This window comes from Manis javanica, chromosome 1 (assembly GCF_040802235.1).
Source record: "Manis javanica isolate MJ-LG chromosome 1, MJ_LKY, whole genome shotgun sequence".
Taxonomy (NCBI): Eukaryota; Metazoa; Chordata; class Mammalia; order Pholidota; family Manidae; genus Manis; species Manis javanica.
Window position 1 is genome coordinate 222,723,310 of NC_133156.1, and position 286,540 is coordinate 223,009,849.

Sequence of the window (286,540 nt, forward strand, 5' to 3'; positions counted from 1 at the left end):
AGCTATCGCAGTGCCATTGACCGTGATCGTCCGTCCGGCAAGGCCCTGACGCTCGGGGATGAGGAGGGAACTCTCCCCGCCTCAGGCCTTCACGGCTGCGGCCGACTCTCAGGCACCCCCCTCCAACAGCCATAAACGAGGTGACTCCTTTGTGGATGAGAACGCTCCCTTTCCCCCCCTCCTCCTTCTGCTCCGTCCGCCGAAAACGCCTAGCGCTAGGTACCTCGTGACTCCGGCACTCTGCCTTCTTAGGGAAGTCTGGGTGACGACCCACACTTCCCAAGAAATTCCGACTCGTATACGAGTTTCCGCAGACCACCAAGGATCATCGGGGACGCCCTTTGTCTCCTTGTGGTCTGCTTCCAGTCCGAGGATCTCCGTTCGTCTTCCCCTGTTTGTCTCCTTCTCTGTCCTTTAGCCATGGGAGCCTCCTCATCCCTCCCTGAAAGTTCACCTCTTGAATGCCTGCTTAAGCATCTGGCTACCCTCTCCCTGACGCCTGATATAAAACCAAAACTTCTCCGTAAATATTGCTCCCAAGATTGGCCGACATACCCCCTAGACAATAAAAACCAATGGCCTGCAGGGGGAACTCTTGATCCTAACATCACTCGCGATCTTTTTAACTACTGCCAGCGCCTGAAAAAATGGAAGGAGATTCCCTATATGAAAGCTTTCCGCCTCCTCCTCTCCCCGCCCCCTTCCAAGTTCTCCTAGCCTGCAAGCCGCCGCCCCGCAGAAGCCTCCTGTTCACTCCCTTCCCCTTCTTCTCCTACAACAGCCCTTCTCCCTTCCTCCCCCACCATCTCCTCCCCCATCTCACCTCCTCCACCTTCATTCCCTGCAGATTAAGCCTGAGCCTTTCAGCCCCCCTTTAACTAGGTCCCAAGAGCCTCCTCCGTCTTTGCCCTCATCACCTGTTTCTCCCCTGTTAGGGACCGCCTTTGTCTTCTCACATGTTTGTAGGGAGAATGGGAAAGCACCTTCCCCCATGTCTGAACGCAGCATGGGAAGGCACAAGCTAGAGAACAACCGGTGCAGTCCTTAGAAGTTATCTGTCCACAAAAACATATCTTGCCAAGACTCCTCACTCTGAAAATAGGGAGACCTTGAAGATGTGTAGAAACACCGCCCCTGCTTCTAAATATGCCCTTCCCCCACTTGCAGATGTGGCAGGAATGGAGAACAAAGAACATTCTGTTTACGTATTCCATAAGCAATTAACTAGAGCCCTGCTGCAGCTCAGTTAGTAGAGCATGGGACTCTTAATTCAGAGTCATGAGTTCAAGCCCAACTAGAGCGGCAGAAGTAAGCAGCTGCGCTGCTAGCTGGCGACATGTGGGTCCGATTCTATCTTTCTTTATTTTCTTTGCCCCCCTTCTGCACTTCAGGACCTGCTCGACTAGGCACGGCTAGACCGCGTCACTCCCCCACAGACTGAGCCAGAACCCTTCAGTCCCCCTCAGACTCAGTCCCGAGAGCCTCCCAAAATTATCGCCCCCCTCCGGGAGGTAGCAGGATCCAAAGGCAGCGTGCGCGTTCACATCCCTTTCTCCTTAAGAGATTTAGCCCAACTAGAGAAACGCCTAAGTTCCTTTTCCACTGATCCCATGACATACATCAGGGAGTTTCAATAGACCCTCCAGTCTTACAGCCTCACACATCATGACATTTTCATGCTCCTGGCCAATACTCTCCTCCCTGAAGAGCGTAGACGAGTTTAGGACTTCGCCCAAATGCAGGCTACTGAAACCCACAGGACTGACCCCACTTATCCCCCTGGCCCCACTGCTGTCCCCGAACAAGACCCACACTGAAATTATAACACCGCCATGAGTCTCCGCTCTTGAGATATTTTTGCCTCCTGCTTAATAGCAGGTCTGAAAAAGGGCAGCTTGTAAAGTAGTCAATTTTCAAAAGCTCCAAGACATAATTCAAAAGAGAGATGAAATCCCCTCCGAGTTCTTAGACAGACTCACTCAAGCCCTATTACAGTATACCAGCCTGGACCCAGAAACACCTGAAGGAAGACATGTCCTTATGACATACTTCCTAGCTCAAGGCTACCCCGACATTAAAGCTAAACTCAAAAAGTTAGAACAGGGCCCCGCTACCCCACAGACTGAGATCCTAACAGTGGCCTTTAAAGTCTTCCATAAGCGGGAGGAGGAGAAAGAATGCCGTAAACAAAAGGCTGATCAGGCCAATTTCCAGATGTTGGCCCAGCTGATAAAACCACAACCTGGGCGCCCCTCTACAAACAAGCCCCCCCAAGAGCTTGTTTCAAGTGCAAAAAAGAGGGACATTGGTCAAGGGCGTGCCCCTCCCCCAGATCTCCTACCACCCCATGCCCCAGATGCCACAAAAAGGGCCACTGCGGGTCTGATTGCCCAACCACCCGAAGGGGAGGCTGGACGAACAACCCCCATCCTAAGCCCGCTGTAGTGGGGCTGGCAGAAGAAGATTGACGGGGCCCGGGGGCTTCTTGCCCGACCATTTCCATCACCAAACAGGAGCCCAGGGTTACTCTAACAGTAGACGGTCACCCCATCTCCTTCCTCCTAGATACAGGAGCCACCTTCTCAGTCTTGTGAGAATACCGGGGCCCTACCACGCCAGCCATTACTCCTATAGTCAGAGTAGGAGGTAAACAGATTTTCCCATTAAACCCCCCACCCACCCTTTTATGCACAATCCAAGACAATCCCATACCTTTCTCCCACTCCTTCCTGGTTATGCTCCAGTGTCCCATCCCTTTACTAGGACGAGACATCCTTTCCCTCCTCCACGTTTCCATAACTATATCCACTCCCACAGCCCCCAGTACTCCCTTTCTGATGGCCCTCATAGCCGACGACCCCCCTCTACCCAATGAAAACTCCGGTTCTGCCCTCATACACCCTGTAAATCCCAAAGTTTGGGACATTACAAGCCCCTCCGTGGCCCTATGTCCCCCTGCCTCTATCAAATTATGTGAACCCCTCTCAGTATATCTGTCAGGCCCAATACCCCCTAACCACTTCAGCCCTCATAGGCCTCCAACCCATCATTCAAGCAGACCCACTCACTCCCCATTTAATACCCCCATATTAGCTGTTAAAAAAACCAACGGATCTTTCCGCCTTGTCCAAGACCTTCGCCTCATCAACATAGCCATTGTCCCTATCCATCCCTTAGTTCCAAATCCATACAGCCTCAGCATCCCATTTCTCAGTCCTAGATCTCAAAGACATACCCCCATATTAGCTGTTAAAAAAACCAATGGATCTTGCCGCCTTGTCCAAGACCTTCGCCTCATCAACATAGCCATTGTCCCTATCCATCCCTTAGTTCCAAATCCATACAGCCTCAGCATCCCACTTCTCAGTCCTAGATCTCAAAGACCCATTTTTCTATCCCTCTAGACCCCTGCTCCCAAGATTTTTTCATCTTCACCTGGACGGACCCATACACAAGACATTCTAAACAACTCACTTGGTCAGTTTTGCCACAAAGCTTCCGAGATAGTCCCCATATTTTTAGACAGGTCCTAGCTCAGGACCTCAAACAGTTTCATCATGATCACTCCAAGTCCACCTTATAATACATAGACAATCTTCTACTCTGCAGTCTCTCGTGGGAACAGTCTCAACTTGACACTGCCTCCCTACTTAACTAACTAGCTTCCAGAAGTTACCGAGTATCCCCCGTCAAAGCTCAAATCTCTTCCCCTCCTTTCACTTACCTCAGATTCCTTCTATCTCAACAAAGAAAGTCCATTACCTTAGACAGAAAATGGCTCCTCTCTGACCTGCCCATTCCCAAAACCAAGACAAAAATCCTTTCCTTTCTAGGCCCTTTCTAAGCCTAGCTAGATATTTTAGAACGTAGATCCCTAACTTCTCCCTGCACCCTGTTGGCAAGACCCCTATATAACCTCAGCAAGAGCCCCCCTAAAAAACCATTATCCTCCTCACCCCGACAGTCCTTCATTAAGCTCTGTCAAGCCCTTGTGGAAGCCCCAGCTCTCCATCTTCCTGATTTGTCGAAGCCCTTCTCATTATACATTCATGAGAGGTCCAGTCAAGCTCTAGGAGTCCTAAGCCAATATTATGGCCCATCCTTTGCCCCCCAGTAGCTTATCTCTCCAAGCAATTAGACCCCACAGTTCGGGGATGGGCCCCCTGCCTACGAGCTTTAGCCGCTAGACAGCTCTTGCAGGAAGAAGCTCATAAACTGACATTCAGGGCGCCCCTTACCATTCTGTCCCCACATCACCTAAAAGATCTCTTAACTTACAAAAGTTTACAGACTCTCCCTCCCTCCAGACTCCTGACCTTACTGTCCTCTTTCCTCCAAAATCCCGTTCACCCCCTTTGCCATCCATACCCGAATCATGACTTTTTCCTCCTTTACTGCTCTCTCGCCTTTTTTTCCTCATTCCTATTGTCTTCCCCGCCACCCCAGCCTCCTTTGTATGGCGATTCAAAGTCAGAGAGACTTACACACAGCATCAAACAAAAGTTACTGCCCTCATTGCCACACCAGACTGCCCTCTGAAAAGCTGCTCTGAGCCTTTATACCTCCACTTTCCTCCCTCCACTGAAGTGTTCACTAGCAGCTACCCTTATTCTCCCTACCTCTGCTTCCTCTATGACCAAAGACAAGCCTATTGCAGGCGATGGCCAGACACCTACAGGAGATGTCCCTACTGGTCTTGCGCCATTCACTACATGAGTAACTCCCGGTACCCACAGTATTACTCCTCCAACCGTTTCATGAAATATCCCAACAGCTCATTCTCCTTATCAATCCCAGATCCCTGGGACTCTCGATGGGCTGCCAGAGTCACAGCCTCAGTTTACTACGGGGGGGTCCTCGACCCCCCACAGTACCCTTCATATCTCTCAAAAGAATGTTCCCTCTCATTCCCAGATCTCTCAAGTTGCATCAGATAGCAGACATTCCGAAAAAGTCATTATCCAAACTCTTGATAGCGCCTCTTCATCTTCTTATCCCCGCCCCTCTTCCCATTTCTCCTACTCTTCATTACAGCTCATTCAGGACACCACCATCTTTCTCAACCACACCCTTAACACAGCCAATTGTTTCTTGTGCGCATCACTACAGCGCCCACTGCTGGCCGCCGTGCCCCTTAATATTTCCAACTACTCCTTCCATGCAGAAAGACAACCCCTCTGCCCCCTGGCAGACATACCCCTATGGGAACCAGAATACGCAGATAATCTCACCATCCACCACTGTGTAGGCCCAACTCCACCCCCCTCCAGCGCACTTCACTGCCTCTCTATCTACACCCCTACCTCCGGCTCTAAGACTTTTACGCAACCGGGACACTTCTTTTAGTGTAATAGTCTTTTCAACTCACTGCCTCTCAACTCCGATACACCCTGCATTCTCGTCACCCTAATCCCACAGTTAACACTTTACAGCATGGCAGAATTTCTTGAGCTCCAACCTCCCTTGCCCTCGCGCACAAAAAGAGCTGCTTTCCTTCCCATCATGGTCAGTAGCTCTTTGATCACCTCAGCCATTGGGGCAGGGTTTTCGGGAGAAGCCTTGGGTCACTCTCTATAGGCAGTTAGAGATCTCAACGCCAAACTTGAGGGAGCCCTGACATCCACTGCCGATTCTCTAGCCTCTCTCCAAAGACAGGTCACTTCGCTAGCTAAAGTCACCCTTCAAAACCGGCGGGCCCTAGATCTGCTTACAGCCGAGAAGGGCGGTACCTGCGTCTTCCTCTGGGAAGAGTGCTGCTATTACATCAACGAATCTGGCATTGTAGAAACTGACATTACCAAACTCACCGACCTTGCCTCCAGTCTCCACTCTGCTTCCAATTCCAACCCATTCTCTTCAATACTAACAAACCCCCTCCTCACCTGGCTCTGGCCCATTGCAGGCCCCATAATAATCATTCTTCTCGCCTGTCTCTTCTTACCCTGTATAATAAAGTTCATCAAATCCCAAGTCGGAAAAATCTCTAATCAAGCTTTCAACCAGCTTTTACTCAGGAACTACCAGCTTCTGGCCACAGAAGATCCCTCACCCTCACGTGACCTCCACCACACGCTGAGATGGACCCATCTCTCCACTGGAAACTGTTCCTGGAAACAATAGCCGCAGACGCCTGGCTCCTGACACCCATATCCTCTTGGCCAACCTATGGTTACAGGGAACCTTCATTGATTTCCAAACCTGAAGAAGTCCACATCTACTCGTCCTTACTGCGGGGAGTCCTATCAACCCTTTCCTCCCAATCCTCAAGCCCTCACTCCCTTCTCCGCCCCTGTTCAGCAGGAAGCAGCCAGAGAGAAAGCAACGTCCACAAACCCATAGAGGAGAAAGGGGGGAATGAAGGGTCCCCACCAGTAAGATGGCAAACTTCCGGCTTCTCTTCGGGGTCCTCAGTTCCCGCCGGCGCCACCTGAAGCCCAATCACCTCTTGCCCCCTCCCAATCCCAGCACCTAGCCAACAGCCACCAGCCCCGTAGAAGTGACACCTCAATCAATCATGCCCCCTCCTATATAACCCAGCACCTTTCCCTAATAAAGCGGAACTCTCCGGTGAATTGCTGCTATGTGTCGCTCCTTTCCTTTCAAGTAGATTGGACATTATTCATTAAGCAAATGTTTCCTGGGGTTTATGATGACCCAGGCAGATCTCTAGGCATTGGGATACAGAATAAAATTCATGATGTCATGGTATTCTCATTCTAATGGAAAGATAATCCATAAACAGATATAGAATCATCCAGAATGTCCCACTGTCATAAGTGCTATGAAAATAAACAAAGGAGAGCCAGGATGATAAGCGTAAGAGAGTATGAAAAGGTTTTTAAGAAAGCGTGGTCAAAACGGCTTCTCTGAGGAGATGACATTTGAATGAAATCATTGCTGAATGAAGTGAGGGAGAGAAGTCATGTGCAGGGTGAGAGGAAAAGCTCACAGCAGAGGAAAGAGCCAGTGCACTGGCCCTACAACTGGAATGTGCTCTGCAGGACTAAAGAACAAAGAGGTCAGTGTTACTGGGTCAGAGTGAGGGAAGAGGAGAGAATGAAGACAGGAAACAGTAGAAGTAACCAGGAACCAGTCACAGAGCACCTGCACGCCTGGGCAAAGGGACTTGGGATTTCACTGAGTGAAGAGAGCCAGCCATTGGAAAGCTGAGAGCAGGAAGTGGTATGACTTGAAATTCTATGATTTATAGCATAGAATGAAGACCCTAGATACAGGGATTCCTGTTCAAATGCTACCACAGTGTCTGGACAAAAAATGAAGGTGGCATGGGCTGCGGAGGCAATGTGGTGGCGTGCAGTATTTTGGAGTTATGATGGACAGATTTTGTAGGTAAAACCCAGATAGGATTTGTTGATGGATTGCATGCAGAGGAAGATGAAGAGGAGTTGATAATGTGATAATATTTCTTAAAAATGAGGCCACACAATTCTATATATAGTATGGTCAAAACTCTTCAAAACATTTTCTTAAATTTTGTAAAGAGAAACTGAAGTATAGCAAAAAAGAAATCAGTTGGGAAGGCAGAATGTTTTCATAGATGTTTGGATAACACCATAAAAAAAAAAAGCAGTTGCTAATTGCACATAGTACAAATGACTGCTGGAGATGAGGAAGGGAAGAGACCCTCAAGGCCTGGAGAAGGCAGGAAAGTCTTTACTGAGGAGCTAGGAGTTGACATGGTGTGGCAAGAAGAAAGAGGAGTTAGTCCAGAAGGGGGTGGGTTGACAGCTGAGCCTTGCGGCCCAGCACAGAATGGTCGAGAAATTAGGCTCAAGTCCTAGCACTGCCACTGACCACCTGAGTTAATGTGAAGGTTAGATAAAATATCTGTAACCTACTTGTTAGGTGATCAATAAAGGACAGCTACTAAAGGGCAGTGCTTTTTTAATATTCTGATTTTTTTAATTTTGAGATTTTTGAAATTCTTTAGGGGGATGGAGTGGGGACTTGACTCAAATTCCATTCAACAGAAATTACAGCAAAGAAGGGAGAAAAGAAAACTGTTGAGAAAAGAGGAGCTACTAGTAATCTAGACTTCGGACACTTGAGTTCGACATTCTCAGTGTTTCATTGCCCAGAAACTCGAGCATCTCCGCTGATTCTGTCACATAGTCATGTCTCCCCCTGCTGGCAGAACTTGATTGGCAGGGTTAAACAAATCCTCAATTACTTGCAGCTGACAGTTTGTAGGCCTTGAGATTACTAGGAGCTGTTTTGGCAAAATCTCATCCTAACTGTTACTGGGACCATACTGGAATAGTATAGGAATCACATGGAAAAAAGAACTTTCATTGTCAAAGGAAACACAGTGAAGAAAGCTTTCTTCCTCCCGTTAAGCTAATAATGGGTCTGGACTCCGTAAGACTATTATCCAAACCAGGATTGAGAAACAACTGTTCTGCTATCTCCCTGTGGGGCTACAGGGTTGCAGGTTTAGAGTCCGAATACTGACTATGCCAGTTGGAGGCTGGGATCCTGCTCTTGTCATAATAGCCTGAAGCTTGCAGTTCTTCTAATAATATGGGGATATTACTATTTGCTCGTTTTGTGGGGTTGCTATGAGGATTAAGTTAGTAATACATATGAATTATTATTACTTTATAAACTAAAACCATTCTACATATACAGTGATTAATTACAGTCACTTCTTCATCTTGGCTCCCTATTTCCTTGCCCTGAACGTCTTGGAACATTCATTCATTTGCTTAACAACCAGATCTGGTTACACAAAATATATACAGTACTGTGCTAGGTATGGGGAAAGGAGACATAGAGACAAAAATCACAGCTCCTGTCTTGGGTCATGAGGGTCACACATGGTGAGGGAGACGGACTCAGTTAATCATAGTACAAGTCGGACTATGATGAGTGCAGTAGGACTAGTTAAACAGTGAGCTATAGAATCATGAAGAAAGGAAAGATTAATTAGAAGATAGAATCAGGAGAGTCAGAAAGAAAGAAATCTTCCCAGAAGAGGTGGTATTCATGTGATGCTTTCACTTTTCTTTATTTATAAAAAAAATATTTATTGAACACATACTATATGCCAGGAACTTGTCTGGTCATTGTGGATAGAAAAATGCTATGTTTGCACAGAACAATAGAGGATGTAGATGAATAATTATTTAATTACAATTATTCTAAGTTCTATGAAAGAAATACAGGGAAAAATGAGAACATATTACAAAGGGTCATAAGCTTGGTGAGGAAGTCAAGAAATGTACCCTCAGTAAGTGTCATTCAAGCTTAGAGATGAAGGATGAAGAGCAGGTATTTAGGCAAAGATGGTAAGAGTAAATGTTCTGCAATGCAGAAACAGATGTGTAAAGGCTCTGTGGTAGGAAGCTGGAAGTGAGCTGAAGAAGGCCTTTATAACTAGAGCCCAGGGAGCAAGGTGAAGAGTGGCATGACTTATGAAAGGAGATATGGGGAGGTACCAAATTCTGTAGGGCCTTGTGGGCTACATTAATGATTTAGACTTTATCTTCAGAGCAGTGAGAAGCACTGAAAGGTTTAAGCATGGGGTGACATGATCAGACATGTGTTTTTAAAAGATTACTTTGTAGAAAATGGATGGGTGGAGTTAAGAACAGACATAGGGAGACCAGATTGAAGATATTGTGGGAGGCCGGCCAGGGAAGGTGATGGCTTGGGCCATTACATTGTCCATGCAAGTTGGGAATTTCACAGATCTGAGAAATATTTAGGAAGTTGAGTTGATAGGATTTGGTGTTTGATGGATATATTGAGGTTTACAGAGCTAGGGACCATTCTTAGAGAACCAAGTTTGGAGGGGAAAATGGTGACTTCAGAGTGAACAAATAGAATTTCTGGGGCATGGGAGCTATCTAAGTGGCTATGTCCATTAGAGAATTGGATATAAAGATTTGGAGCTCAGAGAAGATTGTACTGGAGATACAAATTTAGGAATTATTAAGACAATCATTAGACATAAAGCCATAAACTATAGTGATCACCAGAGGGTGGCATTGGAAGAAAAAGAGGGCTTAGGACCAAGCCTTAGTGACTGAGTTGCAGAATGAATAGAAGGTGAGGGAACAAAGACAGGGCCAAAATTGGGAGGATATTTCAGGCAAAGAAGTATCATGAGCAAAGGCACGGAGACATGGAAAACTATGGTGTGTTTGGAAGAGCTTAAGCAAACCAGAGTGGCTGGAGATTTGAGTGTGTAACAGGGAGAGATGAGGAAGATTGATTGATGATGCTGAAGAGGGAAACATAGGATCTGAACAACCTTAAATGCAAAGTACAAAAGAAGGAAAACTATTTTTTGAATGGTTTCTATGTCCCGGGAATTTTCACATTATCTCACTTAATACTCACACAAACTCCATGAGTAAAGTAAACATTCTTATCTTCACTTTTCCCACTGAGAAAATAGCTATTCAGAGAAGATGAATAATTTACTCAGCGTCACGCATCTTGTAAGCAAAAGGATTCCAGTCTCATTCCCATACAGGAGCATCTGGATGAGTGCCCTGCCAAGTGATGACATCAAACGGGGAGGAGGGTTGGTATCCTTTTTATCCAGCACTGTAGTATTAGGCAGGTTAGCCAAAGCAGAATAAAGGTAGTACAAAAACCAAGGCCAACTGCCACGAGAAAATAGTTTAGGAGCCAAATGGTCCATCTAGAATTCAGGTTGGCAGAGCCAAGAGAGGTTAGTCTGCAAAGTCAAAACCCCACCCAGTAATTGATCCAAAAGCTAAGTTAATCATAAGCAGTAGAGCTTGATCAAAGAGAGGGCTGAGGAAGGCCAGGAAACTTCAAAAGTGGGTGAGTCACCAGCTAAGCCTCAAGCTTCCAGGTTAGATGGCATTCATGTCCTGAGAATTTGAAGATGGGGAGGAGGTGAGGAGATAGGTTTTATAGAGTTAAACAACTAAACAATTAGCCCTCTAGAGAAAAATGATTGGAAATATTTAGTGGAAACTTTCTTCTTGTGCCTCTGTAGAGGGGCCTCAAAGTTTCAAATAACACCTCCTTAATCTGGATTCTACATGGAGAGTATAAGGACAACTCAGGGCCAGTCCACAGATTCAACTCCTCTCTCCAGAGTAAAACACAGGTAGGATACTGGCTTGGTCTTTGGACTTGAAAATTTGCACTTTATTTATACTCCAAAGGAAAAAAATATGAAGACCCCAGAGAAAAACACCAAACACAGACCTGGTCTATCCAGGATACTCAAGGAAGCAGGAGCTGTCAGGCAAGCCAAGCCAGGCTATATGCATGTATTAAAGTCTTGCTTAAAAATAAGTTTTCCCATTGGTACATTACTTTATGATTCATTTTTCATTTGAGCCTCACAACTACTCCATGACATATTATTTCTATCTCCCTCTCCAATTGTTTTATTTTTTTCTTTTTAAGTTATCATTGATATACAATCTTATCAAGGTTTCACATGAGCAATATTGTGGTTGCTACATTACTCATATTATTGAGTCCCCCCCACATACTCCATTGCAGTCACTGTCCATTAGCACAGTAAGATGCTATAGAGCCACTACTTGTCTTGTTTGTGCTATACTGCCTTCCCTGTGCCCCCCATACATTATGTGTGCTAATCATAATACCCCTTAATCCCCTTCTCCCTCCCCACTTGCCCTCCCTACCCGCTCTCCCTCTGGTAACAACTAGTCCCTTCTTGGAGTCTGTGAGTTTGCTGCTGTTTTGTTCCTTCAGTTTTGCTTTGTTGTTATATTCCACAAACAAGGGAAGTCATTTGGTATTTGTCTTTCTCCGAACTTGGTCTTGGTACTTGTCTGGCTTATTTCACTGAGCATAATACCCTCTAGCTCCATCCATGTTGTTGTAAATGGTGGGATTTGTTTCTTTCTTATGGCTGAATAGTATTCCATTGTGTATATGTACCACATCATCTTTATCCATTCATCTACTGATGGACACTTAGGTTGCTTCCTCCAATTGTTTTAAACAGACAAGTAAGCTAAAACTAAGAAAGCTAAGTGGCTGCCCAGAGTCACACTTGGATGGAGACCACAACTGCAATTTGAACCCAAGTTTTGTTTTATGCAAATTCTGTGTCTCTTTCTGCTATGCAGAAGACATGGTTCAGGGGAGGCTTTCCAGAGGAGAAGGAGCTTGAACTGCCCAAGGGGCAGGGCACCAAGTACAAAAGGATGGCAAAGTCCCTTGGGGAAAGGCACAAAGTACAACACAAGACAGCCAGTTAAGTAAACAAAACATGGCTCCTAGATTGTGAGCTCCTTGAAGACAAGGTCCAGCTCTTAGAATGTGGTCTGGGGTTGAGCAGGCCCTGGCTAACTGAAGGAAAGAATATCTGAAGCTCAGATTCTCTATAGGAGAGTAGGTGGAGGTGAGGCTGGCAAATTAGGCAGGAGTCAGAAGATGGAGAGGCTTTTATACAATATGGAAGGCTAGTGGAGAAGGAGGGTAGGGGATCAGGATGTCTGTGCAGAGAAGAGGTGAGGAGGTAAATCAGCTAGGAGGACGTTCCAGGAGAGAAAAGAGGAAGGCCAGAAGTAAACCAGGGTAGGGAGAAGAAAGGACAGAGTCAAGAAACATTTTGGAGTTAAGGTGCCTGGTGACATCCTTGGGGATGGTGTGACGTACGTGTCTGCAGACAGAAACGCAGGAGCAATGGAGAGTAGGAGGATGGGGGCTGTGGAGGGAACAAGTGTGGGTGGTGGATACCCCTTTTCCCCCATGTGGGCGACAACCTCAGCAGTCACTCCTGAGGTTGCATGTGAGAGAAGAAGGTCCCCCCACCCCCAACTGGAGGCGCATCAGCAACCTGCCAGAACCCGGCTAACAAAGGCAGGACTACAACTCCCAGCATGCTCGGGCCCAGAGGGGTGACGCGAGCGGGGGGCTGTGCGGCACCCGCCCGGCGGGCGCGGAACCCGGGTCGGCTCCGGAGTCTGTCATTCCAGAGCGGTGTGCGGGGGTGCGCGCCAGCGATGCATCCCTGTCCCCAGCGCCCGGGCCTCGCGGGGCTGGTGTCTCCTGCCCCGGGGCCCCGCCCCCTGCCCCACCCGAGCCGGACGGCTTAGCTGGGGCCGCAGCGCGGCAGCATCGCTCTCCCCGCTGCTGCTCCGCCCCATCCCCTTCTGTTTTTCTCTCATTCTCCGGCGGCGGAGGCGGGGAAGGCGGAGGCAGAGGCGGCGGCAGCGGCGCTGGCTGCAATGAATGATCCCCCAGCTTGGGGGGAGGACTCCAGGTGAGCCTCTGCCCTTGGGAGGGCCGGGACCCCCGGCCGCCCAGCTCCAGCCCCCTCCCGCCATGGATCCCTAGAAGAGGAGGAGACCGCTCTGCCGTCCACCCCCATCCCGTTTTCCTCTTTCTTTATCTCATTGTTGCCATAGCTGTTTACGGCACCGCTCCCTGGGCCCCAGTATGGGGCGGGCTCCCCGCACTGCCGTTCGGCAGGCGCGGCTGCCGCGGCTGCCCGGGAATTCTGTCTAATTTCTCCCTTCCCAGCCTGTGCAGCGAGGACCCGAGAGCAGGGGAGGCCCGGACTGCAGCAGCGGCGGGACCACCTCCCAGCATCCCCACCTTAGGAGGCTACTTGCGGATTGAAGAGCGGCGCCTGGGGGCTGGGCTGGCCCCGCGGATCCGCACCTTGGGAGGACAGCAGGACCGCTCAGGCTGCGGAGGGGGTCCGGGCCGGGGGTGGGGCCGGAAGGACAGAGCTGCAAGATGGCCAGTAAAACCAAGGCCAGCGAGGCCCTCAAGGTGGTGGCCAGGTGCCGCCCCCTCAGCAGGAAGGAGGAAGCTGCAGGTCACGAGCAGATCCTGACCATGGACGTGAAACTGGGCCAGGTGACTCTGCGAAACCCCCGCGCTGCCCCTGGGGAGCTGCCCAAGACCTTCACCTTTGATGCCGTGTATGATGCCAGCTCCAAGCAGGCAGATGTGTATGATGAAACCGTGAGGCCTCTGGTAGACTCGGTGCTTCAGGGTTTCAATGGCACGGTGTTTGCCTATGGCCAGACAGGCACTGGCAAGACCTACACCATGCAGGGCACCTGGGTGGAGCCCGAGCTCCGTGGGGTCATCCCCAATACCTTTGAGCATATCTTCACTCACATCTCACGCTCCCAGAATCAGCAGTACCTGGTCCGGGCCTCCTACCTGGAGATCTACCAGGAGGAGATTCGAGACCTGCTCTCCAAGGAGCCTGGCAAGAGGCTAGAGTTGAAGGAGAACCCCGAGACAGGTGTCTACATCAAGGACCTCTCCTCCTTCGTCACCAAGAATGTCAAGGAGATTGAGCATGTCATGAATCTGGGGAACCAGACCCGGGCAGTGGGCAGCACACACATGAATGAGGTCAGCTCCCGCTCCCATGCCATCTTCGTCATCACGGTGGAGTGCAGTGAGCGTGGCTCGGACGGCCAGGACCACATCCGTGTGGGCAAGCTCAACCTGGTGGACCTGGCCGGGAGCGAGAGGCAAAACAAGTCAGGCCCCACCACTGCTGGGGGCACAGTTACACAGCCCACAGGCAGTGGAGGTGGCGGAGGTGGTGGAGAGAGGCCTAAGGAAGCCTCCAAAATTAACCTCTCGCTGTCTGCCCTGGGCAACGTGATAGCTGCTTTGGCGGGTAACAAGAGCACCCATATCCCCTACCGGGACTCCAAGCTGACTCGGCTGCTCCAGGACTCTCTGGGGGGGAACGCTAAGACCATCATGGTGGCCACCCTGGGGCCAGCTTCTCACAGCTACGATGAGAGCCTCTCTACCCTGCGCTTTGCCAACCGGGCCAAGAACATCAAGAACAAGCCCCGGGTGAATGAAGACCCTAAGGACACACTGCTGCGGGAATTCCAGGAGGAGATTGCCCGCCTGAAGGCCCAGCTGGAGAAGAAGGGGATGCTGGGCAAGCGGCTCCGCAGGAAGAGTAGCCGCAGGAAGAAGGCTGTGTCAGCTCCAGCCGGGTACCCAGAGGCGCCAGTGATGGAGGCCTGGGTGGCAGAAGAGGAGGATGATAATAACAATAACCTCCACCCACCCCCGCCCATCCTGGAGTCAGCCTTGGACAAGAACATGGAGAATTACCTGCAGGAGCAGAAGGAGCGGCTGGAGGAGGAGAAGGCAGCCATCCAGGATGACCGCAGCCTAGTGAGCGAGGAGAAGCAAAAGTTGCTGGAGGAGAAGGAGAAGATGCTGGAAGACCTGCAGCGGGAGCAGCAGGCCACGGAGCTGCTCGCAGCCAAGTACAAGGTAAGGGTCCCCGGCAGGAGCAGGAGCACGCCAGGGTTCCCAGAGGGGTCTGAGCTGGTAGGCTTTTCTTTGAAGGTCTCTGGCCTTCCCACAGTAGCACACACTGCTGTCCTGCTGAATGTTCCCCTGAAGCACCCTGGGAAGTCCTGTGATTCTGGGTTGCCAGGCAGAGTCTACTGGGAGTGCCCAGGAGGATACACATGCACGCATGCACACACACACACACGAAGCAAAACAGGCAGGTTGTCTCTCAAGCCAGTGAGTTTGGCCTGGTCTGACCAGCTGCTTGTCAGTCTTTGCCGGTGGCCCTAGTGTGGGGCAGGCTCATGGAGTGGCCAGGCAGGCCCCGAGCCTCCCGTGGGTGTAAGTTCTCACTCTTCACAGCCCCTTCCCCGTGACCTCCTCCTCCGCAGCACCAACAAATCTCACACCATTTGAATAGCACTTCGCAGTTTACATGATCTCATTTGATCCTTATAGTAGCCACCAGGGTACTGGTTCTCAAGTGCCCCCCCAACAGGGGAGGTATGAAGGCTCAGAGAAGTGATGTGACCAAGGCTCCAGCCTTCAGAATGGCAAAGCTGAGCTGAAACCTGCAGACCTCGTGCTTTTTCAGTTCTTGGATGACAAGGCAGGACCATAAGTGTATCTGCTCCCTGTGAAAGCCATTTGGTGCAGAGCAATTGCTTGGAAGAGACTTGGGGGATCAGGCAGAGGGTGGGAAAGAGACCAGGCTTGCACTGGAGACATGGAGTCTAGGCCAGGCTATTGTACAGCTCAGTGAGTGACCTTATATAAGTTACTTCCTCTTTCCCTCAAGCCTCAGTTTCCCTTTTTTGTAAAATAGAGTGTTGGCCCAGATGATCTCTGAAGGTTTTCCAGTCTGAGAAGCAAACCAGCTGGTCCCCTCACTTGGACCCCATCCCAGTAAGGTGTGATACCCTGTTGGCCTGGGAGCTCTCAGGGCCCTTCCCGAGCTGTTGTTCCCTTCCCCTCAGGAGTAAGCGGCCCTAGGTGGGGCTAAGCTACAGAGGCCCTCTCCTGGCCAGCCACAGACCTGTTCAATTTCAACGCTGCAGATGCCGCAACTCAATACTCCAGGCATTTCCAGGTCCCAGGAGCCCTCAACACTGGGAGTTGGAGGAAGGATGCAGGGAACCATGAGCTGATCACGTGCTGGGGAGAGCAAAGCATTCCATGTCTTATTCCCTCCCAGGAGTTTGGGATGGGAAGCAGGGAAGCCCAGCCTGAAGAGAGACAGTGGCAGTGGCTGGAAGAGGGACATATGACTGCCTGCCATTGTGTGTGTTATGGGAATGTGCCTCTGTACCAGGGGCTCTGGGCTTGCATATTTAATATGAACTCACCTTGAGCTCAGCAAGAGTTATGCTGAGCTGCTTTCTCAAAGAAAGAATCAGGGTCTTGGCACATTTTGGGCCATCCTGGAAGAAGCAGAATGTTAAACACAAGACAGTTAGACTCAGCTCTCCCTAGGAAGAAGGGAATCCAGGCAGTTTGGTGCTTTCTACTCAGAAATCTTACGTGGACAATCTGTCCTTAGTTTCATTACCAAGAGCCCCTCACATACCCGTGAGTCCCTTTCCCCACATCTCTTTAAATCTGGGAAGCAATGGAGACTAGGAGAGTGTAGAAGCCCACTTCAACCCTGAGGAAATGGGTTGAGGGGATGGAGCAAAGGATCCAATGGGATCCTTCCAACTGGGAACAATGGTATATCTCCCATCATTGGCAACTGACTGGTTCCCTCAGTAAGATTCTTGGATCTAAAGCAATGTGGGGCATAGATAATAGAACTGTCAAGAGATCAGGGCAGCCAGCTCCAGGATTTTTGTGCTGTAGGCATAGCCCACAGAACAACTCATCTTATAGCTGCCAGGGTCCTTGGAAAACTGAGGCCCAGACTTGCCCAGGGCCACACAGGTGAGTTCAGGAAAGCCTGGACACTATACTTGGTCCAGCCTCTTTCCATTAAGTCATGGTCCTGATATGTTACCTATGCTACTTGATAGAGTAATTTGCTTTTATATAACACTTGGGTATTTTAATTGCATGTAATCCTCCCAGCAACCCCAAGAGATGGGTATTACTATTTTCATTTGACAGTTATGAAAACCAAGGCGGGGGGAGGTTGAGTGGGAAGTTGAGCGAATGTCTCGTCCCCATCTGATAAGCTGTGGAGCCAGGACCGGAACCCAGGTCTTCTGATGCCTCCAGACCTGTGCACTTCCCAAGTCATCCTGCATCCCTCCACGTTCGCTCACGGTGTGACTCAGGGCAGAGGCCTTTGCCTCTTATTGGCCTCACTCAGGTTTCCATTTGCCTAATGAGGGGAAGTCTGACATAGCTCCCTGGGGCCTGACTGAAACGGTCATTCTGTGCCAGACTTCCCCATACAAGCCGGGGAGGGGGGGGGCTGGGAAGTTCCAGGAGGGGAATGAGTCCATATCCTGTGACTTCTTGTCACACCCAGCCCAGGACAGACAGCAGCACAGTGACCAAGCCCAGACTGGAGCCTCGATGGGGGACCCCAACCTCGCTAACCCCTAAGGCACTGCCATGATCAGTGTTGGATGTTTCCATGGAGGAAACAGTTGGAGAGCTCTTGAGGGATCCACAGGGAAAAGGAGGGGAGGAGCATGTTAGAGATAATCCCAGGCCTGCCTATTTCACAGGGTTGTGCTGAAGATTAAATGAGATCATTAGTGCGTGGGCATTTGGAATAGGTTGAAAGCACCAAATAAATGGAGGGCATTAGCAGCCACCAGGTGGCTTCTGTCTGCCCAGCGGGGGGTCCGGTGATAGCCAGTATTGACATCTTTATTGTTAGCTTAACTCCTCCCCCTGCTATCCCACTGCCTTGCCATAACCCTGCAGCCCTGGGAGCAGAGCCAGGCAAGAAACATCCAGGAGACCTCAGAAGGCAGGAGCTTGGATCCCTGCAGGAAATTCACTGAGCTTTTTCTCCCTTCTATAACACACTCCAGTTCCCACTTTCTCAGTTAAGGCATCAACTCCCCTTCTACCTCCCCCCATTGTCTTCTTCCAGTTCACACCCCCCTCTGGGGGCAGCTAAGTGGTAGCTGATGGGACCCACTGCCCTCATTCACTCTCTGACTCATCTTCCAGTCAATCTCCATCTTGCCTGCTTTCCCTGCCTGCCATCTCCAGGTTCCCCATTCCCTTTGTTCTCCCCTCACTGTGTAATAAACACCACGCCTGTCTCCTTGGAGTCTCCTTTCAGATTTACTGGGCCCCAGGGCATGTTAGGGTGTGCAAATGTGTGAGGGTTTGCCCTGTCCCTAATCAGTAGCGATTCATGCTTATGTAATATCTTAAGGGGATTGGATAGCATACTAGGCCTATGAGGTAGGGGAGCAGGTAAAGTCACAGACAGACCCACATCTGAGGTTATGACTCTGCACAGTGAAAATGCAAATGTTATGCAAAAGGCATATATGGCAATGAGGACTGGTGAATGCATGTAGGTGGGTTGGGAGAAGGCCTACTTTAATCAAGTTGAATTGTGCAAGAAATTTTTGTAGATGATTGCTTTAATTTTGAACTTAATGTTTTAAGGGATTAGACTAGATGATTCTAAAACTTTGATTCTAGATACTTAGATGGAAAGAGGAGAGTTTGGGGAAGTGGGGTCTGAAGACTCGAGTGAAAGAGAGAGTGGAAGAGGTAGAAACAATAGCACTGCTCCTTGATCCCTAAGTAAGTGGGTCTGGAGGGCAAAGGGCAGGGGTGGTCTAGGCTAGAGCCCAGTTCTGTCTTCAGTAGGTGTAGAAAAGAGACCCTGCAGAGCAGCCCCAAAACCAGAAGGATGAGGTCACTGCAGAGAGTACAAACGGCATTGAATTTTTACTGTCCACCTTGTGGGTGCCTCTTTTTCCCCCTGCTCTCAGCATTGTGATTAACCGTAAATGGGTATGCAAGAGGGAATTTCAAACCTCAGAAAAAACAGCAATAGCAATGAGAATAAATTAACACTTACTTTGTGCCAAGTGCTACACTATATATCATACAAAAATTATCTAATTTAATCCTCATGTACACCTTCCAAGAAAGGTGTTGTAACTATTCCCATTTTACAGACAAGAAAATTGAGGCCCATTGAGGTTAAATAACTTGCCCAAGGCCTCCTGGTTTGTATATGGAATATCTAATTGAGCCCAGTATGGTTTGACACACAACCTGATCCTCTCTTATGTTTAAAGAATTAGAAATACCAGGTCAGGATCTGCTTGCTAGGAAGGTGGTGAAAAATGACAGGAGCCGGTTGAAGATGTGGTGAATTTGAAGTGACAAAATCCAATGGGAAGCTAGAGATGGATTTTACAAGCAAGCACGAGACTGGAAAAGGAGACTGGGGGCCCATCTTTAGAACAGGGCTTATATAGGACTCATGGTCCTCTGTTCTGTGACCCCCAAATCTAGGTCATCTGTTCTAGTCTCTCTGCTGACCTTATTTTATAGAGGAATCAGAGTCAGGCAGGCCTGGGTGTAATGAGTTCCTAGGTCTGAGATCTCAGTTTCCTCATCTATAAAATAGAATGATAATATATCTACGTCATAGTGCTATTGAGAGGATTAAATGGGATAATTAATGCACTTTGCAGAGTTCCTGTTGTTAGGGTCCAGGCTTCCGAGGCTTCCCCAGAGAACAAACTACACAGGCATAGAGATGTAAATTCAAGCAAAGTCTTTATTCAGCCAGCTAGCTGAGGTCCAAGTCAGCCCGATGCAGCGGGTCTCAACAAGGACCCCGAGCACTCAGAGCCAAGGGTTTATATAGCATTTTCAAAGCACTTAACTCATAGTAATTTTCCACAACTATACATTATTCTAGCAAGACATACATCCTGGGGTTAAGCAAGGGCAGGATAAGACTACTCCTCAATGGTTAGGGAGGTTCTACACGATAAGCTTGGTATGTAAGATTAACTGAGCAAGGGTCACAGCTGCCCACCACCCGGTGCTCATGATTAACTTGTTTTTCAAGGCCTTACCCAGTTCTAGTTTTTCTTTCTAAGTCACATACTCAGAAAATGGCTTCTAGGCCTTTAAGATGGCTATGCTTATGCTAACTTATTTCTATTCTTACATTCCCCTCTTCTTCTTGTATCTATTTCAATCATGAAATTAGGGGTCATCTGTTTTGTTAACACTCTGATAGTTCTGTCTCAACACTATGATTTGCATGGTGCTAATGCGTTCTTTGATAAAGGTAACACATGGAGTGACTCCGGTTTGGCGGGCCTACTACTTGTTAGAATAAGCTGGGGTGGTGCTGATTACTTCTGTCCTGTTGCAGAGGGAGGTGTAAGTTTTAGGAACTCTCTCAATGCAGGTTCTTTGCCTACTTACAGAGGATAAAGTGAGTCTTGGTCTTTGTCTCATTCTCTCTTCTACAGATAGGGACTCTAGCTGCTGCTAGGGAAAAGGGGCGATGACCACTCTGGCTGCTTCGTGCTGAGAAGGGGGCGCAGTAAAGGGTGCAGCTAGGTCTCTATCACTGGTCAGTTGAGAGGGCCTCAGAAGGCTGGCGCTTCTATTCTGGGTTTCATTTCTATTACTATTTGCAGTTTTGTGGCTTCTAGGCAAGATAAAACAAATTGTGTTATTAGGTTATGTAGCAACATCTGGAGTTGGATTTTCTATTCTGGAAGGAGGCTGCCGTTATTGAAACAATACTTTTCTCTAAAATCACCCTCATTTTTATTAGAAGTAACCAGGTTAAGAAAATAATTAACAGCTGGCTTGATCATTTGCACAAGTGCAGCAAGAAGAGCAATTGATTACACAGGTTCTTTTAAATATGCTTTGCTGGAACTTTTTGTAAGGAATTTCAGATTGAACTTTTAAAGGCCTCTTGAGGCCAGACAGCCAAGCTAGACTTGCCATCAGGCTTTGCCTGCAGTACCTGTAGATTTGGATGAATTCTTCTCTTCTCGAGGTCTCTGCACCTGCCAGGAAGTGACCTTCTTTACTCACCTGGTAAGGCTGCTGGGAACTCTGTAAGCAAGGTACCAGGCCAGTTCTTCCAAGGGGCTTTGTTGGCTTTATAAAGTCAATCTTAGTTCCTTAAAGTTGTTTACATCTGAGTCCATGCACATGTCTCTCAGGTATGACATTCCAGTCAAAGCTCTGGCAGTATAACTAGTGTTCTTAAGTAGTCTTCTCACAAGGAAAGCAGATTCTTATTGAACTCGTGCAAATAAACATACTGCCATGGAATACAAAAACAGTCACTGAAAGTTTTTAAACTCTGGAGGGATTAGGTAGAGAGAAGGATGTTTCAATTCTGCTTATAAAGATAGTCATTTACTAAACTGTTGTCAGTTTAAGAGAACAAGGTTAAAACACTTTATCAGCAACATTTGAAACAAAAAGACACAAAATCATTTTCTTTAGTTTATGTAATCTTATGTAACTAATACTTGTTCTGCTGAAATCCAGTTCTTTACCAGTTTAGGGATAATACTATAAATGACAAAAGACTTAAAAATGACAATGGTTAAAGATCTGATGAGAGCTTACTGTAAGACAGTTGACATAAGGAAATTCTGATATTTCTGTAATACAAAACATTCAGTAACAAAGTTTAGCATTATTCTCTTTGACAGTGCTTTCCTGGTAAATATATATATATATATATATCAGATAAATAAGCCAAATTAGTCAAATACTTTCTCTAATGAGAAAAAATTCTTCTGACATGTTCCAGGGGCCCTCTGGAAAATATCAGAGTTAACTAGAGGTAAAAGCAATTTTTTTTGAACTTAGCATAAGTGTCCAAGACCAGATACAAAAAAACAGAGAAAGTGCTTAAGTCTACAGGTCTTCCCTGAAAGCTTCAAGAATGTTTTACTCTTTAATAGTAGATATAAGCTGCTATGCAAATTCTATTAAAAGCTCTAAGATCATTTGCATTAAAAAAATATGGAGAGTCTCCTGAAGGACCACCACCAGTAAGATGGCAAACTTACGGCTTCTCTTCGGGGTCCTTGGTTCCTGCCGGCGCCACTTGAAGCCCAATCACCTCTCGCTCCCCTCCCAATCCCAGCACTTAGCTAACAGCCACCAGCTCCGTAGAAGTGACACCTCAATCAATTCATGCCCCTTCCTATATAACCCAGCACCTTTCTCTAATAAAGCGGAACTCTCCGGTTAATTGCTGCTATGTGTCGCTCCTTTCCTTTCATCCCCCATGTTTTTTTTTTAAAACATACAGCATATAAATTAAACAAGAAGACCTGGTGGTTGTCAAAAAAATCTATTACAGCCTTTCTCAAAAGTGGTCACATGTTTGTCCATTTAAACTTTTACAGTGAAACTTGTTTTTCTGGGAGAAACATAATCTTGTCTAGATTCTAGTTTAATTTTTAAGAATAAATTTTGGTTTGTTAACTAAGTGCATTTAATCAGCTGAAAAAAGCTTTGTTACTATTCTGCTTAGGATAAATTAAAACAAATAATCAGTAACAACTTTAATCATTTGTTGGTTAGAGATTTTTCCACTTATAAAAATATATGGAATAAATAATTCAATTTCTCAGGCCATGCAATCGTTTTCAATAACAAAATATTTCAAAGGCAAATAAAGGTTATACAGTTGTTAACAAACTTTAGCTTTTAGTCTTTTTAATATTACGATTTCATTTTTTTTTTTTTTTTTAATATTCTGGCAACTCACTGAGACTTTAAGCATGAGAAACTGCTTTGATCTTTCAACATTAAGAGCAGACTAACAGTTAAAGAAAACTGTTTAACTAGAAACGAGATTCTAATTTTGCTGTGCACTTGATATCAAGACTCACTTGCTTTAATTTCACTAGGCACGACTATATCTGTAAGAATATAATAATTTATTCTTCATTTGCCTCATGGTCCCAAGCACATAAGCCGGTGAGAATTATGCCTGGGATTGCCTGCGGCTTGACTGGGTTTATCTCACCTTATCTCTAAACATCCTGACTCTCCCCCCAAAGCAACAGGCTGAGCGGGTCCTCCACAACAAAAGGCACCACGCTGTTTTCTCTCTTTAAATAAATAGCTGTACTTTAGAACAAAGTTACTTTCTTTTATCACAAAACACATTCTTTAGCATGCAGAAGACTTTTCATTCTTTATACTTTTTCTTATTAAAACATACATTTTTTTTTAGCATAGAGAAATGTTTTATTACTCTAAGTAGTTTTAATTAAAACTTAAAACCATTAGAAACTTTAATTTCTAGTGAACACCGAGAAGCAGGCCATTGTAAACTGTTAAACTAACATTCTTTAGATTGACAAATTTATGAACACATTTTATAATTTCTGCAACTATGAGCTTCACAGCACAATCTCCCAGCAAACACAGAGCACATCTTCTCAACTTAACAAAACTCTAAGGCTTTAAGTTACTACAAAGATTCTCAGGCTGCAGGTAGGCATACACACTGCAACACACAATTAAAAAGGTGTTCACTTGCCACACTTATCTAGCTCACCTACCTGCAACAACTACGCTAGCCTACTCACAAGACCCCCACTGAACACTAGACAAAGCCAAGCTTCTAAGCATTTTATTCTTAAAAGATTTAGCAGATAACATGACTTAAATGACCTCAGGTAAATTTAGGCAGCTGATAACCACAAGGACATGCCCGCCTCAGGCAAACTCAAATTAGCATTAATGCTTAACACCTTTTATCAGGTTTTCTGGAAGTTTTAGAATACTCAATTTTCACAAGCGCTTGTCTTTAAATCAATTTCATTAATACCATCCGGAGGTAGAAAGATATATTCATTTACACACTTAGGGGGTCGTCTGAGTCTGTCCCATGGTGAGAAAGAAGAAGGAAAAAGAATATGAGGGAGACAAAGGCGAAGGATGAAGATGCCACTTCAAACAAAATGACTGTTGTATGTGCTTGTGAACGAGTGCCTGTCGTTGCACAGTTTTCCTTCCACGGGGGACGTGAATTTATCTGGGATCCGCGGCTGTGACCCCCTTATCCTGTCACGGGAGTCTTCTGGCGGCGGGCGCCCTAATGGCTCTTAATTGCCTGACCCGTGCCCGCAGGGAATGATGTAGTGGCAGAAAGGAGGAACGGAGAGAGCAGGAGAACCTTAGAACAAGGAAACTTAAAATGAGAAGCGCAAAAAAATACAAACTGAAACCAAAACACAGTAAAACAGTCAATGATAACACCAAGCACACACACCACATCTGATCGCACTCATTCGGACCGGTCCTTCTCTCACTCTGGTGCGCACCACACTCACCACTTTCAGGGTCCTTAAAAACTCTCGTAATTCTCCTGAAGGGCGTCCACTCGGACTGCCGCAGGGTGACGAGCTCGATCTTTTCCTCCTCGGGCGCCAGTTTTCTGCCGATCGGATTTGCCTTCCTAAGGCCGAGTCACTCGGACCCTAGGGCCAGGATTGGTTACCTGGGCTTTTACCCAGGGTCGCTAACCTGGGGGCCGGGACTACTAGCCCGGACTTCCTCACTCGGGACCACTAACCCGAGACCATACACGGGATGGCGACTCCCGCTTTATAATGGATTTATGCAGACACGAAGGGGCGACCCTCGAATTACACTGCCCAGTCCGGACAATTAGACCTTGCCTCCAGCTGTCCTTTGTTCTCAGGGAAGCCGCTCGTATCCCGGACGAGCCCCCAAATGTTAGGGTCCAGGCTTCCGAGGCTTCCCCAGAGAACAAACTATACAGGCATAGAGATGTAAATTCAAGCAAAGTCTTTATTCAGCCAGCTAGCTGAGGTCCAAGTCAGCCCGATGCAGCGGGTCTCAACAAGGACCCCGAGCACTCAGAGCCAAGGGTTTATATAGCATTTTCAAAGCACTTAACTCATAGTAATTTTCCACAACTATACATTATTCTAGCAAGACATACATCCTGGGGTTAAGCAAGGGCAGGATAAGACTACTCCTCAATGGTTAGGGAGGTTCTACACGATAAGCTTGGTATGTAAGATTAACTGAGCAAGGGTCACAGCTGCCCACCACCCGGTGCTCATGATTAACTTGTTTTTCAAGGCCTTACCCAGTTCTAGTTTTTCTTTCTAAGTCACATACTCAGAAAATGGCTTCTAGGCCTTTAAGATGGCTATGCTTATGCTAACTTATTTCTATTCTTACACTGTCATATGTGTTCAGTGAATAACATCTGTTTATTGCTGTTATCTCCAACTGCCTAATAGATGTTTTCACATGGCTACCCTCCTGATATATCAAACACATCACTTTTTAGTCTGACTTTCAAGGCCTACCAGAGTCTGGCTGCAGTGTATCTCCTCAATCTTACCTGCCTAAAGAAGCTACTCGATAGGAAAACCTTACAGCCAGCTGGTTTACTCCTATCTTTTGAACCTAATAGGTACTCACTGCCCTTCTGCTGATTGCACTGCTTTTGTAATCTAGATTGTCCTGATAACCAGGAAGTGAAAATTATGGCAGCATGTTAAGCTCAAGAACTTCTTAACAGTTAGTGTTGGGCTGCTTCAAGACAGCGGCTCTGATCCCTGGAGGTGTTCAAGGAGGAACTGAGTGTAAGAGTTCTAAAGGAATTCATGTATCAGAAGAGCCATTGAACTAGATGATCTTTAAAGATCCCTTCTATTATAAGCCCTTAATTGTTAAAAACAGTTATTTTTTAGAGCAAAATAGAAAATGTTCATCTTTCCAAAATTAAGATCAGAGAGTTTAAATTTTAATGTATGAATTCAACCAATAATAGAAGATATTTTTCAGCTCTCTATCATGGTCAACTAGAGAAAGGCAAAGAGAAGAAAAGAGTGAAGAAAATGGGGAAAGATAGGAAATAAATGGAAGGGGACAGGAAGAGGGAAAGACAAGTGGAGTCAGAATGGCAGGGAGAGAGAAGAGAGAGTAGGTAAAGGGGGGAACAGCAGGATTTTTGGGACAAGAACCCCCGTTGGGAGAGAGAGTGCTATAGAGGAGGGAGTTAGTCTCCACTGTCAGTATCATTCCACTGTCTTGATCATGATGTTAGTCTCTGAATAGGGCTGCACCCAGTTTCCAGAGACTCTAATAATCTAGGGAGTACCTATTTTCCCAAAGCTGGTCTGGTTTCCTTCCTCATGTTTCCAAGGACACTAGCCCCATGCCAGACCCTCTGAGGTTTATAGGGGTAATCGGGACTGTATGCACCCCATCCCACCCCAAACTGGGTCTGACATCTAGGTCAGAGTCCATGACCTCTTGGCGTTGATGGGAGCAGTGACATACTCCTTCCCATCCCCGGGTGTGTCAGTTAACAGCATTGTCGTGAGCTGGGGGCATTTTGTAACATAAAGATCTGAGCAGCAGGAAGAATATAAGTATAATACCTTTCTGTCAGAGGTTCTAGGTGTAGAGTTCTGTTGAGACTCAGCAGGCCTTTTGGCACAGTGTGTATTGGCTGGAGGAGTATATTATCATATTGCCCTTAGTCATTTCCAGCCCCCAGACACCACAAGATTGGATGAAGTGGCTGTGATAATGTTCTATTGTGCTCTGAGGACTAGGAAGAAGGGCCTGGAATTCAGCTGGAGAAGGGCATCCTTCTGCCTGTGTCCTGCCAGCCTGCCAGCCTGGGGCACATCTAGAGCTATCTGGGCCTGAGAGCTGCTGATGCAGGCAGCCTGAGGAGATAAGAAAATGGCCCCTCATGCCACAAATCCAGCCCTTGCCTTAGGGGCCATGCCAGGCAGACCCTGTGCTCCAAGTTCACAGGATACCTGCATTTGTGGTTTGGTGTTATCTAGAATTTTTACTTTCCTTAGAAATTCCTGGGCATTAATTCCTGGTCAGACTAAAGAATACTAGAAAGTTCTGGTTGTCTGCCTTTCCTCCCAGATGTACTTAATAGATCAGTACTGGGCTCTGGGTTGAACTGTGTCTATAGCACTACGAAATGGACCTGCAGGCTTTCTCCTTTCTTGAGGTGAGCCAGCAGAATGATAACAGCAGTAATAATAATGGGAGCTACCATTTCTTTAGTGCATGGTTAACACTAAACACTGCTGTATTCTTTATGCACTTGTTTGATCCAGTCCTCGCAAGAGCACATGAAGTAGTACTACTTTAATCTCCATGTGACAAATGAGGATACTGAGGCATGTTAAGAAAGGAACAGCCCAAGGTCACACACCCAGAATACCTACCTATGTCTTGCTGTTTCCAGACCCCATGACCTTCACCTCCACACTGTAATACCAGTTCAGAGAGGAAGGATTCGTGCCAGACCACAGCTAATAGGCCCCAGTGGGAATTTTTGTCTGCTGAGATGCTTAATCACCTCTGTCCTTCCGTGTGATGCGAACCCCCAGACTCTGACCTCAGTCTAGCACCATTCATTCACACAGCCAGCAAATCTTCCTGAGTACCAAGGCTGAGAATATAAATCAGTAAATACAGTTAATTTAATACTTAAATTATTTGAATTTCTGGAAGGAATCACAAAGAACTATTAGTGGTTATCTTTAGGGATTCTAATGGGGAGGTTTTTTTTTTTAACTTTATACTTTTTCTTATAGAAAGCATATATTACTTTGTTAAGCTAAAACAAATCTAAAATTTTTAAGGGAGAAAAAATATAAAACAAATGTGTTAACATCTGGTTGGAAGATTGGCTTACAGGTAATGAATAGCTGGGGGAAATTTCCAGGGTTATGATCCAGCATATCAGTGATACCCAGTTATTGGTAATCCTGTGACCTTGACAAGTCACTTCTGCTCCCAGGACCATAAGAAATGATGAATAGATAATTCCTCACTTTCTGCACCATTTGCTGTTTCACCTTGAAAACAGTGGGCCAGGAGTCCAGAGTTAGAGGTCAACTTGAATGAGAAACAGTGGGGGCTGGAGAGAAGTGATGGAGCACTGCCTGAGAGCTGGGGGCTGTAGGACCACCCACCCAAGCCCTCTGGCCCTGTAGAATGCTGAGACTGCATCTTATGCATCCTTAGGTCTCATACAGTTCCGACACTGTAGCATTTTATTGCCTGGCTGAATTTGCATCCTGGTGCTGGAGAGAAAGGCTCAAAGCTGAGGTGCTCATGGTTTCCTCACTGAAGCAGATAGGCAGGTTTTTTTTTTTTTCCTTCCTGCTTGTCTTCAAGGTGGACAGAAGTACTTCTGGGCATCTATACCCTGTCAAGTACAAGGCTAGGAGTACAGTCCAGCTTACCTCACTCCCTAACCACTATGTTAGAATGTTTCCTGATCCCTAGTTGTTCTTTTTACTTATTGTTCAAACAACATTAAGGTCACTAAAGTCAATAACGAATAGGAGTAAAATCCCAGTATCATCATCTTTTTGCCATAAATGTTTTCAATTTGCTGTGTTCCTTTTTTTTAATTGAAGTATAGTTGACATACAATATGATATTAGTTTCAGGTGTACAACACAGTGATTCAACAGTTACATATATTACAAAATGCTCACCACCATAAGTGTAGTTACCATGTCATCATACGAAGTTATTACAATATTATCGACTACATTTCTTATGCTGTACTTTTCATGACTTATTTTATTTTATGTGATAATGACTTATTTATTTATTTTAAAACTGGCAGTTTGTTCCTCTTTTATGTTCTTTCTTCTTGATGAGACAAGTAATAGCATTTGAAAGACCAATTGTTTTGTTGTGTTTTGAGCCATCCAAGGAGACTCCAGGCAGGACACTCAGACTCAGTCTCCTGATTTATGTCCCCCAGGGCAGAGAACTACTGAAAATAGCACTGTTCATCCCTTTCTCATTGTCTCTCTCATTTCCTCTTCCCTCACTGTTGGCTTCTCCAGCTCTACAACCAGGGGACCACACAGGTAGAAATAGGTCTGTGATGCTGGGAGGGGGGCCATATTTCTTAAGAGGTAGAAGCAAGGACTATGACCCTAGTTGTTCATTTTACTCTTTATGATGAATGATGGGTAATGTTAATCAGGCACTGATTTGACTCTGCTTTATCTTTACTAAGTACTTTCACATTTATTATCCAACTCACCATTCCTACCCAAAGCCTGAAAGATTAGCGGGTACTCCACTTTACAGATAAGAAAACTGAAGTCCAGCGGCTGATACTGTAGATTTCGTAGCAAACAGGGTGACAGAACAGGTACTGTACCAGGATCCAGGCTCTCCAGCATGCCCGGCACTTCTTATATTATCCCACTGTGGAACTTGTGAGGTGGCCCTACCCGTGAGCATTCTGGGTTTCAGCCTGTCCTGGGGACTCTGGTGACACAGACCACCTGTTCCCATGCACACAGGAGGAGCTCTAGCCCCCTCACCTCAGAGACCAGTATAAGAGTCTCCTACTAGAAGAGAAAAAAATGTTGCCCTGAGCTTTCCTAATGGCTCCAGAGTTGGCAAAGAGGCAAATAGCCAACACTGCCTCTCTCCAAGGTGCCTTCCTGCCTGAGCCTGGGAGGAAGCTGTGGAACAGAGGAAAGGACACTGAACTTGGAATTGGTTGGCTGATATATCACTTCTACCACACATACTGCTCCACTTCCCCTGTCTAAGCTTTAGTTTTCTTTATGTCAAATGGGGATAATACTTATTATTTCAGGAGGTTCTCATGATGATTAAATGGGATGATTAATGTAAAAAAGACCCAGCCCAGTCTCAGGCACATGGCAGAATCCTGAGACTCCTGTCTCCTGCAGAATGTCATAGATTAGCTGCCAGTGGCAGGGCACAGCCCATTTGGCTTCTGTGTAAAATCATACTTGATGGTATCTTCTCAGACAAATGGCAGACTAGGCCTGGCTGTCTCCATTCTCGCTTTCCAGTGAATAGTGGAGCCTCCTTTCTCCTCTGGATTTGTACTCCACTTGCTCCTGGAATATGAAAAAATGAGCCTCTGAATATCCGAGGCTTGATTCCCATGGGGATGTCGGCTGTTACCTGGCACAGCAGCTGACCTGCCACTAATACCTGGAATCAAGATGCTAATCAAATTGGGAAAGTACATAGTCAATATAGGAGCAGATACGCATAAAGATTCCTTGGTTATGATACTCCAGGCTTAGAATATTCTATCTCTGGTTTCCTCACCTATAGTGTGAGTCCCTGAGGTCACCTTGGTTTTGGTTAACCTGTGATTTGTATCCCTCTCTTTAGAGTCAGACCATGGCCTTGGAGCTGCCAGCCCTGTCTCCTCTACCCCCACAGCCTCTGCTGGCCTTTTAGTTATACTGGACTTATTTAGAACTAGTGGGACCAAACCGAAGACCCCTCCCACCTGTACTCTTTTGCCCTGAGAGATCACAAATGCAGCATTAACTCAGGCAACTGATAGCTCTAGGGAACTTTTCCTGGGGACTAGGAACCTCACATTCCCAGCCCCTCTGCTTAATATACCCCAGCCTGAAATGGGCCTCCTTAAGGTATTCTTGTCCCTCCCTTCCCTCATAGGAGATATTTAAGGACAGAGATCTCTGAGGAAAAGGAGAAGATGGCCATTGGTATTCTCAGAGAAATAGGGAAGGTAAAAAGCAAAAGCAGGAAAAAAAACAAAACGGAACTGTTTCTAAGCAAAGAATTGAAGTTGTGCATGCCATACGTCAGAGCGTGGGGTGAAGCAGTGTGGGCTGGGACTGGAGAGATAAAAGGGGCTGAGACTTGGCACCTGGATTGAGGCCCACCCACAGACTTCGTGCCTAGGCCAGCCCCCTCTGCTAGCAGAAGGCTCTGTAGGCAGGCTTGGCTGATAGCATGGGTTGGCAAGTGGGCAAGACTTGGTGAGAAACTGGTAAGGCAACCTCAGTTGTCATTCAGACCGTAGTCCGGGCTGGGGCCTAGTGGGGCAGGCAGAGAAGCACAGGGCAGTGGATAAATGGGATGGGGGGATAATGGGCAGTCAGACACCATCCAGGAATTCCCTTCACTCCTGAATAGAATGCTCTGCCAGAAGGAGAGATCCTGAAGCAGAGCTCTAGGTCCAAGGAGGAGGTCTAACACAAAGGCAAATCAGCAAGAACCCGCACAGAAACCAGTCCTGGGGATCATTTTGTGGGAGTGCAGATGGGAGGAGGGTTGGGTCTTGGGGGACCTGGTAGTCTTTGCTGATGCATCAGATTCCAGGCCTGACCGGCAACTCAAATCCTCCCTGGCAATGCCCAAATGGGCTTCTTAAATAAGGAAAGCAAGGGACTAGGTGTGGGTTGCTAGGGAAGGTGGAGGCTGACTAAACAAAGAAACGAACATCTTGCTTAAAAATCACCAAAAAAAAATTTTTTTAAAGGATACTCTGTGAAAGGGGACCTCCACAAGACCACCTCAGAGACAGAGAGAATATAAAATAAATGGGAAGGTTCAATTTTATATGTATTATTATAGCAAAATTTTAGTACTATGATAACACTTGCTGCCTTTGACACTATAATAAAAGTGGCTCCATTATTTGTTGCTGGCAGTAGTTTAAGTAGTATAAATGCTTAGAAAAGTAACTTGCCATTTTGTTCTAAGATACATAAAATGTTTATAATCTTTTGTCTACTCCTGTAGTATCCTTCTAGGAAATTATATGCACAAGGGTGTTATTACAAACATGTAAACATCCAAAATACCTTATAATGGGGGCTAATTAAATATATTATCTTTTGTATATTATCCACTTTAAATATCATAGCATTCATTAAACTTATAAGCTTTATGGAAATAACAGGAAATTCTTGGGATATTTGATCAGATAGAATCAGTAGGACATAAGGTAATATTTGTACAATGTCTATAAATTTGTACAATATCTATAGGCATGCATATGTACGAATGGGAAGTTAGGTGAGGAATATGTGACTTTTTTCTCACTTTGTTTTACTTCTCTGGTTATTTTGATGCGAGTGCAACTTTTTTTCTGAAAGGAAAGACAGGAAAAGGTTAAAAGCCACAACCCTTTAATAAACTGTTAAGTATTTAACACAGTACTCCTAAGATAACAAATTCCATAAATGTATCACCTTCTATCAACAGTACAACTTCCCTTTATTTGTCCTAAATTCAAGGTATAAGCTCTTACCTGTGTACTGGGATTAATTGGAAAAGTCTGGATCTTTCCTCTTCTCACCTGTTTTGATTGTATAGTGATCAGGTCTGTCCTCTTAACCTTGCTTTGTCTTTGCAGACTAAGAAGTCCTGTTTTTTTTTAAGTCTCTTATAATCGCCCTTGGATGGTTTTAGCCTCCCTTCCCTGATCGTCTCTCTGCTTCATGTCCCTGGGGATGCAGTGAGGGAATGATACACAGTACTCCAGATTCAGCTGCATCACAGTTTTATATGAGGGTAAAATGATTTTTGTTTTGTCTCCAAAAAGCCTTCCTTCCTGATGGTGTCTGGCCAGATGCTATTGGCTTTTTTAGCTGTGGCAGTATATTAGGCCCCTGTCTTCTGGGAACAATAGAAAATTACACCCCTTCCCGCCTCCCCCCACCCTTTTTTTTTGCTTATAACTAACTGCTCACAGCTATCATTTAATGAGTAGAGCTAGAATTACTTTTCCCCAAAAGTGTAAAACTGTAACTGAAGCTTATCTGCCATTCTTTGTCAGCTCACATGGCCTAGAAATTCTCCTGTGCTTCACCACCTGAGAGGATCTGGGGGCATCTGGGAAGCTGGGTATCTCACTGGTGCACCCTTTCTTGCACAAGCTCTAAGGGAGATCTGTCCTATTGTTGAGCCCTGGAACATATTTCCATTTAGAAGATACCTGCTTATGTCTGTTTCCTTTCCCTAATTCACCTCTCTATTAGGAGAAAGTACTACTTTGACTAACCTCTGATGTTGAACCTCTATGGTTCTGGCCCCTGGCTTCTCCATGTACTGGAGTAACAACTCTGGAGGTCAGTCAGACATGATTTCCTCTTGCTGGAAACATGTTGCTTTTGCTTTAGCAGGTTCTGCTTCCCAAAACACTCAACTCGGTGTCTGCAGTAGAAAGAACTTGAGCTTTGAGCCAGGCTGGCCTGGGTCTGGATTCTCCATTTAAATGTAATGGCAATGATGTAACCTTAACCTCTTTGAGCTTTCTTGGGAAAAATGATGGTGCTAATAGTATGCCCCTTAAAGCATGTCACATAAGTCTCTGGGGAACTTGCTACAATGCAGATTTTGATCCCCTAGGTCTATGTAAGGCCTAAGATTCTGCATTTCTAACAAGTTCCCCAGTAATGCTGATGCTGGGGGCCTCAAAAAGCAGTGATTCTCCAATTTGATTGCACATTGATATTACCTGAGAACCTTTGAAAACCACAAGTGTCTGGACCTCAGCACCAGTTCCCCCATTCCAGTTTTACTGGAAGTGGGGTATAAACTGAACACCAGGCCTTTTAAAAGCTCTCCAGGTGATTCTACTACACATCAAAGTTTGAGACCCATTGCTTAAAGGGTTATTAGGAGGAGTAAATGTGAAATGCCTGGCACATAGCAAGTGCAAAGAAAATAGTGGTTTTCTTCTTCTTGGTTTCTTTCCCTATTATTCCCTCCACTCTAGTTCATCATTTGGGAAAAAGCCAGGGCATCAGCTATTGCCACATACTCTTCTCTAAGGCATCTGGCTTGGGGGTTCTCACACAGCCAGTCAGTCATGAGAGGAAGGGACAGAGAAAGTAATATGATGTGCCCTGGCATAGGGAGTTTTAAAAGGTCCCCAGTGATTCTAATATGCGACCAAGTTTGAGAGCTAGTGTCTTTTTGTGAGGTGACAAAGAGTGAAGGAGACTAGAATCACATAAAATGCTAAGGAATGTGCAAAGACACAGGGCTGGAGTGGACAAGTGTGTCTTAGAACGGGAGGCTAAGGCAGACACCAGGGACCCCAAGATTCCATTACCCAGAAGTCAGGGGTGTCGGAACCCACGGCCCACAGCAGAGGGGGCTTCCTCCATGTACAAGAGAGAGCTGCTGCCGTCTGTCCCTCCTCCCTCTTCACACCCATCCAGCCCTCCTGCCGAGTTTCCCAGATGCACAGCCCCTGTCTCTGCCCTATTGCCCTGCAGCAGTGGTATGGGGGTGCCAATTGAAGGAGAAGCTAGGATGAGTAGCTGGTTCTGTTCTGAATGAGGGACCCCAGGAAAAGGACCTGGAAATCCCCCTCTGAGACTACCTCCAAAATTCCTTCCAGTCATCAACATTTATTTGAGCACTTAACTATGTGCCAAGCACTGTGCTAAGCCCTAGGCCACTGAGACCTGAGTAAGACTTGATTCCTGCCCTGACTGAATTCACGGGATATAAGCAAATAGTGGTATGGCATGGGAAAAGGGCAGGAATGTGTCCTGGTTAATGGGGAGGCCCAGAAGTGGAATTGTGCAGATTTGAAGGAAGCAGAGAAAACATCCCAAGATGCTTAAGTTGTGTCTTGCAGGATAAGTAGCAGTGTTCCATTCCAGGTGGACATAGATGGGAAGAGAAGCCCAGTGTTGAGAAAAGGCCCAGTACATTCAGGGAGCCGAAATGCTTTCTGTGGAGAGGCCAGTCCATGGGGCCTGTCACTGCACCGGATTTTGGGTTTTATCCTGCAAGGCATGGAGGTCCACTAAGTAGTTTGGAGCAGAGGACAGCCACGCCCAAACTTGTATTTCTGGTGGATGCCCCTGGTGTCAGGTGGTGATGGATGGAGGGGGAAACTGAGGCAGTGGGGAACTCATGGTAGCGATCCAGGTGCGCTGTGGTGATCCCAATGAAGTCAGCAGGTGCCAGGAGGAGGAAAATGAGAGAATGATGTGAGCCATAACGAGAAGACAGACTTGAGGGGATTTAATGACTGGCCAGATGTAGGGGTGTGTGAGATGTAGGCAGGGCCTAGGGTGAGGCAGGTAAGGTGCCAGGGGCATAAAAGGTAAGGAGTGGCTCACTCCAAGGCAGTGCAAGTGCCGCCCTCGGGTGAGAAGGAAAAGTCTAGGATGAGTTGGGGTCTGATGTGGTGGGCTGGATGGGGAGACATTAACCTGGAGCAGGGCCTGGGGTGGGAATAAGCACAGCAGGCCGTGGTGGTGCGGCCGTGGGAACAGGCAGCTGCCTGGGGCCCCTTCTTCTGCAGCAGCTCTCTCCACGGCCTCCGAGGCCATGCGGGGCTGCTCTGCATGGCCCAGCTTTACACAGTGTCCAATGGCACCCTCACACAGCCCAGCCTCTGACCTGCCAAAAGCAGCCTTTAACCCCTGTCCTGCTCTGTCCCCAGTGATGAGACTGTCACAGAGCCCCCTGTTCCCCCATTCTGGTAGCACCCCCTGCTTCGAGAGCCCTCGGGAGGGTCAGCTGGCTCCACTGGGAAAAATTCCTGAGGCGAGACAGCTGATTTCTTCTGGTGGCTGAAGGTGATTTCAACCTTCCAGAGGCCTGGGATGAAATCAGAGGACAGCTGGGATGCCTGGGGGCAGCACCCTATGATAAGCAATAGTGAAAATGTGTTTTTTATAGTCACAATTTACATAGTTTACACAAATCCACTATCATTTAAGCTTCAGATTCAACAAGCCACTATGGAATGTGCCAAGCACCGGACCAGGGGCTTTTACACAGCACATGGCTCACTGGGGATGGTGGGCTAAAATCTCTCTTCTTTCTTAACTAGCTGCATGACCTTAGGCTAGCTACTCCAGATTTCTTCATTTGTTAGAAATGAACAAAGTACCTCTCTTTGGGGAGAGTACTTACTTAGAGAGTGTAATAGTACCTCTCTCTTAGGATGAGGATGGAGCTAATGTCTGTTAAGGGCTTAGTTCAGCCCTAGCAAACAGTGCTCAGCAAATGGTTGCTGGCCCTCCTGGAACAGAGGTGGTTCCAATGTCACAGATGTGAGAACTGAAGGGGGTACTTGGCCTAGGCCTTGCAGTTAGTGGTAGAATGTCTTTCTGGCTTTTCTCCAAAGCTCATGCTGCTTCTGGGCTGCCCCTCCATGCTCCAGAGGCTTCTTCCTTCTGCTTTTCTTCTGCTTTTCACATCGGCTGAAGTGTATACCCTTTTCTGCTGCCTCTGTTGAGAGCCCTCTTCTTGAGTCAGGGACCAGTTAGCCAAAGGGCTGGGATGCCCAGTGACTGTATCCTCTGTCCCCCTCCTCCACTTTTGAACACCAGCTGGGTGCTGATTGCCCGGATTAGATTGTCACCTATACCCACTTCACAGGTATGTTGAACCAACCTTCTGTCTGTATCCAAAACAGACCAATCAGGGATTCCTTGAGGGATCCCCTCTCTTTGCCTCATCTAATGGTCCTGCTGACTTTTGGGGCCCTGTTCTAGGCACAGGAGGCTGGAGGGGGGAACTTCACTGTTGATAAGAGCCACGAGGTTCCACCCAGAACATATCTTACATCCACTCACAAGAGCAGGAAAGCCAGGCCTCTCAATCTGGGAGTGCTATGGCCCTTTGAAGAGCCTGTCTCTTAATCTGTCTGTGTCCCTAGGCCATGGAGAGCAAGCTGCTCATTGGGGGCAGGAATATCATGGATCACACCAACGAGCAGCAGAAGATGCTGGAACTGAAGAGGCAGGAGATTGCAGAGCAGGTAGGGCTGGGGGTTTTGGAGGCTTCAGGTCCCCTGGGGGTTCCTGGTCTTGAGGTCATGTCTAGGAGTCATTGGGCAGTAAGCCATTCTGGACTCAGGATCCCTAGAATTACAGCTGGGAACCTAAGACATACCACCTGGATCCCATGCATCTACCAGCCTGCTGCCTCTGGCTGCTTCCGGCCAGCTGGTGGGTGAGAGGAAGTGGTGGCTCTCTGTGATGTCAGCCTCCACAGGGCACCTGGTACTAATTCTTGGACCTTCCACAGGGTGTGAATTCTTTGCCAACCCTATGACTATGTCCTAAATCATGAAGAACCACAATTTGTTGGTTGTCGGTCTTACCAGTCAACCCTGATAATACATGGGGAGAGGGTGAGGCAACTGGGAAGCCAGTTTTATGAACACCTGTATGTATGGTTGACACCCCTAGAATATGCCAGCCATTGGGGCTGAGGTCTCCATCCACATGGGGCAGTGCTTGGCAAAGGCATGTCCATGTGAATGGAGAAGAAGGTTCAGAGAGACTCCACTGAGGATGGGCTGAGAAAAATGGATGCAGGCCATGGGACACTCCCTTATCCCTCCTGGTACTTGTGGCCACAGTGAAGCCCAGTCCCATGAGAGGCAGAGTGGGATTGTTTCCCAGGCTCCCTTGGCCAGCACATACTGTTCCACTGAGAGTCCCTGTGCCCTGCCTTGGCCTAGAAACGCCGTGAGCGGGAAATGCAGCAGGAGATGATGCTCCGAGATGAGGAGACCATGGAGCTCCGGGGCACCTACACGTCCCTGCAGCAGGAGGTGGAGGTCAAAACCAAGAAACTCAAGAAGGTGAGATGCTATAGCAGGACAGGACGAAGGCGTGTGAGGCAGCCTCCGCCCAGGGGGTATGTGCCTTAGGGCCCCTTCCCCACTCTGCTTGAACTGCTGCACCCCTGAGTTACATTGCCTGGGCTGCTGGGGTGATCGTGGGGAGGGCAGAGGTTTGGTGTTTGGGTGAAATAGAGCCTTTTCACCCAGGCCAGACTGGGCCTGATCAGCTGGAAGGCTGTCTCTTCCACTCTCTAGTTGCCATGCTCATGTCCCTCTGTAAGGTGTCACTAGCGAGTCACAGTTTGGGGAGCCAGGCCTGGAGCAGGGCCAGGGGAGTTCTGAGGAGGCTCGAGCTGAGGGAGCCCAGGCAGGGATCACAAGGCCCTTGTGGACATGTGAAGGGGTAAGACTCTCTGCAAAGCCCATGGCCTGGACGAGGGGTATACATGCACTGAGGGTCTAGGGCAGGAAGCAGCAAATGCCAGCCTGGATTCTGGTGAGAATGTGGAAAGCCCTTAGGGTTGCTGATGGAGCTGCCCCAGAGTAGGCCAGGCAGATGCCCAGCCACAATGGCAGTTTCCAGGGACATCTCTCAGTGGGTGACAAATAGGACAGCAGGATCAGTGCTGCCCTCCACACCCCAGCTTCTGAGAGCCCCTGGAGAGCCAGGTGGGGAATGAGTCACTTTCCAAACTGGCTTAGGCCCCCTTCCCTCCTCCCTGACCCCTGGACCAGCAGTCCCGTACGTGGTCCTGATTCTTTAACTAGTTGTGTGACCTTGATTAAGTCTGTGCCTGCATTCCCTCATTTACAAAAGGAGAGTGTTGGACCAAAAGATCCCTCAGGTCCCTTTCAGCTGGAACATTCCACTATGCTGACAGTGGCTGAGAGAGGGCATGTAACAGGTCAGGGTGTCAGAGCAGCATAACTCATCCCGATTTGTGGTGGGCAGAAGGGAGAGTCAGACATTGACCCGGGTCTCATCCAGAACTGAGCTGGTGGACCCTGAGCCTGCGGCCTTCAGGGCCCAGGCTGGGTGACCAGGGCCTTGTGGCCACACTGTGCAGCCTCTCAGCTGTCCCCGTCCCCAACCAGCTCTATGCCAAGCTGCAGGCGGTGAAGGCGGAGATCCAGGACCAGCATGATGAGTACATCCGCGTGCGGCAGGACCTGGAAGAGGCGCAGAATGAGCAGACCCGGGAACTCAAGCTCAAGTAGGGCACCTCCTTTCACCATTCCTGGTCCTCACAGCCAACCCTTCCTCAGTCCCCGGGCCTCTCCCTGACAGGCTCCTCTCCTTCCTGGAGGCCTCCATCCAAATGTCTACCCACCCAGGAGCCCTTGTACCTTACGAACAGGGTTCTGAGGGATGAAGGAGAGAACCACATTCTGGAGTTTCTTCTGCCTCCTCTGTTCCCTTCTTCCCCTCCTCTACCTTTTATTTGGTGACTCTCCCACAGTGCATGCTGGGTACTGGCCAAAAGTAACCCTAAGACCCTGAGCCTTCAATCTTCACATTAGAAGCAACTCCAGTATTTCTATAGGGATCCCTTTCCCCAACTTTTTGGTGTTTCCACCTCTGCTATTCCTTCTGCAGCTCTGCTGCTTATTTCTAATTCTGCAAACTTCACATAACACCATGTTGATCTCTCACCCCCCAGTTCCCTATCTCTGCTTTATTCCTGCCCCAGGTACCTCATCATCGAGAACTTCATTCCCCCTGAGGAAAAGAACAAGATCATGAACCGGCTTTTCTTGGACTGTGAGGAGGAACAGTGGAAGTTTCAGCCACTCATGCCAGGCGGAGTGTGAGTCTCACCCACTGTCTGGGCCTAGGGACTTGCCAGCTATCCCAGGTTGGCGGTGGCCAGGGGCCTGAGGGGAAACAGAGGTTTTTGTGGATTGGGGCGGGGCGGGGAGGCTGTAGAGGGAGGATGGATTTCTCAGGACCCAATGTAGAGGTCTCCACGAAGGAAGAGCCTTCTGGCAAGAACAAAGGGTCTCATTGGTCCAGGACGCAGAAACTACCACAAGGGGTCTAAGGAAGGAAGGAGGGGCATCTCAGCCCCTTGGCAATCCCAGTGGATGCTGGCATCTCACCAGTCTGGTGAATATTTATTTGTTGGGTGCCAGAAACAGCAGGAATAGTGACTATTTGCCTTACAGTGTTGGGCACTATGCAAGACGGCAGGCAACAGGTCAATCAACATGGTCAGAGCTCACCTTCCTTTTGCAGCTCTGCTGCTTGTTTCTAATCCTGCAAACTTCACATACACCATGTGGTCTCTCACGCCCCAGTTCCCCACAATCCAGTGGGGAATACGGAGAAGTAATCAGATCAGGAAATGATAGGGGTGTGACCACCAATCTTTACAGCCTTCCCTCAGCTCAGTGATTCAGCACTTCCACCTATTTGCACATCCTAGTCCTTAGGGACAGTTTCTGTCCATTGGCTGGGTGTGCAGCTCCCTCTGCTGGTGGCCTACAAGAACAAGACTGAATGTTCAAACGCAACAAAAAAGTACTCAGGTGGACTGCTCTCCCTTAATTGAAAATTATACAGAGGTGTTTAGGAGTCCAGAATACCAATGCACTTTTCCGGAGATTTTTTTGTTCTTTATATCCTAGGAATATTAATGCCAAGATAGAGCAACGGTCTATGTAAAGCTAGAGCAGGCAGCTAGCAGTAGAGGTCCACAGCTTCTCACTTGGAGCATCAGATGCCTACTTAATCCGATCCTCCCCAAGATGACACTATGCAAATTTCCAAGTGGCAAGTTCATGAGTAGGACTTTTTAATGGTGTCACTTTGGACTTAAAATCCACCCTTCCAATCTAGGTAGAGACCCACATTAGTATATCATCTAATGCAGATGTTCTCTGCCCTGGTGGCCTCTAGAATCACCTGTGAGTTATGCCCCAGGGAGTCTGATTTAAAGGATCTTGGGTGGATCATGGGACTTAATTTTTTTTTGAAAGCTTGCCAGTGATTCTGCAAGGAGCCAGGCTCCAAAACCGCAACTCCAGTGCCCTCTGCTGGAAGGAGATGCTGGGTAGGCCTCTGCTCTGTAGGGGTATTTTGTGCTTAGAAAAGTTCTTGAGTTGAAAATTTGCAGGCGGAGGAATTTCTTTACTTTGGATAGAGATGAGATGAGAGGCTCTGAGAAGGCATGTGTTTTTTTAATCTTCAATTTTGAAAAAATAAAAGAATTGCAAGAATAGTACAAAGAATTCCCATATACCATCCGCCAAAATTCACTGTTGTTCATATTTTGCCACATCTTGCCTTTTTCATTCCCCATTATACAGGCTATATATATATATATATCCAAGTACAGCACTTATCCCACTACTGACCTTTATGGCAGTTCCTCCCCTGCCTATCTGAGATGCACTGCATTAAATTGTGATGTCTCTTTCATCTCCTTTAATCTGGAACTGAGAAGGGATCTTGATTTGAGTATTATAGGTTCATGTTTCAGAGGAGTTTATTCATTTCTCAAAACTGCCATTTTGACTTGGCTGCCACAAGCACATAATCCAGACTTGAAAGCATGGCGGGTGCTGTGCTTGAAGCTAAAATGAGCTTTCTGCTTAATGATTATCAATCTCCATTCTTTATTTCTGTTTTTTTCTTTCAATTGACTTCCTTTTATATAACTCAAGTAATTTTTAAGTTAAATAACCTTTTAAATAACTTCTCTCCTTTTTTGCAAAAACGGAGTGGTTTGCATACACTGAAAAACCATTCACAGATTTTAAAAATTTAAACAGCTCCTTTAAAATAGCACAACTTCGATAATTTGAATAGATACCAGTGATCACTTTTAAAAAGAAGTCCTTCACAGTATAGATACATATCTTTGCTTACTGTTCAACTGTTGCCTTTCCTACTCCATTGTCTCTTCTCTCTCTCTCCTGCTTGAAAGGAGAATCTGTGCTCTTTCCATGGTTTTTGTGGGTCTCAGAAAGCCCCTGGCAACAGTTCCAGGCTAGACACTGTGGAGCTTATTGCCTGTGATGCCTCTTTCCCACTTTTCCCTCTCTTCTGATTCCCCACCACTGTCCTTCTTGCTCAAGGAAAGTAATGCAAAGAGAGAAAGATCCAGTGTTTTCTTTGCCATTAGAAAGCCTGAAAACTGATCATTCCTCAAAAACTTCTTGCTTTAGCTTACTTCTCTAGGATGTGCCTTTCCATAATTCTTCGGGAAGAATCAGTCTAGACATATCCACCCCTTGACTTGCTCTCCAGCCCTTTCCTGCAGGGTTTTGTTGGCAGCGGTTCTAGCTGGATCCCAACTGGACTGCATTCCCTAAACTTTTTATGTTAAAAATGTAAAGATATAAATATATTCACAAGCTTTATGAGAATTATGGTTAAGTATAGTCACAACTTAACCATGCTATTTTATATAGACTATGTGTGTATCTGCTTGGCATACATACAAAGTACATATTTTACATAGAAAATACCAAAATTATCTGCAAAAGGGTAAAAGGTATTAAGGCAATTATGATATCGCAATGTTCTCTGCTATATTTAAATATAAATGATAGAGAGTTACAGATTTCTATAAGGAGTAAGTCCAATAAATAAATTACTTCTAAATGACTTATTATTCATAAATACCAGGTAACCAACTATATGTGATTCTAAATTACTACTCTAACTTTTTTCTAGTGTTATCCATTTCACTTTGATAACTGCAATAAAGCTTATCTCAGAACTTAAAAAAATCACAAAAATACAAAAGAAAAGTGAAAATAGATCTAGGAATTTATTATGTGAGACAAATGTTTTTAATTACTTTTATTTTAGCAGCAGTGGGTGGTTAAAATAAAGTGAAAACAATCTCCTCAGAGTTAGAATCCAGTTGTGATTCTGCCTCAGCACAGAGCCGCAGAGCAGCATCGTGGTGCCAGCATTCCTGGCCTGGACCTCCGAGGTCAGGCCCACGTCCCTCGGTTCACAGTGGAAGGCGGGGGTAGGGAGGTCCTTGAATGCAGCTTCTCACATTTCAGGGAGCTGTGGGGTCTGCAGCTGAGAAACAAACTGCCTCCTTAGGAGGAAAGGGAGCATTGGGTCGCCCTGTTTGCAACATAACTTAATCAGAAAACTCTTTCTTCCCAAAGCATATTCAATTAATCAGGGCATTTATTCCATTTGCTCAATTGAAATGTGGAAAATTTTGCTTTACTTTAGCCTGGTATTCAGAGGATGAGAACACTGAAGGCTGCTCTAAAGGGAAAGGAAAAAAATGCTTTGCTGGAAAGAGACTACCTGGAAAGGGTTAATGGGAAGAACACCTCCTGCTACCCCAGCTCTGAACACTTGCCCCACACACTCTTCCCCTTGCTTCTCTAAAATGAGTTACTGTTACTCGAAACACACCCATATCAACTTATGTGAGGAGTCTACCTCCCCCTTTTTCCTTTTTCTCCACTGTCTTTATGCCACTGCTGATTGATACACATGTGAGGTGCCTTCCACAATCACAAACAATTTTGTATCAAAGTTACTTTGAAAAAATGTATTTGCAACCAGCTCTGGCAATAATTATTTCTACAAGTATGACTTTTCACTTTTAGTTTCTCATAAAAGACTTTATTTTTAATTGTGTTTATATTGAAAACTGTCTTCTAAAGGTTGTGTATTTGGCAGTGTCAGTAGTCCAGGGTTCACAGTTCACACAACTCTATGTATAACTTTATTCGTTTGGCCTTTGCAAGCCAGCCATTCTAGGTTCTTCTCAAAGGCATTATGGTGCAGTAGAAAAAGCCTAGACTTTGGATTTAGAATGCTCTGAATTCTAGTCCCTGCTCTGCCACTCACTTGAGGTTTTTTAACCTCTCTGAACCCAAGTTTTTTCACCTGTAAAATCAGGATAATACATATACCCTGCAGCATTGTTGAGATTGAAATGAGATAATGTGTGGGAAGCTCCAGGCCCACACCTGGCATAGAGGAGACGATCAATAAATGGTTGCAATCATACCAGTAAGCCAGTATTATCCTTACGGGGACCTCAGAGAAACCAGTTTGCCTTCATCCTTTAGAAGTGCTGTAGAAGGGGCATTTGGTTTGTTGTTTTTGTTTTAGATTTTGAGTTTTTATTCAGGCTGCCCCCAAGTTTAGAGAAAGAGCATTCCTTGCTCTAAATAGAATCAGGATAAAAAGATAGACTGGTTCCATTACAGAGGCAAAGTTTACCTCAATAAGAACATTCTCAGCTCTGGGCTGAGTCCCTAGCTTTATTCACAGACCTGTGACAACTGAAGAGAATCTGAAACAGGAGAAGTTTCTGCCTCCCCTGGCAGGGTGCAAGGCAGCATGAAGGGGAAATGAGAGAGTGAGTTTAGACACACAGGAGTGCCTCAGGGTAGACAGTTGGCCTGCGGGAACAGAGGTACCAGATCACAGAGAAAAGTACTATATGCTGTAGAAGATACTGGGGAAAGATGTGGAAGAAAACACACCTTATGACGTTGGATGCCAGCTTTCAGAACAGGAACGGAAAGGGGGGATCAGACAGAGCTGGTGATGAGGTTGGGATCAGTTCCCGAGACAGAGCTGAGAGATGACTTTTTATTATCCAGACAAAAAATGTTGGGATGGCATATGGAGGGAGGGTCCTGAGAGAACTCTTAGGATCTGCTAAGCACGTAACTGCTTTGGGTCTCTGTTGGGAGGGGTGGGTACATACAGAGCCAGGCCTCTGCACTGGGCTGTTAGCCACAACCTACTTACTACAGAGGGATCAATCATGGAAAGTAGGCCTGGGGCAGAAGAGAGTAGATGGAAAGTTTGTTGTCCCAGTTACGGACTCCCCTCCCCCAGCCCCTTCTTCCCACATGCCACCCAGAATAGCCTTGGCAACTTTATTGGGTCAGGCTGCCAATTCACTGATCCACTGCTCTGCTCACCCAGCCCTGTCCCCCTGTACTGTTCCCAGACCCTGCAGCCTTCAAGGCACAGGGCCCCAGACTGTTGATGTAGTCCCCTGTGAGACAGTACAGCATCATAAAGACTGTTTAGGAAGGTTCAATTCTGAGTCGCTTCCTAATTATATGACCTTAGACACGAAAGACACTTCGCTTTGCTGAGCCTCAGTTTCCTTGTCTGCCCTATCTACACCTCAGGAGTTGTAAAGTTCAAACAGGATGCACTGACACATCTTATGAATGAAAAGTAGTTTTTTTACTAATTCCCACTCCCATCTTCCAGCAGTCACCCACCCTGCTGCTCTTTGCAGCCTCCCCACCTTCCAGAGGCTCCAGCTGTAGAGCCAGCTGGAGCTTTTACAGCTTCATCCTTCCTTGTTTTCATCTATAAATGGTTCAGCAGGGACCCCTCCATGGGGACCAGCACTCTTTTATAGGCTTGACAAAATGAAGCACAAGAATGTGATTTCTCATTACTCTCCGCTGCAGAAGGCAGGCATTGTTCTTTCGGCTCCTGCACGGCTCGTTCTGCTATCCAAGGACAGAGTGTCCTATCTATGAATTACTCGGCCTGTTTCTTCTCTTCTGTCTTCTGTCTGCCGTTTGACTTTTCTTTCATTGCTCATTTGTATCCCTGTTTGAAATTAGCAAGTGGAATTGAGAATAAGTAATCGTCACAGCTGCCGTGTGCTGAGCCCTTGCCGTGTGCTGTGCTGGGTGCTTAGCTCACTTAATCTCAGCAATTCCTTGTGATGGGGATGAGCAATCTGAGGCTCAAAGATATTTAGCCACTTCCCAAAGTAACAAAGCTTTAAGGAGCAGCAGAGCCAACATTCAGACTGAGGTCTGTCTTACTTCAAAACCTGTGTTGTTGTTGTTTTTAATGGAAATAACTTTCATGTTTTTTTTCCTATCTTTTTTTGTATGTTTGTTTTAAATAATAAAAGTAATACATCATACTCATCAAATTGCTGAAAGTAAAAACTCTTGACATACTACGAGTTGGCTAGGATATAGAGCAATGGAAACTTCTGTAGGTATAACCACTTTGAAGAGCGATTTAACGGTATCTAGTAAAGTTGAAAATGCACATACTCTACAATGGAACCATTTCATTCCTGGGTGTACACCCCAGGCCATATGTTGAATATGTGCTTGAAAATACCTGTAGAAAAATGTTCACAAGAGCAGTGTGTTTAATAGAAAGAAGAAAAAAAAGGATCAACTTAGATGTTAAAAAATGCTATATTGAAACCTTAAAACAGTCAATAAAAGCAAACTTCAATAATCTAATTTAGAGCTGCATGGATAAATCTAAAAAACATGTTTGTCTAACACCAAAACAAAAATGTCATATATACAGCATATAGTTCAAAATTTATAAATAGGTATACAAATGCCATATATGTGGTTTATGAATACCCACATATATACATAAGTATAAAAACATGCATGACATTGACAAGCCCCAAACTTAAGAGAGTCATTAACTCTGGGGAAGGAGAGAGATGGGAGTCTTAAAAATTATGTCTGTATTTTATTTCTTAAAAAAAAAGATTTGGTGCAAGTAAGTATAACAAAATGTTAAGATTTGACAAAGCTGAATGGTAGGTACAGAGTTATATTTTATTGTCTATACTTTTCTGAAAGATAAATCATTAAAGTTATACATACTCATTGTAAAAACATTCAGATGTTTTTCATATCAAAAACATTCAGATAATGCAGAAAGTCATAAAGAATAAAATCAACTATAATCACACCCTCCAGTGACAACTGATAATTTTTTGGTGACTATCCAGAATTTTTTCTAAGTATACACACACATTTCTTTAAAAACAAAACAAAAAACTTCATCTTTTCCTTTGCTTTCTTATTTAATATTGTGGAATCTTTTCATTTATACATAGAGGTATACAACAAATTTAATGACTACATAATATTCCTTCTCATGGTTGAATAATAATTTAACTGGTCCTTATTGATACACATTTGAGTTGTTTCTAATTTTTTGCAGCTCCAAATAATATTATAGCAAAAAAAAAAGTACATGTACATTTTTGTCCCCATCTCTGATTATTTCCTTAGGGAAATTCCTTAGGAGTAGGAATTTGTGTTAACGAACATGCACTTTTTAAAAAAGCCAAGCCTGAGTTTTGTTTTGTTTTATATATAACAGCCTTACTGAGATACAGTTCACATATCATAAAATTCAGCATTTTATTGAAGTATATAATACCATGGATTTTAATATATTCACAGTTGTATAACCATCACCATTATCTAATTATAAAACATTTTTATCACTCCAAAAAAGAAACCCCAAACCCATTAGTAGTCACTCCCCATTCTCCCCAATCCAGCCCTAGCCAACCACCAGTCTATTTCTGTCTCTATGGACTTATCTATTCCAGGTGAATGTATTTCATATAAATGGAATCATAACAATATGTGGTCTTTGTGTCTGCCTTCTTTCCCTTAGCAAAAATGTTTTCAAGGTTTATTCATACTGTAGCATATGTGATTACTTCATTCCTTTTTATTGCCAAGTAATATTCCCTTCTTTAGGTATACCACATTTTGTTCCTTTATTTATCAGTTGATGGACCTTTGAGTTATTTCTACATTTTGGCTATATGAATGCTGCTGTGAACATTCATGTACAAGTTTTTGTGTGTGCATATGATTTGATTCTCTTGACTCTATGTCTAGTCGTGAAAGTGCTGGTTTTTATGGTTCTATGTTTAATTTTTTGAAGAACTGCCAAACTGTTTCCAAAGTGGCTGTGCCATTTTACATTCCCACCAACAGTATATGAAGCTTCCAATTTCTCTGTATCCTCACTGACATGTGTTACTGTCTTTGAATATCATCATCCTAGCGAGTGTGTAATGGTAACTCACTGTGGTTTTGATTTGCAGTTCCATAATGACTAATAATGTTGAGCATCCTTTCATGTACTTATTGGCCATTTGTATATCTTTGGAGAAATAGTTATTCAGATCTTTCGTCCATTTTTAAATTGGGTTGTTTGCCTTTTTATTATTGATTTCTAAGTTATTTATATTCTTGATAAAAATCCCTTACCAGATATATGATTTGCAAATAGTTTTATCCATTTTGTAGATTGTCTTTTCACTTTCTTTATGATGTCCTTTGAAGCACAAAAGTTTTTAATTTCAATGAAGTCCTGTTTTATCTGTTTTTTTCCTTGGTTGCTTGAGCTTTCAATGTCTTATCTAAAAAGTCATTGCCTAATCTAAGGTCATGAAGATTTATTCCTATGTTTTATTCTAAGAGTTTTATAGTTTAGGTCTTAAGTATAAGTCTATGATTCATTTTGATTTAATTTTTATATGTGGTGAAGGTCCAGCTCCATTTTTTTGCCTGTGGATATCCAGTTGTCCAGGACCACTTCCTGAAGAGACTTCATTTCCCATTGAATGGTCTTGGTGCCCTTATAGAAAATCAATTAATTGTAAATATAAGGGTTTATTCTAGACTCTCAGCTCTAATCCATCGATCTACATGTCTGTCCTTATGCCAGTACCACACAGCCTTGATTCCTGTACCTTTGAGTAAGTTTTAGAACTGGGAAATGTGAGTCCTGCAACTTTGATTTTTTTCAAGATTGTTTTGGCTATTTTAGGGCCCTTGTATTTCAAGTCTGACTTTTTAAATCATTTTAAAATGCTAACTCCTATGAAGGAAAATGAAAAGCAGCACCACTAATCATCGATGGTTTTGTGTAGTGTGTAAAATCAGTATATGAATCTGAAAGCTAAATTAAGATTGGGTTTCCTTTCTTCATTCTAGCCCTCAGTCAGACCTTTTTACTGTGGAAAAAGTTGAAGCAACAGAAGTGAAGAAATATATGCCTCCTTGTGTTATAATTATAGTTTTAGTCATCAGGATATATTAGAGCAAAGGGAATAAAATTCCAGAACCTGCTGTCTGCAGGGCCTCCTGGCCACCTGAATGGCACTTAATTTCTCATGATATAATTTTTCCTATGTTTGAAGAAAATCCACTCTAATACAGTCTCTTTCCTACAGAAATAACAGCCAAATGAAGAAGCGGCCAACATCTGCAGTGGGCTACAAGAGGCCTATCAGCCAGTATGCACGAGTTGCCATGGCAATGGGGTCCCACCCCAGGTACAGGGTAAGAATCTGGGAAGTAGAAGTGGGGAGGGGAGAGAGAGTCCAAGGAGGTGATGCTCACAACCTCTGCTTCCTCTATCTACCTTATCACCCCTTGCTACACCCAGTATTTACTGAGTGCCTGTAAGATATAGCCATCAGGGCCACTGCTCATGTCTGACCTAATATTCCTACCACAGGCTGAAAACATAATGTTTCTGGAGTTGGATGTGTCCCCTCCAGCTGTCTTTGAAATGGAATTCTCTCATGACCAAGAACAAGACCCCCGTGCACTACACATGGAGAGGCTCATGCGGTTGGACAGCTTTCTGGAAAGACCTTCTACATCTAAAGTCCAAAAGTCCAGGTCCTGGTCAGTACCATCATGGTGAGAGTGGGCAGTGGACTTAGGAAGCACAGAAACCATGTGAGCTGGTTGAGGCTGAAGAGGGTTTTGGTGGTACCCAAAGGACATGAAGGGAAGGTGATAGCTGGGGCCTCTGGGGGAAGAGTTCCTGCAGCAACAGGATGAGGGACAAGAAAGTCCTGATTCTCTGTTTCCTACACTTCCTACATTCACCACCTCATCCCAACCCCCCGCAGGTGCCAGAGTCCTCAGCGGCCTCCACCCTCCACCTCACACGCCTCGCTGGCCTGTGCTGCTTTGCGTCCCACGACAGTGCTAGACCATGAGTGACCTTCAGCCAGGCCGCCCATCCAACAGCCTCCTAGGATGGGGCAGCCAACCCTGGATCATCTCACCTGCCGCTTGGTGTGCGTGCATGTGTGTGCATGTGTGTGTGCGTATGTGTGAGGGCTGAGAATCTGGCAGACCATGCCTCTGCCTGCCCTTCTTAGCCTCCTTTATTTAATTAATGTTATTTATTCGTGGAGCTCAGTTAGTGTGGGAGAGGTGCCCTCGCCTGGGCCTGTGGTGGTCCCTGCACAGCCTCCTTGTCTTCGGACTTTAGACTCCCCCAAGTCAGACCTCAAGCTCTTCCCTGTCAGCTGCCCCCAGAAAGGAAGTTGGCTGGTGCCTGAGAAGAGAGTTCTTTTTCTACCTGTCTCACTCTGTAATCTCCATCTCCTGTGCTGACGGTGAGCAGCTTCTAAGCACTTTCTGGGACAAGAAAAATGTTCAGTGTCCACAGAGAACAAGAGTCGTCCTGACAGTGTTAAGCCTGTGCTTCCAGCAGAGAGAGCCTGCTCTCTGCTCTCTGGGCCTCAGACAACCTCTTTTGGCCTCTTGGGCTCCACAAGGACTTAAACAACCTCACAGACCCAGCCTGTGCTCTTCAGCTTTGGCAAGAACTCATGTTTTCCCAAACTCTGCTTCCTGCCCTCTTCCCAGCCATTGGGTGGGAATTATGAACCGCCAGTTGCTGCCTCCTCAGGACCTTCAGGAAGTGGAACAGTAATGGAGACAGCGTGGACAGTCATCAAGGGAAGCCCCTCCTCCCACTCCCTTTGTTTCTCTCCCCTCTGAGAAGTACCTTTGGTCAATAAGCAGCCAAGCCAACTCCCCATTTTTGAGATGCTCCTTCTCCCAACTTTGTTTTTCCCTGCAGCTGCTTGGATCCCATTCCATTGAGCAAGGAATCCATGTCACTCTGCCCCTAGCTAAACAAAGGCATCAGGATCCATTCTTGCCCCTTCATTTAGCACAGGAGACAGAGACCTAGCCATAATCTGCCAGCTTTGCCTATTACCCCTGTTTCTGAATCACATTTGTTAGGCACTATTTTGTTGAAAACCGACCATTTCTTCAGCATTGTGCAAATTGGTCTTTAGGGAAGTACAGCTACCTCCCTTTGTGATATCCTAAGATGTCTCTAAGTATCTCAAGTGATAAGTAAATTTATTTAAAAAAAAGAGAGATTAATTTTCTTTGACTTACCTTTTAAGAGTGTATTGTGGTGGAGGGGTGAGGAGGTGATCATGAAAGACATCAAGTGGTTTAAGATTTCAAAATGTCCTTAGTGGGAGTCTCCTGTTCCTAAAATATGAGTTTAGTCATCAAGATAAAGGCAAGAAACTGATCTACCTGAAATTTGGTGTGTGGGAGAGGGTGATGGGGGCTGATGACCTGCTTATTCTCTATCAGGAAATGAACTCTTCTTTTACAGTTCAAGTTCCTCTCTAAGAACCAAGCTATGGTTTGGTTTAACTCAATGATGCTGTCATTTCTGCTATCATTACTGGACTAGATGGTTGGGTAACTCAATTGCCATTTGCTCCTGTCCTTCAAGGAAATACATTTTCCGACAGAGCCCAGGAGATTATTTAAGACTCGGGATTCAAATCAGAGGTTCAGCTATGGCTGGGACAGGAGCTGTGCGTGGAAATCTCCCAGGTGGCCTGGGCACAGGGGTCCTCTGGGCCTGCATTGAACAGCCTCTCCCACTGACCTCTTCCTTGTTTGTGGAGGAAGCAGCATGTGTCACCGCCCTCTGTCTCTCCCCAGATTGCCTGGACACATCGACTCTGATTGTCGGTCTCCAACCCTCACAGTCTTAGAGCACAACATACCCAACTTCACCACCCCAGTCTGAGGACTGGGCCCAAGGTGTGGGGGGCTGAAGAGTTCCTGCCTCGAGTTTTGTGTACGTGTGGATGTGTGTGCGTGTCTGTGTGCGTGTTTACCTCCACAGGGAACACTCTACCCTCAGCATAAGATATGCTGGGAACAGGGCCACCGGGGTGGTTGGATCTGTTTCTGTCTCTCTCTTTTCTTCTTGATAATCAAACATTTGATTGATGAAATAAGGGCCTTGATCAGGACCAAATTTCTACATCTGTTGCTGTGGCCTTTATTTAGGACAACAGTTAACAATGCAGTGGCCCATTCTTGTCACTCTACACATATGACTATACAAGACATATGTAATATATAAATATATAAATAAAACATTACCCTGTGTCTCCTTGGCTTAGGATGAGACCTCCGTTGAGCTGAAATGGACCTGCAGCTCAGTGTTGCCAGCCGCCGGCAGGCCCCAGCCCTGTTCAAATTAACACAGCCCATAATAAAGGAATGAGTATCGTCACAGAGTTGGTTGCCTGCCTTCTCTTCCCTTTATTTCTTCCTACTTTAATTTCCTTTTTCATTCTCTCCCTTCTCTTGCTTCCTTGCTTTTCCTAATAGGGTTCAAGAGTATTTGGAGCCCAGCTGCAGTTATCAGAACCTTGGAAAAGAACTGGCTGCTTAGTAAAGGGGATCTGTCTGGCCAGTCAGGCTGAGGGGCAGCTCCCAGGCTCTCGTCTGAAGTCTGTGCCAGAGCTATGGCAGCCGCTGTTTGTGTTTGAGGCTAGTGGTCCCTGCCCAGTTAATTCTGACCTACTAGCAGATTTCAGAACCGCCTAGATGTCAATATCATGTGACAGCTCTGCCCCATCTGCTCCTCCATTTATCAGCTAAGAAAGATTCGAGCAGGCAGCAATGTGTGTAAAGCACATAGATGTGCCTGGCACATAATGGGTGCTGAATTAAAATAATTTAAAAGACTAGCTAGCATCCCCTTATCCTCTCTTCCCAAGGCCTCTTTCCCTCTCTCTGGGTTCTAACTATTGGCTGCTTCTAGTATGGTGGTCTTCTAAGAAATGAAAAGTAGTTGCTGCTAACAAACACAAAGCCCCTGACTCCCTGGGGAGCCCTGTGGTTGGCCAAGTGCACAAAATAGCAGGGGGCCTGTTGTTTTTGCACTGATGGTCACCACCTGGACAGGCTTGCTGGCTCTATGCGGCCTTTAGTGCTGAGTTCTAACAGGGTTTCAGGGCTGGTGTGGTTCTGTTGTTGAACAGGGATTTGCCAGGTGTTCTGTTAGGTACTTTACATGAGCGAGCTTATTACATTTTCCTGAGTGGGAATTGTCACTGAATTACAGATGAAATTTAGGGAAATTAACTAACTTGGCCAAATATATGTGGTTAGTGATGAAGCTGGACCTCCAGATCTAAAGCCCATATTTTTTTCTTCGGTGCCACATCTCTCTAGCCCATTTGCACCTCAGGAAAACTGATAGGCACTCTACATATTTTATTGAGTCATGGAAACCAGGGACATAAGAGCAGAGTGCTGGGAAATCAAACCAAATCTTCAGACTGTTAACCTAGAGGTCATGGATTCCTGTTTCATGCAATGGGCTATAATCCAGTATTATAATTATTAGTTTTGATGCTCAAATTATGCCAGATTTGGTCAGTGGCAGTGCCTCCAAGCTGGTTTCTTCATCCTTTTGAAATGTTTCCATTATTCTTTGAGCACTTTTCTATTTTATGGGCACAAAAAGATGTTCCAGACTCACCCAAGGAGTCCCCATTCCTTGTAGTGGAGAGCAGCGCCTCACTGCTAAAGGCTGTCTCTACTCCCAGGCTCTCTGGGGACAGCTTGGAAACATGTACTCATTGTATATGTGTGCTTGCTCATTCACACACACCTTACAGTTGTATTTACTTTACATATGCCTATCTAGCCATGATTTCCCACCAATTCATCCAATTTCCAACCCAACATCTCAGGATTCATTCCAGTGTTCCAGATTTTCATATTTATATCTCCTTTCTCTGACAGTTGAGAAATCTGGCTCCCAGTCCCTCAATATATTTACTCATTTGCCTAATTCCCTCGTACGTGGCCAATTTCTTGACCATCTGCCCTCCTCCAGGGCTGCCGCCCTGCTCAGTTGTTTTCATTTGGGCATCAGCCTCTGCCAGGCCCCTGCTCTGTGCAGCCATGTCTAATGGCTTTTTGACTGAATTCCTAAGGCAGGGAGAAGAAAAGGAGGGGCAGGGAAGAGACACAATATGTTTGAAGCAGGAGCCCGCCCCTACTTTATATTCCTCTCTGTGCTGCAGCAAATTTAGAAAAGCGCAGGAGGATGAGAAAAGAAAGGATGTGAATTCTCCCCCTCTAGGAGCTTACAAATAGAAGAGGCGGGGCGTAACCCTTCCTGAATGCTGAGAGCCAAAAGGCCGGTGAACTCACCCGTGCGGCCGTGCGCTGTGAACACATCTCTCTGCCTTTCACCGGCACTTGTCCTCACCGGCGAGTTGTGAGTCGGCTGCCTCAGGGACGTTCTGGCACATGCCCCTAAGCAAGTCAATCCACTCCTTGGATCTCAGGTTTCTCACAGAAAAGTCAATGTATGGACCTCTCTCCTCCCTACCCTCTCATGGCAGGTACGCGTAAGAGACACTAGTGAATTTCATGAAGAATAAAGAACCCTGTACATGTAAAGGGCTATTATTAAGGTTGTATCAGTTAGGATGTAAGTTCAGCTGCCTAATCAAGATCCAAAATAATTGGGGCTGAAACAAAATAGACGTTTTATTGTTCTTCCACATACTAATACGGGTCTAGGTGGGCCAGGCTGGCACTGCTAGGACTGCCCCATGGAATTGGAGACATGAAGCCTCCCTACTTGCTGATGCAACATCTTTGGAGTGTTGTCCTTGTCCACACTGCAAGATGCTCATCACCGCATCTGCTTTCCGCCAGTGGAAAGGGAGAGAAGGAGAGGTAGAGGGCATGCCATGGTCATTTATGGGCACCTGGAAGCTGCATAATCCCATTGGCCAGAACTTTGTCATACCTAGCTTCACGGTGAAAATCTGTGTCTTTATTCTGGGTGACTACAAAGCAGGGGTTTAATTACGGTACCACTGTGTGTATTGCCCCTGTTCTGCTCTCAAGGCACGCCCTGTAACATTTGGACTTTTCATAATGACCTCTGCAAAGCCTAGATGTGTTGCTGCCAGGAACAGCAGAGCCACAGTTTGCAGGACTTGGACCTTATTCAGTTTTGGGGAGAGGGAGGAGAGCTGTTATTAAGAAAAAGAATGAAAATTTTGAAACAAAGTTAAGTATAAAAGTGAATATTTGTTTAGAATGAGAAAATAAATCAACACATTGCACACTTTAAAAGCTGACAAATTATTACACCACCACAAAACTCAGATAAATAGTATATGTAATTATTTAAATACAGTTAAATACCGACAGACCTCTTTAAAGCTTTTTGCCCTTCATTTCCCAACTCTGTACTTTCTGGATGCCTCTGCATATGACAACAATTTTGTAATATTTTCTGGCCAAGAAGTAGAAAAATAATCCAGTCTTTCTTTTAACATTGTTGGCTGAACAATTTTAATTATTGAGAGTAGAATGTTTTCTTCCAGCTTTAACTCATTATGGGTAATGTCATGTAAATTTTTGAACTATGGTTAAATTTGGTAAAACCTCTATCAGATTTCTTTCATATATGAGCTTTCAGATTTCAGGGCATTTCAAGTAGTTTGTGTGTGTTTGTGTGGTAACTAATCTCAAATACTGTTTGAAATAGTAATGCTTATTAACCAGTTAGATGGCAATGTTCTCTACCTGTAATAACTCACGAATTTTTTATATTGCATCACATGTCAGTATTTGTGGAGACGCAGAAACCATACAACAAGCACACAGAGGTACTAGATCTTTTGGTACTGCTACGAGGTTGTGCCTATGAACACAAGAATTCTGATAAATTCTCTTTCACACAATTTCCATCAAAAAGAAGAAATAGAATGAATTGTGTGTTTAAGATTGCATGCACTGTCTTCTTCATTCCATTTTGACCAGGCATCGATGAGAACCAAAAACTCCACATCTACTATTTAACATGTCTGATAATAGGAAGAATTTTCCTCAGACTAGGTTTTGGCTCTGTAAATTTCAGACCTTGTCTCTCCCTCACTACCCACCCATGTCTGGTGCCAGGCACTGTGACTCTTTACTATAAATTTATAATCTCTGGCCCTGCACTTTCATGTTTTGCCACCAGGTTGAGTTGGCAAAGGGGCTGATAAGAGGTATTCCTGGCAGCCATCCCTTCACTAGGTCAGCTAACAATAATTTATCTATATATGCAGGTAACTATGAATCACACAAAGTATAGCCAAACCGAAATATAAACCAAACTAAATATTCCCCAATTCACCTTCCCTTTTAGTTAGATCTCAAAAATGCCTGCAGCCCTGCCATGAGGGTGTGAGGGAAGTAGGAATGGCAAGAGATAATGGTCTTAAGTGACTGCAGTTGAAATATCTTACTTTTAGAATTTTCTAAGAAGCATATGACCATATGAGTACGTGGAGAGGGCCCATTACTGGGTGTTGCAGTGTGGAGTCCTGGGGCTTAAGCTTCAGTAGCTTCACAGAAAATCTACCTCAGTCCGTACAGGTGTAGGGCAGAATCTTATAGCAAAGTCACTCAAGGTAGAAAGCAGCCTTGCATTCCCATCTGATACCCTAGTCCTGGTTTTTCTGCCCTCCCCTCTGTACCACTTCCTCCCCAACCCCCCATCCCAAAGGTCTCTTTATATTTTCTCCCGATAAAGAGAACATAAGTAGGCAAGTATCACCATGGAAACATTTCTTAAGGTAAAACCACTTTTTAAAGTATAAGATTAATACATGCTGAGCTGGAAAATTTGAAATAATAAACATATACAAACATAGGCACACATAAACACACACAGGGAACTAAACAATAGCTAGATAAACAATTTTAATATTTTGATCTCTGTATTTGAGGACTGTTAAGACTGGGTAGCTAAGAACTGCCCAGCCTACCTCAAGACTGCCCTCTGTTCACAGGTGGCACTCACTGAAGGCCAAGCTTTCTCCAGAGTGTTGCTGCTTAGCATGTGATGCGTTGTGCAATGTGTGCATATGTGTGTATGTGCGTGTGGGTGTATGCACATACACTCCTGTGTGCACACATTCGGGTAGACACACCCATAAGACAACTCAGGTACTGTGTAGAGGGTGTGTTCTGTTTGGTGGCTGGTGCTCTCTTTTCTCTTTCAAAGATGCCTTTTTTTTTTTGAAGTGTATTTGGTATACAATCTTATATTTGTTTCAAGTATACAACACAGTGGTTCACCAGTTACCCATATTATTAAATCCTCATCCCAACTAGTGCAGTTACTATCTGTCAACACAGAAAGATGTTACAGAATCATTGTCTATATTCTCCGTGCTGTACTACTATTCCTGTGACTAACTTCTAACTGAGATTTTTGTGCCCCTTATCCCCCTCACCCTCTCCCCTATCCCCAATCCCTCCCCCACTGTAACCACCAGTCACTTCTCAGTGTCTATTTGTTTACTGCTGTTTTGTTCATTTTGTTTTGTTTGATTTTGTTTTTACATTCTAGATATAAGTGAAATCATATGATATTTGACTTTCTCTGGCTGGCTTATTTTTTTTTTTTTTTTTTTTTTTAGATAAGTATTTTTTATTGAAGGGTGGTTGACACACAGTATTACATTAGTTTCAGGTGTACAACACAGTGATTCAACATTTATATACATGACAATTCTAGGTACCAGCTATCACCATACCAAATTGTTACAATATTTTGACTATATTCCTTATCCTATACATTACATCCAGTTACTTATTTATTTTACAATTGGAAGTGTGTACTTTTTTTTTTTTTTGTGAGGGCATCTCTCATATTTATTGATCAAATGGTTGTTAACCACAATAAAGTTCTGTATAGGGGGGTCAATGCTCAATGCACAATCATTAATCCACCCCAAGCCTAATTGTCATCAGTCTCCAATCTTCTGAAGCATAACGAGCAAGTTCTTACATGGAGAACAAATTCTTACATAGTGAATAAGTTCTTACATGGTGAACAGTGCAAAGGCAGTCATCACAGAAGCTTTTGGTTTTGATCATGCATTATGAACTATAAACAGTCAGTTCAAATTCTGGCTGGCTTATTTCACTGAGCATAATACCCACTATATCCCTCCATGTTGTTGCAAATGGCAGGATTTCTTTATTTTTTATGACTGAATAATATTCCATTGTGGATATGTACCACATCTTCTTTATCCATTCATCTATTGGTGGACACTTTGGTTGCTTCCATATCTTGGCTATTGTAAATAGTGTGGCAATAAACATAGGGCAAAGATGCCTTTTGAACATGTACTTAAGAAAGCCATGCATGTGGTCTCTCTCCAGAAGAGAAATGAACAGGTTTTAGAGTCCCATATATTTACACATTCATTTTTGAAGCCTAATCTTGGGGACAACCCTTTCCCAAGTTATTGCCAACCCTGATGTAGCTGATGAAAGAATGTCTTTATTTAAAAAGAGCCATAAAGTCTGATGACACAATTAGGCTGCTCCCACAGGAAGGAATTTAAATGCATGGACCCTTCCTTCCTTCTCACTTTTTTTTTGAGTCATTGACCCACAGGGGCGGGGAACATAATTTAAAAAGAAAATGGAATTTCTTTATTTTCAAAAAGAATGATAATCCATTTTACTTACCTACATTTTTATTGAAGAACAAAGACATAAAATGAGTAGTTAAACACATAAAAAGAACTGACTTCATTCTGTAAGCAGGCTGGCTTTGTGTTTGGCTGGCTAAGATACTTATCAGAGAGAGAGGAAAGGGATAAAGAAAGATGAGAGAAATTTATCCAGAGATATCATCTAGAAAACACAGTATGTAATATTCCACAGGACAACGTGCAAAGGGCAGTGAAGCGTTGGGAGATGAACTAGTTGCTCAACGGGAAAGGCTTTGTGCTCAAGCCCCACACTCTGACCCTCCAGGGTCCTGGGAGCTTATGAATATTAAAACTGACCTTTGAGCCCTTTTGACTGGTGCAAGAATTTCTATGTCATCTTTGCAATGAAAAACAGGTTTTCTATTTTTATTATTATTTAACTTTTGAAACTTACTGCTAAAACAATGGGGAGCAGAGCATTCTAAAAGTTGTGTTAGCATTTGAAGGAGCAACTTGTGTTTCAGATATTTTCTTCCATACCCAGCAAGCATCTTCAGTGGAGCAGTCTGACAGCTCCTTTTGATCTGCAAAAGCTGCTTGACTCATCTTTGTTCTTGCAGAGACCAGGGCTGTCATATGGCACAGTACTGACACTTTACAGATATTTATGGCCCTTTCCCCTTGTCAAATTAAATCCATATTTTGATTGCATTTTGTTCTAGCAGGATGTGATGCAGTAGAAATGATATTAACAACAGTTCGGTTTAAACGACTTAAAGGAATACATTGTTTTTTGCCTTCAGTGCAGCTGGGGAGAGTCGCTAGTCACTCTCAGCCTCTCCCAGCAACGGGAGTCCCTAGAGACCAACCAACTTCTTCCACCTCCCAGGGGAACTGCAGAGCTCCCAGGCCACCCCCACTCAATTTGCTTTACAAAGGGAAAATAATTCATAGCGAGCTGTTGGAAACCTGCATTCTAGCTGGAAAGGAAAGTGGGGAGGGTAGCAGGGAAATATTTAAAAAGAGAACTAGAGAGTAGAGGGGGATATGATATCCGAAAAAAATTCAACTAACACGTGCACACACACCCACACACACCTATGCAAAACCCTGTTACCAAGTAGAAAATGGAATCTGGTTTGGAGAATGGTCATCTACAGTTTTCTTCATTTCACCAGTGAAGGAAAGGATTATAATTGTGGCATTTCAAAGAGGAAGGACACTTCATTCATTCACTCATTCATTCAATGACGATTTGCTGGATGCCTACAAGGAGCCAGGCATGGTGAGGGGTCGCTCTCAGCAAGTCCTCCCCACTGCATGGCTGAACATTTCTCCCCATTTCCACTCCTGTTTCTCCCCCATCCAGCATGCCTGTGATACTGCGAGAACCTTTGCCTTCACTTTCCCTCCTGCCCCTCATGGTACATTCTTCGCACAACAGCCAAAGAGAGATTTCACAGCAAAGAATTTATATTTAAAATGTAAAATAAAGTCCTATGAATCCTCTGCTTAGAACTCCAATGGCATTATGTTGCACTTTAAAAAATGGACTTTTTTCAATGGCCTGCAAGGTCCTACACAATCTGATTCCTGTCTACTTCCATAACAATCTTCTACCTCTTCAAAATACTCTACAGCCACACTGGCACTTTTAAGGTCTCATTTTGTTCCTTTCTTATATGCCATTCTTAGTCCCTGGGCCTTTGTGCTTGCTAAGTCCTTCTCTTGGAATGCTCTTACCCAGATTTTGAGATGGTTGGCTTCTTTTCACTGTTCAGGTCTCAAATCAAATGTCACCTTTTGGGAGAGGCTTTCCCTGGTCACCCAGTCTAGAGTGGCTACCCATCCAGGTAACTCCATTCCCTTTTTCTACATAGTACTTACTGTTGTCTCAAGGTATTTTACTATTTGATTATTGACATTAGCAGTCCTCACAGTGTGGTCCCAGGAACAGCAGTTTTAGCATCAACCTGAGAACTTATTAGAACTGCATATTCTTGGATCTACTCTGTACCTGCTGGGAACCACTGGACATTCTGGGAGTGGGACCCAGAGGTGTGCAGTTTAACAAAACTTCCAGGTGATTCTGATAAAAGTTAAAGTTGGAGAACCACTGGCATACAATGATTATTGCTTCTCTCCCTCATCCTCCACTGGAATGTAAACTCCAAGAAATGCAAGTCCGTCTGTCATGTTCAGCACAGTGCTACCAACACCAAACACATACCAGGCACCCACTAATAGTTGCTGAATGGTGACCGATCCAAGGAATGATTGGTCTGGTGCCCTGAGTTCTGTGTCTCAGGGACCATGTGGGAGAGACTTAGCAGATGGCTCAATAGAATTGGGCCCCAGGGATCTGCTTGCCACCTTTCCGTGAGGACTTTTATCTGTGCAACGTATTGATTTTGCAGGCTAAATAAACCTGAAGTAGGGGTTCTGAGGGTAAAGAAACACTTGAAAACTATGACTCAAACTGTTATTAATTACAGTATGGAACCTGCAAGCATGTTCCAAGGTCCTTCTCAAAGAAGCAGGAGGTTTATAGATTGCGTCCAATTAGAAGGCAAGGATAATATCCTTTTCTTTTTAATTCTGCACAGCTCTTGCTACATTAATCCCAGAGCAAGCTGCTGATTGACAAAATGGCTTTTCTCTTTCTTCAGTCTTATCCTAGAATCTTAAAAAAAGTAGAAAAAAAAAAGGTTCTAAACCTATTAATCCTGCCCCCAGTGATTTCTAAAAGCTTGCAGATTGAAAACACCAGGTCAATCCCCCAGCCCAGATCTGGGAGGAAAAACACTATCTTTGCAAAAGACATTGAACTTTAGAGAAGGTTAGATCAACACTGAGAACAATGGAAAGACCTTGGGAACCCCTCCTTAGAAATAACATGCTGGCTTGAAGCAAATACGGAGCCAGGCACCATGCTAGGTACTGGGTTACAAGACCAGGAGAATAAAGTTCACAGTAAAGTTCTTCAAGGAGCTCACAGTCTGGAAGAGCGTCAAGCATGTGCACAAACAGAGCAGACTGTTAGTGTTGAAGGAATGACTAACTGCTTAGTTTTGCAAGGGTAAGATTCCTGGAGGAGGTGATATTTGAACAGATTGGGAAGGCACAGTCTTGCTCTGTAGGCAAGCGAGGAAGGGCAATCTTGGCAGAGGAGACAGCAAATATGAAAGCTCAGAGACGAAAAAAGGCAATGAAGGGGTAAAAAATGGTCAAGAGAAATTACTGAATTGGTTAAAATATGTATACATACTCAGGGAAATAGGAATCCTGACTGTATCCTATTTGATGATACAAGGAATTATTAAGGTTAATTTTTTAAGGTATGTTAATGAATTGTGGTTAGGCTATAAAAGAGATATCCTTTGGAGATACATAATGAGATATAATTTCTGGATGAAATGGTATATCTGGAATTTGTTTCAAAACAATGTGGGGAAGGGCCAGAGAGGGTAGGGATAAAGCTGAAACAAGATGAAACAAGATAACCAGATAAAGACTGAACACATGTTGCAACGGGGTGATGGATACATGGGAAGTAATTATGATGTCGGGGTTCTTGTTTGCAGAGTTGAAGAATGAACTTAGCAAACACCCAAGTAGTAGGAGAGCCAGGGAGAGGCTTTTATTTAGAAATAAAGTGAGAGGAAAGAGCTCCTGGCTCATGCCAGGAGGGGACAAGAGAGTCTGGGGTGGTGCGTTGTCTAGGGGGGATTTATTGGCAGTTGAGGATTTTGGGGAACTGAGGGCTTAGGGTGTGGACTTGTAGCACCTGCCCTGCCCTCAAGGTGGGCTGGGTTGTTGTTTGTTTGCTAGGGCTATTTACACTGAAGTCATGGTTTATGCTGAGATACCCTTCTTTACTTGTGGAACACTCAAACATTCTAGGCCAAGTTGCTCCTGGCCTTTTGACCTGTAACTGATTTCACTGAAGATGTCTATATTCCTAGTCTAGTATCTTTACCCTAGAGAATTAGTGTGACCTTGACTTTGCATAATGCTGAACACAGAGTTTTGATAGGGACTTTACATTGTTACATTGCTTTGACTGTAAATATCTTGCCTTGCTTTTTCTGGAGGCCCTCACCCTATTCTGTCTAAGCCCACGGTCCCTGTCTCAATTATACTATTTTTTACACTTCTGTATATGTTTGGAATTCTTTACAATGAAAAAGTTTAGAGAAAAAGAGAAAAACACTGCCTAGCAGAGTAGCTACTATTATAATAAGCATTCAACAAACATTTCTTTCTGTTTTAGCTTTCTTTAATGTGTCATTAGGTGGGATCACTACCTCTCATAGGCACAAGCTAAGGGAGTCACTGCTGCTTTCCCTGACCCCAGTCCTGCTTCCCCAAGGTACTGGGTTACCCACTGCTTGAAGCAAGGACTACAAGGGTTGTCCTTGGTTATGGTTATGCACTTGAGGTCCTGTGGTCTCCAAAGTGTATGCAGATTTATTTCCAGGGAATCCAGGGAAGGCCAGCCTGAGAGATGAGACAGACTTCATAAGGGCTCTTCTGGAGCTCCAACTCCTGGACTTGCTGAGGGGCAGAGAAGTCAGCCTCCTCAGGGTCTGCTTTTCTCTCTTACAAGCACTCAGGCAAGCATCATCCCAAGGGGATCATCCGCATGTAAGTGTTTGCTTCCCTAAGTGAGAAAAAGCTCCTCAGGGAACTTGAGCAGAACACAGTGGGAAGGGAAGCTCCTAACCAATGACTCCTGGCCTGGGATGAACCATTTAGGGAGGAGGTTGATTTAGAATTAACCACTGCTTACTTCCAAAAGAGGTCTCACTAAAAAATTGGAATACCCAAACAGGGTTGAACTACTTTATAGGTAGAACAGATGACCCTCTTTGGGCTACTTTGCGGGGTCTAAGAATAGACTCTCTCTGAAAACAGTTTCCTTAAATACCACGAGATGAGAAATATCACCATTAGACAGAATTTAAAATTTGCAGAAGAGATACACATGTGCACTTACCAATTACTATTAGTAATAATTTTTGCTAATAATTTCTTAAATTCATGTGGCATTTTGAAGTTTACAAACATTTTTATTTGTCTCATCTCATCCAGTCTTCATGAAGGCCCTCCATATTAGCAGGTAATATTCTTTTCATTTTCCTCCAGATGTTATTTATAACTACTGGGGCTTGAAATAAAATTTTTCAACTCCCAGAATAAAACTCATCCCTAAATGCTTCAGTTAACTACAGCTGTGTAACAAACTACCCCAAAATGTTACTAATTTTCATACTTCAGAGAGTTGCCTGGGAAGTTCTTCTAGTACTGCTTGGAGTCTTTCAGACAATTGCATCTAGCTTGTGGCTGGGCTCAGGCTGCCCACTTGGGTCCCTTGCTTCCCCCCGGCCTCTCACTGTGGCTGGCTTGGACTTCCTCACAGTATTGTCACCATACGGGTAGTTGGACTTTTTACATAGTAGCAAGGATCCAAGAATGAAAATACAAAAGCTATAAGGCCTCTTACCATCTAGGCTCAGGAGTCTCAGAACGTCACTTCCATCGATTTCTATTGGTTGAACCAAAACACTAAGTCAACCCAGACTCAAAGAGAGAGGAAACAAACAAATGGGAAGAGTGCATGACATATTATAAATATGGTCACACAGGTTGGTGTATGGACCCAGGAGGCATGACCCACTAGGAACCATTTTTCTTTCATTTTAAAATAGACTTTATTTTTTAGAGCAGTTTTATATTTACAAAACAATTGTGAAGATAGTTCAGAGGGCCCCAAAAAACTCTATACTCAGTTTTCTCTTCTGTTAACATCTTATATTAGTTGATACATTTGTTATAATTAGTGAATCCATATTGATACATAATTACTAGCTGAAGTCCATACCTTATTCAAATTTCCTTAGTTTCATATGTTCCAGGATCCCATCCAGAAAAACACATCACATTTAGTTGGCTTGTCTCCTTAGGCTTCTTTTGGCTGTGACTGTTTCTCAGACTTTCCTTGTCTTTGATGAACTTGACAGTTTTAAGGAATACTGCTCAGGTATTTTGTAGAATGTCCCCTCTAATGGGCTTTGTCTGATGTTTTCCTCCTGATTAGATGATGGATTTTAGGGAGGCTGGGGTGAGCTTTTTTGGAAAGAAGAGCACAGAGGTAAAATATCATTTTCATCATACATATCAGGGGTGCCTACTTTTAACATGACTAATAACTGTTAATTTGACCTTGATCACTTAGCTGAGGTAGTGTTTGTCAGGTTTCCCCACTGTAAAGTTATTCTTTTTAACCCTCTTCCATACTACGTTCTTTGGAAAGAAGTCACCATAAGCATCCCACACTTACATGATGGAAAGTTATGCTCCATCTCCCTGAGGATGGAGTAACATCTACACAGTTTATTTGGAATTTTTTTTTGGCAGGGGATATTTATCTCTTCTCCCCCATTTATTTATTTTTCAATCATTTATTTATATTTATATGGACTCATGGCATTTGTTTTATACTTCGGATATTCATTTTGTGGCTCAAATCACCAGGAACCATTTTTAATTATCTGTCACTACACTAAAGAAATATAACAGGATGTTTAAAAACTCAACAAAATACATACCATACAAATAGAAAATTGTACAAACCTCAAGCATACTGCTTGGTGAATTTTCACAAAGACACCCACACAATCAGCATCTACATAAAGAAACACATGATTCTAACTGTCCAGAAACTGCCCTCAACCTGCCAGTCATTTACTCAGCAAGAGTAACCACTAGTCTGGCCTCTGAGAGCATACAGTCATTTTGCTTGGTGTTGCATTTTATGTAAATGGAATTATACAATATGTATTGTTCTGTATCTGGCTTCTTCCCCACAACGTTATGTCTGTTGTTTTGCTTTGCTGTAGACCAGGCATTCTTACTATGTAGATTTTTCAGTCTCAGACCTTCCCACCCCAAGATTCTGAAATGTGCCATGTTTCCCAAACTTAACTGATTGCTGTCTTAGTCTGGGATTCTCAAACACAGACTCTGAGACAAGAACATAGACACAGTAATCTACTGGGAGTTGATCTCAGGAAGTGCTGGTCAGGGAGTGAGGAAGGAAACAGGAGAGAGGAAGCCAGGCAAAGAAACTAAGGAGCAAATGGAGCTCAGTCCTACAGGGGACATCCAGGCAACGGTGCAGAACGTGTTTCAGAGCTGTCTGCCAGAGAGGCAAAGAAGTTGAGGTATTTATATACCAACTCCTTTCAATGAGTGGTTGAGAGCCACTTCTGAGTACATTAACACCAGTCTGCTCTAAGTGTGAGCTAAATATGTGCCTAAGACAAGAGAGAGTGGGCAGGCAGAGGATTGCAGGTGCTGGCAGGAAAGAACTATCAGAGCGAGGAGAGTTCTATGCTTAGGGAATATGTGCAAGGGACATGGTCAATTACACCACATTAAGTGCATTCTGTCACTGACTCTTCAAGGTGGTAGCTAATGACAGTATCTAAAATAAAAATTCATTGAGCTGATTTAATAGAACCAGACTCAGTCCATGTTATTGCACTGATCCTGCGGCTGTCCTGATATGTATCATCTCCCTCATCTACCACTCATTCTGGATCCCCCTCACCCTCAGCCGGAATTTTTGCTGGGCACGGCTGTCTACCTCCATCCCCGAGGAGTCTGTCTGGGTCTTTGCTTATGGAGCTTTTGCTTGAGAACCAAGTGCTTCAGTCCAGTAGATCCTCCAACAGGGAGCCAGGCTGCAGTTTTGAGTCGCCTGGTGTCTATGTCAATTCAGAGCTCTCTAAAGATCTGGATAGTCCTTTTTCCCCACTGTTCAGTTATTCTAGTAAATGGCCAGAAGTCCCCTGGTGGAAAGACGAAGAGCATCGCTACTGTATATACTCGTTGCAGCATTTTACGGTTCTTCCTCAAGAGGACTCAGCATGCCCTTCACCTGATGGGCTGTAGGTGTGAGAACTGGCTCAGGTCTCAAAACCAGCTGAGGGAGTGTGATTTTCCATCATAGCGGATGACCTCAGGTTTCTACTCACTCATTGTATTAGTTTTATATTGCTACGTAACAAATTACCACACTTAGCAACTTAAAACACACCGTATTTGATTATCTCCCAGTTTATGTGGCTCAAAAGTCTAGGCATGGCTTAGCTGTGCCCTCCAGTTGAGGGGTCACAGGCCCTAATCAAGATGTCAGATGGGCTATGTTCCTTCTTTTTGGATGGAGCTTCTTTTTGGAGTTTGGAATACTCTTCCAAGTTGACATGGTTGTTGGTAGAATTCAGTTCCTTGCAGTTGTAGGACAAAGGGGACTGCTCTCGACACACAGCCTTCTTTTACAGGCAGTTCACCTTTTAGCAGTTTGCTTCTTCAAGGACAGCATCTCAGTCCAGTTGGCTAAGATGGAGTCTTTTATAATGTAACCTAATTAAGGAAGTGACTATCCCATCTCCTTTGCCATACTCCGTTGGCTAGAAGCAGGGCATAGGTTCTCAGGGAGAGAGGATTATACAAGAGTGTAATCATGTCTTGCCAATTGCAAGATATATAGGTGACACCATTTGGATCTTCAGCCCAGCTGACTCTGAAGTTGAATGCAGCTATGTGAATGAGCCCGGGCAGAACCAGAAGAGGAACCACACGGCTCACCCATAGATTCATGAGAAATAACTAATTATTATCATCTTAAGCCACTGTTTTTGGGATGGCTTATTTCACAGCAATAGTGACTGAAATACATATTTCTGTACCAACTCCAGTCAGTCATTGTTTGATGGTTGCTCTGGGGCATTAAGACCCTGGCTTTTCTGGTCTGAGCTGCTCATGGGTGAAGCATGCTCCAGGGATCGGGGAAAACTCACAGGCAGAGTCCCAAATGCTTGCAGGAAGGAGCTGTTGGCATATACAGGGACACTGGGTGTTGGGCAGATATGACAGAGCCCAGCTGCATTTGTTACAACCTGAGAACCTTTTTTTTCTCCAACTTGTAAACATGTGGAGTCAGGGTAGAGGTGGAGAGTAGGAGGTTTCTTTAAGGAATCAAGAACATTGGAGTGGATGGTGCCTCTGGGAGACACCACTACCTCAGGGAAGAATTTGCAGAGTATAGAGGTGCAGCTATCAAAGAAATTGGGGCAGATCTTGTTCTTTTCAACTTCTCTGACCTGTATAAGAGCCGGAGTTCTCACAGGTTGCTCTCAGATTCCTCTCCTTTGCTCTCTGCCTGCTAGTGAGCAAGCTCACTCACTTTTCATTGCTGGACTCCTTGCTCACTAGCTCCCACCAACCAGTTGTCATTCTCACCTCTCAGCACCCACTTGTCTTCTAGCCTCTGTTCTTGTGCTCCACACCTCACCAGCTCTGGGTCTGGTCTTGTTCACATCTAGTTATAGTCACTGTCTCTACTATAGCCCATATCAGTGGTTGTCCTGTATCAGTGCTTCTAAACCTTAAGGAGTTTTAAAAAGGGATTTGTCAAAAAGATCACATCAGTGAGATGAAATTACAGGAAATCTCAGGTGTGATTTTCTCCATTTCTATGTTGCAAGAGAGATTTTATTTAAAGTTGCAAAAGATGTGATATCCTAGGCTGCAGAATTGGTCCTGGGTATCAAATGTGAGCTAACATTTCAAGACGTCTTGGAAGGTTACCAAAAGAAATCTTTCTTTTGTCTGAACAGTCAAAAAGATAAAGAGAAGCAAATTTTGTGTATGTACTAAGATGAGCTGTGTTACTGTATCTGGAATATAAGGAAGTTGTTCTATGAGGGACTGACCAAAGACATTTACTTCTGGTTTAGTAAGAGCACAAGAGCAAAAATCACAGCATTTTGTAGTAAGTATGCAAAAACACTCATTTAAAATATCCAGATGCAAAAAACCATGTTAGATGAAAATCTTAGTCTTAATCTGTGAGATTGTAATGAACATAACCTAAGATGGCCGCCCGAGAGATTAGAAGAAAGATAAATAAGAACAAGATATGAAGTCTGTTCTCGGAAAAACTTAAAAAAATCCCTGAGTAGGCAGCTGGGCAAAATCAGAAATGGTCACCTTCCCACATGGGTGCCAAGTTCCCCCTATGCATGCCAGATTAAATTGACCAATCAGCTTGTGACAAATCGTACCTCCCTGCGAGGAGGAAATAAAAGTGTGTGTGACTGTAAGCTCGGGTCGCCTTCTCCAGAGGAGGATGAACCCAATGCGTTGGCCCTGAATAAACCTCTTGCTTTTGCATCGAATTGCGACTGTGAGTGTCATTGGGAAAGCGCGCCTTCTGGGAAGGGATAATTAAGTCCCAACAAATTCAGAGACTGAAATACATAGTGAATTATTTACCTCTCCTATGAATTGCAAATGGAAAAAATAAGCGAGTTGGGTTAGTTTTCCTCATCTAAGTATTTCCCCCCTTTTGAGAGCTAGTTAACATTTTTGTGCATTGACCATGTATTAAAAACTTCCATTCATTTTATCTAATCCTCAGAGCAACATCCGTTATGCCAACTAGTTCTAGTTTAAATTCATGACCATACATCTCAAGAGAAGTCTCAGAGCTGCCGAACAGCCCCTACATTTCCCCAGTGTGTTCTACCCCCATTCTCCAGACCAGCTGTTTCACACATTCTCTACTCCTCAAATCTTCCACTTCCTCAATCCTGCTCACCTCTCCCACCCCTTCCCAGATGCCTTTCTGCCCCACTCCATTCTAGATATTCTTTGTATTCCACTGACACACCAAATTCTTTCTGCTGCCTTAGGGCCTTTGATTGGAATGCTCCACACCCTAATCTTCACAGGGCTAGTTCCTTCTTGTCTTTCTTGCCTTCTGTCTCAGCTCAGAAGAGAACATCTCAGAGAGGCTTTCCTTGTAATATAAAGATGCTCCCATTCAGTCACTCTTGCACATCACCTTGTTTGACTGACTTTCAAGCATTTATGCTTATAAATATATTTATAATTATATCTATATTATGCATTTCTATGTATATCTAATATATTTATTTCTCCCTCCTCTCCACTTGAATAAAGCCCCATGAGAGAAGGGCCTTCCCTATCTGGTTTTCTTCTGTATTCTCAACATTCAATTCTGATCCTCTTCCATAACAGGTACTCAAAAATGAATATTTATTGAGTAAATTATCAGTTTTTGGCAGATGAGAAAATGTAAGGTTAGAGAATCTAAATAAATTGCTTAAGTTCACTTAGGCAAAAGCTGGGACTTGAATCTACTTAGGTCCATGCTGTATCCCCATCTCTTGGTAGGATGAGCATATAACAATGTGTTTAGCCTCTGAGGAGTATTTGTGAATGTGGACCGCATGTAAGACAACTTCAGAATGAATAGTCAGATTCCTCAGGCAGAAAACCAAGGAGAAGCTGAGGACATTTGGCTGCACAAAGCCCATGGTAACTAAGGAGCAGCACAGCCTGGTTATTCCCAGTTTGCGCCTGGCTGGCCTCCAATTCCTCCGTCTTCCTTCCTGCTTCCTGCATCTCTGTGCCTTTGACCACCTGCAGCACAGGATACTGTAAGTAAAGCTCTGGTTTTCTCTTCACCCCCATGAAGTGAGCTGGTTCATGCCTGTCAATAGCATCCAGATTCGCGCTTTCAAGAACTTGGCATAGGACATTTTCCATGTGGGCCTATCAACTCTAAGTCTGTGTTTATATATCCGCCTTAATTCTCAGGAACTTGCCATTTTACTTCTTTGCAGAAAATGGGGACCTTGTGTTGACACTTCATTGATCCTCAATTGACTAATAAAGCAAAAGAGGAAGGAGAGAAAGTGAAGGCTCTTTTGGCTGTAACCTTAGTTAACATTCAGGGACATCTTCACAAATAGGTTATAGTTTTAAGGTTTCATTTGTTGGATTTCTTCAAACAAAGAGATCTAGGCAAGCTATGATATTATTTATTAAATGTTTGTTATATACCTGGCATTATTCTAAGCTCTTTATGTGTATTTATTTTATCTTTACAATACCTTGTGAAATAGATACTATCAATATTACACCCATTTTCCACATAAGAAAACTGAGGCCTAGAAAGATTTTAAAAATTTGCCTGAAGTCACAGACTATTATGTGGGAGAACCAGAATTTCATCCATTTAATCTGACTCCAGAGTAGGGGTTCTTAACCACACTACCCCGTATTGTTGTGTTGGTTGGTTGGTTTTCACCATGGATTCCTTTGGCAATTTGTTGAAACCTATGAACTCGCTCTGAGACACATTTTTAAATGTGTAAATAAAATACATGGGGTCACACAAATTTATGTTGAAATACAGTGATCAGCTTATTAGAAAAACAATTTTGTGATATAGTGATTATATGTTCATTAATAATGCATCAAATAACATGATCTAGTTTCAGGTCTAATAATACCAAAATTGTAAAGTTGTGATACATTTTAAGATATTTCTAGATATGTCAACTGTAACATAACATGAAAATATCTGTGATTTCTATTGATAACAAAGTCATAAGTGACAAATCAGTTTAAGCTTAGTGAAAAGAAAGAAGTACTTTTGTTTAAGCTAAGGGAGCCCTGCCCTGAACCCCAGGTTAGGAACCGTGAACTAGAACCTGAGGCCATAATGCCACCTGAAGTACCACAAAGCCCTCCTAACTGGTCTCCTTGCTTTATAATCTCATTTACTCTCCCTGCCCAGTCCTTTCCCTTCACTGGCTTTCATTCTAAATCACAATATAAAGGCTCCTCCTTGGAATCTTGCTGGACACCCTTCCCAACCCTAAATCCCCATACAGTTCATCACCTTTTCCTCTGTCATTTTAGGATCTTGTACATATTTTTATGAATAAATATACCAATCTATGGTATTTAATTTATAGCAATAAACTCCTACATTAAGAATAAAGAAAGCTTTCAAATAGACAACCTAATACCTCAAGGAACTAGGAAAGGAAGAATAAAAGAAGCTCAGTTAGTAGAAGGAAGAAAATAAAAAGAGCAGAGCAGAAAGAAGTGAAATAGAGACTAAAAACACAATAAAAGAGATCAGTGAAACTAAGAGTTGGTTTTTAAAAAGATAAGCAAAATAGACAAACTTTTAGTCAGACTAGCCAAGAAAGAAGAGAAAGGGCTCAAATAAATAAAACTTTAAATGAAAGAGAAGACTACAACTTCAGGATACCACAGGAATGCAAAGGATCATAAGAGACTACTATGAACAATATTCACCAATAAATTGGACAACCTGGAAGAAATGTATAAATTCTTAGAAACATACAACCTACCAAGACTGAATCATTAAGAAATAGAAATCTGAACAGACTGACTGCAGACATAGCTTAGATATATCATGGGTTTGGTTCCAGACCACTGCAATTGAGCAAATATCACTAAAGCAAGCCAAATAATATTTTGGTTTCCTAATGTACATAAAGGTTGTGCTTATATTATATTGTAGTGTATTCAGTGTGCAATAGCATTTTGATCAATGATTATTGACCACAGATCATCATAACAAATGTAATGATAATGAAAATGTTTGAAATATTACAAGAATTACCAAAATAATGTGACACGGAGATAAAAGTGAGCAAATGCTGTTGAAAACTGGCACCTATAGCATTGCTCTAAACAAGGTTGTCACAAACCTTCAATTTGTAAAAAACACAATATTGTGAAGCACAATAAAACAATACCCTCTTGCTGCTTTGCTGAAACCCCCTTCCAGTGCACGTATCTTCCAGCCACATGAGTATGGACAGCTGAGGGCTCATAACAGCATTCTTGTCTAGAGAATTGCCCTTGGTTGGCAAGTTCCATCTTCCCTGCGGATGCCTGGAAGGTTACAACTGACCCCTCTCCTCACCAGGGAAGGCCTGAGTATAAAAGACTGATAAGGAGACGCAGAAGCCTAGTCTCAAGCCTCAGTGTGGGATAATTCTGTGGGATCATTCATGCTCAGCTGAGGTATCAGGCTGAGGCTAAACTTGAGCAGAAATCTCATCTTTCCTTAGCTTTTTCATATCATGCTTCCTTCATATCCTTACAGGTTTTGCCTGAGAACACTCCAATAAATTACTTAAATAAAGAGTCAAGTCTCAGTCTCTGCTTCTACAGACGTAATGAATATCTATGGAATTTTTATGAGGAATTTTGTAAATGTGAAAAATAGTTATTTTTATTTTGAAAATTAAAGTCTCAAGTGGGTTCCAAGAAAAAACATGGTTAGGGTTTGGGGCTGGATATTTGTATCCTCAGAATTCTTGAAATCATTTTCTATAGTATGTTAAGCTAAAGTTTGTGAAAGCAGGTCCTTCATTTTACCACACACAGGCTTCTATTTCTTATTGTAGAGGAAAGTATTGTTACATTTAGAAGGGCAGAAAGTTGGGGAAATTGTGGAAGTGGAGATAGTGAGTGTAGGCCACAATTTCCAAATATTTATGGGCAAAGAAGAGAGAGAAAAATAATTTGGTAGGGTAGGGTGGTAGAGTAAAGAGACTTCTTTAAGCTGAAAGGGTCTTCAGTATGCTTGCAGAAGCGGGTGGTGGGGAGGCAGAGACAGAAAACGGCAAAAAAGGAATAATTTATGGAGCAACATTCCAAAGAATGTGAGAAGTGATGGGGTCCTATATACAGTACCCTTCACAGTGTACTGAAGGAGGGATTAGCCTTTGTAAAGAGAAGGAAGTTAACATTAGCAAGTTTATAGGCAAATCTAGGGGCTGAAAGAAGGCGAGGTGAGACCGCACCTGGTGGCCACTAATTGTTAAATGATGCATGAATAATGTTAATAGCCAAATGAGGAGGCAAAAGTAGAAGTAGGGCTAATAAATTTTGACTTAATTAGGAACTGTGGAGGGTGTCATAGTAGCAGGGTGGGTGGGTTTTAAGAAGAAAGATCAGCAATCCTTTGAAGGTGTTAACCCAAAAATGTATCCATCGGTTATTTTTCCAGCAAAAATGGGTTTATTCAGAAACAGCAGGGGATTGCAATTTAGGACAAACCAGCTATGGCAAAACCACAGGCAAGTCCGGAGGACAAAGGAATGCTCTTTTATAAAATAAAAGGGGAGAGTTGGGAGAATTGTTGTAAGCAAAAAGTCCCTTGAAGGAAACTGGGAGTCCCAACTGCTCATGGCTGAGTTGTAACAGTCTTTCACTGGCTGGGCTGTTGCTGTGGGGAGGCAAAAACTCTTCCCTCCTCCTACTTGGTAGTAAAGTAGCCTAAATAGTATGAGTTGCAAGGCGACTGTTCTTTTCCTCCCAGTGGGGTCTGCAATTGATCATGAGTGGTGGGTGGAAAAGCTCCCACTGCAAGACTCCCAATACCACGTCAGTCAGGTTTCCCTTTCTTAATTTTCACAAAGGATGGGCTTGAGCAGGATAGTAGTAGAGACAGAGTATTTAGGGAAATACAGAACTAGTGTGGAAATGATATAAGAGATGTGAATAGGCATAACAATGAACTAGTAGATACCGGGATAAAAATTCTCTCTGGGGAGTTATAATTTAATAATAATAAGCTAACCAGGCTTATGGAAGACTTCAAGATAGGAACTGCAATACCACAGTCCTGACCTTTTAAATTAAAATTGGGGATGAAGCTTCTGAAATGCAAAGTAAGGGCAGTAGGATTATCTGGCCAAGTAGGATCTGAAAGCAATTGAATTGGAGGGCCCAGGTCTACACAACAGGGCTGGATGGCAAGCACTGGTCAATAGCTGGGGATGGAGAGGGTCATCTTGAACTGACTGTAGTCCTAGGCTTTAGAGGGAGATGGTACATACCTTTTGTGTTATGGACAATACTATGAGTTACTAGAGGAATTTATGAAAATATATCCGTAACAATTGCTGATATGGGGCTGCATGATCAATGAGTGGAGAAATACAGGGAAGTATCTAGATGGCCTCTCAAACTCCCTATTAAGACCTTTTTTCTTTTGGTATAACAGACTCCTTTTGAAAAAATGAGGAAGTTATGAATCCTTTTCTCAAAAGATGCACAAGTAATGCACACAAAATATTGTCCAAAATTTTAGGGGTCTATGAACTTCTGAGACCCATCCAGGGACTCCAAGTTAAGTATTGCTCTCACGTCTTCCCTGCCAAGAAGCAGCCCAACTAACTCTCTGTCCTATTTTAGAATTTAGTATGGTTAGTAGCGTGGAAGCAGTTCCTGTGGAAGCAGATGGATTTTGGAGATCAGTAGGCATTATTACACATTCATTCACTTTGCAAAGTATAAAGATATGGATATTGACATGGAAGATGCCACATTTTGGATCTTTCAGGAGTCTGTTAGGAGCACTACAAATAATGGTTTCTGACCACACATCGCTGAATCATTCAGCAAATATTTACTGGGCGCTTGATTTGTACAGGCACTGTGCCAGGGACTGAGCTCACCAAGATAAAAGAAGACCACTTGTGTCCTTGATGAGACGTTTTACACATTAAAAACATGAGTGTAGTTATTGGTGGCCTTAAAAAAAGGTCACTGAAGTTTGAGAGGCATTCTGGGGAGGTGGAAGGGCCTCTGAGCAGGCATTTTTATTTTTGGTTTCTCCACATCTTAGACTGAAAAGCTAGTCACTTAATCTCAGGTTCCCTCATCTGTCCAATGTGGTTAACAAATAGACCAGAATTGTTGCATATCTTCAAAAAGATAACCTTTGTAAAAATAAACATGGACACAAAAGATTGCATAAGTGCAAGATTTACTGAAAGTGACAGTTTGGAGGGTCGCCTCTCTGGAAAGAGCTCTTCCTAGCCTCTCCTGGCACCCGGGGCCTCGCACGCGGTCATAATATGCTCCATAAACCTTCCCGGATGGATCAAGTTCCGCTTCCGCAGGCAGATTTTCACTGTAGGTTTGTTTGAGCGCTCGGCGCCCGACGCAGGCTGGAGTCGGACCTCCCACACGCGCATGCTCCCGAAGAGAGGTGGCGAGCGGAAGGGCAGGGGAGTGGCGCGGTGCCCCGGAGCGCGGCTCGCTCTTCCTGCAGCCCCGCGCGGGAGGCGGGGGCGCGCGCGCGCCCGCTCCCGCGGCCGGCTGCGTACAGTAGTGACGGCCGCGCGGGAGCGGTCACATGACTGTAGCGGCTGCCTGTACAGTAAGGACCCAATATGGCAGCGGCGGTAGCAGTGGCAACGGCAGCTGGAGGACCGGCCGCCCCATAGACCCACCCCGCCTCGCGCACCACCCTTGCCGCTTCCTCTGCTTGGGTGCTTCTCGGGCCTGACTTCCCCTTTCTCCCACCTTCCCGGCACCGCGGGAAAAGCAGCGCAGGGCAGAGCAGGCAGGGAGCGCGGCCGGAGCCCGGACACGGGAGCCTCCCAGTCAGTTCAAGACCCGACATGAGGGAAAAGGGCCGTAGGAAGAAGGGCAGGACCTGGGCGGAGGCCGCCAAGACGGTAAGCGGGAGGGAGCGAAGGGGAAGGCCGAGAGGATTCTGTCCCCTCGCCGCCCGCCGGTCTCAGAGGAAGGGAGGTCATTGGCCCAGCGACCCGGCTGAGGGGGCACAAAACCGCGCGGAGAGAGCGGCGTCTAGTGTCGGGGGCCGTGACCCGGGGTCGGGAATGGAGGCGCCAGCGGAAGGGGGTCGCCGCGGGCTGTGGCTTCCCCCTGCGTCAGCGATGAGCTCTCTCGGTGTTTCCAGGCTGCCCCTCGGGTCACGTCGTTCTCACCCCCTCTGGGGTCGCCCTCGCCCGGCAAGGGGAAGTCTGTTGTGCTTGCACAGTAACCGGTTCCTCTCCCTTGTGCGGCCGAAGAGCCCCCACTGGATGCAGATAGGGGAGGCTTGTGCGTACGCCTGGCCCCGGAAAGAAGAGGGGAGCGCTGGAGCTTGGCAGAATTTACTTGCTATAGCAGACATGCCATCTGGCCCCGGGCCCCTGCTGGTCTGGGCTTCCAGATTTGACGTGAGCTCACGAGGCTCTTGTTTTTGTTTGCTGTTAGAGCTGAAAGTGCAGGAGGTGTTTAGAAACGAAGTAACAGGTGGGACTTGTAGAATTTTTTTTTTTCTGTTTCCGTAGAGACCTAGTCTGAACACGGCAGCAATGCATGGTGGGACGTGTAGTTTACACGGCCTTGACTTTTCCGTAGCCAAAGTGATAGTGGCCTCACAAAGTTGTAATTACTGGGTAAAATAATCTTTTTCCCCTCATTTCTTAATAACGAAATCTAGAGGTAGGTTTTAAAAAATGCATTATTTAGGATTAGTGAGAACTTTACTGTTTTATGAAAAACCTGATTCGTGTATGTATGTAGAAATGAAACATTAGGAGAAAGTGAAATTAATCGTTCAGGGTGCAGCAGAAAAGTAACAGGACATAAAACAGCAGCGCTGTAGTGTTGTGAGGGAGGTGTGGAGGCATTATCTTTAATGGTGAATCATGTTGATAGTACTTGTCAGACACGGGGAGCCTTTATAAATGAACCTTTATTACGTGTTGTATGGTTTATTTTTACTGAGATTTTTCTGAGCGTAAAAGTAATGTTCACTGTGGGAAAATTTAGAAAACTACAGAAAAGTATAAAGAAGAAAAAAAATAGCGCGTTTCACTCCCCAGAGCTTTATCTGTTAACATTTTGGTATATTACTATCCAGTCCTTTTATTTATTTCCCCAAATCTGGGTCCTCCTGTTTATTCAGTCTTGTGCAATTTTGTAAGCCTTGTGCATTTGTTTTGTAAACTTTACACATTAGGGGGTTGATGACTCAAACTTACATTTCTGTTGGAAATGTGAAAAAGTGAACAAGTAAAAGGGCATTTTATTGTTTTCACTTACAGTTTACCTTCATAACTGAGACTGTGCTGTTAGTTTCCCCTAGATAAAAGTCTAGAAATAATTTTTTAGTCTTGGGGAAACTGCTCCCTCACAGAAGACTGTTTTACTTCCTTATCCTTGACTACTTTAAGATTTCTTCCTTTTATTAAAAGAAAAATGGTAAATTTAAATGATAAGTAACCAGACCCCAACTCTAATTATACTAATTAATTTTAAGTTTCTTGAAACTTCAGTGTACTTTTTAAATTAAATCTCTTTGAATAAGATAGTCTAATCACTGGGAAATTATGGTAAATAGGAAAAATTGCCTACATCTACTGTTTAGATTTTTCCTGTAAGTAGTATATTTGCTCATTTATAATAAACATTTCATGTTCAAGCTAGCCTGTGTGAAAAATTGTATTTAAAAGATGGAAAGGCTAAGAATGCAGCAGCCCAGTTTGAAAAAGACATATGCACCTCTATGTTTATCACAGCACTATTTACAATAGCCAAGAAATGGAAGCAACCTACGTGTCCCTCAGTAGATCAATGGATAAAGAAGGTGTGGTACATATACACAATAGAATATTATTCAGCCATAAGAAGAAAACAAATCCTACCATTTGCAACAACATGGATGGAGCTAGAGGGTATTACGCTCAGTGAAATAAGCCAGGTGGAGAAAGACAAGTAACAAATTATTTCACTCATCTGTGGAGTATAAGAACAAAGAAGAAAACTGACGGAACAAAATGCAGCAGACTCACAGAACCTAAGAATGGACTAACAGTTACCAAAGGGAAAGGGACCGGGGAGGATGGGTGGGAAGGGAGGGATAAGGGGAAAAAAAGGGGGGCGGGCATTACTATTAGCAGACATAATGTAGGGGGGGTCACGGGGAGGGCTATACAACACAGAGAAGGCAAGTAGTGATTCTATAGCATCTTACTACGCTGATGGACAGTGACTGTAATGGGGTATGTGGGGGGGACTTGGTGATGGGGGGAGTCTAGTAAACATTAAGTTCCTCATGTAATTGTAGATTAATGATACCAAAAAAAGATGGAAAGGCTAGTTTAATTAAAAGAATTCTGAGCAAGTTCTGGAAGTGATCAGTATATTAATGGCTTGGCATTTTAATTTGATTTCTTGCAAACATATAAGGTCTCAGTCTAAGTAAAAATGAATTTCAGAGTGGTGATACTAGAACCTTTTTTCTTTTTTCTAGTAGCCCAAATCTAGAAAACACCCTACTCTTCCTTTATCATCTATAAAGTAAGGAATTAAACTAAACCTCAGTGTTCAAAAGGTTTCTGTTTGTAGGAGGAATGGATAGAAGTAAATGTGGGAGGACTAGACAGAAGTAAATGTTTAATACTTCAGACTGCAGAATGATGAGATTAGAAAAATAGTGACTTGAAAAATGAAAGTAACTTAACCTAAGTTAAGAAATGGTACATATATTTATAAGTCAAGAGTAGTAGGAAGAGCAAGTTTTAAGCATATTTCATAGGCATAAGATCAAATGTTTTAGGAGTAGAGTTTCAGCAAGGAGGTAATAAAGTTTACAAATGCAGGCATTATTTACTTGCTTCATTTTGTTCCTGGTACCTGCATTGTAAAGTTATCCTTTTTTAGGAAGCACAATTAAAATGGGGTTGTATTGCACAAAAGTTCTCAATCATTATATAAGTTGGTCACAGGGATGGTAGTACAGCATGGAGAGTATAGCCAATGATTCTGTAACATCTTCCTATGTTGACAGATAGTAATGCACTAGTGAGTGTGGGGATTTAATAACATGGGTAACTGTTGAGCCGTGTGTTGTATACTTGAAACCAGTATCAGATTGTTTATGAGCTGTACACCAATAAAAGAGTTTTTTTAACTCTAAAAAAAAATGGGGTTGCATTCCTGACTAATAATACAACAGATGAAATTAATTAATTTTAGGTGTGTAGATATACATATTGATATGGTGTGTGTGTGGGTATGTGCAAGAGCCACATAGATTGATACATTGCTGCTATAAACAGTTTGAAAAAGCAAAATAGTAAATTTCATAATTACTGTATAATCGTCAAATCATGCCAAAAGGCTGATTAAATGTGAGAGTATAGTCTGGTTCCAATAACTTAGGATACCAGAGAGGGACTGTAGAGTTGAGATTCAGCTGAACTTGAATTCTTATTTGCTACACTGGACTGTCTCCCTCCTAATCTTATATTTGTGCTTTATAGATACACTAGGTATAAAAAACATTCAATTATATAGTTAACAATCTCACATGTTTTACATATTAAGGGTGATGAAATGATTTGGTTGAGAGATCTGTAGTACAGTATTTGGTGCAGTTTAAATAGAAAAATTTGTAGTAAGCCAGAGATATTGAACCATTACCTATACTGTTCAAAGTTATGCTCATTCTTCAAAAAAAGGAACACCTTATCATCTAAATATTTGATGACATCCCTGAGAAATTAAGCCAGTTTTGCAAAGCGAAGCTTTCCAAATAGTATAATCTTTGTTGACCCTGTTTTTTTATTTTTTTGACTTTTCCCTCCTCACCCACCAAACTAGGGAAACATTAAAAGTGAAGAAAGGTCCTAAAAGGATAGGTTTGTTATGATTGTAGGTGGAGGGGACAGAGAGACAAACCTTAGACCCTGTACACTAGAGGTGCCTTTGGGTAGGAAAGTGGTGAGAGTATGAGAAGTGAGATTTGGGTGTTAGAAGTGAGGACCACAACGGTGTGGGTAGAGCCTTAGTGTATGATTTGTGAACCGAAGAAAAAAATGTTACGGTGTTTTATTTTTGGATGCTGTCTTTATAGACTTAATTTAGTGGTTAGTAGTATTCTGAATGGACATGGATTTAAATTTTGTCATTTACCTAAAGTGGGGGAATAAAGTGGAAGATAGAAAATTTCTATTAAAATAGTAGCACTCATAGCTGATTAATATAAGAAGTATAGGAAATGGAAAATACTTTTAAAAGTGTGATAAAAATATATAATGAGTTGAAAGATATTTAGGAAAACATCTTAACAATATACTTTGGAAAAAATAGGTGTATTAACTTAGAAATTTTCAATACTCTTAATATTATGAATAATTTTTTTTCTTAAAAAAATAAGGCTAGGAGTGTTGATCAGGCTAGAGTCCTTTTAAGTCTGTATTTGTGTGTTTTTAGTCATATTAGACTCTCCAAGAGAGAGTGTGCATCTTGGAAAGACATACTAAACAACTTGCTGTTTTTATGATGTAGATTATAGAAAGTAAACCTAGACAAAATCTTCTTGGTTTGTGGAATACATTAAAAATAGAGTGAGAACAAATTATGTAAGGGGTATGGGTTAAAAATTGAGAAGCTGCTCTGGTCCATAATTGTCAAAACAGTAACTGCATGTTTACATTTAAAAATTTTAGCTTTATTGTGGTTTAATTGACAAAATTTTAAGATATTTGATACATTTATGAAATTGCTTTCTGCAAGTCTGTGCTAGGTGATATGATGTAACATTCTGGTTGAGTGATCCTCCTTTCTTGTCATAATATTGAAGTAAAGTTCCCCTGTGTTTTGCTTCTTGAATTTGTGTTATTTTCAGTTCATCCTTCCTTCTGTCCTGTGTTACTGTTTTGAAAGCCCACAAACCTAATTCAATGAAGGGAAAATATCAAAATCTTTTTTGAGTACATCAGTAGAAGTTTTCTATGAAAGATGCTGCTATATCTGCTATAATTCTGGCAGGAGCTGAGAAAATCATGTCATATTTGCAGAAATTCTTGCTGTTCCTCATCCACAGGATCTATCTGCTCTTAAAATCTGTGCAATTTTGCTGTGGTGAAAGGGCACTGTTTTCACTAAAAAAAAGCTGTCTGGGAGGAGGCCAGTGTGTGGAAGATATAACTACAGGGGACTGATGAGTGAGGCTTGTTAAAACCTGCTATCTTTGTCATTTTTATAAAAGACCTGTGAATTCCCCTCTTGTTTTATATTCTTTCTTACCATATCTCATTGAGGTCATCCTTCCAGTTTATAGTGTTGTGCAGTTTAGTATTTTTAGTACAGTTTGCTTTGTCATGTTTTGAATGTTTTAAGAAGTTATTGAATGTACTAAATTTTGGAATACTTTAAATATGGGTTTAAAACAATAATATTACTTGCTTTAAATTGAGTTTCAATTAAAGTTATATAGGCTCTTGGTTTTTAAAAAAAGTCTGTAAAGAGCTAATCTTGGATAAGAATTATACTGAAAACAGAGATTAAATGAAAGATCATGTACTGAAATACTGAAAATGTTTAGAGTTATCAAACTGAAATTAACTATAGTTGAGATAGTTTGATATAGCTTTTGGACTTTTAAACCCTATATATGGAACTATGCATAAACATAAATAGTTACATATTTTTATGTATAGTTCTGCAACTTGCTTTTTTTGTGAATGTCATGGATGCCTTTTAATGCCATTACTTAATGTATCTGCCTCATCCTTTTTAATGGGTTCTTAATATTCCATTGTTATTAGATGTATCATCATTTAAAAAAATTAGTCTTTGGTTATTTGACATACAGTTTGTACTCTTTTTCCTTTTTAACAGATGCTTAAATATATACATCTGGGTCTATATGTATGTGTGCACATGCATCATGTGTGCATGCGTGTACTATGATATGAATAGAGTAATTAAGATAAAGAGTTTGTGAACTTGAGTTTGTGCCCATTTATATTTCCCTTCAAAGTTTTGAAGGTTCCTGTTTTTTCCCCTCCCACCTTTTTCTTTAATCCAAAGAGCATATCAATCTTTACTCTTTGCCATTTTGATAATTAACAAAGCATGTCTTTTGTTTTATTCAGTAGAACTTGATGGAACATTTTCTCTATCTGTGCTGTCCAGTAGAGTAGCCATGACTTACATGTGGCCATTGAGTGCTTCAAATGTAGCAAGGGTGACTAAGGGACTGAATTTCGAGTTTTGTTTAATTTTAATTAAGCTTAAATAGCTACATTTGTCTAATGACTACCATTATTGGATAGTGCAGGTGTAAGGTAACTTCCTATGTATTATTGACTCGGTATATTTTTCAGTAAACTTGTCTGTTTAGATCTTTTGCTCCCCACCCCTGTTTTTTTCTTAAAGCTTGCTGTTCTTTTTCATACTGATTTCTAACAGTGCTTTATGGATTATGGGAGCTCGCCCTTTGTCATGTGTTGCAGGTCTGTTTCCCATTTTTGTCTTTTGACTTTATGTATGCAGTTATTTTTTCTGCCCAGATATTTTTAACATTTGTGTAGACAAATTTATCAGTCTTTTACCTTTTCTAAGTTTTGAGTCTTAAATAGGAAAAGCTTTTCACATGCAAATATTATAAATTGAGTGCTTTTAAAATGCTTGGCCATGTTCCTAAGTAAAATATTTTTATTTTGTGGACAGGTATTTTATTGTGGACAAATAAATTCATTGAATCTGTGCTCCTTGAAGGCAGAGACTCTACTTTTTTTTTTGTTATCAATTAATCTACAATTACATGAAGAACATTATGTTTACTAGGCTGCCCCCTTCACCAAGTCCCCCCCACAAACCCCATTACAGTCAATGTCCATCAGCTAGTAAGATGTTATAGAATCACTACTTGTCTTTGTGTTGCACAGCCCTCCCCATGACCTACCCCATATTATGCATGCTAATCGTAATACCCTCTTTCTTCTTCCCTGCCCTTTTCCCTCCCTTCCCTCCCATTCTCCCCAGTCCCTTTCCCTTTGGTAACTTTTAGTCCATTCTTGGGTTCTGTGATTCTGCTGCTGTTTTGTTCCTTCAGTTTTTCTTTGCTCTTATATTCCACAGATGAGTGAAATCATTTGGTATTTGTCTTTCTCCACCTGGGTTATTTCACTGAGCATAATACCCTCTAGCTCCACCGATGTTGTTGCAAATGGCAGGATTTGTTTTTTTCTTATGGCTGAATAATATTCCATTGTGTATATGTACGACATCTTCTTTATCCATTCATCTACTGATGGACACTTAGGTTGCTTCCATTTCTTGGCTGTTGTAAATAGTGCTGCGATAAACATAGGGGTGCATCTGTCTTTTTCAAACTGGAGTGCTGCATTCTTAGGTAAATTCCTAGAAGTGGAATTCCTGGGTCAAATGGTATTTCTATTTTGAGCTTTTTGAGGAACCTTCATACTACTTTCCGCAGTGGTTGAACTACTTTACATTCCCACTAGCAGCGTAGGAGGGTTCCCCTTTCTCTGCAACCTCGCTAACATTTGTTGTTGTTTGTCTTTTGGATGTTGGTGATCCTTACTGGTGTGAGGTGATAATCTCATTGTGGTTTTAATTTGCATTTCTCTGATGACTAGCGATGTGTAGCATCTTTTCATGTGTCTGTTGGCCATCTGAATTTCTTTGGAGAACTGTTCAGCTCCTCTGCCCATTTTTTAATTGGATTATTTGCTTTTTGTTTGTTGAAGTGTGTGAGCTCTTTATATATTTTGGATATCATTTATGAATATATTCTCCCATACTGTAGGGTACCTTTTTGTTCTATTGATGGTGTCCTTAGCTGTATAGAAGCTTTTCAGCTCGATGAAGTCCCACTTGTTCATTTTTGCCTTTGTTTCCCTTGCCCGGGGAAATATGTTCATGAGGAAGTCGCTCATGTTTATGTCCATGAGATTTTTGTCTATGTTTTTTTCTAAGAGTTTTATGGTTTCATGTCTTACATTCAGGTCTTTGATCTATTTTGAATTTACTTTTCTGTATGGGGTTAGACAGTGATCCAGTTTCATTCTCTTACATGTAGCTGTCCAGTTTTGCCAGCACCATCTATTGCAGAGACTGTCATTTCCCCATTGTATGTCCATGGCTCCTTTATCGTATATTAATTGACCATATATGTTTGAGTTAATGTCTGGAGTCTCTATTCTGTTCCACTGGTCTGTGGTTCTGTACTTGTGCCTGTACCGAATTGTCCTGATTACTGTTGCTTTGTAGTAGTAGAGCTTGAAGTTGGGGAGCAAGATTCCCCCCACTTTATTTTTCCTTCTCAGGATTGCTTTGGCTATTCGGGGTCTTTGGTGTTTCCATATGAATTTTTGAACTATTTGTTCCAGTTCATTGAAGAATGCTGTTGGTAATTTGACAGGGATTGCATCAAATCTGTATATTGCTTTGGGCAGGATGACCATTTTGACTATATTAATTCTTCCTAGCCACGAGCATGGGATGAGTTTCCATTTGTTAGTGTCCTCTTTAATTTCTCTTAAGAGTGTCTTATAGTTTTCAGGGTATAGGTCTTTCACTTCCTTAGTTAGGTTTATTCCTAAGTATTTTATTCTTTTTGATGCAATTGTGAATGGAATTGTTTTCCTGATTTCTCTTTCTATTGGTTCATTGTTAGTGTATAGGAAAGCCACAGATTTCTGTGTGTTAATTTTATATTCTGCAAATTTGCTGTATTCCGATATCAGTTCTAGTAGGTTTGGAATGGAGTCTTTAGGGTTTTCTACGTACAATATCATGTCATCTGCAAATAGTGAGAGTTTAACTTCTTCTTTACCAATCTGGATTCCTTGTATTTCTTTGTTTTGTCTAATTGCCATGGCTAGGACCTCCAGCACTATGTTAAATAACAGTGGAGAGAGTGGGCATCCCTGTCTTTTTCCTGATTTCAGAGGAAAAGCTTTCAGCCTCTCGCTGTTCAGTATGATGTTAGCTGTGGGTTTATCATATATGGCCTTTATTATGTTGAGGTACTTGCCCTCTATACCCATTTTGCTGAGAGTTTTTATCATGAATGGATGTTGAATTTTGTTGAATGCTTTTTCAGCATCTATGGAAATGATCCTGTGATTTTTGTCCTTCTTTTTGTTGATGTGGTGGATGATGTTGATGGATTTTCGAATGTTGTACCATCCTTGCATCCCTGGGATGAATCCCACTTGGTCATGGTGTATGATCCTCTTGATGTATTTTTGAATTCGGTTTGCTAATATTTTGTTGAGTATTTTTGCATCTACGTTCATCAGGGATATTGGTCTGTAATTTTCTTTTTTGGTGGGGTCTTTGCCTGGTTTTGGTATTAGGGTGATGTTGGTTTCATAGAATGAGTTTGGGAGTATTCCCTCTTCTTCTATTTTTTTGGAAAACTTTAAGGAGAATGGGTATTATGTCTTCTCTGTACGTCTGATAAAATTCCGAGGTAAATCCATCTGGCCCGGGAGTTTTGTTCTTGGGTGGTTTTTTGATTACCGCTTCAATTTCTTTGCTCGTAATTGGTTTGTTTAATTTTTGTGTTTCTTCCGTGGTCAGTCTTGGAAGGTTGTATTTTTCTAGGAAGTTTTCCATTTCTTCTACGTTTTCCAGCTTGTTAGCATATAGATTTTCATAGTATTCTCTAATAATACTTTGTATTTCTGTGGGGCCCATCGTGATTTTTCCTTTCTCGTTTCTGATTCTGTTGATGTGTGCTGATTCTCTTTTTCTCTTAATAAGTCTGGCTAGACGCTTATCTATTTTGTTTCTTTTCTCAAAGAACCAGCTCTTAGTTTCATTGATTTTTTTTCTATTGTTTTATTCTTCTCAATTTTATTTATTTCTTCTCTGATCTTTATTATGTCCCTCCTTCTGCTGACTTTAGGCCTCATTTGTTCTTCTTTTTCCAGTTTCAATAATTGTGACGTTAGACTATTCATTTGGGATTGTTCTTCCTTCTTTAATTAGGCCTGGATTGCTATATACTTTCCTCTTAAGACTGCTTTTGCTGTGTCCCCCAGAATTTGGGGCTTTGTGTTGTTGTCATTTGTTTCCATATATTGCTTGATCTCTATTTTAATTTGTTCTTTGATCAATTTATTATTTAGGAGCATGTTGTTAAGCCTCCATGTGTTTGTGAGCCTTTTTGCTTTCTTGGTACAGTTTATTTCTAGTTTTATACCTTTGTGGTCTGAGAAGTTGGTTGGTAGGATTTCAATCTTTTGAATTTACTGAGGCTCTTTTTGTGCCCTAGTATGTGGTTTATTCTGGAGAATGTTTCATGTGCACTTGAGAGGAATGTGTATCCTGTTGCTTTTGGATTTAGAGTTCTATAGATGTCTGTTAGGTCCATCTGTTCTAGTGTGTTTTACCTCTGTTTCCTTACTTACTTTCTGTCTGGTGGATCTGTCCTTTGGAGTGAGTGGCGTGTTGAAGTCTCCTAAAATGAATGCACTGCATTCTATTTCCTCCTTTAGTTCTGTTAGTATTTGTTTCACATATGCTGGTGCTCCTGTGTTTGGTGCATATATATTTATAATGGTTATATCCTCTTGTTGGACTGAGCCCTTTATCATTATGTAATGTCCTTCTTTATCTCTTGTGACTTTCTTTGTTTTGAAGTCTATTTTGTCTGATACTAGTACTGCAACACCTGTTTTTTTTCTCCCTATTGTTTACATGAAATATCTTATTCCATCCCTTGACTTTTAGTCTGTGCATGTCTTTGGGTTTGAGGTCTCTTGTAAGCAGCATATAGATGGGTCTTGTTTTTTTATCCATTCTATTACTCTGTGTCCTTTGATTGGTGCATTCAGTCCATTTACATTTAGGGTGATTATTGAAAGATATGTACTCATTGCCATTGCAGGCTTTAGGTTCCTGGTTACCAAAGGTTCAAGGTTAGCTTCTTTAGTATCTTACTGTCTAACTTAACTTGCTTATTGAGCTATTATAAACACTGTCTGATGATTATTTCTCTCCCATCTTATTCCTCCTCCTCCATTCTTTATATGTTGGTTATTTTATTCTATGCTCTTTTGTGTTTCCTTTAACTGCTTTTGTGGATAGTTGATTGTATTTTTTTACTTTGGTTAGTATTTGATTGGTCTGCTTTCTTTGCTGTATTTTTATTTTCTCTGGTGACATCTATTTAGTCTTAGGAGTGCTCCCATCTAGAGCAGTCCCTTTAAAATACCCTCTAGAGGTGGTTTGTGCGAGGCAAATTCCCTCAACTTTTGCTTTTCTGGGAATTGTTTAATCCCTCCTTCATTTTTAAATGATAATCGTGCTGGATACAGTATTCTTGGTTAAAGGCCCTTCTGTTTCATTGCATTAAATATATCATGCCATTCTCTTCTGTCCTGTAAGGTTTCTGTTGAGAAGTCTGAAGATAGCCTGATGGGTTTTCCTTTGTAGGTGACCTTTTTCCTCTCTCTAGCTGCCTTTAAAACACTGTCCTTGTCCTTGATCTTTGACATTTTAATTATTATGTGTCTTGGTATTGTCCTCCTAGGGTCCCTTATGTTGGGAGTTCTGTGTACTTTCATGGTCTGATTGCTTATTTCCTCCCCCAGTTTGTGGACGTGTTCAGCAATCCACCCTTCCTTCCTTCCTTCCTTCCTTCCTTCCTTCCTTCCTTCCTTCCTTCCTTCCTTCCTTCCTTCCTTCCTTCCTTCCTCCCTCCCTCCCTCCCTCCCTCCCTCCCTCCCTCCCTCCCTCCCTCCCTCCCTCCCTCCCTTCCTTCCTTCCTTCCTTCCTCCCTCCCTCCCTCCCTCTTCCCTCCTTCCCTTCCCCTCCCCTCCCCTTCCTTCTCTTTCCTTCCTTCCCCTCCCTTTCCTTCCTTCCTTCCTCCCTCCCTCCCTTCCTCCCTTCCTTCCCCTCCCTTCTCTACAATTACATGAAGAACATTATGTTTACTAGGCTCTCCCTACCCCAAGTCCACCCCCCCCACCCCATTACAGTCACTGTCCATCAGCATAGTAAGATGTTGTAGAATCACTACTTGTCTTCTCTGTGTCAGCAGTTATTTCTTTGAGGACACTTTCTATCCTGTTTTCTCTCTCTTCTTCTTCTGGGATTCCCATAGTGCAAATATTGTTGCGTTTGGATTGGTCACACAGTTCTCTTAATATTGTTTCATTCCTGGAGATCCTTTTATCTCTCTCTGTGTCAGCTTCTCTGTGTTCCTGTTCTCTGATTTCTATTCCATAACGGCCTTTTGCACTTCATCCAGTCTGGCCTTAAGGCCTTCCAGAGATTATTTCATTTCTGTAATCTCCTTCCGGACTTCTTCCCTTAGGTTTTGCATATTTCTCTGAAGATACATCAGCATGCTAATGACCTTTATTTTGAATTGTTTTTCAGGAAGATTGGTTAGGTCTATCTCCTTCTCAGGGGTTGTCTCTGTTATTTTGGTCTGTATCCAATTCTTCTGCCTTTCATTGGCGATAGAGGTAGTTGTGGGGAGCTGGCGCGTGCGTCAGCTGGGAGAACATCCCTTCTTGCTAGTTGTGGCCTTCCTCTCCTGGGAGTTCAACAACCCCTAGCAGCTTGTGCTGGGCAACTGCACGCAGGCTGGGTGTCTGGTTTTTGCCCGGTTGCTGTGGGCGTGGCCTCTGCCACTGTGGCAGAGTCGTGCTGGAGGGGGAACGGGTGGAAGCCTGTTTATCCCTGTGAGGGGCCTCCGAACTGCACTGTTGCCCAGGGGGTTGGGGTGCCCAGAATTCCCTGTGATTCCTATTTACTGGGCTGATTGCGCTGGGATGCCTCTGTCCAGCTGTGGGGTTCCTGTCCCTTTAAGATTTTCAAAGGGCACTCGCTTTTCTTTTGTCCCAGGGGCGCTGACTGCAGGGACCCGCTTGCAGGTTTTACTGTGTCGTTTCCCTAGTACCCAGCACCCCATGCACTGTGTGTCTGCGCTCTGGTGCGGATGGCTAGGGCTAGGTATTTAGCAGTCCTGGGCACCCTCTCCCTCCCTGCTCCGACTCCTCTCCTCCCACCGGGGAGCTGGGGTGAGAGGGTCGCTCGGGTCCCACCTGGCTGCAGCTTGTATCTTACCCCCTTCACGAGGCACTGGGTTCTCGCAGTGTAGATGTAGTCTGGCTGTTGTCCTGTCTTCTGGTCTCTCTTTTGGAAATAGTTGTATTTGTTGTATTTTCAAAAATATATATAGTTTTGGGAGGAGATTTCCGCTGCTCTACTCATGCCGCCATCTTGGCTCCGCCCCTCAGAGACTTTACTTTTTTTTTTTTTTTTTTTTTTGAGAGGGCATCTCTCATATTTATTGATCAAATGGTTGTTAACAACAATAAAATTCAGTATAGGGGGGTCAACGCTCAATGTACAATCATTAATCCATCTCAAGCCTAATTCTCGTCAGTCTCCAATCTTCTGAAGCATAACGAACAAGTTCTTACATGGTGAACGAATTCTTACATAGTGAATAAATTCTTACATGGTGAACAGTACAAGGGCAGTCATCACAGAAACTTTCGGTTTTGATCATGCAATATGACCTATAAACCATCAGGTCAAATATGAATATTCGTTTGATTTTTGTACTTGATTTATATGTTGCTCCCACATTTCTCCTATTATTATTATTATTTTTATTTTTAATAAAATGCTGAAGTGGTAGGTAGATGCAAGATAAAGGTAGAAAACATAGTTTAGTGCTGTAAGAAGACAAATGTAGATGATCAGATGATCAGGTGTGTGCCTATGGACTAAGTATTAATCCAGGCTAGACGAGGGCAGCAAGACATCCACGGATGCAGAAGATTTCTCTCAAAGCAGGGGCGATGAGGTTCTGAGCCTCACCTCTGTTGATCCCCAAATTCTCACCTGATGGCCCCCCTGCGACTGTGCCTGTCTTAGGTTGTTCCTCCCTTGAGGAATCTTACCCGCAGAGACTTTACTTTTAAATGTTTCTACGTGCAGAGCTTGATTCATTTTTTTTGCACGATTTTTCCCCCACTTCTTTTATTGAAGATGAAAGAGGATTCAGTGTTCTCCCTTTCAGGAGGGCACAACTCAAATAAACATAGACAACTGTGTTAAGTATTGTTTGCGAGGAAAGCTGGTTGATTGTCTCTCTCTTGTGAAATAAAATTATTCTAAGGCACACCAGGATATTTGCTTTCAAAGACCCTTTTGAGTTACATTTGGACGTTGGGAAATTTCTGTGACAATTGTTATTTCTGACTTTGTTTGAAAAACTAGAATCGGTTAATGCTAAATAAATGTGTACTTTATTCTGGGCATCAGAGGACACTGTAAACCTTATTAATTTATTTTATATATATATATATATTTTATTAAGGTGTCATTGATATACACTCTTATGAAGGTTTCACATGAAAAACAATGTGGTTATCACATTCACCCGTATTATCAAATCCCTCCATGCCCCTTTGCAGTCACTGTCCATCAATGTAGTAAGATGCCACAGTTTCCCTATTTGTCTTCTCTGAGCTATACTGTCTTCCCCATGACCCCACACACACCATGTACCCCAATACCCCACAATCCCCTTCTCCCTCCCTCACCCCTCCCCTTTGGTAACCACTAGTCTGTTCTTGGAGTCTGTGAGTCTGCTGCTATTTTGTTCCTTCAGTTTTGCTTTGTTGTTATACTCCACACATGAGGGAAATCATTTGGTAGTTGTCTTTCTCCATCTGTGACTTAGTTCACTGAGCATAATACCCTCTAGCTCCATCCATGTTGTTGCAAATGGTAGAATTTCTTTCTTTCTTATGGCTGAGTAGTATTCCATTGTGTTTATGTACCACATCTTCTTTATCCATTCATCTACTGATGGACACTTCGGTTGCTTCCATATCCTTGCTATTGTAAAGAGTGCTGCTATATCTTCCTATGCTGATGGACAGTGACTGTAATGGGGTTTGCGGGGGGAATTGGTGATGGGGGGAGTCTAGTAAACATAATGTTCCTCATATAATTGTTACCAAAAAAAAAAAAAAGACTGCTGCTATAAACATAGGGGTGCATGTGTCTTTTTGAATCTGATAAGTTGTTTTCTTTGGGTAAATTCCTAGGAGTGGAATTCTTGGGTCAAATGGTGATTCTGTTTTCAGTTTTTTGAGGAACCTCCATACTGCTTTCCACAATGGTTGAACTTGTTTTCATTCCCAGCAACAGTGTAGGAGGGTTCCCCTTTCTCCACATCCTCGCCAGCATTTGTTGTTGCTAGTCTTTTCTATGTTGGCCATACTAACTGGTGTGAGGTGATGTCTCATTTTGTGTAAACCTTATTAATTATAGTGTCTTCTGAGTGATTTGATCCATCTTTTGGTACAAATGATGTTGTGAAAGACTTTCATTTAGAAGTTCTTTGGCTACTGACATTTAACAGTTGATACTATGTTTAGAATGAACTTTCCTTGGGGTTCACAGCTTGGGATGGCCCAAATCATCTTGGCTCTTTAACCCACTGATGTCTGAGTAATTCAGTAGCTGGTTTAGCCATATTCAATTTCAAATAAAGTGCTTAATGGTGTTGGTGACTCATTTCTACATAGTAACATAAAAATTTAAATACATTGCTATTGATTTATAGTGATTAGTTTCCTACATGATTTGAGTGATTCTGACAGATTCTCTAAGTTTAAACAGATGGCACCCATGAAATATATTAATGTATTGGGAAATATATTAATGTGTTGGGAAGGTTTTCCCCTTCCTATTGTGTGTGTGAAGGTGTTAAAAAAAAGATGGAAATAAAGTTTTCATAGATATTATTAGTCACCCATGAAAGGCACAGTGGAGAAAATAGGACTGTTTTTAATAGCAACTTGGGAATAACCCCACAATCTAGATTTGATCTTGGCCCTATCAGTTATTGTATCTGCTTGAAAGAGTTATTTAGACAAGTGCTCAAACATTCATGTGTTTAAGAATCTGGAGAGCTTGTTACGATGCAGATTTTTACTCTGTAGGTCTGCAGTGTAGCCAGAGATTCTGCATTTCTAACAAGTTCCCAAATAATGCTGGTGCTTTGGTCTAAGGACCACATTTGGAGTTGTAGAGATTTACACTAAGCTTTCTCAATTTCCCCAATTTTAAAATAGATAATAATAGAACTTACCATTTGGGGTGTTAGGTGATTAGGTGAGAATGTAGGAATGATTCTTATACAGTGTGTACTATGTTGTAAGCACTGTTTGTTAATATTACACAAAAATTAATACATGTAGATTGTTTTATGTTTTTGAAAAGTAAACTGGTTATTTCTTAGCAGACAAGTGCAGGGGTTTGAGACAGTTCTAACAAAAAGCCTTTTAAACTCAGGGACCCCATTTGCCATTTGTTTCCCAAGGTCAATGTGGAATAACACACAGGCTTAAACTAGCTATGAACAGACATCTCCTGCTTCAGTATGTTCTGCACAAAAGCCCACTTTCCTGATGTAGACCTTGTGAACTGCCTAAGGAGAAGGCCAGGTGGGAAGGAACAGCAGGCAGCCTGTAGGACCTCACTGACTCTTGGCCAAAAGACAGTAAGAAAACAGAAAGTGATTGAAATCTGCCAATAAGTAAGCTTGGTAGTAAGCTTGGAAAAGAACACCAGTCCTCAGATGAGTTCACAGATCCAGCTGACACTACTGTTTCAGCCTAGTGAGACCCTTAGCACAAGACCCAGTTAGTCCATGCCCTAAATCCTGACAACACAGAAACTGTGAGATAAGCATATGATGTTTCAACCTAAGTTTCATAATAAAATATAATCACAAAAATATATTTGTGTTTTTGAAACTGTGTAATAGCAAACTAATAGTAATACTAAAATTGGATGGAAAGGGGAGTACAACAGGGTTGGTCTGAGAATGTTTGACGTGGGTATTGAGGTATGATGGCTAAAACATTTACAGATGAATGTGGTTAGAGGCATTCTTGGCCAAGGGAAGAGCTGAAAAGACTGAAAAATACAGGGTTGATGCATGGCTAATTCACCTTTGAGTATTGTGAAATGTAGTGAAAGGTGAGGCCAGAGTAGGTAGGTTGAGGCCAAAATGTGGATAATTGAAGAAGTTGGGCTGGCAGGTATTTTTATTTTTAATTATAAGAGCTGTAGAGAGTTTTTTTTTTTTTGTTGTTGTTATTAATTTTTGAGAGTTTTTATTTTTATTTTTTTGCCTTTAAAAAAATTGAAGTATAGTTGATATAAAGTATTACATTGGTTTCAAGTAAACGATACAGTGGAGGATTGGATTAAAGATTGTGGCGAGAGAGGTGAGACAGAAACCTCCTCCCAAAACCACATATATAAGAATATAGCAAATACATCTAATCCTGAAAGAAAAACAGGAAAGAAGGCTGCAGAAGACTGCCTACACCTGGGGGAAACAGCAGACCTCAAGGAAAGGGTGAAGTACCAAAGCCATGATCCAGAGGGACCCAAGCTGTTCCCCCACCCCAGCTCACTGGAGGGAGGAAGAGAAACAGAGTTGGGAGAGGGTGGAGGCCTAAGACTGCTGAACACCCAGCCCTGGAGATCTGCTCTGGGAGCATGAACCTACATAACATGGTGCTTTGGAAATTAGTGGGGTTGGAAAGCTAAGACAGGCAGAATACTTAGAGACACTGAGATTCCAACTGCTTGTGAAAAACACGTGTCCACAACCAGCTGCTCTATGACAAAAAAAAGGTGGGCAGTTTGAGAGACTTCCTAACAGTGAGAGGGCTGTAAAAGGGGCAAGGATTGCACAGAGCTTGCTGCTCAGCAGAAAGGACAGGGAGACAAAATTGTCTGGCTGCACTCTGCCCAGCAGTTTTGGAGCTTTTAGGAGCTTCAGGTACTCCATCCCTCTGGCTGGCTATGCAGCTATGAGGTGCCCCCACCACAATATGCAGCCTCCTGTGCCTTTCTCCAGCTTGCAAACTGGCTGCCCCCGCCATTGCACCAGGCCAGCCAGAGGGCAGCTCCACCTATGGCAATTACAAGTGCAGATCATAGAGGCTTCTCCCTGTGCACTTGGCTCACTGGCCCTGGCAGTGGAAGCAGGCACTGCAGCCAGGAAGCTGGAAAGAGCTCTATCCTCCTGACAGGCTCCAGCACCGCTTGCCTGCAACCCCCACCATTGCTCCAGAGACTGAGCAACTCCAGAGAGTAGAGCTTCTGGGCACTAGAGGGCCCCACATACAAATATGAAAACATCAAAGGAACCAGGTTGAAACCAGAATCACACAAACACCAGAAAGAGGGCCAAGTGAAACTGAATTCACCAATCTTCCTGGAAGAGATTTCAATATAAAAATCATAAACATGCTCATGGAGAGCTACAGAAAAATATTCAAGAACTCAGGGAGGAATTCAGAAATGAGTTACAAACATTGAAGAATTCAGTATCTGAAATGAACCATTAAATGAAAGGATTTAAAAGCAGATTAGATGAATTAGAGGAGACAGTAAATGAACTAGAAATTAGAGAATAGGAATACAAAGAAGCTGAGGCACAGAGAGAAAAAAGGATACCTAGGAATGAAAGAATATTGAGAAAATTTGCTGACTAATCCAAATGGAACAATATTCATATTATAGGGGTACCAGAAGAAGAAGAAGAGAGAAAAAGGGATAGAAAGTGTACTTGAGGAGGTAATTGCTGAGAACTTCCCCAGTCTAGGAAAGGAGATAGTCTCTCAGGTCATTGAGATGGACAGATCTCTCAACACAAGGGACCCAAGGAAGACAATACCAAGGTATATAATAATTAAAATGGCAGAGATCAAGGATAAGGACAGACTATTAAAAGCAGCCAGAGAGAGAAAAAAGATCACATTGAAAGGAAAACCCATCAGGCTATCATCAGACTTCTCAACAGAAACCTTACAGGCCAGAAGGGAGTGGCATGATATATTTAATGCAATGAAGCAGAAGGGCCTCCAACCAAGAATACTCTACCCAGCAAGGTTATCATTTAAATTTGAAGCAGAGATTAAACAATTTCCAGATAAGCAAAAGCTGAGAGAATTTACCTCCCCAAAACCATCTTTAAAGTGTATTTTGGAGGGACTGCTATAGATGGAAGTGTTCCTAAGGCTAAATAACTGTCACCAGAGGAAATAAAACCACAGTAAATAAAGTAGACTAATTACTAAGCAGATGTAAAATCAAAAAACTCAAAGTCAATCAAGGGAAAGACAGAGTACAGAATATGATATGTAATATATGTAATATATTAAGGAGGAAGAAAAAGGAAAAAAAAAACCTTTAGATTGTGTTTATAGTAGCATACTAAGCAAGTTAAGTTAGACTTAGATATTAAGAAAGTTAACCTTGAACCTTTGGTAATCGAGAATCTAAAGCCTACAGTGGCAATAAGTACATACCTACTAATAATCACCATAAGTGTAAATGGTCTGTTGCACCAATCAAAAGACATAGAGTCACTGAATGGATAAAAAAGCAAGACCCGTCTATATGCTGCCTACAAGAAACTCACTTCAAACCTAACGACATACACAGACTAAAAGTGAAGGGATGGAAAAAGTTATTTCATGCAAACAATAGGGAGAAAAAAGCAGGAGTTGCAATACTTGTATCAGACAAAATAGACTTCAAAACAAAGAAAGTAACAAGAGACAAACAGGGACATAATGATAAAGGATTCAGTACAAGAGGATATAACCATTATAAGTATCTATGCTCCCCACATATGAGCACCTACATATGTGAAACAAATACTAACAATTGAAGTGGGAAATAGAATGCAATGCATTCATTCTAGGAGACTTCAACACTCCACTCACTCCAAAGGACAGATCAACCAGACAGAAAATAAGTAAGGACACAGAGGTACTGAACAATACATTAGAGCAGATGGACCTAACAGACAGCTACAGAACACTCCACTCAAAAGCAGCAGTATACACATTCTTTGCAAGTACACGTGGAACATTTTCAAGAATAGATCATATACTAGGCCACAAAAAGGGCCTCAGTAAATTCAAAAAGATTGAAATTGTACCAACCAGCTTCTCAGACCACAAAGGTGTGAAATTAGAAATAAATTATGCAAAGAAAACAAAAAAGCTTACAAGCACATGGAGGCTTAATGCTGTGCTCCTACATAATCAGTGGATCAATGATCAAATAAAAACAGATGAAGCAATATATGGAGACAAATGAGAATAATAACTAAACGATGCAAAATGGGTGGAATGCAGTGAAGGCTGTGCTAAGAGGGAAGTATATTGCAATACAGGCTTACCTCAGGAAATAAGAATAGTCCCAGATGAGTAGTCTAAATTCACAGTTAATGAAACTAGAAAAAGAAGAACAAATGAGGCCCAAAGTCAGTAGAACGAGAGACATAATAAAGATCAGAGCATAAATAAATAAAATCAAGAAGAATAAAACAATAGAAAGAATCAGTGAAAGCAGGAGCTGGTTCTTTGAGAAAATAAACAAAATACATAACCCCCTAGCCAGACTTATCAAGAAAAAAAGAGTCTACACACATAAACAGAATCAGAAATGAGAAAGGAAAAATCACTATGGGCATCACAGAAGTACAAAGAATTATTAGAGAATACTCTGAAAAATTATATGCTAACAAACTGGATAACCTAGAAGAAATGGACAACTTTCTAGAAAAATACAACCTTCCGAGGCTGACCCAGGAATAAACAAAATCTGAAAAGACCAATTACCAGCAACAAAATTGATTGGTCATCAAAAACCACCTAAGAAAAAACACCTTGACCAGATGGCTTCACCACTGAATTTTATCAAACATTTAGTGAAGACCTAATACCCGTCCTGCTTAAAGTTTTCCAAAAAGTAGAAGAGGAGGGAGTACTTCCTGAGACCAACATCACTCTAATAACAAAACCAGACAGAAACACCACAAAGAAGAAAATTACAGACCAATATCCCTGATAAACACAGATGCAAAAATACTCAACAAAATATTAGCAAGTCAAATTAAAAAATACATAAAAAAGATCATCCTTCATGATCAAGTAGGATTTATTCCAGGAATGCAAGGATGGTACAATATTTGAAAATCCATCAACACCATACACTATATCAACAAAAAGAAGGACAAAAACCACATAATCATCTCCATGGATGCTGAAAAAGCATTTGACGAAATTCAACACCCATTCATGATAAAAACTCTCAATAAAATGGGTATAGAGGGCAAGTACCTCAACATAATAAAGACCATATATGACAAACCCACAGCCAACATCATACTTAACAGCAAGAAGCTGAAACCTTTTCCTTTAAGGTTGGGAACATGACAAGGATGCCCACTCTCCCCACTTTTATTCAACATAGTTTTGGTGGTCCTAGCCACGGCAATCAGACAACACAAAGAAATAAAGGGCATCCAGATTGGTAAGGAAGAAGTTAAACTGTCCCTGTTCACAGATGACATGATATTGTACATAAAAACCCTAAAGACCTAAAGACTCCACTGCAAAACTACTAGAACTAATAACTGAATTCAGCAAAGTTGCAGGAAACAAAATCAATACACAGAAATCTGTTGCATTCCTATACCAGCAGGAAGAGAAATCAGGAAAACAATTCCATTCACAATTGCATCAAAAAGAATAAAATACCTAGGAATAAACCTAACCAAACGGGGGTGAAAGACCTATACCCTGAAAACTATAAGACGCTCATGAGAGAAATTAAAGAAGATACAAATAAATGGAAATGCATCCTGTGCTCATGCATAGGAAGAATCAGTATTGTCAAAGTGGCCATCCTGCCTAAAGCAATCTACAGATTCAGTGCAATCCCTATCAAAATACCAATGGCTTCAATGAACTAGAGCAGATCTAAAATTCATGTGGAACTACAAAAGACCCCTAATAGCCAAAGCAATCCTGAGAAGGAAGAATAAAGCGGGGGGGATTAATGTCCCTGACTTCAAGCTCTACTAAAAAGCTACAGTAATCAAAACAGTTTGGTACTGGCACAAAAACATATCCATAGAACAGTGGAACAGAATAGAGAGCCCAGATATAAACTCAAGCATATATGGTCAATTAATATATGATAAAGGAGCCATGGATATGCAATGGGGAAATGACAGCCACTTCAACAACTGCTGCTGGCAAAACTGGACAGCTACATGTAAGAGAATGAAACTGGATTATTGTCTAACTCCATAGTAAACTCTAAATGGATCAAAGACCTGAATGTGAATCATGAAACCATAAAACTCTTAGAAGAAAATATAGGCAAAAATCTCTTGAATATAAACATGAGCAAATTTTCCCTGAGTAGATCTTCTCAGACAAGGGAAACAAAGCAAAAATGAACAAGTGGGACTATATCAAACTAACTGCTGTACAGCAAAGGACACCATCAGTAGAACAAAAAGACATCCTACAGTATGGGAGAATATATTCATAAATGACATATCTGATAAGGGGTTGACATCCAGATTATGTAAAGAGCTCACGTACCTCAACAAACTAAAAGCAAATAAGCCAGTTAAAAAATGGGCAGAGCTGAACAGACACCTCTCCAACAAAGAAATTCACATGGCCAACAGGCACATGAAAAGATGCTCCACAGTACTAATCATCAGGGAAATGTAAATTAAAGCCACAATGAGATATCACCTTACACCAGTCAGAAAGGCCACTATCCAAAAGACAAGGAATAACAAGTGTTGGTGAGGGTTTGGAGAAAAGGGAACCTGCACACTGTTGGTGAGAATGTAAATTGGTGCAGCCATTGTGGAAAGCAATATGGAGGTTTCTCAAAAAACTAAAAATGGAATTACGATCCAGTAATTCTATTTCTGAGAATTTACCTGAAGTAAACAAAATCTCTGATGCAAAAAGATACATGAACTCCTATGTTTATTGCCATATTATTTACAATAGCCAAGATATGGAAGCAACCAAAGTGTCCATCAATTGATGAATAGGTAAGAAGTGGTACATATATACAATGGAATATTATTCAGCCATAAAAAACCTTGCTATTTGCAACATGGATGAACCTAGAGGGTATTATGCTAAGTGAATAAGCCAGGTGGAGAAAGACAAATACCATATGGTTTCACTTAGAGGTGGAATCTAAAAACAAAACCAAACTAACAAAACAGCAGTAGACTCATAGACCCTGAGAAGTGACTGGTGGTTAACATGGGAGTGGTGTTGGGATGGATGAGTGAATTAAGTGAAGGGGATAAAGAGGCACAAAATCTCAGTCATAATATAAATTAGCCACAAGGATGAAAGTACAGCATAGGGAATATTCTCAGTAATTCTATAATATCTTTCTATGTTTACAGCAGTAACTCACTAGTTGGGGTGAGTATCTAATGTGAATAACTGTTGGAAAAAAATAAAAGGGTTGTATCATTTAAAAATAGCAGTGGATGACAGTATCTGCTTCCCACAACCTGTTGAGCACTGGATTTTTCAGTCCTTTTCGTATTAGCCAATTTAGTAGTTGAAAAAAATCTAGTTTTGATTTCTATTTCTGTGTTTTTGATTGTGTGGCTGTGCTCTAAAATCTTTCTAGATGTTTACTGACCTCCTGTATTTCTGTTTTCTCTGAACTATCTCTATATCCTTTGCCAGTTCTTTTTTTTTAATTGTTGTTTTTCTTACTGATTTATAACAGTTTTTTGTGTTAGTATGTTCTACAATTATTTTTTCCTAATTTTCCTAGTTTTAGACTGATGGGTTTGTGTTTGTTGTATGTGTGCACGCATACATGCAATAGCTAGTTTTTCATTTTTACATGGGCACATTTAGTAATATTGTTCCTCGTAATGCTCTGAGCTTTATGTTATTCTTTGGAAGGCATATTTTACAAAAGCAGAATCCATACAGGACAAGATTTTATTACATAACAATGAAAAATCTATCCTGGGTCAAAATAGTACTGGCACATGATAGAAAATGTGGGGAGGGTAAAAAGGAAAAAAAGAATCACCCATAGTCCTACCACCCAATGGCAGCTGGCAGTGATATTTCAGCCAATTTTTAATTTAATCTTGTTTTAGTTCATGGAGAGTCATTAGTGTGTAACAAACATAGTCACTGACTTGAGGAGATAATACTGTACTAACTGATTGTGGAGGAATGGATGCCTCTTCCATGTGAACTCTAGTTCACTAGGCCTGTCAGCTAGTAAGAAGTTAGGAAGGGCAGAAGCTAGAGTGGGGAGGATTGGTATTAGAAGGTCATCATGGTGGGATTGAGACATCTGTTCACTTTAAAGTGACTGCAGTCTGTATTTTCTCTCCCTTCCTTGTGTTGTGCAACTTTCCCTCATTGTTTGGTAAAATTCTTTTTACAGTGCCAGCAGGTTTTTTTTTTTTCCCCTTACTTTTAAATTGTGCAAGGGCAGATAAAGGGTATTTTAATCCACCTTTGAACTGGAGCTTTAAAAAGAAGAACCTCTGGGGGACTCTAGTGGTGGTGGCGGTGTTGATCACACGATAAAATTCTGAGTTTTCTCCTAAAAGAAAGGTGAATTCAGGAAATCTGAATTGGGATTACCTGGCTATCTGCTGTCCTCAGGAGACTTCTCTCTAGTTCTTTGATTAAAACCTTCATTCTTGTCTCAGCAAATAAGTGCATTTCACTATGTGGATACAAGAATTGGAGACTAAAATAACAAGGAGTGATAAAAAATGAGTATATGGTTAATTGCTGAAATTGCCCATTTTAAGTACGAGAGTCGGTTGAGAAGGAACTGAGTGAGGATGGATCATTGAGAAGGATCATTGAAGATATGAGCAGACTTCATGGATGAGAGCTTTAGATTTTAGCTTGTTGGTTCTTTTGAGCTCGAATGTAGGAGTCCACATTTGTTTGACATCTGGGAAATTCTGCAGCCCTAAGACAATTGCTTTGTTGTGGTAGCCTCAAGGCATTGTTTTGTCTGGTTTCTGGGACTATTTCATAATAGAATTTACAATGCTTAGATTAAGAAATTACATTAAGGTTTTTTTTTTTTTTTTTTGCTAGTATGGTGGTTAGAAAGCATTTTGTGACTAGTAGGCTCTAATTATTGCCAGTTTATTCACCATGATTAGGTTTACTGATTATGAAACCATATGTATGGATTCAGAATATAGATTTGTCATCTGTTTAAGGAGTTGTTAATCTTGATCTAGGAATGGACTCTCAGGACTGTTTTGAAAATGGTAGAAAAACTATCCCAAAGTGGGAGAAAGAAGAAAAGGGAATTTATTGGTTTGTCACTGAAAAATCTGGAGGAAGAGCTTCAGGTATGTTTGGATTTAGTATTTAAATAAAGGCATTATGAAGATTTTGTTTCTCTCTTTTTGTTTGTCTTTAGGCTGTCATTCAAGGTTAAGCCCTGTAGTTGCTGGGGCAAAAAAAAAGTCTTTTACCTATTTTTCTGCCCCGTTTGCCCATTTCTAACCCAGTTATTATGGCCAAGTGATTGAAAAGTGCTAATTGCTTGCATGCTAGTGTTGGTTCCTGCCTTATGCATTGAGAATGAAGGAGATGAGTGGCTGGGTATCTAAAGGAAAATCAGGGCCTTTTAACCAGAAGAATGTTGAATGGAAGGTAAGTTACTAAAAACACATGTCTATTTTAGGCTTAATGGGATCTGAGGACCTATAGAAACTAACCACAAAGATTATATATTTTTTTTCTGAGAAGCATCTTCATAGCTGTCATCAGACTTTCAAAGGGGGTCTATACCCATAAAAAAGGTTAGGTATTGATATGGGTTTGGGGAGGAAAGAGCATTTTAACGAGAATTAGGTACATTACCAAAGGCATACATGAGAATAATTTTTGAGAAACAGTGAAATTGGGTTAACTTAATCCAGTGAAAATAATATGTTGAGGATAGTATAGTATACATTTGGATGTTTCAGATGGCTTGTTAGGTGATGGAGCTATAAAAGATGGTCAAATATTTGTTTAGTTAATTAAATGTGGTATAAAAAGTCAAGTAGTTTTAAGAGAATAAGAGAGACACACCTACAAATAGTAAATTCCTGCATTTCCATGTTTATACCTTTCACTTCTTTTGTCTAGATATTATAGCTGTGAGTTCCTTCTTGACCCCCAATTTTTTTGGGGTAAGGATTAAATTTTAAGGACTTATTTTTTGTAATTTATGGTTTTATTGCATTACAGTCAGATTATGGTTTTTGTAATTATTGAGGTTTCTAATAAACAGGCAGTTTTTCTAGTCATTCCATTAATAGAAAAATTTTTGAAGAATTTAAAGTTTGCTGTATCTTTGAAATCAACTTTACTGATTTTATTACTTATATATTCTTATTTCTGTCTTTAATCATAAATGAGAACTGTAGTAGAGGGAAGGTTGGGATGAGACATGCACCCTAACTTTAACTAGGATCTGTGATTTGCTATACCAACTCCATTTTTTTTAGTGTATGGTTTAACCCACTTCATTTTATTGAAAATTTTTGGGATGGCCTAACAACCCTAAAATTTGGAACTTATAACTTAGACATAGTAATCCTTTTCTTGAAATTCTTTTGTGACCATAACACATTATCTTTATGATTTACCAACATTGGTTTCTACTCCTGTTCCTTCTCCTTTGTTGGCTGGACCCAGTATGAAATCTTGATCCTCCAGCGTGCATAAGAGTGAGACAAATTAGAAATGTTATTTCAGATAAATGAAAAATATATGTTTCAAACCTGATGGAAATGATTCAAGGAAATGTCTCAATATGCAGGTCCTTTAACTTTTTTGAGGGATTAATCATTTATTTTTGTGAACTATGGACACTTTTACCTAATTCTTCCTCTTTCTCCGCTTGGTTACCTGGTTGATAATGTGCATTGTGGAAAGTTTAAAAACAGAAGTGTAAAGAAGCAGGAAAAATGTTATCTTAATTCTACCACATAGAAGAGTATTTCTTAGTAGTTTTTGGATCACAATTCCCTTTCCGAATTTGGTGAAAGCTGTGGATCTTTTCTCTAGAAGAAGATGCAAACACTTAAGTACTGTACATAATTCCAAAGAGGTTCATGGAGTCCTCAAGTTATACTAAATGCAGAGAGCAACATGAGTAAAGGTTGGCTGTTAGTAGTGTGAGTGTGTTGCAGGACACTGAACGACTTCATTATAGTTTATTCCTTATTTAACTAGTGCTCTAGATTGGGCCCACCCTTGTTACCAACCTCTCAAGATGAGAGGCTGGCAGCAGTCTTTTAAAACAACTTAATACAGGATGGTTAATGGAATAAGCTATAGTCTGTGCTGCAGCAACTCATTCCAAGATCATACAGGTGTTCATCATCTCCTTCCATCTCTGTCCATTCTATATTTCCCTCTTCCTTGGCCAGACTTCAGCTGGTCTGGGTTGCTTACCTGCTAGGGTGACCCAGACTATCGTTCCTGAATGGTCTGAGCCCCTGTTTGCCTTTTCCTTATGCCTTTTCCTTATACTGCAGTTGCCTTTATTACCAGTCTTGGAAGCACTGAGAACCACCACCTAGCTACTAGAGTTAGTTATCCCCATATTTTATAGTAACTCTTTTTTTTTTTTTGCCTCTTGGTCCATCAGTATGAGGAGCCCAAAGTGACCAACAGTTAGTAACTTCAGATTAAAAGTCCTCTGATGAAAAATGTTCCCCCTGGGAATAAACATTGCAACCCTAGTCTAAAGTTGGAGGAATTGGAAATAAGTTCTTTGGTCACTAGGATCATAGGAACCAATCCTTTTACTCTCCACACCTCTGTATTGTACTTCTAGGATGCATTTTCTGTTTCTTGATGATATTAAAGTATAGTTAGATCAGTACTCGGTGCCCATTGTTAGTTTTCCTTCTGTGTAAAGAGTCACTTGGTCTAAGGTTAGTGTTATGCCTCCCCATGTCTGTAAGCCAGATACCCTTAGATAGTGGTGCTGGCTGAGACACTCAAAGCAGGGAAGGCAGATTTTTCAGTATTATTGTAAGTAAGGTCAGATTGCTGCCCCTTTCAGGGTGGAGAAGGGCCAGTATAATCAATGTGTCTTCGAAATGGGGGCTCATTACTCTGAGGGATTGTAACATATATAGGGGGCTTATAGTTGGCCTTTGCTGATGAAAAGTTTTGAACATTCTGTAGCAATAGTAGCTAAGCTACATCAGTTTTGGTGAGAGGTGGGCTATGCACTTGGGCTTATGCATAACCTTCATCCCTGTCACCGTGACTTCATTTATGGGCCTGTTGGGATGGTTTAAGACAGAGTCTGGAGCATTTATTCACCAGAAACTCCCCGCTCACCTTCTCGGAGTTGGTTGAGGATTTCTGGTGAGGGTGCTAACTCCCTTATTCTGGCCTGCCCTACTGCTGCATGGGCTCCATTGGCTTTAGAGAAGGCCTGCAACAGAAAAGGAGAGACTTGTGGAACCTTGGGATAGGTTACTATCAGCATGAGGTGGGATACTGTCAGTGTAAGTGGGAACTGTTCACAGCAACTGTGGCTGAATTCATCCATGGGTTGAGGGGAGATAATACAGGGCATCAATTGTTTCTGCTATACACTATGCAAGAAATGGCAAACAATCCCCAAATCCAGCATTAGGAGACTGATTAAATAAATGATGGTATATCTATGCAATGGAATACTATGCAACTATAAAAAGCTTTTTATAAACATAAAGACCTCCAAGATGTAGTACATAAAGTTCATGTATTGAGTATTGTATATGACTTGATGCCTTTTGTATACAAAATGAGAAAATTACATTTGTGTTTATGATTGTTTTATGTACAGGAAACCAAGTATCTAAGGGGAGAAGGAGATACGACATGAGGGAGAGGGTTATTGGGAAGAAGATGATGAGGGGGAGAAGAGAGTGAAACTTCTCATTGTATACATTTTTTTTTAAGTAAAGCCACTCTGATGAAATATTTATTATTGGGTTTAAATTTTATTTTCCATATGACTAAAATTTTTCATGGCTTTTGAGCTAAACTAATCAAACACTACTTTGCTCTTGTTTTACCCTTAAACATTCCTGTATCTGGCAACTTGTCATCAGTTCTCAGCTTTAATGTTGGGTGGTCATTGAGGCCTGACTACTCAACTGAAATTATCTTTATTCCCATTTACTGTCTACTTTATCACCCTGATTTGTTTATTGTACTTGTCACTACCTGAGAAAAAAATTTTTTGCTTACATATTTATTCTGTGTCTATCATTAGAATGCCATCTTCCTTAAAAGCAGGGACCTATAAATTGCCACCGTTTCTTTCTTGACACCTGTTTTTATTTTTGTTTGAAGGATACAACAGATGCAATATCTTTTTCTTAAGGATTTACTTTTTTTTTTTTTGACAAGCAGAGAACTTATTCTTTGTGCTCCTTCCACCCTCTCCATTTCTATGTTAGATATCACTTCACTGCCTCTGTTGTTTTGGTCATTTCATTAAAAGAGTCTCTTCTCAGATACTAGTAAGTTGAGTTTAATATAAATCATAACTTCCATCCAAACCCATTTTCAAAATTTTTTCCCTTAATTTGTGCTTACTCTGAATTTCAGGGAGTGTGTAGTGTATTTTTCCACTATTTTTCATTTTGCTTTAATTTCTTTAAAAATCAACTTACTGAGGTATAATTTTCCATATAATACATTTTGAGAGTTCAGCTGAATTATTTTTGACAAATGTGTACACCTGTGTAACCATTGCCGTAGTGAGTGTATAGAACATATCTGTCTTTTCGGAAAGTTCCTTCATTTCCCTTTGTGGATTTGACAAAGCTTGTTAGTTGATGCACAAGTATTTTATTAATTTGTAGTTCCTCCATATTTGTAATATTACATACTTTTTATAGGAAGAATTAAATGTTCTTTATCTTTATTCTCATAGTTCTTTATTTCTTCTCTCATATTATAGTTGTCTGTCTCTCTTCCCCTGCTGTGTCTCTACCCTAGCTGTGAACTGTAGTGCTTATTTCTTAGCCATCTTTGTATTCTCAGTTTTGGGCACTTAAATACTTAGTAAGTGTTTGTTACAGCAAGAGTTAATTTAGCAGTAGTGTGGTTGTGTAACTGATTGAGAGGCAGTACAGTTTAGGAGCAAAGAATCTTCCTCTAGTCACTTATTAGCAGATATGACCTTGGGCAAGTTATTTTCTCTGTGCTTCAGTTAGGTTCATTGTAAAGATGAAGTGAGTTAATATATGTAAAGCACTTAGAATGGTACTTGGCACTTAAATGCGAGGTAAGTATTAACTGTTATTGTTATTAATTCTTAAGAGTTTTGGGAGAATCAGATTTTGAGAACTTTCTTTGCCTGAACTAGAGAGTGTGCATGACATCCAGACTTCTTGGATAATCAGGTAAAAATAATCTAAGTTAGGAGTGAACTAGATCAGAATGTGATAGAGCTATTCCAAATTGGGGAATCTTTAGGTAAAATTATACCCCCGAGCTTATGAAGCAAGCCTTTATAATCTTCTGGATATCTGTAGCTGCCACTCTTTATAAATTAGTATTTGAGTGTTCTCAGCTACTTCGTATATTCAAGGTTCTGCCCCCAAATCTGCAAACTTATTTGCATTCATCTTTCATCCTTCTCTTGCTTGGGGGAAAAATGCATTTTTATTATTGTTTGAAGCCAGTTTTTCCACCTGTGTTCCTGCTTCCATCACTCAACCATCATGCTTTATTTATTTATTTATTTATAAATTTTTATTAAGGTGTGATTGATATACACTTATGAAGGCTTCACATGAAAAAACAATGTGGTTACTATATTTACACATATTATCAAGTCCCCACCCTTACCCCAGTGCAGTCACTGTTCATCAGTGCAGCAAGATGCCACAGATCCACTATGTGCCTTCTCTGTGCTACACTCTTCTCCCCGTGATCCCCCACACCATGTGTACTAAACATAACGCCCCTCGATCCCCTTCTCCTTCCCTCCCCACCCGCCCTCCCACACCCCTCCCCTTTGGTAACTGTTAGTCCCTTCTTGGAGTCTGTGAGTCTGCTGTTGTCTTTTTCCTTCAGTTTTGCTTCATTGTTGTACTCCACGAATGAGGGAAATCACTTGGTACTTGTCTTTCTCCACCTGGCTTATTTCACAGAGCATAATACCCTCTAGCTCCATCCATGTTGTTGCAAATGGTCAAAGTTGTTTTCTTCTTATGATGAATAATATGCCATTGTGAATACATACCACATCTTTATCCATTCATCTACTGATGGACACTTAGGTTGCTTCCATATCTTGGCTATTGTAAATAGTGCTGCAATAAACATAGAGGTGCAAATGTCTTTTTGAATCTGGGATCTTGTTTTCTTTGGGTAAATTCCTAGGAGTGAAATTACTGGGTCCAGTGGTATTTCTATTTTTAGTTTTTTAAGGAACCTCCATATTGCTTTCCACAATGGTTGAACTAATTTACATTCCCACCAACAGTGTTGGAGGGTTCCCCTTTCTCTGCATCCTCACCAGCATTTGTTGTTCTCTGTCTTTTGAATATTGGCCAACCAAACTGGTGTAAGGTGATACTTGTTGTATTTTTAATTTGTATTTCCCTGATAATTAGTGATGTGGAGCATCTTTTCATGTGCCTGTTGGCCATCTGACTTTCTTCTTTGGAGAAGTGTCTGTTCAGATCATCTGCCAATTTTTTAATTGGGTTATTTGCTTTTTGGTTGTTGAGGCATGTGAGTTCTTTATGTATTTCGGATGTAAACCTCTTATGTGATATGTTGTTTATGAATATTTTCTCCCATACTGTAGGGTGCCTTTTTGTTCTACTGATGGTTTCTTTTGCTGTAAAGAAGCTTTTTAGTTTGATGTAGTCCCGTTTGTTCATTTCTGCTTTTGTTTCCCTTGCCTGAGGAGATGTGTTCAGAAAAAAGTTGCTCATGTTTATTCAAGAGTTTTATGGTTTCATGACTTACATTCAGGTCTTTTATCCATTTCAAGTTTACTTTTGTGTATGGAGTTAGAAAATAATCCAGTTTGATTCTCTTACATGTAGCTGTCCAGTTTTGCCAACATCAGTTGTTGAAGAAGCTGTCATTTCCCCATTGTATATCCAAAGCTCCTTTATCGTATATTAATTGACCATATATGCTTGGGTATATATCTGGGCTCTCTATAACTTTTCCATTGATCAATCGGTCTGTTCTTGTGCCAGTACCAAATTGTCTTGATTACTGTGGTTTTGTAGTAGAGCTTGAAGTTGGGGAGCATAATCCCCCAGCATTATTCTTCCTCCTCAGGATTGCTTTGGCTATTTGGGGTCTTTCGTGGTTCCATATGAACTTTAGAGCTATTTGTTCTAGTTCATTGAAGAATGCTGTTGGTATTTTTTTTCTTTGGTATCATTAATATACACTTACATGAGCAACATTGTGGTTACTAGATTCCCCCCATTATCACGTTCCTACTGCATACCCCATTAGTCACTGTCCATCAGTGTAGTAAGATGCTATAGAATCACTACTTGTCTCCTCTGTGCCATACTGCCTTCCCCATGCCCACCCCTACATTATGTGTGCTAATTGTAATGCCCCTTTTCCCCCTTATCCCTCCCATCCCACCCATCCTCCCCAGTCCCTTTCCCTTTTGTAACTGTTAGTCCATTCTTGAGTTCTTTGAGTCTGCTGCTGTTTTGTTCTTTCAGTTTTTTCTTGTTCTTATACTCCACAGATGAGTGAAATCATTTGATACTTGTCTTTCTCTGCCTGGCTTATTTCCATTTGTGCATTTTTAATGTAAAATAAAATCATTTAGGTTGTACAAACTTCAGGCTTTATGTATCTGTACATATCTAGAATGAACTCCAAGCGCAGCAATAATTGAAATACTGTTATTTGTGGTAAAGTCAAACTCAAGATTTAGGAGCTATCAAGATTAGTCTTGAGTACTCAGAAAGTACAATTTTATATCCTTTTTATTAGCTAGATGTGAGAACAAGTAAAGAAATAGATGTACTAAGCACATGTTTTGTGTGTGTGTTTAATTTTTTTTTGATATCATTAATCTACAATTACATGAGGAACATTATGTTTACTAAGCTCCCCCCTTCACCAAGTCCCCCCCACAAACCCCATTACAGTCACTATCCATCAGTGTAGTAAGATGCTGTAGAATCACTACTTGTCTTCTCTCTGTTGCACAGCCCTCCCCGTGCCCACCCCACATTATACATGCTAATCGTAATGCCCCCTTTCTTTTTCCCTGTCCTTATCCCCCCCTTCCCACCCATCCTCCCCAGTCCTTTTCCCTTTGGTAACTGTTAGTCCATTCTTGTAAGCACACTTTTATAAAGAATTTTATCATACTTTAATTCCATGTAGTGTTGATTTTAATTCTTCTTAGTACTTATTCCACTTGTCTCATAAAGCAGTTTCTACAAATTTTCTTTTGTATGTCTTATTAACAATTGCAATGGAATGTTTTGTCTGTAAACACTGCCCTTTTGTGGTTAAAGTAAGCTGAATATTTTGTAAAACTACTGTAGTCTTTCCACTTCTATTAAATTTGCGGTAGAATAATAGTAATAGTGCAATATAGTAATAGCATTGTAATAGTAAATGGAATACAGTATTTTAACTCATAATTGTATGTGACCACTTTGTTTTTCTCTCCATCTCTCCCACTTGGGTTTCTTTAGTTGTCTACACGTTTCACATTTTTCTCATTCTGTCTGTGCACATTTCTAATTAAAAATTAAGAGAATTAAAAGAGTTAAATGTAAATGAAAAGATGGAAAAATATAAAGCTACTGAAGGGAGGGAAGGTACAATTAAATATAGAAGTGCTAAAAGAAACCAAAAGAATGGACCAACCAGTTACAATACATGAAGTTAAAAAATCTTCATGGAAAAAACAACAAATGAAAAGATAAAGAATAAACTGGAAAAAGTATTTGCAGTAAATGTGACAGTAAAAGTTTAATATATTTAATAATGAAAAACAGCTCATACAAATTGTATATACATAATTGGACAGTGGTCATGAATAACCAGTTTACAAGAGGAAATGCAGTAATGAAAGCACAATATATTAAAATTCATAATGGTATACTATAAAATGGTATTCATAATAATTTCTAATGCTACTTCAAACAAACAAACAGCCCAACTTCACTGGTCGCCTTTGGAGCACACTACAAAAACCAGCTTATTATTGTGAAAATTAGTAAAGAGAAGGACAGACTCAAGTACTTAATCCTGCTTTTTTCTGTATGAACTGTATGTCAGGTAATCAAATAGTAGATGGAGGAAAGCATTTCTTTTTAGACGAATTCTAGTTTATAAACGAAGAAGGAATGATATACTATTACCATTTTTCAGCACCTAAATAAAATAATGAGTGTAGGTAGTGATCATCAGTGGCTACCAAAACAATTAGGTTAGAATGCTGATGGGAAACTTTGTGATAGATGTATCAGGGGAACAGATGTCTTGGCATCTCAAAAAAAAAATAACCACAGATACTTTGTGTGTTATGATTTGGTGTGATAGAAGATATACAACAAGCCTATTAGGTCTTTTTTTTTGCTAAAGTAAAGTCTGAGCAAGCTTTTAATTTATTTTCAGGAAATTTGAGGGATAGAATGTCATACAATTAACAAAATACAGAAAGTGGGGTACTATAGTATAGTCTACTTAGTTTTCTTCAGTAAATAAATTGGACGAAAAAAAGGAGAAGTCCATAGATTAAAAGACACTTTAAGTCATGGGTTAACCAAATGTGATAGGTATGGGTTGTCTTTGGATACTAATTTGAACAAACCAACTGTTAAAAAAAGGTTAGTTTTCCCATGAAAATTTGAAACATGAATTATTTGACATTAAGGAATATAGTTGCTTTCTGAGGTGTAAAATGGTATTTTTGTTTTTAAAAGCTGAGTTCTTAATCATTTTTTAGAGCTATATACTAAAATAGTGATAAAGTGTTTTGAAATTTGCTTCAAAATCATTCAATTGTGGAAGGGAAGTTGCTGGAGCTATTTTAGATGGACAGGATAAGCCATGTGTTGGTAATTGTTGATTATAGTGTTCTTCCATATGTGTATGTTTTAAAATTTCTATAATCATAAATACAATGGAATATTATTAAGCCATAAAAAAGAAGGAAATCCTGCCATTTGTGACAACTTGAATGGACTTAGAGAGCTAAGTGAAATAAGCCAGGCAGAGAAAGACAAATGCCATGTGATTTCACTTACAAGTAGAATCTAAAAATAAAAACAACATAGACTCATAGACAGTGAGATGTGACAAGTGGTTGCTATGGGGGAGACTGTTGAAATAGGTGAAGGGGATAAAGCAGCACAAACTCTGAATCGTAATATAAATTAGTCAGTGGGATGAAAGTACAGCATAGAGAATATTGTCAGTTTTGTAACATTTTTCTGTGTTGACAAATAGTAACTATACTAGTTGGGGTGCACATCCAGCAATATATGTAACTGCCAAATCACTATGCTGTACATTGAAGCCAGTATAATATTGTATATCAACTATACTTTGATTTTAAAAACCAAAAATTAAATTAAATTACAAATTTAAAATAATTTTTATTAAAAAACATTTTTGTAATCAAAAGTTTAAAAATAGAGTACTTCAGTCTTTGAAAAACATTTCTCTTCCAAATGAAATGATTTATAGCTTTAAATATTGAGGAAATTTAGCATAAATACTTTTCTAAGTTAAAATTAATTTAAATGCCTACTGTTAAAAGGAACTAGTGATAAACATTTTTTTAAAGGAAAGTAAACATTGAACTCTTAATTTTTAAATTAAGGTATCATTTTTAAATTAAGGTATATACTCTTATGAAGGTTTCACATGAAAAACAATGTGGTTACTACATTCACCCATATTATTGAGCCCCCCCCAATACCTCATTGCAGTCACTACCCAACAGTATAGTAAGGTGCCACAGAGTCACTACTTGTCTTCTCAGCTACACTGTCTTCCCCATGATCCCCCCAGACCATGTGTACTAATCATAATACCCCTCAATCCCCTTCTCCCTCCCTCCCCACCTGCCCTCCCCCACCCCTCCCTTTTGGTGACTGCTAGTCCCTTCTTGAAGTCTGTGAGTCTGCTGATGTTTTTGAACTCTGCTTTTTATTAAAACGTTATTACTCCCCTCTTTAGCTTGGGGAATTAAGAGATCTGCCATCTGAATTCAGGCTATGCTACCTAACTTCTCTGAGTCTTTCTTTATTTCCTAGTAAAATAGACATAACTAAACCTGCTCTGCTCTTTCTTGGATTGTTGTGAGAATCAAAGGAAATAGAATGGCTGCATGATGTTTGTAAACTGTAACGCAGTTATAAATATGTAGGAATTAAGGGAGAGTTGTAAGTAAACTTTTTGTATGTATTACATGGGCAGCACTATAGGAAGTCATGTCTTTAATGTCTCTTGTGAACTTGGGTTTTTAAAAAAATAGATGTATATCATCCGTTTGTGTTATTTGTCTTTTTTTTTTTTAAGTAAAATTTTCTTCTGAATTTGCTTATTTTTGTTTTTTTTTTTTGAGAGGGCATCTCTCATATTTATTGATCAAATGGTTTTAACAACAATAAAATTCAGTATAGGGGGGTCAATGCTCAATGTACAATCATTAATCCATCTCAAGCCTAACTCTCGTCAGTCTCCAATCTTCTGAAGCATAATGAACAAGTTCTTACATGGGGAACGAATTGTTACATAGTGAATAAATTCTTACATGGTGAACAGTACAAGGGCAGTCATCACAGAAACTTTCGGTTTTGATCACGCATTATGAACTATAAACAATCAGGTCAAATATGAATATTCATTTGATTTTTATACTTGATTTATATGTTGATCCCACATTTCTCCCTTTATTATTATTATTATTTTTATTTTTAATAAAATGCTGAAGTGGTAGGTAGATGCAAGATAAAGGTAGAAAACATAGTTTAGTGTTGTAAGAGAGCAATTGTAGATGATCAGGTGTGTTGCCTGTAGACTATGTGTTAATCCAAGCTAGACAAGGGCAATAAACCATCCACGGATGCAGAAGATTTCTCTCAAAGCAGGGGGGATGAGGTTCTGAGCCTCACCTCTGTTGATCCCTCATTTCTCACCTGATGGCCCCCCTGCGACTGTGCCTGTCTTAGGTTGTTCCTCCCTTGAGGAATCTTACCCGTCTCTGGCTAACCAGTCATCTTCTGGGGCCATAAAGGGAAATGTAAAGTTGGTAAGTGAGAGAGAAGCCATATTGTTTGCAAAGGTTAGCTTTTTACTTCTTTGCAGATTTATGCCCTGTGGCTTCTATGCCCAGCACTTGTCTCGAGGTATCTTTACCACCTGGAGGAATTATGATACTCGGTAACTTCGATATGAGGCACGAATTCTATTTAAGGGTTGTAATTAGGAAGGAAGAAGAAAAGCTATAGAGGTAGCATATGGAAGAAAACATGGGAGGATTGATTATTTCTTTGACATATCTTCTTGTAGAGTACCTTAAGTATGTATAGGTTTTAAACTACTAACTAACTTGCGCACACATATTAACATAATAGGAATACGGTGACATAAACAAAGCAAATCTATAATACCATTCATCTCCAGTGAAGTCAAGAAAACCATTTAGGCACCCTAGACATTTGTGAAAATTTGTCTGTGATATGATGGATATTGTCCTACTGTACTTGAACAGTCTGAGAGAAATCAGACAAATTAAAGCAGCCCATTTCTGGGATCTGTTAACCTCCCATATGTTCTTTTAACCGTAGATAGACTATAGTCATAAGATTTTGGAGTGCTACAACTTGCACCCCTCCCAACTCCTGGTTGAGTTCCAACAGTACAGATCCGGTCAAATTCGTTGTCTCACTGTATGCACATGCCAGCCTAGACATCTCCCTCCTCATTCCAATGGCAAGTCCAGGAAACGGTGGGGTGGACGCAGCCACAACCGCAGCATCGCCTGGATCCCTGTGGAGGCTTTTATTTTTTTATTTATTTTTATTTTTATTTTTATTTTTATTATTTTTATTTTTATTTTTTTGAGAGGGCATCTCTTATATTTATTGATCAAATGGTTGTTAACAACAATAAAATTCAGTATGGGGGGTCAACGCTCAATGTACAATCATTAATCCATCTCAAGCCTAATTCTCGTCAGTCTCCAATCTTCTGAAGCATAACGAACAAGTTCTTACATGGTGAACGAATTCTTACATAGTGAATAAATTCTTACATGGTGAACAGTACAAGAGCATTCATCACAGAATGTGTTATTTGTCTTTTATGTGTATATCTCTGTATAAAAGCTCTTTCTATGCTGCATAAATTGGTACAGCCATTATTGAAAACAGTATGGAGGTTCCTCAAAAAATTAAAAATAAAACTACCATAGGATTCACAATCCCACTTCTGGCTGTATAGCCTAAGGAATGAAATTACTGTCTTGGAGAGGTACCTGCACCTCTGTGTTCTTCACAGCACTATTCACAATAGTCAGGACATGGAAACAACTTGTGTCCAACCACAGATGTTGGATAAAGAAATTTGCTTTATATGTGCAACAGGATATTATTCAGTCATAAAAACTAAGAAAATCTGCCATATATGATAACACGGATGAACCTTCAGGGCATTATGCTAAGTGAAATAAGTCAGAAAAAGACAAATACTGCATGATCTCATTTATATGTGGAATCTAAAAAAGTTGAATTCATGGAAACAGTAGATTATCAGGGGTTGGGGTCAGGGAAATGAGATCTTGGTCAAAGGATAAAACTAGCAGTTATAAGATGGGTAAGTTATGGGGATCTAATGTATAGTTTGGAATTATAGTTAACAAATACTGCATTATGTACTTGAATTTGCTGAGAGAGTAGATCTTAAGTGTTTTCATCACACACACAAATGGTTACTATGTGAGGCAGTAAATGTATTAATATTAACTAACCTTAATGTGGCAATCATTTAACAATACATACAAGTATCAGATCATCACACTGTATAATTTAAGTTAACACAATGTTATTTGTCAATTATATCTAAACAAAACTAGGGAAAAAATAGGCTAAGGCAATAAAGTATATGTGTGGGTGTGTGTGGGGTGCTTGTGAGTGTCTGAGTGTATTTCAGAGTGGTCAGGAATATCTTGAAGAAGTGTAGTAAGGGAGAGAGTCAAGTGAATTTCTGGGGAAAAGTATTGTGGGAGGAGGGAGCAAGTACAAAGGTCCCAAGTTAGGAATGAATTTCTTATGTTTGAAGAAGGGCAAGAAGGTAATGTGAGAAAAGTAGTTTCATGTACAATTTTATAAGATGTATCAAGGAATTAAGATTTTATTTCAATTGCAGTTGATTTTTAAAGAGTGATTAGAGTATTTAAGTTTTATGCAGGTCACTGACTAATGTAAATAGATTGATGAGTCATATTAGTTAGGTATAGGTTTGGTTGTGTATAACAGTTCCTTCAATGATTTGGAACTTTATTTCTCTGTCATGCAACTGTCTGGAGGTGCAGTCCGTCCACCGTTCTTAGGGTGTGTCTTAATCTGTATGATTCAGAATGGTTTGTCACCGCCTCCATTTCAAAGCAGCAGGGTAGAAAGGGTAAGAAGTTGCAGTTACCTCATCTCAAAATCCGTTGTCTAAAACTTGAATTCAATACCTAGTTTTGAGGGAAGCTGAGAGCCTCCTTCCCCCCGTAGCCTCTCAGCCAAGTCATGTTCCTTTTTCATTTATGGTTATATAATATTCAGTTGTGTAGATAATACCAGCTTCTATAATATCCTGCTTTGTGTAAGTAGCCTTTTAACTTTTTCTTCATTGAGTAATATAATGAATATTTTCTTATATTCTCAATAGTTTAAGTACTGGATTATGTATACATATCCATTTCATGGTATTCATTTATTATTGCCATGTTTTTGCTATCCAAATTGGGGAAGAGCACTGAAATGTGATTTTTGTATTTGTTGGTTAAGTCAAATACTGTTTCATTTTTTTCATACGTTTTTATTATAATGGGATATTAAATGTGTAGATAGTAATATAATGAATATCTTTGTACCCATCATCCAGCTTCTGTAATTACCACCTTATTGCCAGTCTTTCTATATTTAAGCCCCTATTCAAATTTCCTCCTATATAGTTTTGAAGCAAATCCCGGCCGTTATCTAATTTCATCTGTAAATATTTCATTATACAATGCTTTTTCATATGGCTATTATTCAGTTCTATTAGCTCTTATGAACTATCAGTCCATTACAATGGTGTAGTTTTCTTCATTTTCATTGATTTTATGTTTTTTAGTATATAGGCAATGAATTAGGGCCCCACTTTCTTTACGAGCCTTACTTTGGATCAAAGTAAATAATAAGTTAAATTTTGGTCATGTTAAGTTTGAGATGTTTATGGGACATCTAGGGTTGAGGTTTAAAAGGCAATTACATGCAGACTGCTTCTTTGATTTATTACAGTAGAGGTAATTGGTAAAGACTTGGGAATGGATGATGTTATTCAGGGAGAGTCGGAGTGAAAAGCAAAAGGTACAGATTGGTGCTTGTAAAATATTTAAGGGATGGGCATAGAAGAAATTCATAAAGAATATTAAGAAGGAGCATTTTGGGAAAAAGTCTGGAGACAGCAATGTCTAAGGAGGGAAAGGTTAATAACATGTCACATGTAGTACAGAGATCAAGAAGATAATAAACAGAAATATGTTTATTGGATTTTATGATTAAGCAAGTGAGAAAATAGATGCAAACACAGAATGCAGTGTGCTATCATGGTGATGCAAGATAGACCTGAGTTTGAGATCTGGTTGCCACTTAACTTGTCTTGCTGTATTATGTCTGAAAATTTATTTATTGAACATCAGTCACACCACTTTTTATTTATTTATTTATTAAGGTATGATTGATATACATTCTTATGAAGGTTTCACATGAAAAAATAATGTGGTTACTACATTTACCCATATTATCAAGTCCCCACCCATACCCTAATGCAGTCACTGTCCATCAGTACAGCAAGGTGCCACAGGTCCACTATGTGCCTTCTCTGTGCTACACTGTTCTCCCCGTGATCTCCCACACCATGTGTACTAAACATAATGCCCCTCAATCCCCTTCTCCTACCCTCCCACACCCCTCCCCTTTGGTAACCACTAGTTCATTCTTGGAGTCTCTGAGTCTGCTGCTATTTTGTTCCTTCAGATTTGCTTCATTGTTATACTCCACAAATGAGGGAAATCATTTGGCATTTGTCTTTCTCCACCTGGCTTATTTCACTGAGCATAATGTCCTCCAGCTCCATCCATGTTGTTGCAAATGGTGGGATTTGTTTCTTTCTTATGGCTGAATAGTATTCCATTGTGTATATGTACCACATCTTCTTTATCCATTCATCTACTGATGGACACTTAGGTTGCTTCCGTATTTTGGCTATTGTAAAAAGTGCTGCAATAAACGGGGGTGCATATGTCTTTTTGAATCCGAGAACTTGTATTCTTTGGGTAAATTTCAAGGAGTGGATTCCCGGGTCAAATGGTATTTCTATTTTTAGCTTTTGAGGAACCTCCATATTGCTTTCCACATTGGTTGAACTAGCTTACATTCCTACCAGCAGTGTAGGAGGGTTCCCTTTTCTCAGCATCCTCGTCAGCATTTTTTGTTAGTCTTTGGATGCTGGCCATCCTTACTGGTGTGAGGTGATATCTCATTGTGGTTTTAATTTGCATTTCCCTGTTGATTAGTGATGTGGAGCATCTTTTCATGTGTCTGTTGGCCATCTGAATTTCTTCTTTGGAGAACTGTCTCTTCATATTCTCTGCCCATTTGTTAATCATGTTATTTGCTTTTTGGGTGTTGAGGCTTTTAAGTTCTTTATATATTTTGGATGTTAACCCCTTGTTGGATATGTCATTTACAAATATATTCTCCCATACTGTAGGATGCCTTTTTGTTCTGTTGATGGTGTCCTTTGCTGTACAGAAACTTTTTAGTTTGATGTAGTCTCACGAGTTCATTTTTGCTTTTGTTTCCCTTGCTTGCGGAGATGCATTCAGGAAGAAGTTGCTCATGCTTATATTCAGGAGATGTTTGCGTATGTTGTCTTTAAGAGTTTTTTGGTTTCATGACTTACATAAAGTCTAATCCATTTCAAGTTAACTTTTGTGAATGGGGTTAAACAATAATCCAGTTTCATTCTCTTGCATGTAGCTGTCCAATTTTGCCAACACCAGCTGTTGAAAAGGCTGTCATTTCCCCATTGTATATCCATGGCTCCTTTCTCATGTATTAATTGACCATATATGGTTGGGTTTATATCAGGGCTCTCCAGTCTGTTCCATTGGTCTATGGGTCTGTTCTTGTGCCAGTACCATATTGTCTTGATTACTGTGGCTTTGTAGTAGAGCTTGAAGTTGGGGAGCGTAATGCCCCCAGCTTTATTCTTCCTTCTCAGAATTGCTTTGGCTATTTGAGGTCTTTTGTGGTTCCATATGAATTTTTAGAACGGTTTTCTCTAGTTCGTTGAAGAATGCTATTGGTATTTTGATAGGAATTGCATTGAATCTATAGATTGCTTTAGGCAGGATGGCCATTTTCACAATATTAATTCTTCCTATCCATGAGCATGGGGTGAGTTTCCATTTATTGGTATCTTCTTTAATTTCTCTTAAGAGTGTCTTGTAATTTTCAGGTACACCACTTTTTAAATGGGGTTAATAATGCTTCCCTATTAAGGTTGCTGAGACATTTAGCTGAGAGAATATATAGCACTTGTTTGTATCTTCTTCATAAATGGCAGTTGTCAGTATCACATTGTGACACCTTAATGGCTGGCTTTAGTGATTCTTTTGCACAGGTCCTACATCTGTTTTATTGACTTGCTGTACTAATTAATGTCTTTTTGATAGTATAATATAAATTATTGAAAATTGGTTCAGTTTGGCTCTCATTGGGCATGTTTTAATCTTATTATTTTTTAAAGTGGTAAGAATGAAAAGTAATTTAAGATGAGTGTTCTGCCTAAAATTTGGATCTAAGAAAAGAAGAAGTCAAAATTGACTTAAAGGAGTCATTTTAAGGCAAGTCTGCTAGTGGCAAAACTCTTAAGTTTTCCTTCATCTGAGAATGTTTTGATTTTCACTTCATTCTTAAAGGATATTTTTGCTAGGTAGGAATTTTGGATCGATGGTTTTTTTCCTTTCAGCACCTTAAAATGTTCTCATTCTTCTGCCTTCCATGGTTTCTGATGAGAAATCCACAGTGACTTGCAATGTACTCCTAAAGGGAATGTTTTTTCCTTGGCTGCTTTCAAGGTTTGTTTGTTGTCTTTAGTTTTCACTAGTTTGATTGTGATGTATCTGGGTATGGATTTTGTAGAATTTATGTTGTTTGAGATTCACTGACCTTCCTGAGGTTGTAAGTGTATGTCTTTCACCAATTTGCAGAGTTTTCTGGGGCTATTTCTTCATATACTTTCTTCACTCTACTTTTTCTTCTCTCTTTTTGGGACTCTGATGATATGAATGTTAAGCCACTTGATTTTGTCCCTTTGGCTCTATTTGTTTATTTTTCTATAATTTTCTCTCTGTTTTTTAGATTGGATACTTTCTATTGCTCTGTCTTCGAGCTCACTGACTCAGTCCTCTGTTATCTCTGTTCTACATTTGAGCCCCTCAGTTTTGGTTATTTTATTTTTTTGGTCCTAAGATTTTATTTTGTTGTTTGACACACACACACACAGATGTATACATACTGCCCTTCCCCTCATAATCTTATTTTTTTGCTGAGATTCTCTTACCTATTTTGCTCAAGAGTTTTCTTGCTGACTTCTTGAAGAATGTATAATAGCTGCTTTCAGGTCTTTGATAATTCTAACAACTGTGTCATCTTGGGTTTATTGCATGTAGGTTATCTTTTTCCCTGTGAGTTATTGACATTCTCCTGATTCTTCATATGTCAAATGATTTTGGGTTGTGTATTAGACATTTTGATGTTTATGTTATGATACTTTGTGTCTTATTGAAATCCTATGACGGGTTTTATTTATTTATGTGGAGGGATGGGGGGGGGTTATTTAGGCAGGCATTTGACCGTATTAGGTTCAGGTCACAAGTTTCTGCCCACCTTTTGTGTACTAAAATCCCAGTGTCTAGTTTTCACAGCCTTTAAAGAGCTGTTCTGATTTGTTTTGCATGTACACCACCTAGTGGCTGATTTGGAAATCCGATGGTTTGTTTAGGGTTAGAGCCACAGAGGCATAGCTCTGGAGCAACCCCAGGAGTGTTTGTAGAACTTCATAGTATCACTTTCTTGAGCTCCTTTCTCTTTGAAAGTAGTTCTGTGACACTTGCTGCTTCTAGAGCCTTTGAATTTTTCATTTCTCTGTTTTGCTGTATACTTCCACAATTGCATCTGTCTTCAATGCCAAGCAGCAGGATGCTAGAGAAAGAATATAAGCCATATGAATTCCCTTCATATTAATGGGACCAGAAGGGTTCTACCTTCTTATAGTTTTGGGTCCCTGTCCAGCCATTGTTGGTATCGTCACTGCCATCCTTACCTTTGGATTGTCTGGAGGCAGGGCTGAAAAAAGGGGGAAAACCTCCCAGAGAATTCTTCAGACGAAAAAAGAGAAGACCTCTTGGAAGCATTTCTTTCTGCACTTGATGTGCATTTCTGAGTTTGGGCTGCCTGTCAGTCTAGGCTGATTGGTCCCAGAGGAAACAAAAGCAGGAAACTCACTGCTGGGTTAGTAGTCCTAGTTGTGGTTTCGTCCCACAAGCCAACTGCTACCATTTTCAGAGTCCTCAGAAAGCTGTTCTATGCATTCCATCCAGGTTTTTAGTTGTATTCAGAGAGAGAGGCTAAACCATGCTTATTCCATCTTTACTAGAACCAGAACATAGGCACCATTTTAATTCCTTATAATTGAATCATTAATTTGTTTTGGTTAAGAATTCATTGAACATCTGTGCTGTACTAGGCTTTACTGAAAATGTAAAGATGGATAACCTCTAAGATGCTTACAGTAGGTCCACAGGTAGGCATGTAATAGAGAGGTAGAGGCAGAAAATACACTTTCATATTTTAGTAGTAAAAAATTTAGTCATTAATTTATCTGTTTTCATCCATCTCTGCTTCAGGATTTAACTTACTATTTGACTAAATGAGAGAAGATCCTATTTATATTCCATTTATTTTACACTTATTCTAAAATAGGGATGAAAAGTCTCTGATATATTAAGTGCTGGATGAAATGAATACAGTTGTAATAAGAATAAGGTATAGTGACATACATAATTATAATAAGAATAAGAACTTAAAATAAAAAGAAATAATTTATTATTATATACTTGTTTTCAGGTCTTAGAAAAATACCCCAATACACCCATGAGCCATAAAGAAATTCTTCAAGTTATCCAGAGAGAAGGACTAAAAGAAATCAGGTAAGTTATTTAAATATTATTAGTAATAATTATAATACTTGATTAGAGCATTCTTTAGTAGACAGCAGTATACTTTAGTCCTGAAGATTATTTAGTAATAACTGCTTTGTTAATTTCTGATTTATTCAGTTGTTAGATCATTGAGAGTTTTCATTCACTGCACAGTTACAAAACCAAAAGTAAGTTAAAAAAAATTCTTAGAAGTTAGCTATCTCCATACCCATGCACTTTAATTCTTAGGATGGCCTGGAGCCATCTTCAAGCCTTCATCTATCAATTCAGACTTTTGATTTAAAAACCTTGATAATTAGCAGATAAAAAGTATTCTAGTGTAGGGAGAGTGCTAGAGGTAATCTAAGAAAGAATAACCTTGGCTAAAAAGGATAAAATAGAAAAGATACATAGAGCAGAATATATTTCAAGTAATAGTCTAGTATTGAAATTAAACAGCCTGGGGTCAATTAATACAGGGTAAAAGATAAAACACCCTTTAGTTTTTAAGAGCCTTACTATATTATAGTCACTGCTCATAATCAATACTATCTGTCATCAAGAAGTGTTAAAATTATGTTCAACATGTTTTGTTATGGCAGAGATCTGGAGTCTAGAGATATTTCCATTAAGATAGAAAAAGGTTTTAGTGCTTTAAAACTGCTCCTAGGGTTCTCAACTGGGAGTAATATTGTATAATACCCTTAGGGGAGGTGTTCAGAATTTTGGAGGGCTACTTTTGATTGTCACAGTGACTAGGAAGGAGGGAGCACTGTGGCATTTAATGGGTGGGTGACAGGAGTGCTAAATGTCTTGGGTCCTTCATGTGGAAGAATTGTTCAACTCCAATGCATTGAGAAATAGTGAGCTATGCTGAAATATTTGTAAATGGACAGTATAATTTTGATAAATAGCTATTATGTGTTTGAAATTTTAATTCCTGTTTAACATGAAATTCAGTTTGAGATTTTAAAAATAGTCTTTGCTAACACAGGCAAAAATTTTTTGGTTTGATATGTGGTCAAATGTAAGTAGGCTGGGAATAAATTAGGTTTGCTTTATGAATCTAAAACAGTGAAGTATAAGTTAGTATATCTCACTTTACGTAACATTTCCCTGAGAAATTGTGTGAACATTTGTAAATTAAAATTTTAAAATGCATTTGGAGAATTAGCTTTTAAACATATATTCTTAAAAATTATTTAAAAAGTTAATCACTCTCATACTTCATAGTTACCTGCAGGGGACATCTATGATCACGAAAGTGTTTCTCCCAGGGCGAGGCTTATCCATTGCACTCTGGATGCACTTACCCCTGCGATTTCCCCAATGTAGGAAACTTGACTGCATAATTTGTGGTTGAGGGGGACTTCATTCACACTTTTCCCTTATAAAAAAAAATCACTCTTAATTTATTGTGATATAACTAAATTTTTATTTTAGATTAGATTACATTAGATTAGGTTAAAGCACAATACCCATTTAATCGTAGATCAATTTGTACAGGAAGAGCTGTACAAAGCTCGCAGGAAGACAGTGATTTTTGTGAGGTAGGAACAGATTCTGCTAAGATATTCTAATACCTATTAAACACTAGTTGGTAGGTCTTTTAGAATACTAATGAGCAGGAATTTTAATTTCTTTTAATAAAATAAGACTTTTGATATATACTGGGGAAATAGACCAGGAAATCTGGTATATAGAGATCAGACTCCATTAGTCCCTTAGGCCTAAATTCTGATTGCAGGGTCACCTAGCTCCAAAATAGTGAAGCTCTGTGGCTTTAAAATTCTCATTATCATTTCTAGGGAGCAGGATAAATAAAGAATAGTAAATAAATAACAGAAGGAAAAAAAGGAAGAACTTAAAAAAAAGGTAGCAAGATGAAGGAATCATCAACAACTTCTGGCTTCCCTTAGGACAGCAATTTACAGGTAGCTATTCTCGGTTCAACTCTGTTGTGGTGGTGATACTGGCATTTCTAAGCAGTTCTTTCTAAGTCACTAGTGACTTCCGTTTAGTGAACTCCACAGGACTTTCAGTTCTTGCCTCTCACTTCTCAGCATTATTTAACACAGCTGACTACTACTCCCTCTGGAGACTCTTTTGTTATGTGAAGTGACCTCAAACATTCCTATTTTCCTTTTTTCCTCTCTAAGCTTTCCTTCTCAGTTTTTCTGCTCATTACTTTCATTCCAACTTAAACGCAATTTTGTCTATTGCCATAGTTTAAATATCAGATTTGTTTTGCCACTTCCAAGTATGTAGTGAAGCTACTTCCCACCTCAGCCTTTGTACATGCTGACCCCTTAGGAAGGAATGTGCTTTCACTTTGTCAACCCTTTATTATTATTCAGGTGTCCATTTGAATGAATGTGTTTCTCTCAGAAAACTTTGGCTGACTTTCCTGGATAGATCACATTTTTCTTTTTTAGTTTATTATAGTGTTCTGTGATCTTTCTTCATATCACTTAAGGTTTGAAATGAAATATTTTTGTAATTCTATAAAAAAATCATACAGTTTCCACAAGGGCAGTGACATTAGCTGTTCTTTCCCATGCTCCCTTTCTAATTAACGCTTGGCATGTGACAGGCATTGAAAACCTACTTACAGAATATATGAAGCATATATTGGTTGGAAAATCACATTCAAATGTAGTTATAGCTTATTCTCTTGCTGCAGTGATGTGTTGAAGGGTACTCTTATTTAAAGTTTTTAGACAGGTTACAGAATGAAGTAGATGCTATGTTTATTATTGAAGATGTGCTGTTTACAATTTTTTCATTCTCAATCCTCAATGCATAGCTTTCAACTCTTTTTCCCTTTGTAGTGTTCTCTCTGCTCCCCCATTTTGAAGAAGCTCACTTAATTTTGATTATTCTGTACTATATTGTTTTATTTTAAAATATACTAATGTGAAAACAGTCCAAATGCCCATCAGCAGATGAATGAATAAATAAAATGCAGTATATATCTTCAGTGGAATATTATTTAGCCTTAAGAGGGAATGAAATTCTAATACTTGCTACGTGAATGAACCTTAAAAACTGCTGAGTGAAATAAGCCAGACACAAAAGGACAAGTATTGTACACTTCCACCTATATGAGATACCTAGAATAGGCAAACTCATAGAGACAGAAAGTAGAAGAGAGGTCACCAGGGTCTGAGAAGCGGGAAGGAGAATAGGGAGTTATTGTTTAATGAGTATAGTTTCTTTTGGGATGCTGAAAAAGTTCTAGAAATACATAGTGGTAATAGCTGCACAACATTGTGAATATACTTAATGCCACTGCATTATACACTTTAAAATGGTCAAAATGGTAACTTGTATATGGTATGTATTTTGCCACAACAGACCAACAAAAAAATCTATTAAAAATGAAGTGATTGGCTCCTGGCTGAGAAAAATTGGGATACTGTCCCTTTAAGAAGTTAGGTGATATGATTGAAAATCATTTGCCCAAAGTATGAAATTCTGAATGAATTAATTAGAAACATGTATTCTTTAAAAAAATACACAGCATTTAAATTAAATGTATGTCAGCATTTTAGAATACAGGGAGAAAAAAGGTCCTCAAAATTTTCTCCTTATAATAACCTATGGTGTTGTATATTCCTTTTTTTTTTTTTTTTTGCAACTAAATGCACCCCTTTTAAAGATAGTTTAGAGTTTCCCATAGGAAACGCTAAATCTTCTGAAAGAAGATTCAGACTGTGTTGTTTGTTTCAGGTGAAAGGGATGTTTTGGAATGTTCTCAAAGTAGCTTAGTTGTGTTTAGAACAGATTAAAAAGATCTGAAAAGGGCTTGAAGTAGTCCATAGGAGGAAGAAAAGATAAAAAGACAAAAAAAGAAAAGAATAATTTGGGACTTGTAGGTCGTAACAGTTGTTGGTAATGTAAACAGATGCTCTGTGGTGTTTAGTCACTTGTAAAGAAAAAAGTTATTTTCTGTGCAATTTGCCAACAAACAGTTTAAGAAATTAAAAATGGTTTAAAAAAATTTATGACATCTCATTTCGTTGTTCAGGTTTCCTTGGCTAAAATATACCATATTTGTTCTTTCTCTCAACTTACATACCAATGATAACTTGGCAAGTAGTTCCCTAGGGTTGAGCTCTTTGACACAGAATTATGAGTTTAATATTTGAAGTACTGTTAGAGCCTTTCAAAAAATTCTGTAAGCTTTTAATAATTTGTTTTTATCTAGACAGTTTCCTTTTTAAAAATTGATCATGTTTATTTAGAGATTTTATTTATTGGGTTTACTTAGTTGAAAAACCCACATTCTCATTATAGATTAGAGCTAATATGTTGATCCTGGGTCATGAATTTATTAACTATTGAAGGAATAGTTAGCTATTTTTGTTTCCCTCTCAAGACACTAGAAATGAAATCAAGGATTCAGAGAGATAGATATGTCTACTTTATACATTTTGACTGTATACTTCAGTTTCTAAGAGAAAGAAATTATTCAGGATTTTTTTTTACTATTTTACCTTGAACCATTTATGTGTAACATTTATGGCAAATGGCTGTCATTATCCATCAATATTTAAAGTAGCCTTCTGAAAATTTAAGATTTTTCTTTTTTTGTTTGAGGGTGTAGATTTTCTAGTTTGTAGGAAAACCAACTCAGCATCCCATTTTACTTGCACTTTCTCATGACTTGAATCCATATTTCTTTTTGATTACAGACTATGCCATTGGTCTTAAAGTATCAGACCCCAGGTCTCCCAAATTTACTCAGAGCTACTCCTGTACAGCTTCATGGAGCTATTTTTGGGCTTTGAGACATTAATTTTTTTTAACTTTTAATATTAAGTGTCTTTAACTGATGTTTCCTATAGTCTTTGAGCTATACAGTTAGTTCTGTATTTCTCAAGGTCCAGTCAGTAGACAAAAGCTATATGGTAATTTGAACACAGAAGTTATTAACTGGTTAATATTTTAGCTTGTTAACCAGGAACTATTAAAAGAGCGAGCACAAACAATAGCAAAATATTTCCTGAGACTATTTTCTTAGTAGTTTTTCTTTTCTTTCTATTCATGATTAAGAGGAAAGAAAAATTAGGAAGATTCTTGGTGTTCATGAATATATCATCCACAGAATATTTTCAGAATTAAACCATTCATGAGTGGTCCTAAGAGTTTGTGATACATAGTAACTAGCAATTTTGGTGAGGCATGAATCAATCTTTTACATTATAAGTTTGGTGTGGATGAATATGTTATATAGCTAATAAATGAGTGTAGCCAACTACCTAGCTTTAAAATTTGGTTGATCATTGCTTATTTGTCACCACTGAAAGAAGTATTGAAAAACATTGGTTCTCTGTGGAGAAAGGAAGGAATGTCTTCTTTTATGGAAAGGAAGACTAAGTACTGATATATAGTAGTACTGGCAGATTTGGGGATAAGCAGATGACTTGACATGCATGCCTTGCAAATGAAGTTTATCTAGTTACGTGACAGCATGATACCTCTGACTGACAGTACCCCAAAAGGGTAATTTCTATTGTTTTCCTCATCTTCTCCTCCCTCCCTCTTTCCCCAGACTAGTCACATTATTTCAGTCATAGAATGTTATAGCTGGCAAAAATAATTGGGATATTACAGTTACGTCTCATTTTATTTTTGAAGAATTAAGGCCCATGAAGATTGAGGCTTGGCCAGGCTTGTGTAACTAGAGAAACTAGAAACCTAGTTCAGGCTTTTCAGCTTCTGGTTTTATTCTTTTCAGTACATTATACTGCCCCTGCATCCATAGTTCTTTCTACCCTTCTGATTAGCATATTCACTCTGTTATTTTTCAAATCAAGCTTATATCATATGCTGACATATAACAGCATTAGATTAGCTGCTAACTGTAATTGCTTTCTGGAAGAATTTGAAATAAAAACCTCAGCCATTATATAATAACTTGGCTCCTGAAAGGACCAGTACATTTTTAAATAACTTATTCTAATGGGACATTTAAATGAATCTTTATACTGTTGCTTTGCAGAGCTCAGAATTGTTATCAAGTAAGGAGTTTTTCTTATTTTATTTTCTGTCTTGCATCCCAAGCAATCTTTGTTAGAGTTGAAATTGTAAAGAATCCTGGGAACCATCTAGCAAAAATCATGCTCAATAAACATTTGTCAGATTGAAATTTTACCTCTTTGGAGGTGTCCCAATTGCATCTGATTAGTATTAATTTACTTATGAGCTAAATAATCTCTCTCATGTGATATTTAAATATGTTTTAGCTCACCTTATACCAAAAACTATCCAATCATCTATTTTTTCCCCACTTCCTCTTATGTAAAAGAATATGGCAAGGGAAATAGTCAACATTCTCTGCTACTTTTCAGCAAAAGTCATATTCCCTGCAGAGTATAGATAATTTGATTATTTGCCAAGGCTGCATTGTCTTGAGGTGATTTCATTAGAAAGAGATCAGTTTAAGAATGAAGAGCATAATTAATTAAATTGATACCATATTTATTGAAGGTTGGCTGATAGCTTTTAGTTTGGCTTGTGATTTCTTTATCCACTAGTTGCCATCTGCTTGTAAGCCAGCAAACCTTGTAGGAATGCCACAAAGGATTAATAATGAAAAAAAAAATGCTTGGATATTGACAGGAAAGAGTAATCTTATCCATTGCTATTCAGCTTCACAATAAGTTCCCTTATGGATCAAAGGGCAGCTAATAAACCTTAGAGTACATAGCTGATGGCTTTATGATGGCTCCTTGAAATTGAAATGCATGGGAAGAGTATTAAAGAATGGGTAATATTCATTGTATCCACATTTAACTCTAAACTGCTCTAATAGTTTTACTCTGCCACATATTAAGGTACTGCAACTGCTATCTGAAATGGCTTAGACTCTTCAGTTGAATTTAATTATGTATTTCTAGGCATAGTGATATTTTGAGCTAACTTGTAAATTCTAAAGAAGAAATTAATGTTTTATGTAGCAAAGTTGGGGAGGGTGCTAATTTGAAGAATTGTGAATATTGCTGGGAGGGGAGGGGACAGTTTATTTTTTGGCTTTATTGTTGCTTTGTAAAGAAAAATTAAAAGCTCTTTTTTTCCCTCCTTTCATTTTCTTGGGGTGCATTCCAATTCCAGAAGGTAAGAAGTATTATTTTATAATAAAGCAGTCTTTTACTAACTTAACTGAACTTACCTGTGGGTGCATGATTTTTGCTTTATGCAACTAAATAGTCTAGAAACTAAATAAGAATGATATTACTATGTAAATGTTTATCATACATCCTTTTTTTGTTCCTGCAGTTTGTAATAATCATTGTAGAGTTGTGGTTTTAGAAAAAAGTCTACATTTAGTTCTGTTAAAATAATTTGACTTACTAGCATTAGGATACCTAATGTTCTGCAGATTAATAATGAAACATTTAAGAGATTGAAAATGTGTGAACTAACATTTGCTTTATGGCTATAAGATTAAAAATGTATATTTATGCTCTGATTTGGAGAGAATATTGGTAAATCCTTTATGGGAATAATACTTATTTAAAACCAAGCCAGGAAAGGTTAAATTTAATTCATAGTCTAGGTTCTTTGCTGATGGATTTTTATTCTTGTTGACATAGCATTTTTAGACATACCTATGTTATAGCCATTCTTATGTTACAGTTACTATAGTTACTTGATTTGCCTATCCGACTTGAGAGGAGGAACCACGTCATTGTATTTTCATGTCATTTGAACATGTTATGCTTGGCTTCTAGTTAGAGCTTAATACAGCTTTTCAACTCCAGTTAAATTTGTAATCCATTAAGTTCATTTACAAAAACCTATTCATTTTGAGTTTATGAAGGAAACCTTAATTGAAGTTGTACAGTAAAAATTATAATAAAGAGTGTAAAACTAGGTAAGAAAAAGATTTTGTGTATGTTTTTCTGAGGTGGGCTTAAGTTGATTAGGTTTTTTAGATACAAATAATAGGGACCAAATGTGCATAACTTAAGAAGAAATCTGGGCTATCTCACAGGCTCAAAGGAAAGAAACAGGCTCTGAATTTAAAACTAAGATAGCCTTGCAGATCAGGAAGCTAGAACTGATGGATGGGCTTCAGCAAGCCACTCCAGCTGGGATGAATTAGTCTATATCTGCTCTGCTCGAGATTAAATTATAAGGAAGAGAGTGAACCTGGCTGGCCCAGTGTCCAGGGATGGTGAGACATCTTGATGGATAGTCCTACCAAGACTATCCATCTTGGTAGGGGTAGGGTATAGGTTCCCAAAGCAAAAACCACACATTCTTTCCAGAAGAGAGGGTGTATATTGACCAGGCAGGAGCAACAGATGTCCACTACTTTGCTCACTTCAGAAAACAAGAGTACAGCAGAAAAACATAAGCCACAAGCAGTTTTAAGAAATAACTCTTTAAAACAGATTGTCCCAATAGTAACATTATGCAATACCATAGTACAGTATCATAACCAGAATCTTGCCTTTGATACAATCTGCCTGGTTTTACTTATACTGTGTATGTGTATGTGTGTGCATGCCTGTATGTGTGTGGATATGTTTCTGTGCCATGTTCTCACATGTATAAATTCATGTGTCTACCACCATGGTCAAAATATAGAACAATTTTATCAACAAGATCCCTTGTGTTGCTGTTTCATAGCCACACCTACCTCCTTAGTGCCACTTCTTCCCACTCCCTTCATCCTTAGCAACCACTAATCTGTTGTATAATTTCCTATAATTTTATAATTTCAAGAATTTATATTAATGGAATCACAGACAGTATGTACTGTACCATTTGGGATTGGCATTTTTTCAGTGTAATTCCCTGTGGATTCATCCAAGTTTTTGTATGTTTCATTCCTTTTTATTGCTGAATAGTATTCTACAACTTGGATGCACCACAATTTATCTAAACATTCACCCATTAAAGGACATCTGGATTGTTTCCAGGTTTTGACTATTACAAATAAAGCTTCTGTGAAAATTTGTGTACATGTTTTTGTACGGACATACATTTTCCTTTCTCTGGGAAATGCCCAGAAGTGCAATTGCTGGGTTATGTGGTTAAATGCGTGTTTAGTTTTAAAGAAATTTCTCAGTTTACCAGATGATTGTACCATTTTATATTCCCACCAGCAATATATGAGTGATCAGTTTCTCTGAATTTGAAATGAATCTCTTGTAAATGGAATAGTTGGGTTTTGGGTTTTTTTTCTTTTTAACTCATACTGTTAATCTTTGCCTTTTAAATTTGTATATTTATACCATTTACATTTAATTATTGATGTGGTAGAGTTTATGTCTGCCATTTTATTATTTCTGTTTGTTTCCTCCATTTCTTGCTCCTCTGTTTCTCTTTTCTTGCCTTCCCACGGGTCAATTTTTAGGATTCAGTACTGGTTTATAGTGCGTTTCTTTGTATCTCTGCATAGTTTGTTAGTGTTTGCTCTGGGCATTTATCACTATCTGGTACCAACATTTTATCACTTTGAGTAAAGTGTGGAAATTTTATTCCATTTAGGTTTTTTTCAGATGGTATTATAATTTTTGTTCCAGTCATCAAATATGAGTTAAAAAACTCATAAGGAGAATAGTCTATTGTATGTACCCATATTCCTGCTCTTTGTGTTGTTCTTTCTTCCTTCTGATGCTTCAGTATTTTTTTCTTTCATCATTTCCTTTAAGAGTAGGTCAGGTAGCAACACATTCCTTTAATTTTGTTTTACTTTGAGACTATTTCTCCTTTGTTTCTGAAGGATATTTTGTCCGATTGACAGTCACAATGGACAATACAGCACTTGTAAAATGTTGTGCCACTTCCTTTTGGTCTTCATGGTTTCTGATGAGAAATCTGCTGTCATTCAAATTAGTGTTTCCCTATAGGTAATGTATTGTTTCTCTCTGTTTCAGAACTACTTTTTGTATTTAGTGTTAAGAAATTTAATTATAATGTGTCTTGGTGTGTTGTACTTCTTTGAGTTTATCCTATTTAGATTCAGTGAGTTTCTTGAATATGTAGGTTTATTTTTCACCAAGTTAGAGTTTTCAGCAATTAAGTCTTTAAATGTCTTTCTTTTTTCTTTCCTTCTGGGACTCTGACGAAATGCTTTGAATATTTTGTTATTATCCCAGAACTCCCTGAGGTTCTTTTAATTTTTTAAGTTTTTTTTCAGTGCAATTTCCCCTCTCATTCACATCAGGTAAATTTTATTACTCAGTCCTTAAGGTCATTGAGTCTATCCTCTGTCATCTTTATTCTACTATGGAGCTTATCTAGCAAGTTCTTACATTTCTTATTGGATTTTTCAGTTCTGTAATTCTATGAACTTTGTTTTGTAAGTTCTGTTTCCTTGCTGATATTTTCATTTGTTTCAAGAAAATTTGTAAATGCTTATTGAAGCATTTTTTAAAACTTTTGTTATCATTAATCTACAATTACATGAAGAACATTATGTTTACTAGGCTCTCCCCTACCCAAAGTCCCCCCCACAAACCCCATTACAGTCACTGTCCATCAGCATAGTAAGATGTCGTAGAATCACTTCTTGTCTTCTCTGTGTTGCACAGCCCTCCCCATTCCCCCACCCCCCACATTATACATGCTAATCATAATACCCCCTTTCTTCTTCCCCACCCTTTTCCCTCCCTACCCTCCCATTCTCCCCAGTCTCTTTCCCTTTGGTAACGGTTAGTCCATACTTGGGTTCTGAGATTCTGCTGCTATTTTGTTCCTTCAGTTTTTTTCTTTGTTCTTATACTCCACGTATGAGTGAAATCATTTGGTATTTGTCTTTCTCTGCTTGGCTTATTTCACTGAGCATAATACCCTCTAGCTCCATCCATGTTGTTGCAAATGGTAGGATTTGTTTTCTTCTTATGGCTGAATAATATTCCATTGTGTATATGTACCACATCTTCTTTATCCATTCATCTACTGATGGACACCTAGGTTGCTTCCATTTCTTGGCTATTGTAAATAGTGCAGTGATAAACATAGGGGTGCATCTGTCTTTTCAAACTGGAGTGCTGCATTCTTAGGGTAAATTCCTAAAAGTGGAATTCCTGGGTCAAATGGTAAGTCTATTTTGAGCATTTTGAGGAACCTCCATACTGCTTTCCACAATGGTTGAACTAATTTACATTCCCACCCGCAGTGTAGGAGGGTTCCCCTTTCTCCACAACCTCGCCAACATTTGTTGTTGTTTGTCTTTTGGATGGTGGTGATCCTTACTGGTGTGAGGTGATATCTCATTGTGGTTTTAATTTGCGTTTATCTGATAACTAGTGATGTGGAGCATCTTTTCATGTGTCTGTTGGCCATCTGAATTTCTTCTTTGGAGAACTGTTTGTTCAGTTCCTCTGCCCATTTTTTAATTGGATTATTTGCTTTTTGTTTGTTGAGGTGCATGAGCTCTTTATATATTTTGGATGTCAAGCTTCTATCGGATCTGTCATTTACGAATATATTCTTCCATACTGTAGGGTACCTTTTTGTTCTATTGATGGTGTCCTTTGCTGTACAGAAGCCTTTCAGTTTGATATAGTCCCACTTGTTCATTTTTGCTTTTGTTTTCCTTGCCCGGGGAGATATGTTCATGAAGAAGTCACTAATGTTTATGTCCAAGAGATTTTTTGCCTATGTTTTTTTCTAAGAGTTTTATGGTTTCATGTCTTACATTCAGGTCTTTGATCCATTTCTAATTTACTTTTGTATATGGGGTTAGACAGTGATCCAGTTTCATTCTCCAACATGTAGCTGTCCAGTTTTGCCAGCACCATCTGTTGAAGAGACTGTCATTTCCCCATCGTATGTCCATGGCTCCTTTATCGAATATTAATTGGCCATATATGTTTGGGTTAATGTCTGGAGTCTCTAATCTGTTCCACTGGTCTGTGGCTCTGTTCTTGTGCCAGTACCAAATTGTCTTGATTACTATGGCTTTGTAGTAGAGCTTGAAGTTGGGGAGTGAGATCCCCCCCACTTTATTCTTCTTTCTCAGTATTGCTTTGGCTATTCGGAGTCTTTGGTGTTTTCATATGAATTTTGGAACTATTTGTTCCAGTTCATTGAAGACTGTTGTTGGTAATTTGATAGGGATTGCATCAAATCTGTATATTGCTTTGGGCAGGATAACCATTTTGACTCTAATAATTCTTCCTAGCCACGAGCAAATGGGAGTCTCCATTTGTTAGTGTCCTCTTTAATTTCTCTTGAGTTTTCTCTTGTAGTTTTCTGGGTATAGGTCTTTCACTTTTTTGGTTAGGTTTATTCCTAAGTATTTTATTCTTTTTGATGCAATTGTGAATGGAATTGTTTTCCTGATTTCTCTTTTTATTGGTTCATTGTTAGTGTATAGGAAAGCCACAGATTTCTGTGTATTAATTTTGTATCCTGCAACTTTGCTGTATTCTGATATCAGTTCTAGTAGTTTTGGAGTGGAGTCTTTAGGGTTTTTTTTATGTATAGTATCATGTCATCTGCAAATAGTGACAGTTTAACTTCTTCTTTACCAATCTGGATTCCTTGTATTTCTTTGTTTTGTCTATTTGCTGTGGCTGGGACCTCCAGTACTATGTTAAATAACATTGGGGAGAGTGGGCATTCCTGTCTTGTTCCCGCTCTCAGAGGAAAAGCTTTCAGCTTCTCACTGTTCAGTATGATGTTAGCTGTGGGTTTATCATATATGGCCTTTATTATGTTGAGGTACTTGCCCTTTATACCCATTTTGCTGAGAGTTTTTATCATGAATGGATGTTGAATTTTGTCGAATGCTTTTTCAGCATCTATGGAGATGATCATGTGGTTTTTGGCCTTCTTTTTGTTGATGTGGTGGATGATGTTGATAGATTTTCGAATGTTGTACCATTCTTGCATCCCTGGGATGAATCCCACTTGGTCGTGGTGTATGATCCTTTTGATATGTTTTTTTTATTGAAGCATTTTTATCCTTACAATTTCAACAGTTGTCTGAGTGTTGGCATCATTTTATATCTTTTCTTATTCAGGTTGTGATTTTCCTGGTTCTTGGTATGAGAGGTGATTTTTTAATTGAATTTTAGATACTATGTTAGGAGATGTTGGGTCCTATTAAATTTAAACTTTTATTTGAGCAGGTATTCACACTGTCTGGGTTTACCATGCAAGTCTTGGATTCCTTTGGTGGACTGTGGTTCAGTAACTAATTTTTAGAGCCCTTGCTGTACAATTTTGGTCATCTTGTTTTATATAGTGACACAGAGGCTCCCAGTGAGCTCTGTTGCTTCTTTCTGTGGTGGGTGGAAGGAATTTATTTACACAGGCCAGGCTATACCTGCTGCCTCTAGTTGTATGAAAAAGGGAGTCTCAAGCCTGTAGGTACAAAGAAGCTTCCTGGGAAGGTGGATGTAATGGAATCTCCTTGCTTGTGCCCCTGGGCTTCTCAGTGGTCTCAGTAATAGTCTCAGGCCTATGGGAACAAAGAGGCTTCCTGGGCTGGGCTGCTGCTTGTGATCTGATCCCCCTTTCTGGTGTGCCACCATGCCTCTTCAATTTTTTTTTTTTTTTGAGAGGGCATCTCTCATATTTATTGATCATATGGTTGTTAACAACAATAAAATTCTGTTTAGGGGACTCAATGCACAATCATTAATCAACCCCAAGCCTAATTCTCAACAGTTTCCAATCTTCTGAAGAATAACGAACAAGTTTTTACATGGTGAACAAGTTCTTACATAGTGAATAAGTTCTTACATGGTGAACAGTGCAAGGGCAGTCATCACAGAAACTTTCGGTTTTGATCACACATCATGAACTATTAACAATCAGGTCAATTATGATTATTCGTTTTATTTTTATACTTGATTTATATGTGAAACCCACATTTCTCCCTTCTTCTTCTTCTTCTTCTTCTTCTTCTTCTTATTTTAAATAAAATGCTGAAGTGGTATGTAGATGCAAGATAAAGGTAGAAAACATAGTTTAGTGCTGTAAGAGGGCAAATGTAGATGATCAGGTGTGTGCCTATAGACTAAGTATTAATCCAAGCTAGACAAGCATGCCTCTTCTATTTTATCCTTTTTTTGATGCTTGAGGGAAGATAGCTCACAGTGAAAGCCTTTTAATTACATAAACTTAACTGTAACTGCTACTTCTGTGAGTTGGAAAATGCCAGGAATTGGTAAAACTAATGGATCAGTTGACTATTTCAAAACTGAATCTTGACATAAGGGCTGTGAAAAATTGACATCTATTGTTCAAAAGCAGAAAATGATTGTAGTAAATAGCTTTGAATGATTAGATTTACAAACTGTATTACTAAATGAACAAGAAATACCAAATAGGACAAAAATATATATAACAAGTTCTTACTTTTTGATGTACTTAATAAAATCTGTTAAATTTTATTCTCTCTCTAGCTCATTTCTTTCGAAACTATGTCGTGGTTTACATTGATAAGTATTCTATTTTTAGTTTCTGATTTCCACTCATGCTTCTTATGTCTCAAATAGTATGTTCTCGTAAGCAGCCCTGTACACTTCTTTTGTGAGAGATATGCACTGTTTAGGAACTTGGCCCAGACAGTTAAGAAATGTTAACATCCTCATTAGCTGAAATGAAGGCAGGTGATATTTCTTTAGTAGTGAACAGACTGACCCTTCTTAGAAGCAGTATGTTTCTCATAAATTCTATTTCTTCTCTTTATTATTTGTTTCTCATAAGATTGAAAAGCAAAATGCTCTAGTGAACCAATAGTGAAAATAACCATGGACTAAGATAGGAGTCAGATACTTTATGCATATGATCTGTTTTATCTCAAATAAACCCTCTGAAGTCTTTTTTTTTATTGGTGTATAGTTGATACAAATTATTATATTAGTTTCAGATGCACAACATAGTGATTAGACTGCTCGCGCGTGTGCGCGTGCACGCACACACACACACACACACTACAAAATGCTCACCATGGTAAGTGTAACTACCTTCTGTTACCATATCCTCTGAAGTCTTTATTTCATAGATAAAGAATTTGAAGCAGATAAATTGCATAGCTAGCTAGTAATAAAACTTGAATCTCCATCTATCTGACTACAAAACATAGCTGTTGCTTCTGTTGTCTCATTTTTGAGTAAGCTCAGACTATTAATGAACTGTTTTATATTTCTCTTTAGTGAAAAGTTCAAGTGTTTTCTAAGGTCCTTCTATACCAAGAGTTTGTGATTTAAACTCTTGGTATAGAACTCTATAAGTAGAATTGAGCCTTGTTCTATATATTTACTTTAAACATAGAATCAGTGGACTTGGTTTTTTATTCTGCTCCCTCTCTTCCCCATCCCTGGAATGTTTTTCTCATCTTACTGGTAGTGGACAAAGAACATTTTTTTTTTTTTTTTTGAGAGGGCATCTCTCATATTTATTGATCAAATCGTTGTTAACAACAATAAAATTCAGTATAGGGGGGTCAACGCTCAATGTACAATCATTAATCCATCTCAAGCCTAATTCTCGTCAGTCTCCAATCTTCTGAAGCATAACGAACAAGTTCTTACATGGTGAACGAATTCTTACATAGTGAATAAATTCTTACATGGTGAACAGTACAAGGGCAGTCATCACAGAAACTTTCGGTTTTGATCATGCAATATGACCTATAAACAATCAGGTCAAATATGAATATTCGTTTGATTTTTGTACTTGATCTATATGTTGATCCCACATTTCTCCTACTATTATTATTATTTTTATTTTTAATAAAATGCTGAAGTGGTAGGTAGATGCAAGATAAAGGTAGAAAACATAGTTTAGTGCTGTAAGAAGGCAAATGTAGATGATCAGATGATCAGGTGTGTGCCTATGGACTAAGTATTAATCCAGGCTAGACAAGGGCATCAAGACATCCACGGATGCAGAAGATTTCTCTCAAAGCAGGGGGGGTGAGGTTCTGAGCCTCACCTCTGTTGATCCCCAAATTCTCACCTGATGGCCCCCCTGCGACTGTGCCTGTCTTAGGTTGTTCCTCTCTTGAGGAATCTTACCCGTCTCTGGCTAACCAGTCATCTTCCGGGGCCATACAGGGAAATGTAAAGTTGGTAAGTGAGAGAGAAGCCATATTGTTTGCAAAGGTTAGCTTTTTTCTTCTTTGCAGATTTATGCCCTGTGGCTTCTATGCCCAGCACTTGTCTCGAGGTATCTTTACCACCTGGAGGAATTATGATACTCGGTAAATTCGATATGAGGCACGAATTCTATTTAAGGGTTGTAATTAGGAAGGAAGAAGAAAAGCTATAGATGTAGCATACGAAGGAAGCTTGGGAGGATTGATTATTTCTTTGACATATCTTCTTGTATAGTACCTTAAGTATGTATAGGTTTTAAACTACTAACTAATTTGCACACATATATTAACATAATAGGAATACGGTGACATAAACAAAGCAAATCTATAATTACCATCCATCTCCAGTGAAGCCAAGAAAACCATTTAGGCACCCTAGGCATTTGTGAAAATTTATCTATGATATGATGGATATTGTCCAACTGTACTTGAACCATCAGACAAATTAAAGCAGCCCATTTCTGGGATCTGTTCACATCCCATATGTTCTTTTAACCATAGATAGTCTATAGTCATGAGATTTTGGAGTGCTACAACTTGCACCCCTCCCAACTCCTGGTTGAGTTCCAACAGTACAGATCCGGTCAAATTCGTTGTCTCACTGTATGCACATGCCAGCCTAGACATCTCCCTCCTCATTCTTATGGCAAGTCCAGGAGATGGTGGGCTGGATGCAGCCACAACCGCAGCATCGTCCGGATCCCTGTGGAGGCTTTTTGATGATCATCCCCCGGCACAAGTCCTCCAGAGAGTGCTGATGCCGGAAGCTCCTCCTCATATCGTATCTTAGTTCATTTTCTGGGTATCCAAGCTAGGCCTTGATCTCCTGCATAGAAACAAACAGACCCTTTGCCCACACTTTGACATGCCCTCTATACCACTGTGCAGAACTCATTGGAGGTCAGCACACAGTAACTGCTTTTTTTTTTTTTTTTTTTTAAATTAAGAGAAAGGAATATTATCAGAAAAGAGTACCTCCATAGCTGATCATCTGACACCCTTTAAGTGATCAACATTAAGGATATTTAAAGCATGCGTTGATCTTTGATTTACCAATAGTTTTATCCTGTTAAGGAGTAATCCCCCTTTTCCTTCTTTCTTTCTTTCTTTCTTTCTTTTTTTTTTTTTTTTTAAATTTTTAATCTACACTTACCTGAAGAATACTATGTTTACTATGCTCTCCCCTATATCAGGTCCCCCCTAACAACCACATTACGGTTACTGTCCATCAGCTTAGCAAAATGTTGTAGAGTCACTACTTGTCCTCTCTGTGTTGTGCAGCCCACCCTCCCCTTTCTCCCTCCCCCCCATGCATGCTAATCTTAATAACCCCCTTTTTCTTCCCTCCCCTTATCCCTCCCTGCCCACCCATCCTCCCCAGTTCCTTTCCCTTTGGTACCTGTTAGTCCATTTTTGGGTTCTGTAATTCCACTGCTGTTTTGTTCCTTCAGTTTTTCCTTTGTTCCTATACTCCTCAGATGAGTGACATCATTTGGTATTTCTCTTTCTCCGCTTGGCTTATTTCACTGAGCATAATACTCTCCAGCTCCATCCATGTTGCTGCAAATGGTTGGATTTTTCCACTTCTTATGGCTGAGTAGTATTCCATTGTGTATATGTACCACATCTTCTTTATCCATTCATCTACCGATGGACATTTAGGTTGCTTCCAATTCTTGGCTATTGTAAATAGTGCTGCGATAAACATAGGGGTGCATCTGTCTTTCTCAAACTTGATTGCTGCGTTCTTAGGGTAAATTCCTAGGAGTGGGATTCCTGGGTCAAAAGATAGGTCTGTTTTGAGCTTTTTGATGAACCTCCAAACTGCTTTCCACAATGGTTGAACTAATTTACATTCCCACCAGCAGTGTAGGAGGGTTCCCCTTTCTCCACAGCCTCGCCAACATTTGTTGTTGTTTGTCTTTTGGATGGCAGCTATCCTTACTGGTGTGAGGTGATACCTCATTGTAGTTTTAATTTGCATTTCTCTGATAATTAGCGATGTGGAGCATCTTTTCATGTGTCTCTTGGCCATCTGTATTTCTTTTTTGGAGAACTGTCTGTTCAGTTCCTCTGCCCATTTTTTAATTGGGTTATTTGTTTTTTGTTTGTTGAGGCGTGTGAGCTCTTTATATATTCTGGACGTCAAGCCTTTATCAGATCTGTCATTTTCAAATATATTCTCCCATACTGTAGGGTTCCTTTTTGTTCTATTGATGGTGTCTTTCGCTGTACAGAAGCTTTTCAGCTTAATGTAGTCCCACTTGCTCATTTTTGCTGTTGTTTTCCTTGCCCGGGGAGATATGAAAGAACATTTTTTTTAAATTAAGCTATCATTGATATACACTCTTGTGAAGGTTTCACATGAAAAACAATGTGGTTACTACATTCACCCGTATTATTGAGTCCCCGCCATACCCCATTGCAGTCACTGTCTGTCAGTGTAGTAAGATTTCTACTTGTCTTCTCTGTGTTACACTGTCTTCCCATGATCCCCCCCACACCATGTGTACTAATCATAATACCCCTCAATCCCCTTCTCCCTCCTTCCCCACCCACCCTCCCCTTTGGTAACTGCTAGTCCCCTCTTGGAGTTTGTGAGTTTACTGCTGTTTTATTCCTTCAGTTTTGCTTTGTTATACTCCACAAATGAGGGAAATCATTTGGTATTTGTCTTTCTCTGCTTGGCTTATTTCACTGAGCATAATACCCTCTAGCTCCATCCATGTTGTTGCAAATGGTAGGATTTGTTTCTTTCTTATGGCTGAATAGTATTCCATTGTGTATATGTGTCACATCTTCTTTACCCATTCATCTACTGATGGACACTTAGGTTGCTTCCCTATCTTGGCTATTGTAAATAGTGCTGGGATAAATATGGGGTGCATATGTCTTTTTGAATCGGAGAACTTGTTTTCTTTGGGTAAATTCCTAAGAGTGGAATTCCTAGGTCAAATGGTATTTCTATTTTTAGTTTTTTGAGGAATCTCCATATTGCTTTCCACAGTGGTTGAACTAGTTTACAATCCCACCAGCAGTGTAGGAGGGTTCCCCTTTCTTTGCATCCTCGCCAACAAAGCACACTTAAAAACATAATAATAGAAAAAAAGGACAATAATAGGAAAACTAAAAAGTGAAGATTTATAGTTAAGTATTAAGAAGATAGAGTGTTGTACAAGCAGATTTTCCAAAGAATCTTTTTCTGTTTCTGTGACCTCCCTCCCTAGCTATTCCTAGATTACTGTCTTATTTGTTCTGTGCCCTTTTGATACTCTATTAATCCAAACTTCTCGTTTTGAGTTCCCAGCTGGACTTTGCCAAAAATGCCTGTTTAAAAATTTTCCTGTACATCATTTCCTCCCTCCAGTGGTTTCATTTCCTTTTGTTTCATGGTATATTGGGGAGGAAAACAGTTTGAAGAAACTAGTTCTCTAAAGTATGGGTGAATCAGATGCTACTTTTTAAATGAAAAATTACATATATGTTATTTCTTTATAAAAAGTAGATGAGTTGTTACCCAAGTGAACTTCTTATTGGAAGAATTACAGGTAATGTGACCAAGGGAGAGCAAGCAAAAGGTTTTAATGAGAGTTTATTATAAGAATGCAAAAATTTTCTTACAACTTAAAAGACTCAACTTAGTGATTTCTAAACTCACTATTTTTCAACATACAGGTGCTATTGAGTTCAGTTTGTTCTATGTGCTCTGTCAGCTAAGCATGCCATAAAAGTCAGTTGTTGATTTTAAAGTTACTTGGTGCTGCATTTTTACTTTGTATGTGAATAAAGATTACAGCATGTATGTGTGTGTATAGATATATGTGTAAGTGTATCATATGAGTGAAAAATTCTTAAAAGTTTATTATCTTTTTACATTTAACATTGACCTGAAATAGGGCATTCAAGCATCTGTTTGGGGAACTAGATGACTACATTTCTTTTAACCTTGAAAATCTAAGTCTTCTATTTAATCCTATTGAAATTCAAGGGATTCAGCTCTGAAGGATAATACAGAGTGCGTAATAGTTCAGTCGGAGATAACAAAGCTGATTAAGGCCTAGTTTTGACAAGGCTGTTCTGTAGGAGGGAGTACAGAAAATGAATAAGAGATGTGGACTGAGGTAGAGGTTAGGCAACGGTTGTCTACTGTTGCAAAGGGGAGTATCTCTAGGATTAAATAAATTAGGCTGATGCAGTCCCTTAATGCTCTTTATCAAAGTCTTGAAATGGGGATAATAAATATTGGAGGACATCGGTGAATTTTGAGGATGGACTATGAAAGTTTATTATACTAAATTTCTTGAAATTGATTGCAGGAGGGGATGCCCATGAAGAGAGACCAAAAATCTGAGAAGGAGTAGACTTCAGGGTTTCATGAAGACTATTAAAGTTTCTGAATTGTTATTTTGGTACAGTTTTGTTTTTGGCTGGATTTAAATTTATGGGTGAACTTTTCCCTGAGTTCTTACGGGCTTAAATAATATCTCCCTATTGCTTTTTTGTTTGAATGACTTCTTGGCTTGATGTGAATATTTATGTTAACTTTCCTTAAGAACTTTGTATCCTGTTATTGGTATTGAGTATTGCTAAGAAAGCAGATGTTCCCAGCATTATACAGGACCTAACAGTTTTTGCTTCATAACAGTCTCCAAATTGAAGCAGCTTCTAACAACAAATACTCCCTTTTCTTCCTCATGTCTTTAAATTAGCTGGGGTTCAGTTATTGTTGCCTACCTAGGCGTGACTCTAGGCTGTGGGTTGCTCTCTGTTCTCCTGAAATCAGTGGACTGCCTGCTCTCATGGCAATCTAAGGAGTAAGGCAAACTATGCAAGCACATTTTAGTTAGCTCCTCCTTCTCTTGTGTCTGTTACCACTTCATTGACCAAGTCAGGTATTGTGGTCAAGCCCAGTATCAGTGGGCCAGGGAAATACTTTTCATTTACTCTAATGCTCTGCAGGGTGACATGATAGTGGGAGTAAATGTTGAATTAAAAACAATAATTCAGTCTGCTGCTTTTGCTTTTCAGACCTAGATCTCAACTTGATTTTCTCTTAATCCTTGAGCTTTAAGATTTAGAAAAAAATTAAGATGAACGTTTCTGAGGATCTGAGTACTTGAATTAGTGTGTACAAGATTGAATAGCACATTGTCTGTACTCATACTCTCATTCAGTACACATTATTGATTCATAAATAATATTTTCTCACTGGTAGGAGAGAGTTGTTCCCTTTGAATAGTCCCCTATACTTTTTTCTGTTTCTTTTTCTGTCAATTTGAGCACTTTTGACCTAGGTGTTTGGTGGCAATTAAGATATTTTCAGTTATAAATAATAGGAAATGCATTGTAAACTGTTTTAAACAGTAAAGGAAATTAATCATGCAATATAAGTGAAAAAAAACAGGAAAAACCTGATCCAATAGTTTGATCATTATCTGAGTTCTACTTCCTTCATTTTTGTTCATTTTCATCAAGCTCATCTACCATAATTGCAGGATTACTGCTTTGTAGGTCCTGGAGCCTGTGTGCCTTTGGATACTCTGCTTCCCAGAGAGCTTAAACGAAATCATGCCATTGAATCTGGCTGGTCCACAATGGAGTCACACATTAAAGTAAAGTTTTTTATTACAATATACATAGTTATAAATGATATGTATTTTGGAGAAGTATTAGAGTGGCTTCCTTAAATGAGACCTTAAGGCTGAAATCTGAAGTGTGAATTGGAGTTTGCTAAGGAAAAAAGTGGGGTGTTATTACAAGCAGCAGCATTATCTAGTGCAAAGGCCAAGAAGTCAGAAGAATGTTAAATTAATAAAATGGAAAGAAGGATAGTGTAGGCTGGAGCAGAGAGGTGTGGGAGAATGGTCATGGTCAGATCATATTAATAATTATGGACTTTATTCTAAGAACATTATGATGCCATGGGTTAACTTTAAGCTGGGCAGAGGTGGCATGATCATACTTATTATTATTTTTTTTTAATTTTTATTTTGTTATCATTAATCTAGAAGAACATTATGTTTACTAGGGTTCCCCCTTCACCAAGTTTCCCCCACAAACCCCATTACAGTCACTGTCCATCAGCATAGTAAGATGTTGTAGAATCACTACTTGTCTTCTCTGTGTTGCACAGCCCTCTCCATTCCCTCTCCCATTATACATGTTAATCATAATACCCCCTTATCCCTCCATTCCCTCCCATTCTCCCCAGTCCCTTTCTCTTTGGTAACTGTTAGTCCATTCTTGGGTTCTGTGAATCTGCTGCTGTTTTGTTCCTTCAGTTTTTCTTTGTTCTTATACTCCACGTATGAGTGAAATCATTTGGTATTTGTCTTTCTCTGCTTGGCTTATTTCACTGAGCGTAATACCCTCTAGCTCCATCCATGTTGTTGCAAATGGTAGGATTTGTTTTCTTCTTATGGCTGAGTAATATTCCATTGTGTATATGTACCACATCTTCTTTATCCATTCATCTACTGATGGACACCTAGGTTGCTTCCATTTCTTGGCTATTGTAAATAGTGCTTTGATAAACATAGGGGTGCATCTGTCTCTTTCAAACGGGGCTGCTGCATTCTTAGGGTAAATTCCTAGAAGTGGAATTCCTGGGTCAAATGGTATTTCTATTTTGAGCATTTTGAGGAACCTCCATACTGCTTTCCACAATGGTTGAACTAATTTACATTCCCACTAGCAGTGTAGGAGGGTTCCCCTTTCTCCACAACCTTGCCAATATTTGTTGTTGTTTGTCTTTTAGATGGTGGCGATCCTTACTGGTGTGAGGTGATATCTCGTTGTGGTTTTAATTTGCATTTCTCTGATAACTATTGATGTGGAGCATCTTTTCATGTGTCTGTTGGCCATCTGAATTTTATTCTTTGGAAAATTGTTCAGCTCCTCTGCCCATTTTTTAATTGGATTATTTCCTTTTTGTTTGTTGAGGTGCATGAGCTCTTTATATATTTTGGAGATCATACTTATTTTTAAAAGGTCACTGTGACTTCAGAGTAGAGAATTGATGGAGTGAAGGTAAAATTATTACAACTTGAAACAGGGAACACTAGAATATCCTGAGTCTAGAGCGAGGGAGCAAGTTATTAAGGTAATTTATCACAAATCTCTTGTGTGTGACATGTACTTTATAATGTGTTGCCTGCAGTCTACACACTCACAGGTGGTTTTACCTCCATTTTTCAGATGAGGAAAGAGATGTTTAAAGTGGCTCACACATGACTGTACTCAGATTGGAATTCACATTGGTCTTACTACATAAATCTGACTCTTGCTGCAATGATGGACAGTGACTGCATTGGGGTATGGGTGGGGACTTGATAATATGGATAAATGTAGTAACTACATTGTCTTTTCATGTGGAACCTTCATAAGAATCTATATCAATCATACCTTAATAAAAAAATTAAAAATAAATAAATAAATTCTGCCAGGATTCTCTGACTTTTTACATTTTCATGAAATCAAAAATTTTTGTTTTAAAGAGTGTTCATATGTATCTTGTGGGTTTTTCAAAACTTTATTTCCTTGAAAGGAAAGTTGTAGCCAGATCTGCAAGGAAAATAATGGTGTCTGTATCTTTCTTTTACCACATCTTTTCCCTAGATGTGTGTGCTATTTACTTTCATTTATGGGTTTCACTTTAAGGAGTTTGTTTGGTTTGGGTTTGTTATTAATGTTATTGTTGTTTTGGTTCTAGGTACTAAACTCTAGACAAGATGTTTTGTTTCTTTCTCTTTGACTTAAGGCACTTTATATATAAAGGTCTGCAGTCTGTATTTCATAATTCCAAAATCCAAAATACTTGAAAAGGTTTTTTCATATACTGGTACTTAAACTCATGTAACAACACTTCTCTTGAACTGACTGACATGAAACTGTGTGTGATCTTTGTTTATCTCACTTAGTGTGAATATTCATACACTTCACTGGCTTTGGTTATGGGATGCTACCCTGACCTCCCAGGTTTTGGTACATAATATGTTGCATGTCACGTTTTACCTCTCTAAAATTAAAAAGACTTTATGTCTGAAATGTTTGGACTTAAGTGTTTTGGATCATGAATTGCAGATCTATGTCTGTATTAATAACACTGATTACAGTGTGCATGGTCTTCATTCCCTTGGCTATTTAACCTGTTAGATCCTCAGCTAAGAGAGCTTTCCTCTTTGGATCCACAGACTCTAGTTTATTGGCCTAAACAGAGAGGGAACTTAATACTGAAATTCAGAATACCATCAGTTAGGGCAAACTTTTACCAGATTATAACATATTTTTTCCCTTGGTTATGTATTCTTTTTAAGCAGTTGTCTTTCCTGTTCTGCTTCTGTTTTCTTCCTCTTTATTAAAATCTTGGCTTCACTATTTACTGACTATGTGCTCTTGAACAGCTTACTTAATTTAATTAACACTTCTGTACATTAGTTTGTTCATTTGTAAAAGTAGTGTAGTAATTTTGCTTGCCTCAGAGGATTGTCATGAGAGTTAAACAGAATGTTTCCTGAAATCCAGCTCTCCTGCTGCTGTTAATGTAGCTGTTATTGATTTATATCCTGTTGGTTACTCTACTAACATATGGTCAACCATTCCCTTACTGATGGACTTTGACACATTTAACAATGCTGGGGTTAACCCTTCATGTATGTCCCCTAAGTCTTTGTGGCATTATTTTTATTGGATAGGTTGGACTTGGATTTGTTGGATCAATGGCCCCTCATATTTTTTATTTTAATGGATATTTTCATGTTACCTTATTAAATCAGAATTGAGAAATGGAGGTGGGTGAAAGTAGCAGTTTTCAATCCCACTAACAGTCTATAATATAATCCTTATTTGTCCATAACCCTACCAGCAGTGGATTTTATCAATTCTTTTGTTAAAAGTTAATTTGTTTAAATCAAAAAAATTTAAAATCATTTAGTGACTGTAGTGGGGGGTGGGTGAGGACATTATAAGATAGGTGAATGTTGAAATCACAATGTTGTTCATGTGAAATCTTCATAAGATTGTATATCAATGATACTTTAATTTTTTAAAAATTTAGTCATAATAGACTCACAGGAAATAGTAAAAATATTCCCATGTATACCTCACCCAGCTTATTCCAGTGATAACATGTTACATAACTGTATTACAAAATCAAAGCCAGAAAACTGACTTTGCTATAATACTATTAAGGCTTGAATCCATTTGCTTTCTCTGAGTCTGATCAGTGGGGTCTTGATTTAATTTGTCTTTGACCACTGTTAAGAGTTTTTTTCATGTATTTTATTGGCCATTTACATTGCATGCTTTATGACCATTTGTTGATATCCTTTTATCCATTTTTTTCTGATTGGTTGGTTGTGTTTTTCTAAAAGAAGCTGTTTTACAACTATTAATCTCTGCCATTTATTTTTCACTTACTTATTTCAGCTACATATATTTTTTATAGTTTTATTGGTTGTATTTTTTTCCAGTGTAGAAGTTTTAATTTTTATTTAATCAGTATATTCTCTTTTGTGGTTTTAGGTTTTCTCTCTTGTGTAGAAAGGTTTCTCTATCCTCTAGGGTTATACTCTTTTCCCTTACTATCTTTTACATTTTGGTCTTCAACCCAATTGGAATATGTTTTTATAAATACTGTGAGAATTATTTTCCTGTGATGTACTACATGCTATGCCAGCACTACTTACTAATTAAGCTGTTTTATTTAGGACTCTTTCAGTTGGCTTGTGACTTTTAAAAACCTCATAAAATTTCAAAGGTAGGACTGGTTTAAGGCAAGGCTTGAGATGGTAGCAAAAGTAATATTGCTAAAAGCAAATTGCTGTTTTTCAGTTTTCTCAGTTCTTCCTTTTTTGGGTATTAGATTTTTCCCTGTAATGCTTACCTAGCCCTTCCTCCATCTGTCCTGTGTGGTTACACCCCAATTGCAGATATGTCCTTCATGGTCACATAGCGACTGACAATCTTAGGCATTACTTCCTTATACTACTACTCAGGGGAAGAGAAAGTCTCTTTCAGAGCCTTCCTTGGAAAGCAAACTTCTTTTCTCAAATGCTCTTTAGATCTTTGCCCCTTATTAGGTCATGTGTCCCTGAGTCTGTCACTGTGGGAGTGGGAAATGGAAATACACAGAAGTGCTGGTTGGCTGTTGCAGCCAGGAAATGCTGGTTTAACAGTTTGGGTTTACACCTGTGAGGAGCATGGGATTAAATCTGTCTCAACTACAGGAGTGAGAGTAGGAGAAGGATAATTTTTCACAGGAAATTTTAGGTGCTGTCTCCAGAAGAGGAAACAAACCGATGCTACTAGTTAAACCACAGGTGACCATGTCATGACCCTGTCTTCTTCTTACTACAGAGAAATAGAAAATATAAAAACAAATCATAATAAATGTGAAAAGGTACTATTTCGTTCCCTCAAGTATAACAGTACTCATTTGACTAATTTATCCTGTCGCAGAAACACACACTTCAATAATAGTGTCTTAGAGCACATTTTATTATCTTTTTTAGCAAGTATCCCATCATTTTTTCCCCAGAAATTTCTTGGCAGTTTTTACATATTTATTGGTATAAACTTTAGGATTCTGACTAGAATTGATTTATGCATGTTTTTAACATGGAAATATCAAAATTAGATAAACACAACTATGAAAATCAGCCTGGAGATGTGCAACACTTACTTCAGCAAAAAGCTTTTTCTTTATTTTCTTTGTCGTCCTGTATCTTTGCAGTTTGGGATCCTCACCACTTTCCCAGTTCCGAAAGACCATGGACCATGGCCCAGCCCTCCCCTACAGAGAACTCTTAATTTTAGGTACACCCAAGATATCTAGCAGCCTCCTCTAATAGGTTTTTTGGGTTATTGAGTTGTACCAACAAGGAACTGAGAGGGAGTTGGAAATGTGCAGAGAAGGTGCCTTATCCTTCAGGTATTGTGAGGGCTAGGAAATGTTTTTAAAAAAGTTAAAGGATGCCACACACCTCCATTTATATTGCAGTTTATGTTAGATAAATGCAAGAAGATAGGAAAATGAAGCCTAGTTATAATGAGAAAGGAAGATATAATATACTTACATTGTTTACAGTTTATTATATACCTAAAATTTCAGGAAATACGGTAAATGTATATTAGATTTAGTAAAAATTTGACCAAGTTGCCACTTAAATGATAAATATTCCAAAGCCTCCTTAAACCCTTTTAAGTGATCTCATTATAGGTCTATACAAGAGACCATCAAAATATATACAAATATGGAATCATTATGTTGTATACCTGAAATAATATAATGATGTATGTCAGTTACATCTCAAAATACATATATACATACATGAAACCATGGAAATATGTTCACAACTGAGATTCAATCTGGTGCTGCAGTATACAAGGAGATTAATACTGTTTATTTGGATTTCTGTGTGTTTGTGTGTTCTTTTTCTCTCTTTTTTCTTTTGGATAAAGTTGTGCTTAATGAAATAGCATCTTTTAAAAATATTCTCAACTTTGTTGAGGTATAATTAAGAAATAAAGTTGTAAGTGAAATAGGATCTGTGAGGTAAGTTTTTCTTGACTTAAATGTTAAATGCTGGGTAGGATTAAGAAAATGACATAACTGTCTTTTTCTTTAGATTTAATGGGAATGAATTTTACATTCATTTTCTCCATGGCACCCTCTCTGTAAATTAATAGACTTTTTATAGTTTCTAAAACATGTTTGTGTCAAATGAGTGTTGGCCAGTTAATATTTTTGTTCTAAAAATTAAACAAAAATTCCATTTTTATTTATCAATTATCATTATTATTATCATTAGTTTATGATATACAATCTTATATTACTTTCAAGCATACAACACAGTGGTTCAACAGTTACCCATGTTATTAAATCCTCACACCCACTAGTGCAGCTACTATCTGTCAACACAGGAAGATGTTACAGATTCATTTTGACCAGTTAATTTTATCTTAAGTCAGTGTTGCATAGTATATTCAGAGACAAAAACTAATTATTGTTCTGTTTTTCTTTTTTGCAGTGGGACTTCCCCGCTTGCATGCCTGAATGCAATGCTGCACACAAACTCGCGAGGTGAAGAAGGCATCTTCTATAAGGTTCCAGGTAGAATGGGAGTATATACTTTGAAGGTAAATGTTTTTGTTAGGTTCTAAGCATTTTCCATTGATTAGCAGATTTAATTTCAGAATTATTTTTTAAGGTAGGTGCTATTATCCTTAGCTTATAGTTAGGGAAACTGAGGCATAAGAGGTCAATACTTTGGCCAAAGCTGCACAGTTAGGAGCAGATAAAGCCAAAATTCAAACCTATAAAGTCTTAATTTTTAGCTCTTGACCTTGTAACTACTCCACTCTCATATACTATGCTGACACAGGCATCCTTTCCGGTTAGCATAATCATTATTCAGTGCAAAAAATTTAAGATTCCTGGGAGTTTTTAAAAAATGATTCCTTTGTGCTTGACTCTTAATACTTGCATTCAAGAACCAGTTAGATTCAAATAATGTACCACCTCTTGATATCCATACTCTTAATTGAATTCACAATACATAACGGCACTTACACAGAAAACCATCCCCCATGTATGTGTACACACGTGTGTGTGTGTGTGTGTGTGTGTGTGTGTGTAAAATGGATGATGGCTGTACATGCAGTTTACAAAATTGTTATTATGCAGTTTTTTATCCTGAAGATTTCATCATTTACCTGGACTTACATATATGCAGTTATTGTCTAAGCCTCTGTGTTGGGCCTGCATGATTGTCATTTATACTTTTTATCTGGTCAGATAGCTAGCCGATTTGATCCAACGAAGAGAGATGATAGGAATTCAGAAAATATTGTTGGTTCTGCTGCTGAATCCTGTAATACTAAAAACTAATAAGCACAATCAAGTTGCAACAGTGCATATCAGAAATTTAATTCCTGTGTGCTGGAGTGGTAGCCATTAACCCTGCCTGGACGCCCACGTTTTCAGAAGGACGTGCCCGACGGGGTGAAGGAGCTGTCGGAAGGCTCGGAGGAGAGCAGTGACGGGCAGTCGGACTCGCAGAGCTCCGAGAACAGCAGCAGCAGCAGTGATGGCGGCAGCAACAGGGAGGGAAGGAGGAGCAGATGGAAGAGGAAAGGTGAGTCCCCCACCCACGGACTGGGTGTGCGGGCCGCGCCTCCGGTGGTGGGCCTCCCTATGGACCCCCGCCGGCCAGCCTCCTCGGCGCTTGAGCCCAGCGCTGTCCAGCGGCCCGTAGCTGTGCGTGTCTGTTAAGCCCTGCAAATACGGCTGGTGTGACTGAGGCACTGAGTTTCTTATTTTATTTTGACTTAAGTCTAAATAGCCACATGTGGGTTGTGGCTGCCACATAGGACAGCATGGCTGTACGTTTTACCTGAATTTATTTTCAGCTCTTGGTCATCCAGAGCCTTTTTTAGGGTGCTCTTATTTTATTTGCCTCTTTAATCCTCTCTTCTAAAATATAAATATTTATGGCTCAAACAGTTCTCTCCTTAATAGGAAAAGAATGCTTCATTTCTACTACCAAAGACTAAATGCAGTCTGCCGGTCTGTGCTCATCCCCTGCTTAGTGTCAGCTTCCTAGCTTACCTAAGGCTTTGTTTAGGGAATAATGTCTGCTGTTGCAGCTTCCCTGGGATGAATTCCCATTCAAGGATACACTTCATTACCTGTTCTTTCTAGTTATCTGTAGCTTCTTGTCAGAGTCTTTGAAGAGAGAAAATTGTTTTTACCTCAATATTTATAAACTTAGTTGTACATGGCAAGGCAGATTTTAAGCCAATTTAAGGTGGTTCCAAAGTAGACATCCAAGGGCTTCCCTCACTTGGATATCTTCTTAGGTTTGAGTTACAGGCGAACTGTCTTTGGATCTAGAAGAAACTTGAGTCATGTTTGTTGGAATATTTGACTCATTAGTTCTAAGTGCCCATAGAACTATTGATACAGAACTATATATAAAAAGTATTCTGATTGATCACCACCCCTTTATATGTGTGCTACTCCTGGAGAGAATTGAGGTAACTGGTAACATTATCTGTGTTCTCTGCATGTGCAGTTTAGGAAAATTTTATAATCTTAAAGCTCACAACCACTCCAGAGCAACCCAGATCTCAGATGTTACAAACAAATGGCAAAAAGGCAAGACAAAGCTGGGAGCTCTGACCAGTATTCTTGATATATATATAATCCCTGTCAAACAAATGGCAAAAAGGCAAGACAAAGCTGGGAGCTCTGACCAGTATTCTTGATATATATATATATATATATATATATATATATATATAATCCCTGTCAATAGTGAAAGGAGGTGCGGTCCAGGACCTTATAGTCCTCGGAGTCTACTAAAGGCCTTTTTTGGAAGAGTGGAGCCAAAAGTGTTAAGGGATCTGTCTCTCCTCTGCTTCTCCCAGTTTAAATTTTTCTTTTAAAGTCTGGAAGTTGTTCATCTAAGATTAGGAACCAAGCCAAATTATCAGGCAGGAGAAATAGTTAGCAAGATTCATAATTTCTGGATGTAGCTAGAAACAGAAATCACTATTAAAGGAGGCCAGACTAGTAAACCCCAGGAAAAAAACATGGTTTTGGATGTTTTTGCTTTTTAGTAGCCACTTATGCTGAAGTAGCTGTCCTGAGTATCAGTGGCTGTTTTGGTGGTTATATGGTTGTTAAGTGCTATCTCTAGGAATTTAAGGTAAATGTATTGTGACATAGGAAGATCTAAGAAATAGCAATAGAATCCCATTGTCAATAGCTTAATAGGTAGATTGAAATAACATAACCTTGCCCTATCCTGAGAATACAGTAGGAAATATTAATAGAAAACTAGAAGTAAATTCAAAATTGTGGTCCAGTTAAATTGCTTTTGAACTGCCTTTGATTTGATTCCCCTCCCTGAAATTGTCACAATATTGAATATTTATCCTCAATTTATACTAAGATGAAATGTTCTGTAAAGATCATTTCTGATTTTGGGGTCTATTAAACAGTAGAATGGGCTGCATATTATGTTTGGAAGCTGGATATGAGAGATGCACATGGTGTCATATGGAATCCAGGTTGATGCTAGAAACCCTGATAGTCTTAAGAAATGGATAAATGCTGAGCTACCAATAATGAAGAATGATTCAGTCTCCTGGCCTAGATAGTAAGTTTTTAGGTATGTATTATATATCTATAAATGTTTTTGTGGCCTGGTGAAAATTAATGTGGAAAACTTGTAGTTAGCAATGATAGTAGCAGCATGTAGCAAAGTAGTTATAAATCAGTTGCAGTTATTAATAAAGCAAATTAATTGTACCTATTCCTTTTTTTTATTTAGGGCTTTTACTCTCAATCTGACATCACTTTATTTCAAATGCATTGTAAGACAGGAAGAACATTGAGATAGTATCAAAACCCACTTCCTTTTATGTACGAAAATAAAGAACTCTGACAGCAAAACTGACACTTCTGGTTGAAAATTGATAGAAACTCTCTCGATATAGGTATTACCTTTCAGCCAAATAGGAACAGAGAACAGAACTTTGAAATTCAGCCCAGTATTAAAACTAGTTTTACTGATTTCCATGTAAAGTGGAAGAACTTTGAAGTTTGTAGTTTTGGTTCCTAATTTCAGATAGGATACAATGCTCAGAGAAGAGCTTTATGGAATTCCAAGCCAAGGTAAGGTGGAACTCCAGAAACATGATTAAAATAAACTTTTGGGGTTGCTTTTTTTTGTAGGATCATAGCTAAATGAAGTCGGGCCTTTTCCCCAAAATAAAATTAAAATATCGCAGCATGAAGCAGTTGCAGAAGTATTACTTTCATCTTCTGATAGAATAAAGTTTTGTTAGATTCTGGTCTGCTTTTAAAGTATCTTAAGAGAAAAGTTAATTATGTGGTATATGCCTTTTCACATATGAGGAATTACTAATTCTTTGCCGGGAGTATGATCTAATGTTAATTTTGCTGCTTGTTCAGAACTACTTTAAGTCAGGAGTTTAATACATAATGTGTTTGGAGTTATGTGAAATACCAAGCCATCTAACATTATTTATACATGTGTTAAGTTACTGAATGAGGATGATGATGTATAGAAATACCTCCTTTAAAAAGCATACTGGGGAGAAAAACTCTTTTGGGCAAAGTTAAGTTACATGGGTAGACACCTTTGCAAAAGATGTTCTGTTCTCCTCTGGAGTGGTTGGTGGCTGAGATGGAGGTTTTAGCTCTGTTTTGTAGTAAATACGGCTACACTGTTAGAACTTGGATGTGTAGGGTACCCCAAAGCAAGGGAGGTGTTCAAGTATGGTATAGCCTTTCCATCTTTGGCTAAGGGACTGTTTAAAAGTAGTCAGAAACCATAGCCTGTCTAGTTGGGAGTAGACTGCACTTGGTGTGGGAAGAAGGGACTTAGATCTAAAACAGTCTATTACTTCTGGAAATGAAATTCCTCTAAAGAAAGACAATTGTGAAAATAAAAACTCTCTTAAAAGGAAAATTACTGTTTTTGAAGATTAAAAGAATTTTAGAAACTTCAATTGTTATTAGTCTTCCAACTATTAATCCTTCAATTGTATAAAGCTGTTTCAATTTTGATATTCTTCATTGTTTCTAATATTCTCTCTAATACTTCAGAGGGGTCCACTGAATATCTTCAATAGAAAATAAAATATTGAGATTATTTATTAGAGCTTTTAATTTAAATGCATCTAATATGAGTAGTCTGTCATATCCTTTTGACCTTGTTCACTATAATAACCATCTGTTGAAGTAGAAAATTCACAATGCTGTAATATTTCTGAAAAGTTGTACCTTCTGAACATACAGTCACTGGGTGATACATATCCAGCAACCTGACACTACTTCAGTAAACCAAGGAAACTGGCTTTAATGAGCCTCAAGTTCTACAACTTGTTTTAAATAGTTTTCTGAAAACACTTAAAATTTTAAGCTTAAAAAGTGATTTCTCTACTAAGTTGCTGGATTTTTTTGTATGTGAGTTTTTTTGTTTTTTTATATCAAATAATGAATAACTGCTGATCTTTTGATCAGAGTTTGTTAGTCTTTTATATCTATATGTTTACATGAAATAAGCATTTTTCATGTTTGAAGCAAGTTTCTAATCAGATACTTAGGATGTTTCAAGTGCTTTTCATCTGTTGAGCAGTCCACATTGGAGGACCAGTAGATAAGGATATAATCTTGAGAAATTTTGTTTAGGCCATTAGTTTGTTTACAAAACCAAAGAAACATGTCTTTTTAAACTACTTGCTACACTCACTCTTTCTCTAGTATGTATGTACTATTTGCCAGATGTTTGAAAAACCAATTTGAATAAGGTGTGATCCCCACCCATATCTAGAGATACAGAAAAATAAGCAGACAGTTATGACTTAATAAGTAGTATGTGTTTATTTTCATCATGTTGTGACAACATTAGAGAGGGTAGTAGTTACCTTTACCTGGGTTTGTAAGTATTGTATGAGCTATAGAAATTTTTAATATACTGTCCTTCCTTTGAGAGTATACCTCTAGGGAAGACAAGATATAGGATGGAAAGAAAACACAAAGGCAAGAACGTGGAAGTGTGTGTACCGTTTTAAGGAAGCCATTAAAGGGTAAGTTTGACTGGAAGAGGGGATTTGTGAGAAGAAAGAAGGGAAAAGAAGTTGTTATCAGACTGCTGATGTTCAGTGTTAGTCTCCCTTATTTATATGTGATTGGTGTACATAAAATTAATTTCTTAGGAAAACTAAGATCTGTAGCATGAATTAGAGAATGGCAATACTGCTGACTCTGCCAGATTTTCATAGCCACATATCAAGAGGAACAGGATTTTTGTCTGTAGAACTTTTTCTGTTGGTCTCATCCTATTGTCCATTTAGTATCTGAGTAAATTTGCTAGCTTCTTTTTCTATACTTCAGTGTCTACGTTAGTTCAGTTTATCTGTAATCACTGGTATATAGGTTAAAAGAACTCATTTCTATTATATTGTTGAAAATCATTTGTTGTGGGTATTATATTTCCTTGGTGCAGGCTGACATTAATTGGTGACATTAATTAGTTTCATTTGAAGTAAAAAGGTGAAACTGGTAATAAAGAAGTGTGAGGGATTATATTTTTGTGCTACTCTGTAAGACAAGATTATAAATGGGCTTGATGTGGTTAAAATGCAGCCTTAATATCATTTTTCAAACAATGCCTTATTTTTTATATTTTTATCCTTTTTAAGATGCAACACTAGGAAATCTTGCTTCCTGATTTTGTGACCCTGTGGCACTCTTCTCATGCCCCTCCCACACACACTGCTATCCCCATTCCTAACTAGCTGATTTATTCTCAAACTGTTCATCGCAAAGGACCATCCTTCCCTTCCCAATCCATTGTGGACTTACACTTCCATAAAATACAACGAAAATGGCCCAGTGCTGTCAAATTTCATTGAAAGTATCTAAATGCTTATTCTCTCTTTTGTACTTACTTTTTGCAGACCAGTCTTTGGAACACATTTGAAAAGCAATGTTTAGATCTAGATTTGTTAGCCTTATAAACTATTGGGAATGCTGTTTTATTTTAAAAGGAAGGAAGGAGGAAAAATTTCTTTATTTCTCCTTAACTTAAAGGAGCTGAAATATAAAATCATCTTGTCCCTTTTATTTGAACCAAGGGCAGAAAATAACTCACCCTCTATTGAGTGAATCATTAACTCTGTGATTCTTTAGTTACGACTGCAGAGGCATTGTACCAGCTTCTAGTCGCTACTCATCCTTCCTCAGAAGTAACCACTGCCTTGCCTTCTGTCATTATAGATTAGCATCACCAATTTGTAAACTTTTTAATTAAATTGTATATACTCAGAAAAGTATGCATATGATAAGTATATAGCTTGTTGAATTTTCACAAATGGATCAGCACCAGCACTCAGATCAAGGAGCAAAAACATTGTCAACACTCCGGTAGCCCTCCCTTGTGTTCCCTTTGGTAATACCCATTGCCCCAAAATAACCATTACTAATCTCTAGACTTGTCTGGAACAGAATGGTGTTCATAAACAGTTTTTAAACTTAAATCATGCTTTTTTTTGGTAGGCAGGAGTAGGGGGGGCTCAAATAATGTTTGTAATATTCATCCATGGTCTTATGTATAGACATCAGATTCTGAGAACTGTATAGTATTCCATTTTATAAATATTCCCCAGTACCTCAATTTATTTATCTATTCTACCATTGATGAGCATTAGGTTATTTCTAGCTTTTGCCTATTAATTCTTCTGTGAATGTTTAATTAATTAATTAATTTATTTATATTTTGGTATCATTAATCTACAATTACATGAAGAACATGTTTACTAGGCTCCCCCCTTCACCAAGTCCCCCCCACATACCCCTTCACAGTCACTGTCCATTAGCATAGTAAGATGATGTAAAATCACTACTTGTCTTTGTTGTAGAGCCGGCCCCGTAACCCCTCCACATTATACATGCTAATTGTAATGCCCACTTTCTTTTTCTTGCCCTTATCCCTCCCTTCCCACCCATCCTCCCCAGTCCCTTTCCCTTTGGTAACTCTTAGTCCATTTGTGGGTTCTGTGATTCTGCTGCTGTTTTGTTCCTTCAGTTTTTCTTTGCTCTTATATTCCACATATGAGTGAAATCATTTGATACTTGTCTTTCTCTGCCTGGCTTATTTCACTGAGCAGAATACCCTCTAGCTCCATCCATGTTGTTGCAAATGTTAGGATTTGTTTTCTTCTTATGGCTGAATAATATTCCATTGTATATATGTACCACGTCTTCTTTATCCATTCATCTACTGATGGACATTTAGGTTGCTTCCATTTCTTGGCTGTTGTAAATAGTGCTGCAATAAACATAGGGGTGCATGTGTCTTTTTCAAACTGGGCCGCTGTGTTCTTAGGGTAAATTCCTAGAAGTGGAATTCCTGGGTCAAATGGTATTTCTATTTTAAGCATTTTGAGGAACCTCCCTACTGCTTTCCACAATGGTTGAACTAATTTACATTCCCACCAGCAGTGTAGGAGGGTTCCCCTTTCTCCACAACCTTGCCAACATTTGTTGTTGTTTGTCTTTTGGATGGTGGCGATCCTTACTGGTGTGAGGTGATATCTAATTGTGGTTTTAATTTGCATTTCTCTGATGACAAGTGATGTGGAGCATCTTTTCATGTGTCTGTTGGCCATCTGAATTTCTTCTTTAGAGAACTGTCTATTCAGCTCCTCTGCCCATTTTTTAATTGGATTATTTGTTTTTTGCTTGTTGAGGTGTGTGAGCTCTTTATATATTTTGGATGTCAACCCTTTATTGGATCTATCACTTATGAATATATTCTTCCATACTGTAGGGTACCTTTTGTTCTATTGATGGTGTCCTTTGCTGTACAGAAGCTTTTCAGTTTGATATAGTCCCACCTGCTCATTTTTGCTTTTGTTTCCCTTCTCTGGGGAGATATGTTCATGAGGAAGTCACCCATGTTTATGTCCATGAGATTTTTGCCTATGTTTTTTTCTAAGAGTTTTATGGTTTCATGTCTAACATTCAGGTCTTTGATCCATTTCGAATTTACTTTTGTGTATGGGGTTAGACAATGATCCAGTTTCATTCTCTTACATGTAGCTGTCCAGTTTTGCCCACACCAGCTGTTGAAGAAGCTGTCATTTCGCCATTGTATGTCCATGGCTCCTTTATCATATATTAATTGACCATATATGTTTGGGTTAATGTCTGGAGTCTCTAATCTGTTCCACTGGTCTGTGGCTCTGTTCTTGTGCCAGTACCAAATTGTCTTGGTTACTGTGGCTTTGTAGTAGAACTTGAAGTTGAGGAGTGAGATCCCTCCCACTTTATTCTTCCTTCTCAGGATTGCTTTGGCTATTTGGTGTCTTTGGTGGTTCCATATGAATTTTTGAACTATTTGTTCCAGTTTGTTGAAGAATGCTGTTGGTAATTTGATAGAGATTGCATTAAATCTGTAGATCACTTTGGGCAGGATGGACATTTTGTCAATATTAATACTTCCTAGCCTAGAGCATGGGATGAGTTTCCATTTGTTAGTGTCCTCCTTAATTTCTCTTAAGAATGTCTTGTAGTTTTTGGGGTATAGGTCTTTCACTTCCTTGGATAGGTTTATTCCTAGGTATTTTATTCTTTTTGATGCAGTTGTGAATGCAATTGTTTTCCTGGTTTCTCTTTCTATTAGTTCATTGTTAGTGTATAGGAAAGCCACAGATTTCTGTGTATTAATTTTATATCCTACAACTTTGCTGTATTCTGATATCAGTTCTAGTAGTTTTGGAGTGGAGTCTTTAGGGTTTTTAATGTATGGTATCATGTCATCTGTAAATAGTGACAGTTTAACTTCTTCTTTACCAGTGTGGATTCCTTGTATTTCTTTGTTTTGTCTAATTGCTGTGGCTGGAACCTCCAGTACTGTGTTGAATAACAGTAGGGAGAGTGGACAGCCCTGTCTTGTTCCCAATCTTAGAGGAAATGCTTTCAGTTTCTCACTGTTCAGTATGATGTTGGCTGTGGGTTTTTCATATATGGCCATTATTATGTTGAGGTACTTGCCCTCTATACCCATTTTGCTGAGAGTTTTTATCATGAAAGGATGTTGAATTTTGTCAAATGCTTTTTCAGTGTCTATGGAGATGATCGTGTGGTTTTTCTCCTTCTTTTTGTTTATTGGTGGATGATGTTAATGGATTTTCGAATGTTATACCATCCTTGCATCCCTGGGATGAATCCCACTTGGTCATGGTGTATGATCCTTTTGATATATTTTTGAATTCGGTTTGCTAATATTTTATTGAGTATTTTTGCATCTACATTCATCAGGGATATTGGTCTGTAATTTTCTTTTTTGGTGGGGTCTTTGCCTGGTTTTAGTATTAGGGTGATGTTGGTTTCATAGAATGAGTTTGGGAGTATTCCCTCCTCTTCTATTTTTGGAAAACTTTAAGGAGAATGGGTATTATGTCTTCTCTGTACGTCTGATAAAATTCGGAGGTAAATCCAACTGGCCTGGGGTTTTTTTTCTTGGGTAGTTTTTTGATTACCGCTTCAATTTCTTTGCTGGTAATTGTTTTGTTTAGATTTTCTGTTTCTTTCTTGGTCAGTCTTGGAAGGTTGTACTTTTCTAGGAAGTTGTCCATTTCTCCTAGGCTTTCCAGCTTGTTAGCATATAGGTTTTCATAGTACTGTCTAATAATTCTTTGTATTTCTGTGGGGTCCATCGTGATTTTTCCTTTCTCGTTTCTGATTCTGTTGATGTGTGTTGATTCTCTTTTTCTCTTTATAAGTCTGGCTAGTGGCTTATCTATTTTGTTTATTTTCTCGAAGAACCAGCTCTTGGTTTCATTGATTTTTTTCTATTGTTTTATTCTTCTCAATTTTATTTATTTCTTCTCTGATCTTTATTATGTCCCTCCTTCTGCTGACTTTAGGCCTCATTTGTTCTTCTTTTTCCAATTTTGATAATTGTGTCTTTAGACTGTTCATTTGGGATTGATCTTCCTTCTTTAATTAGGCCTGGATTGCTATATACTTTCCTCTTAAAACTGCTTTCGCTGTGTCCCGCAGAAGTTAGGGCTTTGTGTTGTTGTTCTCATTTGTTTCTATATATTGCTTGATCTCTATTTTGATTTGGTTGTTGATCCATTGATTATTTAGGAGCATGTTGTTAAGCCTCCATGTGTTTGTGAGCCTCTTTGCTTTCTTTGTACGATTTATTTCTAGTTTTATGCCTTTGTGGTCTGAAAAGTTGAATGGTAGAATTTCAATCTTTTTGAATTTACTGAGGCTCTTTTTGTGGGCCAGTATGTGGTCTATTCTGGAGAATGTTCCATGTGCACTTGAGAAGAATGTGTATCCTGTTGCTTTTGGGTGTAGAGTTCTATAGATGTCTGTTAGGTCCATCTGTTCTAGTGTGTTGTTCAGTGCTTCTGTGTCCTTACTTATTTTCTGTCTGGTGGATCTGTCCTTTGGAGTGAGTGGTGTGTTGGTCTCCTAAAATAAATGCATTGCATTCTATTTCCTCCTTTAATTCTGTTAGTATTCATTTCACATATGTTGGTGCTCCTGTGTTTGGTACATATATATTTATAATGATTATATCCTCTTGTTGGACTGAGCCCTTTATCATTATGTAATGTCCTTCTTTATCTCTTGTGACTTTCTTTGTTTTGAAGTCTATTTTGTCTGATACTAGTACTGCAACACCTGCTTTTTTCTCCCTGTTGTTTGTATGAAAGATCTTTTTCCATCCCTTGACTTTTTTTTTTTTTTTTGAGAGGGCATCTCTCTCTCATATTTATTGATCAAATGGTTGTTAACAACAATAAAATTCAGTATAGGGGGGTCAATGCTCAATGTACAATCATTAATCCATCTCAAGCCTAATTCTCGTCAGTCTCCAATCTTCTGAAGCATAACGAACAAGTTCTTACATGGTGAACGAATTCTTACATAGTGAATAAATTCTTACATGGTGAACAGTACAAGGGCATTCATCACAGAAACTTTCGGTTTTGATCACGCATGATGACCTATAAACAATCAGGTCAAATATGAATATTCGTTTGATTTTTGTACTTGATTTATATGTTGATCCCACATTTCTCCCTCTATTATTATTATCATTTTTATTTTTAATAAAATGCTGAAGTGGTAGGTAGATGCAAGATAAAGGTAGAAAACATAGTTTAGTGCTGTAAGAGGGCAAATGTAGATGATCAGATGATCAGGTGTGTGCCTATGGACTAAGTATTAATCCAGGCTAGACAAGGGCAGCAAGACATCCGTGGATGCAGAAGATTTCTCTCAAAGCAGGGGCGATGAGGTTCTGAGCCTCACCTCTGTTGATCCCCAAATTCTCACCTGATGGCCCCCCTGCGACTGTGCCTGTCTTAGGTTGTTCCTCCCTTGAGGAATCCATCCCTTGACTTTTAAGTCCATGCATATCTTTTCGTTTGAGGTGAGTCTCTTGTAAGCAGCACATAGATGGGTCTTGCTTTTTTATTCATTCTTTTACTCTGTGTCTTTTGATTGGTGCATTCAGTCCATTTACATTTAGGGTGATGATTGAAAGATATGTACTTATTACCACTGCAGGCTTTAGGTTCCTGGTTACCAAAGGTTCATGGTTAGCTTCTTTAGTATCTTACTGTCTAACTTAACTCGCTTTTTGAGCTATTATAAACACAGTCTGATGATTCTTTGTCTCCCTTCTTATTCCTCCTCCTCCATTCTTTGTATGTTAGGTGTTTTTTGTGTGTGTGCTCTTTTGTGTTTCCTTTGACTGCTTTTGTGGGTAGTTGATTTTATTTCTTGCCTTTAGTTAGTGTTTGATTGTTCTGCTTTCTTTGCTGTGATTTTATTTTCTCTGGTGACATCTGTTTAGCCTTAGGAGTGCTTCTATCTAGAGCAGTCCCTCTAAAATACCCTATAGAAGTGGTTTGTGCGAGGCAAATTCCCTCAACTTTTGCTTGTCTGGGAATTGTTAAACCCCTACTTCATATTTAAATGATAGTCATGCTGGATACACTATCCTTGGTTCAACACCCTTCTGTTTCATTCCATTAAATATATCATGCCATTTTCTTCTGGCCTGTAAGGTTTCTGTTGAGAAGTCTGATGATAGCCTGATGGGTTTTCCTTTGTAGGTGACCTTTTCTCTCTCTCTGGCTGCCTTTAATACTCTCTCCTTGTCTTTAATCTTTGTCATTTTAATTATTATGTATCTAGGTGTTGTCTTCCTTGGGTCCCTTATGTTGGGAGTTTTGTGTGCTTCTGTGGTCTGAGAGGCTATTTCCTCCCCCAGTTTTGGGAAGTTTTCAGCCATTTCTTCAAAGACACTTTCTATCCCTTTTTCTCTCTCTTCTTCTTCTGATACCCCTATAATGCAGATATTGTTCTGTTTCAATTGGTCACACAGTTCTCTTAGTATTTTTTCATTCCTGGAGATCCTTTTATCTCTCTCTGCATCAGCTTCTATGCATTCCTGTTCTCTGATTTCTATTCCATCAATGGCCTCTTGTATCTCGTCCATTCTGCTTTTAAGTCCTTCCAGAGATTGTTTTATTTCTGTATTCTCCCTCCTTAGCTCTTGCATATTTCTCTGCAAGTCTATCAGCATGGTTATGACCTTTATTTTGAATTCTTTTTCAGGAAGATTGGTTAGGTCTATCTCCCCAGGTTCCCTCTCAGGGTAGGATATCTGTGTGGTTCTGGTCTGAATCAAATTCTTCTGCCTTTCATGGCTATGGACAGATGGTGAGTGTGTCAGCTGGGGGAACAGTATCCCTGCTTGCTCCTCATGTTCCTCTTCTGGGAGAATGGTGACCCCTAGTGGCTTGTGTTGGGCAGTTGCACACAGACAGGGTCTCTGATTCTTGACCGGGCCGCTGTGGAGTAAGCTCCGTGGGGCTGCTGTGGGCATGGCTGCCTTCAGGCTGCTGCCCTGCTATGGCGGGGCCGTGCCGGAGGGGGAACGGGCGGGAGGCTGTTTATTGCCTTGAGGGGCCTCTCAGCTGCGCTGCCGCCCAGGAAGTTAGGGCACCCGGAGTTCTCTGGGATTCCCAGCTGCTGGGCTGACTGTGCCGGGTCGCTTCCGTCCAGCTGTGAGGCCCCTCCCTTTAAGACTTTCAAAGAGCACTCGCTTTTCTTTTGTCCCTGGGTCACCAGCTGCAGGGACCTGCTCACAGGTTTTACTGTCTGGTGTTTTCTGGTCTCTCTTTTAGGAATAGTTGTATTTGTTGTATTTTCAAAACTATATATGTTTTTGGGAGGAGATTTCCGCTGTCCTACTCACGCCACCGTCTTGGCTCCTGTCCTTGATATCATCTTTTATGCAATGCCTTTTCCAGTCTTCACCATTCCCTATGAATTATCTTTCTCTTAGTGACTTCTAGGAGTTCATCATATATTCTCTTGTTGAATATATATCTTGTGAATAACTTTTCCCTCTCTATGATTTGTCTTTTCATTCTCTGAAAGATACCTTTTGATGAATTCAATTTCTTAATTTTAATAGAAGCCAATAAAAATTGCCCCTCCTGCTGATATGAAAATAGTTTCCTCTGGGCTATAGAATATGCCTTAACAAATTTAAAAATATGAATCTGGAATGTTTGCTTTCAAATAACAGTGTATTTAAACTTAAAGTCAATAACAGAAAGATTACTGGAAAAATTCCAAAATACATGGAGGTTATACAAAACACCTAAATAACACATGGTTCAAGGAAGAAATCTCAAGAGAAATTCTAAATATTTTGAAGTAAATGAAAATGAAAACACTACCAGGTTTCACTTATGAACCAGAGCACCCTGCACCCTTGGAAGCCTCACCAGAAGAGTGAGCAGGGCCTCAGTGGGCCCCTGAAATGGCCACTTCTAGACATGGGGTGGGAGTTCAGGAGGAAATAAAAGAAAACTTACCAAAATTTATGGTATGCAGCAAAAGCAGTGCTTAGAGGGATATTTATAGCATTGAGTGCATATATTAGAAAAGAAGAAAGATCTAAAATCAATTATCTGAGCTTCCACCTTTAGGAAACTATGGAAAAAAGCAAATTAAATTTGTAGTAAGGAGAAGAAAAATAATAGTGAAATTGAAAATAGGAAATCAGCAGAAAAAAATCAGTCCAAAAGCTGATTCTTTGAAATGATAAATAAGATAAATAAGCTTCTACCCAGGCTAAGAAAAAGGAGAGAAGACACAAATTAAAAATACCAGAAATGAGAGGCCAGTCCTACAGATTCCATGGACCTTAAAAAGAGCATAATAAAGGAATATATGAACAATTTTGTGCCCATAAATTTGATAATCTAGATGAAGTGGACCTTGAAAGTCAAAATCTGTTAAAACTCGCTCAAGAAGAAATGAACAGTCTGAATAGGCCTATATCTCATTAAAGAAATTGAATTAATTATTACCTTCCAAAACTGAAAGCTCTAAACCCTGATGGATTCAGTAATGAATTCTACCAAACATTTAAGGAAGAAATTAAATCCATTTCTCTCCAATCTCTTTCAGAGGCTGTAGGCAGAGGAAATACTTCTTAACTCATAGCAATGAGTCCATCATTACCCTAATACCAAAATCAGATGAAAGACATGAAGAAAACTATAGGTGAATATCTCTCATTAACAGAGATGCAAAAATCCTCAACAAAGTAATAGCAAATTGAATCCAACTAAGTATTGGCAGTAGGCAGTTAGCCCAGGTGAAGAATGTTCATGAACTTGCATTCTTTTCATACCCAGCTACTACTTGTAGCAACACTCAGGGCGCATGGTAGATTGCCTCTCCCAACATTGACATTGTATCCAACCATGTTGCTAAATTACTGCTTAAAACTAATGACTTATCTATAGCATTATTCTTAGGATTGTCCACATGTACAAATATATGATATGTGAATAATGGAGTTTTACTTTTTTGCCATGTTATACTGGCTATGGATTCCAGTAAAGTGTGAAATACAAATAGTAACATCAGTCCTCCTTTGTATTCTCAGTCTTTAAGGTAAAGTTTTTAACATTAATGCAATTTTAAGATTGATGACTGTAGTAGATTGTTTGCAGATGCTTATTAGATGAAGTTCTCTTCTAGTTACAGTTTTCTAAGAGATTTCCTAAGAATAGAAGTTGCATTTTATCAGTTGCTTTACCTTCATCTCCTGAAATGATTATATATCCTTTATTCTATTAATGTGGTAAATTATGTTGGTTTATATATTAAATGGTAAAACCATCTTGTATTCCTAAGATAAACCAATTTGACCATGATACTAATCCTATATATCATTAAGTTCAGTTTGCTAATATTTGGTGTTTGACTTTCTGTCAGTGTGACCTTATTTGGAGATAGGGTTGTTGCAGAGTTAATCAACATGAAGTCATACAGGAGACTTAATTCATCAAGACTGATGATGTCCTTATAAGAAAACAGCCACATGAAGACATGGAAGCACAAGGAGAACACTGTGAACATGGAAGCAGAGATTGGAGGGATGCATCTGTAAGCCAAGGATTGCTGATTGTCACCAGAAGCTAGGAGAGAAGGATAGAACATATTCTTCAGAGCCCTCAGAAGAAACCAGTTCTTCTGACACTTAGATTTTGGACTTCTAGCCTCCAGAACTGAGAGAGAATACATTTCTATTGTTTTAAGCTGCCCAGTGTGTTGGATGCTTTTACAGAAGCCCTAGGGAACTAATACATGGGGTAATGTTCATTTTTCATTAAACAAGCAAGTATATTCCAGTGAAATCTTTTTTGATATATTATAGCTAATCACCTCTGCTGCCATATCTTTTTATTGACATTTTAAGTATCTTACTTGAGGCCTTCAGTAGAAGCTGAAGGGCAAGGAGACATGCAAGGGTTTGACTCCACGCACTTTGATTTTGGGGTTTGTTGGGGATGCCTTGTCATCTGGTTGCATTGAAGATGTCCATGGGCTTTTTTCTTCTGCTGTCATAGTTGCCCTATCATTATACATACGGAAATGTGGGAGGATTCAAAATTTCCGCCACTAGTAGAGGCAGCTTTTCCATACATATAGCTTCTCTTCCTTTCTTTTTTGTAATTAAGGCCATAGATTTTTTTGAACTCTACTTTAATGGAGAGTTGGCTGATTGGAGGGTCTATATATACATATAATTTTTATAAACATATCATTGATATACACTCTTATGAAGGTTTCACAAGAAAAACAATGTGGTTACTACTCCATTCACCCACATTATCAAGTCCCCCCCATACCCCATTGAAGTCATTCTCCATCAGTGTAGTAAGATGCCACAGAGTCCCTATTTGTCTTCTCTGAGCTATACTGTCTTCCCTGTGACCCATACACACCATGTGCACCAATCATGATACCCCACAATCCCCTTCTCCCTCCCTCCCCACCTGCTCGCCCCCATCCCTCCACCCCTCACCCTTCTCCTTTGGTAACCGCTAGTCCCTTCTTGGAGTCTGTGAGCCTGCTGCTACTTTGTTCCTTCGGTTTTGCTTCATTGTTATACTCCACAAATGAGGGAAATCATTTGGTATTTGTCTTCTCTGCCAGACTTATTTCATTGAGTATATAGTACGCTCTAGCACCGTCCATGTTTTTGCAAATGGTAGGATTTATTTCTTTCTTAGGGCTGAATAGTATTCCATTGGGTGTATGTACGACCTCTTCTTTATCCATTCATCTACTGATGAACACTTAGGTTACTTCCATATCTTGGCTACTGTAAATAGTGCTGCAATAAATATAGGGGTACATATGTCTTTTTGAATCTGAGAACTTGTTGTCTTTGGGTAAATTCCTAGGAGTGGAATTCCTGGGTCAAATGGTATTTCTATTTTTAGTTTTTTGAGGAACCTCCATATTGCTTTCCACAATGGTTGAATTAGCTTACATTCCCACCAGCAGTGTAGGAGGGTTCCCCTTTCTCTGCATCCTCACTAGCATTTGTTGTTCTTAGTCTTTTCTATGATGGCCATCCTAACTGGTGTAAGGTGATACCTCACTGTGGTTTTAATGTGCATTTTCCTGATAATTAGCAATGTGGAGCATCTCTTCATGTGCCTGTTGACCATCTGAATTTCTTCTTTGGAGAAGTGTCTGTTCATATCCTCTGCCCATTTTTTAACAGAGTTACTTGCTTTTTGGGTGTTGAGGTGTGTGAGTTCTTTAAGTATTTTGGATGTTAACCCCTTGTCGGGATATGCCATTTATAAATATATTCTCCCATACTGTAGAATGCCTTTTTGTTCTGCTTATGGTGTCCTTTGCTGTACAGAAGCTTTTTAGCTTGATGTTGTCCCATTTGTTCATTTTTTATTTTGTTTCCCTGCCCAAGGAGATGTGTTCAGGAAGAGGTTGCTCATGTTTATATTCAGGAGATTTTTGCCTATGTTTTCTTCTAACAGTTTTTTGGTTTCATGACTTACATTCAGGTCTTTGATCCATTTTGAGTTTACGTTTGTGTATGGAGTTAGGCAGTAGTCCAGTTTCATTCTCTTGCATGTAGCTGTCCAGTTTTGCCATGGGTCTATATTTTTAATGTTTAATTTTTGAAATTTGAAATGGTCACACAGGATAGTTTCATATACAGTACTTAAAATTGTTTTGCTAAATCTTTGCAGCATAAGTTGCTGAGTTGAGAATAAGATGCCCTGTCATTCCAGATACTTTAATGAAGGGATCAGTAAACTTTTTCTGAAATGAAAGATTTCAAATGGATAAAAATAAAAGGAAGAAAGGTAGAGTAGGCAAAATGTAATATGGAGAAAGCAATAGTTGCAAAGCTGATAACAGACAGTGAATAATTCAGGACAAAACATTTAAAGAATAAGGCTTCAGTTCACAATGAAATTTTAACATGACAGTAGTTATTAATATCTGTGCAACACAGCAATTTTCATTAAATAGAAACTACAGGAGATGTAAGAAGAAATATTAATCTTAACAATCATAAATTTTTATGTATTTCAGCTCGACAGATCAAGTGAACAAAAAAGAAATAGGATATAGAACACCTGAACAACATTATCAGTGAGGTATTTTTAAAGATACATATTAAGCTTTTTATTTCTGTAATAGAGAATAAACCTCTCAAGTGAAAATAGAACAGTTGCAAAAATTGATCATATTTTAAACCACAAGAAAAATATCAAATCCCAATAATTAAAATAGTATATAAAATAATACTAAAGAGAACATTAAGAAAAAAAAGACTTTCACTTAGTAACATGTTTATAAATTTCCCTTCTTTCAAAGGAGGATTAAAAGCTATAATTCTGGAATATGTTTAAAATGTTGTATCAGAATTCAAGTTACAAGCAAGGCAGATATCAGGAAACAATTTATAGCATTGAATACCTCTTAGATCAATAAGACTAAAACAAGTACACAACTTAAAATCTGCAGAAAAAATAATAAACCAATAGAAAGCCAAAGAGAATTATAAAAATGAAAATTACCGAATTAGAAAAAAAACAAACAGTTGGTTTCACAGTATATCAACAAAGTAGACAAACGTCACTCACTACCTTTTTCTTTTTTTTAAAAGAGAAAGGGCATAATTATTTAAATTCAGGTTTAAATAAATATGAAGAAAATTTTAAAACCACAGTGCTTTAAAAACTTAGGTGAAACGGGATAATTGTATGGGAAAATAGAACACACCCAATAGAAAAATCGAACTCAATAGAAACTCAAAGTCTAAACAAACACCTTCCCCATACAAGTAGAGCTGTAGAAGAGCTTCCCTTCAAAAAAAAAACACCATTCCTAAATGGTTTTTCAGAAGAATTCAACCACGTGTTTAAAGATCAAACAATCCTAATATTTGAAAAACTATTCCAAAACAAGAAAAAAGATAATTCATATTCTTTTTGGAAGCAAATTTTCAAACTTTCCTGTGAGTACAAAGCTGTCTTGTGAATATTGAGGGACAATCTTAAGTAAAAGGTTAGCATACAGAATCCAGCCATACATTTAAAATTATATATCACAAACAAATTAGGTTTTTGGATTGTAAATATGATTCACTGTTGGGAAATCTATTATTATTCATCATATTAATATAGTTAATATGAAAAATCATTGCCATCTCTATACTTGTTGAAAATGCCTATGAGTAAATTCAGTACTCAGTAAAATTCAGAATTGATGGATACAGCTTTAACATGATAACTTAATTGAAAAACCAGCATCTTAATGGAGAAACTCTAGCAGCTTGCACTTCAGTTAGAATAAGTCAAGAACAAGGTACCCACTATCTCAGTTTCTTTTGTAACATGTTACTGGTATTTATCTCAACATAAGTAAGCAAGGGAAAGCAGTTGGAACAATAAATGACAAGAAAAAGGGAAAGCTACCTCTGTGTGCAGATGATATGATAATGTATCTGACAGACCTAAAAGAATCAATGGAGATAAAAATTGATAAATAAGGTAATTTGTAAGTAGCAGGAGGTAAGCAAAATTAATATATAGCAACCAGCTAACATAGATAATAAATGAAAAATATATATTTACAGTAGCTACATTAACAACAAGAATTCTGAGCAGGACTTTTGTAAGATGCATGCAGAGATGTTGAAACAACTGCATAACCAAAAAGCTGAAAGTATGTTAATTGATCACACCATCCTCCAGGAAAATTCCAAATGAATCAGAGATATAACAAATGTAAATTGTGAAACCAAGTACTAAAGGAAAACATTCATGAATTCCTTTCAAAACCTAAGGCTAGTGAAATTTTTCTGTTGTTTCTGGAAGCATAGGTTTTTATCCCTTGGCTTATTAGCAAACCCACTTCTAAGAATCTACAGATACACTGTCAACAATGCAGACTAGCATACTTTAAGACCAGTGCTTCTCAAACTTGAGCGTGCATCAAAATTACCTGGAGAATTTAGTATAATTCAGATTCCTGGACCCCACCTTCAAAGTTTCTTAACTCAGTAGTCTCTGGGCAGGGATGCAGCATTTTACATTTCCAACAGATATTTAGGTACTGATGGGGGTGGTGTTGGTACAGTTCCTTAGGAACTACTGGTTAACACATTGCAATAATACGAGCAAAAGCCCAGAAAGAACCAAAATACTTTCAAAATCTGGTTGAGGAAATCATGGTACATCTGCACAATGGAATTCTATGCAGCTATTGAAAGGAATGTAGAAGATCTCTGTGGTCTTCTTCTAGGATTTTCCCCAGGATATATTATTTATATTCTGTTAAAAAAAGGTGCTGGACAAGTGTATAGCACATGACTTTTTGCTTAAAGAGATGAATGAAAGTATTAAGATATATTTTCACCAAAACAAAAACACACGTTAAACAAAATGCAAGAATAAAAACTAATAAACAGTCATACCTTGGAGATACTGCAGATTTGGTTCCATGCCACTGCAATAAAGCAAATTATTGCAATAAAGCAAGTCAAATGAGTTTTTGGTTTCTCAGTGCATGTAAAAGTTATGTTTACACTACGTTGTCATCTGTTAAGTGGGCAGTAGCATTGTCTAAAATAAATGCACATACCTTAATTACACACTTTATTGCTAAAAATGCTAACCATTATCTGAGCTTTCAATGAGTTGTAATCACTGATCACAGATCACCATAACAAACACATTAGTGAAAAAGTTTGAAATGAGAATTACCAAATGTGACACTGTAAGTCTGGGGAGAGGAAATTGCTGGACAAAGTACCTCTAAAAACCGAAATCAGTCAAAGGGAGAAATCAAGTTTAAAACCCATTTATTGCTTACAAACTGCAGTCCAGGGCCATCTCTCTCCCCTGCTCCTGAAGGAAGCAAGCCAGCCCCTTCCCTTAAATTATCAGGTTCAGACACACCCTTGGTTGCCCAGGTAATTACCCATTGATATGGAGATGAACTTCTGACACAGAGACACAAAGTGAGCAAATGCTGATGAAAAAATGGCACTGATTTGCTCAATGCAAGGTTGCCACAAACCTTCAATTTGTAAAAATTGCAGTATCTGTGAGGCTCAATAAAGCAAAGTACAGTATGACAGGATATGCCTGTAAATGATTTTTAGGGGAAAGAGGTAATAAAGTGGTATAGACAGGGGAGGGAGCTAGACTTACATGAAAGTTTTACCTAATTAAAATCTTAGTGTACTTCCTAGAAATATGAAACAGCTTAAAGCAAGTGCAAGTGTATGAAAATTTGTGGCATAATGGCATAACTTATGTTGCTGAGTTACTGTAGGATATATCTTAGGTGTGGGAGACAAAGTAATTTTTAAAAAATTTTTATTAAGGTATGATTGATATACACTCTTATGAAGGTTTCACATGAAAAAACAATGTGGTTTCTACATTTACCCATGTTATCAAGTCCCCACCCTTACCCCAATGCAGTCACTGTCCATAAGTGCATCAAGGTGCCACAGATTCACCATGTGCCTTCTCTGTGCTACACTTCTCCCCGTGATCCCCCAAACCATGTGTACTAAACATAATACCCCTCAATCCCCTTCTCCCTCCCTCCCCGCCCTCCCACACCCCTCCCCTTTTGGTAACCACTCGTTCATTCTTGGAGAGACAAAGTAATTTTAAACAGAATTCAGTAGTCTTATTTTCAATATATATTGGTATGTTTTTGAAACTAGATCTAAGAGAAAACAAGTTAATATTTACAGTAATGTTATTAGGAACTAGGATTATCAGAGAAGAAGAAAAGCAATAGAAATATAATATCAGAAAAGTTAAGTGACAGACCTGTAATTTTAAATTTGAATTTGGTATCAATGCATTAATTTTTTAATTTCTCTCATTCTAAAAAGAAGACTTTCCTTGTTTCAACTACTGAAAAATTCTAGAACCACTGGTAGTGATACTTTAAAATTGGTTTTAGGTATTGTATTAGTTTTCTGGGGCTGCTGTAACAGATTAGCACAAACTGGGTGCCTTCAAACAACAGGCATTTATTTTCTCACAGTTCTGTAGTCCAGATGTCTGAAATCAAGGTGTCTGCAATGCTGCACTCCCTACAGAACCTCCTAGGGAGAAATCTGTTCTTTATATTTTCTAGCTTCTGGTGGTTGCTGGCATACTTGCCTCGGGGCTACATCACTCCAATATCTCCCTCTGTTTTCACAGTGCCTCTCCTCTGAGTGTGTCTTCTCTGTATGTCTTAGGATACTTGTTACTGGATTTTGGACACCCTGGGATAATCCAGGATGATCTCATCTCAAGATCTTTAACTTAATTGGATCTGTCAAAACTCCTTTTTCAAATAACATTAATATCACAAGTACTGGGAATTGGGACATGGACATAATTTTTTGGTGACTACCATTCAGCCTACTACCTACTTATTCTGAAAATATACCAAGTTCTCAACTGGCTATGCCTACTAGCTGTGTCCTTTGGCAAGCTAAATTTCCTGATTTGTAAAATTTAGATATCATCACAATATGCAGATGAATATGTACATTTAAAATTTATGTGTAAATATATGTCCTTAAAAATCTTTTTGTATTTTTGTTTGCACAGAAAAATGTCAGTATGATGCAAACCAAAATATATTATGCATTAAGTTACCTCAGAAGGTAGAGTTGGAGGAGTTTGGGTAGAGGTAGGAAGAGAACTTGTACCCACCTTAGAAGGTAGTTACCGTAGTTCAGTGAAATCCTATTCAAACAAACCTAGCACAGTATTGGGCACATAGAAGATACTCAATTCTTGGTTGCTCTAGTTAATAAAACTATGTGTCTCAAAAAGACATACACACCCCTATATTTATCGCAGCACTGTTTACAATAGCCAAGATATAGAAGTAACCTAAGTGTCCATTAGTAGATGAATGGATAAAGAAGATGTGGTTCATATACACAGTGGAATATTACTCAGCCATAAGAAGAAAAATCCTACCACTTGCAATATGGATGAAACTAGAGGGTATTATGTTCAGTGAAATAAGCCTGGCAGAGAAAGACAAGTACCAAATGATTTCACTCATTTGTGGAGAGTATAACAACAAAGCAAAACTGAAGGAAGAAAACAGCAGCACACTCACAGACTCCAAGAAACTAGCGGTTTCCAAAGGGAAGGGGTTGGAGAGGGTTGGTATGGAGGGAGGGGGAAGGGGATTAAGGGGCACTATAATTAGCACTCACAATATAAGTAGGTCACGGGAAAGGCGTATAGCACAGAGAAGACAAGTAATGACTCTAGCATCTTGCTATACTGATGAACAGTGATTGCAGTGGGGTGGGTAGGGGGGACTTGATAATATGGGTGAATGTTGAAACCACAATGTTGCTCATGTGAAACCTTCATAATATTGTATATCAATGATACCTTAATTTAAAAAAATAAAATAATGTGTCTTTGAAGAGAGTATACCTGCTAAAAGGAATTATAAGAGGTAAGTTTTTCAACATGTGTCTAAATCTTGTTGCTGCTTGTAGTTCTGAGTCTCTAATATTTAAAAAACTTAGAACAAAGTTTAAGTTTCATAGAAGTTATGAGACCAGTACTTGGCAGTATGTGAACTCTGGGAGCTGTTCCTCACTGCTGGTTCTTGGAATTTCCATGATTTATTTCAGTTGACATTGAAATATGTTTATGGTTTTATTTGTTAGGCCTTTTGCCTTACGGGGAAACACTCCAAACAACCTGGTAATACCAGATAGCTTTATTGTTTCTTTTCCAGACTGCAAAGTAGAATTCTTATATTCTCTAATAAGATTATTTTTGTTCATTTCTTATTTATTTTCAGGCAGCATTTGAGCCAGGTGAGGAAATGTAAATTCTCAGATTTTGCAAACCATTAAAAAGAAAACATTAAATATTAATCATTTTTTACCTTATTTTCATTACATCTCTCTAAGAATATTTGTCAAATAAAAAAGACAGTAACAAATGTTGACAAGGATGTGGAGAAATGAGAACTCTCATACATTCCTGGTGGAATTGTAAAAATGGTGGAGCCATTCTGGAAAACAGTTCAGCTATTCCTCAAAAAGTTAAACATAGGGTTAAGAATCAGAAATTCCATGTTTAGGTATGAACCCAGGAGAATGGAAAACATGTCCAACACAAAATTCTGCTAACGAATATTCTTTGTGTCATCATTCAGAATGGCCAAAAAGTGGAAACAACCCAAATTTCCATCAGCTAATAAATAAACAAAATGTGTCATTTGCATACAACAGTATATTACTTGATGATAAAAAGGAATATTGATACATGCTTTAACATGGATGAATCTTCGAAACACGCTAAATGAAAAAAACCAGTCCAGCACAAAAAAGCACGTATTGTATGAGTCCTAAGGTAGATGAGTCCTAAGGTAGATTGCCTAGGACTAGGGACATAGGTAGGGAAGAGTGGAGTGACAGCTAACCAGTACAGGGTATTTTGGTAGATGATGAAAAATGATTGTGGTGATGATTGTACAACTTTACAAATACATTAAAAGCCATTGAACTTTACATTTTGGGTGAATTATGTGGTAGGTAAATTATATCATAAAGCTATTATTTTAAAAAGTTGGTCAGCAACTACGTGCACTGAGGACATGGTTTCTTTTCACTGTTCAACCATGAAGAATTATCCAACTTCATTTTTATGATACAATTTTTAATGTCATGCTGTACATCAGTTCTTTCTCATTTATGAACCTTATACGGATTGGGATGCAAAGCTGAAGCTAAGCATGATAAGTCATCTTGATGTTATCTGCTGTTGTCCTCAAAATGTTATCTATTGTGTATTCCTTTATTGGAACATCAGTTGAAAATACTGTTCTCCAAATCTTGTGTTTCCAACAAACCACAGCTCTGCATTTTCATGTCAGATAGCTGCTACTGGTATACTTTATATGGTATCTGAAAGCTCTTAAGCCATGTCATGGGATGCCATTTTGCCATCCAGGCCATTTCAGTCCAGCTGCAATGGAAGGAGATGGCATGTACTCTTCAGAACTTATCTTTTAGCAGTATTTTTTTTTGTATCATTAATCTACAATTACATGAGCAGTATTTTTTTTAAGGAGCCTGAATCAGCAATTTCTTGTTTCTTGTAAGAAATAATACAATGTTGAGCTTTATAAAACATAAAGATCTGGTTGCTATTGATTATAAGGTATAGGCTCTTGAAAGGAAACCTTCATTCACATATGACTGAGGTTTGACTAAGCTCTAATGGGATATAAAATAGCTGGTGATTAAGTAAAGTGTGGTTTTACCCTGTGCAAACCTATATTGATTCCATTAAAGAAATCCTAAAGTGCCCTCTCCCACTGGTAGGCCTGAAACTATTGATTTAGGAGATGAAAGAATTTAGGAGTTAAAGCTATGGTGAAGTTTTGAGGCCTTATTATCTTCATGTTAAAGATAGGGAAAACTGGGACCCATCTATCAATCCAGGGCTCTTCCACTATGTCATGTTGTTAATAGATTTACCTAACATACATACTGGCCAATGGGCTCTAGAATCTTTTCTAAGTTTTATCTAATTTGATGAATCATAGTTATAGTCTGCTTCCTGCTTCTTCAATCAATTCTGCTGAAAAATTAAACAATGGAAAGTAATGAATACTAACACCCATCCCTTCCCCATCCTATCATCCTTCACTAGAACTTACTGAGGAAATAAACTGAAAAGGGAGGCTGTTTGCAGTAGAACTCCAAAAAGAAGATCCTTCCCAAAAGTGTTTGGTCATAGTTCTTAATTCAGGTAGCAGCATATGATGGGGGAAGGAATGGTGTTTGAGATCAACTCTGATAACAAAATCTTTCATTGTCACTTTTCCCTCCCTAGTATCGTCTAGACTGTCACAGCCATCCTCTCCCCAGTCAGGCTGCCCATCACCCACCATCCCAGCAGGTAAAGTCATTTCTCCATCACAGAAGCACAGCAAGAAGGCACTAAAGCAGGTAATCATGCTACTCTGTGTTTATCAAAAGTATAATCTCCTATATTTAAAACACATGGCTGCAGTCACTGAAAATTTCATAAAAGAACATTAGGTCCCTTTGAGGAGAAATTTCTTGCAGTTCCCAGTCTGGATTTAATAACTAATGCACCTGTGTTATAGGTTTGTGGTAGATAATTCTTTTTATCACATTTTAAAGTTCCCCATTAGGTCCAAATTTGCCAAGAGGTTTCCATTGTGTATGTATGTGTGTTTTTTAAAATTATGAATAAGTGTTGAATTTTCCAGGTGTCTTTTCATCAACATTTGTTGAAATGATCAGGTAGCTTTTCTCTTTAAATCTACTAATATACAATTGATTCCATAGCTAGATTTTCTAATGTTAATCTGTACCTAGCCTTCTGGAATAAACTCCATGTGTTTGTCACATATTTTTAATATGCTCTGGAGTTTTTTTAAGATTTTGGTAAGGATTTTGCTGTTCTCTTGCACTTATCCTTGTACAATTTTGGAATCAGGATTGTTCTAGCATCATAAAATACGTTGTGTAGCTCTCTGTATCTTTCTGGACTTTGGGGAAAGAACTGTAGAAATTACCTTTTCCTTGAAAATAAATATCTTTTAAAATTGTTTTCCTAGCATTTCAGTTTCATTTACGGTTACTGGTCTCTTGATATTCCATATTTTGAGCCAATCTTAGAAGTTTATTTTTCTTTGAAAATGGTCCATTTCACCTGATTTTTTTTTTTTCAGAGGGCATCTCTCATATTTATTGATCAAATGGTTGTTAACAACAATAAAATTCTGTATAGGGGAGTCAATGCTCAATGCACAATCATTAATCCACCCTAAGCCTAATTCTCGTCAGTCTCCAATCTTCTGAAGCATAACGAACAAGTTCTTACATGGTGAACAAATTTTTACATAGTGAATAAGTTCTTACATGGTGAACAGTACAAGGGCAGTCATCACAGAAACTTTCGGTTTTGATCACGCATTATGAACTATAAACAATCAGGTCAAATATGAATATTCGTTTGACTTTTATACTTGATTTATATGTGGATCCCACATTTCTCCCTTTATTATTATTATTATTTTTATTCTTAATAAAGTGCTGAAGTGGTAGGTAGATGCAAGATAAAGGTAGAAAACATAGTTTAGTGTTGTAAGAGAGCAAATGTAGATGATCAGGTGTGCCTGTAGACTATGTGTTAATCCAAGCTAGACAAGGGCATTAAAACATCCACGGATGCAGAAGATTTCTCTCAAAACAGGGGGGTGAGGTTCTAAGCCTCACTACTGTTGATCCACAATTTCTCACCTGATGGCCCCCCAGCGACTGTGCCTGTCTTAGGTTATTCCTCCCTTGAGGAATCTTACCCGTCTCTGGCTAACCAGTCATCTTCCAGGGCCATACAGGGAGATGTAAAGTTGGTAAGTGAGAGAGAGAGAAGCCATAATGTTTGAAAAGGTTAGCTTTTTACTTCTTTGCAGATTTATGCCCTGTGGCTTCTATGCCCAGCATTTGTCTTGAGGTATCTTTACCACTTGGAGGAATTATGATACTTGGTAAATTCGATATGAGGCACAAATTCTACTTAAGGGTTGTAGTTAGGAAGGAAGAAGAAAAGCTATAGAGGTAGCAGATGGAAGAAAACATGGGAGGATTGATTATTTCTTTGACATATCTTCTTGGAGAGTACCTTAAGCATGTATAGGTTTAAACTACTAACTAAATTGCACACACACATTAACAATATAGGAATACAGTTACATAACCAAAGCAGATCTATAATTACCAGCCATCTCCAGTGAAGCCAAGAAAACCAGTTAGGCACCCTAGGCATTTGTGAAAATTTGTCTATGATATGATGGATATTGTCCAACTGTACTTGAACAATCTGAGAGAAATCAGACAAATTAAAACAACCCATTCCTGGGAACTGTTCACATCCCATATGTTCTTTTAACAGTAGAAAGTCTGTAGTTGTAAGATTTTGGAGCGCTACAACTTGCACTTCTCCTAATTCTTGGTTGAGTTCCAACAGTATAGATCCAGTCAAATTTGTTGTTTTACTGTATGCACAGGCCAGCTTAGATATCTCCTTCTTCATTCCAATGGTAAGTCCAGGAACTGGTGGGATGGATGCAGCTACAACTGCAGCATCACCTGGATCTTTGTTGAGGTTTTTTGATGATCATCTTCTGGTATGACTCTTCCAGAGAGTGCTGATGTTGGAAGTTCTTCTTCATATTGTATCTTAGTTCATTTTCTGGGTAGCCAAATTAGGCTTTGATCCTCTGTATAAACACAAACAGACCCTTTGCCCACACTTTGACATGCCCTCTATACGACTGTGCAGAACTCATTGGAGGTCAGCACACAGGAACTGCTTTTTAATTTTTTTAATTTTTTTTAATTTTTATTAAGAGAAAGGAATATTATCAGAAAAGAGTACCTCCATAGCTGATCATCTGACACCCTTTAAGTGATCAAAATTAAGGATATTTAAAGCATGCATTAATTGTTGATTTACAGTTAGTTTTATCCTATCAAGAAGTAATCCCCCTTTCTTTCTTTCTTTTTTTTTTATCTTTAATCTACACTTACATGAAGAATATTATGTTTACTAGGCTCTCCCCTATACCAGGTCCCCCCTATAAACCCCTTTACAGTCACTGTCCATCAGCATAGCAAAATGTTATAGAATCACTACTTGTCTTCTCTGTGTTGTACAGCCCTCCCCTTTCTCCCTCCCCCTCCATGCATGCTAATCTTAATACCCCCTTTCTTCTTCTCCCGCCTTTATCCCTCACTACCCACCCATCCTCCCCAGTCCCTTTCCCTTTGGTACCTGTTAGTCCATTTTTGGGTTCTGTAATTCCGCTGCTGTTTTGTTCCTTCAGTTTTTCCTTTGTTCTTATACTTCACAGATGAGTGAAATCATTTGGTATTTCTCTTTCTCTGCTTGGCTTATTTCACTGAGCATAATACCCTCAAGCTCCATCCATGTTGCTGCAAATGGTAGGATTTGCCCTCTTCTTATGGCTCAGTAGTATTCCGTTGTGTATATGTACCAAATCTTCTTTATCCATTCATCTACCGATGGACATTTAGGTTGCTTCCAATTCTTGGCTATTGTAAATAGTACTGCAGTAAACATAGGGGTGCATCTGTCTTTCTCAAACTTGATTGCTGCGTTCTTAGGGTAAATTCCTAGAAGTGGAATTCCTGGGTCAAATGGTAGGTCTGTTTTGAGCATTTTGATGAACCTCCATACTGCTTTCCACAATGGTTGAACTAATTCACATTCCCACCGGCAGTGTAGGAGGGTTCCCCTTTCTCCACAGCCTCGCCAACATTTGTTGTTGTTTGTCTTTTGGATGGCAGCCATCCTTACTGGTGTGAGGTGATATCTCATTGTAGTTTTAATTTGCATTTCTCTGATAATTAGCAATGTGGAGCATCTTTTCATGTGTCTGTTGGCCATCTGTATTTCTTATTTGGAGAACTGTCTGTTCAGTTCCTCTGCCCATTTTTTAATTGGATTATTTGTTTTTTGGTTGTTGAGGCATGTGAGCTCTTTATATATTTTGGACGTCAAGCCTTTATTGGACCTGTCATTTACAAATATATTCTCCCATACTGTAGGGTTCTTTTTGTTCTATTGATGGTGTCTTTTGCTGTACAGAAGCTTTTCAGCTTAATGTAGCTCCACTTGTTCATTTTTGCTGTTGTTTTCCTTGCCCGGGGAGATATGTTCAAGAAGAGGTCACTCATGTTTATGTCTAAAAGGCTTCTGCCTATGTTTTTTTCTAAGAGTTTTATGGTTTCATGACTTACATTCAGGTCTTTGATCCATTTCAAATTTACTTTTGTGTATGGGGTTAGACAATGGTCCAGTTTCATTCTCCTACATGTAGCTGTCCAGTTTTGCCAGCACCATCTGTTGAAGAGACTGTCATTTCACCATTGTATGTCCATGGCTCCTTTATCAAATATTAATTGACCATATATGTTTGGGTTAATGTCTGGAGTCTCTAATCTGTTCCACCTGTGGCTCTGTTCTTGTGCCAGTACCAAATTGTCTTGATTACTATGGCTTTGTAGTAGAGCTTGAAGTTGGGGAGTGAGATCCCCCCTACTTTATTCTTCTTTCTCAGGATTGCTTTGGCTATTCGGGATCATTGGTGTTTCCATATGAATTTTTGAATTATTTGTTCCAGTTCATTGAAGAATGTTGCTGGTAATTTGATAGGGATTGTGTCAAATCTGTATATTGCTATGGGCAGGATGGCCATTTTGATGATATTAATTCTACCTAGCCATGAGCATGGGATGAGTTTCCATTTGTTAGTGTCCCCTTTAATTTTTCTTAAGAGTGACTTGTAGTTTTCAGGGTATAGGTGTTTCACTTCCTTGGTTAGGTTTATTCCTAGGTATTTTATTCTTTTTGATGCAGTTGTGAATGAAATTGATTTCCTGATTTCTCTTTCTATTAGTTCATTGTTAGTGTATACGAAACCTACAGATTTCTGTGTGTTAATTTTGTATCCTGCAACTTTGCTGTATTCTGATATCAGTTCTAGTAGTTTTGGAGTGGAGTCTTTAGGGTTTTTTATGTACAATATCATATCATCTGCAAATAGTGAGAGTTTAACTTCTTCTTTACCAATCTGGATTCCTTGTATTTCGTTGTTTTGTCTGATTGCCGTGGCTAGGACCTCTAGTACTATGTTAAATAACAGTGGGGAGAGTGGGCATCCCTGTCTAGTTCCTGATCTCAGAGGAAAAGCTTTCAGCTTCTCGCTGTTCAGTATAATGTTGGCTGTGGGTTTATCATATATGGCCTTTATTATGTTGAGGTACTTGCCCTCTATTACCATTTTGCTGAGAGTTTTTATCATGAATGGATGTTGAATTTTGTCAAATGCTTTTTCAGCATCTATGGAGATGATCATGTGGTTTTTGTCTTTCTTTTTGTTGATGTGGTGGATGATGATGATGGATTTTTGAATGTTGTACCATCCTTGCATCCCTGGGATGAATCCCACTTCGTCATGGTGTATGATCCTTTTGATATGCTGTTGAATTCTGTTTGCTAATATTTTATTGAGTATTTTTGCATATACATTCATCAGGGATATTGGTCTGTAATTTTCTTTTTTGGTGGGGTCTTTGCCTGGTTTTGGTATTAGGGTGATGTTGGCTTCATAGAATGAGTTTGGGAGTATTCCCTCCTCTTCTATTTTAGGAAAACTTTAAGGAGAATGGGTATTATGTCTTCTCTGTGTGTCTGATAAAATTCCGAGGTAAATCCGTCCTGCCCCGGGGTTTTGTTCTCGGGTAGTTTTTTGATTACCGATTGAATTTCTTTGCTCGTAATTGGTTTGTTTAACTTTTGTGTTTCTTCCGTGGTCAGTCTTGGGAGGTTGTATTTTTCTAGGAAGTTGTCCATTTCTTCTAGGTTTTCCAGCTTGTTGGCATATAGGTTTTCATAGTAGGCTTTAATAATTCTTTGTATTTCTGTGGAGTCTGTCGTGATTTTTCCATTCTTATTTCTGATTCTGTTGATTTGTGTTGATTCTCTTTTTCTCTTAATAAGTTTGGCTAGAGGCTTATCTATTTTGTTTATTTTCTCCAAGAACCAGCTCTTGGTTTTGTTGATTTTTGCTATTGTTTTATTCTTCTCAATTTTGTTTATTTCTTCTCTGATCTTTATTATGTCCCTCCTTTCGCTGACTTTAGGCCTCATTTGTTCTTCTTTTTCCAGTTTCGATAATTGTGATGTTAGACTATTCATTTGGGATTGTTCTTACTTCTTCAAGTGTGCCTGGATCACTATATACTTTCCTCTTAAGACTGCTTTTGCTGCATCCCACAGAAGTTGGGGCTTTGTGTTGTTGTTGTCATTTGTTTCTATATATTCCTTGATCTCTATTTTGATTTGTTCATTGATCCATTGATTATTTAGAAGCATGTTGTTAAGCCTCCATGTGTTTGTGAGCCTTTTTGTTATCTTTGTAGAATTTATTTCAAGTTTTATACCTGTGTGGTCTGAAAAATTGGTTGGTAGAATTTCAATATTGTGGAATTTACTGAGGCTCTTTTTGTGGGCCAGTATGTGGTCTATTCTGGAGAATGTTCCATGTGCACTTGAGAAGAATGTGTATCCTGTTGCTTTTGGGTTTAGAGTTCTATAGATGTCTATTAGGTCCATTTGTTCTAGTGTGTTTTTCAGTGCCTCTGTGTCCTTACTTATTTTCTGTCTGGTGGATCTATCTATCCATTGGAGTGAGTGGTGTGTTGAAGTCTCCTAAAATGAGTGCATTGCATTCTATTTCCTCCTTTAATTCTGTTAGTATTTGTTTCACATATGCTGGTGCTCCTGTATTGGGTGCATATATATTTAGAATGGTTATATCCTCTTGTTGGACTGATCCCTTTATCATTATGTAGTGTCCTTCTTTATCTCTTGCTACTTTCTTTGTTTTGAAGTCTATTTTGTCTGATATTAGTACTGCAACCCCTGCTTTCTTTTCGCTGTTGTTTGCCTGAAATATGTTTCTCCATCCCTTGATTTTTAGTCTGTGCCTGTCTTTGGGCTTGAGGTGAGTTTCTTGTAAGCAGCATATAGATGGGTCTTGCTTTGTTATCCATTCTTTTACTCTGTATCTTTTGATTGGTGCATTAAGTCCATTTACATTTAGGGTGACTATTGAGAGATACGTACTTATTGCCATTGCAGGCTTCAGATTCGTGGTTACCAAAGGTTCAAGGTTAGCTTCTTTAGTATCTTACTGCCTAACTTAGCTTGCTTATTGAGCTGTTATATACACTGTCTGGAGATTCTTTTCTTCTCTCCCTTCTTATTCCTCCTCCTCCATTCTTCATATGTTGTGAGTTTTGTTCTGTGCTCTTTTTAGGAGTGCTCCCATCTAGAGCAGTCCCTGTAAGATGCCCTGTAGAGGTGGTTTGTGGGAAGCAAATTCCCTCAGCTTTTGCTTGTCTGGGAATTGTTTAATCCTGCCATCATATTTAATGATAGTCGTGCTGGATACAGTATCCTTGGTTCAAGGCCCTTCTGTTTCATTGCATTAAGTATATCATGCCATTCTCTTCTGGCCTGTAGGGTTTCTGTTGAGAAGTCTGATGATAGCCTGATGGGTTTTCCTTTATAGGTGACCTTTTTCTCTCTAGCTACCTTTAAAACTCTTTCCTTGTCCTTGATCCTTGCCATTTTAATTATTATGTGTCTTGGTGTTGTCCTCCTTGAATCCTTTCTGTTGGGGGTTCTGTGTATTTCCGTGGTCTGTTCGATTATTTCCTCCCCCAGTTTGGGGAAGTTTTCAGCAATTAGTTCTTTAAAGACACTTTCTATCCCTTTTCCTCTCTCTTCTTCTTCTGGTACCCCTATAACACGGATAGTGTTCCTTTTGGATTGGTCACATAGTTCTCTACGTATTGTTTTGTTCCTGGAGATCCTTTTATCTCTCTCTATGTCAGCTTCTATACGTTCCCGTTCTCTGGTTTCTATTCCATCAATGGCCTCTTGCATCTTATCCATTGTGCTTATAAATCCTTCCAGGGTTTGTTTGACTTCTGTGATCTCCTTCCTGACATCTGTGATCTCCCTCCGGACTTCATCCCATTGCTCTTGCATTTTTCTCTGTGTCTCTGTCAGCATGTTCATGATTTTTATTTTGAATTCTTTTTCAGGAAGACTGGTTAGGTCTGTCTCCTTCTCAGGTGTTGCCTCTGTGATCTTTGTCTGCCTGTAGTTTTGCCTTTTCATGGTGATAAAGATAGTTTGCAGAGCTGGTACGAGGGACGGCTGGAAGAGCTTTCCTTCTTTTTGGTCTGTGGCCTTCCTGTCCTGGGAGAATAGCGACCTCTAGTGGCTTGTGCTTGGCAGCTGTGCGCAGACAGGGCTTCTGCTTCCTGCCCGGCTGCTATGGCGTTTATCTTGGCTGTTGCTGTGGGCATGGCCTGGCTCTGGCTCCTGCTCCAAAATGGTGGAGCCCCGTTGGAGGGGGAGTGGCAGGGAGGCTATTTATCTCCGTAAGAGGCCTCCGTGCTCCCTGCTGTCCAGGGGGTTAGAGTGCCCAGAGATCCCCAGATTCCCTGCCTCTAGACTAAGTGTCCTGCCCTGCCCCTTTAAGACTTCCAAAAAGCACTCTCCAAACCAAAACAACAGCAACAAAAAAAAAAAAAAGAAAGAAAGAAGAAAGAAATTAAATAAATAATTAAAAGAAAAGAAAAACGCACGATTTTCTTTGCCCTCAGGTGCCGGTCTCAGGCACCTGTTCAACCGTCTTGCTGCCCTGTTTCCCTAGTATTGGGGTCCCTGTCCCTTTAAGACTTCCTAAAAGCACTCGCCAAAAAAAAAAAAAAAAAAGAGAGGAAAAAAAATGGCCGCTCCCGTTTCTTTGTTCTATGGCGTCAGCTTCAGGCACCTGCTCACCGGTCCTGCCGCCCTGTTTCCCTAGTATCCAGGACCCCACGCATGCATTGTGTCTGTGCTCTGGTCCGGATGGCTGGGGCTGGTTGTTCAGCAGTCCTGGGCTCCTTCTCCCTCCCTGCTGACTCCTCTCCTCCCGCCGGGAGCTGGGGGGAGGGGCGCTCAGGTCCTGCCGGGCCAGGGCTTGTATCTTACCCCTTTCGCGAGGCGCTGAGTTCTCGCAGTTGTGGATGTGGTCTGGTTTTTGTCCTGTGTCCTCTGGTCTCTATTTTAGGAAGAGTTGTCTTTGTTATATTTTCATAGATATATGTGGTTTTGGGAGGAGATTTCTGCTGCTCTACTCATGCTGCCATCTTGGCCCCGCCCCCCTGATTTTTTAGAATCAGTTACACATAGTATTTTTTCTCTTTACTGTTCCATACTATTGCTCATTTTTAATGTATCTTCTTTTTTTCCAATACTACTTACCTATTTATTGGACTTTTCAAAGAACTAGCTTTTGATTTTTCTTGAAATAAAATGATTAGTACAGATACTAGTGATTAAGGAAACAAAATAACAAGACTGCCTTTATCCTCAGATAGGTATAAAGAGTTTAATTATACCAAGCACAGCAAGTGTTTGGGAAAATGGCTACTTTGATGGAATATAAATTATTAAAGCCATGAGGAGAGAAATTTTGTAATATCTATTAAAATGTAAATGCATTTACCCCTTCTCAAAACAGAAAAATATGTACATGCATACACAAACACATAGAACAATATTTGCATTAAAATTTATAATCGCAAAATCTTGCAAGTAGTCTAAATATATCAATTAGGGTATTCCTTGATAAACAATGGCACACCCATATGCTGGTCAGTTATACAAGGTTAAAAGTTTACTTTGTAATGAGGTTAATCTTTATAGGTAGTTGTAAAAACACCACTATAATGTTGAATCATTAAAATTAAATTGTTATTATAACATGTAGGACATGATACCATTTATAAAAATATACACATACCCACAAAACAACATTATATTTTTAATAGAAACATGTATACACACATAAATACATGCATACAATATGAGTTTAAAAAAGAGCTCAGCGAGGAAAAATATATTCATGACCAGTTACCTCTGCGGATTGGGGACCAAGGCTAAGTGGTGGTCAAAAGATAATTTAGCTTTATGTTTGAATTAAATAGTAAAAATATATGATGTGTTATCTATATAATTAAAAATTTTTTAAATTGTTTTAACCAAAGTGCCTTATTAAAAGATGTCCAGAAATTGATAAAATTAATTACTGCCTGCCTAGATATCCTGTATCAGTAAATTGTATTTTGTACGTTGTAGAGAAATTTATATTGAATTATAAATTCTTTGGGAAATTTTTAAGAGTATAAGATGCTTCTTTTCCACAGGGAACAGGCAAATATTTTCTTAAGCCTTGTTAACTAATTCATGTCATGTAAACTACTCCTGTATTATACTCCTGCAACCCCAGAAGTCAAATTTTGTCAAATTTAATGAAATAAATTAGCTTATTGGTATGTACAGTAAGGTCTAGTTTCCTTCCAGTGTACATTTTTCATAGTAAATAAGGTGAGAAAAATTACTCCAATATCAATTTTCCTTTCCTTTAGTGGAGGTTTTTTTGTTGTTTCTTCTTTTTTAAATTTTAAATAGAATTAGGAACAGGATTTTAAAACTGTGTACAGGGGAAATTGTGTACAGTTCTTAAATAGACTATAGTTCTTTTTCCATCATCTGTCTGAATTTACGTGATCACAGCAGAAAAAGATAAGATCAAATGGTTCTATTAAATTTTGCATTAACCTAGAATGACCTGGATACTGTGAGTAGCAAGGAAAGAATAATTAGTGGCTGCCACCCAGGAAGACTACTAACAATTTCTGTTGTGATTGCAAAAAATGAGAGATAAGCTATAATCAGTGTGGTCAGACAACACTGACTTTTTATACATTGTGCTTCTGATTCCCCTATTATAAATGTTATGGGTGAATGTAAGCCAGATAGCTGACTCCATCGACTGCTTTTCTCCATTAACAGCTTAGATCAGGGAGATCACTTGTTTTGCCACTGTGCCTTTATAACATAGCCAGAGATTTGTATGCATGTGAAGTGGGAGAAAACTACAGCATATTGTGAAGAAAGAATGGGAAACAAGCAGCCAGTTATTCCACACTTTCTGTCTTGAATGTTAATGCTTAAGCTGGCAGTTTTTCAACTTTTCCTGAAATGTAGCTTTACTTAAAGTTGTCTTTTTTGTTTTTCACCTTGAGTTAAGAATTTGCCTTCATATACCTTCATGATTAAAATCTGGGAAATTATTTGTCCTTTTGTTTAGTGTAATACATTCTTTAGACTAAGAACATCATGGAAATAAAATGAAAATACTCTGAAATAACCAGAAGGGAACCTCACTGTTGTTAGAAGCAGTATTTTCTCCTCTTCCTTCCCTTCTGTTTTTGTTATATTGCTGAAAATTGCTGAGATTTGATCACTGGTCCAGTTCTCGCTGCTTTTACTAAAACTCAAACTCAAGTAGTTATTTACAACCATTTGTCAAAATGTAGCACCTCTAAAAGATACATAAGCTAAATATTTACATTTCTACATAGAGTTGATGCAAATGAGACTCTTTTTGGTACAGGTCTTAGAATTCTGCCCATTTCTATAAATGACTTGAAAACATCTCATTCTCTGCTACCATAGCTTACTCGTGATATTAAGTTCTAAAAAATGTTAGTGACTATTTCTCAAATTTATAGAAAGGAGTAATACCGGCAAAAAATATCCAAACTCTTAAGGATCATTTAGGCCTTGTGCTTAATTGGTATAATTTAGGTTTTTATTTATTTTGATAGATTCCAAAGAAATTGGATGATCATCCTGCTTCTCACCACTTAAAAAGCAGTCATTTACTTTTTGTTAGTGCTAAAAATGAATTTGTTCTCTTTCTTACAGCTGGTTTTCTCTTCCTAGGCTCTGAAACAGCAGCAGAAGCAGCAGGGCAGGCCGAGCATGGCCGTGCCCTCCAGCCAGCCCCTCTCTCTGAAGACCGTCAGAGCGGCCAGTGACTCTGTGCCTGCCAGACCCGGTAGGCCAATGAGTGTCTTTTCAGTGGAAGGTCCTTTTCCTGGTATTTTTGTGTTGGTTTTTCAAATTTGTGTATCATTTACTTTTAAATTACTACATTTTTATTTATACAAACCTTAATCATCAATATAGATTCTTCCAGGGTAAATGGGAAAATTTATGCACAATAATTTTGCAGTTATTCAAAAAACACACAGTGGGATATGCATGTTAAAATGAGATCTGTGACTAACTCCCAGGATATCTAGCCTAATATTTGGAAGCCTCTGGTCAGTAACCTTAAAGACAGATGTTTTCAAGATGCTCAAACTGAACTCTTCATTAATTATCTTGTTTAAAAATAAAAAGGTTTTCCTAAGAATACATGCTGCCTTTGAGTTTCCACTGGACATATTCACAGGGCTTTTGGTTTTTTTGTTGTTGTTATTGCTTTGTTTTATATTTAAACAGTTCTAAATGCAGACTTTGTATTTTATTACACAATTCATTTTGATGCCAGCCGATTATATGGGCCTATCAGATTTAAGCTGTATCTTGCAGAACTTTGCATTTGTGTTAAGAAGGAAATTTCCCATCAGAAGCAAATAATGTGATAGGAGGAAGAAAGGGATTTTATTTTACTTTTTGGCTTTTAATTTTCAGACTGAAAATATATTTGCAGGGTTGTATTGGTTTGTAACTCCTTTTAGTTAGTGTTTGGTTTCTCTCTGTGTCACCCTCAGTGTCATCAGTCTTTTATATATTTTCTCTCCTAGCACTCTGGGAAGGAAAACAATCTGATGGACAGTCAAGCAGCCCTCAGAACTCAAACTCTAGCTTTTCTTCTTCAGTTAAAGTGGAAAGTCCTTTGCTAGGCTTGGGAAAGAAGTCATTCCAGAGGTCTGATAGGCTCCACACAAGTAAGTTAATTTACAAAGACTTCAGTTCCCATGCCTTAATTTGTCAAATCTGTGTTTGAAATTCATCAGCTAAACTCAGCTTAGTTATTATTTCCTTTTCACCTATGAGCTCTTAACTATCTTCGTGTTCTTCCTGTCCTGCCCTTATCAAACATTATTTCAGAATAAGATCTGTTACCATTCTGTGTGGTTCATTTCTCTTTCTAACAATAGGTTGCTCTGTCTAGCATTATTTACGTTTTATTTCTAATTGTGTATAGAAAACTTTTTTCCTGCTCCCTCTGAAATTCCACTAAAATGCAAATATGGAAATACAAAAGATTAAGTCCATGAGGATAAAGAACGCAGAGACAACAGATGGGAAGGCTATGTCAACAAATTGTGAAAGATGAAAACTTGATGGAGTTTTTCACAGAGCTGAGGAGCCAGTAATAAGCCAGCTAAGGCTGCAGAACACTAGAAAAGTTCAAGAATTGAAAATATCGTGTATTATAGTAAAGAAAGGTGTGATACAGTGTTGAAGAACGTTTTTTGAAAATTTAGAAGAAGCAGTTCGATGCCTCTCTTTAGCAGGAGAGAGGAGGTTTATTCTCAGGTGAAATTAAACCTACATTCCTAAAACTCAGATATATTACACACATAACTGAAGGCGGATAATGAGGTAGCATACTGAAATCAAGGAAATCAAGTAAGATAGAAATACTGAATAGTGATCCTCCTGCTTGGCTTCCAGAATGCTGGTAGTGAGACTTATTTGTAACATAACTTCCTCCTCCCCACCTGTGCTCTAGCAGGAGCCTGGTGGATTAGTAACTAAGGAAACTGAATAGCTTAAAAAACAATCTACAGGTGATGTTATTCATTCCCAACTACATAGAGAACGTCTTCACACTACTGTGGAGCTTGCTAGTGTACAAGACCCACCTAAGTACCCAAAATTCCAGTCAGCCTTTGTAATGCCTTTCCTTTAGTTATGATTACAAAGGATCATCCTGAAGAAAATCTCCCACCACGAGACACACAACCTAAAACAGACTGAGAATAAACAGGCAATTCAGGAAGGAGAAAATTTAAAATAAGAAACTTTAAAAACTAATGTACAACAGGAACAAATAGATGTTGCATCTATGAAAGAAAGAACACAATACTATTTTAAAAATCAGAAAATAAGCAGAGTTCCAGGGCATTAAATATGGTAGCAGAAATGAAACATTACGATAGAAATACTATGTTCCCAGAACATAACATAGGTCAAAGGAGAGAGAAGGTCAGGAAATTGGACCACCAATCAAGGCTGTCCAGTGTCTTAAATAGTAGAAATATCAGAGAGAAAGAACAGAAATTGAAAAGGGGGTAGAAGAAAACTTTGTGGAATTGAAAGCCACAGATTCCATACTGAAAGTACATAATTGGGGTCAAGAAACATAAAAAGAAGCCTATTCCAAGGCACATTTCAAAATACCCAGGATAATAAGAAGATTCCCCAAAATCTTCACATACAAAGATTCAAGATTTGTGATGGCAAATTTCTCAGAAGCAACACAGAAGCTTAAAGATAGTGCAGCAGTGCTGACAAAATTCTAAGGGGAAGTTGTTCTGTACTCATGTATTACAGTCCTTGCCAAACTATTACAGGTGTGCAAATGAACAATATTTTCACACACTGCTTTATAAAAATCTGGTTTGATCTAGGTGGGATTGTGGATTGGTACATTTTTCTTAAGATATCTTCCATAAACTGAATACACCCTTTTCATCAGTTGCACTGCAAAAGATTTAAAATATTCACTTATTAAACAGATGCTTGAAAGGTATACTAATAAACCAAGCATAGGTTTAGGGCCATAGAGATGTGGTAATGAACAGAATAAAGGACTTTCTTCATGGAGCCTATATTCTACTTAAACTCAGAGTGACAATTTTAGTACCTTCATTCAATTGCAGTAGAAATATGGAATACAAAATTGAGAAATTATGGACTGAGAATTCCTAAGTTTCATACAAAACTAGGAAAAATGAACCAGAATAAAAGAAAGCATGGCATATTTAAATTGGATCTAATGGCTGAGAAGTAAGTGAATACTCATCCTTCATGCAAATAAGCAGTTAACTGAATAATATGGGAAATTTTATAACATATGCCATTATAAATATCAAAACTAAATGGAAGATCTGCATTTTGTGTAAAACATAAAAGATAAAGCCAAATTAGATAATTTTAAAAATATTTTATTGAAGTATCATTGATATACAGACTTATATTGTTTCAAATGTACAACATAGTGGTTCAACAGTTATATCATTTAATTGTCACCCCTACTAGTGCAGTTACTATCTGTCAACGTAGGAAGATGTTACAGAATCATTGACAGTGTTCTCCATGCTGTACTACTATCCCATGAACAACTTATATATGAATTAGAATTTCTGTGCCCCTTTATCTCCCTCATCTTCCCCCTGCCCCCACCCACTCTCCTCCCCCATGGTAACAGCTAGTCACTTTCCCCTGTTTATGAGTCTACTGCTGTTTAGTTCTGTTTTGCTTTGCTGTTACACTCCACAAATGAGGGAAATCATTTGGTACTTGTCTTTCTCTGCCTGGCTTATTTTACCAGGCATAATACTTTCCAGCTCCATCCATGTTGCAAATGGTAGGATTTGTTTTCTTCTTATGGCTGAATAATATTCCATTGTGTATATGTACCACATCTGCTTTATCCATTCATCTACTGATGGACACTTAGGTTGCTTCCATTTCTTGGCTATTGTAAGTAGTGCTGCAATAAACATAGGGGTGCATATGTCTTTTTGAAACTAGGATCCTGCAGTCTTAGGGTAAATTCCTAGGAGTGGAATTCCTGGGTCAAATGGTATTCCTATTTTTAGTTTTTTGAGGAACCTCCGTACTACTTTCAACAGTGGTTGAACTAGTTTACATTCCCACCAACAGTGTAGGACGGTTCCCCTTTCTCTGCATCCTTGCCAGCATTTGTTATTCCTAGTCTTTTCTATGTTGGCCATCCTAACTGGTGTGAGGTGATACCTCATTGTGGTTTTAATTTGCATTTCCCTGATGATTAGTGATGTGGAGCATCTTTTCATGCGCCTGTTGGCCATCTGAATTTCTTCTTTGGAGAAGTGTCTGTTCATATCCTCTGCCCATTTCTTAATAGGGTTATTTGTTTTTTGGGTCTTGAGGCGTGTATATTCTTTAAATATTTTGGATATTAACCCCTTGTCGGATATGTCATTTACAAATATATCCTCCCATCCTGTAGGAAGCCCTTTTGTTCTACTGATGGTGTCCTTTGCTGTACAGAAGCTTTTTAGCATGATGTAGTTCTGTTTGTTCATTTTTTATTTTGTTTCCCTTGCCCGAGGAGATGCATTTAGGAAAAAGTTGCTCATGTTTATATTTAAGAGATTTTTGCCTATGTTTTCTTCTTAGAGTTTTATGATTTCATGACTTACATTCAGGTCTTTGATCCATTCTGAGTTTACTTTTGTATATGGGGTTAGACAATAATCCAGTTTCATTCTCTTGCATGTGCTGTCCAGTTTTGCCAACACCAGTTGTTGAGGAGGCTGTCATTTCCCCATTGTATATCCATGGCTCCTTTATCATATATTAATTGACCATACGTATGTGGGTTTATATCTGGGCTCTCTAGTCTGTTCCATTGGTCTATGGGTCTGTTCTTGTGCCAGTACCAAATTGTCTTGATTACTGTGGCTTTGTAGTAGAGCTTGAAGTCAGAGAGTATAGTCCCCCTGTCCTTTATTCTTCCTTCTCAGGATTGCTTTGGCTATTCAGGGTCTTTTGCGGTGCAGCTGTTTTTTAAAGAAAGAGATTTGTAAGTGATAGTTTGGAAAGATGTTCAAGATATTCAGTGAAATAATAAACAAATTAATTTTAGTATGTATATTGTCATTTTATTTCTTCAAATTAAAAATGTTATTTTTGGTAGGAAGCCAGAGTTTGTGTAGAAACTTTTACTTTTCATTTTATATATATTGGTACTATTCCAAATTTGGAGGTGACATGTACCACTATCTCTGAACTACTATTTTTATTATCATTCAGTCTGAAAAATTTTTAATTTTTTATTGTGATTTCTCCTTTATGTCCCAGGAGTTACTTTGAAGTCTTTTTTTTTTTCATATTCAAGTATATAGGGATTTTTATGTTTTTATTATGAATTTCTAACTTAAATACCTTGTGATCAGGGATCATACACTATGATAGTCATGCCTATATAGTGTAAACAATGGACTGTGAAGGAACAATGTCTCGGTTCAAATTTCTGCACTGTAGATTAAAATAGTATAATTTTGGGCAAGTTACTTAGCACATCTGGGCTTCACTTTCTTCATCTGTGCAGTGGGTTAACAGTAGTTCCCCAACTCCATAGGGTTTTGTGAAAAATAGGCAATTTAATGCATGATAATATTTAGAATAGTGCTTGGTGCTTAGGAAGCCCTATGTAAGTGTTTCCTGCTGCAATTATTGATCATTGTTACTATTACTGCTAGTAGTATTTGAAATTTACTGAGACCTACATTTTTGGAATAATGGTAATGAATTTTTTAAGTGCACTCTGGTTTTTAAACACAGAATTCTGTGTTTATTGCATCAAGCTTATTAATATGAAAAACAATTCAGCCTTTTTTCTTCTTTTTTGAACTGCCTTTGGTATACTTGACTTATTAATAATTGAGAGGTGTATTGAAATCTGTTGTAATGGTGGCTTTGTCCAGTTCTCCCTGTTGTTCTGTCACTTTTTATTTCACACATTTTAAAGCTGTCTTATATTAGATGTTTTTTCCTGTTTAAAATCTTCCTTGGAGATTAAACTCTTCATCATTATTTATTTACCTAATCAGTCATTGATTAGGTTTGTTGCTTAAGTAAGTGCCTTTTGTTTGATATTAATAGAGGTACACCAGCTTTCCTATGGTTAGTTTTTGCTTGATGTATCCTTTGTTAATTTCTGTGTCCCTGTGTTTTAGATATATCCCCTTACACAGGCTATAGCTAGCTTAATTTTCTCTATTTTTAATCCAGCAACTCTTTATTTGGTGAGATTTATCCATTTACATCAATTAAGGTGGTTAATCTATTTGGACTTTTTTCTACAGTCTTTTTTTTTTCCTTTGATTTTTGTCTTCTGTTTTTTTTTAGGGGCTTGGCTGAGCTTGTTTTTATGTTGTCCACTTTCATTCCCTTAATAGTCCTTTTTTCCTCTCTTCTTAGTTACGTATACATTCTATTTCTGTTGTTTTAGTGGTGATTCTTTAAATGCTACTGTGCATGTTTAATTCTTAAAGGTAACTTTTCACCTCCCAGTTTTACTGAGATACAATTTATATATAACATTGTATTTGTTTTAGGTGTATTATGTGATGATTTGATATATGTATGTATAGCAGTATGATTACCACAGTAAGTTTAATTAACATACATCATCTCACATAGCTCAGTTTTACTTCCCTTGTGATGAGAACTTTTAAGATCTACTTCTAGCAAAAAAAATAAAAAATCTTCTATTGATAGAAGTACATTATAACAGTAAATGGCTAAAGCATTGATCTACTCTATCTGGGACTTAAACATTCTCTGACATTTTTGTTCTTTGTTTTTAATCTCACAAATCAGCATTAGAATGCTATTGTTTCATACACAGTGTTGATAATAGATTTATCTACATATTTACCATTCTCCATTGTATTTCAGCTCACCCTTCTGCAATCATTTCCTTTTTTGTTGTACAGTATTTTAAGAACTTATATTTAGAGGAAGTCTCTTGGCAGTAAATGCTCTCAACTTTTGTTTATCTCTATAAATGTTTTTTTTTTCTTGTTCATTCTTGAGGGAGAGTTTGGTATACAAATCATTATAGGTTGATTATTTTCTCTGAACATTTTATAGTTATTATCCATTTTGCTCTGAATTCCTTTGTTAAGAAGCTTGCTGTTGATTACAATGTAAGTTGGTCACAGGGACAGTAGAACAGCACAGAGAATACAGTTAATGATTCTGTAACATCTTACTACGTTGATAGATGATGACCACATTAGAGGGGGTGAGGATTTAATAATATGGGTAACTGTTGAACCACTATATTGTATATTTGAAACCAACATAAGATTGTATATCAATGATACTTTAATAAAAGTAAAAATAACAGCAAAAAAGAAGCTTGCTGTTATTCTGTTATTCCTTTTTATGAATTCTTATGGATGCTTTAAACATATTGTTTTGATCTTTGATAAACAGTCTTATTAAACTGGGTCTAAATGTGGGTTTCTTTTTATACTGTTTTGAATATGTTATGCTTCTAAATCTTTAGGTTGTGGTTTTCATCAGTTCTGGTAAATGTACTACTGTCAGTTCTTTTAATAGTGCCTTTTTTCCATTCTCTTAATATTGTACTTTTGGGTCTCCAATCAAGCATATATTAGAGACCTTCTTATCCTGTCCATTCATAGTATCTGATTTTAGCAATTCTTATTCTACATTTGTAAATGCCCCATTAATTTTTTTTAGTCTCTATGTTCATTCCTGGTTATTTGATTCTCATCTTATCAATTATATTCTTTATTTCTTTAGTCATTTTATACTATATATATGTGACACTTTCAGTGATAGCAGTACTTATAGGGCTAAGCTTTTATTTCTGGTTTATGCTGACTCTGTCCTAGTTGTATACTTCTAGTTTGTCAGGATAATCTTTGGGAGTAGTGCTGGACTTTAATTTGTAGGACTCATATGAGCCTAACTGAAGGGAAACTTTTCCTCTTAAGAGAGTTTATGTTTGCTTGTGCATCAGCCAGAAGCCAGAGGTTATCCAGGATTATGTAGCTTTGTGCAAGTATTTCTAAGGGTAGAATTTCTGGGTCCTATATTCCTATGTACATTAAAATTTTTTTGCTGTGTATTCAGTTTTCTAATAAGATTATACTGATTTCAGCCCCACAAGCAGTATTTGAAAGTGGTTTTGCTTTTTCGCTGCATAATCCTATCACTGTTCAATATTTGTTTGCCATTTTAGACAAAAAAAAATTTTCATTGGTTTTAATGGCATTTCTTTAAATACTAAATACCTTAGCATCTGTCTATGGCTTATCAACTGTGAATTGCCTGATATTCCCTTTGCTCATTTTACTCTTGGTGGTATTTGTCTTTTTCATATTGATTTCTAGATGAACTTTTAATGTGAAGAATAGTAACCTTTTCTGGCTTGCAATTTTTTTTCCTATGTTAGTCTTTTGTTTACATATATTTTTGCTATTTACATTTTAAACCTTTGTATACTCAATTCTGTCAGTCTCTTGAAAGACATAACCTCATTGTGAACAGGTTTCTTGAAAACTGCCAACTTACTCAAACATCACATTTCTACATAATGCAAAATAAAATTGGTGGAAAAAAATTCTCATAGGAAGGGAAGAAGTGCCTCAATCTGATTTTTATATAGACTTAAATTTTTCTTAACTCATTCTGTACATGTATCATTTATTAAAAACTTCCTCAGTCCCATTTGGAAAATAATCAAGTCTCAAATGCAAAATGCACTTTTAGTATGGCAAAAGATCTACTTTTTACAAAACTTTTTCTGTTTTTGCAGAGAGGAGAAATTATATTCTTTTATCCCATATGAATGAACAAAACTTGCTTTGTTAATCTTAGAAGAAATTTCTAAGAACCTTAAATTGTTACCTTCTTCATAGTGTGATATTTAAATTACTGACAAGTGTGGGTTTTTTGCACTGCAGAGCAAACTATATTTTAGATAGAAACAGGAGTGTGAAGGAGGCACAAATGATTCTTCTCATTTTTGTAGGGCAAATGAAGAGGACTAAATGTGCTGAAATTGATGTTGAGACACCAGACTCCATTCTGGTCAATACAAATCTGCGAGCATTGATCAACAAACACACCTTTTCAGTCCTTCCTGGAGATTGCCAACAGCGACTGCTTTTACTACTTCCAGAGGTGGATCGACAGGTGTGTTATTTCAAGCATAAGCAGTGTTATAACCCTCTGAGGCTTGCTTTACTCATCCCCTTTAGAATTCTTTAAGACTTTTAAAGTAGCTTTGTATGTGTACCTGTAAAGAAGTGGTATCAAGGGTACTAAAGAAGAAATAAGATTATTTGTATGTTAAGTGCTTATTATAGATTTGCCCTGTAAGGCTTATAAAGGGAAAAAACTCTTTATCAGAATGTCAAGATTATGGAATAAAATTTGTCTAGCTATCATATTAGTATGTAAGCTTCCATAGAACACAGTTCAGGAGGAAGAGTTGTCTTGTTTAAGACATTAAACAGGGGTTTTTGAATGGGTTCTTTGAAGGGATTAAGAATGTTAAATATTTTCATTCTTCTGTTAAAATTTTCTAAAATATCTATTGCTTTTGTAATAACTTAAAAAACCCAATGTAAGTTATACTCTCTTTTTTAAAAAGAAACACCAGAGGTTTGGGAATAGTCTAGGTAGGGATCAGCAAGTCACTCCCCCTTCTGATCTTCTGTTTCCTTCTCTGCAAAAGTAAGGTAGGACCAGCATGATTTTCAAGGTTTATTTAATTCTGAGATTTTTCTTAATTCATGATTTCCAAACACCTCTGCCTTCTAAGTAATCTGAGAGCCCACTCCTCTTTTTTGCTAATCATAAAAACAAGATGAGAGAGGTGTTTTCCCTAGTTTATAGTGAGAGATTAATGGAAAATAAGTTAACTATACAAATCATCATAGTTAATTGACTATAAAGTCAAAACTAAATCTAATTCTGAAAATCATCTTTCTACTAGACCATACTGATATCAGTTCCATAGTGCTGTGAATCAGCAAATGTGAAAGCAGGTCAGATTCCATTTCCAGGGAATCCAGTAAGTCAGGGACACTGCCAGCAGTAGGAACAAGGAAGTAAAGCTGATCCTTCCCAGCAACTACTTTTCCCACCTTGCCTCTTGGAGAAATCGTAACTTTGGGGATGCCCAGTTTTTGGTTAGAATGTTAGAAGACTGATACTTCAGCGGAGTTTTTAGAGTATTCTTGTTGGGGATTGCTCTTATCTCATTTAAAGACTCAGGTTATTAGGTTGGGAATAATAATACAGGACCTAACTGAGGGCCTCTCTGTAGAACTCTTGTGCAGGTGTCTTAGAACTTTCTTGACTAATGGCCCTTATCCTCTCTCAGGAGGATTGCCACATGTGATTTTAGAATTAAAGGGGCTATCTATTTGACTTCCCATACAGTTCAGTCATGTGGAGTATTCTTTTTGTTGTTGTTGTTATCATTAATCTACAATTACATGAAGAACATTATGTTTACTAGACTCCCCCCATCACCAGGTCCCCCACACCCCCCATATTACAGTCATTGTCCATCAGGTAGGAAGATGCTGTAGAATCACTACTTGTCTTCACTGTGTTGCACAGCCCTCCCCATGCACCCCCCCCATATTATACATGCTAATTGTAATGCCCCCTTTCTTTTTCCCCACCCTTATCCCTCCCTTCCCACCCATCCTCCCTAGTTCCTTTCCCTTTGGTAACTGTTAGTCCATTCTTGGGTTCTGTGAGTCTGCTACTGTTTTGTTCCTTCAGTTTTTCTTTGTTCTTATACTCCACATATGAGTGAAATCATTTGGTACTTGTCTTTCTCTGCCTGGCTTATTTCACTGAGCATAATACCCTCTAGCTCCATCCATGTTGTTCCAAGTGGTAGGATTTGTTTTCTTCTTATGGCTGAATAAAATTTCACTGTGTGTATGTACCACATCTTCTTTATCCATTCATTTACTGATGGACACTTAGGTTGCTTCCATTTCTTGGCTATTGTAAATAGTGCTGTGATAAACATAGGGGTGCATCTGTCTTTTTCAAACTGGGCTGCTGCATTCTTAGGGTAAATTCCTAGAAGTGGAATTCCTGAGTCAAATGGTATGTCTATTTAGAGCTTTTTGAGGAACCTCCCTACTGCTTTCCACAATGGTTGAACTAATTTACATTCCCACCAACAGTGTAGGAGTGTTCCCCTTTCTCCACAACCTTGCCAACATTTGCTGTTGTTTGCCTTTTGGATGGTGGCGATCCTTACTGGTGTGAGGTGATATCTCATTATGGTTTTAATTTGCATTTTTCGGATTATTAGCGATGTGGAACATCTTTTCATGTGTCTGTTGGCCATCTGAATTTCTTCTTTGGAGAACTGTTCAGCTCCTCTCCCCATTTTTTTAATTGGATTATTTGCTTTTTGTTTGTTGAGGTGTGAGCTCTTTATGTATTTTGAATGTCAATCCTTTATTGGATCTATCATTTATGAATATATTCTCCCATACTCTAGGGTACCTTTTTCTATTGATGGTGTCCCTTGCTGTACAGAAGCTTTTCAGCTTGATATAGTCCCACTTGTTCATTTTTGCTTTTTGTCATGAAGAAGTCGCTCATGTTTATGTCCAAGAGATTTTTGCCTATGTTTTTTTCTAAGAGTTTTATGGTTTCATGACTTACATTCAGGTCTTTGATCCATTTTGAATTTACTTTTGTGTATGGGGTTAGACAGTGATCCAGTTTCATTCTCTTACATGTAGCGGTCCAGTTTTGCCAGCACCATCTGTTGAAGAGACTGTCATTTCCCCATTGTATGTCCATGGCTCCTTTATCGTATATTAATTGACCATATATGTTTGGGTTAATGTCTGGAGTCTCTATTGTGTTCCACTGGTCTGTGGCTCTGTTCTTGTGCCAGTACCAAATTGTCTTGATTACTATGGCTTTGTAGTAGAGCTTGAAGTTGGGGAGTGAGATCCCCCGCCCACTTTATTCTTCCTTCTCAGGATTGCTTTGGCTATTCGGAGTCATTGGTGTTTCCATATGAATTTTTGAATTACTTGTTCCAGTTCATTGAAGAATGTTGTTGGTAATTTGATAGGGATTGCATCAAATCTATATATTGCTTTGGGCAGGATGGCCAGTTTGACAATATTAATTCTTCCTAGCCATGAGCATGGGATGAGTTTCCATTTGTTAGTGTCCTCTTTAATTTCTCTTAAGAGTGTCTTATAGTTTTCAGGGTATAGGTGTTTCACTTCCTTGGTTAGGTTTATTCCTAGGTATTTTATTCTTTTTGATGCAATTGTGAATGCAACTGTTTTCCTGATTTCTCTTTCTAGTAGTTCATTGTTAGTGTATAGGAAAGCCACAGATTTCTGTGTGTTAATTTTGTATCCTGCAACTTTGCTGTATTCTGATATCAGTTCTGGTAGTTTTGGAGTGGAGTCTTTGTGTGGAATATTCTTAATAAGGAGGTTGGTTGGCCTGTCTTTGTCAGTTATTATGGTGGAAGCACACAGTAATCTGAGTAAGACTGGCCTAAAAAATGTATGGAGTTCCAATAAAGTGAAATAAAACTTCACTGTCAGATGAAATTTGGCTTGTAAAGAATTCTGGTTATTGCTAGGGTTATATGTTGTCAACCACATTTCACTGTATGATGTGCCCAGCAATGGACAGTGGAAAAACATTTAGACCAGAGAAAAGAATAAGGGAGGGGAGTGAATTAAAACACCTCTCTTCAGATATATTTGAAGGTCTGTCTTATGGAAAAAGTAAACTGTGTTTCTCTAAAAAGCAGTTCTGGGGTTAAAATAACATTTTTTAAAAACAGCTGTTAAACTGTAGAATGGATTGACTTGTGTTGGAGTAACTTGCTCATTATTGGACTATTCAGGCAGAGGTTGGATGACCTGTTCTCCTCACAGGGAAGCCTGTTACCTCTCTGTAAACTCTCCGGAATATGAATCAATAGTCAGCCAATTGTAGCCTGTGGGCCAATTTCAGCCCACTGCCTTGTTTCTGTAAATAGAGTTTTATTGGTACACAGCCATTCCCATTAGTCTACATATCATCTATAGCTGCTTTGTCCTAAAATGGCAGAGTTAAGTAGTTCCAACAGAGGCCAAAGTCTAAAATATTTTCACTCTACTCTTAACAGAAAAAGTTTGCCAATTTCTGCTTTTGAGCTAGAGACAAATAATGTTGGCCCAGGTAGGTTTAGAAAGTAAAGTGGATTGAGAAGTGTTCTCAATACCTAAGATATCCAAATAGTTACCTAATTTTTCTTCAAAAAACTGTTTTTGACTTAAAACTTATATTTATGTTTTAATCCATCTAAAAAGTTTTTTTTGTATTGCTCTGAAATTGGGGTTCATCTTTATTTTCTACTGACTGTTCATCCCAGCACTACATATTTATATAACCATTTTTCCTCCAATTTGAAATCCCATCATTGTTACATATTCTATTCATTTCTGTGCAGCATGTGTTTATAGGTGCTCTCTCCTCTTCCGGTTATTTCTTTGTGCACTCTAATGCCTGTGATAAAAGTTTTGATTGCAGTGGCTTTGTATGTAGTATATTTAAGAATTGGAAAGGCAGTTGCCCCCTCTTGCTTTTTTTTTTCCATAGAACATTAAGGTCATTATATTAATAAAAAAATCTGCAGAGGAATCTTATAGAAATGTAGATACTAACTTTGAGGAGAATGGCAATTTTATTAAGGTCTTCCATCCAAGTTTTTTTAGATGTTGTGTTTTATGCCCTTTACTAAGATTTTATGGTTTTAAACCAAGACAGGAAATCCAAAATCTCTAATACAAGGAAAAATCTTAAAAACTTTTGGCAGGACATCACAAATCAAGTCAGTAGACAGATTGGAGGAAGTATTTTTAACATCTGTGACAGTTTTGTTATGAATAATAATATAAAGGCTTCTTGCAAATTGATAATAAAAATAAGTAGCCTTGTAGAAAAATGAGCAAATTATAGGAATTGGCATTCACAAGATTGCAAAACTAAATATTCAACAAACATACAAAAGATGTACTGAACTCAAATAGTCAGGAGAAAAGAAATTTTTACCATTTCAACCTTTCTAGAGTAGCAAAAATTAAATAGCCTGTTAACATCTACAGTTTGCAGGGTATAGAGTATGCTCTTATATTTCTAGTAGAAATGTGAATTGCTTAAGCCTTTTTGGAAAATTATAGTAGTTACACACACAAATATTTCTCTGCTCTCAGAACATACCCCATAGAAATAAAAGCACTAGTATTTTAACTTTCACCAGAATGCTTATTGCAGCTTGGTTGATTATGGGAAAACAGTGAAAACAGAGCATATGTTTTTGGTTAGGAAATTAATAAATGAATTGAAGAGTATTCATACAATGAAATAAGATGCAGCTATTATAAAGGAGCTAATATTATGCCAGTTAATTTGGAGAGACTTCCATAGTATGTTATATGAGAAAAGTAAGATTCAAAGCAGTGTATATAACTTGGTGACAGTTCTACAAAACAAATAATAAATCACTCAGGGGAAAAAGAACCTCTCACATATGTATTTATTTGTTAGCAAATGATTCTTTGAGTATCATTAGTCAATGGGAAATGAGATTGAAAGGAGAGGAATAAGGGAGGGGAGATAAACAGGAAGGAAAGTTTTTAGAAAAAAATGATAACTACATTATAAAATAGAAGTGTTCATAATAATCAGCAATGGTATGAAAAGAATTGTGTTTCTGTAAAATTAAATGTGCATACATTCTTTTCTGAAAAGAAAGGACAAATTCCACATGATACATTTGTCTTTCTTTGTATGCTTTCCTTGGCTTATTCTTTGACCCAGGTTGGTCCAGATGGTCTGATGAAGTTAAATGGCTCAGCCCTTAACAATGAGTTCTTCACTTCAGCAGCCCAAGGCTGGAAGGAAAGACTCTCAGAAGGTAAGTGTTCTTCCTTGGGTGTCTCCTAAGATATGTATGTACTTGGAGCCACTATGAGGGCATAGTGGCACCTCTGCACCTGAGTGACCATTTGAGCGATTTTGGAAGGCAAAGAAAGGACAGGATGGCTCCATAGGGAAGAACTAGCTGTTCTTTCAAAATACATTGCTAGACTTCTATCTGGAGCCTGTATAGCCAGGTTTGGCCACAGATCCATCTTTAAGGATTTAAGGACTTTAAGGATTTAAAGTCACCTGGTTAATTATAAGCACAGGTTTTTAGGTCCTGTTCCTAAAGAGTCTGATTCAGTAATTGTAGGTTAATGCTTAGGAATCAAAATTTTAATAAACTCCTGAAAAGCAGAGTGTAGAAATATTTTATGGTGTTATAATTGTGGTTTGGCAAGCAGTGAGATAACCTCTTTGTTACTGCCCAACCTCAGTGAAACTAACAGTAGAGAGAGTCAATAACAACTATTTGTAAAGCAACCTTTATTGAGAAATGTTTCACATACTATAAAGTTCGCCTGTTTGAAGTACACAGTTCAGTGGCAGTCAGAATGTTTGAACAAGTATGGATCCTGGCTGAAAGTGACCGCCTGTGGCCACTCGTTTACTGTGTTGATAATTTTGACCTAACAAACTTACTGAGGGTGAATTTTGAAGTACGAAGAAGTGGTTGATGATTGCATTTGCACAGCATGTAGTGGCAGTCACTGTTTGCAGCTTTTAACCCTGACTGCTCGTTCTAGTCACCCATGGTGTTTTTAAAACTACTGGTGTCCAGGCCTCACACTCAGTAATTTGTTTTAATCATTGTAGGATGGTGCCTGTGGGGTTCTGTATTTGTTTTTTTTTATCTCCCCAAGTGATTCTACTAGGTAGCCATTATTGAAACCAGTGGCTGTATTATTTTTATTTAAAATATTGTTTATTCTTTCGTACACATGGAGTACAGACTAACATTTGAAAAGTTATACCAAGTTAAGCCAAGGAATAGCTTAAAACAAGTATGAGGAGCTTTAAAATAAATGTATCTATAAGGAGAGCATTAGGAATGCTGTTCATTGCTTAATTTGTGTCAGATCTCTGACAATGAGAATTGATTGATCAGCTAATTAATATCTGTATTGTTCATTACAATTGTTGACTCTTCCCTTCCTATTTTCTTTTTAGGGCACATTCTGTGTAGAAGAGATTTTTTGTTGATTATCTTGGTCCTTTTTCTTTCTTAAAGATTTTTTTGTGCAGAAACCCCTTTTTTCTAAAAGAATTGAAATCCCATAAGCACTTTAAAACATACCCATTACCAGTACCTATCTTTAAGAATAATTTACTAAAAGAATATGTCTTCCAGTTTTTTAAAGTAGGTGTTATATTATACCTTAACTGTAATCAGAGGTTTCTTTGCGTCTGAGCAGTCACTGTGATTGTATATTATGAGCAGCAAAAACAACAGTGTACATGTGTGAACAGAGTTCAGTATTTTTTATTCCTAATTCTATCATGTACAGTAGACTCAACAAAAGAGCAGAAGTTCTGGGTTGGATTCTGACAGCCAGATCCCTCTTTTCCTCCTCATATGCCCAGGACTGTGATATCCATTATCCTATAACATTTTCAATTCCCTCTTCTTACTACCAGGTCTTAAACTTCAAGTATGCCATTTCTGTCTCTTATTCTCTGATGTCCTGGGTATTAGAGTATAAAAGGGAACAGCCTTTCTGAGTTTGAAGGTGGCCTTCCATCTACATTCAGTGTTCTCTGCTGATTGAGTGGGATTGAGGTGGTTGGTAGTATATGCAAATAAATGGCATATTCAGGGCAGCCAGGTATTTGGCATATTAAGTGTCTTGTTGGTAGGGCACTAGACTGGTACAATTTCTGGAACAATTAGAACTAAACTGACAGCTTCAGATTCACTGCCTACCTTTTTACTAGAGACTCAAATGCCTTTAAGTGGTGCCTCAGCTATTCATTATGCACTTAGATATGAAAGCACTAAAATACAACTTGCCTTGGAAAAACAGAACTTTAAAATAATAAAATGTCCAGTGGCATTATTTACTGAAAGCACATAACTATTTCTTCACTGAAAAAGAAATGACAAATTCAAGGTTAGTGTTAAAAAAATCTATAGGGAATATGATATTTGGAGCAGGAGGGAGGTACTACGAGGAAAGCCCAGAGAAAAGGCCCAGTTGACCAAAGTACTCAGTTGAGTACTCAAAATACATGGAGGGGTGTGCAAGTATTTTTATCTCACCTAGTGGTACTTAGATACTCCCTTACTGTGAGGAACTTTGGGAAATTTCTGTTGACTTCACATGATAGTATTCTGACTCATGTTGTCAGTCTTCCATGATTTACAAATAGTTGAAAATTGCAAACACTGTATTTCTATTGAGTATCTTTTTTCTTTTTTTCCTTTTTGTACATTACAGGTGAGTTTACACCTGAGATGCAGGTGAGAATTCGACAAGAGATTGAGAAGGAGAAAAAAGTAGAACCATGGAAAGAACAATTCTTTGAAAGCTACTATGGTCAGAGGTAATATCAAGACAGGTTCTGTAAACCAGATGTTAATTCCAACGTACATGTTATATGGTGCTTTATCTTGTTACCTTTCCAGAGAATCTAGTCTTCAACTTCCTTCTATTTTTTTTCACCAGTTTTTCTTTATGAAGAAATTTTTTTCTTGTTATGAATCTCAAGTGCACAGAATTCATAATCCTTGACTCAACACATTACCACTGTGGGTGGGATGATTTCTTTTAAAAAAGAAGAAAAATATTTTATAATCTTGAATTAGAGTCCCTTTCTTTGAATAGATTGGCTTTTCTTTCAGTAACTTCGTAAGGACACTGATGTTCTATACATTTTTTATAGTAGTTAATTATCCCACGATCTCTATCTTACCCAGAATCACTAAGGAATGCTGTAGTATGGACCATTATATCCAAATGTGTAATTAAATAACCTTGCCTCTCTAGAAGGCACTCTGGGTGGTATGAATAGCTGAATCAAGATACAAACCCTGTTCTCAAGGGGCTGTAGTCTAAATCAGTTTTTAACAAGAAATGATATCTTAATGGGGACATTTAAATAGATGACAGTTGAGCTGTGTTTGAAGCCTTGTTAGTGTCCCTTCTTTTCTTCTACATATCTAATGGCTGCTCTTAAAGAGACTCCATACCACAGCTTGAGACCTAATGGCCTTTTGCCTTATCTCCAAGTAGTGTTCATCAATCCCCTTCATGGTCATTTAGGAAGTGATTTCTATTAAGATTAAGAGTCTCATAACACTGACTTTCTACATTCTTGGTATGAACTTTTCTCTGTAGAAGTAATGGTGTATACATTTAGACATAAGTAGCAGTTATCCTATAAATATTGTTCATTTCCTTCTTATTAGGCAGATAGAGCATTACAGCAATTCATAGGCCTTTCTGTTTTCAGCTGTTATTTTTTGTCAGCTTTGAAAGAAGGGACTGTCTGACTACTGTGCAGTTGTGTCCTCAGTCATTCCATTTCAGAGGTACAGCTCTCATTATTTGAAGTCAGCAAAGAGGGCTACTTTGTTTTTGCCTGTTAGTCAATATTCTAAAATATTCGGAGGAGTCTCTATAGTTACCCCTGCAGAGTAGCCTTGCTCTTAGCCAGGCCACACTGTGCAAGTCCCAGTTGACCTTCATTCCCAGGATCACTCAGAATTTTAATTTTAATCCTCAATCTTAGAATTTTAGAGCTATACCAAGTGAAATTTAAGCAGACGTTTCCAAAAACTCAATTAAAATTCTCAACCTCTGGAGAACATGGACATCCAACTCCCCTACTGTCTCTTCAGGTTTCTTTTGGTTTCCTAGGCTAGCCTTCCTACTAGTACTACAGAGCAGAGTTGGTCAGAGTTCAAACCCACAGTCTCAGGGTGCATGGGTTTTGGCCTTCTGTCATTTTCCTTGTGGGTAGTGTGTGATGCATGCCTCTGGTCAGTGTAGCCCCTTTGTAAGCAGAAGTAATAATAGTTGCTAACATTATTGAGCTTTTTTTTATTATATACTAGATACTGTTCTAAGTATTTTATGTGTGTTAACTTAGTTAATCATCCATAGCAATACTCTGAGGGGACTATAGTGTACAGTGGAAGAAACTTAGGTACAGAAGGCTAGTCAGTATCAGAGCCAGGATTTGAATCCAGCTTCTGGCTCCAGAACCTTCAGCATCATCACCACCATCTGCTGCTACTACTAACAGTGATGATAATATATGAAGAATACCTACTATGTTTCAGGGGTCCTTCTAGGCATTGCCATGTGCCATTATCTCATAATGCCTTCAATAACATGGGCTATTTCTTTCTTACACCTTTTAGTTCTGGCCTGAGCCTTGAGGATTCAAAGAAATTGACAGCGTCACCCAGTGATCCCAAAGTAAAGAAAACCCTGGCTGAGCAACCAAAATCCATGCTTCCTTCCGAGGCCTCTCCTGTCAGTATAGTCCCAGTAATTCCCCAATTAGAGTCTAAAGAAGTCATGCAAATGTCATCACCAGTCAGAAAAGAAGAGCACGAAAGCCAAGACAAGGTGCAGCCAAACTCCAAATCCACTGAGCCCCTACTTTGCTCTTCTAGCAGTACAAATGAGCTTAGCAGTGTTTTCCCCACCAAGTGCCCAAAGGATGAGGACCGCTTGGAGCAGAAGCCAGTTGCCTCTGCTGAACAGGAGTCTGAGAAAGAGAATCATCTCACTGCAACTTCTAATTATATCAAAAATGAAAGCCAAGAAGCTTTAGTTACATCCCCAAGCAAACCCAAGAGTCCTGGGGTGGAAAAACCAATAGTGAAGCCCGTGGAAGCAAGTCCACAGGAGCCCGCTGTGAAAGAGCCTTCATCAGCTCTGGCTGATCACAGCCCAGAGAGTCTCAAGAGGAAATCTTCTCTCATCCAAGAAGAGGCCCCTCTGAGCTGGGAGAAAAGGCCACGTGTCACTGAGAATCGCCAGCACCAGCAGCCATTTCAAATCTCGCCACAGCCCTTTCTCAATAGAGGGGACAGGATCCAGGTGCGAAAAGTACCTCCTCTCAAGGTAAGAGACTGGGAAGAAGTGAAAAAGAGAGAGAATTTGAACAATAAGGTAACAGTCATACCTACTAAATTTTCAGTAATTTGTGGTATTTCTTAATGCAGAAGCAGTTGTATTTATTTGACATGCATGTAATTTTGGTCTTATATGAATAAAAGTATTACCAAACAGGAATTTAGGACTACATTCCTACAGGTCTTCATTGGTGTTTGAAGAAGTAAGGTGCGTGGATGTCTAATGTAAACCACCTCCCCTAACCCCTGCTGGCTACTCTTGTATCTTGAGGCAGTTAACAGAAATTATTCCATCTCATATGACAAAATACGAAGTATGATAATAACTGTCAGGAGGCCTTTGGTGTGATCAAGAGGTCAAATCTCTGTAACAAGAGTTCTGCTGTTAAAGTGTACCTTGGCCCTTTGCTTCTGCCATAACCAGTTTGATGTTCTGTGGATCTAGAACTGCCTTTGGTTCTATCCTCACAAAGGAAATGTGTGTGGCTGCCATGAGTCACCACTGGTTACTGAGGGGTGTTAGTAGATGGAATAGCCTTGTTAAGCTCTGCTGCTTAGGAGTGTCATTAACTTTCATTTTACCCTTATATTGCTTCTTCTCAAATCTACCGAATTCCTACAGCAGTGTTTCTCTCTTAGTCCATACAGACAGCATCTAACCAGTAGGGAGCCCTTTAAAACCCAAACACATCTTTACTTCTTATCTAAAGGTTTATTAAGGTATTCAGTATCCATTTGCAGTCCATGCATTCATTTAATAAATAGCATTTATTGACACTTTTTTATTAGTGGCATTAATAAGACTTAATACTGTTGTGTCTACTATGAGCCTAGCCACTGGGTAGTATATATCATATTAGGGTATAAATAGAAAAACAAGCCAAAGAGAAATACTTTACCCCCTTTTTTATTTATATTAAATGAAGCAAAGTTCATTCTATCATGAAATGTCCCTTGGAAACATTCAGTTACTAGCACTAGACCCACCTCATACACTATGTGACTACTCTATCTCATTTTGCTTATCTCTAATAGTATGACATTCTCCATTAATTTTTGTTGTTGTTGTTATCATTAATCTACAATTACATGAAGAACATTATGTTCACTAGACTCCCCCCATCACCAAGTCCTCCTCACATACCCCTTCATAGTCACTGTCCATCAGCGTAGTAAGATGCTGTAGAATCACTACTTGTCTTCTCTATTGTACAGCCCTCCCCATGCCCCCACCCACATTATACATGCTAATGGTAATGCCCCCTTTCTTTTTCCCCGCCCTTATCCCTTCCTTCCCACCCATCCTCCCCAGTCCCTTTCCTTTTGGTAACTGTTAGTCTATTCTTGGGTTCTGTGAGTCTGCTGCTGTTTTTTTCCTCCAGTTTGTCTTTGTTCTTATACTCCACATATGAGTGAAATCATTTGGTACTTGTCTTTCTCTGCCTGGCTTATTTCACTGAGCATAATACCATCTAGCTCCATCCATGTTGTTGCAAATGGTAGGATTTTTTTTCTTCTTATGGCTGAATAATATTCCATTGTATATATGTACCACATCTTCTTTATCCATTCATCTACTGGTGGACACTTAGGTTGCTTCCATTTCTTGGCTATTGTAAATAGTGGTGCGATAAACATAGGGGTGCATCTGTCTTTCTCAAATTGGGCTGCTGCATTCTTAGGGTGAATTCCTAGAAGTGGAATTCCTGGGTCAAATGGTATGTCTATTTTGAGCTTTTTGAGGAACCTCCCTACTGCTTTTCACAATGGTTGAACTAATTTACATTCCCACCAGCAGTGTAGGAGGGTTCCCCTTTCTCCACAACCTCGCCAACATTTGTTGTTTGTCTTTTGGATGGTGGCGATCCTTACTGGTGTGAGGTGATATCTCTTTGTGGTTTTAATTTGCATTTTTTGGATAACTAGCGATGTGGAGCATCTTTTCATGTGTCTGTTGGCCATCTGAATTTCTTTGGAGAACTGTCTGTTCAGCTCTTCTGCCCATTTTTTAATTGGATTATTTGCTTTTTGTTTGTTGAGGTGCATGAGCTCTTTATGTATTTTGAATGTCAATCCTTTATCGGATCTGTCATTTATGAATATATTCTCCCATACTGTAGGATACCTTTTTGTTCTATTGATGTTGTCCTTTTCTGTACAGAAGCTTTTTAGCTTGATATAGTCCCACTTGTTCATTTTTGCCTTTGTTTCCCTTGCCCGGGGAGATATGTTCATGAAGAAGTCACTCATGTTTATGTCCATGAGATTTTTGCCTATGTTTTTTTCTAAGAGTTTTATGGTTTCATGACTTACATTCAGGTCTTTGATCCATTTCGAATTTACTTTTGTGTATGGGGTTAGACAGTGATCCAGTTTCATTCTCTTACATGTAGCAGTCCAGTTTTGCCAGCACCATCTGTTGAAGAGACTGTCATTTCCCCATCGTATGTCCATGGCTCCTTTATCGTATATTAATTGACCATATATGTTTGGGTTAATGTCTGGAGTCTCTATTGTGTTCCACTGGTCTGTGGCTCTGTTCTTGTGCCAGTACCAAATTGTCTTGATTACTATGGCTTTGTAGTAGAGCTTGAAGTTGGGGAGTGAGATCCCCCCCACTTTATTCTTCTTTCTCAGGATTGCTTTGGCTATTCGGAGTCTTTGGTGTTTCCATATGAATTTTTGAACTATTTGTTCCAGTTCATTGAAGAATGTTGTTGGTAATTTGATAGGGATTACATCAAATCTGTATATTGCTTTGGGCAGGTTGGCCATTTTGACTATATTAATTCTTCCTAGCCAAGAGTATGGGATGAGTTTCCATTTGTTAGTGTCCTCTTTAATTTCTCTTAAGAGTGTCTCATAGTTTTCAGGGTATAGGTGTTTCACTTCCTTGGTTAGGTTTATTCCTAGGTATTTTATTCTTTTGATGCAATTGTGTATGCAATTGTTTTCCTGATTTCTCTTTCTAGTAGTTCATTGTTAGTGTATAGGAAAGCCACAGATTTCTGTGTGTTAATTTTGTATCCTGCAACTTTGCTGTATTCTGATATCAGTTCTAGTAGTTTTGGAGTGGAGTCTTTAGGGTTTTTTATGTACAATATCATGGCGTCTGCAAATAGTGACAGTTTAACTTCTTCTTTACCAGTGTGGATTCCTTATATTTCTTTGTTTTGTCTAATTACCGTGGCTAGGACCTCCAGTACTATGTTGAATAACATGGGGAGAGTGGGCATCCCTGTCTTGTACCCGATCTCAGAGGAAAAGCTTTCAGCTTCTCGCTATTCAGTATGATGTTGGCTGTGGGTTTTTCATATATGGCCGTTATTATGTTGAGGTACTTGCCCTCTATGCCCATTTTGTTGAGAGTTTTTATCATGAATGGATGTTGAATTTCGTTGAATGCTTTTTCAGCATCCATGGAGATGATCATGTGGTTTTTGGCCTTCTTTTTGTTGATATGGTGGATGATGTTGATAGATTTTCGAATGTTGTGCCATCCTTGCATCCCTGGGATGAATCCCACTTGGTCATGGTGTATGATCCTTTTGATGTATTTTTTAATTCAGTTTGCTAATATTTTGTTGAGTATTTTTGCATCTACGTTCATCAGAGATATTGGTCTGTAGTTTTCTTTTTTGGTGGGGTCTTTGCCTGGTTTTGGTATTAGGGTGATGTTGGCTTCATAGAATGAGTTTGGGAGTATTCCCTCCTGTTCTATTTTTGGAAAACTTTAAGGAGAATGGGTATTATGTCTTCTCTGTACGTCTGATAAAATTCCGAGGTAAATCCAACTGGCCTGGGGTTTTTTTTCTTGGGTAGTTTTTTGATTACCGCTTCAATTTCTTTGCTGGTAATTGTTTTGTTTAGATTTTCTGTTTCTTTCTTGGTCAGTCTTGGAAGGTTGTACTTTTCTAGGAAGTTGTCCATTTCTCCTAGGCTTTCCAGCTTGTTAGCATATAGGTTTTCATAGTACTCTCTAATAATTCTTTGTATTTCTGTGGGGTCCATCGTGATTTTTCCTTTCTCGTTTCTGATTCTGTTGATGTGTGTTGATTCTCTTTTTCTCTTTATAAGTCTGGCTAGTGGCTTATCTATTTTGTTTATTTTCTCAAAGAACCAGCTCTTAGTTTCATTGATTTTTTTCTATTGTTTTATTCTTCTCAATTTTATTTATTTCTTCTCTGATCTTTATTATGTCCCTCCTTCTGCTGACTTTAGGCCTCCTCATTTGTTCTTCTTTTTCCAATTTTGATAATTGTGACATATGCCTGGATTGCTATATACTTTCCTCTTAAGACTGCTTTCAGTGTGTCCCACAGAAGTTGGGACTCTGTGTTGTTCTCATTTGTTTCCATATATATTGCTTGATCTCTGTTTTTTTTTTTGAGAGGGCATCTCTCATATTTATTGATCAAATGGTTGTTAACAACAATAAAATTCTGTATAGGGGAGTCAATGCTCAATGCACAATCATTAATCCTTCTCAAGCCTAATTCTCGTCAGTCTCCAATCTTCTGAAGCATAATGAACAAGTTCTTACATGGTGAACGAATTCTTACATAGTGAATGAGTTCTTACATGGTGAACAGTACAAGGGCAGTCATCACAGAAACTTTCGGTTTTGGCTTGATCTCTATTTTAATTTGGTCGTTTATCCATTGATTATTTAGGAGCATATTGTTAAGCCTCCATGTGTTTGTGAGCCTTTGTACTTACTTTCTTTGTACAATTTATTTCTAGTTTTATACCTTTGTGGTCTGAAAAGTTGGTTGGTAGAATTTCAATATTTTGGAATTTACTGAGGCTCTTTTTGTGGGCTAGTATGTGGTCTATTCTGGAGAATGTTCTATGTGCACTTGAGAAGAATGTGTATCCTGTTGCTTTTGGGTGTAGAGTTCTATAGATGCCTATTAGGTCCATTTGTTCTAGTGTGTTGTTCAGTGCCTCTGTGTCCTTACTTATTTTCTGTCTGGTGGATCTATCCATTGGAGTGAGTGGTGTGTTGAAGTCTCCTAAAATGAGTGCATTGCATTCTATTTTCTCCTTTAATTCTGTTAGTATTTGTTTCACATATGCTGGTGCTCCTGTATTGGGTGCATATATATTTATAATGGTTATATCCTCTTTTTAGACTGACCCCTATATCATTATGTAATGTCCTTCTTTATCTCTTGTGAGACTTTCTTTGTTTTGAAGTCTATTTTGTCTGATACTAGTACTGCAACACCTGCTTTTTTCTCCCTATTGTTTGCATGAAATATCTTTTTCCATCCTTGACTTTTAGTCTATGCATGTCTTTGGGTTTGAGGTGAGTCTCTCGTAAGCAGCATATAGATGGGTGTTGCTTTTTTATCCATTCTGTTACTCTGTGATTTTTGATTGGTGCATTCAGTCCATTTACATGTAGGGTAATTATTGAAAGATATTTACTTATTGCCATTGCAGGCTTTAGATTCGTGGTTACCAAAGGTTCAAGGTTAGCTTCTTTAGTATCTTACTGCTTAACTTAACTCACTTATTGGGCTGTTATAAACACTGTCTGATGATTCTTTATTTGCCTCCCTTCTTATTCCTCCTCCTTCATTCTTTATATGTTGGGTGTTTTATTCTGTGCTCTTTTATGTTTCCTTTGACTGCTTTTGTGGGTAGTTGATTTTATTTTTTTGCCTTTAGTTAGTATTTGGTTGGTCCACTTTCTTTGCTGTGATTTTATTTTCTCTGGTGACATCTATTTAGCTTTAGGAGTGTTCCCATCTAGAGCAGTCCCTCTAAGATACCCTGTAGAGGTGGTTGGTGAGAGGCAAATTCCCTCAACTTTGGCTTGTCTGGGAATTGTTTAATCCCTCCTTCATATTTAAATGATAATTGTGCTGGATATAGTATTCTTGGTTCAAGGCCGTTTTGTTTCATTGCATTAAATATATCATGCCTTTCTCTTCTGGCTTGTAAGGTTTCTGTTGAGAAGTCTGATGATAACCTGATGGGTTTTCCTTTGTAGGTGACCTTTTTCCTCTCTCTTGCTGCCTTTAAAACTCTGTCCTTGTCCTTGATCTTTGCCATTTTAATTATTATGACACATAATAATTGGTGTTGTCCTTCTTGGGTTCCTTCTGTTGGGAGTTCTGTGTACTTCTGTGGTCTGAGTGACTATTTCTTCCCCCAGTTTGGGGAAGTTTTCAGCAATTATTTCTTCAAAGACACTTACTATCCCTTTTTCTCTCTTCTTCTGGTACCCCTATAGTGCAGATATTGTTCCTTTTGGATTGTCACACTGTTCCCTTAATATTGTTTCATTCCTGGAGATCCTTTTATCTCTCTCTGCGTCAGCTTCTATGCGTTCCTTTTCTCTGGTTTCTATTCCATTAATGACCTCTTGCATCTCATCCATTCTGCTTTTAAATCCTTGCAGAGACTGTTTTATTTCTGTAGTCTCCCTCCCTGCTTTGTCCGTTAGCTCTTGCATTTTTCTCTGCAGCTCCATCAGCATGTTTATGACCTTTATTTTGAGTTCTTTTTCTGCGAGATTGGTTAGGTCTGTCTCGCCAAGCTCCTTCTCAGGGGTTGTCTCTGTTATTTTGGTCTGGATCAAATTTTTCTGCATTTTCATGGCGATAGAGGTAGTTGTGGGGAGCTGGCGTGTGTGTCGACTGGGAGAAAATCCCTTCTCGTTAGTTTGTGGCCTTCCTCTCCTTGGAGAACGGCGACCCCTAGCAGCTTGTGCTTGGCAGCTGCACACAGACGGGGTTTCTGATTCTTGCCCGGCCTCTGTGGAGTAAGGTCCGTGGTTGCTGTGAGCTTGGCCGTTCTCAGGCTGCTGCTCTGCTATGGCGGGGCCACATCTGAGGGGGATCGGATGGAAGGCTGTTTATTGCTGTGAGTGGCCTCAGAACTGCACTGCTGCCCAGGGGGTTAGGGCGCCCAGAGTTCCCCAGGATTCCCAGCCGCTGGGCCGAGTGTCCTGGGACTCTTCCTTCCAGTTGTAGGGTCCCTGTCCCTTTAAGACTTTCAAAAAGTACTCGCTTTTCTTTGTCCCAGGGGTGCTGGCTGCAGGGACCCGCTCGCAGGTTTTACTGTCCCATTTCCCTACTATCCAGCACACTGCACACTGTGTACCACTGTGTATCTGTGTTCCCGGTGCAGATGGCTAGGGCTGGGTGTTTAGCAGTTCTGGGCTCCCTCTCCCTTCCTCTCCTCCTGCCGGGAGCTGGGATGGGGGATGCTCGGGTCCCGCCGGGCCACAGCTTGTATGTTACCCACTTCATGTGGCGCTGGGTTCTCGCAGGTGTAGATGTAGCCTGGCTGTTGTCCTGTATCTTCTGGTCTCTCTTTTAGGGATAGTTGTATTTGTTGTTTTTCAAAAATATATATGATTTTGGGAAGAGATTTCCACTGCTCTACTCACACGGCCATCTTGGCTCCTCTCTCCATTACTTTTTAATTTTAAAATTTGTGGTGTCAGCACTTAGGAATTTCTCACTTTATTATTTTTTGATACTTTCCTACTGTTAACTTAAACTGTCATGTTTTGCCAGAGATTCTGATTTTTATGAAAATCACTGTTACTATCCTTGCAAAAATATTAGAAATCTTCCTTTAATGAAGGTCAGTCAGAACTTATTTCCAGATCTGAGAGCTGAGTTACAGTTTAGGTTCTACTTTATATAAGTGACACTGGGTAGGATTCATCATTTCTATTTCCTCATGTGTAAAGAGTCTGACTTACATCATATTCAGTCTGCTTTCTGCTAGTCCAGAAAGATTCTATACTGAAAACTTAAATCCAATGTAACCAAGTTAATATTGTTTAGTTGTTTTCCTTTCATTCCTTTCTTCTTTCTCAGCTCCTCCAAAATGACTTTTTACCAGAAGTTGCTCTATTAACTCTCTTACCTTACTCTAGACCTTACCTCAAATCCCACTTTCTTAGACAAAGCTTAATATAATATAGAATAGAACAAGAACATTTAAACAAAATTTAAGTAGAAAAACAAAACTTGAATTTTATTATCAATGTTATACATGTATATAAAAAGTGCATATATATATACATGTGTTATAACATATGCATATCTATAATATAACATTGTGGAGAGAGAGGAAAACTCAAAACACATTATATATTTTCTATTCAGAATACATTTAAAAAGAAAAATAAGTCCTTGTTATACCAGGTTAGGGCTCCTCAGTAAGTCAAATTTTTAAATTGTTACCAGTGCCTAGACAGCTTTTAGTGCTTTTATACGTAAGAAAGTAGAACATCTCATTTACTCCAGGTAAACAGGTAATAAGGCTATTTAAATAAATAACTATAACATAATTTTTAAGTATTAAAACTTTTGTTTTAACTCCTTTTATTGATTGTCTGTACCTAACCAACATGTTAGTAATGATTTTCATGTTAGGTAGGTATGTTGTTACTCAAGATTATTCTAATGTAAGGTTTTTTGTCCCTATATGCAATTTCCTTAAACAATTGTGCTTTGAATTTAGTTTTCTAGGTTTCCCCCCCTCTTATTAGTCATTTATTCTAGTTGATACTACCAAGGGATAATTGCTTCTTTCTTACTGTGTGCAAAATTTCTAATATGTGTAATTGGGTGCAAAATAGATTCTGCTTTAGAGAGAGATTCTCATCTCATGATGTGAAGTGTGTGAACTTTATGACAACTGTTACAAAGTCCCACAGCTCTTAACTTTTGAATGACAGAATATCAATTTTTCAGGACTGCTGGCCACCTGAAAGGTGGGTATTACAAATAACAAAAAATTTTTAGTGACTTTATTCTTAATTTAAGGAATTCCAGAAAAATGGCAAACGTTTTCTTAGAGCTCAGTGGCTTGATTTTTATTTTTTCATAATGAAACACCCTAGAACATTTGTAATAGTTATTTGCTCCTTTAAACTCTCCCAGATACTAGAAGGGTCTGGATCTTGATGCACTATAATAACTCCAGTAGATCTCAAAGTATTGTTTCAAAAAGGAGTCAGATTCCTTTAAAATATAATATTTTATGACATGAAAATCAGTGGTTTCAAATCTGATGATGTATCATAATCTCACAAGAAGCTTTTCAAGAAAGCATTTTTTTCCCTAGACGTTCTAATTTGTAAATTTTGAGGTAGGGCTCAGAGCATATGTATTTTTAAAAAGTTCTACAAGTAAGTATAATGCCAGCCCGGGGTGAGCTTGACTGTAGTAAACATTATATACATCCCCTTGTGTTGGGTGGGCAGAGTGGGTGACCCACCATCTGCTTTCAGTGCTGTTATGTAGCCTTTGTGATTTGCGGTGACTCAGCCTGTGTGTTTCATTGTGCATGTGTGTGCGTGTGTGTATGTGGAACAGAAAGGAGCAAGGGTTTCCCCCTGGACCTTGGTAGTAAAGCTAAGAAGTAAAGGAGAGTAGTGGTATGCTACTTTGTTTCTCTCTTCTCTCTCTCACTCACATTTTTAAATGCAGATACCATAAAACAGCCTATATCTTGAATAATAAGTAGTTGTGAGTAGCAGTGATTGAGGAGAGAGTTGTTGACAACAGAGGTACGGAGATTTGGGGTGGGCGGGGATGTCAAGGGAGGAGAGTCTTTGGCACCAGAAGAAGAAGTAAAAGGACCCTAGAGACAAAGTCTGTTGCTGTCTCCGTGGTTTTGTCCCTTGGACATAGACCTCCCATCTTTGTCATGGTGCTACAGAGTTTACCCTACTCTAAAAATTTAAGTGTAATGACGTTTCATTGTTCCTATAAATGAAAACTAAGCTCTGTTGTTTTTCTCCCACTTCTACTTCTTCCAGATCCCGGTCTCCAGAATCTCCCCCATGCCTTTTCCTACACCGCAGGTCTCTCCCAGGGCTCGTTTTCCAATCTCCATCACTAGTCCTAACAGAACAGGAGCCAGAACTCTTGCAGACATCAAAGCAAAAGCCCAGCTGGTCAAAGCCCAGAGGGCAGCAGCTGCGGCTGCAGCCGCGGCCGCCGCAGCCGCCTCAGTTGGAGGGACCATTCCAGGACCTGGCCCAGGGGGTGGACAAGGTCCAGGAGAGGGTGGGGAAAGGAGAACTGCTAAAGGAGGGAGTCCAGACTCGGACAGAGCCAGTGAAACTGGAAAGGGCCCCACACTGGAACTGGCAGGAACTGGAAGCAGGGGAGGTACGAGAGAGCTTTTACCCTGTGGTCCAGAGACTCAGCCCCAATTTGAGACCAAGACCCCAGACCAGGCACAGCCTCATAGTGTCTCTGGAGCACAACTACAGCAAACCCCCTCAGTGCCTCCAGCATCTGCCATCAGTGGACCCTGCACAGATGTCCCATCACCAGCCCACACTAACACACCCCCACCAGCTTTAGGGAGACCGGATAATGAAAAACTGAACAACGCCAGGACAGCAGCCACAGTGGCCTCTCTGCAAGGGCCCAATATTTGCAGGCAGGAGAAGGCACCTTCAGCTTCAACAGATCCTGCTCTAATCTCAGGGGCCTCACCTGCTCATTTTTCAGCAGATGGCACAGGTGAGCCCAGAGCAGATTCTGGTCAGAACATACCAAACCCTTCGACCTCAGCAGAGACAACAGCTAGTGCTTCAGTGGGTGCAACTCCCTCTGCTCTAACATCTGTATTAACCACAGCCACTTTAGAAAAGCTTCCTGTATCCCAGGCCAGTGTGACTGTAGCACCTACTGGATCAGCTCCATCCTCGAGCACTTTGCCAGCAGCTTTTAGCCTTAAAACTCCAGGAACGTCTGTAAATATGAATATGAATGGACCCATTCCAAGGCCGAGCTCTAGTATCCCTGCTAATAATCCTTTGGTCACCCAGCTGCTCCAGGGCAAAGATGTTCCCATGGAGCAAATTCTGCCTAAACCTCTCACCAAAGTTGAAATGAAGACTGTTCCACTGACTACAAAAGAGGACAAGGGGGCAGGAGCACTCACAGGCACCAACATAACAGAAAATAGCTCCGGAGAGGAAGGTACTGAGAGGCCATCTCAGCCAGCTCTACAGCAGCTGAGTAAAACCTTGCAAAGTAAGCAGCTCCCCCAGGTTCCAAGACCCTTTCAGCTCTTTTCAGGTAAGGATCTGAGGGACTCTTGCATTGACACACACCAATACCAAGAAGGACTGAGTAGAGCAACCCAAGATCAGATTCTTCAGACTCTCATCCAGAGGGTTCGGAGGCAGAATGTTCTCTCCCTTGTACAGCCCGCTCAGTTCAACTTCACTCACTCAGGTTTCCAGTTAGAAGACATCTCCACAAGCCAGAGGTTCATGCTGGGGTTTGCTGGCAGAAGGACATCAAAGCCTGCAATGGCAGGTCACTACTTACTCAATATTTCCACCTATGGCCGGGGTCCAGAGAACTTGAGGAGGACCCATTCTGTCAACACAGAAGACCGTGTTTGTGTGAGCAGCCCCACAGAGGCCTTGAAAATGGGACATACAGACAGTAAATGTGCAACAGGTGATAGTAGCAGTGGCAGGGAAGAAGACAGTGACGAGGAAAGTACTGGTGATGAGCAGGAATCTGTCATGGTGAAGGAGGAGCCCCAGGCTTTTCAGAGCTCTGGCAAGTGTGAAGCAAGTTCAGGACCCCACATAAGAGAAGCTCTATCGACCAGTGATGGTTTAGCTAAAAAGAATGTGAAGGCAGAAACACCAGTGCATGAGCAAACCACTTTAAGCAAGGAGAATTACCTGTTCACTAGAGGCCAAACATTTGATGAAAAGACCCTAGCCAGAGATTTTCTTCAGGCAGCACAGAAGCAAATGGCTCAAGCAGTAAGAGGTAAGACAATGCATAGCAGTCCTGAGCTGTTCGATTCTACCATTCTTCCTTTACCTGCAGATAGTCCCACCCATCAGCCTCTCCTCCTTCCACCACTGCAAACTCCAAAGCTTTATGGAAGCCCCACACAGATTGGGCCAAGCTACAGAGGCATGATCAATGTCTCCACTTCATCTGACATGGACCATAACTCTGCTGTACCGGGGATGCCTGACTGTAGCCAGGTATCTAGCAACGTAGGTGATGTCATGTCCTTTTCTGTGACTGTCACTACCATCCCTGCTAGTCAAGCTATGAATCCCAGCAGCCATGCCCAGACCATTCCTGTTCAGGCCTTTCCGGAAGAGAACAGCATAGAGGACACACCTTCCAAATGTTACTGCCGATTGAAAGCCATGATCATGTGTAAGGGGTGTGGAGCTTTCTGCCACGATGATTGCATTGGCCCCTCTAAACTGTGTGTCTCCTGCCTTGTTGTTCGGTAATGAAACTAGAAAGGGAACACACTATAAAGGAGGTGGGAAGGGTTGTCAAGTGTTTTTTTGCATCCTTTTGGAATCACAGAAATAAATGAGTAGGTTTCTGTTCTCATAAGAGACAAATGTTACTTAATCAGGAATACAAAGTACAGATCTTAACATTTTAGAGGAAGAGCACCTTGTATAGTAAGTCTGAGTCAAGCAAGACTTTGTGAATTTGTGACAAGTTTGCACTTACAAAATCATGTAAATATGTCACATTTTGTTTTAACATTATTTTTCCAAGTGTTTAAGTAATGTAGTGCTTTGAATTCAGATTTATGTTTTACTTTCCATGACTGAGAAAAGTTGAATGCCGTGCCTGGTGAAAGGAAGCCGTCTCCCTTCTGTCCACTTTCCTAAGAGGCTAGAAAAGGGAAGGAGTGAAGGAATGGCCTGCAGAAATGATTTCCTTGTGATGATGTCAGTTTTGACTGCAGGCTTACATATTCAGCCTTTGCACGATCTGAATTCAGAGTTTACTCAGTCTCTTTACCTTAGAGGGAACCTTTATAAGTTAAAATTTGTGAGAAGGTATTAATGTCACAGGTAGTATGTCAGACTCTGAAACCTCAAGGCTTGGTTCTTGGCTTCCATAAACCAGTACAGTTGTCAAGCACTCTGCTTGCAATTTGTGGATCCTTGCTTTTGCCTAATCCCACTCTTCTTCCCTGAGACAGTGCATGTGGTCCCATGAAGGGTACGCCTCTCTGGGCCTCTTGTATTACCATAGCCTGTGCAGGCTGACAGTTCCAGCAATAATATCCAAGTACTTCATCATTCATGGGAACTTGCAAATAGGTTTGAAATACTAGTATAAAATTAACAGGGAAGTGTTAGCAATGGGGTGATTTGAACTATGTGTGTTTTCTTGGGCAAGGAGAATAAAGGGGCAAAACCTGTTAAAGTGAACCTAAAGAACTTTGGAAAATGATTTTAACACTAGAAACAAGGTAACCCCTCTTTTCCTCTTCTCTGCTGACCCCTTACCTAATGTTCTAGTGTCAGCTGTTGATGCAGGTAGAAAAGCTCATTAATGCCACATTTGCCCATTCTGCTCTGACCTCTCAGGCCTCTGAGGAGTATGGAGTAATCTTATCATCTATTACTTTGAACACACATGCATAGTAAAAGTCAGACACCTTAACTACTTTAGAAGATATGTCCCCATTTTGGATTACTGCTTTCTGTGCACTAGAAATTTCTCATGTTAAGGGGGCCTAAGTGGATAGCTAAGGGAACAATTTAGAAAGGAAGAGAAATTAGCTCCAAAGTTTTGTTGTTGTTTTTGTTTTTTTGTTTATCTTTTTGTTATTTTTTTAACCCTGTCTATAATGATGGAAGAAGTTTTGAGACATTTATTTAGGTCATGGTTAAAGAACATTGAAAGAAATCTACAATTTTCAGAATTTGGTGTTAAAAAATCAGATATTGTCAGTGTTCATCATTTGCATTTGATTTCAAGGTTCCTAATTTCAAGTGTGGAAAAATATTACTGCAGTTTAGTACAGTTGTAGTTGAACTTAATATTCAGGTTGTGATATTTAAACATGCAGAACAGTGTAAACTTGTTAAGTCACATTCCAGATGAGGAAAAAGTAGGCAGTAATAATCTTCCCTTTGCCCCCATTCAGCTGCCCACCCCTCCTCACCCCACCCTCCTCATTATATACTCTTAATACTCTCAAACTCCCTAAGGAACTTACTGCTTCACTATTTTTTGTTTTTCATTTATGTTTTTTTTGTGGCCCCTGGCAAATACAGGATTGATGCCTGTATTCTAGTTTCAGCCAAGAGACTATCATGACCTCCTAACTTCCCTTTTTCTTCCAACACACACATCGCTAAGAGATAAGAAGGCTGCAAGGATCCAGTGTTAAGAAGTGAGTTCTCCAGCCACGAACCAGTGGGAAACAGAAACCATGGTTCTGTTCCCTAATTTCCAGTATACCCTGGTTGTTCCAGGGATGGGGGTCGGGGCTTAAAAAGACCTGTTGCTGGTTAAAACTCTGCATGCCCAGTTTCTTCAGTCCCCATTTAAGTGGTGGGACTGAGGCCTGGTCTGCATGTTGGAAGTAGTTGAGTGTTTCAGAACCAGCCACGTGCTAAACATTAATTACCAGTTTGAATCGGTTGAAGGGATTTTTCTTCTTAACACATTTTCTGTCACAGGAAGTCTCTCCTCCATCGTTCCCCTAAATCTGAGGATGGACAGACAAACCAGGAAAGGAGGAAAGGCATCAGGGATGTTCATGTCCATTTAGAGAGCAAACCATATTGTGCCTCTTCATCTTGACCCAGGCTCTTGCAGATAAATCCTAAGCATTGCTATACACTAGATTCTCTTAACAAATAATGCCCAGCTAATAAAGTTTTTGCATTTATGAATGCCCCTAAAACATTGTCAGCTAGGTACACTCACAGCCTCAATCTTGACCAAATGAGAGAATAGTTAGACTCTCTTTGGTTGGTAGAAAATTTAATACAATCCACTTATCAATGTGTTTCAAAACAGTGGTTTCAAGTAGAAATTCATCTGAACTGAACAGAAAAAGAAAAATTACAGTGTTGTGGCCCTTTTGAAAATGAAGGAGTAGGAACAGGAAAATCTTGAAATTATTAGAGTATGGTATGCCAGTACATTTAAAGCAGTTTTTATGTTAGGTTTCTGAGTTACTGAAATTAAATCTGGAATATTTCTAATAAAAATGCTAAGCTTATTTTTATGGTTTTAAGTTGCACTGTTTCTAGTGACTAGTCAGGCATTATTATGCCTGATGCGTATGCCTCCAGGGTATGCATCTCAAGCCTTCAGATACCTTTCATGGCAGGTTAGCCAGGGAAGATAGCATTAGCAATATATATCATCTCAGGCTTACTTATGAATGTTCTAAGTTGTCTAGTAGAGAAGGCTCTCTGAATCTATAAGAACTTTTATTCAAATTCTCCGTCATATTAGACAGCCAGATAACCTGTAGTGTTTGCTCTACTTCTATTCCTTAAACCCTATCTATGTTCAAGACAATGAAGCTACCTGTAGTATTCTTTGTAATATTTTTAAAATAAGATCTGGCAAATGGGAATTTTCTCTTGTGAGTAGGGGAGGCATGCAGATGTAGCTATTTTAGGAATTATCTCAGATTTAAATAGGCAAAGGAAGACCTCACTTCCTTCCAGGTGAAGGTGTGAATTCATGCATATTAATGATCTGCCAGTCAGCATCCTAATTGCTTATTATTGCCTTTCTCCGCCTTGAGAGTCCTTGAAGAACTCTAAGGGGAAATGATTTGTTATAATGAGGGGGTCTTCTCTAGTTAGCACACTGCTGTTTCTTTCTGGAACTCGCTTTCAGTGAGCAGTGCTAGGGTCATTTTCTCTGGGACCTAGAGGTTTCACTTCATGGCCAGGAGGAAAAAGTCTCCCCAGTGTACAACAATGTTCTAAGTAAAAACTCGGCCAAGGATAGTTTTCAGCTCAGTTTATAGAATAGTCCAAAGAGACTGTGAGAAACATGATGATAGGCAGGGATCTTTCCTACCATGTTTCAATACCTATATACCTATTGAAGGGGAACAATAGGTAAGCATTTCCTAAAGTTGAAGTAAGAGCTTCATAGATTCTTGGTTACTTTATTTTTTTTAATGCTTTACATTTGATACAACTATTAAAGATCAATTTTAAAAATAGCTTTCCAGTAATATATTTTAACTAATATATATTTTAATATCTATGTAAAAAGTGACAGTGGTATGTTTAATGTAGGACTTCACTGTTAAGGCACAAATTATTTCAAAGGAAGTTACTCTAAAGACACTCAGATTATTTCCAGAAAATGCAATAAGGGGAATCGTTTTGGAGTTTATTTTTATTTCAAAAGAAAATTGACTTATTTACCACAAGCTGTTTTTTTCCTTCTGGCTATAAGGTTTGTACAGACTGGTTGGGTAAATGATAAACTTTTGTGTATTTTGCCTTTTTAAAGGAATTGTTAACATTGGAATTGAGGGTATGTACAGAGAAGTTGGTGTCAACACCATTTAAAAAGTCATATTTTTTCACAAATATAGAAAAATCATTTTACATAAGAATTTTAAGTATTTGCAATAAATATATGTATATAGATTGTGTGTATTCATATATTCTTATTTTTCATTTTATGATTATGTAAAAGACAAAGTGAAAATAAAAACATCAGCGTGTTTGGTGAATCTTAAGGTCTGGCGTGCACCTGAGAGTGGTGTGTCTAAGGCCCTAGGTTGCTGCCTGACGTCACTATTGGAAAATCACCACCAATTATATAGAAGAGTAAAATGGAGAATTTGGTGATAAATAAATCAGGGTCACATGTTTCAGAACTCTAGCTAAAGTAATTAGTTCTCCTAATCTGTCCATCTCTGTGTTTTCAGCAACTGTTCTGTCTCCTAAGCACCTAATTCGGGAAAGTTAAAAAAAAAAACTATACATTCTTTTTTTTAATGTACTCATTGTTTGCTTCTCAAAAAGAATGGTAAGACAATATCTCAGGTGAAAAAATGGGTTTTCCTTTCTCCAGTGTTTCGTAATTCATTAGCAAACATCACACACCGCCACTTTCCAGCCTGTTGGGATATGTGATGAGATGATGTCATGAAGAGAATAGAAAACGTTTTCTGTTTCCCAATTCTAATCTGAGAAGCAAGTTCCGTAGCCAGTTTTATGTCCTTCCTGATCTGGAGAGGTAGACGGGCTAGAACTTGAATTTTGATCTCCCTAGTGCCAGGAAGGGCATTTATGGACATGAGGACTGAGCCATATATTAGGAGGGGTTAATTGCCCATAGGCCCATATCTAGAGGTGATCTGGGCTACTGCTGTCCAAAAGAAGTAATTCTGTGGTTATAAATACTTGGCTTTAGGATATGATTGAGGAAGTAAAATGATACCTAGATAGTCTTTAAAAATAAAGGCATAGAGCCCATTCTTTAAAAATGAATATTTGACTTACTCATGATCTGAAGAAAAGTTAGTAAGGTCAGAATTTCAAGAGTGTGTCTTAATGACCCATCAAACTGACTTTTTATTGTAGTTCTCTAATTGTCTCCATAATTGCTCAGCTGCTTATTTTCACTGATAAAAACAGCACGTTTTGAAAATGAGGATATATAGAATGCTTTTTAAAAGACAGCCTTCTGATTTTTCAAAAATTGAAATTTCAAGCATCAGAGTTGTCCAAAGACATTGAAGATAGTGTAGCTGTCCAAGAGAACAGCTTTGAAATTTTTGTTGAAAGTAATGCTATCTAAAGGAAGTTTCTTAAGTCTCAGAGAACATCTGTATCATAATTCTCATATATAACAGGTAGGAATGAAGGTGAGATATTTAAATGTGTGTGAACCAGTCCATGATGACCATTTACAAAGACACTTCCCATTTCTGGAACATATTTGTCATTATTTAAATGGGCCTCCTACCTCATCAGAAGTAAATTTCATATGCAGGTAATGACATAGGAGCCTAAAGGTATAATTGTTCTGCAGTTGAAAGAGAAAGAACAATATACTAGAACACAACTTCAACTTAGATCCCCAACATTTCCTTTATTTTTACATCATAGGCCTAGAAACCTGTGTTCATTCCTTTTGACACTACTTGACCACAAGTGGTCTTCAGAAATCAGAGATTTTGCATGTTTCCAGCAGTTTTTGTGTATAAATCATGTTACTAGTTCAAATATATATTGAGCACCTACTATGTGCTAAACACTAAAGTTCTGGTTTTGCAGGAGTAAACAAGCAGCTATCTAAACTATAAAAGGTCTTCCTAAAGTATAAACCATAGAGTGTGTGTCTAGTTCAGGACTCAAGAAGTAATATATACCACATATTTTTCAAGACATGTTGGAAGTTTAAGTATAAATTCATATGGAATAGAAGCATTTCATCCATTGGGCAAAACACAATAGCAAAACATGCATTAGGAAAAGCATTGCCCCTAGATGAAGCAATGTGAAAGTGAGCCATGTTAACAAAATTTACCTTTTTTGACAACTACCACTAGAAGAACTAGAGTTGTTAATAAAAATTTCAAGAAATCTCTTGTAAATAACTAGATTGAAGAGCGGGGACCAGGCCACTCCTTTCTGATTAATCTGGTCAGAATGTCAGTAAAGATGCTCTTGTCTTACCTAACCCCTTCAAATAACAGTCCAGTAAACAGTGCAGCTTCCTGCTCTGTTCAAACCCAAAAGAAGCTAACAGGGATGAAAGAACAATTTTCAGCTTGTCTGTTATGAGAAGGAAGTGTATCCCTTTGTTCTCAATCGTTAAGGAGACACTGCACCCCTGTTTCTTTCTCCACAATGGATAAAGTTATTTCGTGTTCTTTATTCTAATATTGTCAATTGGGTTTTTTTTCTATCTCATAATTCACAGAACTTGGATTAAAAGATGTTTCAGTAGGACTTGAGCCCTTTTAGTGGCCTAAATCCTAATTCCTATTTTAAGACTGATAGAAACATTTTAACAGGACAAATCATTTTTTGTCAATACTTATTCTTGAATTTTCCTTATCGTTAATCTTTAACCTGGATTATTGGATTTGCAACTCAAGTTCGGTATGCCAAAATATTCATGTTCACTTTTCAGTCAAAGAGGTATTAGGTGTATTCACTATGTAAAGGAGACTCAACTCTGTCAAAAGAAGTAGAAAGTGGATATCCTGGATTTTCCTAATACTTGGTGACCTTACACAGCAGATTGGGTTTCTTTCATAGAGCTTCTCCAAGGAATCTCTGTACTTCCATATAGTTGTCAGCCTTAATCTAAAAGGGAATCCCTAGGGAGATTTCCTTATAACAGGAAGTACAGTGAACAGTGAACTTGAAGAGAGCCAAAGATGGTCAGCCTTGGAGATGGGCTATGACTAGACAGCGGGTTCTTCTGAAGAATGACTTGAAACTCAATTTTCCTGGTTCTTTAAACTCAAAAGAGGCTAGAGGAAATTTTAGAACTTCCTGACTTTCATCTTGACTGAAAAACCTAGAATATGCCTGGGGGAAAAGAAAGGTAAACCCAAGATTGGATTTAAGTTAGATTTAAGTAAACTTTGAATTATTTTTAATTTACCCTTTTACTGAATATATTTTTTTAAGGTTTTGGGTTCCTATAATGTTAAATGACCATGAGTGCAACATAGAATTTGATTTGGGACATTTTATGGACAAGGTAACAGTTTTCTGTGGAATTACCTACTGGCAGCTTTTGCCACTGATCAGGGCTTACGGTTGTGTACCTGTTATGTGACACAGACGTTGGCTCATGAGCACTGTTAAACCAACTTGAGTCAACACTTAATATTAACTTTAACCATGGATCCTGCTTTTAAATATTTAAAGTTTCAGAGTAGCCCAATAAGAAACCGTGCATTTAATGTTAATAAAACATCTGAAGATACTTTAGAACTGTTATTTCACACATAGACTATGTCCTTCCTAAGCAAATTGTGGTACATAAAACTTTGTTTCTTGGGTTAGTTCCTTTCAAAAACTAGTGTCTGATGTTTTCAGACAGTAGCACCTTGGAAATTATGGAGTTGGACTCTGACCCTGAGTCAGTAATGCTCATTAGGCTTTCATGCCATTGCAATTTGAAGATTTCAATAGTGACCCCAACTGAGCCTATATTTAATCACTTTGCACAAGCTTTACATTAATGAAACTTCGAGAGTCTCAAATGGTTTTCCCCTTTGTTGCATAAGAAGATAATATCTGGGCTGGGAAGAACCTGAGAATTTGTTTTCTGATAACAAATTACTGATTGAAGGGCAAGTTTGTTTTTAGAGAACTCATGAAATTTCTAGAGTCCCATGAAAAATCTTGACTACATGACAAATAAAGGTAGAAATTAAAAGCTCTTAGCCATAAGTGTTATGACCTATTTTTTAAAAACCCATCTTAATTCTGTGACTCATTGCACCACACCTTAAGACTTTCACCAGCACCAAGAGAAATCGGAAAGGAAAAAATGGCCTTATGTTGGTCTTGTTCACTTTAAAATCTTTGTGCACATAGGCCTTAGCACTTTGACATAAAACTTTCCCTTTTAACTCCTCACTATTGTCTTTATTCCTCTCACTTTTAGACTGTTCCTTAATTTGTCGTATCAAGCTACCTTCTTCAGAATTGAATGTATAATAATGTTTCTGCACATAGACAAGCTGTATTTTAATGACTCATTTTATGTTGAATAAAGGCATACAGTTTTACTCCAGCTACTCTGCCTTTTCTTTTCTAAAGAAAGTACAAACCATATTGAATGGACGTGATGCGCAGTTGTCCCTGGTTAAATTTTGGTACTACAGAGGGTGGCAGTTTCTTCAGGCAGCACCTGAAGGGGTTAAAGAACTCAGCATGAGCTAGAAAGAGAGTATTTCAAAAGTAAGGAAACTCTTAGTACAAAGCTACAGTAATCAAAACTGTGTGGTAAAGGCACAAAGACTGACATACAGACCAATGGAATAGAATATAGAGCCCAGAAATAAACCCTTGCATGTATGGTAAGATGATTTTTGACAAGGGTGCCAAGGTATGTCAGTGAGGAAAGGCAGCCTTTTCAGTAAATGTTGGGGCAGCTTGTATATCCACATGCAAGAGAATGAAATTAGACCCTTACCTTATACCATATACAAAAATTAACTCAAAATAAATGAATGACTTAAACATTAAGAGCTAAAAATATTAAACTCTTAAGAAAATGGTGAAAGCTTCATATTTGATTTGCCAATGATTTCTTGAATGGGCAACAAAAGAAAAACTAAATTGGATTTCATAAAAATTTAAAATGTGCATCAAAGGACATTGTCGACAGTGATAAAGCAACCCACAGAGTGGGAGAAAATAATACCTCATTTGCATGTACCACAGTTTATGTTGTCCAAGTTTTAGTAATTGTAAGTAAAGTGCTATGAACAGTAATGCAGGTTTTTGTGTGGATATGAGTTTTTAACTCATTTGAGTAAACAGCAAGGAGCCTGATTGCTGGATTGCATGGTAAGAGTATGTTTAGTTTTGTAGAAACGGTCAAACCATCTTCCAAAGCGGCTCTACCATTTTGCATTCCCAAAAGCAATGAATGAAAGTTTCTGTTGCTCTACACCCTTGCCAGCATGTGATAATGTTCTGTGTTTTGGATTTTGGGCATTCTAATAGGTAAGTAAGTGGTGATACCTCGTTTTAATTTGCATTTCTCTAATGACGTGAATGTTGAGCATCTTTCCATACGCTTATTTGCCATCTGTATGTATTCTGTGAGATATCTGTTAAGCTTGTTGCCTGTTTTTTTTAATCATGTTGTTCATTTGTTTAGTAGAACTATTGTTAGTTCTTTGTATATTTTGGATAACAATTTATCGTATTTTGTGAATATTTTCTCCCAGTTTTGGTTTATATTCTCATCTCTTGATAGTGTCTTTTGTAGAACAAAAGTTTTTAATTTTAATGAATCCCAGCTAATAAGTTATTTCTTTCATTGATTGTGCCTTTTGTTCTGTGTCTAAAAAGTCATCACCATACCCAAAGTTACATAGATTTCCTGTTATAAGTGTTAACATAGTTTTGTTTTATATTTAGGCCTGTGATTCATTTTAAATACTCATCCCTGAGGACCTGTCATTTTAGTATGTGTGATAAAATGGGGAGTTTACACATAAAACACTTACACATACTGAAGTATAGTAGTTATTCTGAGAAAAAACATTGTATAGTTATTTGATGAGCTGAAGTAGCTGCTTTTTTCTTGTTTAAGAAATGAGTGAAGGTGGTCAAAAGGTAAGAAAAAAAAAACCTTTTAAGAGTTACAACTGACAAACTGATTTTCCATATTTGGGGATTTTCCTGAAAATACACAAAGTGAGCCAGTCACTTAAAAAAATTGGCAGTATTTGTTGACAATGACATTTGAGCTTTCAAGTAAACTTCAAGTAAAAGAATTTCTATGAAAATTAAATACCAAGGTAGATATAGACAACCATGTGTGATGTTGTATAATGAAATGTGTCAACATTCACAACATCTGAATAACTCGGTGAACCAGTATTTTCCAAATGACAGTGAAGCAACAAAATCACAAATGGGCAAAAAATCCATTCAAAATACAAAACAGATGAATGGATTTTAGTGTAATGGAGAATAAAAAGTTTACTAATCACGTGGTTTTAGATTCCACATTGCAACTAACCTTTACAAAGCTACCACTTGTTGAATTTTAATGTACTATCAAGGAGGGATATCCATGGTTATCTGAAGTCTATTAAAACTCATCTTTTCCATTACATAACCTGTCAGGCAGAATGTGAAGAATGAATGAGGATGTCCTCACATTCTTCAATGACAACAATATTTACAACAGATTTAATGTGGGATCAAATATAAGAATCCAGTTGTTCTATTAAGTTCGACATTAAAGAGATTTGCAAAAAAAATATTAAAAATGCCATTCTCACTATATTTAACTTTTTTTCAGAAAATAGTTATTTTTGTAAAAGTATTTATGTTAACATCAATGGGTTTATTGAATGGTACATTGAATCAATACTGCTCCACTTTACTATTTCAATTCCAAGTAGTAATATTAGCAATCACATAATGAGCATTAACCATGAGCTTGAGGATTGGGAAACAGTGGCCCAAGGGGAGGAACAGAGAGAAAATGAGAAGCTTAATTCCTAAGTCTGACAGAGCCTCACATGTTAAGGTTAAGTGGACACTGGCCTTTTGTATAGGGGGACATTTGGGCATGCATCCAAACCCAGCTGGGAGACAAGAGCTCCCTACATTTGTATCATGCATCTACAAATCATAAAGTGCTTTACAAAGTTGATCACATTTCATCCTCAGCACTCTCCTTTAAGGTAAAGATTATCATGCTTATTTAACAAAAATCCGAGGCTCAGAGGGGATAAGGGGTCTTCAGTCACACAGGTGGTTGGTGGCAGGGTTAGGGGTAGAAGAACCCCGTTGCCTGAAGCCTGGACACAAGCTGACCCTGCCCGCCATCTGAGAAGGGGGAGCATGCTCTGCCGTGCCAATGCTGCTTGATTTTGTTCGTCTTCTGGTGCTACCATATCCTAGGGGGGAATCCCAGGCTCCTCCAGGGGAAAGAAAAATGCAATTGTACTAAATATAGTCTGGAAGAGGCTGCATCTCATTTGGACTGATTATCCTGTCACCCATCAGAAGAACAAAGAGTGAAGAATTTTCAGGTCTCATCATTGCCATCCCTTTCACTAGCTTGGGCGTCCAAGTAATCAGCCTGACCTCGGGGCCTGGAGACAAATGTTAACAGAGCAGACATGCTGGCTGGCTGAGGAATGTCTGGGCTGCCAAGGAAGCCCATGGCAATCACGATACTTCTTCCATCTCCGGCAGAACTGGAGGGAGACTGACCTGGTGAGAGATTCCTCAGTCCTGGAAATGCCCAGGTGGGTGGGAGACAGAGAACAAGGAAAAGCCCTCAATAGACAATGCAACCTGACAGTCAGTTGCATAATATATTGATAACCCATTCTGCAAAGCCCTCCTTGTTCTTCCATCTAACAAACACGTACTGAGCCCTTGCTGTGTGCAAGGCATGTAGGGAGTTTGTTAAATATAGTGTAAGGAAACCAGAAGAAACTCACTGAATCCCACAGTTAAATTCAAAACCAAAGTTAAAGAAGTTAAGGAAAAGTACTTGGTCAAGACATGTGCTTAGACTAGTGAGTTTTGTGGTAAAGAAGAGTTTCATTATTGAAGGCTAATACGTCAAGGGCAAGTTTAAGCAATGAAATATCTCAGGAAGATTTTATTAAATTCTTGTTTATATTAAGGAAGTGCCATAGAACATTTTGTATCAGCCAGTAGCAAAATTTTTAAATGAAGAATGATGCTTAATAGAACACAAAATTCTGTTAACCACAAGTACTACAGATGATTGAGATTAATTTGTTACTTCAGTCATGGATGACTTTATGAGAGATAATATTATCTTCAGGTGGGATCAGACAAATTGTTAAAGAATCTGTAATAGCGCATTTAACATCTACAGCAAGTTCCAAGAAAAATACTGCATTGAAAAAAATGGTTTGCACATTTCAGATCAAATCTCATTTCTAAGAAAAACGAAGTTTTTTCAGGTAATGGGACATGAAATAGAGTTCAGAGTGTTCACGTCATAGTTCAAATCATTCAACCCATATGAGTGGGGACATGATTCATACCTCCTGCTTCTGGTACTAACTAGTGGATAGTCAACTTCATCAGTAGTCAAAACAGTACATATTTACCGGCAATCCACTATTGTAAAGTGAATACGAATGGCAAATAGTAATAAATTTCATATACACATCCCAGTTTCCCTTCAGGACATAACACTGCTTCTACACAAGATTCTGCCTCCAAACCCAGCTGGGAGACAGGAACTCCCACCTCTGCCCAGAATCTGGAGGAGAGAGGAGTAGGCTAGAATCCAGTGTGGTCCTGTAGAAAGCAGGAGAGAAGGCAAAGTAAGCCGAGGTGGGGAAGCAGGGCTCTTGAAGCCAAGGAAGTTTAGACTGGCCGTTTCCATCCTTGCAGTGGGATCTAACATCCTACCCTCCCTCCCTCTCTTCCTGGCTTCATTGTATTTTGCCTCATTCTCCCTCATCCTCTGCTTTGTCTAACATTGTATTGCTTCGCTGCACATATGTAAGAAAATCATCAGATCAAAGCCAGTCCCTCTGGAGTCTGGGCTACCCCAAAGACCAAATTGGATTAATTATGCCCACACAAACTTTTAAAACACTTTAAAAAGAAAGAAAACCAAATGAACTGAAAACTTGGGTTCAGTGGCCTTGAGATAATTTGGCTCATTTGCATATCTTGGTAGAGTTTTCAAAGGGTAGAAAGTACAAGGTCTTTTCCAGGAGCTTTTTGTTTGACAATTTAGTTCTATAAGAATCCGTGAAATACTCCTTCAGGGGAAAAGCAGTCACGTGGCAAAAAATGGTGCATGTGTGTAACTGTGGTTTCTGTGGGCAAGTTAGCAGCAATCTTGTTTGTACAATATCATTATTTCAGAAAATAGTTCCCTTTGAATGAAAGATTTCAAAGAGAAGACTGCCTGTTCATTTATATTATGTTTTACAGCTTAAAATCCGTAGCTGAGCTTCAGTTTCATGATAGAGGCCAACACGAAGGTAGAAATTGCTCAAAGAAGTTTTCAGAGACATTTTAGCACCATATCCATTTCAAACATCATGAAGTTTCAACTATGATAAAGCCAAAGTGTACTAAATTTTGACTTAGAAAGTCATCAGGGAAGATGGGAGATTTCCTTTCTTATGCAAATTACAGGTAGAAAAAGGATGTGTGGACAGAAAATGACACTACTCAGAAACTATCACCAGCATTATCACAATAGTTCCTAACTTACAAAGATTCTGAGTGTGAAATTAGTTTGGTCAGTATTTTCATTTCTGATTTTTTTCTGGTATGAGACGAGGTGGTGCTTTTGTTATATGTGGCTTATTTTCTTGCCTGTCACTATAATCCTATTCCAGAAGATGCCATTCTACAATAATTTAGCAGGTGCCATAGATAACTACAAAGTAAAGTTTGTCAAACATCTTAAAGAAATGAACAGAACTATTGTGGGTCTTTTCATCATCATAGTCATTTGTGACCATCTTGTTTTAACATGCATTGTAAGAGCGAGTCATTTAATACTCAATTAAAAAATTAATTTGTTCCTGTTGAAAAAAAAAAAAGAATCCGTGAAATATAACATTCACCAAACACAGTTACAGTGCTGAACAATCTGAAAATAGACTCCCTGGTCAAGTCTCTCTGCCGCCGAGAGGAATGTGTTGCTGCACTGAGATTTTGGAAGAGCCCCCCTCTGCCCTCCCTCCTCTAACTTGGCAAGTGTCCTAGAGCACAGAACAGAAGGGCCAGTTTTTCTAACACTTGTAAGGGTGAAATGTGTTTTTCTCCTTTAGCAGCCAAATAACAGACTGTGGACTAATTGGGTCCCCTCTAGACCATCATTTCTCAGGCGTGCATACTGAAATTTTGAGCCAGGTGAGTCATTTGTGGGGCTGGCTTGTGCATTATAGGATATTCTGCAGCATCCCTAGCCTCGCCCACCAGATGCCAAGAACATGTCCTCTGCCCCCAGGTTATAACACCCCAAAAAATGTCTCCAGACTTCACCAAATGTCCCCCAGGCAGCAAAATTGACCCCTCCTGAGAACCACTTCTTTAAAGAAGAGAATGGAATATTCTGTTCCAAAATATACATGTGAAATCTTAAGTGTTTTAAACTGTTGAAGGAGAGATGGTATTCAGAGAAAATACGATGGTAGCTTAACCTTCACAGCTCCCACAGCACTCTTTAAGCTATTATTTCTGCTAAACTCCAGGCTTCACAAGGGCAGGAACAACATGTCTCTTATTCACTGCTGTAGTCCTAGGACTCATTAGGTGCTTAATAAACACTTTTGGAATGAATGCACCACTTAATGTGCAAAATTACATGCCAAACTCTATGGCACATTCATACATTGACCCTAATCCTCACAGCAATGGTAATAGGCATTAAAGTAAGAATCTTCAGTGAAAAAAATTCGGATATTGTGCAATTGTTCTTTGCCTTCCAGTTCCTGCCCTTCCACAGCCTCTGCTCTTAAATGGGATGTTGGTACCAGCCAGTGTGGGGGAGGGCTGCAACTCCCTCTGGGGAAGCTGGAGGCGGAGTGAGTCCCTGGTCCTCGGCATTCTTCCAGCAAATTTCTCTGGATCCAAAAGACACAATGAGTGCCAGGTAACCAGGAGAGTCCTGGAATTATTGCTGCTGTCCTGGGAACTTTAGCCAACTGCAGGACTCTTACTTGTCTCCATCAGTATTTAAACCAGAGTAAACAATACCCAGAGTAAACGGCACCAAACCGGAGCTGAGACTAGACAGGATTTGCTCACTTAGCCAGAACTCTGAAAAGCATTTCATTAAACTAAAAAATGCACCCCTGAATTTTACAAGATTGACCTTTTGCCCCACCGATCACATTATGGTGGGGTTTTATTGCATCATCAATATGGTACAGATGAGGAGACTGAGGCCCTAAGAGGTTGCATGACTTGTTAAAATCACAAAGCATGCAAGGTTGGTCTGACTGCATACTCTGCCAGACAACACAGACTGGTACACACATACTCTTTCAGAGTAGAGATGTTGGTTTCATTTCAGTCCTGCATTCTGTGTGGTACAATTCCCTGAACGGCCATGTTCTCAGTTGTGTGGACTTGGGAGGGGCAGATGAACAGGGTTTGGTTTGGGGCCAACAGCCTCTGAGCTATGCCAAGCTGGAGTGCAGCAGGATACCAGGATGAAGAGCAGGCAGGACTGGACCGGCCTGGTAAGAACAGACAGAGGCAAAAAATGCAGCATCTATTGCAGAGTTGAGCAAGGTGAGGCAGAACCCAGATCAGGAACTTGCTCACCTCTCCTGCCGCAGACAGGACCATGGTCGGGATCACTGCCTTCTAAAGGTGCTCCAGGAGAATGCCTGTTAATCAGAAAGCTCGGAGCCTCAGCAGCCTGCCCTGGTGGGGAGCGTGCTTAAATGCACATGCATACAAATGTTTGTGGATACAGGAGAAAGCTTGTGTTCCTTACACATGTCCTTGTATTTTTAGAGCTCCCTCATTCTTTAAAAAATTGTTATTCCCTGGGCAGTGGTGTGGTCACCCATCTGGTTGATGTGCAATGGTGAGTAGTGTCCATCAGTACAGACCAGGAGCCCAGCTGTTAGAGAAGCCGAAGCATAACATTTCTAGCAGAGACGGTGGAAGCCAAGATACTTTAATTCAGGGATGAGCCTTGGGGCACAATGACTCCATTTTCCTTAACCAGAAATCTCAATACAGGGGGGAAATCCCAGTACAGGGAAGAAGCCAGGTCTGCTTCAGGAGATGTGAACTGAGCTCAAGGAAATAGGACAGAAACATAGTCCAATGAGCAGGTGTTGTCAGCCCCTCAAATGTGAGCCAAGGGGATGGGTCTACCTAACTTGAGATCAGTGTGGCAGACGGGGCAGTGACAGGGGATGGGGTTCACCTCCCCCCACCCCCACATAGGTAGAGCTGCTGTTTAACACCAGGGAAATATAGCAGCCTGACACTACACATCACTCTAGTACATATAACCTTCATGTCAAACTGTGCTTTCTTAATTCCACAGGGAAAATGATACATGAATATTTGTACTGATTCCATCCCTTCCCTTCATAATGTGAATCCATGTCATATGTTACATATTAAAATTATTTCCTATTATTTCATTAATCAAATTCCGTTGATGCGGAGGAACTCAAATGCTAGGTCCTTCATTCTCATTTGGTTTTTTATGCATGGAAAGTTAGTATACATTTAAAACATGTATTCAGATATTTAATGACATTTAGTGTGTTCTAAGCTTTGTTCCGGATCCTAAGGACTTAGACATACGAGATTCCTGCTCTCATGGTTTTGCCATTCCAATTGGGGCGTGAGGGGGAAAGAAACGTGCATGTAAACAATAAGTGGTTCCAGACTGGGATAATCCTCTCTCTGAAATGAACAAGTGCATCCTAGTTCCCTGAATTATTACATTTATTGCTCTACATCATATCCTGAGGCTCACTGTAAATAATATTCCCCCACTCCTGTGTCCTTGATCAAGTGGGAACCCTGCAGATATGCAGTCCTCTTTTCAGCAGTGACCCTTAGCTCTTTAGCTGTTATGTTTTCAGTGGGCTGATTTTCAGTCATATCAGTTTCCCAGCAATGCTAAATTACATACATGATCAATGAGCCAGTTGTGTCATTGATTCACTGCAATTGGGAAGGAGGCTAGACGTACCAGAGAAGAGCTTTCTGGACAGGCAGCTTCTCTGCTACAGTGAAGACTCTCACCTTCAGCATGTTGCAATGGGCTGAATGATGCCTCCTCCCCCACCCCACTCCAGATATGCATGTCCTAATCCTTGGAAGCTGTGTTACCTTAAATGGAAAAAGGGAAAAGGGACTTTGCAAGTGTAATTAACTTATGGATCTTGATCTGGGAATATGAGCCTGGATTATATGGGTGGGCCTGATGTAATCACAAATGCCCTGTTCAGAAATGCATTTTAAAAAGTGTGTATGAGAAATTTTACAGAAAAAAAGAAATTTGAAAAATGTCTACCTTGTATGTATGTATCATTATCAACTTTCCTGGCTTGTGTCAGAAAATCTTTCATAGTTAAAAACAAACTAACAGAGTTAGAAAACAAACTTATCCCAAGCAGGCTCCTGCCCTCCCACAGAGCCCAGGAGCCTGGGGCCCTGTCTCCAGGTGTCAGCTAGAACAAATAGCAAATTCTTTCGGCAGCCTGGCAGTTTTTCTCAGGTAAGCATAGGGTCACCCTAAGGATCTGGCCTTGAGCTGTTAGAAACTGAGTCTTTACAGCCGAGATCGAGGTCTGGTTGAGAAATGGCCCTGGAGCCTGGCTAGTTTGGTGGAAGAGAGAACTGTTGCCACCATTCGGATGCATCGCCTTGTCGCTCTTGCCTTTGCGGGTCCATGAACCAGTCCCAGAGAGACCTGGGTCTATTTGTAGCTCTTGGGAGCCCTGAGGTACCTTTGTATTCTCATAATAAATTTTCCTTTTTTAGGCAAATTGGCTGGAATTCTGTCCTCAAAAGGAAGCAATCCCTAACCAAGACAGATCACATTACCTGTATCAACACAGTCCACATACCTGTCATTTTTAAAGGTTGACTGGTCATTCGTTCATGTTAATGTATCATAGCTTGTTTCACAATGACTTGGGTCATTTCCAGCATTTTATGTGTATAATGAACATATGTAAAAGTTACTTTTTCCTCTTTACACAGGGTCAAAAGTTGTGCTGAGTTTAGAGCTCTTGTTACATTGCTGCCAGATTCCACTCCAACTAATGTGCCATTAGCTGCTTTCAGGACATCTATTTTCCCACAGCCCCATCTAAACAGCTTCATTTTTATTTATTTTTGTTTGTGTAATGGTATTCTGGAATTGTCCCATTGATATTTTTTAATTGCTAATTTGGTTTTATGAGGATTAAATTAGATAATACATATACAAACCATAGCACAGAGCCTGGTATATAATAAGCTATTATTATTATTAACAGTTATTGCATAAAAAAATAAATATTGACCTTATACATTTGGGTTTTTGTGTTCAGTGTTGTTTCTCTTTGTCCGTGTGGTGGCTCCTTCTCAGTCTGGGCACTGCCCCAGGACTCAGCCTTCTTCTCTTTTCTCTCTGCTGTTAGTGATTTCATTTAGTTCCATGTCCTTAAGACGATCGGAGTGCTGTCAGTTCATATTTGTATCTCCAGCCTGGACCTTTCTCTCCTGTACTCCAACCATATCAAACTGCCTAGTCAACATCTCCACGTGGATGTGGCACCTCAAACTTCACCTGTGAAGCTGAACTCCTGCTCCCCCTGAAAGTGGTTCCTCCCATTGTCTGTTCATGCCAGCGAATGGCAATGCTGCCCTTCCAGGCGCTCAGGTTAAAATCTTTCAAGTCTCCTTGACTCATCTTTTCCTCTCACACTCCACATCTAGCCTCCAAACCCTTTGAGTGTGATCTTCAAAATCTATCTGGAATCCAGCAACTTGTCACCACCCTGGCCAAGACACCATGATCTCCCTCTTGGCTCCCTCACCTGCAAGACCTAACTGGCCTTCCGACTTGTACATGTGTCCATCCTCAGCATTTCAGCTTTGACCTTGGCCCTCCTGATCATGTGAAGCCTGCTATGGTCCCAACTTCATGGTGAGGTAATACTATGTGCAGTGAAGAAGAGACACCTCCTATTTGGGATGAGAGAACTATTTGCAGAAGCTCTCCACAGAGTCTCCCTCACTTGCCCACCTAAACCAGTCATTGGCAAGAGGGCTGGCATCACTGGACTGACCCAGGCTAATGAGAACCACCCTTGAGCTGTTCTGGGGGCAGGGTTACCTTCTCTGACAAGTAGACCCCAAAGCAGTTCTGAGGCTCTGTTCACTGAGGAAGCAGTTGGACCGGATGTTGAGTCACAATGTCGCAGGTCAGGGTCAATAAGAGACTGCAATTTCTTTTTTTTTTTAATTTTGGTATCATTAATGTACAATTACTTGAACAACATTATGGTCACTAGACTCCCCCTAATATCAAGTCCTCCCCACATACTCCATTACCGTCACCGTCCATCAGCACAGCAAGACACTACAGAATTACTACTTGTCTTCTCTATATACACTGCCTTTCCCGTGTCCCCCTCTGCTACATTATGGGTGCTAATTGTAATGCCCCCTTTTCCCCCTTATCTCTCTCTTCCCACCCATCCTCCCAGTCCCTTTCCCTTTGGTAACTGTTAGTCCATTCTTGGGTTGTGTGAGTCTGCTTCTGTTTTGTTCCTTCAGTTTTTTGTTCTTATACTCCACAGATGAGTGAAATCATTTGGTACTTGTCTTTCTCTGCCTGGCTTATTTCACTGAGCATAATACCCTCTAGCTCCATCCATGTTGTTGCAAATGGTAGGATTTGTTTTCTTCTTATGACTGAATAATATTCCATTGTGTATATGTACCACATCTTCTTTATCCATTCATCTACTGATGGACACTTAGGTTGCTTCCATTTCTTAGCTATTGTAAATAGCCCCCTCCCCCGCTCCATTTCTCTTCCTCCTACTGGCTAGCTGGGGTGGGGAAAGGGCTTGGGTCCTGCTGGATTAAGGCTTTCCTATGTTACCCTGTTTCATGAGGTCTGCTCTGTTCCTGAGGTCTGTACGCAGTCTGGTACAGCCTTCTTTCTTGTTGCCGTTTTAGGGTTAGTTGTATTAATAACTACATTTCCATACTATTTGTGTTTTTGGGAGGAGTTCTCTGTCTCACCTCTCATGCCGCCATCTTGAATCTCCTTCCCTTTGGGAGACTGCAGTTTCTTTTCCAAGCTGCCAAGTTGGGTGGCCCCAGGCCCACAGGCCACAGCCATATGCAAAGATGCAGAGATCTACTCCTGACAAAGCAGGAACAGGGATGTAGCAGGTGCCTACCAGGAGATTCCTACCTTTCTTGAGATCCCTTTCTTTCAGGTTTATGGAAGAAAGTGTTTACTTTTTGTATCAGTGCCTTATGGCTGCTGTAATAAATTGCCACACACTGGGTGACTCAAAGCAAAAAAAATTTATTCTTTCACAGTTCTGGAGCTTAGAAATCTGAAATCAAAGTGTTGGCAGAGTCATGCTCTGCCAGGGTGAGAGAAAGATCTGTCCCATGCCTTTCTCCTAGCTTCTGGTGTCATCAACAATTCTTGGCATTCCTTGGCTTGTGACTGCCTCACTCCTGTCACAGCCTGTGCTGTCACATGGCCTTCTCCCTTTGTGCCTCTGTTTTTTCTTCTTCTAAGGACATACCCATATTAAATTAAGGATCCATCCTACTCGATATGACCTCATTTTAACTAATAACATCTACATCCACCCTGTTTCAAACTAAGGTCACAATCTTAAATGTGAGGGTTAGGACTTCAATATGTCTTTTTGGGGGACATAATTTGACCCAAAATAATACTTATATTTAGAGAAGTAATTAAAACTTAAAATTTCATTACCTCTTCCTTTCCTTTCTGGATTCCTTTCCTTTCATTTTCTTGCCTAATTGCTTGGCTAGAAGCACAGACATTTATGGCTATAAATTTCCCTCCATGCACCGCACTAACTGCATCCCATAAGTTTTGGTATGCTGTGCTAAATTTTCTTTAGAAACTATTGTATTAAGGCTTGACTTGCATTTGTTATGTAGGATTTTTAGTAGCTGAAATTTTGAAGATACTTCTATAAAATAAAATGTGGTTACTTACCTTTAAAAGATGAGGGTCATTTACTGAAAAATTTAATAAACTGGTAACTATGAATTAAGAAGTATAGTGTTTATAGAGAGAGTACAAAGACATTGTATATTAACTTCCTCTCTTTCTTTTAGTTGTTCAGGCCTTGGTTATGCCTTACCAAAGGGTCAAAGCTTGATCCCTTTGCACACTTACTGTTACCAAAGCTACAGATGCTGTGCTTATGAGGAAGCAGCCTCAACAGAACTTATAATCTTAAGACTATATGTGAAACTTGCATTTTTCATTTCAGTGCATCACTATCTCAAGTTTGACCTATAAGCCAGCAACTTTTTGTGTCCTTAATCACCTCTATTTTACAGAGCCATTTTTTAAGACACATGGGTTGAATTAACTCATTGATAGAGTATTTATATTCCTAGGATTCTTAGGGACTGGGAGAGTCAAAGGCTGATAAGGGAAGCATTACAATGAAACTGTACCTCCTATTTCTTCTCTCTGAAAAAGTTGCTTTTCTTCTCCTCCCAGCATTCTGCCCCCCGCGTCCTGTGGTACCAACACTCTTCCAGCTCACAGGCATCCCCTGCATGCCCCACACTGGCTTCCTCTCTCCAACAAAGTCCTCCAAATGTCTCATTACATCTCTGAAGCTGACATTCTCTCTTACTGCTCTCTTTGCCCAAGGAAAGATGATTCTGTTGTCTCACTGAGTTCACTGAAGTAAAGTTGACATCCAGGAGAATGGTTCTCCGAATTTTCTCACATAGCAACACAACTTATTTATGCCATTCCACCCAGGAGTGGCCAGCCCAATATTTTGTTTCTCACATTCGCATGGCTATAATGATGTGAATGTTTTCTACACTTAATGATACATATCACTTAATAAATATTTCCCTAAGTTTCTATACAATATTTATGATAGTTTAAATGACTGCTTAACTCACTGAGTTGATGTGTATCACAGATGATGTACTATTTCCTTATTTATTGCATATTTAGGTTTTTGCATAAGTAATTTGGCTGAAAAAGGTGCCAGAGAATGCAGTGCTGTCTAGGGTAGGTAAGAGGCACCACAGGCAAGGGTCGTGGTGTCCACTGCCATGTGGGAGCAATAGCCAACTTGGGATGGGGTTCTAATAAGATGCCAAAAACAAAACACTCATTTATGTTATCACAGAATAGCCCTGATTATATGTGCATCAACTCATGCGTCATCTTAAAAAAAAAACAACACATAAAGAAAAAAATTGAGGTGTGTGTCGCTTTTGGCCAATCCCAGGACCTGTAGTCCCTGCACCTCTCCTCCAACGTCTCATTGTACCTAGGTGCTCTTGCTCTCCTCCAGGTCATCCCACTGTTGGCACATAAGGGCTGGTAGCACCAGGAGCAGATGCAGGGTCTCCCCTCCCGCCTCTGACCATGGCCATGCCACGCTGACGTACATCTTCCTGCACCTGGGTTCCATGCAGCCCCACAGCCTATGCCTCAACATGGAGGTCATATTCTGCAAGGTCCAGGACACTCAGGGGCTGAAACTCCCCACCACGTGGCTTCCTACAACCACACCTTGGATGATAGATGCCGTGCCCAAATTCCCGACCACTTCGCTAATCAACACCTACAACAGGCTTTCACCTTAGAGTAACTCCAGCTCCAACACACACATACTCATGGCACACACATACTAAAGGGAGTTTTTCGGTCAAAACACACACGCACGCACACACACACACACACACACACACACCAACCGGACAGGCACCGCGACGCTCTCCTGGAGGGGCAGCTTCCACACGAGGCCGTGGTCACGCTCGGGCTGCTCTTGGGCAAGGCGGCCGGGCCCTGGGGCCCGCAGTCACCCGTGCAGCCCCCGAGGACCTGCAGCCACGCTGCGAGGCGCCGCGTTGTGCGGGGACCCCTGCCCGGGGAACCAGGCGCCCGGGAGATGGGTGTGAGCGCGCGCTGGCGCGTTTCTTCCGGCTGCTCGCTGTGCGTTTGGCACGGGCGCCCCGGCACTCGCCGGAGCGCGCGCGCCTGGCTGTTGGGGGAGAGCGGCGTCGGACGTCTGCCTGGCGCGGTCGATCGGCCCGCTCCCGGTCCCGGGTGGGGGGCGGGGACCGAGGGGCCAGGGCGCGCACACCGAGCGCGGAGCACGGGGCGCGCCCCGGGGCCCGGGGACGGTGGTCCCCTCCTGTCGGCCCGGGCATTCACTACCCCACTACCGTGGCAAGGAGGGGAGCGCAGCCCGGAGTCCGGGGACGGGGCGTGCGGAGTGTGCTGGGGGGCGCCCAGGGCCTGCGCTGTCCGGCGGGTGGGCGCGAGTGGAGCGCACGGCTTAGGGGCTCCCAGGCTGCGGAGGGAGCCCAAGGCCTGCCTGCGCGGTGGGGGACACCGCCGGCCCGCACGCAGGTTGGCCCTGCCTCTGGGCGGGGCTGGCCGGCTGAAGGCGGGTGTGCCCACCCCACCCCCACTCGCACCCCCAGCCCCAGCCCCAGCCCCAGCCCCCGGAGGCGTGTGGGGGCGGGGGACGAGGCCCGGCAGCAGCAGGTGGCCACGACGGGGCGGGCGGGGAAGGGGCTGGGCGAGGGCAGGCGCCCGCGCTAGAGCGGGCGGGAGGGGCAGGGGGCCAGGGCAGAAAGAAAGCGGGGAGGCAGAGAGGAAAAAGAGCCTACAGCACCCGGTATTCCCAGGCGGTCTCCCATCCAAGTACTAACCAGGCCCGACCCTGCTTAGCTTCCGAGATCAGACGAGACCGGGGCCGTTCAGGGTGGTATGGCCGCAGACGCCAGAGGCCGGCCCTGCGCGCCCCAAGAGCCTGCGCGTCCCCGCCTGCCTCCACGCCCCGAGCCTCTGCCGCTGCCCCCCAACCCCACCGGCCCCGTGCCCAGGCCGCTCTCGCGCCGGCCCGCCCGCGCTGCACCGCTGCCCACCGGGCCCCTACTGGCCCCGGTCCAGCCGGGGTCCCCGGCGCCACCACAGGCCCTCCGCCGCCCTCCTTCCTTCTGCCACCTTCTCCATGACACCCGCAGGGAGCACGAGCGAACGGGAGCGACGGAGAGGAGAGACACACGGACACGAGGATTCAACACACAGGCACACACCTAGGGCGGACACGGGGACGAACAGCCAGGCGGCGCACACGCTGTGAAACTCGCGCGCGCGCCCGCCCGCACTGCCTCACACAGGCGCGCGCGCGCAGACACACACACACACACACACACACACACACACACCAACCCGACAGGCGCCGCGACGCTCTCCTGGAGGGGCAGCTTCCACACGAGGCCGTGGTCACGCTCGGGCTGCTCTTGGGCAGGGCGGCCGGGCCCTGGGGCCCGCAGGCACCCGTCCAGCCCCCGAGGACCTGCAGCCACGCTGCGAGGCGCCGCGTAGTGCGGGGACCCCTGCCCGGGGAACCAGCGCCGGGAGATGGGTGTGAGCGCGCGCTGGCGCGTTTCTTCCGGCTGTTCGCTGTGCGTTTGGCACGGGCGCCCCGGCACTCGCTGGAGCGCGCGCGCCCGGCTGTTGCGGGAGAGCGGCGTCGGACGTCTGCCTGGCGCGGTCGATCGGCCCGCTCCCGGTCCCGGGTGGGGGGCGGGGACCGAGGGGCCAGGGCGCGCACACCGAGCGAGGAGCACGGGGCGCGCCCCGGGGCCCGGGGACGGTGGTCCCCTCCTGTCGGCCCGGGCATTCACTACCCCACTACCGTGGCAAGGAGGGGAGCGCAGCCCGGAGTCCGGGGACGGGGCGTGCGGAGTGTGCTGGGGGGCGCCCAGGGCCTGCGCTGTCCGGCGGGTGGGCGCGAGTGGAGCGCACGGCTTAGGGGCTCCCAGGCTGCGGAGGGAGCCCAAGGCCTGCCTGCGCGGTGGGGGACACCGCCGGCCCGCACGCAGGTTGGCCCTGCCTCTGGGCGGGGCTGGCCGGCTGAAGGCGGGTGTGCCCACCCCACCCCCACTCGCACCCCCAGCCCCAGCCCCAGCCCCAGCCCCCGGAGGCGTGTGGGGGCGGGGGACGAGGCCCGGCAGCAGCAGGTGGCCACGACGGGGCGGGCGGGGAAGGGGCTGGGCGAGGGCAGGCGCCCGCGCTAGAGCGGGCGGGAGGGGCAGGGGGCCAGGGCAGAAAGAAAGCGGGGAGGCAGAGAGGAAAAAGAGCCTACAGCACCCGGTATTCCCAAGCGGTCTCCCATCCAAGTACTAACCAGGCCCGACCCTGCTTAGCTTCCGAGATCAGACGAGATCGGGCGCGTTCAGGGTGTTATGGCCGCAGACGCCAGAGGCCGGCCCTGCGCGCCCCAAGAGCCTGCGCGTCCCCGCCTGCCTCCACGCCCCGAGCCTCTGCCGCTGCCCCCCAACCCCACCGGCCCCGTGCCCAGGCCGCTCTCGCGCCGGCCCGCCCGCGCTGCACCGCTGCCCACCGGGCCCCTACTGGCCCCGGTCCAGCCGGGGTCCCCGGCGCCACCACAGGCCCTCCGCCGCCCTCCTTCCTTCTGCCACCTTCTCCATGACACCCGCAGGGAGCACGAGCGAACGGGAGCGACGGAGAGGAGAGACACACGGACACGAGGATTCAACACACAGGAACACACCTAGGGCGGACACGGGGACGAACAGCCAGGCGGCGCACACGCTGTGAAACTCACGCGCGCGCACGCTCGCACTGCCTCACACAGGCGCGCGCGCGCAGACACACACACACACACACACACACACACACACACACACACACACACACACACACAGACACCAAACCGACAGGCGCCGCGACGCTCTCCTGGAGGGGCAGCTTCCACACGAGGCCGTGGTCACGCTCGGGCTGCTCTTGGGCAAGGCGGCCGGGCCCTGGGGCCCGCAGGCACCCGTCCAGCCCCCGAGGACCTGCAGCCACGCTGCGAGGCGCCGCGTTGTGCGGGGACCCCTGCCCGGGGAACCAGCGCCGGGAGATGGGTGTGAGCGCGCGCTGGCGCGTTTCTTCCGGCTGTTCGCTGTGCGTTTGGCACGGGCGCCCCGGCACTCGCTGGAGCGCGCGCGCCCGGCTGTTGCGGGAGAGCGGCGTCGGACGTCTGCCTGGCGCGGTCGATCGGCCCGCTCCCGGTCCCGGGTGGGGGGCGGGGACCGAGGGGCCAGGGCGCGCACACCGAGCGCGGAGCACGGGGCGCGCCCCGGGGCCCGGGGACGGTGGTCCCCTCCTGTCGGCCCTGGCATTCACTACCCCACTACCGTGGCAAGGAGGGGAGCGCAGCCCGGAGTCCGGGGACGGGGCGTGCGGAGTGTGTTGGGGGGCGCCCAGGGCCTGCGCTGTCCGGCGGGTGGGCGCGAGTGGAGCGCACGGCTTAGGGGCTCCCAGGCTGCGGAGGGAGCCCAAGGCCTGCCTGCGCGGTGGGGGACACCGCCGGCCCGCACGCAGGTTGGCCCTGCCTCTGGGCGGGGCTGGCCGGCTGAAGGCGGGTGTGCCCACCCCACCCCCACTCGCACCACCAGCCCCAGCCCCAGCCCCAGCCCCCGGAGGCGTGTGGGGGCGGGGGACGAGGCCCGGCAGCAGCAGGTGGCCACGACGGGGCGGGCGGGGAAGTGGCTGGGCGAGGGCAGGCGCCCGCGCTAGAGCGGGCAGGAGGGGCAGGGGGCCAGGGCAGAAAGAAAGCGGGGAGGCAGAGAGGAAAAAGAGCCTACAGCACCCGGTATTCCCAGGCGGTCTCCCATCCAAGTACTAACCAGGCCCGACCCTGCTTAGCTTCCGAGATCAGACGAGATCGGGCGCGTTCAGGGTGATATGGCCGTAGACGCCAGAGGCCGGCCCTGCGCGCCCCAAGAGCCTGCGCGTCCCCGCCTGCCTCCACGCCCCGAGCCTCTGCCGCTGCCCCCCAACCCCACCGGCCCCGTGCCCAGGCCGCTCTCGCGCCGGCCCGCCCGCGCTGCACCGCTGCCCACCGGGCCCCTACTGGCCCCGGTCCAGCCGGGGTCCCCGGCGCCACCACAGGCCCTCCGCCGCCCTCCTTCCTTCTGCCACCTTCTCCATGACACCCGCAGGGAGCACGAGCGAACGGGAGCGACGGAGAGGAGAGACACACGGACACGAGGATTCAACACACAGGCACACACCTAGGGCGGACACGGGGACGAACAGCCAGGCGGCGCACACGCTGTGAAACTCGCGCGAGCGCACGCCCGCACTGCCTCACACAGGCGCGCGCGCGCAGACACACACACACACACACACACACACACACACACACACACACACCAACCCGACAGGCGCCGCGACGCTCTCCTGGAGGGGCAGCTTCCACACGAGGCCGTGGTCACGCTCGGGCTGCTCTTGGGCAAGGCGGCCGGGCCCTGGGGCCCGCAGGCACCCGTCCAGCCCCCGAGGACCTGCAGCCACGCTGCGAGGCGCCGCGTTGTGCGGGGACCCCTGCCCGGGGAACCAGCGCCGGGAGATGGGTGTGAGCGCGCGCTGGCGCGTTTCTTCCGGCTGTTCGCTGTGCGTTTGGCACGGGCGCCCCGGCACTCGCTGGAGCGCGCGCGCCCGGCTGTTGCGGGAGAGCGGCGTCGGACGTCTGCCTGGCGCGGTCGATCGGCCCGCTCCCGGTCCCGGGTGGGGGGCGGGGACCGAGGGGCCAGGGCGCGCACACCGAGCGCGGAGCACGGGGCGCGCCCCGGGGCCCGGGGACGGTGGTCCCCTCCTGTCGGCCCGGGCATTCACTACCCCACTACCGTGGCAAGGAGGGGAGCGCAGCCCGGAGTCCGGGGACGGGGCGTGCGGAGTGTGCTGGGGGGCGCCCAGGGCCTGCGCTGTCCGGCGGGTGGGCGCGAGTGGAGCGCACGGCTTAGGGGCTCCCAGGCTGCGGAGGGAGCCCAAGGCCTGCCTGCGCGGTGGGGGACACCGCCGGCCCGCACGCAGGTTGGCCCTGCCTCTGGGCGGGGCTGGCCGGCTGAAGGCGGGTGTGCCCACCCCACCCCCACTCGCACCCCCAGCCCCAGCCCCAGCCCCAGCCCCCGGAGGCGTGTGGGGGCGGGGGACGAGGCCCGGCAGCAGCAGGTGGCCACGACGGGGCGGGCGGGGAAGGGGCTGGGCGAGGGCAGGCGCCCGCGCTAGAGCGGGCGGGAGGGGCAGGGGGCCAGGGCAGAAAGAAAGCGGGGAGGCAGAGAGGAAAAAGAGCCTACAGCACCCGGTATTCCCAGGCGGTCTCCCATCCAAGTACTAACCAGGCCCGACCCTGCTTAGCTTCCGAGATCAGACGAGACCGGGGCCGTTCAGGGTGGTATGGCCGCAGACGCCAGAGGCCGGCCCTGCGCGCCCCAAGAGCCTGCGCGTCCCCGCCTGCCTCCACGCCCCGAGCCTCTGCCGCTGCCCCCCAACCCCACCGGCCCCGTGCCCAGGCCGCTCTCGCGCCGGCCCGCCCGCGCTGCACCGCTGCCCACCGGGCCCCTACTGGCCCCGGTCCAGCCGGGGTCCCCGGCGCCACCACAGGCCCTCCGCCGCCCTCCTTCCTTCTGCCACCTTCTCCATGACACCCGCAGGGAGCACGAGCGAACCGGAGCGACGGAGAGGAGAGACACACGGACACGAGGATTCAACACACAGGCACACACCTAGGGCGGACACGGGGACGAACAGCCAGGCGGCGCACACGCTGTGAAACTCACGCGCGCGCACGCTCGCACTGCCTCACACAGGCGCGCGCGCGCAGACACACACACACACACACACACACACACACACACACACACACACACACACACACAACCCGACAGGCACCGCGACGCTCTCCTGGAGGGGCAGCTTCCACACGAGGCCGTGGTCACGCTCGGGCTGCTCTTGGGCAAGGCGGCCGGGCCCTGGGGCCCGCAGTCACCCGTGCAGCCCCCGAGGACCTGCAGCCACGCTGCGAGGCGCCGCGTTGTGCGGGGACCCCTGCCCGGGGAACCAGGCGCCCGGGAGATGGGTGTGAGCGCGCGCTGGCGCGTTTCTTCCGGCTGCTCGCTGTGCGTTTGGCACGGGCGCCCCGGCACTCGCCGGAGCGCGCGCGCCTGGCTGTTGCGGGAGAGCGGCGTCGGACGTCTGCCTGGCGCGGTCGATCGGCCCGCTCCCGGTCCCGGGTGGGGGGCGGGGACCGAGGGGCGAGGGCGCGCACACCGAGCGCGGACGACGGGGCGCGCCCCGGGGCCCAGGGACGGTGGTCCCCTCCTGCCGGCCCGGGCATTCACTAGCCCCCTACCGTGGCAAGGAGGGGAGCGCAGCCCGGGGTCCGGGGACGGGGCGTGCGGCGGGTGCTGGGGGGCGCCCAGGGCCTGCGCTGTCCGGCGGGTGGGCGCGAGTGGAGCGCACGGCTTAGGGGCTCCCAGGCTGCGGAGGGAGCCCAAGGCCTGCCTGCGCGGTGGGGGACACCGCCGGCCCGCACGCAGGTTGGCCCTGCCTCTGGGCGGGGCTGGCCGGCTGAAGGCGGGTGTGCCCACCCCACCCCCACTCGCACCCCCAGCCCCAGCCCCAGCCCCAGCCCCCGGAGGCGTGTGGGGGCGGGGGACGAGGCCCGGCAGCAGCAGGTGGCCACGACGGGGCGGGCGGGGAAGGGGCTGGGCGAGGGCAGGCGCCCGCGCTAGAGCGGGCGGGAGGGGCAGGGGGCCAGGGCAGAAAGAAAGCGGGGAGGCAGAGAGGAAAAAGAGCCTACAGCACCCGGTATTCCCAGGCGGTCTCCCATCCAAGTACTAACCAGGCCCGACCCTGCTTAGCTTCCGAGATCAGACGAGACCGGGGCCGTTCAGGGTGGTATGGCCGCAGACGCCAGAGGGCGGCCCTGCGCGCCCCAAGAGCCTGCGCGTCCCCGCCTGCCTCCACGCCCCGAGCCTCTGCCGCTGCCCCCCAACCCCACCGGCCCCGTGCCCAGGCCGCTCTCGCGCCGGCCCGCCCGCGCTGCACCGCTGCCCACCGGGCCCCTACTGGCCCCGGTCCAGCCGGGGTCCCCGGCGCCACCACAGGCCCTCCGCCGCCCTCCTTCCTTCTGCCACCTTCTCCATGACACCCGCAGGGAGCACGAGCGAACGGGAGCGACGGAGAGGAGAGACACACGGACACGAGGATTCAACACACAGGCACACACCTAGGGCGGACACGGGGACGAACAGCCAGGCGGCGCACACGCTGTGAAACTCGCGCGCGCGCCCGCCCGCACTGCCTCACACAGGCGCGCGCGCGCAGACACACACACACACACACACACACACACACACACCAACCCGACAGGCGCCGCGACGCTCTCCTGGAGGGGCAGCTTCCACACGAGGCCGTGGTCACGCTCGGGCTGCTCTTGGGCAAGGCGGCCGGGCCCTGGGGCCCGCAGGCACCCGTCCAGCCCCCGAGGACCTGCAGCCACGCTGCGAGGCGCCGCGTAGTGCGGGGACCCCTGCCCGGGGAACCAGCGCCGGGAGATGGGTGTGAGCGCGCGCTGGCGCGTTTCTTCCGGCTGTTCGCTGTGCGTTTGGCACGGGCGCCCCGGCACTCGCTGGAGCGCGCGCGCCCGGCTGTTGCGGGAGAGCGGCGTCGGACGTCTGCCTGGCGCGGTCGATCGGCCCGCTCCCGGTCCCGGGTGGGGGGCGGGGACCGAGGGGCCAGGGCGCGCACACCGAGCGCGGAGCACGGGGCGCGCCCCGGGGCCCGGGGACGGTGGTCCCCTCCTGTCGGCCCGGGCATTCACTACCCCACTACCGTGGCAAGGAGGGGAGCGCAGCCCGGAGTCCGGGGACGGGGCGTGCGGAGTGTGCTGGGGGGCGCCCAGGGCCTGCGCTGTCCGGCGGGTGGGCGCGAGTGGAGCGCACGGCTTAGGGGCTCCCAGGCTGCGGAGGGAGCCCAAGGCCTGCCTGCGCGGTGGGGGACACCGCCGGCCCGCACGCAGGTTGGCCCTGCCTCTGGGCGGGGCTGGCCGGCTGAAGGCGGGTGTGCCCACCCCACCCCCACTCGCACCCCCAGCCCCAGCCCCAGCCCCAGCCCCCGGAGGCGTGTGGGGGCGGGGGACGAGGCCCGGCAGCAGCAGGTGGCCACGACGGGGCGGGCGGGGAAGGGGCTGGGCGAGGGCAGGCGCCCGCGCTAGAGCGGGCGGGAGGGGCAGGGGGCCAGGGCAGAAAGAAAGCGGGGAGGCAGAGAGGAAAAAGAGCCTACAGCACCCGGTATTCCCAAGCGGTCTCCCATCCAAGTACTAACCAGGCCCGACCCTGCTTAGCTTCCGAGATCAGACGAGATCGGGCGCGTTCAGGGTGTTATGGCCGCAGACGCCAGAGGCCGGCCCTGCGCGCCCCAAGAGCCTGCGCGTCCCCGCCTGCCTCCACGCCCCGAGCCTCTGCCGCTGCCCCCAAACCCCACCGGCCCCGTGCCCAGGCCGCTCTCGCGCCGGCCCGCCCGCGCTGCACCGCTGCCCACCGGGCCCCTACTGGCCCCGGTCTAGCCGGGGTCCCCGGCGCCACCACAGGCCCTCCGCCGCCCTCCTTCCTTCTGCCACCTTCTCCATGACACCCGCAGGGAGCACGAGCGAACGGGAGCGACGGAGAGGAGAGACACACGGACACGAGGATTCAACACACAGGAACACACCTAGGGCGGACACGGGGACGAACAGCCAGGCGGCGCACACGCTGTGAAACTCACGCGCGCGCACGCTCGCACTGCCTCACACAGGCGCGCGCGCGCAGACACACACACACACACACACACACACACACACACACACACACACACACACACACACAGACACCAAACCGACAGGCGCCGCGACGCTCTCCTGGAGGGGCAGCTTCCACACGAGGCCGTGGTCACGCTCGGGCTGCTCTTGGGCAAGGCGGCCGGGCCCTGGGGCCCGCAGGCACCCGTCCAGCCCCCGAGGACCTGCAGCCACGCTGCGAGGCGCCGCGTTGTGCGGGGACCCCTGCCCGGGGAACCAGCGCCGGGAGATGGGTGTGAGCGCGCGCTGGCGCGTTTCTTCCGGCTGTTCGCTGTGCGTTTGGCACGGGCGCCCCGGCACTCGCTGGAGCGCGCGCGCCCGGCTGTTGCGGGAGAGCGGCGTCGGACGTCTGCCTGGCGCGGTCGATCGGCCCGCTCCCGGTCCCGGGTGGGGGGCGGGGACCGAGGGGCCAGGGCGCGCACACCGAGCGCGGAGCACGGGGCGCGCCCCGGGGCCCGGGGACGGTGGTCCCCTCCTGTCGGCCCTGGCATTCACTACCCCACTACCGTGGCAAGGAGGGGAGCGCAGCCCGGAGTCCGGGGACGGGGCGTGCGGAGTGTGTTGGGGGGCGCCCAGGGCCTGCGCTGTCCGGCGGGTGGGCGCGAGTGGAGCGCACGGCTTAGGGGCTCCCAGGCTGCGGAGGGAGCCCAAGGCCTGCCTGCGCGGTGGGGGACACCGCCGGCCCGCACGCAGGTTGGCCCTGCCTCTGGGCGGGGCTGGCCGGCTGAAGGCGGGTGTGCCCACCCCACCCCCACTCGCACCACCAGCCCCAGCCCCAGCCCCAGCCCCCGGAGGCGTGTGGGGGCGGGGGACGAGGCCCGGCAGCAGCAGGTGGCCACGACGGGGCGGGCGGGGAAGTGGCTGGGCGAGGGCAGGCGCCCGCGCTAGAGCGGGCGGGAGGGGCAGGGGGCCAGGGCAGAAAGAAAGCGGGGAGGCAGAGAGGAAAAAGAGCCTACAGCACCCGGTATTCCCAGGCGGTCTCCCATCCAAGTACTAACCAGGCCCGACCCTGCTTAGCTTCCGAGATCAGACGAGATCGGGCGCGTTCAGGGTGGTATGGCCGTAGACGCCAGAGGCCGGCCCTGCGCGCCCCAAGAGCCTGCGCGTCCCCGCCTGCCTCCACGCCCCGAGCCTCTGCCGCTGCCCCCCAACCCCACCGGCCCCGTGCCCAGGCCGCTCTCGCGCCGGCCCGCCCGCGCTGCACCGCTGCCCACCGGGCCCCTACTGGCCCCGGTCCAGCCGGGGTCCCCGGCGCCACCACAGGCCCTCCGCCGCCCTCCTTCCTTCTGCCACCTTCTCCATGACACCCGCAGGGAGCACGAGCGAACCGGAGCGACGGAGAGGAGAGACACACGGACACGAGGATTCAACACACAGGCACACACCTAGGGCGGACACGGGGACGAACAGCCAGGCGGCGCACACGCTGTGAAACTCGCGCGAGCGCACGCCCGCACTGCCTCACACAGGCGCGCGCGCGCAGACACACACACACACACACACACACACACACACACCAACCCGACAGGCGCCGCGACGCTCTCCTGGAGGGGCAGCTTCCACACGAGGCCGTGGTCACGCTCGGGCTGCTCTTGGGCAAGGCGGCCGGGCCCTGGGGCCCGCAGGCACCCGTCCAGCCCCCGAGGACCTGCAGCCACGCTGCGAGGCGCCGCGTTGTGCGGGGACCCCTGCCCGGGGAACCAGCGCCGGGAGATGGGTGTGAGCGCGCGCTGGCGCGTTTCTTCCGGCTGTTCGCTGTGCGTTTGGCACGGGCGCCCCGGCACTCGCTGGAGCGCGCGCGCCCGGCTGTTGCGGGAGAGCGGCGTCGGACGTCTGCCTGGCGCGGTCGATCGGCCCGCTCCCGGTCCCGGGTGGGGGGCGGGGACCGAGGGGCCAGGGCGCGCACACCGAGCGCGGAGCACGGGGCGCGCCCCGGGGCCCGGGGACGGTGGTCCCCTCCTGTCGGCCCGGGCATTCACTACCCCACTACCGTGGCAAGGAGGGGAGCGCAGCCCGGAGTCCGGGGACGGGGCGTGCGGAGTGTGCTGGGGGGCGCCCAGGGCCTGCGCTGTCCGGCGGGTGGGCGCGAGTGGAGCGCACGGCTTAGGGGCTCCCAGGCTGCGGAGGGAGCCCAAGGCCTGCCTGCGCGGTGGGGGACACCGCCGGCCCGCACGCAGGTTGGCCCTGCCTCTGGGCGGGGCTGGCCGGCTGAAGGCGGGTGTGCCCACCCCACCCCCACTCGCACCCCCAGCCCCAGCCCCAGCCCCAGCCCCCGGAGGCGTGTGGGGGCGGGGGACGAGGCCCGGCAGCAGCAGGTGGCCACGACGGGGCGGGCGGGGAAGGGGCTGGGCGAGGGCAGGCGCCCGCGCTAGAGCGGGCGGGAGGGGCAGGGGGCCAGGGCAGAAAGAAAGCGGGGAGGCAGAGAGGAAAAAGAGCCTACAGCACCCGGTATTCCCAAGCGGTCTCCCATCCAAGTACTAACCAGGCCCGACCCTGCTTAGCTTCCGAGATCAGACGAGATCGGGCGCGTTCAGGGTGTTATGGCCGCAGACGCCAGAGGCCGGCCCTGCGCGCCCCAAGAGCCTGCGCGTCCCCGCCTGCCTCCACGCCCCGAGCCTCTGCCGCTGCCCCCCAACCCCACCGGCCCCGTGCCCAGGCCGCTCTCGCGCCGGCCCGCCCGCGCTGCACCGCTGCCCACCGGGCCCCTACTGGCCCCGGTCCAGCCGGGGTCCCCGGCGCCACCACAGGCCCTCCGCCGCCCTCCTTCCTTCTGCCACCTTCTCCATGACACCCGCAGGGAGCACGAGCGAACGGGAGCGACGGAGAGGAGAGACACACGGACACGAGGATTCAACACACAGGAACACACCTAGGGCGGACACGGGGACGAACAGCCAGGCGGCGCACACGCTGTGAAACTCACGCGCGCGCACGCTCGCACTACCTCACACAGGCGCGCGCGCGCAGACACACACACACACACACACACACACACACACACACACACAGACACCAAACCGACAGGCGCCGCGACGCTCTCCTGGAGGGGCAGCTTCCACACGAGGCCGTGGTCACGCTCGGGCTGCTCTTGGGCAAGGCGGCCGGGCCCTGGGGCCCGCAGGCACCCGTCCAGCCCCCGAGGACCTGCAGCCACGCTGCGAGGCGCCGCGTTGTGCGGGGACCCCTGCCCGGGGAACCAGCGCCGGGAGATGGGTGTGAGCGCGCGCTGGCGCGTTTCTTCCGGCTGTTCGCTGTGCGTTTGGCACGGGCGCCCCGGCACTCGCTGGAGCGCGCGCGCCCGGCTGTTGCGGGAGAGCGGCGTCGGACGTCTGCCTGGCGCGGTCGATCGGCCCGCTCCCGGTCCCGGGTGGGGGGCGGGGACCGAGGGGCCAGGGCGCGCACACCGAGCGCGGAGCACGGGGCGCGCCCCGGGGCCCGGGGACGGTGGTCCCCTCCTGTCGGCCCGGGCATTCACTACCCCACTACCGTGGCAAGGAGGGGAGCGCAGCCCGGAGTCCGGGGACGGGGCGTGCGGAGTGTGCTGGGGGGCGCCCAGGGCCTGCGCTGTCCGGCGGGTGGGCGCGAGTGGAGCGCACGGCTTAGGGGCTCCCAGGCTGCGGAGGGAGCCCAAGGCCTGCCTGCGCGGTGGGGGACACCGCCGGCCCGCACGCAGGTTGGCCCTGCCTCTGGGCGGGGCTGGCCGGCTGAAGGCGGGTGTGCCCACCCCACCCCCACTCGCACCCCCAGCCCCAGCCCCAGCCCCAGCCCCCGGAGGCGTGTGGGGGCGGGGGACGAGGCCCGGCAGCAGCAGGTGGCCACGACGGGGCGGGCGGGGAAGGGGCTGGGCGAGGGCAGGCGCCCGCGCTAGAGCGGGCGGGAGGGGCAGGGGGCCAGGGCAGAAAGAAAGCGGGGAGGCAGAGAGGAAAAAGAGCCTACAGCACCCGGTATTCCCAGGCGGTCTCCCATCCAAGTACTAACCAGGCCCGACCCTGCTTAGCTTCCGAGATCAGACGAGATCGGGCGCGTTCAGGGTGGTATGGCCGTAGACGCCAGAGGCCGGCCCTGCGCGCCCCAAGAGCCTGCGCGTCCCCGCCTGCCTCCACGCCCCGAGCCTCTGCCGCTGCCCCCCAACCCCACCGGCCCCGTGCCCAGGCCGCTCTCGCGCCGGCCCGCCCGCGCTGCACCGCTGCCCACCGGGCCCCTACTGGCCCCGGTCCAGCCGGGGTCCCCGGCGCCACCACAGGCCCTCCGCCGCCCTCCTTCCTTCTGCCACCTTCTCCATGACACCCGCAGGGAGCACGAGCGAACCGGAGCGACGGAGAGGAGAGACACACGGACACGAGGATTCAACACACAGGCACACACCTAGGGCGGACACGGGGACGAACAGCCAGGCGGCGCACACGCTGTGAAACTCACGCGCGCGCACGCCCGCACTGCCTCACACAGGCGCGCGCGCGCAGACACACACACACACACACACACACACACACACACACACACACACACACACACACCAACCCGACAGGCGCCGCGACGCTCTCCTGGAGGGGCAGCTTCCACACGAGGCCGTGGTCACGCTCGGGCTGCTCTTGGGCAAGGCGGCCGGGCCCTGGGGCCCGCAGGCACCCGTCCAGCCCCCGAGGACCTGCAGCCACGCTGCGAGGCGCCGCGTTGTGCGGGGACCCCTGCCCGGGGAACCAGCGCCGGGAGATGGGTGTGAGCGCGCGCTGGCGCGTTTCTTCCGGCTGTTCGCTGTGCGTTTGGCACGGGCGCCCCGGCACTCGCTGGAGCGCGCGCGCCCGGCTGTTGCGGGAGAGCGGCGTCGGACGTCTGCCTGGCGCGGTCGATCGGCCCGCTCCCGGTCCCGGGTGGGGGGCGGGGACCGAGGGGCCAGGGCGCGCACACCGAGCGCGGAGCACGGGGCGCGCCCCGGGGCCCGGGGACGGTGGTCCCCTCCTGTCGGCCCGGGCATTCACTACCCCACTACCGTGGCAAGGAGGGGAGCGCAGCCCGGAGTCCGGGGACGGGGCGTGCGGAGTGTGCTGGGGGGCGCCCAGGGCCTGCGCTGTCCGGCGGGTGGGCGCGAGTGGAGCGCACGGCTTAGGGGCTCCCAGGCTGCGGAGGGAGCCCAAGGCCTGCCTGCGCGGTGGGGGACACCGCCGGCCCGCACGCAGGTTGGCCCTGCCTCTGGGCGGGGCTGGCCGGCTGAAGGCGGGTGTGCCCACCCCACCCCCACTCGCACCCCCAGCCCCAGCCCCAGCCCCAGCCCCCGGAGGCGTGTGGGGGCGGGGGACGAGGCCCGGCAGCAGCAGGTGGCCACGACGGGGCGGGCGGGGAAGGGGCTGGGCGAGGGCAGGCGCCCGCGCTAGAGCGGGCGGGAGGGGCAGGGGGCCAGGGCAGAAAGAAAGCGGGGAGGCAGAGAGGAAAAAGAGCCTACAGCACCCGGTATTCCCAGGCGGTCTCCCATCCAAGTACTAACCAGGCCCGACCCTGCTTAGCTTCCGAGATCAGACGAGATCGGGCGCGTTCAGGGTGGTATGGCCGTAGACGCCAGAGGCCGGCCCTGCGCGCCCCAAGAGCCTGCGCGTCCCCGCCTGCCTCCACGCCCCGAGCCTCTGCCGCTGCCCCCCAACCCCACCGGCCCCGTGCCCAGGCCGCTCTCGCGCCGGCCCGCCCGCGCTGCACCGCTGCCCACCGGGCCCCTACTGGCCCCGGTCCAGCCGGGGTCCCCGGCGCCACCACAGGCCCTCCGCCGCCCTCCTTCCTTCTGCCACCTTCTCCATGACACCCGCAGGGAGCACGAGCGAACCGGAGCGACGGAGAGGAGAGACACACGGACACGAGGATTCAACACACAGGCACACACCTAGGGCGGACACGGGGACGAACAGCCAGGCGGCGCACACGCTGTGAAACTCACGCGCGCGCACGCTCGCACTGCCTCACACAGGCGCGCGCGCGCAGACACACACACACACACACACACACACACACACACACACACACACACACACACAGACACCAAACCGACAGGCGCCGCGACGCTCTCCTGGAGGGGCAGCTTCCACACGAGGCCGTGGTCACGCTCGGGCTGCTCTTGGGCAAGGCGGCCGGGCCCTGGGGCCCGCAGGCACCCGTCCAGCCCCCGAGGACCTGCAGCCACGCTGCGAGGCGCCGCGTTGTGCGGGGACCCCTGCCCGGGGAACCAGCGCCGGGAGATGGGTGTGAGCGCGCGCTGGCGCGTTTCTTCCGGCTGTTCGCTGTGCGTTTGGCACGGGCGCCCCGGCACTCGCTGGAGCGCGCGCGCCCGGCTGTTGCGGGAGAGCGGCGTCGGACGTCTGCCTGGCGCGGTCGATCGGCCCGCTCCCGGTCCCGGGTGGGGGGCGGGGACCGAGGGGCCAGGGCGCGCACACCGAGCGCGGAGCACGGGGCGCGCCCCGGGGCCCGGGGACGGTGGTCCCCTCCTGTCGGCCCGGGCATTCACTACCCCACTACCGTGGCAAGGAGGGGAGCGCAGCCCGGAGTCCGGGGACGGGGCGTGCGGAGTGTGCTGGGGGGCGCCCAGGGCCTGCGCTGTCCGGCGGGTGGGCGCGAGTGGAGCGCACGGCTTAGGGGCTCCCAGGCTGCGGAGGGAGCCCAAGGCCTGCCTGCGCGGTGGGGGACACCGCCGGCCCGCACGCAGGTTGGCCCTGCCTCTGGGCGGGGCTGGCCGGCTGAAGGCGGGTGTGCCCACCCCACCCCCACTCGCACCCCCAGCCCCAGCCCCAGCCCCAGCCCCCGGAGGCGTGTGGGGGCGGGGGACGAGGCCCGGCAGCAGCAGGTGGCCACGACGGGGCGGGCGGGGAAGGGGCTGGGCGAGGGCAGGCGCCCGCGCTAGAGCGGGCGGGAGGGGCAGGGGGCCAGGGCAGAAAGAAAGCGGGGAGGCAGAGAGGAAAAAGAGCCTACAGCACCCGGTATTCCCAGGCGGTCTCCCATCCAAGTACTAACCAGGCCCGACCCTGCTTAGCTTCCGAGATCAGACGAGATCGGGCGCGTTCAGGGTGGTATGGCCGTAGACGCCAGAGGCCGGCCCTGCGCGCCCCAAGAGCCTGCGCGTCCCCGCCTGCCTCCACGCCCCGAGCCTCTGCCGCTGCCCCCCAACCCCACCGGCCCCGTGCCCAGGCCGCTCTCGCGCCGGCCCGCCCGCGCTGCACCGCTGCCCACCGGGCCCCTACTGGCCCCGGTCCAGCCGGGGTCCCCGGCGCCACCACAGGCCCTCCGCCGCCCTCCTTCCTTCTGCCACCTTCTCCATGACACCCGCAGGGAGCACGAGCGAACCGGAGCGACGGAGAGGAGAGACACACGGACACGAGGATTCAACACACAGGCACACACCTAGGGCGGACACGGGGACGAACAGCCAGGCGGCGCACACGCTGTGAAACTCACGCGCGCGCACGCCCGCACTGCCTCACACAGGCGCGCGCGCGCAGACACACACACACACACACACACACACACACACACACACACACACACACACACACACACACACACACACCAACCCGACAGGCGCCGCGAGGCTCTCCTGGAGGGGCAGCTTCCACACGAGGCCGTGGTCACGCTCGGGCTGCTCTTGGGCAAGGCGGCCGGGCCCTGGGGCCCGCAGGCACCCGTCCAGCCCCCGAGGACCTGCAGCCACGCTGCGAGGCGCCGCGTTGTGCGGGGACCCCTGCCCGGGGAACCAGCGCCGGGAGATGGGTGTGAGCGCGCGCTGGCGCGTTTCTTCCGGCTGTTCGCTGTGCGTTTGGCACGGGCGCCCCGGCACTCGCTGGAGCGCGCGCGCCCGGCTGTTGCGGGAGAGCGGCGTCGGACGTCTGCCTGGCGCGGTCGATCGGCCCGCTCCCGGTCCCGGGTGGGGGGCGGGGACCGAGGGGCCAGGGCGCGCACACCGAGCGCGGAGCACGGGGCGCGCCCCGGGGCCCGGGGACGGTGGTCCCCTCCTGTCGGCCCGGGCATTCACTACCCCACTACCGTGGCAAGGAGGGGAGCGCAGCCCGGAGTCCGGGGACGGGGCGTGCGGAGTGTGCTGGGGGGCGCCCAGGGCCTGCGCTGTCCGGCGGGTGGGCGCGAGTGGAGCGCACGGCTTAGGGGCTCCCAGGCTGCGGAGGGAGCCCAAGGCCTGCCTGCGCGGTGGGGGACACCGCCGGCCCGCACGCAGGTTGGCCCTGCCTCTGGGCGGGGCTGGCCGGCTGAAGGCGGGTGTGCCCACCCCACCCCCACTCGCACCCCCAGCCCCAGCCCCAGCCCCAGCCCCCGGAGGCGTGTGGGGGCGGGGGACGAGGCCCGGCAGCAGCAGGTGGCCACGACGGGGCGGGCGGGGAAGGGGCTGGGCGAGGGCAGGCGCCCGCGCTAGAGCGGGCGGGAGGGGCAGGGGGCCAGGGCAGAAAGAAAGCGGGGAGGCAGAGAGGAAAAAGAGCCTACAGCACCCGGTATTCCCAGGCGGTCTCCCATCCAAGTACTAACCAGGCCCGACCCTGCTTAGCTTCCGAGATCAGACGAGATCGGGCGCGTTCAGGGTGGTATGGCCGTAGACGCCAGAGGCCGGCCCTGCGCGCCCCAAGAGCCTGCGCGTCCCCGCCTGCCTCCACGCCCCGAGCCTCTGCCGCTGCCCCCCAACCCCACCGGCCCCGTGCCCAGGCCGCTCTCGCGCCGGCCCGCCCGTGCTGCACCGCTGCCCACCGGGCCCCTACTGGCCCCGGTCCAGCCGGGGTCCCCGGCGCCACCACAGGCCCTCCGCCGCCCTCCTTCCTTCTGCCACCTTCTCCATGACACCCGCAGGGAGCACGAGCGAACCGGAGCGACGGAGAGGAGAGACACACGGACACGAGGATTCAACACACAGGCACACACCTAGGGCGGACACGGGGACGAACAGCCAGGCGGCGCACACGCTGTGAAACTCACGCGCGCGCACGCCCGCACTGCCTCACACAGGCGCGCGCGCGCAGACACACACACACACACACACACACACACACACACACACACACACACACACACCAACCCGACAGGCGCCGCGAGGCTCTCCTGGAGGGGCAGCTTCCACACGAGGCCGTGGTCACGCTCGGGCTGCTCTTGGGCAAGGCGGCCGGGCCCTGGGGCCCGCAGGCACCCGTCCAGCCCCCGAGGACCTGCAGCCACGCTGCGAGGCGCCGCGTTGTGCGGGGACCCCTGCCCGGGGAACCAGGCGCCCGGGAGATGGGTGTGTGAGCGCGCGCTGGCGCGTTTCTTCCGGCTGTTCGCTGTGCGTTTGGCACGGGCGCCCCGGCACTCGCTGGAGCGCGCGCGCCCGGCTGTTGCGGGAGAGCGGCGTCGGACGTCCGCCTGGCGCGGTCGATCGGCCCGCTCCCGGTCCCGGGTGGGGGGCGGGGACCGAGGGGCCAGGGCGCGCACACCGAGCGCGGAGCACGGGGCGCGCCCCGGGGCCCGGGGACGGTGGTCCCCTCCTGTCGGCCCGGGCATTCACTACCCCACTACCGTGGCAAGGAGGGGAGCGCAGCCCGGAGTCCGGGGACGGGGCGTGCGGAGTGTGCTGGGGGGCGCCCAGGGCCTGCGCTGTCCGGCGGGTGGGCGCGAGTGGAGCGCACGGCTTAGGGGCTCCCAGGCTGCGGAGGGAGCCCAAGGCCTGCCTGCGCGGTGGGGGACACCGCCGGCCCGCACGCAGGTTGGCCCTGCCTCTGGGCGGGGCTGGCCGGCTGAAGGCGGGTGTGCCCACCCCACCCCCACTCGCACCCCCAGCCCCAGCCCCAGCCCCAGCCCCCGGAGGCGTGTGGGGGCGGGGGACGAGGCCCGGCAGCAGCAGGTGGCCACGACGGGGCGGGCGGGGAAGGGGCTGGGCGAGGGCAGGCGCCCGCGCTAGAGCGGGCGGGAGGGGCAGGGGGCCAGGGCAGAAAGAAAGCGGGGAGGCAGAGAGGAAAAAGAGCCTACAGCACCCGGTATTCCCAGGCGGTCTCCCATCCAAGTACTAACCAGGCCCGACCCTGCTTAGCTTCCGAGATCAGACGAGATCGGGCGCGTTCAGGGTGGTATGGCCGTAGACGCCAGAGGCCGGCCCTGCGCGCCCCAAGAGCCTGCGCGTCCCCGCCTGCCTCCACGCCCCGAGCCTCTGCCGCTGCCCCCCAACCCCACCGGCCCCGTGCCCAGGCCGCTCTCGCGCCGGCCCGCCCGTGCTGCACCGCTGCCCACCGGGCCCCTACTGGCCCCGGTCCAGCCGGGGTCCCCGGCGCCACCACAGGCCCTCCGCCGCCCTCCTTCCTTCTGCCACCTTCTCCATGACACCCGCAGGGAGCACGAGCGAACCGGAGCGACGGAGAGGAGAGACACACGGACACGAGGATTCAACACACAGGCACACACCTAGGGCGGACACGGGGACGAACAGCCAGGCGGCGCACACGCTGTGAAACTCACGCGCGCGCACGCCCGCACTGCCTCACACAGGCGCGCGCGCGCAGACACACACACACACACACACACACACACACACACACACACACACACACACACACACCAACCCGACAGGCGCCGCGACGCTCTCCTGGAGGGGCAGCTTCCACACGAGGCCGTGGTCACGCTCGGGCTGCTCTTGGGCAAGGCGGCCGGGCCCTGGGGCCCGCAGGCACCCGTCCAGCCCCCGAGGACCTGCAGCCACGCTGCGAGGCGCCGCGTTGTGCGGGGACCCCTGCCCGGGGAACCAGCGCCGGGAGATGGGTGTGAGCGCGCGCTGGCGCGTTTCTTCCGGCTGTTCGCTGTGCGTTTGGCACGGGCGCCCCGGCACTCGCTGGAGCGCGCGCGCCCGGCTGTTGCGGGAGAGCGGCGTCGGACGTCTGCCTGGCGCGGTCGATCGGCCCGCTCCCGGTCCCGGGTGGGGGGCGGGGACCGAGGGGCCAGGGCGCGCACACCGAGCGCGGAGCACGGGGCGCGCCCCGGGGCCCGGGGACGGTGGTCCCCTCCTGTCGGCCCGGGCATTCACTACCCCACTACCGTGGCAAGGAGGGGAGCGCAGCCCGGAGTCCGGGGACGGGGCGTGCGGAGTGTGCTGGGGGGCGCCCAGGGCCTGCGCTGTCCGGCGGGTGGGCGCGAGTGGAGCGCACGGCTTAGGGGCTCCCAGGCTGCGGAGGGAGCCCAAGGCCTGCCTGCGCGGTGGGGGACACCGCCGGCCCGCACGCAGGTTGGCCCTGCCTCTGGGCGGGGCTGGCCGGCTGAAGGCGGGTGTGCCCACCCCACCCCCACTCGCACCCCCAGCCCCAGCCCCAGCCCCAGCCCCCGGAGGCGTGTGGGGGCGGGGGACGAGGCCCGGCAGCAGCAGGTGGCCACGACGGGGCGGGCGGGGAAGGGGCTGGGCGAGGGCAGGCGCCCGCGCTAGAGCGGGCGGGAGGGGCAGGGGGCCAGGGCAGAAAGAAAGCGGGGAGGCAGAGAGGAAAAAGAGCCTACAGCACCCGGTATTCCCAGGCGGTCTCCCATCCAAGTACTAACCAGGCCCGACCCTGCTTAGCTTCCGAGATCAGACGAGATCGGGCGCGTTCAGGGTGGTATGGCCGTAGACGCCAGAGGCCGGCCCTGCGCGCCCCAAGAGCCTGCGCGTCCCCGCCTGCCTCCACGCCCCGAGCCTCTGCCGCTGCCCCCCAACCCCACCGGCCCCGTGCCCAGGCCGCTCTCGCGCCGGCCCGCCCGCGCTGCACCGCTGCCCACCGGGCCCCTACTGGCCCCGGTCCAGCCGGGGTCCCCGGCGCCACCACAGGCCCTCCGCCGCCCTCCTTCCTTCTGCCACCTTCTCCATGACACCCGCAGGGAGCACGAGCGAACCGGAGCGACGGAGAGGAGAGACACACGGACACGAGGATTCAACACACAGGCACACACCTAGGGCGGACACGGGGACGAACAGCCAGGCGGCGCACACGCTGTGAAACTCACGCGCGCGCACGCTCGCACTGCCTCACACAGGCGCGCGCGCGCAGACACACACACACACACACACACACACACACACACACACACACACACACACACACACACACACACACCAACCCGACAGGCGCCGCGACGCTCTCCTGGAGGGGCAGCTTCCACACGAGGCCGTGGTCACGCTCGGGCTGCTCTTGGGCAAGGCGGCCGGGCCCTGGGGCCCGCAGGCACCCGTCCAGCCCCCGAGGACCTGCAGCCACGCTGCGAGGCGCCGCGTTGTGCGGGGACCCCTGCCCGGGGAACCAGCGCCGGGAGATGGGTGTGAGCGCGCGCTGGCGCGTTTCTTCCGGCTGTTCGCTGTGCGTTTGGCACGGGCGCCCCGGCACTCGCTGGAGCGCGCGCGCCCGGCTGTTGCGGGAGAGCGGCGTCGGACGTCTGCCTGGCGCGGTCGATCGGCCCGCTCCCGGTCCCGGGTGGGGGGCGGGGACCGAGGGGCCAGGGCGCGCACACCGAGCGCGGAGCACGGGGCGCGCCCCGGGGCCCGGGGACGGTGGTCCCCTCCTGTCGGCCCGGGCATTCACTACCCCACTACCGTGGCAAGGAGGGGAGCGCAGCCCGGAGTCCGGGGACGGGGCGTGCGGAGTGTGCTGGGGGGCGCCCAGGGCCTGCGCTGTCCGGCGGGTGGGCGCGAGTGGAGCGCACGGCTTAGGGGCTCCCAGGCTGCGGAGGGAGCCCAAGGCCTGCCTGCGCGGTGGGGGACACCGCCGGCCCGCACGCAGGTTGGCCCTGCCTCTGGGCGGGGCTGGCCGGCTGAAGGCGGGTGTGCCCACCCCACCCCCACTCGCACCCCCAGCCCCAGCCCCAGCCCCAGCCCCCGGAGGCGTGTGGGGGCGGGGGACGAGGCCCGGCAGCAGCAGGTGGCCACGACGGGGCGGGCGGGGAAGGGGCTGGGCGAGGGCAGGCGCCCGCGCTAGAGCGGGCGGGAGGGGCAGGGGGCCAGGGCAGAAAGAAAGCGGGGAGGCAGAGAGGAAAAAGAGCCTACAGCACCCGGTATTCCCAGGCGGTCTCCCATCCAAGTACTAACCAGGCCCGACCCTGCTTAGCTTCCGAGATCAGACGAGATCGGGCGCGTTCAGGGTGGTATGGCCGTAGACGCCAGAGGCCGGCCCTGCGCGCCCCAAGAGCCTGCGCGTCCCCGCCTGCCTCCACGCCCCGAGCCTCTGCCGCTGCCCCCCAACCCCACCGGCCCCGTGCCCAGGCCGCTCTCGCGCCGGCCCGCCCGCGCTGCACCGCTGCCCACCGGGCCCCTACTGGCCCCGGTCCAGCCGGGGTCCCCGGCGCCACCACAGGCCCTCCGCCGCCCTCCTTCCTTCTGCCACCTTCTCCATGACACCCGCAGGGAGCACGAGCGAACCGGAGCGACGGAGAGGAGAGACACACGGACACGAGGATTCAACACACAGGCACACACCTAGGGCGGACACGGGGACGAACAGCCAGGCGGCGCACACGCTGTGAAACTCACGCGCGCGCACGCCCGCACTGCCTCACACAGGCGCGCGCGCGCAGACACACACACACACACACACACACACACACACACACACACACACACACACACACACACACCAACCCGACAGGCGCCGCGAGGCTCTCCTGGAGGGGCAGCTTCCACACGAGGCCGTGGTCACGCTCGGGCTGCTCTTGGGCAAGGCGGCCGGGCCCTGGGGCCCGCAGGCACCCGTCCAGCCCCCGAGGACCTGCAGCCACGCTGCGAGGCGCCGCGTTGTGCGGGGACCCCTGCCCGGGGAACCAGCGCCGGGAGATGGGTGTGAGCGCGCGCTGGCGCGTTTCTTCCGGCTGTTCGCTGTGCGTTTGGCACGGGCGCCCCGGCACTCGCTGGAGCGCGCGCGCCCGGCTGTTGCGGGAGAGCGGCGTCGGACGTCTGCCTGGCGCGGTCGATCGGCCCGCTCCCGGTCCCGGGTGGGGGGCGGGGACCGAGGGGCCAGGGCGCGCACACCGAGCGCGGAGCACGGGGCGCGCCCCGGGGCCCGGGGACGGTGGTCCCCTCCTGTCGGCCCGGGCATTCACTACCCCACTACCGTGGCAAGGAGGGGAGCGCAGCCCGGAGTCCGGGGACGGGGCGTGCGGAGTGTGCTGGGGGGCGCCCAGGGCCTGCGCTGTCCGGCGGGTGGGCGCGAGTGGAGCGCACGGCTTAGGGGCTCCCAGGCTGCGGAGGGAGCCCAAGGCCTGCCTGCGCGGTGGGGGACACCGCCGGCCCGCACGCAGGTTGGCCCTGCCTCTGGGCGGGGCTGGCCGGCTGAAGGCGGGTGTGCCCACCCCACCCCCACTCGCACCCCCAGCCCCAGCCCCAGCCCCAGCCCCCGGAGGCGTGTGGGGGCGGGGGACGAGGCCCGGCAGCAGCAGGTGGCCACGACGGGGCGGGCGGGGAAGGGGCTGGGCGAGGGCAGGCGCCCGCGCTAGAGCGGGCGGGAGGGGCAGGGGGCCAGGGCAGAAAGAAAGCGGGGAGGCAGAGAGGAAAAAGAGCCTACAGCACCCGGTATTCCCAGGCGGTCTCCCATCCAAGTACTAACCAGGCCCGACCCTGCTTAGCTTCCGAGATCAGACGAGATCGGGCGCGTTCAGGGTGGTATGGCCGTAGACGCCAGAGGCCGGCCCTGCGCGCCCCAAGAGCCTGCGCGTCCCCGCCTGCCTCCACGCCCCGAGCCTCTGCCGCTGCCCCCCAACCCCACCGGCCCCGTGCCCAGGCCGCTCTCGCGCCGGCCCGCCCGCGCTGCACCGCTGCCCACCGGGCCCCTACTGGCCCCGGTCCAGCCGGGGTCCCCGGCGCCACCACAGGCCCTCCGCCGCCCTCCTTCCTTCTGCCACCTTCTCCATGACACCCGCAGGGAGCACGAGCGAACCGGAGCGACGGAGAGGAGAGACACACGGACACGAGGATTCAACACACAGGCACACACCTAGGGCGGACACGGGGACGAACAGCCAGGCGGCGCACACGCTGTGAAACTCACGCGCGCGCACGCTCGCACTGCCTCACACAGGCGCGCGCGCGCAGACACACACACACACACACACACACACACACACACACACACACACACACACACAACCCGACAGGCGCCGCGACGCTCTCCTGGAGGGGCAGCTTCCACACGAGGCCGTGGTCACGCTCGGGCTGCTCTTGGGCAAGGCGGCCGGGCCCTGGGGCCCGCAGTCACCCGTGCAGCCCCCGAGGACCTGCAGCCACGCTGCGAGGCGCCGCGTTGTGCGGGGACCCCTGCCCGGGGAACCAGGCGCCCGGGAGATGGGTGTGAGCGCGCGCTGGCGCGTTTCTTCCGGCTGCTCGCTGTGCGTTTGGCACGGGCGCCCCGGCACTCGCCGGAGCGCGCGCGCCTGGCTGTTGCGGGAGAGCGGCGTCGGACGTCTGCCTGGCGCGGTCGATCGGCCCGCTCCCGGTCCCGGGTGGGGGGCGGGGACCGAGGGGCGAGGGCGCGCACACCGAGCGCGGACGACGGGGCGCGCCCCGGGGCCCAGGGACGGTGGTCCCCTCCTGCCGGCCCGGGCATTCACTAGCCCCCTACCGTGGCAAGGAGGGGAGCGCAGCCCGGGGTCCGGGGACGGGGCGTGCGGCGGGTGCTGGGGGGCGCCCAGGGCCTGCGCTGTCCGGCGGGTGGGCGCGAGTGGAGCGCACGGCTTAGGGGCTCCCAGGCTGCGGAGGGAGCCCAAGGCCTGCCTGCGCGGTGGGGGACACCGCCGGCCCGCACGCAGGTTGGCCCTGCCTCTGGGCGGGGCTGGCCGGCTGAAGGCGGGTGTGCCCACCCCACCCCCACTCGCACCCCCAGCCCCAGCCCCAGCCCCAGCCCCCGGAGGCGTGTGGGGGCGGGGGACGAGGCCCGGCAGCAGCAGGTGGCCACGACGGGGCGGGCGGGGAAGGGGCTGGGCGAGGGCAGGCGCCCGCGCTAGAGCGGGCGGGAGGGGCAGGGGGCCAGGGCAGAAAGAAAGCGGGGAGGCAGAGAGGAAAAAGAGCCTACAGCACCCGGTATTCCCAGGCGGTCTCCCATCCAAGTACTAACCAGGCCCGACCCTGCTTAGCTTCCGAGATCAGACGAGATCGGGCGCGTTCAGGGTGGTATGGCCGTAGACGCCAGAGGCCGGCCCTGCGCGCCCCAAGAGCCTGCGCGTCCCCGCCTGCCTCCACGCCCCGAGCCTCTGCCGCTGCCCCCCAACCCCACCGGCCCCGTGCCCAGGCCGCTCTCGCGCCGGCCCGCCCGCGCTGCACCGCTGCCCACCGGGCCCCTACTGGCCCCGGTCCAGCCGGGGTCCCCGGCGCCACCACAGGCCCTCCGCCGCCCTCCTTCCTTCTGCCACCTTCTCCATGACACCCGCAGGGAGCACGAGCGAACCGGAGCGACGGAGAGGAGAGACACACGGACACGAGGATTCAACACACAGGCACACACCTAGGGCGGACACGGGGACGAACAGCCAGGCGGCGCACACGCTGTGAAACTCGCGCGAGCGCACGCCCGGACCGCCTCACCCAGGCGCGCGCGCGCAGACACACACACACACACACACACACACACACACACCACACCACACACACACACACCAACCCGACAGGCACCGCGACGCTCTCCTGGAGGGGCAGCTTCCACACGAGGCCGTGGTCACGCTCGGGCTGCTCTTGGGCAAGGCGGCCGGGCCCTGGGGCCCGCAGTCACCCGTGCAGCCCCCGAGGACCTGCAGCCACGCTGCGAGGCGCCGCGTTGTGCGGGGACCCCTGCCCGGGGAACCAGGCGCCCGGGAGATGGGTGTGAGCGCGCGCTGGCGCGTTTCTTCCGGCTGCTCGCTGTGCGTTTGGCACGGGCGCCCCGGCACTCGCCGGAGCGCGCGCGCCTGGCTGTTGCGGGAGAGCGGCGTCGGACGTCTGCCTGGCGCGGTCGATCGGCCCGCTCCCGGTCCCGGGTGGGGGGCGGGGACCGAGGGGCGAGGGCGCGCACACCGAGCGCGGACGACGGGGCGCGCCCCGGGGCCCAGGGACGGTGGTCCCCTCCTGCCGGCCCGGGCATTCACTAGCCCCCTACCGTGGCAAGGAGGGGAGCGCAGCCCGGGGTCCGGGGACGGGGCGTGCGGCGGGTGCTGGGGGGCGCCCAGGGCCTGCGCTGTCCGGCGGGTGGGCGCGAGTGGAGCGCACGGCTTAGGGGCTCCCAGGCTGCGGAGGGAGCCCAAGGCCTGCCTGCGCGGTGGGGGACACCGCCGGCCCGCACGCAGGTTGGCCCTGCCTCTGGGCGGGGCTGGCCGGCTGAAGGCGGGTGTGCCCACCCCACCCCCACTCGCACCCCCAGCCCCAGCCCCAGCCCCAGCCCCCGGAGGCGTGTGGGGGCGGGGGACGAGGCCCGGCAGCAGCAGGTGGCCACGACGGGGCGGGCGGGGAAGGGGCTGGGCGAGGGCAGGCGCCCGCGCTAGAGCGGGCGGGAGGGGCAGGGGGCCAGGGCAGAAAGAAAGCGGGGAGGCAGAGAGGAAAAAGAGCCTACAGCACCCGGTATTCCCAGGCGGTCTCCCATCCAAGTACTAACCAGGCCCGACCCTGCTTAGCTTCCGAGATCAGACGAGATCGGGCGCGTTCAGGGTGGTATGGCCGTAGACGCCAGAGGCCGGCCCTGCGCGCCCCAAGAGCCTGCGCGTCCCCGCCTGCCTCCACGCCCCGAGCCTCTGCCGCTGCCCCCCCAACCCCACCGGCCCCGTGCCCAGGCCGCTCTCGCGCCGGCCCGCCCGCGCTGCACCGCTGCCCACCGGGCCCCTACTGGCCCCGGTCCAGCCGGGGTCCCCGGCGCCACCACAGGCCCTCCGCCGCCCTCCTTCCTTCTGCCACCTTCTCCATGACACCCGCAGGGAGCACGAGCGAACCGGAGCGACGGAGAGGAGAGACACACGGACACGAGGATTCAACACACAGGCACACACCTAGGGCGGACACGGGGACGAACAGCCAGGCGGCGCACACGCTGTGAAACTCACGCGCGCGCACGCTCGCACTGCCTCACACAGGCGCGCGCGCGCAGACACACACACACACACACACACACACACACACACACACACACACACACACACACACACACCAACCCGACAGGCACCGCGACGCTCTCCTGGAGGGGCAGCTTCCACACGAGGCCGTGGTCACGCTCGGGCTGCTCTTGGGCAAGGCGGCCGGGCCCTGGGGCCCGCAGTCACCCGTGCAGCCCCCGAGGACCTGCAGCCACGCTGCGAGGCGCCGCGTTGTGCGGGGGGACCCCTGCCCGGGGAACCAGGCGCCCGGGAGATGGGTGTGAGCGCGCGCTGGCGCGTTTCTTCCGGCTGCTCGCTGTGCGTTTGGCACGGGCGCCCCGGCACTCGCCGGAGCGCGCGCGCCTGGCTGTTGCGGGAGAGCGGCGTCGGACGTCTGCCTGGCGCGGTCGATCGGCCCGCTCCCGGTCCCGGGTGGGGGGCGGGGACCGAGGGGCGAGGGCGCGCACACCGAGCGCGGACGACGGGGCGCGCCCCGGGGCCCAGGGACGGTGGTCCCCTCCTGCCGGCCCGGGCATTCACTAGCCCCCTACCGTGGCAAGGAGGGGAGCGCAGCCCGGGGTCCGGGGACGGGGCGTGCGGCGGGTGCTGGGGGGCGCCCGGGCCCTGCGCTGTCCGGCGGGTGGGCGCGAGTGGAGCGCACGGCTTAGGGGCTCCCAGGCTGCGGAGGGAGCCCAAGGCCTGCCTGCGCGGTGGGGGACACCGCCGGCCCGCACGCAGGTTGGCCCTGCCTCTGGGCGGGGCTGGCCGGCTGAAGGCGGGTGTGCCCACCCCACCCCCACTCGCACCCCCAGCCCCAGCCCCAGCCCCAGCCCCCGGAGGCGTGTGGGGGCGGGGGACGAGGCCCGGCAGCAGCAGGTGGCCACGACGGGGCGGGCGGGGAAGGGGCTGGGCGAGGGCAGGCGCCCGCGCTAGAGCGGGCGGGAGGGGCAGGGGGCCAGGGCAGAAAGAAAGCGGGGAGGCAGAGAGGAAAAAGAGCCTACAGCACCCGGTATTCCCAGGCGGTCTCCCATCCAAGTACTAACCAGGCCCGACCCTGCTTAGCTTCCGAGATCAGACGAGATCGGGCGCGTTCAGGGTGGTATGGCCGTAGACGCCAGAGGCCGGCCCTGCGCGCCCCAAGAGCCTGCGCGTCCCCGCCTGCCTCCACGCCCCGAGCCTCTGCCGCTGCCCCCCCAACCCCACCGGCCCCGTGCCCAGGCCGCTCTCGCGCCGGCCCGCCCGCGCTGCACCGCTGCCCACCGGGCCCCTACTGGCCCCGGTCCAGCCGGGGTCCCCGGCGCCACCACAGGCCCTCCGCCGCCCTCCTTCCTTCTGCCACCTTCTCCATGACACCCGCAGGGAGCACGAGCGAACCGGAGCGACGGAGAGGAGAGACACACGGACACGAGGATTCAACACACAGGCACACACCTAGGGCGGACACGGGGACGAACAGCCAGGCGGCGCACACGCTGTGAAACTCACGCGCGCGCACGCTCGCACTGCCTCACACAGGCGCGCGCGCGCAGACACACACACACACACACACACACACACACACACACACACACACACACACACACACACACACCAACCCGACAGGCACCGCGACGCTCTCCTGGAGGGGCAGCTTCCACACGAGGCCGTGGTCACGCTCGGGCTGCTCTTGGGCAAGGCGGCCGGGCCCTGGGGCCCGCAGTCACCCGTGCAGCCCCCGAGGACCTGCAGCCACGCTGCGAGGCGCCGCGTTGTGCGGGGACCCCTGCCCGGGGAACCAGGCGCCCGGGAGATGGGTGTGAGCGCGCGCTGGCGCGTTTCTTCCGGCTGCTCGCTGTGCGTTTGGCACGGGCGCCCCGGCACTCGCCGGAGCGCGCGCGCCTGGCTGTTGCGGGAGAGCGGCGTCGGACGTCTGCCTGGCGCGGTCGATCGGCCCGCTCCCGGTCCCGGGTGGGGGGCGGGGACCGAGGGGCGAGGGCGCGCACACCGAGCGCGGACGACGGGGCGCGCCCCGGGGCCCAGGGACGGTGGTCCCCTCCTGCCGGCCCGGGCATTCACTAGCCCCCTACCGTGGCAAGGAGGGGAGCGCAGCCCGGGGTCCGGGGACGGGGCGTGCGGCGGGTGCTGGGGGGCGCCCAGGGCCTGCGCTGTCCGGCGGGTGGGCGCGAGTGGAGCGCACGGCTTAGGGGCTCCCAGGCTGCGGAGGGAGCCCAAGGCCTGCCTGCGCGGTGGGGGACACCGCCGGCCCGCACGCAGGTTGGCCCTGCCTCTGGGCGGGGCTGGCCGGCTGAAGGCGGGTGTGCCCACCCCACCCCCACTCGCACCCCCAGCCCCAGCCCCAGCCCCAGCCCCCGGAGGCGTGTGGGGGCGGGGGACGAGGCCCGGCAGCAGCAGGTGGCCACGACGGGGCGGGCGGGGAAGGGGCTGGGCGAGGGCAGGCGCCCGCGCTAGAGCGGGCGGGAGGGGCAGGGGGCCAGGGCAGAAAGAAAGCGGGGAGGCAGAGAGGAAAAAGAGCCTACAGCACCCGGTATTCCCAGGCGGTCTCCCATCCAAGTACTAACCAGGCCCGACCCTGCTTAGCTTCCGAGATCAGACGAGATCGGGCGCGTTCAGGGTGGTATGGCCGTAGACGCCAGAGGCCGGCCCTGCGCGCCCCAAGAGCCTGCGCGTCCCCGCCCGCCTCCACGCCCCGAGCCTCTGCCGCTGCCCCCCAACCCCACCGGCCCCGTGCCCAGGCCGCTCTCGCGCCGGCCCGCCCGCGCTGCACCGCTGCCCACCGGGCCCCTACTGGCCCCGGTCCAGCCGGGGTCCCCGGCGCCACCACAGGCCCTCCGCCGCCCTCCTTCCTTCTGCCACCTTCTCCATGACACCCGCAGGGAGCACGAGCGAACCGGAGCGACGGAGAGGAGAGACACACGGACACGAGGATTCAACACACAGGCACACACCTAGGGCGGACACGGGGACGAACAGCCAGGCGGCGCACACGCTGTGAAACTCACGCGCGCGCACGCTCGCACTGCCTCACACAGGCGCGCGCGCGCAGACACACACACACACACACACACACACACACACACACACACACACACACACACACACACACCAACCCGACAGGCACCGCGACGCTCTCCTGGAGGGGCAGCTTCCACACGAGGCCGTGGTCACGCTCGGGCTGCTCTTGGGCAAGGCGGCCGGGCCCTGGGGCCCGCAGTCACCCGTGCAGCCCCCGAGGACCTGCAGCCACGCTGCGAGGCGCCGCGTTGTGCGGGGACCCCTGCCCGGGGAACCAGGCGCCCGGGAGATGGGTGTGAGCGCGCGCTGGCGCGTTTCTTCCGGCTGCTCGCTGTGCGTTTGGCACGGGCGCCCCGGCACTCGCCGGAGCGCGCGCGCCTGGCTGTTGCGGGAGAGCGGCGTCGGACGTCTGCCTGGCGCGGTCGATCGGCCCGCTCCCGGTCCCGGGTGGGGGGCGGGGACCGAGGGGCGAGGGCGCGCACACCGAGCGCGGACGACGGGGCGCGCCCCGGGGCCCAGGGACGGTGGTCCCCTCCTGCCGGCCCGGGCATTCACTAGCCCACTACCGTGGCAAGGAGGGGAGCGCAGCCCGGGGTCCGGGGACGGGGCGTGCGGCGGGTGCTGGGGGGCGCCCAGGGCCTGCGCTGTCCGGCGGGTGGGCGCGAGTGGAGCGCACGGCTTAGGGGCTCCCAGGCTGCGGAGGGAGCCCAAGGCCTGCCTGCGCGGTGGGGGACACCGCCGGCCCGCACGCAGGTTGGCCCTGCCTCTGGGCGGGGCTGGCCGGCTGAAGGCGGGTGTGCCCACCCCACCCCCACTCGCACCCCCAGCCCCAGCCCCAGCCCCAGCCCCCGGAGGCGTGTGGGGGCGGGGGACGAGGCCCGGCAGCAGCAGGTGGCCACGACGGGGCGGGCGGGGAAGGGGCTGGGCGAGGGCAGGCGCCCGCGCTAGAGCGGGCGGGAGGGGCAGGGGGCCAGGGCAGAAAGAAAGCGGGGAGGCAGAGAGGAAAAAGAGCCTACAGCACCCGGTATTCCCAGGCGGTCTCCCATCCAAGTACTAACCAGGCCCGACCCTGCTTAGCTTCCGAGATCAGACGAGATCGGGCGCGTTCAGGGTGGTATGGCCGTAGACGCCAGAGGCCGGCCCTGCGCGCCCCAAGAGCCTGCGCGTCCCCGCCTGCCTCCACGCCCCGAGCCTCTGCCGCTGCCCCCCCAACCCCACCGGCCCCGTGCCCAGGCCGCTCTCGCGCCGGCCCGCCCGCGCTGCACCGCTGCCCACCGGGCCCCTACTGGCCCCGGTCCAGCCGGGGTCCCCGGCGCCACCACAGGCCCTCCGCCGCCCTCCTTCCTTCTGCCACCTTCTCCATGACACCCGCAGGGAGCACGAGCGAACCGGAGCGACGGAGAGGAGAGACACACGGACACGAGGATTCAACACACAGGCACACACCTAGGGCGGACACGGGGACGAACAGCCAGGCGGCGCACACGCTGTGAAACTCACGCGCGCGCACGCTCGCACTGCCTCACACAGGCGCGCGCGCGCAGACACACACACACACACACACACACACACACACACACACACACACACACACACACACAACCAACCCGACAGGCGCCGCGACGCTCTCCTGGAGGGGCAGCTTCCACACGAGGCCGTGGTCACGCTCGGGCTGCTCTTGGGCAAGGCGGCCGGGCCCTGGGGCCCGCAGGCACCCGTCCAGCCCCCGAGGACCTGCAGCCACGCTGCGAGGCGCCGCGTTGTGCGGGGACCCCTGCCCGGGGAACCAGCGCCGGGAGATGGGTGTGAGCGCGCGCTGGCGCGTTTCTTCCGGCTGTTCGCTGTGCGTTTGGCACGGGCGCCCCGGCACTCGCTGGAGCGCGCGCGCCCGGCTGTTGCGGGAGAGCGGCGTCGGACGTCTGCCTGGCGCGGTCGATCGGCCCGCTCCCGGTCCCGGGTGGGGGGCGGGGACCGAGGGGCCAGGGCGCGCACACCGAGCGCGGAGCACGGGGCGCGCCCCGGGGCCCGGGGACGGTGGTCCCCTCCTGTCGGCCCGGGCATTCACTACCCCACTACCGTGGCAAGGAGGGGAGCGCAGCCCGGAGTCCGGGGACGGGGCGTGCGGAGTGTGCTGGGGGGCGCCCAGGGCCTGCGCTGTCCGGCGGGTGGGCGCGAGTGGAGCGCACGGCTTAGGGGCTCCCAGGCTGCGGAGGGAGCCCAAGGCCTGCCTGCGCGGTGGGGGACACCGCCGGCCCGCACGCAGGTTGGCCCTGCCTCTGGGCGGGGCTGGCCGGCTGAAGGCGGGTGTGCCCACCCCACCCCCACTCGCACCCCCAGCCCCAGCCCCAGCCCCAGCCCCCGGAGGCGTGTGGGGGCGGGGGACGAGGCCCGGCAGCAGCAGGTGGCCACGACGGGGCGGGCGGGGAAGGGGCTGGGCGAGGGCAGGCGCCCGCGCTAGAGCGGGCGGGAGGGGCAGGGGGCCAGGGCAGAAAGAAAGCGGGGAGGCAGAGAGGAAAAAGAGCCTACAGCACCCGGTATTCCCAGGCGGTCTCCCATCCAAGTACTAACCAGGCCCGACCCTGCTTAGCTTCCGAGATCAGACGAGATCGGGCGCGTTCAGGGTGGTATGGCCGTAGACGCCAGAGGCCGGCCCTGCGCGCCCCAAGAGCCTGCGCGTCCCCGCCTGCCTCCACGCCCCGAGCCTCTGCCGCTGCCCCCCAACCCCACCGGCCCCGTGCCCAGGCCGCTCTCGCGCCGGCCCGCCCGCGCTGCACCGCTGCCCACCGGGCCCCTACTGGCCCCGGTCCACGCGGGGCCCCCGGCCCCACCACAGGCCCTCCGCCGCCCTCCTTCCTTCTGCCACCTTCTCCATGACACCCGCAGGGAGCACGAGCGAACCGGAGCGACGGAGAGGAGAGACACACGGACACGAGGATTCAACACACAGGCACACACCTAGGGCGGACACGGGGACGAACAGCCAGGCGGCGCACACGCTGTGAAACTCGCGCGAGCGCACGCCCGCACTGCCTCACACAGGCGCGCGCGCGCAGACACACACACACACACACACACACACACACACACACACACACACACACACACCAACCCGACAGGCACCGCGACGCTCTCCTGGAGGGGCAGCTTCCACACGAGGCCGTGGTCACGCTCGGGCTGCTCTTGGGCAAGGCGGCCGGGCCCTGGGGCCCGCAGTCACCCGTGCAGCCCCCGAGGACCTGCAGCCACGCTGCGAGGCGCCGCGTTGTGCGGGGACCCCTGCCCGGGGAACCAGGCGCCCGGGAGATGGGTGTGAGCGCGCGCTGGCGCGTTTCTTCCGGCTGCTCGCTGTGCGTTTGGCACGGGCGCCCCGGCACTCGCCGGAGCGCGCGCGCCTGGCTGTTGCGGGAGAGCGGCGTCGGACGTCTGCCTGGCGCGGTCGATCGGCCCGCTCCCGGTCCCGGGTGGGGGGCGGGGACCGAGGGGCGAGGGCGCGCACACCGAGCGCGGACGACGGGGCGCGCCCCGGGGCCCAGGGACGGTGGTCCCCTCCTGCCGGCCCGGGCATTCACTAGCCCCCTACCGTGGCAAGGAGGGGAGCGCAGCCCGGGGTCCGGGGACGGGGCGTGCGGCGGGTGCTGGGGGGCGCCCAGGGCCTGCGCTGTCCGGCGGGTGGGCGCGAGTGGAGCGCACGGCTTAGGGGCTCCCAGGCTGCGGAGGGAGCCCAAGGCCTGCCTGCGCGGTGGGGGACACCGCCGGCCCGCACGCAGGTTGGCCCTGCCTCTGGGCGGGGCTGGCCGGCTGAAGGCGGGTGTGCCCACCCCACCCCCACTCGCACCCCCAGCCCCAGCCCCAGCCCCAGCCCCCGGAGGCGTGTGGGGGCGGGGGACGAGGCCCGGCAGCAGCAGGTGGCCACGACGGGGCGGGCGGGGAAGGGGCTGGGCGAGGGCAGGCGCCCGCGCTAGAGCGGGCGGGAGGGGCAGGGGGCCAGGGCAGAAAGAAAGCGGGGAGGCAGAGAGGAAAAAGAGCCTACAGCACCCGGTATTCCCAGGCGGTCTCCCATCCAAGTACTAACCAGGCCCGACCCTGCTTAGCTTCCGAGATCAGACGAGATCGGGCGCGTTCAGGGTGGTATGGCCGTAGACGCCAGAGGCCGGCCCTGCGCGCCCCAAGAGCCTGCGCGTCCCCGCCTGCCTCCACGCCCCGAGCCTCTGCCGCTGCCCCCCAACCCCACCGGCCCCGTGCCCAGGCCGCTCTCGCGCCGGCCCGCCCGCGCTGCACCGCTGCCCACCGGGCCCCTACTGGCCCCGGTCCAGCCGGGGTCCCCGGCGCCACCACAGGCCCTCCGCCGCCCTCCTTCCTTCTGCCACCTTCTCCATGACACCCTCAGGGAGCACGAGCGAACCGGAGCGACGGAGAGGAGAGACACACGGACACGAGGATTCAACACACAGGCACACACCTAGGGCGGACACGGGGACGAACAGCCAGGCGGCGCACACGCTGTGAAACTCACGCGCGCGCACGCCCGCACTGCCTCACACAGGCGCGCGCGCGCAGACACACACACACACACACACACACACACACACACACACACACACACACACACACACACACACACCAACCCGACAGGCGCCGCGAGGCTCTCCTGGAGGGGCAGCTTCCACACGAGGCCGTGGTCACGCTCGGGCTGCTCTTGGGCAAGGCGGCCGGGCCCTGGGGCCCGCAGGCACCCGTCCAGCCCCCGAGGACCTGCAGCCACGCTGCGAGGCGCCGCGTTGTGCGGGGACCCCTGCCCGGGGAACCAGCGCCGGGAGATGGGTGTGAGCGCGCGCTGGCGCGTTTCTTCCGGCTGTTCGCTGTGCGTTTGGCACGGGCGCCCCGGCACTCGCTGGAGCGCGCGCGCCCGGCTGTTGCGGGAGAGCGGCGTCGGACGTCCGCCTGGCGCGGTCGATCGGCCCGCTCCCGGTCCCGGGTGGGGGGCGGGGACCGAGGGGCCAGGGCGCGCACACCGAGCGCGGAGCACGGGGCGCGCCCCGGGGCCCGGGGACGGTGGTCCCCTCCTGTCGGCCCGGGCATTCACTACCCCACTACCGTGGCAAGGAGGGGAGCGCAGCCCGGAGTCCGGGGACGGGGCGTGCGGAGTGTGCTGGGGGGCGCCCAGGGCCTGCGCTGTCCGGCGGGTGGGCGCGAGTGGAGCGCACGGCTTAGGGGCTCCCAGGCTGCGGAGGGAGCCCAAGGCCTGCCTGCGCGGTGGGGGACACCGCCGGCCCGCACGCAGGTTGGCCCTGCCTCTGGGCGGGGCTGGCCGGCTGAAGGCGGGTGTGCCCACCCCACCCCCACTCGCACCCCCAGCCCCAGCCCCAGCCCCAGCCCCCGGAGGCGTGTGGGGGCGGGGGACGAGGCCCGGCAGCAGCAGGTGGCCACGACGGGGCGGGCGGGGAAGGGGCTGGGCGAGGGCAGGCGCCCGCGCTAGAGCGGGCGGGAGGGGCAGGGGGCCAGGGCAGAAAGAAAGCGGGGAGGCAGAGAGGAAAAAGAGCCTACAGCACCCGGTATTCCCAGGCGGTCTCCCATCCAAGTACTAACCAGGCCCGACCCTGCTTAGCTTCCGAGATCAGACGAGATCGGGCGCGTTCAGGGTGGTATGGCCGTAGACGCCAGAGGCCGGCCCTGCGCGCCCCAAGAGCCTGCGCGTCCCCGCCTGCCTCCACGCCCCGAGCCTCTGCCGCTGCCCCCCAACCCCACCGGCCCCGTGCCCAGGCCGCTCTCGCGCCGGCCCGCCCGTGCTGCACCGCTGCCCACCGGGCCCCTACTGGCCCCGGTCCAGCCGGGGTCCCCGGCGCCACCACAGGCCCTCCGCCGCCCTCCTTCCTTCTGCCACCTTCTCCATGACACCCGCAGGGAGCACGAGCGAACCGGAGCGACGGAGAGGAGAGACACACGGACACGAGGATTCAACACACAGGCACACACCTAGGGCGGACACGGGGACGAACAGCCAGGCGGCGCACACGCTGTGAAACTCACGCGCGCGCACGCCCGCACTGCCTCACACAGGCGCGCGCGCGCAGACACACACACACACACACACACACACACACACACACACACACACACACACACACCAACCCGACAGGCGCCGCGAGGCTCTCCTGGAGGGGCAGCTTCCACACGAGGCCGTGGTCACGCTCGGGCTGCTCTTGGGCAAGGCGGCCGGGCCCTGGGGCCCGCAGGCACCCGTCCAGCCCCCGAGGACCTGCAGCCACGCTGCGAGGCGCCGCGTTGTGCGGGGACCCCTGCCCGGGGAACCAGCGCCGGGAGATGGGTGTGAGCGCGCGCTGGCGCGTTTCTTCCGGCTGTTCGCTGTGCGTTTGGCACGGGCGCCCCGGCACTCGCTGGAGCGTGCGCGCCCGGCTGTTGCGGGAGAGCGGCGTCGGACGTCCGCCTGGCGCGGTCGATCGGCCCGCTCCCGGTCCCGGGTGGGGGGCGGGGACCGAGGGGCCAGGGCGCGCACACCGAGCGCGGAGCACGGGGCGCGCCCCGGGGCCCGGGGACGGTGGTCCCCTCCTGTCGGCCCGGGCATTCACTACCCCACTACCGTGGCAAGGAGGGGAGCGCAGCCCGGAGTCCGGGGACGGGGCGTGCGGAGTGTGCTGGGGGGCGCCCAGGGCCTGCGCTGTCCGGCGGGTGGGCGCGAGTGGAGCGCACGGCTTAGGGGCTCCCAGGCTGCGGAGGGAGCCCAAGGCCTGCCTGCGCGGTGGGGGACACCGCCGGCCCGCACGCAGGTTGGCCCTGCCTCTGGGCGGGGCTGGCCGGCTGAAGGCGGGTGTGCCCACCCCACCCCCACTCGCACCCCCAGCCCCAGCCCCAGCCCCTGCCCCCGGAGGCGTGTGGGGGCGGGGGACGAGGCCCGGCAGCAGCAGGTGGCCACGACGGGGCGGGCGGGGAAGGGGCTGGGCGAGGGCAGGCGCCCGCGCTAGAGCGGGCGGGAGGGGCAGGGGGCCAGGGCAGAAAGAAAGCGGGGAGGTTGAGAGGAAAAAGAGCCTACAGCACCCGGTATTCCCAGGCGGTCTCCCATCCAAGTACTAACCAGGCCCGACCCTGCTTAGCTTCCGAGATCAGACGAGATCGGGCGCGTTCAGGGTGGTATGGCCGTAGACGCCAGAGGCCGGCCCTGCGCGCCCCAAGAGCCTGCGCGTCCCCGCCTGCCTCCACGCCCCGAGCCTCTGCCGCTGCCCCCCAACCCCACCGGCCCCGTGCCCAGGCCGCTCTCGCGCCGGCCCGCCCGTGCTGCACCGCTGCCCACCGGGCCCCTACTGGCCCCGGTCCAGCCGGGGTCCCCGGCGCCACCACAGGCCCTCCGCCGCCCTCCTTCCTTCTGCCACCTTCTCCATGACACCCGCAGGGAGCACGAGCGAACCGGAGCGACGGAGAGGAGAGACACACGGACACGAGGATTCAACACACAGGCACACACCTAGGGCGGACACGGGGACGAACAGCCAGGCGGCGCACACGCTGTGAAACTCACGCGCGCGCACGCCCGCACTGCCTCACACAGGCGCGCGCGCGCAGACACACACACACACACACACACACACACACACACACACACACACACACACACCAACCCGACAGGCGCCGCGAGGCTCTCCTGGAGGGGCAGCTTCCACACGAGGCCGTGGTCACGCTCGGGCTGCTCTTGGGCAAGGCGGCCGGGCCCTGGGGCCCGCAGGCACCCGTCCAGCCCCCGAGGACCTGCAGCCACGCTGCGAGGCGCCGCGTTGTGCGGGGACCCCTGCCCGGGGAACCAGCGCCGGGAGATGGGTGTGAGCGCGCGCTGGCGCGTTTCTTCCGGCTGTTCGCTGTGCGTTTGGCACGGGCGCCCCGGCACTCGCTGGAGCGCGCGCGCCCGGCTGTTGCGGGAGAGCGGCGTCGGACGTCCGCCTGGCGCGGTCGATCGGCCCGCTCCCGGTCCCGGGTGGGGGGCGGGGACCGAGGGGCCAGGGCGCGCACACCGAGCGCGGAGCACGGGGCGCGCCCCGGGGCCCGGGGACGGTGGTCCCCCTCCTGTCGGCCCGGGCATTCACTACCCCACTACCGTGGCAAGGAGGGGAGCGCAGCCCGGAGTCCGGGGACGGGGCGTGCGGAGTGTGCTGGGGGGCGCCCAGGGCCTGCGCTGTCCGGCGGGTGGGCGCGAGTGGAGCGCACGGCTTAGGGGCTCCCAGGCTGCGGAGGGAGCCCAAGGCCTGCCTGCGCGGTGGGGGACACCGCCGGCCCGCACGCAGGTTGGCCCTGCCTCTGGGCGGGGCTGGCCGGCTGAAGGCGGGTGTGCCCACCCCACCCCCACTCGCACCCCCAGCCCCAGCCCCAGCCCCAGCCCCCGGAGGCGTGTGGGGGCGGGGGACGAGGCCCGGCAGCAGCAGGTGGCCACGACGGGGCGGGCGGGGAAGGGGCTGGGCGAGGGCAGGCGCCCGCGCTAGAGCGGGCGGGAGGGGCAGGGGGCCAGGGCAGAAAGAAAGCGGGGAGGCAGAGAGGAAAAAGAGCCTACAGCACCCGGTATTCCCAGGCGGTCTCCCATCCAAGTACTAACCAGGCCCGACCCTGCTTAGCTTCCGAGATCAGACGAGATCGGGCGCGTTCAGGGTGGTATGGCCGTAGACGCCAGAGGCCGGCCCTGCGCGCCCCAAGAGCCTGCGCGTCCCCGCCTGCCTCCACGCCCCGAGCCTCTGCCGCTGCCCCCCCAACCCCACCGGCCCCGTGCCCAGGCCGCTCTCGCGCCGGCCCGCCCGTGCTGCACCGCTGCCCACCGGGCCCCTACTGGCCCCGGTCCAGCCGGGGTCCCCGGCGCCACCACAGGCCCTCCGCCGCCCTCCTTCCTTCTGCCACCTTCTCCATGACACCCTCAGGGAGCACGAGCGAACCGGAGCGACGGAGAGGAGAGACACACGGACACGAGGATTCAACACACAGGCACACACCTAGGGCGGACACGGGGACGAACAGCCAGGCGGCGCACACGCTGTGAAACTCACGCGCGCGCCACTGCCCGCACTGCCTCACACAGGCGCGCGCGCGCAGACACACACACACACACACACACACACACACACACACACACACACACACACACACACACACACACACCAACCCGACAGGCGCCGCGAGGCTCTCCTGGAGGGGCAGCTTCCACACGAGGCCGTGGTCACGCTCGGGCTGCTCTTGGGCAAGGCGGCCGGGCCCTGGGGCCCGCAGGCACCCGTCCAGCCCCCGAGGACCTGCAGCCACGCTGCGAGGCGCCGCGTTGTGCGGGGACCCCTGCCCGGGGAACCAGGCGCCCGGGAGATGGGTGTGAGCGCGCGCTGGCGCGTTTCTTCCGGCTGTTCGCTGTGCGTTTGGCACGGGCGCCCCGGCACTCGCTGGAGCGCGCGCGCCCGGCTGTTGCGGGAGAGCGGCGTCGGACGTCCGCCTGGCGCGGTCGATCGGCCCGCTCCCGGTCCCGGGTGGGGGGCGGGGACCGAGGGGCCAGGGCGCGCACACCGAGCGCGGAGCACGACGGGGCGCGCCCCGGGGCCCGGGGACGGTGGTCCCCTCCTGTCGGCCCGGGCATTCACTACCCCACTACCGTGGCAAGGAGGGGAGCGCAGCCCGGAGTCCGGGGGACGGGGCGTGCGGAGTGTGCTGGGGGGCGCCCAGGGCCTGCGCTGTCCGGCGGGTGGGCGCGAGTGGAGCGCACGGCTTAGGGGCTCCCAGGCTGCGGAGGGAGCCCAAGGCCTGCCTGCGCGGTGGGGGACACCGCCGGCCCGCACGCAGGTTGGCCCTGCCTCTGGGCGGGGCTGGCCGGCTGAAGGCGGGTGTGCCCACCCCACCCCCACTCGCACCCCCAGCCCCAGCCCCAGCCCCAGCCCCCGGAGGCGTGTGGGGGCGGGGGGCGAGGCCCGGCAGCAGCAGGTGGCCACGACGGGGCGGGCGGGGAAGGGGCTGGGCGAGGGCAGGCGCCCGCGCTAGAGCGGGCGGGAGGGGCAGGGGGCCAGGGCAGAAAGAAAGCGGGGAGGCAGAGAGGAAAAAGAGCCTACAGCACCCGGTATTCCCAGGCGGTCTCCCATCCAAGTACTAACCAGGCCCGACCCTGCTTAGCTTCCGAGATCAGACGAGATCGGGCGCGTTCAGGGTGGTATGGCCGTAGACGCCAGAGGCCGGCCCTGCGCGCCCCAAGAGCCTGCGCGTCCCCGCCTGCCTCCACGCCCCGAGCCTCTGCCGCTGCCCCCCCAACCCCACCGGCCCCGTGCCCAGGCCGCTCTCGCGCCGGCCCGCCCGCGCTGCACCGCTGCCCACCGGGCCCCTACTGGCCCCGGTCCAGCCGGGGTCCCCGGCGCCACCACAGGCCCTCCGCCGCCCTCCTTCCTTCTGCCACCTTCTCCATGACACCCGCAGGGAGCACGAGCGAACCGGAGCGACGGAGAGGAGAGACACACGGACACGAGGATTCAACACACAGGCACACACCTAGGGCGGACACGGGGACGAACAGCCAGGCGGCGCACACGCTGTGAAACTCACGCGCGCGCACGCTCGCACTGCCTCACACAGGCGCGCGCGCGCAGACACACACACACACACACACACACACACACACACACACACACACACACACACACACACCAACCCGACAGGCACCGCGACGCTCTCCTGGAGGGGCAGCTTCCACACGAGGCCGTGGTCACGCTCGGGCTGCTCTTGGGCAAGGCGGCCGGGCCCTGGGGCCCGCAGTCACCCGTGCAGCCCCCGAGGACCTGCAGCCACGCTGCGAGGCGCCGCGTTGTGCGGGGACCCCTGCCCGGGGAACCAGGCGCCCGGGAGATGGGTGTGAGCGCGCGCTGGCGCGTTTCTTCCGGCTGCTCGCTGTGCGTTTGGCACGGGCGCCCCGGCACTCGCCGGAGCGCGCGCGCCTGGCTGTTGCGGGAGAGCGGCGTCGGACGTCTGCCTGGCGCGGTCGATCGGCCCGCTCCCGGTCCCGGGTGGGGGGCGGGGACCGAGGGGCGAGGGCGCGCACACCGAGCGCGGACGACGGGGCGCGCCCCGGGGCCCAGGGACGGTGGTCCCCTCCTGCCGGCCCGGGCATTCACTAGCCCCCTACCGTGGCAAGGAGGGGAGCGCAGCCCGGGGTCCGGGGACGGGGCGTGCGGCGGGTGCTGGGGGGCGCCCAGGGCCTGCGCTGTCCGGCGGGTGGGCGCGAGTGGAGCGCACGGCTTAGGGGCTCCCAGGCTGCGGAGGGAGCCCAAGGCCTGCCTGCGCGGTGGGGGACACCGCCGGCCCGCACGCAGGTTGGCCCTGCCTCTGGGCGGGGCTGGCCGGCTGAAGGCGGGTGTGCCCACCCCACCCCCACTCGCACCCCCAGCCCCAGCCCCAGCCCCAGCCCCCGGAGGCGTGTGGGGGCGGGGGACGAGGCCCGGCAGCAGCAGGTGGCCACGACGGGGCGGGCGGGGAAGGGGCTGGGCGAGGGCAGGCGCCCGCGCTAGAGCGGGCGGGAGGGGCAGGGGGCCAGGGCAGAAAGAAAGCGGGGAGGCAGAGAGGAAAAAGAGCCTACAGCACCCGGTATTCCCAGGCGGTCTCCCATCCAAGTACTAACCAGGCCCGACCCTGCTTAGCTTCCGAGATCAGGCGCGTTCAGGGTGGTATGGCCGTAGACGCCAGAGGCCGGCCCTGCGCGCCCCAAGAGCCTGCGCGTCCCCGCCTGCCTCCACGCCCCGAGCCTCTGCCGCTGCCCCCCCAACCCCACCGGCCCCGTGCCCAGGCCGCTCTCGCGCCGGCCCGCCCGCGCTGCACCGCTGCCCACCGGGCCCCTACTGGCCCCGGTCCAGCCGGGGTCCCCGGCGCCACCACAGGCCCTCCGCCGCCCTCCTTCCTTCTGCCACCTTCTCCATGACACCCGCAGGGAGCACGAGCGAACCGGAGCGACGGAGAGGAGAGACACACGGACACGAGGATTCAACACACAGGCACACACCTAGGGCGGACACGGGGACGAACAGCCAGGCGGCGCACACGCTGTGAAACTCACGCGCGCGCACGCTCGCACTGCCTCACACAGGCGCGCGCGCGCAGACACACACACACACACACACACACACACACACACCAACCCGACAGGCACCGCGACGCTCTCCTGGAGGGGCAGCTTCCACACGAGGCCGTGGTCACGCTCGGGCTGCTCTTGGGCAAGGCGGCCGGGCCCTGGGGCCCGCAGTCACCCGTGCAGCCCCCGAGGACCTGCAGCCACGCTGCGAGGCGCCGCGTTGTGCGGGGACCCCTGCCCGGGGAACCAGGCGCCCGGGAGATGGGTGTGAGCGCGCGCTGGCGCGTTTCTTCCGGCTGCTCGCTGTGCGTTTGGCACGGGCGCCCCGGCACTCGCCGGAGCGCGCGCGCCTGGCTGTTGCGGGAGAGCGGCGTCGGACGTCTGCCTGGCGCGGTCGATCGGCCCGCTCCCGGTCCCGGGTGGGGGGCGGGGACCGAGGGGCGAGGGCGCGCACACCGAGCGCGGACGACGGGGCGCGCCCCGGGGCCCAGGGACGGTGGTCCCCTCCTGCCGGCCCGGGCATTCACTAGCCCACTACCGTGGCAAGGAGGGGAGCGCAGCCCGGGGTCCGGGGACGGGGCGTGCGGCGGGTGCTGGGGGGCGCCCAGGGCCTGCGCTGTCCGGCGGGTGGGCGCGAGTGGAGCGCACGGCTTAGGGGCTCCCAGGCTGCGGAGGGAGCCCAAGGCCTGCCTGCGCGGTGGGGGACACCGCCGGCCCGCACGCAGGTTGGCCCTGCCTCTGGGCGGGGCTGGCCGGCTGAAGGCGGGTGTGCCCACCCCACCCCCACTCGCACCCCCAGCCCCAGCCCCAGCCCCAGCCCCCGGAGGCGTGTGGGGGCGGGGGACGAGGCCCGGCAGCAGCAGGTGGCCACGACGGGGCGGGCGGGGAAGGGGCTGGGCGAGGGCAGGCGCCCGCGCTAGAGCGGGCGGGAGGGGCAGGGGGCCAGGGCAGAAAGAAAGCGGGGAGGCACAGAGGAAAAAGAGCCTACAGCACCCGGTATTCCCAGGCGGTCTCCCATCCAAGTACTAACCAGGCCCGACCCTGCTTAGCTTCCGAGATCAGACGAGATCGGGCGCGTTCAGGGTGGTATGGCCGTAGACGCCAGAGGCCGGCCCTGCGCGCCCCAAGAGCCTGCGCGTCCCCGCCTGCCTCCACGCCCCGAGCCTCTGCCGCTGCCCCCCCAACCCCACCGGCCCCGTGCCCAGGCCGCTCTCGCGCCGGCCCGCCCGCGCTGCACCGCTGCCCACCGGGCCCCTACTGGCCCCGGTCCAGCCGGGGTCCCCGGCGCCACCACAGGCCCTCCGCCGCCCTCCTTCCTTCTGCCACCTTCTCCATGACACCCGCAGGGAGCACGAGCGAACCGGAGCGACGGAGAGGAGAGACACACGGACACGAGGATTCAACACACAGGCACACACCTAGGGCGGACACGGGGACGAACAGCCAGGCGGCGCACACGCTGTGAAACTCGCGCGAGCGCACGCCCGCACTGCCTCACACAGGCGCGCGCGCGCAGACACACACACACACACACACACACACACACACACACACACACACACACACACCAACCCGACAGGCGCCGCGATGCTCTCCTGGAGGGGCAGCTTCCACACGAGGCCGTGGTCACGCTCGGGCTGCTCTTGGGCAAGGCGGCCGGGCCCTGGGGCCCGCAGGCACCCGTCCAGCCCCCGAGGACCTGCAGCCACGCTGCGAGGCGCCGCGTTGTGCGGGGACCCCTGCCCGGGGAACCAGGCGCCGGGGAGATGGGTGTGAGCGCGCGCTGGCGCGTTTCTTCCGGCTGTTCGCTGTGCGTTTGGCACGGGCGCCCCGGCACTCGCTGGAGCGCGCGCGCCCGGCTGTTGCGGGAGAGCGGCGTCGGACGTCTGCCTGGCGCGGTCGATCGGCCCCGCTCCCGGTCCCGGGTGGGGGGGCGGGGACCGAGGGGCCAGGGCGCGCACACCGAGCGCGGAGCACGGGGCGCGCCCCGGGGCCCGGGGACGGTGGTCCCCTCCTGTCGGCCCGGGCATTCACTACCCCACTACCGTGGCAAGGAGGGGAGCGCAGCCCGGAGTCCGGGGACGGGGCGTGCGGAGTGTGCTGGGGGGCGCCCAGGGCCTGCGCTGTCCGGCGGGTGGGCGCGAGTGGAGCGCACGGCCTTAGGGGCTCCCAGGCTGCGGAGGGAGCCCAAGGCCTGCCTGCGCGGTGGGGGACACCGCCGGCCCGCACGCAGGTTGGCCCTGCCTCTGGGCGGGGCTGGCCGGCTGAAGGCGGGTGTGCCCACCCCACCCCCACTCGCACCCCCAGCCCCAGCCCCAGCCCCAGCCCCCGGAGGCGTGTGGGGGCGGGGGACGAGGCCCGGCAGCAGCAGGTGGCCACGACGGGGCGGGCGGGGAAGGGGCTGGGCGAGGGCAGGCGCCCGCGCTAGAGCGGGCGGGAGGGGCAGGGGGCCGGGGCAGAAAGAAAGCGGGGAGGCAGAGAGGAAAAAGAGCCTACAGCACCCGGTATTCCCAGGCGGTCTCCCATCCAAGTACTAACCAGGCCCGACCCTGCTTAGCTTCCGAGATCAGACGAGATCGGGCGCGTTCAGGGTGGTATGGCCGTAGACGCCAGAGGCCGGCCCTGCGCGCCCCAAGAGCCTGCGCGTCCCCGCCTGCCTCCACGCCCCGAGCCTCTGCCGCTGCCCCCCCAACCCCACCGGCCCCGTGCCCAGGCCGCTCTCGCG

The 286,540-nt window shown here is 45.0% G+C and overlaps 2 protein-coding genes, 1 long non-coding RNA gene, 30 other non-coding genes and 1 pseudogene across 36 annotated transcripts; 4 read left to right on the plus strand and 30 right to left on the minus strand.

The window, feature by feature from the left end:
• The first annotated feature begins 12,910 nt into the window (after nt 1–12,910).
• Nucleotides 12,911–51,618, plus strand: KIF3C (kinesin family member 3C). The gene is made up of 9 exons (XM_017652215.3): nt 12,911–13,249; nt 13,510–15,255; nt 36,707–36,808; nt 37,517–37,639; nt 38,717–38,835; nt 39,313–39,429; nt 48,619–48,727; nt 48,906–49,078; nt 49,309–51,618. Exons 2-9 carry the CDS (start codon nt 13,729–13,731, stop codon nt 49,400–49,402), a joined length of 2,364 nt encoding a protein of 787 aa, XP_017507704.1. The 5' UTR covers nt 12,911–13,249; nt 13,510–13,728; the 3' UTR covers nt 49,403–51,618.
• A 23,153-nt stretch (nt 51,619–74,771) lies between these two features.
• ASXL2 (ASXL transcriptional regulator 2) lies at nt 74,772–223,218 on the plus strand. 4 transcript variants are annotated; one of them, XM_036990622.2, is made up of 12 exons: nt 74,772–75,398; nt 120,833–120,915; nt 149,014–149,122; nt 149,970–150,120; nt 175,316–175,431; nt 186,893–187,007; nt 187,762–187,905; nt 195,750–195,913; nt 201,602–201,698; nt 204,142–204,247; nt 206,070–206,781; nt 216,589–223,218. In XM_036990622.2, the coding sequence occupies exons 1-12, from the start codon at nt 75,342–75,344 to the stop codon at nt 219,061–219,063; spliced, it is 4,329 nt and encodes a 1,442-aa protein (XP_036846517.2). In that variant the 5' UTR covers nt 74,772–75,341; the 3' UTR covers nt 219,064–223,218. The 4 variants fall into 4 exon arrangements, with proteins under 4 accessions (XP_036846517.2, XP_036846518.2, XP_036846520.2 ...); XM_036990623.2 differs by lacking the exons at nt 74,772–75,398; nt 120,833–120,915 and adding an exon at nt 139,595–142,596; XM_036990625.2 differs by lacking the exons at nt 74,772–75,398; nt 120,833–120,915 and adding an exon at nt 146,500–147,799.
• LOC118966971 (U1 spliceosomal RNA) lies at nt 122,136–122,296 on the plus strand. Its single transcript, XR_005053730.1, has one exon. It is a non-coding gene; the product is annotated as a U1 spliceosomal RNA (small nuclear RNA).
• On the plus strand, nt 150,128–165,274 carry LOC140844203 (uncharacterized). The gene is made up of 2 exons (XR_012122389.1): nt 150,128–154,606; nt 164,859–165,274. It is a non-coding gene; the product is annotated as an uncharacterized lncRNA (long non-coding RNA).
• Nucleotides 223,219–242,660: 19,442 nt separating the features above from the next.
• LOC140844895 (5S ribosomal RNA) lies at nt 242,661–242,779 on the minus strand. The gene has a single exon (XR_012123416.1). It is a non-coding gene; the product is annotated as a 5S ribosomal RNA (ribosomal RNA).
• Nucleotides 242,780–244,144: 1,365 nt separating this feature from the next.
• Nucleotides 244,145–244,263, minus strand: LOC140844892 (5S ribosomal RNA). The gene has a single exon (XR_012123413.1). It is a non-coding gene; the product is annotated as a 5S ribosomal RNA (ribosomal RNA).
• Nucleotides 244,264–245,654: 1,391 nt separating this feature from the next.
• LOC140844887 (5S ribosomal RNA) lies at nt 245,655–245,773 on the minus strand. The gene has a single exon (XR_012123408.1). It is a non-coding gene; the product is annotated as a 5S ribosomal RNA (ribosomal RNA).
• A 1,375-nt stretch (nt 245,774–247,148) lies between these two features.
• LOC140844896 (5S ribosomal RNA) lies at nt 247,149–247,267 on the minus strand. Its single transcript, XR_012123417.1, has one exon. It is a non-coding gene; the product is annotated as a 5S ribosomal RNA (ribosomal RNA).
• Nucleotides 247,268–248,653: 1,386 nt separating this feature from the next.
• Nucleotides 248,654–248,772, minus strand: LOC140844897 (5S ribosomal RNA). Its single transcript, XR_012123418.1, has one exon. It is a non-coding gene; the product is annotated as a 5S ribosomal RNA (ribosomal RNA).
• A 1,365-nt stretch (nt 248,773–250,137) lies between these two features.
• LOC140844893 (5S ribosomal RNA) lies at nt 250,138–250,256 on the minus strand. The gene has a single exon (XR_012123414.1). It is a non-coding gene; the product is annotated as a 5S ribosomal RNA (ribosomal RNA).
• A 1,393-nt stretch (nt 250,257–251,649) lies between these two features.
• On the minus strand, nt 251,650–251,768 carry LOC140844584 (5S ribosomal RNA). Its single transcript, XR_012123127.1, has one exon. It is a non-coding gene; the product is annotated as a 5S ribosomal RNA (ribosomal RNA).
• Nucleotides 251,769–253,133: 1,365 nt separating this feature from the next.
• On the minus strand, nt 253,134–253,252 carry LOC140844894 (5S ribosomal RNA). The gene has a single exon (XR_012123415.1). It is a non-coding gene; the product is annotated as a 5S ribosomal RNA (ribosomal RNA).
• A 1,377-nt stretch (nt 253,253–254,629) lies between these two features.
• Nucleotides 254,630–254,748, minus strand: LOC140844714 (5S ribosomal RNA). The gene has a single exon (XR_012123195.1). It is a non-coding gene; the product is annotated as a 5S ribosomal RNA (ribosomal RNA).
• Nucleotides 254,749–256,133: 1,385 nt separating this feature from the next.
• On the minus strand, nt 256,134–256,252 carry LOC140844867 (5S ribosomal RNA). Its single transcript, XR_012123376.1, has one exon. It is a non-coding gene; the product is annotated as a 5S ribosomal RNA (ribosomal RNA).
• Nucleotides 256,253–257,641: 1,389 nt separating this feature from the next.
• LOC140844885 (5S ribosomal RNA) lies at nt 257,642–257,760 on the minus strand. The gene has a single exon (XR_012123406.1). It is a non-coding gene; the product is annotated as a 5S ribosomal RNA (ribosomal RNA).
• A 1,399-nt stretch (nt 257,761–259,159) lies between these two features.
• LOC140844899 (5S ribosomal RNA) lies at nt 259,160–259,278 on the minus strand. Its single transcript, XR_012123420.1, has one exon. It is a non-coding gene; the product is annotated as a 5S ribosomal RNA (ribosomal RNA).
• Nucleotides 259,279–260,665: 1,387 nt separating this feature from the next.
• On the minus strand, nt 260,666–260,784 carry LOC140844585 (5S ribosomal RNA). Its single transcript, XR_012123131.1, has one exon. It is a non-coding gene; the product is annotated as a 5S ribosomal RNA (ribosomal RNA).
• A 1,387-nt stretch (nt 260,785–262,171) lies between these two features.
• On the minus strand, nt 262,172–262,290 carry LOC140844594 (5S ribosomal RNA). The gene has a single exon (XR_012123143.1). It is a non-coding gene; the product is annotated as a 5S ribosomal RNA (ribosomal RNA).
• Nucleotides 262,291–263,687: 1,397 nt separating this feature from the next.
• LOC140844601 (5S ribosomal RNA) lies at nt 263,688–263,806 on the minus strand. The gene has a single exon (XR_012123154.1). It is a non-coding gene; the product is annotated as a 5S ribosomal RNA (ribosomal RNA).
• Nucleotides 263,807–265,197: 1,391 nt separating this feature from the next.
• LOC140844604 (5S ribosomal RNA) lies at nt 265,198–265,316 on the minus strand. Its single transcript, XR_012123158.1, has one exon. It is a non-coding gene; the product is annotated as a 5S ribosomal RNA (ribosomal RNA).
• Nucleotides 265,317–266,700: 1,384 nt separating this feature from the next.
• On the minus strand, nt 266,701–266,819 carry LOC140844609 (5S ribosomal RNA). Its single transcript, XR_012123169.1, has one exon. It is a non-coding gene; the product is annotated as a 5S ribosomal RNA (ribosomal RNA).
• Nucleotides 266,820–268,206: 1,387 nt separating this feature from the next.
• On the minus strand, nt 268,207–268,325 carry LOC140844612 (5S ribosomal RNA). The gene has a single exon (XR_012123174.1). It is a non-coding gene; the product is annotated as a 5S ribosomal RNA (ribosomal RNA).
• Nucleotides 268,326–269,721: 1,396 nt separating this feature from the next.
• LOC140844623 (5S ribosomal RNA) lies at nt 269,722–269,840 on the minus strand. Its single transcript, XR_012123187.1, has one exon. It is a non-coding gene; the product is annotated as a 5S ribosomal RNA (ribosomal RNA).
• Nucleotides 269,841–271,236: 1,396 nt separating this feature from the next.
• Nucleotides 271,237–271,355, minus strand: LOC140844625 (5S ribosomal RNA). Its single transcript, XR_012123190.1, has one exon. It is a non-coding gene; the product is annotated as a 5S ribosomal RNA (ribosomal RNA).
• A 1,393-nt stretch (nt 271,356–272,748) lies between these two features.
• Nucleotides 272,749–272,867, minus strand: LOC140844654 (5S ribosomal RNA). The gene has a single exon (XR_012123191.1). It is a non-coding gene; the product is annotated as a 5S ribosomal RNA (ribosomal RNA).
• Nucleotides 272,868–274,258: 1,391 nt separating this feature from the next.
• LOC140844700 (5S ribosomal RNA) lies at nt 274,259–274,377 on the minus strand. Its single transcript, XR_012123192.1, has one exon. It is a non-coding gene; the product is annotated as a 5S ribosomal RNA (ribosomal RNA).
• Nucleotides 274,378–275,762: 1,385 nt separating this feature from the next.
• On the minus strand, nt 275,763–275,881 carry LOC140844721 (5S ribosomal RNA). The gene has a single exon (XR_012123199.1). It is a non-coding gene; the product is annotated as a 5S ribosomal RNA (ribosomal RNA).
• Nucleotides 275,882–277,276: 1,395 nt separating this feature from the next.
• LOC140844750 (5S ribosomal RNA) lies at nt 277,277–277,395 on the minus strand. Its single transcript, XR_012123242.1, has one exon. It is a non-coding gene; the product is annotated as a 5S ribosomal RNA (ribosomal RNA).
• A 1,385-nt stretch (nt 277,396–278,780) lies between these two features.
• LOC140844811 (5S ribosomal RNA) lies at nt 278,781–278,899 on the minus strand. The gene has a single exon (XR_012123311.1). It is a non-coding gene; the product is annotated as a 5S ribosomal RNA (ribosomal RNA).
• A 1,384-nt stretch (nt 278,900–280,283) lies between these two features.
• Nucleotides 280,284–280,402, minus strand: LOC140844857 (5S ribosomal RNA). The gene has a single exon (XR_012123348.1). It is a non-coding gene; the product is annotated as a 5S ribosomal RNA (ribosomal RNA).
• Nucleotides 280,403–281,808: 1,406 nt separating this feature from the next.
• LOC140844858 (5S ribosomal RNA) lies at nt 281,809–281,927 on the minus strand. The gene has a single exon (XR_012123351.1). It is a non-coding gene; the product is annotated as a 5S ribosomal RNA (ribosomal RNA).
• Nucleotides 281,928–283,319: 1,392 nt separating this feature from the next.
• LOC140844898 (5S ribosomal RNA) lies at nt 283,320–283,428 on the minus strand (annotated as a pseudogene).
• Nucleotides 283,429–284,796: 1,368 nt separating this feature from the next.
• LOC140844860 (5S ribosomal RNA) lies at nt 284,797–284,915 on the minus strand. The gene has a single exon (XR_012123353.1). It is a non-coding gene; the product is annotated as a 5S ribosomal RNA (ribosomal RNA).
• Nucleotides 284,916–286,304: 1,389 nt separating this feature from the next.
• On the minus strand, nt 286,305–286,423 carry LOC140844861 (5S ribosomal RNA). The gene has a single exon (XR_012123355.1). It is a non-coding gene; the product is annotated as a 5S ribosomal RNA (ribosomal RNA).
• Between the last annotated feature and the right edge of the window lie 117 nt (nt 286,424–286,540).

Bases quoted from the DNA above. Each gene is read 5' to 3' on its own strand.
- KIF3C (XM_017652215.3), top strand. From the start codon at position 13,729: ATGGCCAGTAAAACCAAGGCCAGCGAGGCCCTCAAGGTGGTGGCCAGG. The intron at 37,640-38,716 runs GTGAGATGCTAT...GTCCCCAACCAG, and splicing joins AAACCAAGAAACTCAAGAAG to CTCTATGCCAAGCTGCAGGC. The intron at 48,728-48,905 runs GTAAGAATCTGG...TTCCTACCACAG, and splicing joins GGTCCCACCCCAGGTACAGG to GCTGAAAACATAATGTTTCT.
- ASXL2 (XM_036990625.2), top strand. From the start codon at position 147,633: ATGAAAATCAGCCTGGAGATGTGCAACACTTACTTCAGCAAAAAGCTT. The intron at 187,008-187,761 runs GTAGGCCAATGA...TTTCTCTCCTAG, and splicing joins CTCTGTGCCTGCCAGACCCG to CACTCTGGGAAGGAAAACAA. The intron at 201,699-204,141 runs GTAAGTGTTCTT...TGTACATTACAG, and splicing joins GAAGGAAAGACTCTCAGAAG to GTGAGTTTACACCTGAGATG.